The sequence below is a fragment of the Rhyacophila brunnea genome, unplaced genomic scaffold (genome assembly GCF_057557595.1).
Source record: "Rhyacophila brunnea isolate RB1 unplaced genomic scaffold, BYU_Rbru_1.0 scaffold_11, whole genome shotgun sequence".
NCBI classification, from domain to species: Eukaryota; Metazoa; Arthropoda; class Insecta; order Trichoptera; family Rhyacophilidae; genus Rhyacophila; species Rhyacophila brunnea.
In genome coordinates, this window is record NW_028232763.1 from 21,599 (window position 1) to 309,956 (window position 288,358).

Genomic DNA, 288,358 nt, shown 5'->3' on the forward strand with positions numbered 1-288,358 from the left:
ACGTATGTGCAATCACAAAGCATAGCAACACGTAGGGCAATCATCGATCCGATTATAATCACGATCCCGCGTAATTAATTTTCATATTAAATCCGATTTTTAATCCGCGGCCATTTCCGCGCGCGGCGTTTCCGAATCGGTATTCTGGCAGCTTTCCTGCTCTGACATACGACGGCGTCTCTGTCGTATGTGTAGAAATCGATTTCGCGATACGAAATTGCCCGCTTTGCAGTGACAGAGCCCCTCTCGCTCGCGTGTATGACGGCATCACGCTCACGCACGACGGGAGAATCGGACCAATGATTTTGGTCGATCAAAGAGACCACGTACTGGAATAAAGTGCGGGAAATCTTTGATCGGCGAGGTATGAGTATGTACTAAGCAATTATTACTGCCTATATGTTTGGTTGACGGAATAACATCCGTCAACTAGTCGTAAGTATGTGCCTGTGGCGACGCCGAGCTATATTAGTTGTTAATGTAAGAAAGATTGCGCGACCAGTACATTTATAAATTAGAATCAAGTAACTTCCCCGCTTGATATTGTTTAATATTAAGCTTTTATTTTGTAGTTAAATTAACAATCTACCGAGTTCATGTTCTTAGACTAACGTCAAGTAGGTATTCAGGCCGTCGGGGTGCCTCAAAGTTGGACCCCCCAACGGTAGTTGGCCGAAGGGTTGGTATGCGCTGTCGTAGGCCTGGTGCCACAAATATGTCAATTTAACCACTGGCATATGACGCCTTATCATCCAGGCTAACTTTGTAGTACTCTTGTTTCTGAGTGAGAGGCACCTTCGCGCCGCTAGGTCCCGTAAAGCCGGCCGCCGCGGGAACGCCCCTCCCTCAGCCATGAAGAGCGCCACCACGCGGGGGGTGTGCTGTATCGATAGGTAATTCAACCACGAATCCGTCGATGCTGCGCACGCCTTCGTAGGTGCGTTTTTTGTGGGGCTGGCCCAGAAACAATGCGGTACTGCTACATCAATTACGCGCTCTCGGTACTAACAGGTACTCGAAGTACGTACGTGACGCGTGAGCGACGCCGCCCACCGGCGAGCGTCGACTTGCGCCTATAATTTTACTTAGTCGGCCCTTGCGTAGATGTCGCGGATAATTAGTCATTGTACAATTTCCGCCACTCTCGTAAGGAAACCGTTAATTAATTTTGTCACCCGAAAAACGTTGAGCTAAGGGATGAAATCGGGCAGATTTGCATATCGACGGCCCCAGGAAAAACCGGTGTAAGTCTAAAATCACAAATGTTCAGGAGAGCGAAAAAACTAAAATATTTACGCTATTAAATTCATCATATAAAATGAGTGAGTTTTTTCTTATCTTATTTAAATAAATCAGATAGACCAATTTATTGTCTATATTCCTATTAAAATTTAATATTGATTAATTAATAAACAGCTGAGATAATGTCAAAAAATCGTTTTTATTTGGAATAATATTACGCGCTTGGTGCTTTGACTTGATTCAACATGCTTTTGCGCGGACGAAATAGATTACAGACTCCGCGTAACAGACTCATACTATGAGATGTAACCTTGTTTTACGTCACGTTTTTCTTACTCTATACGATTTCATTTAGTACAACTATATTTATAATGCTCTTTTACGGAAGAACCATCATTGCGCAATGTTTAACTCGAAATAATACAGCGTGTCTATAAAGTTTTAACAAATAGTATGAGGATATATTGACATATATATTTTTTTATACGGAGTTTTTATAATTTAAAAGTATTTAAGTATAATTTTTTTAATTTTTTTGTAAATTATTATTGATATTTTTATAAATAATGAGAATATGTACATTACGAAACAATAAACATTCAGGAAAAATGTTAATAATAGAATAATAAAGATGTTTTATAAGAAATTAGTACATAACATTGGTAACTATTAGATTTAAAAAATAGCTAAAAGAAATGTTTTTTTATTCTTTACAACACAATTTTCATTAAAACTGTTGAAAAAACATAATGTCAATCACCATGTAAATCACTAAGACAATTTTAATTGATTAATAGTAATTGACTTAATTATGAAAACTAGGGAAATAATTACTAATATACTAATTCTATTAACTGCATCATTGTATTTCTGAGGGAATGAATTTTATTTAAATAAGTAATTACCATTTTAGAAAAAACATATGTACGGTTTAATACAATAATATAAATTACTAACCGCTTTGCTTATTTGAACATAATAATGTAGGTAGTAAACAACTACTGAAATATATTCTTGAACATTTGGCACAGATATACCTATCTAAACATCATACTATTTGCAAAAATATAGATTTTATAGTTTGAAAATTATAACTACGTATTAACAAAATAACTAATGTTATGTATACCTAACAATTATTAATGAAAGAGAGATTTATTACGTTCGTTCTCAGATGAGACCGCAGTCAACTGTTCATCATCAGAAATCTTTATAAAAAATATAATCAATATAATTATTAGGCTTGTATTACAAGCCAATTGGATAACTATGATTTAGTACCTATCTAAAATGATATTCATACAGTATCTGTATAAACAAGAGAAATTCCTTTGTCAGTACCTACCTTCTATTTTTTTAAGAGTATCCTTATTTGTGCATATAATTTTATAATACCTTTCTATAATTAAACAAGTAGGGACACTTACTTATTAGATTATAAAATTTCATATAAATTATGACCATATTAATTATCGTTTGTATTTTTTAATCTCTATCGCTAATATTATGAATGTCATTGCCAATTATAATTAAATATAGATTGATTATATTCTATTGTCAACATAAACTTCAGTAGGTATATTTCTTAATTGAGCTCAGTTACGTTAATTAATATGATGTTTTATGATTTTTATAATTTATTTAAAAGGTTGAAATAAATGTGTACTAATGCTCTCAAATTTAAATAATCAAATTTATTTTGTTGGTGTGGATTTGCATTTTTTTATAAACTGAAAAAATTAAATAATTTGCATTCAAGTAGGTAGTATGTTCTTGAAATGTTATATTGTTATTTAATCGATTGCGTAGAGTTTTAATACAAATTTTCTCAAAGAAACACAGTTTACTATATCATTAAATTTGTCCATTCATAACTATTTATTTTGATAGTTTTACAAAATGTATAATTCAGACCGATTTAAATGGGATGAAATAATAATTAGGTAGTTACTATTTAAAGTGGTTTTCATAATTTATTAAAATCATAGTCAATAGGTGAATAGGAGGTAAGTATATGAATTTAAGTACATACTTACCATTACAGACTTTTCAAATCCAATTGATATTTGAAGTTTTTCACAAACTATAGATACATAATATTTATGTACTTATCTATAGTGTTAAACTCAAATAAGCCATGTCAAATTGTGATGAAAATATTATAGAAATGTTATTGTTTGTTAAAAGCAACACTGTATATTTATTTTGAACAAATTTAACTAACATCGAAAATTATGTCACCTCTCACCAATGCTAAGATTATAATATATGTCTTTAATTAGTAGGTAATATTAAAAATTCCCAATCACCAGCGATGGGTTTGTTTTCAAAATACCTACACATCATTTTGTTTACTTTACTTCATCCTTTTTCAAAAATATATCTACTTAGATAAGCATAAAATGCTTTAGCAATTATTGACCATTAAAATTTTATTGTTACTTTCAAATTGTATTGTAAACAATTACACGTCTTCAAAAATTCCAGCCGCTTAATCCCTTTCGGCGAATGGCATGTAATAAAATAATATAATCCTTTGGGTAATTTCTATCTTTGAAGAATATTCAAAATACAAAATTATGCATAATATACTAAACTTAATGTGTACCCTTTTATATTTTCAAAAATACTAAGAACTGACGCACGTGTTAATGATATTTAGACGAAGTTCATTACTATTATACTATTTCCAAAGCAAGCCATTCATAAATAATTCCATTTCAAAATGCAATGAAAAGGATTATTTAACTTGGTTGGATCATAAAAAAATAGTCAGCAATTAGTAATGTTTTCAAACTGAACCAAGATAATAGTGATTTTTTATTATCTTTGTGCAAGATTAATTTAACCAAAATAATATGGAATGTCATTTTCTACTAATGATAAAATAACATTTTGAAGTTAAAACATAATATTTTAGGTAGTTACCTTTTTAGGTACAAAATATTTGATTTTATAGTGATAGTAATATTTAATTAAAATATGTATTTTTCTACTGGGTATTTATGTAAATTAAATTTATATATTAGAATATTACAAACTAATTTTAAGTGAAGTAGGTAACTGCAAAGTAATTAAATATAATTATATATAAATAACGTTTTATATATGATATTATTTTTCTATTAAATAATATAATATTTTCAAATTGAAACTTTACTTCATTGTTTTGTTGAGTATCTATATGGGAGAGTAATCAACCGAAAAGAGTAAGAGAGAGCTTGAAGAGGTCTTTATCATGCAGTGAATTAATTTAAATAAGCGAATCAAAATTAATATAAGTACTTCAAATTTTAAGATAATATTAATAACTGAGAAGTTTTTTAAAGTAGCTAGGCAAGTGAAAATTAATTCCGTTTCTTGTATTTGTTTTATATTAAATAATATAATAACTTAACTTTCTGACACAATAATATTGACTAACTTTTAAACTAATAATGCAAATACTTACTGCAAATACCAATATTTTTCGGAGATAAACCAATATGTTTTTTTAAATTATTGTGATACGTCAATATAAATCATGCCGTATATTTAGATCTCCGTAAAAGAATGTTATAGCAAGTATAACAACCTTCTTATTTGTAAAATAAAGCGCAGTGCACTTTTGTTATCGAGGTATGACTATACTCCTCGGACATTTCTGTGAACACAAATTTGGTCGATGCGATATGTAGATATAGAGCACCATTGTCAAAAACCTAACTTCGTCAATTTTTATGCTAGAGACCTGATTTTTTTACAGGACATGCATAAAAAATTAAATATTATAAAAAGCGAATAAAACCGGAAACGCTATTTTCAGACTTACAATGGTTTTTCCTGGGGCCGTCGATATAAACCCACTATTTTTAATTTCATTATCAGTCCTCGCTCGCATTTACGACCCTGAACCTGCGAAGGTCAGCGGCGTATTTTATTCTCACTACTCCATACAAGTTTGTCAAAACTTGAGAGGAGGTACTCACCGTGGTTCGAAATACCTACCGGTCGATACCTACCTGAAATACCTACTGTCAATCTGACAGCTCAGGTCGCGAAGTGTCAGTCAGCGACTTTAATTTTAATTTTATATAATAAATTAGTACTTGATTATAAACTTTAATAAATTGACTTTTTCCGTTGTTATTGTGGTTATGGTTCAATAAATTAGAAACAATCTAGTAACCTGGTGTTTTTCAATAACTATAATAAGTGCCTACCTGTTCTTCCAAAACTTGAATGTACCTCCACTCCAGGCCCGGAGCTAGCCGAGGATTCGGAGGCCTACACTAACCTAACCTAACCTAACCTAACCTAACCTAACCTAACCTAACCTAACCTAACCCTCGGTCTCACAATAGATCGCCACCTTAACTGGTCCAAACATGTCGACAACATTTGTAAAAAGGCTGCAAGCATCACGAACAAATTGATCAGAGCCGCCAAACCCACATGGGGTGCGTCGCCGGGGGTAATGCAGCAAATATATTTAGGTGCTGTCGAGCCTCTGATAACGTACGCTTCCAGCGTGTGGGCGGACGCGGTAAAGAAAAAAGTCAACCGTAAGAAACTGAACTCCATTCAAAGACAAATTTCCATCAGATCCTGCAAAGGATACAGAACGATCTCTCTAGTTTCTGCTCAGGTCTTGAGCGGCTTCATGCCACTTGACCTGAGGATCAAGCAGCTTGCAGAAGCATATGAGGTAAAGAAGACTCTCACCCTGCAGGACTTGCCGCAAGACAGAGTCTACCAGGGAACCGGAGACTTTTTCTCACTCCCTCATCCCTCGGAACGCAACTAGATTGACCATGGATACTATGATCAGACTCTGCCTGAGGCAACGCAGAATGAGCTGAGAATCTTCACTGATGGCAGTCTCTTGAACGGCAAAGTGGGTGCAGCATTTGTTTCTTACGATGGCGTGAGAGAGTTGCCGTCGAGAAAGATCAAACTCGACGACATCTGCTCAGTGTTTCAGGCGGAACTCCTGGCGATCCGAGAAGCTTTGAGCTACGTTCTGAAGAAATCACCAAACAGATGGAAGCAAATAACGATTTTGACAGACTGCAAATCAGGCGTCCATGCAATAACGGACCGAAATTCGGTCAATCCTATTGTCATGGACATTAAAACTGATATCCAGGAACTACGATGCAGAAAACAGAACGTGCACATCGGCTGGATAAGGAGTCACTGCGGAATCCTAGGAAATGAAAAAGCGGACGAAAAGGCTCAAGAGGCTACTCTTAAAAAGACGGCCCCAGATTTTGCCAAGTTTCCGCTCAGTTTTGCCAAAAGGAAAATAAAAAGCAGGACTCTTCAACTCTGGAATGATCGATATTTGAAAGAAACGACAGGAAATATTACTAAAATGTTTTTCCCAACAATTTTACATGCCTTTGATTTCAGGAGAATGCAGGAAGTTGGCTTTGAACTCACACAATTCCTCACGGGTCACGGTGGGTTCATGAGCTACCTGCATCGATTTAAGCTCTCCGAGATCGACAGCTGCCCGTGTGATGATATGACTCCTCAAGATGTCCCTCATCTTTTTATGCATTGCCCCATTTTCAGCTTCCAAAGACAGCAGCTGGAGGCGCGATGCAGGAGTCTAGATGAGGACCTATGCGACATCGGATCCGTGATAGTTCACAAGGAACTATCACGAAAAGTAGTATCATACATGATCAAAATAGTACAGGATATTGGCAAAATAAACAAAGCCAGGACACAAAATGCCGAACACTCTTCGAGTGAAACGGAAGGCCTGGTGATTTCTGTCAACAGTCCGTCTTCTCCTGAAGAGTTTTCTGTGGTTTCCTCTTCACAATAGCAAATGCGGAGAAGTTCCTGTTAAGACCCACAGTAGTATATCCCTCCTGATCCCAACACTATATAGTAGAAAAAAGACTAATAAATAAAGAAAACTCCAATTGAAGATCTACAAACCTTGTACATAATAAGCAAGGTCAATAATAAATGCAACTCCCATATAAAAAAAAAAAAAAAAAAAAAAAACCTAACCTAACCTAACCTAACCTAACCTAACCTAATGTCGCACACTGAATTTTCCGCCCCTGTGGGGGGCGCTCCCATAAGGAGTAGTGCCTCCCAGCCGCTCGGTCTGATCCTAGTAGTCAATGTGCCACCGGTGGAATGATTACGACCCTCGACAAAGCTGAACAATATTAATATATGCAGAAGTCCCACAGTTTGCCTTGTCGAATGTTAGCCTTCCGCAAGGTGAGCTGTGGAGGAGATAAGTCGGTCGCAGACCATGTAAATATAAGGTAATAAGGTTATAGGATTAAATAATAATTAAATATATGCTTAGGTAAAGGGATAATTAAGTTAAATTAAATGTAAAATATGATTTGTGTGTAATGGTAATATGTAATATAAATTGTAATATAGTGGGTAAATTTAACATAGATAGGCAATGGATTAGTCGAATAATAAAGGGGGACGTATGGATGGGCGTTAGTAATATGTAGTAATTAAAATAATTAAGATAATTAAGGGATAATTAATGTTAATAATAATATGTGAATCGATGTCGCTACATATCGCGCATGCATGGCGTGATAATTGTAAACATATGCTCATAGCCTGTTGCGAAAGCTCCCATTCGCACATGTTGTGCGATCACAAAGCATAGCAACACATAGGCAACCATCGAACCGATTTTTAATCGCGATTCCCGCGTAATCGAATTCATTCGATATCGATATAAAAGCCACGGCTGTTCTGCAGACGGCGTTCCCAAATCGGTATTCCGGCAGCTTTCCTGCTCTTACATACGATGGCGTCTCTGTCGTGTGTGCCGAAACTGATTTCGCGATCGAAAAATACCACCTCTGCAGAAACAGAGCCCCTCTCGCTTGCGTGTATGACCGCATCACGCTCACGCACGCCGAGCGACAAGGCGGTAAATCAGTTCGACGGTATTCGTTATCAGGGCAATCGAGTATCACAATAAAATACGAGAAATCCTTGATTAATGGAATATGAGCATATACTAAGCAATTATTAATGCCTATATGTTTGGTTGACGGAATAACATCCGTCAACTAGACGTAAGTATGTACCTGTGGCGACATCGATCTATAATAGGTGGTAATGTAGTAAAGGTTACGCGACGGGCACGAATATATATCCATTTTTAACAACGTTCCCGAGTAACAATTATAATTATTAAGCTATCATTTAATAAGTAGGTTAGTAGCCTACAGATTTCATATTCTGAGACCAACGTCCGGGAGGTATTCAGGCCGCCAGAGGGCCTCAAAGTTGGCCCTCCGGCGGGAGTTAGCCGTAGGATTGGTATGCGCTATTGTAGGCCTGGTGCCGCAAATATGCCAATTTGACTACTGGGTTATGGGGCCATACCATCCAGGCTAACTCGAGAGCATTCTTGTTTCTAGGTAAGAGGTACTGTCACGCCACCAGAGCCTGCAGTACGGCCGACCTTGTAAACGGCTCTCCCTCAGCCATGAGGAACGTCACCGTGCGGGGGTATACTGTATCGACGGGAAATTAAAATACAAATCCATTGATACCAAATACTTCTTCGTACGTGCATTTTTCGCGTGGCTGAGTCAGAAACAAGATATAGCTGCTTCACAGTGTACGTATTCTCTGTCACCGTACGATTTCCGCTAATTTGCATAAGGAAACCGTTAAGAGATTTTTGCATCCCTTAAACGTTGGACAAAGAAATGAAATCGCCCAGTTTTGAATAAAAACCCCTAATTTTTGATTTCTTCATCAGTCTTCTCCGAGCTTCCAGACTCCGTGTCTGCGACAGTCTGAAGCGCGATTTCTTCATATAATTTCATACAAGTCCGAGAAACTAGAGGGGCAGATCTAGTCGAACTAGAATCACCTCCCCCTGGAGCCACCCGCCGAGGCCCAAAATACCTACCGGTCAAAATACCTATCGGTGTGAATACCTATTGTCACTCTGACAGTTCGTGACTGCGCGAGTGTCAAATATGTAAATTATGACAAATAATATGACATAAATAATAAGTGCCTCCATTTTTTATAATTAATTATATTAATTAAATTAGACTTTTTATAATATATTGTGGTTCTACGAGTATTAATGAATTAGACTTTTTATAATATATTGTGGTTCTACGAGTACTAATAAATTAGACTTTTTATAAAATATTGTGGTTTATCGGATAATAATTAATTTTGACTTTTTATAATATACTGTGGTTACTGGATAGTAATGAAATTGACTTTTTTCAACTTTGTGGTATTCGAGTAGTAATATAGTTGAACTTTCTTGTTGTCTTTGTGGTTACGGATACAAATAAATTGAAATATAATATAGTGACCATTCGTTTTATTGACTATAATATAGTGGCTACCTGCTCTTCCATCTTGATGTTCCTCCACTTCTGGCACTTGAGCTAGCCAAGAATTCGGAGGCCTACACTAACCTAACCTAACCCAGTTGTCCCAGCACTATTGTACCGATCGCACGCGTCTACGAAGTGTCTTATAAAACAATTTTTTTTAAGTGAGAAAAAAGTCTTCACTGAGCACGCAAAGTTTAATAATTATAATAAACCTACACAATACGTTCGTGGTAGTGAAATTGTTTGCCACCGGGGTGTAACAACGCAATTACAGTGCTGTAAAGTTTCAAACGTTGACACTATTTTTCAAAAATGACACTTCAAAACGTCAAACGAGTAAAAGTACGCCCGATTGCCTAGTATTTTTATATTAGGCGCAAGCCAAATATTAGGAAAAAAAACATATTATAACGTCCGCGAGCCAGTGTTGCCAACCGTACTATAATTATAGTATTTGTACTATAATTTTGGTCCGCGTACTATGTACGATATAAAATAGGTATAGTACGCCCAAAATACTATAATTTTGAAAATCGTACTATAATTTTATATAAAAGTACTATAATTCTGCATTTGCCATTTCGCAATCGAGTGGTCTTCGAAAATTTGGAAATCTGCGGCCCGCGGCGAAATATTTTTCCTAATAATAATTGGGAAAATTTTCATTTTCAACAGATGACAACGCGTACTATATTTTATCTCCAAATACTATAATTTTGGAGGCTCTGTACTTCCACTTTCAAAATATGGCAACACTGCCGCGAGCCCTTCGATCGTTCACTGCGCACACAGCGTTCGCCAAATAAAAACGCAGGTAAAGAGACCTAGCCGATTTCGCCATTGAATTCAGAGGACAAAGATGATTATAATGAATCACGTGATGAAAAAATAATACGATTATGTCAGTTTATATCAAAAAAAACTAAATCACCAGAAATCATAAAAGCGATCACTGAAATTTCGGAGGCAATTTTGAGTTCGGATACACAAACTGCTGGTGACAAACAAAAGATCAAACAAGACCCCGTCATCGTTGCTACGCTACAAAGAATTGAAAGTCAAATCGCTAAAATAAACGAACGTGTAGACAAAATAAATGCTGAACCTAAGTCCCTTCCAAAATACTCCGACATAATCAAAAAAGCACCGAACCACACTCCACCTACCACCAACGATCGCACGTTCGCTGTAATCGTCAAATCCATAAATGGGAAGGATTCTTCTGAATTCATCAAAGGATCAATCAAGAAAAACATTAATCCATCCAATCTTAAAATCTCAGTGAGCAACATGTACGCTACCAAAAACAGTAGCGTTGTAATCAACTGCGAAACTCGGAAAGATGCAGAAAAACTGCTCAAAACAATACCAGACGCTACCAATGGCTTACTTAAGGCAAGCGAGGGTCAAAAATTGTCACCGGTCATCGTACTCAAGGCTGTAAATAAAGATACCAAAGATAACGATATAATCAAGACAATCCTCTTACAAAACGAAGCACTGTCCGAGGCCATAGGTGATAAGGAACCAGAAGACCAAATCAAACTGATAAAAACGACACGAAATTACAAACATGACAATTTAAAGAATGTTTTTCTCATGGTGGACCACACCGTCAGACGAGAGGCTCTGAACCAAGGCAGAATAAAAATAGGTTTTCAAAGGGTACATGTCGAAGACAATTGCACCCCATTGCAATGCTATAAGTGCCAAGTAGACATGCGTCGTTCTCGAACGAACGAATCTTTTAAAACTAATCTTTAGCCAGCGAACAAATCGGTCCCGTGTCACCTGGCGCTTTTGTCGTTCGAGGCGAACGAGATTCGCGAGAGTGCGCGCGCAGTATAGGAAGAAACGTGGGTGCGAAGGATACGCTGCCCGGCGAACGGAATATGTCGTTCGGGGCGAACGAGATTCGCGAGAGTGCGCGCGCAGTATAGGAAGAAACGTGGGTGCGAAAGACACGCTGCCAGGCGAACTGAATATTTCGTTCCGTTGAACTAGAGTGCGCGCGCAGTATTGGAAGAAACGTGTGGGGTGGCGACGAGATTCCGTAATTCGTACGCGCTAGTACTATACATTTTATTACAGCTACAAAAGACACAATTGACCTAATCTGTCCGAACAAATCACTATCCGTAATTAACCTATTCGGTCGGAGTCCTCATTAAGTGACTCATTTCCCATAGCTAGTGCCAAGGATATGACCACAAGGCAGAAAAGTTCTGCGACAACAAAAGCAGGTGCAGTGTTGCCAATTAAAATTTTTAAATTTCAGTAGATTTTGACAAAAAATTCAGTAGATTTCATAAAATATCAGTAGATTTTGAAAAATGTGGTTTATTAGATATGATTTAAAAATAATAAGAATAACAATAACTAATAATATTAATTTACTGTAAACAATGATGATATTAATGGGTGAAATGGCGCTCTTGGTTAGAGTTACATTGCTTTTTATGTCAATTTAGAAGTGTATAACATCAAAAAAGGTCATGCGTAAATCATTCCAAGTTTATTATTAAAAGAATCATCAGTTAATTTACAATTATGGAGAAACACAAATATCAGTAGATTTCTTGAATTTCGAAAAAAAATATCAGTTGATCTACTGAAATTTCAGTAGACATGGCAACACTGGATCAACCATAGAATATTATTTCAAAATTTGATAACGTAACATTTTTTTATGGCTGTTAAATGATAATTTTTTAAACCAATGAAACTTATATACATTCAATTAGCTCATATAACCCAAAAATATTTAAAAGGTATTCAACAATAATTAGTGTTATACATATTATTTAAATCATTATCAACGAGGATCAATCCACTGCTGAATAAAGGCCTCCCTAGCCTGATTCTGTTCCTTTCTGTCATTTGAATTCCTGTATGTATCAAAATCGGTGATATTATATTTATCCTCATATTCATATCGTCATCATAATCATCGACCTGAACCAATCCACTGCTGGATAAAGGCCTTCCTACCCTGATTCTACTCCTTTCTGTCATTTGAATTGCTGTATTTATCAAAATCGGTGATATTATATTTATCTACATATTTGTATCGTTATCATCATCATCATCAACTAGGATCGATCCACTGCTGGATGAAGGATTCCACAACCTCATTCTACTACTATCAGCGAAATGTCAAACTGTCTGACGTGAATAAAAAACCCATCCCGAAGAGAAAACTATGGCGCCATCTATGCATACTTCACAATTATATTAAAATCCAACACCGCCAAGCCGTCTGCAAGACCTAGCGAGACGGACTGGCGAGAGCCAGCTGGCTCAGGTAGTTGTTTATAAATACACTTGATATTTGTCCAAAAACTTTACAGAGATGGGCTGGCGAAAGTTCTTTTGGAATGCATTTAAATACTGAATTGAGGGTAACTCACATTAAAAAACAATCTGATATGCGAAGACCAAATTTAATTGAATATTGAGATTCTCTGCCAAAGTTGCCATCTCACTGTGGTAGAAAAAATTCAAGCAAACTGTACTTGGAGCCCATATTTAATAGATAAAAAGACATCTGTTCTTCGTTATAAATCTACACACCGTGGAAGGAAAACAAGTGATCCTACAGTGACAGACATAAATTAAAGCATTATTTATAAACCTGAAGGACACACTCAGGTTAAGCTTCACGTTGACGAAGAGAGGATGAATATTTCATCAAGACCCAAATTAATGGCTCCCAATGGCTAACCAATAGACCGCCATTTATTTTATGATTCATTATCACATCTGTAGCACCAAAAATTATTAGTACTTATCCAAAACTAATACCTAGAATAAGTTTTAGCTTACCTTCAAGTTTTTTTATTACCGGTGCTCTTGTTCACACTTAAAATGTTGTACCAATAAGATTTTTCCATTGAATTTAATGAATATTTCTAATGATGATACACCCCTGTTACAGGCGGGCTTCTCCCGGTGTAAAATAATCATTTAGTAGCTCAAGTCGAAACGTAACCCTGACCTCTAGAAACGGCTTCATAAAACATCTAATCTGATTCCTTGCTCAACCACGTAAGTATTTTTTTTAATTTAAAAAGTAAAAATGATGATGGATGAAAGAGATAATTTTAAGACTAAATATAAGGATTTAAATATAATAAATTTTGCCGCGCTTGTCGGCAACGTCCAAATTTCGACGCGCCTGCGCCAGGGTCAGGCTCGTGATTCGCCGAATCAAAGATCACGCGATAAAATTTGGCCAATCACGAGAGTCCTTTTTGCTGGAATGGCGTGGGTACGCGAAGTTTGAAAAAGAAAAAAGTAATTAGTAAGCGTCCCCTTTCTGATAGGATAGGACCTGCGAAACTTATTGTTAAAACAAAATATGTAAACGTTTAAAGAAAATGTAAAATATAAGAAGACCACGTTACGAGCACGAAAGACCGTGTTTTATTTATACTCCAATCGTTTATATCTTTTTTTTTGTGAATCCGGGGTTCGATGGACTCCTGAGCTAGCCGCTGGAACCCCGGGGATCTCAATGGCGCCTTGGCAACGTGAAGCTCGAAGAATCGCATGGATTCTTCCGAACCCGCGAAATAAAATTTACGCCCGCGAACGCTAAATAAAAGTTTATGATCCAGGAGCCGGAACAACCAAGAAATGGTTAACTAAAAAGTGGACTCCGACGTGACCCTTATCAAAGAAGAAGTGCTGTCTCCAACATCAAACCGGGAGAGCCCTCCTCTGGTGTTCGAAGACAGTCCACATACGGAGCTGACCGCGCCTAGCGTCGTGCTGGAGACCGTAGCACCAGCGCGTCTCCAGTACGACGAATGGCTGCACAAATCCCACATATGGAGACCAGACACATCATCGACGGTATCCAGCGAGGAGGGCTCGTAGAGGCCACGGCCCACTCGCGACGAAAAACGGCGAGCAAAATGCCGATTTTCCTAGGGTATCACTAACATGTCGTGTACCCTAGTCGACCACGGGATGTTCGGTGAGGAGAGAAAAAGGAAACGCGAGGCCAGGGAGCCTCACAAGAGGGCTGAAAAGGCGCGCAAGCTGTGCGGGCGCAGGCTCGACCACGAGGAGATGAAGCAGGACCAGTCGCCAACCCTCGAGTCAAGGGTGAACGCCGAGTTGCTGTTAGAAGTGAAATGTGTAGATTATACGAATAAAACATCCGGAAATTCTTCTAATTACGGATATAAAGTTAATTAAGGACAAACTTTCTGAGCCTTGTAATCTTAAGTTCATTAGTACGAAAAATGTACATTCTAGTTTTAAAAATAACGCTTCGCAAAGTGACGCCAATTCTTTCCGTTCAAATAAAGTAAATATGAATGAATTAGAAAACATTATCATTGAAAATCGCAAACAATTTTATAAACGGGAAAGAAAGGATATTCTACAGTAGCGCGAAACCTGTTTCAAAGTTACGCCGTGTTAATAATTTGAATCCAAAGAGAAACGAAGAAAATAGTATACGACCGTCACTATTATTTCTTTACAAATTACCAATCGTAAATTTAACACAGCGAAAACGGAACGGGAATAATACGGCATCACTCGACGAAGTGTATATTATAGTTGATAAGTGAAATTTTAATAATAAGTTAAAATTAGGTATAAGAGGATGAAAGTAGAGATTGTATGCTTGTGATAAAAAAAAAAAATGTTAATAATAAAACGTGAGAGGCACCGCAAATCGGCGCGCCTTTGGAATCGGATGACATGAGACTTAACGCCGGGATCGGGCGCGTAAAACGAAACAACAATTTTTTTTTTTTTAAATAAAACGGGTTTCACTAAAAATAAAGTTAATTACACAGTTTTAAGTTTACTGATTCAGTAAATAAATATAATGAGAGGGTGGAATATTTCAATTTTAATATCAATGTTATTTATACAGTCAATACAATGTTGCAAAATATTTATGGGTATTAGGGTAAAATATTAAATGTGATAGTAAGTACCATAAGTACAATGGGAAGATTTTATATAAAATTAGTAGCTATTTAATGTATGGGGTAGGAGTAATTAATAAAGTAAATTCGAATAAATTTAAAGTACAGGAAGTCTAATGAACGAATAAATTACTAAAGAAAGAAAAAGAATAAATACAGATGAAGACAATTTGGAAGCACAAAGGGAGCCACCTCTCGAAGTAAGCGCATCCAAAGGCAGCGTAGCCGAAAATTCATGATACCAAAGCTTGATGGTGTCGAGAGTGCGCACTCTCCTTTCTCGCGCAGGTTCATGGAGAGACTAGGGACGTGACGCCTGAAAGATATCGTGAAACAACAAGAGGTACCTCCGAAGTGTAACCATCTAAAAAAAAAAAGAAAGGGAAAAGGATACTTATTGTGAAAATCCATCCTAGTACCTGTGGGAAAGCCGTGCCGCCGTCAACGAGCCTGGCCGTTGTACCGCTATACGATGCCTTGCCCGCAGTAATAGGAACAGATGGAGACACAGTACCTGTCCATCTATGAGGTGATACTCCAGAGACCAGCAGATCAGTGGAAAACTTTCCACAGGAAGATATCCGCTGCTCGGAACGAGCCTGGCTCAATAGTAACGCCACTACCACGCCCTGGTTGCAAAGGCAGACGACGCCAAACGAGGTACGCTCCTATTGCACCAGAAGAAGAAAAACATAACACGAAACTATAATTCCGAACGAGGGCCAAACGTCTACACATGTAGCCTCTCGGAATACAAAAAACTGGACAGCCCAAGAGTCAAAGACTGCAGCTCCACGACCCCTTCGCTGACTAGTATAAAAGAACGAGAAGAATAACAAAACCATTACGAAAACAAAATAAACGCACGACATTACAGGAGAAAAATAAAATAATAATAAATTATGACAAATGATAATAAGAAAGGAAAATAAATCAAACTCTGACTTATTCAGGAGCATTGCTTTGAGCAGGAAAATAGTAATTAAAATAAATATAGAAACAATACGTAAAGTTAGTTGTTTTTTTTTTTTTGTTAGAATAGTTAGATTGTAGTTGAATTTTTTTTATATAAACTGTTATCATGCCATGTATTTAACGGATGAACAAGGAATTGGATGGGTGGCCGATGAGATCAGGGCGTACCTTTCGACTTTAATCCAGATGGGGCGAATGATACACCCCTGTTACAGGCGGGCTTCTCCCGGTGTAAAATAATCATTTAGTAGCTCAAGTCGAAACGTAACCCTGACCTCTAGAAACGGCTTCATAAAACATCTAATCTGATTCCTTGCTCAACCACGTAAGTATTTTTTTTAATTTAAAAAGTAAAAATGATGATGGATGAAAGAGATAATTTTAAGACTAAATATAAGGATTTAAATATAATAAATTTTGTCGCGCTTGTCGGCAACGTCCAAATTTCGACGCGCCTGCGCCAGGGTCAGGCTCGTGATTCGCCGAATCAAAGATCACGCGATAAAATTTGGCCAATCACGAGAGTCCTTTTTGCTGGAATGGCGTGGGTACGCGAAGTTTGAAAAAGAAAAAAGTAATTAGTAAGCGTCCCCTTTCTGATAGGATAGGACCTGCGAAACTTATTGTTAAAACAAAATATGTAAACGTTTAAAGAAAATGTAAAATATAAGAAGACCACGTTACGAGCACGAAAGACCGTGTTTTATTTATACTCCAATCGTTTATATCTTTTTTTTTTGTGAATCCGGGGTTCGATGGACTCCTGAGCTAGCCGCTGGAACCCCGGGGATCTCAATGACTTATTTTATTTGTAATAATATTAAATTGTTAAATTTTTGTTCTTATTTCGTGTACAATAAAATGTAAAAACAATTTTAATTCTGTCTTATTTAAAGTAGGAGTTAAGCTTCAAAATGTCCTATCAGCATATAATTTAAAATCATTTTGTCCTATCTGCATAAAAAAAATTAAGAATAATTTATTATTTAAACATTAATAAAACACTAACTAAATAATATGGATAAAAAAAACTAATAGTTTCATATAAAATATATTTTTCAATTAGTTTTTCGTTCTCCTGAACAGTTAGCTATTTTGCAGATAGGATAGATTGCCAGAACGCCCACGATATGTAAACTATCTAAATAAGTTAAAATCTAATTTCGTTGTTATCAGAATTGTGATCAAAACTTCTGATGCAAGTGAAATGACATAAACGTTTACCATACGTTTCATGTTATTAGGACCTTTGTGTTCAGGAAATCTTTATATTAATATACTATGCATTTAAAAGATTTATACATAGTTACTGTTGTAATATATAACTTTACTGGTGCAAACCTAAATATAATATCTACATATTGAATATTATTTTTACTAAATTTCAGACAGATACTATGGCAGATAAGACTTCTCCGATTTCGAATTGATGACATCAACATGTGCAGGCATCGAACCAGAAGACTGAAGTACTTACTACACAGCAATGGACGAAGGAAGAAAATAAATATAATATATGTACCAGTAACATAATTTGTATCTATGTATTTCAAATATTCATGTATTATGTATATCTGTGCCAATAAAACTGTATGAAACGAAATAAAATAAAATAAGCCCAACTACACAAATGTGGGTTGTTTGTTGGTTTTTTAATTAAATACCTTTCCCAATTTCCTAATATACTATTATAAGGTAAGTTGAACAAGTATGTAGATACATCGATATCATTCCGTTTTACCGTCTGCGATACATTTATCTCTTACGTTAAATTAATTAAAGCTTTATCTTAACATAAAGTTCATTCCGTATGCGAACTCGTGTACTTGTCAGAACAACATGAATTATTGGTAATTGTAAAACGACGGTTTCCTTGTTTTCGGCCCTGCCACGCGAAAATTGCACGTACAGAAAAGTGGCTGGTATCAAAAGATTCGTCTTCGAATTGCCTTTCGATACAACGTTTCTCATGGTGTAGGGAGAGCCTCTCCAGTGGCGGCCGGCTTCAAAGCCCTGGCCCTCAGAATACATATTCAATAAAAAAAGTTTTTTATTTTATTGATTAATGGTTTTAATATTAAAAAAAATACCACTTGTCTCAAGTTACCGGCAATATTGTCATACTTGAGACAGAGGTGGTTTAGTACTAAAATTAAATATTTTTAATCATTGATGTTACTTGGGACAAACTATAGAAGTCTCCGGATATTTCTGGGTATTTTTTTTTTTAATTTGGTATGGATTTGGATTTTATAAGAGAAACCAATACATGAAAAGCAAAAATACTTTTAATAAAATTATAGCCACAGTTTAAAATACGAATAAAAATATAAAAGAAAACATCAACAGAAGATCTTCTCAATAACTAGGGCATCCCATATGGAAACATGTACTGCCCTCTCTTCTCTGAAAGAGGCTTAAAAATTTCCTTAAAGCTATCTACATTTACTGTACAGATATCGTCAACAGCGGAAGATATATACATTTTGATTCCTACCCAAGTTCCTCATGAACTTGCATTCTGCAGTCCAAGGAGAAGTATTTTTATCGATAGTCAAAACTTTGGCAATGAAACCTTTCTTTATTTGTCTTCTGGTTGTACACTAATAATAATGCCACAAAATCTCCACAACTTAGTTCGCTCATATCTTTTGAATTCGGTTTATAGCAGTCGGCAACCCAAATGCATTGGCGTGCCCCCAAAACAGGTAATTCAAAGTACTGGACAGTCGGCGTGCCACTGAAATAAAACTAGTAAATCTATCTAAACAAGTTGCTGGCAACCTCATTAAATTTCGATTAAAATAATTTATGGTCATATAAATTATGATAATTATCATGAAATTTAGGCTAGGCAATGGTTGAAATTTCGTGTAAAAAATCCAAGCTGAAGTCAGTAGGTACCTACCAGCGTTCATTATAATAAGCAACTTCTTTTGAGGAATTTACATATTAAATTATGTAAATATATTTTGACCTCACTGGGAATCGAACCCAGAACTCCGTGATGGAAGGCCTGTCCACATAATAGCATTTGTGATAAAGCATGTTTGCGGTATTCACAATGACATGCTACGTGTGCAGCGGTCACCGACTCCAGCAGCCTTCGTCTGCGTCATCACATTCCTTATGATGCCATAAGGAATGTGATGACGCCATAAGGAATGTGAAGACGCCATAAGGAATGTGATTGCCATTGCTGAAAATTCCCGCCGTAAATACGTCCTAGGAGTTTTCCTGGACATTGCAGGTGCGTTTGATACTGCATCCTGGCCTCTTATACTTCAAAAGCTCCGGCTGAAGAGACTACTACTACGACTAAGTTATTTCACCAATAGATCGATCGAGTTTCGAGTTGGATCAACCACAATAGAGAGGAACACCAGCATGGGATGTCCCCAGGGCTCAGTCCTCGGGCCCCTTCTCTGGAACGTACTCTTCGACGATCTCCTTAGAATTCCGCTTCCAACCGACTGTACTGTCATCGCTTACGCAGACGATGCGCTGCTGCTGGTCCAGGCCGACAGCAGGGCGAAGATTGAGAGCACCGTTGGCGAAGCCTTAGCATCAATTGAGGCTTGGGGTAGATTAACTAGACTATCATTCGCACCTTCCAAGACAGAAGCCATTGTTCTCGTCGTTAGACGTCTTAGCTGTTCAAGACTACCCACAGTCCGATTCGGTGATACGAGAGTAAAAGTGTCGAAGATCGTCACCTATCTAGGCGTCAAAATGGAGACAATGTTAAATTTCCTACACCATGCCGAAACCCAAGTCCACAAGGCTGGGGTGGCCTTCCAGAGGATCGGCCGCATGGCAGGTGAAGGATGGTGCTAAAAAGTAAGGGCGCTCAAGATCGCCTACGGCGCCATTTTTATGGGAATCGCGACATAGCCGCCAGTGCTTGGTGCCCGCGCATTCCCAAAAGTGTCAAACTTAGAATCTCTCTTTTAAGAGGACAGCGCATCGCGCTCCTGTCCATTACCAAGGCCTACCGTACTACCAGTGACGTCCCTAGACAAAATGCCGCCCCTAGGCAGCGTCAAAATGCCGCCCCATTTTTTTTTATATCTAAGAAATGTGTTGTATCGATGCATTAATAACAAAATATATACCACTAAAACATACAAAATTAAATTTAGATATTAAAAGCGAATAAACATAATATTAGTTAGACACTTACCCAAATCACCAGAGTCTGAGATTCTATTTGTTGATATGTCTGACCAGTAGCGCACCCAGGGGGGGGGCCAGGGGGCCTTGGCCCCCCCCAAAATATGCAAATCATCATAATGATTTTACACATTGAAATCGAAAGTCAATAAACTATACCTTGGGCTTAGACAAACAACACGGCAAAAAATAATTTGTAATTCTCCAGCACCCTTTTTAGTAAAATTTCTTAGATTTTAATTTCTAACACAAAAATTTCGAAACACTGATGTCAGGTTTTTTTAGAAACCCGTTCCCTAATGAAATTCTCGGTGTCCATCCGAATTCTGGAGAGGTATAGGTGATTGTTTGGGAGGGTTGACAGGGCTCTAGCCTGGGGGCCCGGGCTGTGGGGGGCCGGCGTGTCGGGTTGACCAGATAAGTGAGATAAACACACACCATAAATTATCTTTAATAGTAAAAAAAGTCGTCTGCGGCGCTATTACACTTCATGACTATGAACATTTTAAATTATATAATTGTCCAATATATTTTCAGATTATTATGTGTCGATACTCGACAGCTCCATTATTAAAGTAGATGTATTGAAAATTGCCAATAATTCACTGTATAAGTACCCTCAATTTTAACTAAAACACAATTTGAAAAACGTTAATGTAGTATTTCACACTGTCTTTAATCTAAGCGGTGGATAGGGGGCCCGTAAAATACCCTAGCCCAGTGGTCGGCAAACTCATTAGTCAATAGAGCCAAATATCAACAGTACAACGATTGAGATTTCTTTTGAGAGCCAAATTTCTTATATGCGTAGGTAGTAAGTAGGTACACTGCTAATTTACTTAATGAACTTTAGTTAAAGTTTTAAGTCCTAATTAAATTATAGGTAGGTACACTGAATAAAACTGAATATCATACGTAATAATGATCTTATTTATTAATAAAAATTAAATTGTAAGTCAGGTATCCATAAAATTGAACCATGACAATGACTGACAAACTCAATGTGAATAATGGCCTTGCATCTCCTTGTAAAGTTTGGGTAAGTCAGGTTCGTATGTTGTTGATTTAATTTTAAGCACGATTCCAGGTTCTCATCAGTAAATCGATTTCTCAATTTACTCTTGATTTCCTCTCTTGGAAATCTTTTTACTAACCACAAAGATTTTATTCAGTACCTAATTAAATTCAGAACTTTATTTTTCTTGACTCTTCTTCTCAGCTGCTTTCTTCCTTGCATCATCGACAGAATATTTAGCGCAAAATTACGAGTTTTTAGTTGTAGTATCTCTCTAAATTTGAATGCGCTAATTTTTCCCGACACATAAATAAAGGTCGGTAAGCCATTTAAGTTTTGAATAAACGCGAAGTCTCGGTCTATTCAACATTACATTTGCGGTTATCCTCTTCCATTTTCTTTGCTTCTTCTTTTTAGCCATGTCAAATATGGCAGAGAGCATCTGTGGCAGAGCCGCACTCAAGGGGCCAAGGAGCCGTAGTTTGCCGACCACTGCCCTAGCCTGAGGGCCCGTTTCAGGATGTGGGGGCCATGGTGTAGGTACACCGAGTGCAATAGACAAAATACCGATAAACGAGATATTAGGCTGTGTTATATTGAGTAGGTTGTGTATAATTTAAAAGCAATAATACTTTTTTTGTCCATTTTCAATTAATATTTTGAAACCAAAATATTAAAAAACCAAAAATCTGCGATAAACATTCGGCGAAAAGAACGACTACACCCACTACGGTGGTGATGTAAATCAAAAGAACATTTTTTCGGTGGAATTCGGCATAAATATTGTAGCTCTCTAGACCAGTGTTCCCCAAACTTTCGACATCTGTGTACCCCTTCTATAATTTTCGTAACACTGAGTACTCCTCATCAAAGAAAAATGCATATAAGTACTTTAATAACAATCAAAATATATTCCTTTTGTAGTACATGAACAAAATAATAATAAACGAAAAATAAAATTCATTCATAATAAAATCTGTACCTCAGAGGCAGACGGATGCAACTCCGTTTTTGGGGAAAATGAGTTTTTTTAAGAATCGTCAGCATAAAGGCTTTATTTATTAGAGGCAGAGAGATTAAAGTCCTAGTTGCTATAATAAAAAAGATATAAAGAATAGCATAAACATGCAAATGCCATACCTACCTTAGAAGCAGAAAAATGCAAATCCAATAATCTGCAATATGTACTAAACGAGAACCAGCCGGGAGAAGAAGCCGGCTTTAGAAGACGATACAGAACTATGGACCATATCCAAGTCATCAGAGAAATCAGAGCGGTAACAGGAATACAAGCTGCGCTATCCATGGGTTTTATAGACTATGAGAAAGCGTTCGATTCTATAAAGAAATTTTCAATACTCGATGCACTCATAAATCAAGGAGTCCCCGGGTGATATATAAATATTTTCTCCATAAACCATCAGCAAAGGAATCCGACAAGGTGATACGATCTCACCTAAACTATTTACAGCTACCCTTGAAGACTTTTAAGGCAACTTGACTGGAATGGCAATGGTCCCCATAAATGGAGAATACGTGAGTCATCTGCGCTTTGCCGATGACAATACATAGTAGTTTGCAAGACTCAGAAAACCTCCAAAGCAGAATGCAGGAACTCGCTGAAGTAAGCAACAAAGTAGGCTTGAAAATAAATGTATCAAAGAAGAAAGTCATGTTCAACTGCTTTGCGGGTCAAAAAGAGATCCTCATCAATGCCATTCAGCTCTAACAGGTGAAAAACTACATCAATCTGGGACAAGTGTCTATAGATGGGTGTATATTTGATGAAATTGTTCGCAGAGTAAAGCTAGGCTGGAGTGTTTTTGGGCGCCTGAATAATGTCTTCAAAAGTGACCTTCCACTGTGCCTAAAGCGCAAAGTTTTCAACCACTGTGTGCTTCCCGTGATCACAGAAAACAAGATCAAAGAGAGATCCAGAAACATACGAGTAGCACAACGTGGTATGGAGAGGTGCATCCTGGGCATAACGCGAAAGGACAAAAAGAGGAATGAGTGGATAAGGAAGTAGACAAGGGTTTGCGATGTAATAGAGTTTATTAAAAGCTTTAAATGGAGATGGGCTAGACACATAGCTCGAAGAAGAGACAATCGTTGGACAAATCTAGTCATCCAGTGGTATTCAAGAAGTACAAAACGTCCGCAAGGTATACCCAGAGGCCGCTGGATTGATGAAATGATAAAGTTCTGCGGAAGTACATGGCAACGCAATGCACACGACCGAGAGAAGTAGAATCAGCTTGGAGAGTAGCGAGGCCTTCATCCAGCAGTGAATAGATTCAGGCTGATGATGATGACATAATAAAATTTAAAAAAAAAATGTTTTTTGCTTTGTTATATTTATACCTATAAGTTTTTCTAACTTACAAATTGTTTTATTTTGGCTAGATAAATAAGACACAAGTCCACATTAACAAAATATCTTTAGAGGCAGAAGGATGCAAATCCATACTACGTTTTTTATTTTATTTTTTAGATATACAATTGTATTATATTTCTTCCTTTCTTACATATTCCAGAAGTACTTTAATTGAATTCGAATTTAAAAAATAATGATCAATCTATGTATATTTTCTTGGGAGTTATGAGTATTCGTTTAAAATAAAAATAGTTTTTGTTTGTTTTCTGGCTTTCCTGAACAATTGGGTATTTGGCACTTGCATCCGTCTGCCTCTGAGGTACAGAAATATAAATAAAAGTTATATTATAAAAAATAACATTCATTATAAACCATGAGAAGGATGAAATTATTTTTGTTGAAATGACAGATCATCATTATTTGGTTCCCTGGTTATTAATTTTAATCTGAGATGCGGTTCCACACCCAAAGGCTGTTTCTTTTTTTGACTTAATGTCTACAAATGCTGAAAAAGCAACTTCACATAGATATGAAGTTGAAAAATGCAATGTATTTCAGGAATTTCTCTGTTAAAACTGGATACACATGTTTCATTTGCAACCTTAATGATGTTTAAGTACACTCCTTATATTTATTTTGCAAGAATCCGTCTGAAGCTAATAATTCCAACAATTGCTTTTCTTCCGCATGCGATAAACCTTCTAGCAACATCCATGTATTAATGCTTGTTGCACCAGGCGTAGCCATAACCCGGTGCAGCGCGTACCCCCACCAAACTCTTCCCGTACCCCAGGGTGTATGCGTACCACAGTTTGGGAAACACTGCTCTAGACCAAGCGGGTAGCACAGCCGATATTATTTAAGTAATGTTTAAGCATACTAGGTACACATGTCCAGCATGGTCGCTGTTCACTTCCAATCCGCCAGTCGCTGATGACACGCTCAACGGTTACCGCCACTATGCCTCCAATTTAATAAAAACTAGGAGAAACTGTACAAATTTATCGCCGTGTATTGTGAAATTATGTAAAAATATTAATATGAAGAAGAAAAAGAGCCTATGGGACTAATGTCCATTCTCCTCCTTCGGCCCCCCCCAATAATAAATCCTGGGTGCGCCACTGTGTCTGACAAATTTAGTTTGCAGAGTACCATTTAGTAATAATACGTAGATGTATTATTTTCACACTATTTTTCTATGCTATTATTGTACAACATGTAAACAAAATCATTCTCCTTATCATTCATTTATTATGAACATACTTTTAATCACAAATACACTATTAATTAATTGTCTCAACACTCAACCGTTACAATAAACAAACTTACCTGGCCTTTTTTGTAGCAAAGTCCGTAACTATGTCATCCAAATCTAATTTATATGCCATTTCTGCTTCAATAGACAATATTGCAAGTCCATTTAGCCTTTCTTCGGTCATCCTAGATCGGAGATAATTTTTAATAATTTTCAGTTTTGAAAAACTCCTCTGCGCTAGCCACCGTTATTGGCATTGTCAATATTATCCTAATTGAAGTGACCGTATTTGGATAGATTTCTTTCAAATTATTATCATAAATAAATTTTAATACGTCATGTGGCGAAGACTTTTCAGTCACAAGTCTACACAGTAATTTTAACTCCTCACAAAGCTCCACTGCATCGACATCAGATGTGCCGTTTGCAGTGAGTTTAATTTCTAAATTTTGACAATCTTCCAATAAATTTTCAGGAGTCTTCTTAAGAGGCTAATATTATACATAAATTTGAAAAATCTTCCGTGATATTTTAATTCCTCAAATCGATCTTCAATTGAATTTATAGCCTTATCTACTACCTGGTTGAAAAACTCGACTTCAAATTTTTTTTCAGGGTTATGTAGAGGCGTTTCATCACAGCTCTCATACTCGAAATGTTTCGGTACTCTTCGTCTTCTGCAATCTGTTTCTTTGGGAAATTCTGCAGGTATTTCGAGGGCTTCTGCTAATTGGTGTGCGATTATTTTTATTTGTACTAAGCCATTTTTTCTATAATTGCGCAAAAAATTTAAAACAGCTTCAATGGAATCAAGCGCGCTGGTTATATTAAATTCTATCATTTGCAACTGTTTACTGACTGGATTTATAGAACTCAAAATATCATACCAAACTATGAGACAATTTATAAATTTAAAGTTGCATATATTTTTTGATAATGCGATGGCATCATTTTTGGTCTGCAAACTATTTTCAGTGTGTGAATTGGCATGTTTCTCTTCAATATATAATAAGGCATCGTAGATTTCTACCAATTGGTATCTAATAGGCCTGATTGCTTCGATTCAGGACTCCCATCGCGTATCAGAAACTGCCTTTAATGTTAATGATGGTAAAAATTTTAAAAGTATATTCCATCTATCAGTAGATGCCGAGAAAAAAACATAAATCTTTTGGATTAACCCAAAAAATGATATCGCATCTAAGTTGCATTTTGCAGCATCATTTACCACTAAATTTAGCGTATGTGAGTTACAAGGTACATAAAATGCACGAGGATTTATGTCTCTAATATGCTTTTGGACACCATTCTTTTTTCCCCGCATATTCGCACCATTATCATAACTTTGACCTCTCATGTTATGTATATTTATGTTTAAATTTTCTAGTTCTTCAACAATGCGTTTTGCTAATCCTGCTCCAGTTTTATCGTCAATTTCTATAAAACCTAAAAAATGCTCACGTACTTCCTCTGAGTGTTTTCGAACAAATCGTACTATAATCGACATCTGTTCTATATGTCCTATGTCAGGTGTACAATCTAATATAAGAGAAAAATATTTTGCTTCATTTAACATATTAATAATTTCTGATTTGATTTTTTGCGACATTATGGCAATTAATTCATTTTGAATTCTTGGTCCAAGATAATGAGTAGTGCGGGGCTTACAGCTTATGGTTTTCAAATGTTCCTTAATAACATTATCAAACAGTCCAAAACATTCAATTAATTTTAAGAAATTTCCATTGTGCAGTGTGTTGATTGTGGACTTAGGTCCGCGTAAAGCCATATTATGCACCGCCATGACTCGCAAAACTGCACATAATCGAGTTAAAATTGACCGCCACCGTATAATTTCTTCATTGAAAAGTTTTTGTTGACAACAATCAATTGTTTTATTTAGCTTTAATCTGATTAGAATATCTTGCCAGATTGAAAAGTTTTCATGGTGATTTTTTGACTTTTCGTGGGTTTGTATAGTTTGCGACAAGTTTTTCCAATTATCATAGCCAACTGATGATCCCATTCCAGTCTCACATTTTTTTTTATTAAATATTATACAGCAAAAGCAATGCGCAGAATCATTTTTTACAGAATACACTAACCAAGTTCTTTCATATGTTTCGCCATTTTTCAACGTACGTTCATAATATGCATTGGAAAACTTTCTATTGCACGTATTGATAGGATAATCAGCAAGTTTTTTCTGTATAGGTCCTTTTTTTAATATCATTATCCTTGTACTTTCATCAAGAAAACTTGGCCAAAAATGTGGATCATCAAAATTATTGTCTTCTTCTTTGTCTAAATAATCAAAATTATCGTCGTCTGAATTATTATCGTTGGCATCGTAATTTACATTCTCTTCTAGCGTTGTAGCATCTGATTCTTGAATTATTGGTTCTTTAGTTTTAGACGATAGGTATTCTGCGCTGACTTTCTGATTTTGCTTTTCACTCTTGATAAAATAATTGTTAAGTGTACCTGTATTATTTGTAGCATTTGCCTCCTTTCGTTCTCTTATCTTTTTATACGCTGCTCCTGAAAGTCGTTGTCTTGCACTCATGTTGATGATTTAAATAAACCACAAATCCACACTATTATCAGCAAAAGATATGTTTACAAAAAAACGAATTAAAATAAGGTATTGTTATTCACAGCACAATAATTACTAACAAATAGTAGTAAACAGATGATATTATAATCTAGGTAGGTATCTACTAGTGTAAATTTTTATTACAATTAGCAGGTACTTAACGTAAATACCTATTATATGCACGAATACTAGATTATGTCAAATATCAATTTTACAATAGGTACATCCAGCAACTTTTAAATCTCGCGGGTGACTGGCAAAAATGTTTGGATAAATTAAAAAATACGGATGTATATACCTATAAATCTCCACCATAAATTTTATTGTTTCGTTACCTACGTTGACATATTGGTATAAAATATTATTTTGTTTCAATAACTTCTTGGCTCATTGGCGCCATATAATTGGCTTTTGCGCAGCCACTGTTATGAAAGGAACTCTTTAATCTGAGTAAATGACATTATATTATGCATAATGTGTCTAGGTGGCAAAATACTCCTAAAAATATTTTTTATTGGCATTTGTATTACGAACCCGAGCAGTTAAAAATAATAGAAAAAATCACTGGCTGAGAGTGGTGACATCATACTAAAATCGCCGCGAATACCTACTCACTACTGGGTAATAAATAATATAATTAAAAAACATCCGGAGCCGTGAAGTACTACAAATATTCGGTGCTCCGGCGCCATTCCTGCTCCGGGTAAAACCCCATTACTGCTTGCTCCTGCTCCGAGCTCCGCTCCAACGCTCTGGTTATAATATAACTAAGATTAGGTACCTAGCTATTTCTATATAATACCAAATGATCCTCCTCGATTTGCCGCCCTTCGAGTATCTGCCGCCCCCAAGCGACGCTCAATCTGCCTACCCCCACGGGACGTCACTGCGTACTACCTCAACTGACGCGCTCCCGGTCCTGGCTGGCATTCTCCCACTTGACCTGCACATTCAGGTCAGCGGCGCTTCAATATTGCTTCTCAAGGGCGAGGAGGCCGATGTTGGTAATTTTCACTTCGTCCCCCCCCCTCGGCTAGCTGGCGAAGGAGTAGCATTATTGAGGCGCAGAATTAGACTCATGTCGCTCGATGCGGCCATTAAGACCTGGCAGCGAAAGTGGGACGAATCGACCAAGGGCCGGCACACATATATGTTTTTTCCAGACATACAGTGGCGAATGGAGATAACCAAATACCTGACTCCAGACCATTACACCAGTCAATTTGTGACTGGTCATGGTGGATTCGCTGGCAAGCTCTTCGAGCTTGGACTTGCAAGCCGTCCGACATGTCCATGCGGAGGGGAAATACAGGATGCCAACCACATCCTATAGGAGTGTCTGAGTATGTGCTCCGAATGGGAGGAAATGCTCAGGTCGGTCCAACCATCTGTTGGACCCATCGGCCTGTCCGACCTGGTTGCTACTAAGGCCAATTATCTTGCTTTCAAAAAATTTGCGGCGTCTTACTACGGGCGTGAAGATCTCTTCACATAAATTTTGCTGCCTGGATGATTAGCTTCGTTCTTTAATTTAATAAACAAGTAGCTTCATTTTCTTTTTAGTAATTTCCATGTGCTTTTTCTCTCCCTGGCACTGCATTAGAGTAAACTCAGTCAGAGCTCACTTTGAGCGTAGCAATCTAAGTCTTGGGCATCTTCTCCCAGGACACTCCCAGGCCAATTCTTAGATGCTTCACATCACCAATTGACGGGTCCCGTGATACTCTCGATTAAGACCGAGGGTGGTACGGGGCGGGTTTGGTGGAGGGACTTTAACTTCTTAGCCTTCGTCTGCCTGACCCTTCAGCCAGTAGGCATTTCTATTTCATAATGAAAGGAATTAATAAAAACACATCAGTATTATATTCATTTCACTATATTTATTTTTAAAAAATTACAATAAGTTTAATTTCTTTCAGGACTGTGTCTGCGTCTGCATGCTAAATTAACATATTTCGTGAAAATATAAATGGAATGTGCATGTGCATATTGTGAATGTGCATGTGGATCCAAAAAGTGCACAGTGCATACCTACAATAAAATTATAACGATAAGTAGGAACAAGAATAATACTTAGATTTGCCATACATATACATTTGACCATAGTGAAGTGACCGCCTCAGGGTGCATTTGATATGATTTCAGCATATTTATAAAGATTGCAGCACAATTTAATCAAATGTTACATGTATCATATTAATGGCCTGTTGAAAGCTGAAAACAATTCGGCGGAGCTGCGAAATAACGGAATAGTAATGGAAAGAAACAAGGAAATCAGCAATCAATTTTCGGAGGCGCCCGGCGGTGACCGAATACATAACCGGTTAGGGTGCGGTTACGGCGAAAATATAAAAGAGAGGAATATCGAATTCAATACGGAATGGGAAGAGGATCTCTCGGACGGCGGGAATAGTCGAGACCGAGACGCCGGGAGGCGGTCTGAATGACGCGCAGGCAGTCGTCCAGCTGCTCCTTGGAGTGGGCGGCGGAGAGGCAAAATCGGATGCGGCCGGCCATGAGCGGCGTGGCCGGGAAACCAACGCCCACAACCGCCACGCCGCTCGCTGTCAACTCTCGGACCACGCACCTGTTGACATATGTCATTTATCATTTGATCAAAGACAAACCTCAGACATTCGACAGAGTTGATTTCTCAGATTATTCGATAGTTATTTTAGGAATCATAAACAGGAAGTATCATTGAAAATGCTTATTTATTTTATGGTGTTAACTGTCAAGTTAACTGTCAATAATTCTCGGTGGAAATGCATTGTATTAATTTAAAATAACAATACGTAATACTAATACCATCCATTCATTTTAAAATAATCAAAACCGGTTTCACCCGCTTCAAAGGATCATTCTCACCATTTGACAACGTCCCTGAAATTAGTAGTAGGTACATATCGCACCCCTAGTTTTAAACTATTACAAGTCAAAAAATTGACATTTTGAGTTAATGATGCAGAAAGGTTGAAAATATCATTATTTATCTGGTCAAAGACTATCACAAGTCTAAATAAATTCTACGGAAATACAGGACAGAAAGAATAGTCTATAATTTTCATAAATAGTATTGTGTGATATTTAAAGACTATGCTATTTTGAGTTGTTATGGTCTTAAATTAGGATTCAAAAATTCAGTGAGTTTAAAACTATGACATCTTGAATTATCATAGGTCAGGAATGGACAAAGTAAATAAAACTTGTGTTGTAGTCACACTTGTGACTGGTCATTCTGAAAACATTAACAATTTGACAGTAGTTTGTTGATAAATATAGTAATTAAAAAAAACAAACAGTGATGGAATCATAGAAAAGGATCTCAGAAGAACACATGAAAATCATAAGAAAATTGATACCTAATTAAAACAATATGTTAGAAATCACATCAATTGAATTCCTAGGGTAGAATCCCACTTCCTGAGAGCTCAAATTTTCAACCATGTCCGATCTAATAAGATCATATGGGTCTCCACGGTGTGGAGGTTTGTATTAACAGATTTTTGTTTTTTACGAGATATGGATGTCAGCCACTTGCTCCACCTATTAGGTCTATACTCTGACTCATACACAAATTGAAAAACAATATGTGTACTTGTCAGACCCAGTATTTGAACCTATGACCCACGACACTATAGTCCGACGCTTACACCAGACTAACTACCAGACAATTTATTGATGGCTTTTTAAATTTAGCAACACTATATGCTATACAAAAGAAAGTGCCAACAAAATGATCGACCTGTGTGAAGTTATCTCAGTATTCTACGATCTTTAACACAGAATTTAATATTGGGCGCTTTCAGTCAAAAAAGATCAATGGTCAGGACAGCATATACAAATTTAAATAATACACAAAAACAAAACAATTAACTTCGTTCAATAATCATATCCCAAATAAAGAAAAAGTACGAGAGGAGAAAAAATGACGTGAAAAATGGAGCTATCCCTGATCCAGATATGATAGTTTCATGCTTCGATTTGCAAGCAGTTCTTTCATAACCCTGTGGTGAAGTCTCAAACTTCTATTGCACCAAAAAACTTGCAACATATTTCACTATCTTTGATATTGCTGCGAAAAAGGGTTTTGTTGTACCTGGAATGAAGTGACTGCTAAAAGAGGTTCTAATGAAATTGGTAGTTGTAGTTATAAACCATTACTTGAAAAGGGAATTCTAAATTAGATGGGCATTTTAGGTCTGATAACTGTGCTGGACAAAATAAGAATAAATATTTAGTTGCGTTGTATTTATTAATGGAAACAGAAAATATAAAGTCTGTAACGCAAAAATATTTGATCACGGGTCACACCCAAAATCAGTGGATACTGGTTAGCGATGCACTCAAAAAAAAAGAAAACTAAAAGTGCTCCAGTCTTCATACCAGCTCAATGGATACCCATTATAACCATGGCTGAAAAGAATGGTGAACCTTATAGAGTTAATGCAATGGCAACTGATGATATGTTTGACATGAAATTGCTGTTCGATGAGCTGGGACAAAATTAAGTTATAACTACCGTAGGTACGAAGGTAACATGGCAAGCATTCAAAGTCATGCATTTGAAAATAGAATCACCGTATAGTTTTTTCATTAAAACCAATTTTAATGATTCTTCCTATAAGGAAATTAATATAATGCATCGCATGACGGGTCGTCCGGTTCCTATGAATATGATAATTATACTGAAAACTTATAATGAGCCACCAGGAATAACCATGCAGAAAAAGCAAGATCTTTTAACCCTATGCAAAAAATTGATACCGATAACGTACCACGTTTTTTACAATAATTTGAAAGTCGCTAATAGTATTCAAGTGGCAAGAAAGACTTGGTTCACGAAGAGAGTGATGGAAATTACTCTGATTAATTTTAAATTATATAATAATTTTCATTACATAATGTCAAGAATCTTGAATAGGTAATCATAATCTTATACAATTATATATTTTAAAAAATCGGTAAGTATGTGATGATTTATCTGTCCCAGTTATTTTATTATGAAATAAAAATTTCAAATAACCATTTTGTTTATTATTTTACTTGATATGCATAATATATTGAAGAGATTTTATGTTGTTTCATATTAGTTTGTATTGTGTGCATGATGGGTTATTTCAAAATTTATCAAAATAGTCCAATTTTAGACTATGACATTTCAAAAATACTACTAAAAATATGTTTTCTGTATGATTTTTCAATATAATAATTATTTCATACACAAATACAAGCCCTGATACACATTGAGCAAGAAAATCGGTTTGGTACATACATTTTTAGATTTAGTTGAGAGGGTTTGAATCTTTGAATCCAATTATCTCAGAATGCTGTTTTTTGACTTGTCATACTTTAAAACTAGGGGTGCGATATTGTGTTTTATTTTAAATTAAGAAAATGCTAATGTTTTTAGAATGCTCAGTTTCGATTAGGATTGGATTGTGGCTCTCGAGGTAGAGTGACGGGTTCCGCATAAAATTAGTCGCTAAAATAAAATAAAGGAAAACTTACCCTATTTTGGAATACAAGTAGACGAGCATCGGAACGACAGGTGAATCCTCGTGCCCGTAGATAATCACTCCCATTTGGTTCAAGCGCCTGCGGAAATATCTGCAAACCCATTTCAATATTCTAGTCACAAATTAGTTTCTTACTCTCTCTCCGTCCATATTTATTCTAGGTACACTGGTCAAAAAACGCCGCTGCCATTACGACTCCCATCATTGTATGGGCGGTGCTTTTTTTTTTTAAATTCAAATAATACATTGTTATAAATTTTGATTGTATTACATTGTATAGGTTCATTTTAATTTCTATATAAAAAAATATTGGCTTGTGCCATTTTTCAAATATGTTTTGTGCCAAAATGGCATTTACAGGTTATGATTTCCTCTCCGATTCTGCACAATACATAGATATCAGGGACCGAGCAGACACTGGTAATATACAGAAAATTAGGAAGGAGAGAAGAGCGGAAAGGGGACGAACCTGGTGTTACGTGCGAGGGCGGCAATACGGGAGGCGCCTTCCTGCCCGCCGTCCAGTCCCATGATGACTCTCATGCTGCTGATGATCTGTCGGGCAACGGGAGGTGACATACTGTAAGCGTACGCCCCCGCGTGACCATTCTTCCGTATGTAGTCGATCAGCTTCTGCAATTTTACAACATAACATAATTCGGTCGTACGATAAGATATGCATCGACTGATACTTTGGCATCGAAACTTTTTTATTAGATATGATGGTCCTATGACCTATAATCTATATCTACATTATCTACCTGTGGTACACATACTTTGTCGGCTGCATACATACATACGTAGAGCCCGATTATGCCATAATATGCCAAAAGGCGAAACCTGGTTCACTCAGACCGGTTCCTATAGAATAGGACAAAAGTTTCATCAATTAGAATCACTCGGTATTTACCACATACAACAATTATTTACTACAGCACGTGATCCGGTATGTTAAATTTAATAAAATTTTATTTGTGACTTTGGCAGGAGACGGAAGAGAAGAGGAAGAAGGGTCACCTTAGAGCCGGCGAGGTATCCGCCGGCCGATCCGAAGCTCTTGGTGAAGGTCCCCATGAGAATATCCACACGAAGAGGATCCACACCGTAGTAGTCTGTCACACCACGACCGCGACTACCCATCGCCCCTACCGAGTGTGCCTGCACATGCAAACGGACACAATATTTAACCAATTTATATTAGACTAACACATTTATGAAGAACGCAAATGCTTCGCTAGCATTATTGTGTAAGTCTCGCAAACACTTCACACTTCACTTCGCAGTCTAAAATTTAGAAGACAGAACAGTTCCCTGTTCTGGAGTAAATATGTTACAATCACATATTTACGAGCGCTTCTTGCAAATAATGACTCAATATAATTTTTTTTTAAATTGTCAATTTAGAATTTGAGACATGTTTAGAATCACGCATATCGTTACAGTCATCAACTAGAGCAGGGGAGGGCAAACTGCGGCCCGCGGGCCGCATGTGGCCCGCCGGGTATTTTTTCGCGGCCCGCCATCGATAATTGTACTTGTGATTATGAATAACTTTTTTATAATTTTTTAAAAAATATTGACAATAGATCATAATTTGAAGAATTTGTACGTATTCCTTGCGTCTCGTCTCACACTATGTAACCACGATTTTCTATGTTGAACATTGATTTCAATAGATATTGATAGTGTACCGACAGAGCTACAACTTGAGATTATTAATCTGCAGTGTGACACTGATTTAAGAGAATTACATAGTCGTGAAGAAATCTCCAAATTTTACAATGCTCTTAATTCAGACAAATTCGACCAACTTAAATAGTAGGTATGCAAGAAAAATGTTCGTTATTTTTGGATCAACCTATATATGTGAACAAACATTTTCGATCATGAACCTCAATAAAAATTCTTTACGATCAAATATCTCCGATGCCCATTTACTAGCAATTTTAAGAATATCAAAACTACAAAATTAACACCTAAATTTAAAAAAATGTTCAAAAATGTACAACAGTTTCATTCTTCTCATTATTTTTTTTGTAATGTTTATTTTTCGTGATAATAAATAGTGTATATCTAAAAATGGTATTTTACTTGCGGCCCGCCGCTCATTTTTAATTCTTGAATTTGGCCCTCCATCCAAAAAGTTTGCCCGCCCCTGAACTAGAGGGAGTGATTTGAACAACTTATGGTTTTTCAAACATCTAATAAAAATATCAAATTATTTTTAGCGCGGTTGAAATAACAACCGATAAAAAATTTATATTCTTTGCAATAAACAATTTCGGATTCGGTTTTCGGTTATCATTCTCAAGTGACTATGTATTGAAATGGACCGGTAAATGTATGAATGCAAAGAAACTACTTCAAAGAAAGAGAGAAGAAGAGCGTAGACAATCGTGAAAGTCTCACTCAATATACATAACACGTTGTTTGCAAATAAAAAGAATGGCAGCATGCCGTTGACCTCTCACTTTAATTACATACTTAGGTACTCTCCGAGTGATATTTGCGATCTTACACGTTTGTTCCTATAAATACTGACGGATCACCGTATACAGTGGCGGCTGCTCTAACATCATACAAGTGCAAAGCGCCCCCTTGCAATTTTTAAAACATCACTCAATGTGTAATCGTTATTCTTGAGAATCAAAAGTTATCATTCACTTTTTGACATTTATGCTGTATACATTAGAATGAATCAACAAAAAGTACGTACCTCATCACTTACCAGTGTTACCAGTCACTAAAACCGTGCGGAACCCAATGTACATTTTTAGTTTGCATGAGATTAACCGAATCCCATTAAAAACATCTGAAACTGCGGTCTATGTACTGATACCAAATACAACCCCTCGCGAAGAGACGTCTCCAATCCCATATCAGAAACCTTACATAAAACAACGACTACCGTCCCGTAAAATCATAAATGACCAGCCCTGCAAAAGTTTGCAACCCCCGAAAAATATTATAAAATAATTATTTCGCAAACGAACATGAGGTTTCTCAGCGTCCACTGACACAAAGCAAACTACCCGTTTGGCCTTCTCGGTAAAAATATATCCAACCCCGATGGAGAAAGCATAAAATTTACCGTTGGTCGCCGAAGCGATCGCAGTTTACATTTTTGTCCAAAATTTACGAGCATCTTACGAGCGGGAAGACACTTTTTGAAAAATCAGTCAGTCTGAAATTCACCCCTGAGGTAGAAAGATAATCGCGAAGCTTGTAGGCACCACGCAGCAGATGCACCATCACAAAGTAAGCCCCACCCGTCTCGATGAAATAAAAGTGATACCCCTAAACGTTACGGTGTTGATAATAATCCTAATCAGCGACTCGTGTAACCTAATAAAAGTTAACCAATCCCTTAGTGATAAAAAGTAAACCAGTGTTAAGCACGTGGGATGACAATAATGAATCGACCCCAAAAATAACGACAGTGTGGTGCCTAATCTAAGACCTCTTTAAATAAACTCTTGTAATAAGACCAATGCTTGTCCATGCTTTAGTGTAATAAATTATAACTCTGCGCAGGGTTGACAAATCCAAGTTCGTGTTAATCATTTTTATACTTTTTGCCCACCCCTAAAATGCCTCTCTCAACTCAACATCAATAAATATGCCCGAATGAAGGACTCCACAACACACACGTGAGTCCAAAAAGGTTTTAGAACTTATCTACCTCTTTTTATGACGGCACCGCTCTGGATATGTCTCTCGAGCCATTACTCATTCAATTCGACAAACTAAACATTGCTTTACCGAGGACCTAAAGCACTAGTTGAAAACTAGGATTTATAAAAGAAAAACCAAAAAAGATATTTAAAATATCTTGTAAATTCATTATAAATTGACTTATCTAATATATAAAAATCAATATTTGTTTGTTTGTTTGTAAGGTTTCTGAATTAGAAAAACCATCTTCTTCTTCATTATATCTTCTTTTAATCGTATGGTTCCTATACTATTCATCCAATTGCGATGAAACCTTCGTCAGTTGTTGTGGTAACACCCGCAAAGGTTTTTGAATTAGTACAACCATCTTCTTCTTCATTCTATCTTCTTTTATTCGTATGGTTCCTATACCATTCATCTGATTGCAATGAAACTTTCGTCAGTTATTGTGCCAATACTCGCAAAAGTTTCTGAATTAGTACAACCATCTACTTCTTCTTCTTCATTATATCTTCTTTTATTCGTATGGTTCCTATGCCATTCATCCGATTGTGATAAAAGCTTCGTCAGTTGTTGTGGTAACACCAGTAAAGGTTTCTGAATTAGTGCAACCATCTTCTTCTTCATTCTATCTTCATTTATTCATATAGTTCCTATACCATTCATCAGTAACTGATTATTGTGAAACTTTCATCAGTTATTGTGCCAACACCCGCGAAGTTTCTGAATTAGTTTAAACATCTTCTTCTTCTTCATTCTATCTTCTTTTATTCGTATGGTTCCTATACCATTCATCCGATTGCAATAAAACTTTCGTCAGTTGTTATGCCCACACCCGCGAAGGTTTCTGAATTAGTATAACCATATTCTTCTTTTTCTTTTTCGTTCTATCTTCTTTTATTCGTATGGTTCCTATAACATTCATCCGATTGCAATAAAACTTTCGTCAGTTGTTATGCCCACACCCGCGAAGGTTTCTGAATTAGTATAACCATATTCTTCTTCTTCATTATATCTTCTTTTATTCGTATGGTTCCTATACCATTCATCCGATTGTAATAAAACTTTCGTCAGTTGTTATGCCCACACCCGCGAAGGTTTCTGAATTAGTATAAACATCTTCTTCTTCTTCATTCTATCTTCTTTGATTCGTATGGTTCCTATACCATTCATTCGATTGCAATGAAACTTTCGTCAGTTGTTATGCGCACACCCACGAAGGTTTCTGAATTAGTACAATAATCTTCTTCTTCTTCTATTCTATCTTTTTCTATTCGTATGCGTTCCTATACCATTCATCCGATTGCAATGAAATTTTGATCAAGTGTTGTGCTCACGCCCGCAAAGGTTTCTGAATTGGTACAACCATTTTTTTCTTCTTTTTCTTCTATTCGTATGTGTTCTTATACATTTCATCCGATTGCGATGAAATTTTGATCAGTTGTTGTGAAATGATTCACTGTTTTTGTGAAATACGGGATTTTTACATATGAAATGAAAGAAAATCCGGCTTCTATGTGGGGAATTATATAAATCACTGTTGATCTTGCGACTGTCGGGCTACGTATTATTTATGTTTAATTGCATAATATTTTCGATATGTAACTTCGCGTGTATAATAAAATGAACAGTTTATAAATTTACACTTGTTTACGTAGGCGTGTGTAGCCGAGATCTTTCAATATGCCTACATAATGTCAATTATTATATGAATACAAATTCACCTACAATAAAAACGTTGTGGAATCGCCATCAAGTGTTATGCCAAGTCCCAAATCAAGATAAGTCTCCTCGTAAATAAATAAACATTATTTAAACACTGTTTTAAAGTTGCATATCAATTGTTTGCAAATATTTGTATAAAAGCAATTCATACTAAGTATTTGAAACAAATGTGCACGTTTTTTTGTATTCCTCACGGATAGAAAACGTATGAAAACGCACAAATATGAAAGTGTTGACGTGTTTACAAATATTTTGTTTCACTAAAAGTAATGCCGTGTGGTCTCGGCGAATGTTGTTTTAATTAAATCTCGCATATTTGTATGATATGGACTGCCCAGACTACATTTAAATTGATGACAATGTTTGCAGTTCAGGACGTGCGTAGAGTTTCAAATGTTTGTAACGTGCATTTGTTAACCTTATAGCGGCCCGTGACGTACGACGAGCGTCATAGTAGATCGCGCGATACACGCCCGTGACGTACGAAATACGCATTCATATTTTCGCGCCTTTTTAAATGTCAAATCGACTTTTTCTCAATTTTGGTGTTGCTAGTGACATCTATTGAAATAATTCGAAACAAAAATTGATTCAAATCTTGGGTAAAACCGTGACTACAGACATATTTCAATTCTACGAAATTAGGGCTGCCAAAATTGGGAAATCCCAAACTATCGGCCGCCATTCTGCCCATATTTTTAGTGTTGAACGCGCGCGCTCGGAATATTTCATTGATGTGTATTATTTCACATGCGATTGATCATTTTTCGGTTATTTTAATTTTGTTTCCAATATATAAGTTCTATAACCACGTTTTATCAAAAAATCTGACATTTATTGTGTACTTTAGTGTTATTTTAATTTGTAACGAAGTTTTTTACGTGATATTTTAGTAGAACTTTGTGAGATTGCTTCGATGTATTTAGTTTTGTTATACATATACAACATTTCATTGAATATTAGTGTATTCTTAGTGTTTTTGTGATTTTAAGTTATTTTACACGTGTTTTTTGACGATTTGTGATCAAAATGGATGAGCATTTGATGCAGCATTCGGATGATGATTTGATTGAAGTGCTCGTGGAAACAATCGAATCTGAAGACGAACCGAGTGACGACGAAAACGATATTGAAGATTGTGATGACGATATTCCTGCAGACATTTTAAATGGTATCGAAAGACCATCGTTTTCATGGCAATCGGACCCATTTGATCCTCGTATCTTTTCATTCGATTCAAATATTTCGGGAGGCAAATCAGATTTGCCTTCTAATGCTCGTGAATCGGATTATTTCAAATTATTTGTTAGTGTATCATTTGTGGAGATGATAGTTCGTGAAACGAATAGACAATTTGTGTTTGCCACCAAAAACATGCGTGTACTGAGTGACCGTTTGAAGCGATGGGTAGACTGTACCACCGATGATTTTTATACCTTTTTGGGAATTTGTTTATTGATGTCGCGGAATTCTCGAAATAAAATAACAGAACACTGGTCAACAAAACGATGCTTATTTTCACCGTATTTTTCGGAGTCTATGTCAAGAAATCGTTTTGAAATGTTGCTTCGTATGCTCCACTTTTGCGATAACGAAGCACAGGTTTCAGGAGATCGTTTATTTAAAATTCGACAGGTTTTAACTTCATTGAAAGACACTTTTCAAAATCTATTGTACCCTCATCAAAATATATGTATTGACGAAAGTCTTCTTTTATTCAAAGGTAGACTTTCGTTTCGACAATTTATCCGAACAAAGGCTAGTCGATTTGGGATAAAAATATTTGTAATGGCCGATTGCCATACTGGTTTTGTTTTAGATATAATTATATATACGGGCAAACAAACGGAGATCGACAAGCTAAACTATATTGGCATATCAGGAAATGTTGTGGCCACTTTACTGAAGCCATATTTGAACATGGGCCACACGTTATATATCGATAACTGGTATAGTAGTCCAACACTGTTCAAATTTTTGCATGAAAATGGCACAAATGCTTGCGGAACAGTAAGACGGAATAGACTCGGGATGCCAAATTTCACCACCAAATTAAAAAAAGGTGAAACCGAATCGTTTCACACGGACGATATGATGGCTCTTTCTTGGAAAGATAAAAAAGATGTGACAATGTTGACCACTCTGCATACCAATGTTACTAAGCCGACAGGAAAAGTCGATTACAAATCGAAAGAACCGATTGTGAAACCCGAGTGCATAGTAGAGTATAACAAAAACATGGGTGCAGTGGATCATGGTGACATGGTCATTTCTTCCGTCACATGTGCCAGAAAAACGATCAAGTGGTACAAAAAGGTATTTTTTCACCTTATTGATCTGTGTCTACTGAATGCCCACGTCATCCACCAAGAAAAAACTGGCAAGAAGCAACCCTTGGGAGATTTTCAAATACATGTCCTGACACAGTTGATCGAAGATCATAAGACTGAACCACGGCAGAATTTGAAACGGAAGGCTCCATTGCCAGCTAGGCTTACCGAACGCCATTTTTTGGGCAAAATTCCGTCGACAATAAAAAAAACCAATGCTACTCGACGATGTTATGTGTGTTTCAATTCCAAAACTGATAAAAAACGTAAAGAAACTAGATATTTATGTAAACAATGTGACATTGCTCTATGTTTCGAGCCTTGTTTTGAAATTTTCCATACGGAAGAAAATTTTTAGTGTTTTTTTTTTGTTTATATGTGTAAATATAGTATAAATATAGTGTAGTAAATATATTTATAAACTTTCTTTATTGTACATATTTATCGTTGTCTGTTTGGTGAAGTTATTTTATTCGTGAAACTATTTTTTTTTAAAGTGAAGTGGTTTGTGGCAACCCTAATTCTAGTGCAAATGTGATGACAGATTTACGAGATTTCGTATGAATAATTTGTTTTTGGAGCTTTTCATGACATCATATCAATGTGAGTGCTATATTTTTATATTTTTATGTAGAATTTTTTATTTTATTGAAATATATAATTCTTGGGCCCTGTTAGTATAAACTCTGTATATCGGCCGGGCAGCTGAAAGGTTAAGTGATATAAGTTTACAAACAATAATATAACTTATTTGCGTGCAGATTACCTTAGTATGGAGTGGGTATTCTACAAAAAGATCATACAATATCTTCTGGTTATAATCCAAACAACTCTGTTCAGGTTCTCAATTTCATTAAATATATATATTTAAAAAGGTTAAGTGCCACTGGCTCCAACGGCTGGTAGAAAGGATAATAGAATTTGTCTAGACATCATCGCATGAATCGTCTGCACCGTAGACAAGGCCATAAAGACAAAATTGTGCTCTTATGATATTGCAATAAGAGTCACTTTGGCGGCTATCGCATTTCGGCCACAAGTGTGTACAAGCAAAATGTTCCGCGGCATTGCGTAGTGTGTGCGTATTGTGTACAAGAAAAATGTTTAGCGGCATCGTTCCCGAGACATCGACGTAGATGTTGTGCGTCATGTTGCACGTTTTGTCCCATAGTGAATCCAAGCCTTTACTCTAAAATTTCCCGAATGTGCTTATGTATGAAAAATAATTCTATACATAATAATATGTAACTTTAATCATAAAATTATACAAAAATGAATAGTCTTCTACCTCTAAACAAGGTTCTATGCAGAGCCACTTTGCACTGTTTGCACTGATGCCTTGATTCTTTTCATAGTTTTTTGGAAACACCACACACACCACGCATCTCGCCATTGTTATGGTTTTTTTCTCACTTTGAGACGCGATGGCAATTCTGAGTGTCTTTTCCTTATTGCACATTTGGAAGATACGACCCATTTATATTAGTTTATTAATTGTTGAATAACTTCCAAATGAAACTGTGCTAACGGCACACTGTTACCAACTAAAGTATGGCCATGGGCTGTACTTCACCTTCAAGGGTGACAGGCGCCAAACCGTCCGCCTCCAGCGTTATTCTCAGCCGCCGAACGATACCTACATCGCAAATATGACAAGAAATGTATGACAAGGAATGGAATCCTCTTTACAAAAATATTAATAGGTACTAGAATAAAGTATTAATTATTATGAGTGTGTGTGTGTGTAATTAATGTATTTTTAAATTAGTTCCATAAACTAAGAAAAGTTCCTTCGAAGACAGGATTAAAATATAAAAGGTCAGTAGGCTGAAACCTGAATTAATGCCATAAAGTTGTATGGATACCACAAATATTAGTCTGCGACACATACTATCAGTTATTTGTAACACAACACAAGAGGGTTGATTTAAAAAGATGAGAATGGTGCTATAGCTATTTAACAACTGTTTTAACAGCGGAGTGAAGATAATTTGTATGAATTGAACGATATTCGTGGAAATGGAATGATGTTATTACTCTAGTTTTGAGAAAGTCGCTAAGCAGAAATATCGCTAAATAGATTTTCTTTCTGAATAAGATAAATAAGTTTTTGTTTACCACCATCAAAAGTAATTTTGAGAACCGCCGGTCGCCACTGACCATATATAAAACTTGTTTCAGTCTAAATCTAAAACAAGCTCGCGCAGTATACCAAAAGATAAGAACAGGAAGAATACCTCGTCCAAGTAGAGATAGCAGTTGTACTTGTCCTTAATGCTGAGAACTTGGGGGAGGTGCACGACGCTGCCTTCCATGCTGTAGACGCCTTCCACCACGATGAAGATCTTCCTCCACGGCCGCCAAGGCTCGCCCGCCGCGCCCTGCCCGCGGGCAATGCTCCACCTCACCACGGACTCCAAGTGCCGCATGTCTGCTCGGAAAACATACTTCTCAAGGAAGGACCTTTGAAGGAATCCGTCGGTGAAACATCCCGACCGGACCGAGCTGCGGTCGCCGAGTTCGTGACTGAGACTTTCCCCGACTGCGATTATTGTATTGAAATGCCTACTGTGTCGTTTATCATTAATAGTACTATATTTTAGTTTATACTAACATTCTTTGTTACATCCGAGATCTCGCTATATCCGTGATCGTAATAAAAAAAAATGTCGAATATTTATTAAAAACCAAGTTTATACTTACAATTACTAATGAGGTGTTAGCCTGGTAGACTTTACTATCATATCATCAAGTATAAGCGAGATAATATCGTTTTCATTTTAAGGCGCATGGCGTACGTAGTTGCGTGCAAGCATCACAATAACATGTATCGAATCTGCATTTTCACTTTCAAGCATTTCTTTTATTGTGATCTGCTAAACTGTACAAAATATAAAAGAGTTTGTGACGAAAATTAATTGGGAAATGCCGGTCTACACATATATAATAGATGGGGCGACTGACCGTTGTGTCGGAAGATGGTGACCGCAGCGTTAGAGAGCCGCAGTCCGAGGATGAGGGAGGCGTGGTTGCGCTCATCGCTCACGGCAAGACAGCCGGGACCGAGCACCGCGGGCAGTCCCAAGGCGTTGGTGGCAAAGCCCATCCCCACGGCCAGCGCCGCCTCCGTCCCCAAGAACCGCGCCGTCAGATCCTCCAGTTCGGCGTGTAACTCGCATGTCCCTGAAAATTCATCACATTCATTTTGTTACCCTCATTCCGGCATATTTCAAAGGATATGATTATATTGTTAGCTATGTTATTTTGTTCATTTTTACTTTAGTCGTGAAGCGGATACGTTTCGATTCCTTTGATTTGTTCTCTCATTCAAGTGATAGGAGTTAACTCTAATAAACTATTATGTTTTCAACAAAATTCAACAAAATTAAATAACTCTACAGAAATACTTGAAACCTGCAAGAATTTTCTAAGACCACGTACCTACATAATATATTATAACATGTAAGTCTTAAAAAGCACATCGGCCAGACTGTTTCTGTGAAAAAAAAATGACCCGATAAAAGGACGATAGAGGATAAATGAGTGGACAGTTCATCACCGAGTTCGCTGCGCGGGCTGGCAAGAGTGAGCCCCGAGCTGCGGATGGTCTCCTCGGCGGCATCAGCGCACGCTCCGTTTGCCTCCGCAAATCCCAGATAGTTATATGAGCCCAAGTTGATGCACTTGGTCTGCGTTCCCGTATACCTGCCAAAATACTAAATATTAATCTGACCGATGGAGCGTTCCCTGCTGTTTTAACAAATTGTATTGCTGTACTGTAACTGTGACTGCCCCATATCGCAACTCATCACAAATTATAAATCATTTTTTTGTTGATATTTACCCGATGAGTAAAAATTATATAAAGAGTTTCATGACTTTGTACGTTCGCTTATACTCCAACACCGTATTGACAAAAAAGTCTTCAGCGATCCGAGTGGCGCGGTGCCAGTCTTTATCTCCAACAATAATAATATGTCAATCGAATCTTATATAAAAATAATAGATAAATTAAATATTTACATGTTTCATTTCCAAAATAAATGTTTTTTCAAATTGAATATAAATTTTTACCGCAATTTTACTTAATGTACCCAAAAACTAATCTATTTTATAAAAATTCACATTTATTTGTTAATTTTACCATTTTGTTTATTGAACATACATAATTTTGAAAAACACTTCTGAGAAAATATATTATAACCAATAGAAAAAAGTAAGCCACCCGGCCGTTTGTATTTTTGCTATAGGTACAAAACGTACAAATAATTGATTAGTATGTAAATAAATATAAAATAAATAGATAAAAAAACTTTGTATATCTGGGTGCAAATATGAGCACCCGAGGTAGACGTGCATCCGTCAGTCGTGCGAATGTGTATACATAATATAAACGATGAAGTCACCTGAACGTCCAGCCGTAGTCGTCCGTGACGCGGTCTTTGAGAAGGAGCTCGGCCCCCGGAGAGGATGAGATGGGGCGGTTCCAACAATCCCGCACCCGCCGGTACACGTAACGCGAATAGAACTGATCGAACGGATTGTACAACCGAGCGTAACCCTGCGGATTGTGAAAGAAGAATTACCCGTCAAACTAAATATTGCAATATAGTGTTACAAGAATTTAAACACATCAGATAAATGGGTATATATAGAATAATTCAATTCCATAAATAGAATAACAATAAATTATTAGTTTTATAAATCTGACATACTCATCACAAAAAAACCCACTCCCGGGAGGGGAGTATGTTGAAAAAATAACTCGCTAATCATCCAAGGATTATGTTTTTAGTGTTTGTAAAAAAAAAGGCCAAAACATTCAAATACTAAGATTTTATGCACTATGTCCGAGGGAATGTTATGAATAAAATACTTTTCATACAAAGCAGTGGCGTGTTTGAATCATATTTCCCATAGGTACCTGTACATACCTATATCACCCGCGTGATTTTAAAACTGCTACTAAACTACTTTTTATTTAAATGTCATTTGTATTTTTTTTATCGTTAATACTTCAATTACTCGCAAGAATGATAGACGGACATAGTCTATCGCAGTGGTTCCCATGTGAAATTTAACTGTGGTCGCACAAATCGTTCTACAGTTCTATGGAAACATCTGGTGGCCGCACCAAATTCACTTTTGTTGTGATTGAAAAAAATTTATTCACTAAAAATATTGGATCAACTTATTTCTAGACAAGTCCATTTAATAAAAGACATTTGAACATTTTAATACATATCTATTTATTTAAAAATATTGCAAATGGTAAGTCTTCGATATTCCTTTTTTCCAATGCGAGCCGCACGGCTGCTTCTAAGTTTACATTTGTCAACTGGCTTTGATATTTGTTTTTTATGAAGTGCATTAGACCGAATAATCTTTCATAGTATACAGTAGTAGGAAAAATCGACAATATTAATAAAGCAATTGTTGCCAATTCTTTGGATTGACTTGATTCTTGGTCAACGTATAACTTTGACCAAAAAATGGTTTTAAGTACATGGTCATGACTCATTTCCAATAACACATAATTTAACGTTAACCCAGTTATACTGAAAATGATGTTAATCTCATTTGTAGTCCTTTGAAATTTTTATTTGTCATCATCTGAAAAGGCCAAGTGACGAAAGAAAGAGTTTTAAAAAAATTCAATTCTTTAAACTATCTATCAAGTTCCAGATTTAGAGATTGAAGATACCTACTCTATTATTTTAAGCTTTAATTGTAATTTTGAAGTTATGTTCGTAATTTTTAAAATAAATTTTTGAAATATTATTCTGTAAAGCGCTGGTGGCCGCACATGAGAACCACTGGTCTATAGTGAATAGTCAGTAAATCAACGGATGAAACCTGATAGGTCAGTTGGAAAGTGAAAAATGTGAGTGTGAATCCTGATTGCTCAATATCTTTTTTATTCTTCTTCTTCTTCTCTATTAATCTTCTAGGATTATTTCTAATAGATATTTATGTTATGTTATGTTAGGTATGATTCTGAGATTTTTCAAACTACGAACCTTGAATAAAATGGGTCTTGCATTCCGAATAATATTCTTAGTACGTACCTATATTCAGTCTTAAATAAAAATAACAATTTAATTCACAGTGTATTCATTTATGTTTTAACAAAAGTGATGTATGTATGATTTATTCACATTATACTTAGGTAATATAAGGCTTATGTTAAAAAGCGATCTCGCTCATATAGACTCAACCAAACTTAAATCAGCGAATCGAGGAAGAAATTTAAAAAATAATATTGGCATATAAAATTTTCATGCAAACATAAATATTATTAAGGGGGGACATGCTCAGCGTAGGTCAAAATGGAGCTTTTATTCTAGTTTCAAAGCATGATCCTTGACATTCGTTAAACGTTATAGATAATCTATTTTTATAATTTTGAAGCCGTATTATCCTTTATATTTATTTTAAACATTTTATGACTGCAAAAAGTATTTTTATTACATAAAATAGTATTCTTTTAAACCTCTCGCTCTAATGTTTTAGAATATAGTCATATTTCGGTACATAACTGTGCAGTGGTGTTAAGATTTTTTACGTTTATTAATTTTTAAACGCATTTATAAAACCATTAGTATAATTTATGACGAGATAATTTTAGTAAAATATTTACGATAAAAAATTAAATTGATAATCTCTGTGATCCCAAATTTGACAAGAATTAGGCATTTTATTATTCAAAAAATGGGCAAGATTAACACATTTGAATATAATTCTAAAGATACTAATTATAAGCTATGTCTTTGACCATTCAAGTGTGATAAAAATCCTATGAATAATGATTGCTTTATAATAATTATTGACCTAAGAATAAGGTAGTGTTTTTTTGAAATACACCATTTCTTTTGTCATCCCCCAGTGGTTAAGCTACAACATACGACCGTAGCCATAAATTGACAAACTAAAATTGAAGTAGGGAGTAAGATCATATTAACGCGCGTGTTTGAACATGTACCTAACCGAAAAAAAAAATCTTTTTTTTTAAACGGTACATTTTTTGTCAAACTGTCAAGTGGAAACAAGTGGAAAACTACGGCACCACCAACGCATTAATATTATTTAGATTTGCTTGACAATTTTATTAACCATTAACCATTAACCAGGCCCCAGGAACTTATTACAGCAATAATTATAATTGATTTCAATGAAATATAGCCTATATTTATATGTATAATTAATTATATGTGAAATTTCAGTAGATATAAAAAAACTCCTAAAAAACTATGTGGGAACTAGAGATGAGTTGGAAATACTGTCACCGGTTTGTGTACTCAAGTATCGGATGAAACTACCCATACACATACGTGTGGCCCCAATAAACTTGTTCCAAAAAACTTGTGATGATATCAACGCGAGTCGCTGGCTAGTTTGTAGACTTTCAATACTATTGACATTAAATGCGCGCGAGCGAGGTACGAGGGTGGGTCAATAAGTCCTTAGAAAAGCCGACAGGTGGCGCGACTAGTACTGTAAGCGGTTTGTTTTCATGCAGCGGCACTACCGATTCAGTATGCTGCGAAGTTTCAATCAGATTGGTCGGGTTGTTGTGTGTTTCTCGTACATTTAAAAAAAAAATTTGCTTGTTTACAAAAAATGGAGAAAATTGAGTTTAGAGCTGTTATTAAACATTTTAATATAAAAGGGTTAACAGCAAAGGAAATAAAAAATGACTTGGATTTAGTTCACGGCATATCTGCTCCTTCACTTGCAACTATTTATAACTGGTTAAATGAATTTAAACGTGGTCGTACATCAACAAAGGATGAACCACGCTCAGGACATCCTGTAGAGGTGACTACACCAGAAATGATCAATAAAATCCACGATATGGTGTTAAGTGACCGAAGATTAAAGTTGAGTGAGATAATTGAGGTTACAGGGATCTCAAAAGGTAGCGTCATTTCTATTTTACATGACAAATTGGGCATGAAAAAAATTTCTGCAAGATGGGTGCCGCGTTTGCTCACAGTCGACAATAAACGCAATAGGGTGGTGGCCTCTAAAGCCCTGTTGTCGCTTATGCAACGCAATCGGGATGAATTTTTTCGTCGCTTTGTGACTGTAGATGAAACATGGATACACCACTATACTCCCGAGACGAAAGAACAGTCAATGCAGTGGATTGCGAAAGGCCAACCATGTCCAAAGAAGGCGAAAACCGTAAAATCAGCTGGTAAGGTTATGGCTACTGTATTTTGGGATGCACGTGGAATTATTTTCGTTGACTATTTAGAAAAAGGAAAAACAATAACAGGGGATTATTATGCATCTTTATTGGACCAGCTAAAAAACAAAATTGAAGAAAAACGGCCTCATTTAAACAGGAAAAAAAACCTCTTTCATCAGGACAATTGCCCGTGTTCACACATGTTTACGATCAATGGCTAAAATTGAAGAATTGAAGTTCGAATTGGTCGACCACCCACCGTATTCGCCAGATTTAGCCCCCAGTGACTTTTTCCTTTTCCCAAACTTAAAAAAATGGCTAAGTGGACAACGTTTTTTTTCAAATGAAGAAGTCATCGATCGGACAAATGCTTATTTTGAGGACCTTCCGAAAACTTATTTTTCTGACGGTTTAAAAAAAATTGAGAAACGTCTAACCAAGTGTATTGAGCTCCAAGGAGATTATGTTGAGAAATAAAAAAAAAATACAAAAATAAAAACTGTTTTAATGCTTTTTTCTAAGGAATTATTGACCCACCCTCGTAGCACTTGAATCCAATAATTATATTTTAATTTATAAGTCTATGCATGCGAATGACATCATCTTATGATCTTATGTATGAACAAATAGGTCATAAATTTTCTGTAGCAGCATATTATTCCCTCGGAAATGTGGTGAGGTGACTGAGGTGACGCAGTTTACAATAAAAAAAATCATTGTTAATCATTTTATGTTAACAAGAATATTATAACATAACATAAAAACAACTCATAAATTTAAAATGTGTTTAAAATTTTATAATAAATGGGACATTTCGAAAAGCTCAGCTCAGTGTATTTTTAGCGATTCTATTGAAGCCGATATTTCAAATACTAATATGGAGTTGAGTTTGAGTTCCAGTTTAGTATGAGACTTATGTCGCATACGCACGCCAACCGCTCTATATTATAGTATTCCAAATACTAGTAAGTATTTTGGAACAAGTTTTGATACTAAGCATTTTTTTATACTGGTAGTAAATATACTTAGTCTTCAAAATCAACCAGTTTTCCCACCTCTAGTGGGAACTATGTTCCTAAACATATTGTGGGGAATACTTAACCATTGCCCGATAAAAAAAACAGCTAAATTGTATGCGGGAAGGATATTACCATGACTTAAATCCAACACCATGTCAGCAGGACGTCAAGGTGTCTGCAAGACCTAGCGAGACAACTGGCTATAGCCAGTTGGGTCTGTTGTTATTATGAGTGTGTATTAAACAATAAAATGCAAGCAATAAACAAAAAAATTTGATATTTTAAATATATACCTCTCGATTGTATTCCGTGGCAACTTTGGGAGTGAAGAAAGCTTGGTTGATGAATCCCAGAATCATCAAAATGTAAAATCCTAAATGAGTAAGGCAGGCTGTAATGAAGGAGCATTCCTCAAAAGACTCTTTGGACGTGTCGAAGTTTGCCCAATCGATGCGTTGGACGTATTTGCCAGCGCTGCTGGAATTTCTCGGCACCGTCGCATTCTGAAATTGCAATAAAACGACCCATCAGAGAGAAGAACTATTGTAATAGACGTACACGCTGGCTGTCATCATCACTCTATTTACGTTTATCATTTGTAGTGATCATGAAACGATTTGCAATATGCCAACCATGCAAATATACCAACGTAAGAAATTAGTATATCATTATGATGGCTCAAATAATCATTTTCAGTGTATCAATCTAAACTAAACATACTAAACGTACTTACTCGTTTCCACAAATTACAATATTATAAACAAGACCGGTTTCATCCTAACAGACATTTTCAATTATTTATAAAATTTCTGTTTGACACATACAACTTCACATAATAATATTCTACTAGCTGAGCCAGCTGGCTCTCGCCAGTCTGTCTCGCTAGGTCTTGCAGACGGCTTGGAGGTGTTGGATTTTAATATAATTGATAAGTATGCATAGATGGCGCCATAGTTTTCTCTTCGGGATGGGTTTTTTATTCACGTCAGACAGTTTGACATTTCGCTAATAATAGTAGAATGAGATTGCGGAATCCTTCATCCAGCAGTGGATTGATCCTAGTTGATGATGATGATGATAACGATATGAGTATGTAGATAAATATAATATCACCAATTTTGATAAATACAGCAATTCAAATGACAGAAAGCAGTAGAATATGGGTAGGGAGGCCTTTATCCAGCAGTGGATTGGATCAGGTCAATGGTGATGATGACGATATTAATATGTAGATAAATATAATATCACCGATTTTGATAAATACAGTAATTAAAATGCAGAAAGGTATAGAATCAGGCTAGTGAGGCCTTAATCCAGCAGTGGATTGGTTCAGGTCGATGTTGATAAGGATGATATAAATAGGTATAGTATCACAAATTCGTTTAACTTCTAGTAGTAGAATCAGGTTGCGGAACCCTTCATCCAGCAGTGGAAATACAGCAATTCAAATGACAGAAAGGAGTTGAATCAGGGTAGGGAGGCCTTTATCCAGCAGTGGATTGGTTCAGGTCGATGATTATGATGACGATATGAATATGAGGATAAATATAATATCACCGATTTTGATAAATACAGGAATTCAAATGACAGAAAGGAATAGAATCAGGCTAGGGAGGCCTTTATCCAGCAGTGGATTGATCCTGGTTGATAATGATTTAAATAATATGTATAACACCAATTATTGTTGAATACCTTTTAAATATTTTTGGGTTATATGAGCTAATTGAATGTATATAAGTTTCATTGGTTTAAAAAATTATCATTTAACAGCCATAAAAAAAATGTTACGTTATCAAATTTTGAAATAATATTCTATGGTTGATCCAGTGTTGCCATGTCTACTGAAATTTCAGTAGATCAACTGATATTTTTTTTCGAAATTCAAAAAATCTACTGATATTTGTGTTTCTCCATAATTGTAAATTAACTGATGATTCTTTTAATAATAAACTTGGAATGATTTACGCATGACCTTTTTTGATGTTATACACTTCTAAATTGACATAAAAAGCATTGTAACTCTACCCAAGAGCGCCATTTTACCCATTAATATCATCATTGCTTACAATAAATTAATATTATTAGTTATTGTTATTCTTATTAGTTTTAAATCATATCTAATAAACCACATTTTTATACCACATAATAAATCACAAATGTGGTTTATTAGATATGATTTAAAAATAATAAGAATAACAATAACTAATAATATTAATTTACTGTAAACAATGATGATATTAATGGGTAAAATGGCGCTCTTGGGTAGAGTTACAATGCTTTTTATGTAAATTTAGAAGTGTATAACATCAAATAAGGTCATGCGTAAATCATTTCAAGTTTATTATTAAAAGAATCATCAGTTAATTTACAATTACGGAGAAACACAAATATCAGTAGATTTCTTGAATTTTGAAAAAAAATCAAAAATTCAGTATATTGGCAAAAAATATCAGTTGATCTACTGAAATTTCAGTAGACATGGCAACACTGCTGGGTTGATCGCATAGTCAGTGTTACCATGTCTATCTACTGATTTTTTAAATTTTGACTTGGCAACACTGGGTTGATCTCATAGTCAGTGTTGCCATGTCTACTGGAATTTCATTAGATCTACTGAAATTTTTGTCAGGAAAAGAAGAAATTATGATATTTGCGATGAACAAAAGTCACTTTTTACATGATTTTTTAAAAGACACTTGTAAGATTATGTCAATATGCACGCTTTCACAAAACACAATCGTTGAATTTTATACATTTTTTTCAATCTACTGATATTTTGAAGAAAAAATCAAAAAAATCTACTGAACTTTGAAAATTTTAGTTGGCAACACTGGTTGATACCTAATATTTTTGGGTTATATAATGAGCTAATTAAATGTATATAAGTTTCATTGGTTCAAAAAAAAATTCATTCAACAGCCCTACCAAAAAAAAAGTGACATTACATTTTGAAATATTATTCCTTGGTAATGTTAAAACGCCGATATTTCGTGCGCCCGCGTTTCAATGAAATGATCAGTTTTAATCGGAATTCGTATAAATGTTATTATTTATTTGAATACTCATAGTTATCTATGGGTACTTGTTATAAATGTGAGTTATTATATAGTGCTGTGCATTTTTAAATCATTATGAGACGTAAATAATATCACCTGTCGTTTTTTACATAAACAAACGACGGATGGTACCTAGTTTTTAAAAGTGATTTTTTTGTGACTGTGTTAAGTTTTATAAAATTGTGCTCACTTCAAATTATAGTCACTCGAATGCATCTGATAAATAAATATGTGGTGAGTCAATTGAAATACCGTATTTAGTATACATAGCGTGATAAATACGCGCAGTGTCAAAAGACTTCCTTTCCGTCAGAGGTGTAGAAACTTAACTTAAACAAAGAACTTAATTCATAAAAATTTAAATAAATCAGTTCTAATATGTTTATCGGTTAATCTTATTATGATTAGTTTGTGAAAATTGATTGTATATATCGGTTAAAACGCATCTTAAATTTAAAGCGGCCATCTTTGTTTAGTTGGTTTGAGTGTTGCAAACATTGTGAAAAAATAAATTCCCATATTGTCAATAAAGTGACGTTCGTGCCGGAAAGCTTTAGAGAAACATCAATATTATATCGCAAGAAAACTTAAATTCGGAAAACCCTTTCTTTCACACTCTATTCGACCGTTTTGATTTAAGAACATTTAATTAGTGTGTTTGACGTTTGAACCCATCGGACATAACGAATAAGGCACACAATCGCTCGCAAAAACGGGCAAAGCTGTAGGATAATAATATATAGGAGATTAATAACACAAAAAATCTTATCAAGATGAACCAATCTAATAAAAAAATCAGAACTTCGAAAACATAATATTTTTCTCATTGAAATAATCTAATTTCAAAATAAATATTTAAGTAGGTATGTAGTCTGTTAAAAAATTGCAAATAAATTATTTGTGTTGACATTAAGTATGTTGATATGTTATCTATGATTTCTCAGTACAAATATACAAATAAATTAGTATCAATCGGTGCTAGTTTATCTTGATTTTTATCAGATCGTGATAAATGCCCCTTGTATGCGACTTTTTCAAAAATTCATTCTGAAATTACTATAGAAAAAATGACATTTCCAAAATATTATATCTATATCATACTTATTTCTCCCCTACACTTTTCTGTTCCAGTGTTTGTTCTGTCGTGCTGTGCTGTGCATTTGATACTTTTAATCTAGCTGTCTAGCACAATCGAAAGAATCCATTTATACAACAAATTATAATACACAATAAGTATAATATTAAATTTCTTTTCATCATTACGGAAGAACATGCATCTACCACTCCCTTCTTTACCATAAATATGTGCTGTTGATCAAAAACAAATCTCAAACCAGTGCACTAGCTAGAATACAATACACAGGCATTCTATGGAAATATGACTTATTTTGTATCAAGAGCATACTTCAGTGAAACGGAAAATAATTTTCAAGTATAGGTGGGACGAAATTTCGGACTCGCCGGCAATCAGAGAGCGAAAGCGAGCTGTGAACACGTCAATTTGTTTTGTGATGGCGACGGGGGAATTAATTCTTAAATCGTGTAAAGATGACTAAAAAACCTTACCCATTTACTTGAAAAAGATAACATGTCAATGAATATATTATTATTATTACTAATGGAACAATAAACATAACATTAAATGGACGCATGTTGGATTTTTATGACAAATTATGTTTTGTTCTGCACGCGTCGTTTGCACAATCTTCGCGTCGCATAGTCACGATTGTTTTAGACCGTGCCCCAGCTGAAGAACAACCTTAACAAAGTTGAAACATTTTAAATACTAATACATTTGATTACTCATCAGGGTGAATAAGGATCCCACAGTTCCACACGCCTACCTAAGTATATCCTTCCTATATAGAATAATTATCTTTCATGACACCAATTTAACAAATTAACTTGGCCCTCAAATTTTGAATTACCTTGAGATATTGGTTTGCAGAATGCCTATCATCATAATTAGCATGTAATTTCGATCCCAAAGTATCCTCCTTGAATGTCGAATCCTGTTCACGTTTATTAGGCAAGTCAATATCGCTCACGTGCCGCGCCATGCTACAACAATTAAATTAACAGTAACAGTACAAATCCTATTTTGACAATTGACAATTGACATGTACTAAAAGTCGGCGACGTGCTCTGGCTCGCTAGTCGCTGTTACAGCGGACACCAATTAACGCAATGACAGATCACAAAATGACAATGACATGATGGATATGTAGAAAAAAGTATTCTAAAAACTAAAAAGTAAAAACACGTAAAAAGTGACGTTTTGCGCAAGATTGCCAGGCTTATAAAATATATTTCCCTAAAAAAAGTTATACCTAGGTACTTCCAATTTTTTTTGTTTTAATTTGTTGATAATAGTGATAAGATAATACCAAAGAGATTGGATAATACCTATACCCGCTACTATCATATTATATATTTAGTACCTACTTGTTACTTCTATTGATATTTTGGCCTATTTTATTTAATAATCACATTATTTCTTCTGTTCCTTTACACATCAATAAATTATTAGCGCTCATAAATATAAGGGAGGAAATTTAAGTTTTTGTAACTTGTAGTAAAGTTGACAAAATAATAAATAAATAAATAGGTACCTACAAGCAATAAATAGAAAAAATTTAATCACGTACATATGTACCTACCTACTTGGTTTAAAAGTGCCTAAACAACTGTTAATAATTACATGGTATTTCCACAAATTACTCGGTATTTTAGTGCCAGCGTTAATAAAGCGAATTCAATTGAAAACCCTATTTTAAAAACATATAATATGCGTGCGTAATGCTTTGCACTACATTCATAATAATATTATAATGTATGTATTAATTATATACCGGTATTATTTTTATTTTGATGCATTATTTTCACGGTCTCGCATGAATCACGAATTCGAATAGAAACAAGAGCAGAGCAGAGGAGCGAAAAATGAAACAAAAAATGGCCAATCGGGAAAGGCAGCTGTGCGCACGGTCAGAAGAGAACCGTCAAATTTGGAGTGCATTTTCTTTCACAAGTGACGTTTACCGACGAAGGTTGGCGTACTGAAAGTATTCGCACGCGTAGTTTTAAAACGCCGGTATCGATTCTAAATACGATCGCGCAATGGAGTTCTTCGAAGACGACACGAATACCGAAAAGGTTACTATAAAAGAAAATGTACCCCCGAACGCGGACTCCGGCCACTCCCAAACGGGAGACGTCCGCAACATCAAACGGGAGCAGGACTCTCTCGACGACTTCGAGCATCTCGATCGCGATTCTTCGCCGGCGGGAGACATCGAGAGAGCCAGGGCCGACGCCGGAGCCGCGGAACCCGAGGACGCGATGTTCGGTCTCCCGGCGGTCGGGGCCGCGCTCGGACTCTCGCGGCTGATCGACGACGACGTCGCAGGCGAGGCTCGAAGAGCCCGAGCCGCGCAGGCTTTCCTGGATACCGAGCGAGAAGAGGTGGAAGTGTCGCCGGCGAGAATCGCCCCCTCGCCGATCGTCCCGCTTCCCGAGGACCCCGCGTTCGCTGACAGCAGAGAAGAGCTGAGTCCCGCGCCGAGCGAAGAATCCCTTCCGGACGTCGTCGAGACGTTCTCGGCTCCCGAGAAGGCGCTGCCTTCGACGCCCCCGTCGCCCGCCTTCGCGAAGCCCGCGGCGGCTCCGGCGCCCGCTCCCGCGTCGGCCCCCCCTCGGACTCCTTCGCCCGTGGCGGTGGTCGCTCGCGAAGCGCCGGCACCCGCTTCACCGCCTCCCACGGCTGCTGCGACTGCGGCAATCATGCCCGAACCGCGCCCCGTTATGGAAGCTGAAGCCATATTTTGCCAAATGGGACTTGGTAAGTTTTTTTACCTTGTGAAGTACCAACCTCCTAGACCTAGAACAATGCCCACGTTGCAAGATAGAGAAAGGTTATCGCAGCCATTCGAACCCTTATCCTTTGCACTGTCTTCATATTTTGTACCTCGGTCTTATTTTGTTAATCCCATCCTCATGACTCATACATGGTTTGATTCATGACCATGACTCATGCGCTATGTTATAGTACCTATCTCATATTACATACCTACTATCATTGTTGTGCTTTTGATCCTATTTTATGAATTTAGCAAGCATTGATCTCAACTCCGACTTCACTTATGTACCCATGCCTACCTATATTACCTAATAATATTATGTAGCATTATATCATTATCGGCTATTATAAAAAGCTTATACCTACCTATTATGATTACTAGCGGACTAAAATTATGAAGTACCTAAATCTAATAAAAATGATATGCGTCAATGGCGCCGTATTTTTCCGCTTTTTTCCACTTGACAGTTTGACAAATGGCTAACTAGATAGGTACCTATTTTTCCTAAAAGTTTTTCTATGAAACTTACATGTGAGCTTTGAAATGCTCCGCTTAGGAGTGAAAATGGTTTATTTGAATATCAGTCATGCACCTACTGAATAAATCACAATGACGTGTCACTTCATATTTTCCTAAGTACCTAGGCAAGGTTATTTAAAATATTTATTTTTATCATCACATTAATTCTCAATTGGGGAAAGAGATTGATGTCAGAAGTGTGAAATTGAATTGACTTCAATATAGCATATTCAAAATTGTATCTCAGTGTGTTACCGGAATTAATAGGTATATTCCAGACGAATGGAATTATTATATTAGTGAGACCTTCATCCAGCAGTGAATTTATTTAATTTATTTGGGCTGATGATGATAATGATTTAAATTGTATAATATATTATCACCGATTATTGTTGAATGGCTTTTAAATTAAAATCAAATTGTATTTATTTTATATAGGTATAGTAAACAGTACTTATATAAGAAAGGAATACATCAGTATTTAGATTACTTAAACAAACAGAAGGACCTACAAGGCAGTAGGTAGGGGTACCTACGTACCTACACCGAATGATCTAAGTAGACCCCATTGCACTTTTACACAAAAAAATACTTTTAATTATTCTTTTTATTCGAAAGATCGATACAAATCCCGGGTGTTCTTGACGAAGTGCATTCTAAATGTCCAATTATGGGCCACTTATTCGAGCACTGTTGGTCGTATATCAGTGATCACAAACACCGCGTACAATGCTGGCTTCCAAGATGTCGGTTATTGGTGGTTTATCAGCATGCCATAAATAAACCAATGACTCCACGTAGCCTCACAGGAAACAATCCAGAGGTGTCAAATCGCATGGCCTTGGAGGCCAATTGACAGGTCCATATTTTCTCGAAATCAATTTATCGTCAAGTTTTGATTTCAATAATTCGGTGGTTGCGGTCGCCGTATGGCGCCATCCTGTTGAATTCACATCTCGTCCGGATCAACGTCTTCCATATTTAAGAAAAATCAATGATCGTAACCCAAATGAAATATTGTCCGATGATGCCACCAGCGTGTAAACTGCACAACACGGGTGTATTTTTATGGATGTAATGGAATATATAGGCGTAGGGTCTCTCCTGGATTGGTCTCATTCCATATGGCACAATTTAGCGTATTATTAACAAACCCGTTGAGCCAAAATGAACCTCATCGCTGAACGCAAAGTCAATTTGTATAATTTGGTAGCGTTGTTCAAGCGTGACTATTCATCATGATTTGCCATAGATAGATCTTAAATGTCAAAAAGTAAGCGCACTATCACAGCTTGGTTTGACAGTTAAGCTTTTCGTTATATCTAAGCAAAATACACCCGTTATATCCAATCAACCAAAACAAATTACAATTGCAATGATTTTCAATAATCGATTTAAAATATAGATACCAATTATATTTTTGTATTTCAAAATGTATATATAATGCACAGATTGCGGGGTACACCTGCGCCAACGCTACAGGAATTCCAGGAATGGGAATCCCTGTACTATATTATCATACGTCCTTTAGTTCCTTTAATCATCTACAATTTCGTGTGGCAATCGTTATTCTGGGCTGAACCTCCACTCTGTGGAGGCGAGGCCCATAATGATCTTATTTGGATCGGACATGGTCGAAACAATTTAATAGCTTGTACGTAAAAGATTTTTTTTTCCGACCATGTCCGATCCTGATAGGATCATTGGGTCTATTCTATACTTATCGAACACTAAAGTGATAAATAGTATCAAACTTAGGGTTGGTTTGTATCAAAATATTAGCATTTATTGTAACAATTACACGAAGTTGGTTTTTATTGTTCCAATAAGTGCGATATTTTAACAGCAGCAAGATAGGTGCTGTTAAAATATAGCACTTATTGCAACAATAAAAACCAACTTCGTGTAATTGTTACAATAAGTGCTAATATTTTGATACAAACCTACCCTAAGTTTGATAATATTTATCACTTTATCACTTTAGCGGTCGATAAGTATAGAATAGACCCACATATGGGCCTCACAGAGTGGAGGTTTGTATTGACAGGTTTTGTTTTTTACGAGAAATGGATGTCAGCCACTTGCTCAACCTATTAGGTCCATACCCTGACACACACAAATTGAAAAACAATATGTGTACTTGCCAGACCCAGGATTCGAACCTGGGACCCACGGCTTTGTAGTCCAACGCTTATGCCGCGCGGCCACCGTGGGCGTGATGTGATGACGTATTAGGTACGTAATACTTAATAAAAATTTGGATCAAGACCGCCCCTAAAGTGGATTTCGCGTCACCTGCGTCAATGGATATTTATTTTTCGTAAAAAGAGAAGCCAAAAACTATATACCTACATAATACCAAATTTTAACTTTCTTCCTTCAAAATAAATTCTTAATTAAACTCTATGCCAAAGAGGCGAAATTCGTACACGGACATTCTTATTTTCTAAATTTCTTTTTTGTGTAACCACTATAAAGAAACAAAACGGTTAAACAATAATAAAAGATATAGGTACCTATTAGCTATTAGTATTCACGAAACAGCAACCAATATGCTATGACAGGGGTTCTTAACCTTTTGCGGTAGCGGGCGCATTTGAGATTTGGGATAATAGTGGCGGGCGCACATCGGATTTCTAAAAATTCGTCAAAACATTATCTTAAAATAGTTCGATTTTAAGATAACGTCATTTGAATATCTAAAATTTCTTCTTCAATTTTTGGTGTCTTGAAGAATTTTCGCTGTGGAATTAGCAATTTTAGTAAAGGATTTACAAAATGAAGCCGTTAGTTGAATGGAAATGGAAAATTGCGGGAATATATTTTCAAATTGCTCAGATGAGTAATAAATAATTTTACGTCAAAAATATTTTCACCAATCATTTTTTTCATCCTTGGACACGTACGTACAAGAGAATTTTTCGAAAAAATATTTAGGTACTTATCCAAAATTGTATCTTAGCTTTGACGGCATTTATAGAACTAATCATTTCTGCTATATCTTTATATTTTCCCTGAAGTTCAAGATTCAAATTGTTCACAAATATCAGTAAAAAAAGCCAATTCCATCAGCCAATGATGGTTATCTCATTGTTCGAATGTTTGACCTTTTGAAATGAATTTTTCCCTGTGCTATGATAACTTAACTTAGGTTTCCTTCAATCTTTTCAAATATTCATTATATCGATTAAATACGCAAAAAAGAACGACTAGTAGTATTAAATACATCTCTGAACAATGCTGACATCTATAGTCTAAGGCTGACATTTATTTTTCTAAACACATTATTTTTCATGCGATATAGATACGAATTTATTGGCATGACAGTAAAAAAAACATGTATCCAGTATTATAACCTACTCCTACTGTCGATACAGTATCCGGGTTAATTTCAACGATTAATTATTAAAAGTTTATATTTATTTATAATTAATTACATATTCAATTTGTGTTGTGCCGTTTGTGTACTTGTACCATTAGGTATATGCCAATTAAAAAGCATTTTGTAATAGACGTAAGGTGCATTGGGGTAATTCCGACAGGAATTTCTATGAGATGACTAGAGGTTATATATTTCGGTTAATTATTCAAAGTGTTTTATATTTACTGCCATTATTGTTTTACCTCTGTGTACTTAAAAAAAAGATGTATGATAAATATATATTAGATTCTTGAATATATAGGTTGGGTTCTTTAAATTGAGAATTTGAAATATTCAGTCATTTTTTGTTTTGGCATTGGGGAAATTACGAACTATCTTGGGGTAATTCCGAAATTATTCAAAAGTTGATTTTATTGCACTTTGACCGATGGTTTACCTTTCTTTTTCGACCGTAATTACTCCTAACACAAAATATCATCAATTTTGTTAATAGTATCCATAACCCCTAACTTTTGATACTATTAGTTCGGAAATACCCCGAAAAAAGATAGTGGCTCTCAACATTTCAGTTAAATACTTTGGATTATAGGGATTGTGGAACGGGATGGAGCAGAGCAGGCTTATTCCCGGTTGTCACTACCAGTTTTGTTCCCACCGGTGACAAATAATGAGAAAAAATATCCCAATATGATACAAGTACCTACCACCTTAAATCAATAAAATAAAGACGAGGAAAATCAAAGAAAGTGATAATTTTAAAAATCAATTTTTATTTGAGTCTACATTCTTATTTGACTACTTATTTGATAGAACAATATTTTTTGTAAAGATATCTTCTGTTTACTTACTGCTTTTTGCATACCCATACAATTAAATTAGTCAACATTAAAAATGTTACATCAAAGTCGGAACTTGTCTTTTTAATGATTTTCATCTACTTTTATGGCATAAACTTATAATTTATTCCTGCTAGCAAACCTAAAACTAAAATGCGGGCTACACTTAAAAAAATATAACAGAATTGCTTAAGACATGGTCTGAAAGCCTCACATATACATAATAATGATCTATTGGTTTGGTACGCAATCAGTCAAAATAAATTCTATCTTTATCATTACATAAGTAATATTCTTTTTCATCAGCACTTTTTTTTGTATATCTATCTTCTTCACTATTATTGACTCTGGAACGTTGTCACTATCTTTTCTTTTGGTCGTAATAAAAGTTAGCTGCTGCTGTGGTCTCGTAGTTTTTAAGAAGTTGATAGAGAAGTATGTTTCCTCATGTTTTATTATTTCTTCTATGAGCCCAATATAGTATCTCCATTTTTTCTGATTGAATATCTGACAAGCACTGAATCATTTAATTTGTAATTTTCCTTCATGGCAGGGTCCTTTTCTTGAGTTTTGTATACTATATCTTTATTTTTCAGTTTTAGTAGCAGTTGTTCATCTTTGTCTTTTTCTTTTGAATCAACGTTGTCTTTGTCATCTCTTTTAATGTGTCTTTTCTCTTCATTTTTTTTGTCTGTTTTATCCGCTTGATTTTCTTTACCTTTACTTTTTCGCCAACACCTTTACTCTTAGTACAGAGAAAATTTGAATCGTTGTTGGTGATTATCTTTTCGTCAGTTAACTTTCACCATATTTCACATCTTTTGTTTTTTTGTGACCTTGGTTCTTCCTTGTATATTTTAAAATCATCTTCAGAGTATTCATCCATCAATTCTTCAAAATCAAGATAATCTATAATATCAGAATCGCTATATTCGCTCATGATGTCGGATACACTAGTTATGCTGGTGAAGGCTGGCGTTACCGCACTTACCCAAGATTATAATAGGACGTGCGATAGCTTCTTATTAGGACGACGCTAAATTTACTTACTTTAATATTAATTTAATTAAGTATATTATGTACATCTAAATTAGATATAATTTTAGTTTCTTTACAGATTGAGAATCACTGCTAATTACTATGAAAAAGTTAGGTGGGCTATTGCGGAATGAATATATATATAGGAATAACCCCAAGGGGGTATTTCCGAAAAAAAAATTTAAAACACAGCTAGGACGTTGTGTTCCTCTCACAAATTCGTAAAAAACGATAATCTATCGTAAAAGCAATCACTTATTCAAATAACTTACCAGAATTCCTGAGATATGTAAGTTGGGGTAATTACGAATCAACAAAAATGGCGCGAAAAAAACTTCTCCGAAAAAACTTGATGGGTATGCACGCATTGTTGACACTAGCGACTAGCGATGACTGACGAGGCGTGCACAATGAACATGGCGTCTAGACTAAATGTTGCCAATAGGAAAATATCGCTTCGATTGGTAGAATTTTTGAACTTTCGGAATATACCCATATTCGGAATTACCCCAATGCACCTTACCTAAATATTTTGATGTATGCATGTCAATCTGATGTTTTTTTACAGTGACGTCCTTAGGCAAAGTGCCGCTCTCAAGCAGACTTAGAATGCTGTCCTCTCTTATTTTTAGATCCAAATTGTCTATAAATTTGTTAGGTACCTACTCACCTATTTTAGTATTTAGTTTAGACCACACTTGGGAAAACTACGACCCGCGAGCTTTAATCGTATATCTGAAAAAAGTTTAATTTGTTCTACAATTTAACGCTTTTTTTTAAAATAAAATTTGAATATACATGGACGGCACCGTCGAGAAGAAATAATCTGAAAATGTTACAACACTCTTAATTCTGACAAATTCGAAAAATATGTTAGATCAACCTACAAATTATTAGGTGAACAAACATTTTCAATTATGAACATCAATAAAAGCTCTTTACGATCAAGCGTCACTAATAAACATTTACAAGCAGTTTTATGAATCTCAACTACAAAATTAATACTTAGAATTAAAAAAATGTAAAATAGTTTCATTCTTCTCATTAAATTGTTGGCTATTAGGGAGGATCTTTAACAGACAAAAAACACTGTCACAGTTGAGATACACACAACCTACTGAGAATTCCCACGAAATCTTCTCGCAAACAGTGGATGTCTGTGTTACTGACATGTTTGGAAGCACCCTTTTTAAAATATTGCTTGTGCGATAAATCGTCTTAACAATATCTATTATAATGGGTATTACAGTACACGAGTACAACAATAATAGTAAAGTTATGTTGTCAGAATTTTTAATGCTTCGATTATTTTTTAAACCGAGATGTCGACACTTTCTGATAAAGCGACCGCATCGTCTGCGTCGGGGAAACCCGCCACTGGTCTCAAAATTGTAATATTTGTATACGTTCCTACAACTTTTGCCACCCTTAATATGTATGGCCACCCCGATGGCCTGCCAACCCCCACGACACGTTACTGGTTATTTAATTTAATGTACTTACTTACGTGTGTGTTCTATGTCTCGGGCTTACATACCTCATATTTGAAGTGGAAGGATTTTCGGATAACTAAGTAATATATTATATTATTATAACGCATAACGACTAACGGGTGGCTCAGTTGGTGGCGAAACCTCGAAACAAAACTAACAGCTGCTGTCAAATAAATATGTTTTGTAAACAGAAATAGTAAATAGGTATGTATAATTTGGACAACGCAACATTATACAATATATTGCTACCAATAAATATTCTACGCAAAGACCAACCAAATAGGAATGAACAATTTGTAGGTATTTCGTAGACTATTCTATGGAAAAAAATGAGAAGAAAATATCTCTGGGAATACTTTATCCTAGAACATTGATAAATAATTAACAATTGCGAAAAAATATTGAAAGTATATTATAACTATCAACTATTAATTTAAAATTAGGTACCTATCTATTCAATTAATATTGTACAGTTTTCATATTTTTCATTCATGCCAATTTGAAAAAAAATGGTAATTTTGATTTCGGCAATTGACGTTGCCATGTTTGATGAAATGCCATAATCCTCCTTTACCCTGTCACGCCGCAGCGTTCGGGCATAGGCCGGCATAGGGCAAGCACAAGCCTGTCCATCGCAAACTGTCACACCTCCCGCCATGCCAAACGTGCAGCACCGCCGACGGCCAGCTGAGAGCCACGGCGACAGAACCCTTGTGGTTGTTCCACAAAGAAATGTCATAATACTCATTATTTATGCATAGTATGTAGGTATCATAGGTTATTTTATTTTTGATGCGTTTCTGTTAGTTACTACCTATAAATGATTTGATAACTTATTTATTTATAACACCTTTTAACATCATATGTCAGGTGTAATTGGTAGATACTAATAAGAGTATGTACGTATATCAGAGGCGAAAACTAAGGCAATTATTTAACGCCTACCTTCTTAAGTAGAATAATTTTTAATTGTCTTTTAACATAGGTATTTAAATAATTACTTCATTATTTTATATTCTACACAAATGCTATAATTTGCCATACATCTGTCTGTAGGTGTTTATGCATTATAACTTGACCGTCAGACTGACATGTAGCTATTGGCACCAATTCGTAAGCAGCAGGGAACTGAAATACCTAGCGGGTGTGGAGTACTTAACAGACGACCGTACTCGAGTGTGGAAAAATATGGGATAAACTTAAACAAGTGTAAAGAATACGCTTGTCCTTCGTTCTGACAACTGCTCTCGGTTTGTGCGCTCAATTGCTCTTGAAAGTTGCAACACACACTATTGCACGTCTATAATCTGTGGTTCATTTTCGTACGACACACATATTCAAAACCCTGCGTCAAAACGTAGTGTATTGAGTACCTAATAGCCCATCTGAATTATATTTATTAATTTGTTCTGTGGTAAGCAGCTATTACACCAACGTCACCAACACAATCATACAAAGGCTTCAATGAACTTGGTAGATTTCACGCATACAACATACACTTACATAGGTCATATGATTTATTTATACCTACACGTATTGTAAAAAATACATACACGCGATGTCAAAACCGTTGTCATACTATCAGCATCACGTGACCTGAGGCTGTAGGCATGGCCCCCACAAGGGGGGGCTGACAGGGCTCTAGCCTGGGGGCCCAGGCTCAGGAGGGGCCCGGCGTGGTGAGTCGACCAGATAAGTGAGATAAACACACACCACAAATTTGCTTTAATAGCAAAAAAGTCGCCTGCGGCGCTATTCTCCTTCTATAATATTATTATTTAAAGTTATGTGGTTGTACGATACAATTTTAATTGTGTATCGATGCTCGACAACTCCATAATTCAAATGGATGTATTAAAATATACAAAAAAACACTGAATATAGGTACACATTAATTTTACCGCCTACACCATTAGAAAAACACTACTGTAGAGCGTCACACTGCCCTTATTCTTAGCGATAGGTAGGGGGCCCGCTTCAGGATGTGGGGCCCATGGCTGTAGGTATTTAAGCCTGTACTTACACAGAGTTGTAATGTTACTACCGTGATTATAGCAAATAGCACAATTTTATAGCGCGAGTTCGAACGCGGTTGGGCATTACTTTTCTTTTATATCTATTAGGTATGTTGGTGCCTGTTGTTTTTTCGTGTAGTTAATATAATTATTATAAAAGGGTAAAATATAATATTTTTTGTTCAGTAAAATAACAAAGATGAATAAAATTCAAGTTCTGTAAATATGGCTGTCCTAGGACTTTTTTTTTTAATTTTACCAGTCTACCTACCTTCAACAGGCTAACAGGCACCTTTCGCAACTGGTATGTATTATTATCAATCTCATTTCTCGTGAAATTACATATTATGTACTGGCTGTCACTTACATTATTTTTGTATTAATGATATCGCTTGCCAAAACAATAAAAATAATTTTCCCAGTTCGCCCCGAGGCCAACGATAAATAAAATAGGTAGCATTTAGCGGACAGTATATAGATCTTGTGACTTCTCAACTTTCTTCGATTTTCGAGATTTGAGAATTCTCTAATTTAAGATATTTTTCGATAATTAGAAAATGGTTTATTGATTTCTTGAGAAATATCTACCTACGGTCCATTTCCTTCAGATTTTTTTCTGTTCACAATTTTAGCTAAAATTTTTAACAGATTCCGTTTGATATCATAGGCGAGATCAGCTTTTCTTGCCAATAAACAATTTGCCGGTGAATTTATAATTTTCCGTCTGAAATCCAAAGTAGAGAACTTTGTTCACTTGGTAAAAATATTACCAGCGAATTTCTGAATAAGCTTAATATATATAAATATCGTATTCGAAGGTATTTTTCCTGCTAAGTAATAATTTGTCAAATTCTCGAGATGTTCATTGATAATTTCTCAAAAAATGAGAATTTCGAAATTTTATCCTCGAAAATCACCTCTTCTCATTATTTCTCGGGACGAGAAATTTCGATCACAACCTCTAAAATGCGATGAAAAAGCCTTAAATTATACAGTGGTGATGCCAAATAATAATTAGTTGCGTATTTTGGAATATGTATATTTTATTTTCTTTCTGCCCTGAATGGTTTTGCTTGTTTTGCGGTCCAGCGCCTTGCCATGCACCGATCACCGATCACTGCTACTCGGCTGCGTGCTCTACTTAGGTACCCTTGCATGTTAGGCTCTCGCACATATATATCGGTGGCGACTCCCAACATAATCTGAACTCAGAAAAGCCAATACAATTGCTTTCCCGATATGGATACACAGACGCGATTAATTCCATATAGTGAATTCTCGACTATTAAACACTCACATTGACTAAATGTACCTATTTACTATTTTTTGATGGCAACGGATGTAGTACCTATCTGCGAAAACACAAGTTTTCTCTGTGTTATGCAATAAACGTAAGCTGGAAAAACAGCTGCCATTAAACGGAGGACATGGTACCAAAATATCTGGCAATATTTCATGAAATTGTTATCCTACCTCATGTATAGTGATGAAAATGGGACTTTTCAACCCGAATCGATCGATAGACGAATAGGGATTGCCAAAACACATATAATTTAATACGAAGGCACATCGTCGATGGGAGTGTCGAGAATTCGGAAATGTTGGTAGTCACTGACAAGGATTTGGAAGACGTGAAAGGATCCTAACTCGGTAGAGTGACCAAGCGAAGAACGCCACGGACTTCTCTCTACTAATGACCCCCAGAGCTACGGAATGTCATCCCGATTGTCCAAGATATAGTATGTAGGTAGTTGTTGATACTCTCGATTTGAGTGCCATTGATGAGGAATGATTTTGGTTCAGCAAAGAAGTCTATCATTACCTTTGTCTTTGAGACATTTATCTTTAAACCTGCTTTTCGGTTTTCATTTGACAACAATATCGTCTGCAAAACGCAGGTGACTGAGGTATTCGCCGTTAATGGCGATTCCACTCTTCTTCCTGTCAAGTCGCCTGAATAAATCTTCCGGAGCAGCGGTGATTAATTTGGGTGAGATCGTGTCGCCTTGTCGCCCACCCTTACTAATAGGAAACTTGCAAGATGGTTTATGAAGCTTTACACTGGCTGTTGCACCACTGTATAGGTATGTTAGGCGTCGGACTATAGCGTCGTGGGTCCAAGGTTCGAATCCTGGGTCTGGTAAGTACACATATTGTATTGTGTATGAAAGTTTGGAGACCACTGCTCTAGCATGATGCACAGTCTCATATTCGTATCTCGGCCTGTGATTGACGGCCTCAATTCATTCGACATGTCGTCAATGATCTTACTGACATTCTAACATAATTGAAAAAAATATTTTCATTATTTCCCACTGAAAAACACATTGAACATGCCTTCACTACGACGTTCTTTTAGTAGGGGGTGCACACAATACTTCTTTTTCTTCTTCCTCTGCTTCTCGAGGAATTAAACTACTGCAACAATATCTTTCACGTCCATCTCGACACTCAAACGGCGTGATACTGACAAGATTTTTCATATGCGGCTACCTAATTGGTCTCTCGTCTTTGATTGCCCACTTTCTGTTTGCTGGCGACCATGGTTGCCGGAGACCGGTCGACAGTGCGTAAGGGCCCATACTCTGCGTGACATAATTTTATAGATATTAAAAGACAAAATTTCCGATAATATTATGTATTATAGGTGTAGCAAATAAAATTTGGTGGTTTCATGGATGTGTAGTATTAAAAAAAAAATGTACCTTGGAGGCGCCGGGTATCGATCCCGGTACCTCTCACATGATAAGCGAGCGCTTTACGATTTGAGCTATGTCCCCGGTGAACGTTGCCGACAAAAATAGCGTACATATTAAAATATTCGTTATTTTAAGTTGAATAAATTAACTAATGGTTTATTAACGCATGCATGTTAGATATTTCCAACAATAATTTATCCAATAAATTTGATTGATGTAATATGAATATATTACTTAAGTATAATTTTTTATTACTATGTATTTCTAAAATTATTTTATTTTATTACTAATACGTATTAATTTATATTTTTAACCTCAGTAAGACAAAGATAAACTTAAAATGTAAAAAAAAATTGAATTTGTTACATATTATTTAATTCCCCAGTTACGTTATTATTACATTATATTTTATGGTCATATTTATTATGTAAATGTTGAGTACCTCCGCTACATGAAAGTACATTGGAATGTGGATATGTGTCTTCAATCGCTCTCAGACATATACATGTTCCAATGTACTTCCGTGTAGCGGAGGTACTCGGCATCAGGCAACTGATGCATTTCTTTTTTAATCAACAGTTCTACAAACTTAATTATGATGTATACATTTATTTATATAAATATTTTATCATATCAAAGAACTCTCTTCTAAAAAGATTCAAATGTGAGTTAGAATAGTTCCGCATTCAGCTGACGATTGTTTTGTCTGCAGAGGTAGATTGGGGATCACTCGCCTAGGTACAACACGGTGGAGTCGGTGGCATCAAATAATTGAAACGTAAAAAGTACGCCTGACTCTTGAAGTCCAAAAAAGTCAGGACGGAACATCGTGTTGCCTATTCACTGTTGGATAAAGACGGAAAGCTGATCTACTCATACCTACAAACACTGCCTACCATATATTGGACACATATATCGGAATTGATTCTTGTTAACGGATTAGTGGTAATAAGAGTGATGGCGACACAGAAGAGATAACAAGACAACAATTAGTCAAATTCATCTCGCAAGTCCTGCGTGCCAATGTCTGTCTCCTCTCATTCTGGAAAAGCCGTAGAGAAATTGAACATAGCTATCTTAAATTATGTTATGGTGAAATCTTCAAAATTATTAAGAATAGTATTATGTATTATAATATTGTTGCTAATAAAATACCTACCTAGGTATGCGTAATAGTCAAGTGAAGCAGTGGTTAAAGGCGCGCGCCTGCGCAATATGCAGCCGACACTGCGCCGACGCTGGTCGATAACAACACTTCTAGTCCTAGCCCAATTTTCAATTGCTGAGCAATGAGACATTGGCATTGCCAACCATAGTTATTTGTGTTAATACACCAATTGAATAGAAATACGTGATTTGGAATCATTTCATGTCATAATGTCGCCTCTCACGCCCTACGACGGCATCTCGTTAAAAAGTAACAAAATATTAATCACAACATTATTACTTAAACAATCTATCAAACATCAGTAAATTATTATTATTTACCCTATGATAATAAAAATGATGACGCGTCGCAGTACCAGAAGAAAAACTTTTCTATTCTATGCACACCCATGTAAATGTGAAGCTGAATGATGTGTAAAAAGGATTAGGTACCTACCAGAGACAAAAACTACTTACATTAACAATTTTATTAACCGTCATTATGTAAGTAAGTGGCAAATGCAAGAATTGGTAGTAATTTTCCTTTTTTATATAAGTACAAAATTGCATCCAATGCGGTTAACGCAGATAATATTAGTTTATATAATATGTTCTGTTACCAATAATTATTCAACTATACCGCATCATAATCTTGTTTGGCATTACAAACGAGGCCCACTATAAATAATAGTCGGCCGTGACTACAACCTTTAGCCTCCTTCAAAAACTTCATTCCTTCCTGGACGACACCCTAGCTGCTTTGGTCAAGAATTCAACTATACGTATCGACTAAAAACGTTCAGATATTACTATCGAACATTGTAGTACTTTGTACAACATATTCGCATTACTCTCAGTCATGCCCCCCACAAAGGGGGGCTGACAGGGCCCGGGCTCTGGGGAGCCCGGCGTGGTGTGTCTACCTTATAAGTAAGATAAACACACACATCACAAATTTGCTCTAATGGTAAAAAAGTCGCCTGCGCTATTTTACTTGGAATGTGTTAATATTTTAAAATAATTGGCTGTGATGCAATTTTTGATTATTTGAGCCGATATTCGACAACTCCACAATTCAACTGGATGTACTTATTCAAGAATATAAAAAATCGCTAAATTTAACATGACACCATTTGGAAAACGCTTCTGAAGAGCGTCACACTGCCTTCAACCCTGTGATAGGTAGGGGGGCCGCCAAAGATGCTGACCTAAGGGCCCGCTTCAGGATGTGGGGGCGATGCTCTCAGTTACTAGTCTTTTTCACATTCCGCAAGTTTTATAACCGATAAAAGCTCCTATCCGCGTAGATTCATAGAACAAAGTTTTTGTTCGACGTCTTTGACTTATCTGGCATAATATTATCAATCCTTATAAAAATGTTCGCGTACAGAACATCGTTTCTTTCATGTACGTCAGGCTATAAATTTGATAGGATATGACTCGTATTGCGGTTGTGTGCGTGTGGTGAAGTAGGACGGTCGACGAGAGGCGAAGGCGAAGGCGCGCGCCGCCGCGACGGCAGCGCCACACCGCGCTAGTCACTCCTTCAGGCTGTGACAGTTCGCCGTCGCCCGTCGAATATCGCCTCCCGACCGACTTCTTTTCGCCCTTCTCGGTGGCCAGTGTGTGATTTTCCTCAAGTGAAGAAAGGACTGTGAAGTTTCTTGCCAGTTCCCGACAGTGGATAGTGGCGGAGCGCAGGATGGGCGGCGCCGCGGAGACGAGTCCCTGCTTGCTCATGAGCCTCTTCAACCCCAGTAAGTTGATGATGAATAATGAGAGCGGTCCTCAAACCGACATCGCTATTGTTGAGCAGTCACTTATGCGCATTTAGCAACAAAACCTGTTCTTTGTGTTACGGGCCCGGCCAGTGTTGTCATGTCGACTGATATTTTCGTTAGATACCTACCTTTAATACGGTTTGCTAAATTATAGTTTTTAAATGAGATTATACAATGTTCATCAAAAAATCATCAAATTTCGTTTTGAAAATTTGTTTTGACAATTGGGTGGATGTCTGTGACCAGGTTGAATACTCTTCGGGTTGCAATTAGGTTAACGCGCATTTCAAAGTCCACAGCCACATAATTAACTCGAATGGGGTAAACACAGTCAGCTGCGCAGTGCACAATGCACATCAATATGATTCAATGTTTTGCGCAATGCCAATTTTATTTTCCTCGCATCTTTCCATATCATAATATGTTGCATTATAGAGTATTGCATTGGAATACGTACCATTATAATTATGCAGGTTTGTGTTATTCGGTAGGTTCAACATGATAAATATGTTACGCCACGCTCACCCTTATTTTATTATGTTGTGCAATGCGTACCTAGGTACATTTTTAAAAGCACTTGTCAAATACGTCGAAGAAGCCCTTCTCCAGAAGACAGAGCCGAAATATATGAAAGTAAATCTGGAAAAGACAACTAAAGTGGCCCAGTGATTAAATTAACTGCAAGTCATTTCGCATCGTAGATTAATTTGTAGCAAACTTAACTTTTGTCGCCCTCACCTGCCGAAAACCGCAGGCAGTTCAGCACAATTTTAGATTCACTCGCACAGTTAATTTCTTAGATTATTGTGTGTAGATATTGCTGAGATAAACCCCAAAACTTGAATATTTATATAATAATATACAAGTCTATACATTGAAAAACGTGTTTTTATAAGCTTGTAGGTACTATATTCTTATTGCATAGTGTTACCTGCCAAGTGTTTGACATGAAATGAATTCCTGAATTTCCTATCGGAAACCTAAAAATAATCGGAAGCAGATCGAAAATACCTATAAAACAAAATCGTATTTATTATGATTTCCGGCAAGTGCACAACGCCTAGCAGGTATGTAGGTACCTCTTGTGTCTAGAAAAAAGTCAATTATTCAGCCCACGACGAGATGAAAATTTACCGAATAATAATTGAGGAAAACATGATCTTTGGATACTTTACCCGTTTACCGAGACACCCCCCCCCCCCGCATCCCATATAAATAAATATCGTATCATAAGTTATGATTCATAACAAGTATAATAAATTACTGTGCTACAACGTTTTCAGTGATCGGAAATGCCAAACGGATAGAAATCCTGACTACTCACCTCGAAACCTCTGTAGTAAATTCTTAAAATGTTTGCCATTATTAATTGTTAGCCCTTTACAGATGCTCCTTATGTGTTTGCGTTGATATTAATAATAAATGAAACTTCACATGGGTATCAAATTTAAATTCCTTTGCGTTTTCTTTTATTTTTTACTGAAGAATAACCATCTGAACCGAGTATACATAAAGCATCCCTATCCCTCCACTCACACAGGTCAAGGTCCGGCTAGGAGAGAATACACGACACGATACATGATTCACTCGTTCCGAAGCCAAAACATTCACATTACCAGACCATCTAGAATTATTGTAGGTACATGGACAGACAACACAAATAGGGACCTCCAAACAGAGAGATCAAGAAATCAATATGAAATGTCAAAATGACATTTCAGTATTCTATACTATTTATTCAGTATTTCTATCAAGTACAAAAAAAGGTATTTATTAATACATAGAATTGTCAAGTTTATCTGATTCAACAGAAAATTTTTAAACTTGGTATACCTATAAAAAGTTCTTTTTATCTTGTAATTATTTGTTATAATGATAACGATAAAATAAGTATATAATTTTTAATTTAATTTTCTTTATTCCGCTAAAAGAATATTTTTCTATTTGTGGGTGGCGCGGCTATTTTGTTTGTACTATTCTAGATGGCAGTCACCCTCGGCCCTCGGCACGGCGCTGGCAACATCAAACCTTCTAACAACCCACGCCCCTGACGACGATACGCAAATATTCAAATATGCAACTAATCAACGCTCGAAATGGAAAAGTTTACGAACCGGAGCGCTTGAAAATTTTCTGAGGATATTAACATGGTTATCAAATTTTATGGGTATTTTATAAACATAAATGTGTCTAGATTTTTTTGTTATATGGCATATCTAGCTCAGACGGTTTAAATATTTTAACCACGAGACGGAGCGATAACTTTACAGATTTCACGAACCGGAACGTCGCTCCGGTCCATTTCGAACCCTGCAACTAATTCACAAATAGTTAGGCGCAGTCATCATTGTTTAACAGGTGTAGCTATTTAGCACATCATCTACGCGTGTACGTTAGTTTTGCATGCTGATGTTGATCGATAAGCAAACTGGTCGCTTTAGGCGGCCACAGACGTACAGTTTTCGTAGCAGGTTGAACATGGCACAGACAATAACTGTTCAATAACTGTACGTTAGTGGCCAAAACACAGATCAGTTTAACTACCCCATTTAAATCTGTCGAACTGTCAACAGACGTGCCCATATACGTACAGTTATTGTCTGTGGCAGAGCAAGTGTCAAAAACTACGGAGGTTAGGTTCGCGGAGATATTACACAGGGGTATTGTTTCAATTAGTTTTAGGTAGAGTATACTTGAACGATATTGATACACGAATAATTTTACTTTGAAATTATTATGGTTATAATTGTTTTTATTAGAAACAAATTGACATAAAATACACACCTATGACGTTGGTAAAATAAATCATGATTTCGTTAGTGGATTGTGTATTTTATCGATCCACCAAAACAATATTATACACATTCGTGTAAATATAAAATACAATCTTTTCTTTTGAATAAATTATTCCCTTTAATGGACAGTATTAATTAAGTAAGAAAACGGTAATATTTATAAAGGTATTGATTTTATATACAATAAATATATACTAAAAAATATATACTTAAATTTTATTTAGATTTAGCGACATTGTGATTCACAATTAGGTATATTAATGTATGTTGTGAACGTCTTAAATTAATAATTTGTAATATTCACTACATACAATAAATAAAATTTGAGTACTGAGTTATTAGTCTATATTTTCACAATAACTTAATATTTATAATGCTCTCTAAAATTTTTACATTTATATTATATTGTATAAAATAATATGTTTTCATAAATAACTATTACTTTGTTTTACTCTCGTAAAAATAAATAAAATATAATATTTGCGATCTCCGCGTACATAATATTATTACATTTTTAATAATAAATGAATTTGTATTTTATAACAAGCACACCAGCCGCAGTTGTATCGCGCGGTATATTCTACTTTACGTTACCAACATCTAACGTCACCAGAGAACTTTCGGCTAGTTGAAATTCCAACAGTTTTACAAAAACACGGGAGTAGGGGGTCGCTGGCAGTTTGAACCTGGCACACATCTGGCAGGTCGAAAAGTGTCCGTCTATGGGTGCAGCAGATTATCTACCAAAGATAACTGTATGGCCGCCATTACGTATTAACTGGCATGTTCAACCTCTTACGAAAACTGTACGTCTGTGGCCAGCATTTGGCCTCTGGCCCCGACGTTCCGAGAGTCTCCCTCCACTCTCCAGTGATCGCCTCGTTTCCGCGCAACCGCACTGTCTCCCGGTCAACCTGTAGGTGTAGGTGCACATCTATTCACTTCATCATCCACTTTCACTTCAACTTTTAAATTCAACAAAAAACCGAGAAGTTTTGTGCATGCGTCAAGGAAAGGCATTCGTTTGGCTGTCTATATCTGTTCACCAAACCCTTCACTTCGTCAGGTCTAATCTATGGTCAAATCATAGATGATACACATAAATGTAGAGTATACATTTTATAATTTTGCACTTTTTACCACACTTGCCTGATTACCTCGAATAAAATTAGATCACTTGTATTAATATAATATGTAGTATTGATAATTGATTAGATGTAATTTAATAAACGGATAATTTATCTAAAAATGTATTTTTAGAATATATTACATAATTTTCATCCTAGAACGGAGTGGAAAATTATAAAGCGTAATAGTATAAGTACTCAACTTTTTATTACACGAATGATAATTAATATTCGGTGTTCTTATATGAATTAATAAACGTAATCTCTCAAAATAAATACTGATTAGTTGGAAAAATATGACTGCAAACTTTTAATTTTGTTTTTTACACCTAGTAGGTACTGCAATGTCGTACTTTTTGGTCAAAACCGCGTATGAATAATTTCTTTTTAATTTATTTGTATAATCCTATGGGTTACTTGTAGGTATACTCTCGCCACGCAATACGTAAATAATAATCAAATTACCCAATCTGGTTGACTATGAGCGGAATGCAGAAACATTTGTCATAACTAAAATTTCCTTATCAGAAAACACTATGCAGAAACATTGTCCTTAGTTAAGATCATTTCTATTGAAAATAATACCATATTTAAAAATTCTCTTTCCTATAGTTTAGGTAAATTATTTTATAATTGTTAAACGATGACAACTGCATTTTATAAATGCAATAACTATACATACATATTAATATTTAATTACAATACTCTTATGTTTCCGTTATAAGTCATTATACGTGATTCCACAGGCACCGCAAGATATTTTTTTAACATGGTAACACTAGCGTCAAGTGTCATTCTTCACCTGGCATTTTGTTTTTTCTGCGGGCTGGCGTATAAAAGTAAAATAATATTCTGCAAGTACATGCCAAACGAATTAACACTATCAATATCCATATTGAGATACATTGTTAAATGAATTTGAGTGTATGGACTGTTTTATAGACATCCAAATTTATTTTGACAGCAGCTGTCAGTGGTAAATGGTAATACAGAAGGGTGCGTGTTCATAACAAAAGTAGTCTATGTTTAAGGATTCCTTAACTGTATACTCAGGATTGTCTTTAGTTAAGTCATGCTTTTCGGCGACTTATCCTTAGGTTTGAAATCTTAGATTGTGCATTCCGCTCTATTACTATAGACTAAAATATATGTTGTGAATACCAATAGACTAGTAACTCCACGAACCTTTCTGAAGAAATACTGGAGTGTTGAACAGAAATCCAGGGGGTCGAATCTTCCTGCGCTAGTACTTTCATCACAAATAACGGCCATTTTTAAACCGATTTGAGGCTCGGAATGCGTAGACGATGCATGCACTGTGATGAATTCGTGAGACGAACGGAAAAAAGTCCCATTTGTGGACAGGGCTTATTAGTCTCGCATTGTTTGGGATCGTCTAATTACTCTAATTATTACTTCGATGCTTGGTGTGCCCCGAGCGTTTCGCATATTATTGTGGTTAAGTGTGTCGCTTGAGTAGAAGGAAAAACTCTGTCCTATCATTTACAAGTTTGTCCGCAGGTAAGTATTATTTGTAAATAAAATACTTCGATTTATTTTGATCACGCGCTCTATAAAACTAGAAACCACTCACCTCGTCCACATTACCGCTACATCATGGGTGGCCAACCTTTTCAGCAGCCGGGCCAGATTCTAAAAATGAGATTTCCTTCCGGGCCGCACAACCGATTTTTTTATTATACAAAATAAAACATAAATGAGAATAAAATATATTTATTGGATTAAACTTTTTAATATAATATAATATTTATAAATATATAATATAAAAATAAACAAAATAATATAAAAATAAGAAATTTTAGTGAGAAGTTTGATTTTGTGTGGCAGAACTAAGTGCATCAATATCGATATCGAGTGAGGTTGTTCCTACATGCAAACAGTTTTTCAAATGCACATCAGTGATTCGTGTTCTCACTCGGGATTTGATATGCTTCATCCGACTACAAAGCTATTCACACGTGTAAGTGTCCAAATAGCGAAGTCATCATTAGAGCATGTTTGTAAAATGCAGGATATTTCTCCTTGTCTAAATATGTTTTGTAAAACTCTTCCAAACCAACCTGATGGAATTTCTCCTTTAACTGTTCATCGCAACATATTTCACAATGTTCCATTTGTAAATTTCCCGGTAATAAATTCACGTCTACGGAGAATGGCGTTGCAAATGCAGCAAAAACACACGGTGCTTTTTAAAATCTTGAGCCAATATTTGACCCCAATTTGCGAAATTAGCACATCTAGCGGTAGCATTTGATTTATAATTATTTTTATTTTCTCACTGCTCCACGGGCCACAAGTTGACACCCAATGGGCCGCGGGTTGGCCACCCATGCGCTACATAGTGATTTAACCAGCAGTGGTGCGTTTAGTGACGTAGAGGTCCGACGCAACGACTGGTTTTGAGGCCTTGAGAGTTAGGTTTCGGGAATTCCCCGACGGGAATTCTCGAGAAATTTTCGAGATTCTCCATCCCGAATCTCGAGAATTGAAATTTTTACCATTTCCGGAAATCCCGGATCTCGAGAATCTTTTCTCGGGATTCGGGATTTCTTTATTATCAAATATTAATTGAAAAAACGATGTTTTTATATTTAAAATAATGGACAGAAAATACAAAACGTTCAAAGACTGATCGGGGCATTTAAGGCTATATATACCTCAGTTGAGGCACGGTCTAAAAAGATCGTGGCTAGGCGACGCGCGGATTGCGGGTCGCGGGTGCAAATGACGCATGCCAACGAAATATAATTTGTCATATAAATCCAACATGCATCCATTTAATGTTCTGTTTATTGTTCTATTAGTAACAATAATAATATATTCATTGACGTGTTTTCTTTTTAAAGTAAATGGGTAACGTTTTCAGTCATATTTACACGATTAAAGAATTAATACGCCCGTCGCCATCACGAAATGAACTGACGTGTGCCCAACTCGACGTACTCTCTCAGAATGCCAGCGAGTAGTGAGCGAACGAGTCCAAAATTTCGTCGCGCCTATAGTTGAAAATTATTTGCCGTTTCACTTATGTATCGCCTTAACACAATTAAGCCAACGTCGACTCAAAATGAGCGCAATTTTTCAACATCAGGGAATTTTGTGTCTCAAAAGCGTACGCGATTGTCAGACTCAGCCATTGACAGTCTGTGTTTTTTGAAATTCTATTTTAATCTAAGTAATGTTTTGAATTATTTTTTGTTTTCCTACCTGTTTTGTTTGTCTTCTTACTTAAATAAAAAAAAAAATATTTTTGGAATTTGTCTCTTTTACACTGATTTTAGGATTTCTACAGGTTTTTTTAAATTTTCTCAATATCTCGAGAATTCTTTTCTGGAAATCCCGAATTCCATGAATTCAAAATTTCATCATTTCGGGAAATCCCGAATCTCGAGATTGGGATTTTCTCGGGAAATACCCAACTCTATGTATGGGTATGGTTCTCGAGTTTTTTTAACCGTTGTTCTATTCATATTTGGCTCTTTTGTGCCAAGAGTTTGCCGACCCCTGAGTTAAACACTTGCCTATTATGAATTAGAATAACCGCATCAAATGCGATATTTCTGAATTTACAAGTAGAAGGTGCCTATAGCTATAACCACCAAAAATACCATGCTGGTGAGAAAACTGATGACAAGCGATTTACATCAGATAAGTAGGTACCTGCTTATTAGAAATGTAGCAACTTAAAAACGTTCCAGTGAAAATCTATTTCGGTATATGCAACTATCATGCATTTACAATTAGAACCTATGACCACACAAAAACATTTACTGGTGACAAACCATTTAAACCGAATACCTACTTGTTAGAAAATTTTATTGAAAATGTTAACAAATTACAATTGAGTTTCAGCAATATTGACACTTGTCTTGCTACGGCTACGGCGATCATCAGCTGGCTCTAATTGTAAACGATAATAATCCTGTCAAATAATGATAACTATTAATTGTCAATGGCTGTGTTGTCAGCTTAAATAATTACAAGATAGAAAGAACTTTTTATATACCACATTTTTAAATTTTCTGTTGAATCATAATATGATATATTATAAACTTGACAATTCTATGCATTAATAAATACTTTTTTTGTACTTGATAGAAATACTGAATAAATATAGAATACTGAAATGTAATTTTGACATTTCATATTGATTTCCATTGTAACGCACGTATATATTAATAATTTAGTTGCTAGGACCCCCTTAGCAACCAATAACAGTGTTTTACTTTTTACGAATTTTTTCCGAAATAACTTTCCATACAAACAGAATTAACTGAAAATGAATTCAATTCTGCTTAAAAATGGCTAAAAGTATTAAAAGAATGCATTGTCGTCGTGTTCTGATATATTCTAAAAGTTTCAAATGTCTAGCTAGTCGGGAAGTTAGTTAAAAATCTTCAATCATCCAATACAAATCTCGGACAAGTAAGAAATAATTTGTACCGGACACACAAGAAGAAAATTGTACTGGACAAACAAGAAGACGAGCTAATAAAAACGTGGTAAAATACATTGGCGTATGGAAAGATGAAAATATAAACGAAGAGTCCGGAAATCATATGCATAAAAAAAATAATATTTGCGTGCCCTAGGTGGCATATAGCAGCCGACATAACATGTTAAAATCATCAAATTTTCCGATTCTTAATGAATATACGTACATGGCTTTACAAAATTTGTAAACTACTTCATACCTAATAATATAATGTTGACGTATACTGTAAGTTACCACTGACTAATTTCACAATAAAATATCTAAGTATTGTTAATTTGGTAAATAAGAAAATAATAAAAATTTTGGCTACGTTCCGTCATTGACCTGAGTAATATTTTTTTCTCAGCAGAACACTATTAATATATAGTGTATAACCTTAGGGTTCACAATTCAAAGCGTGATAAAGATTTACTTCAAACCTAGTACCTAGGTACTAGAAATTATAATTATTGTACGGAAACAAAATGCACCTACCTACTTACCAACATTTTTGAAAGAATAATGGTTAAGCGTCAATTACATTGAGCTTCTTTACGAGCTGTTTGTTGGCGAATTTAAAAACGGGCGATTCAGCTACTGCGATTTGATGATTACACACAAAACTTTCCATTCGCTGAGAAGTCACAAGCCAGCGACTATTTTGACAGAACGTAGTTCGTTTTTTTACCGGGAGATTGCTACTGCGCAGGCGCAGTAGGCCCACACGCCGGCGTGTAGCGTGTAAAGTTGACCGGCTTTCAAATTTTCTCGGTAGAGTGTTTACAACCTGCTTGTTAGCATGTTCGATGATTACACTGGGCGTCTTTACAGGCAGATTATAAATTCGCCAACAAACAGCTCGTAAAGAAGCTCAATGTAATTGACGCTTTATAATATAATATGATTTTTAATATTACTAGTATAAACCGGATCCAGAATATAACTCGTCAATATAACATTATTATTTCATCTACAGTTCGCCAATGTGCAATGTCATTGATGAAATTTGTAGAATGCTAAAGATAATGCAGTGTATTTGTTTGTTTATGGAAATAAAACTGTTTTCTAAATGCAAGTCTGAATATAGGCGGGTTTTTTTATGTACCTTAAATCTGTTTGACAATATATACTTTCTTTCGCATCGTACGCCAGTACGTGGAAATTATAGCTACATAATGGTAGGATGAGCGGGTTGAATTAAAACTAATATTAGATTAGTAGGTAGTTGAGTATCGTATTGGCAGATGATTTTGAAACATTTTTTTTTATAGTGGAGTAAAGTTACCTCAGTTTACGGTACCTTGCCATACATAAATATTTATACATTAGTTCATTAGTACGTTAAAAGCAGAAGGAATTCTTTCCATATTTGAAATGCACAATATCACTCTTTGAAATGTTCAAATTAAACCAAATCACATTTTTACTTTTAATTTAAACAATGGTAGTAGCTCAGTACTCTATAAGTATTAATATTATCATAATCAACAGCCGGGGTCGATCTACTGCCGGATGAAGGCCGGCTATAGTATCCTCCACGTAACTTTGCCATTATACACAGTGACAAGATGTGTTTGTATACGAGTATACACACTGCGTATTCGTGCATTAGTAAATGCCCGACGCCTGATTGGCTGATTTCATCAAATAATTCAAAATAATTAAAAAAAAAAAAAACCATTCCAAATTGCAAGGTTACGTGGAGGGTGGTCTACCTCCACTCTTCTCAGTCCCTCTACGACGCCACGTACATCCACCGAACTTACTCTACTCTATTAATATAATATAATAAAACTCATCATGTGTCAATAAAACCCCCACAAAATTGTATCAATATTTTTATGCGCATATCTCAATTTGTAAGTTAGAAGCTCTTTTGGTTTTAAGCTACTGAATAATACTAGTCCTATTTGATAGAGGCGAATTCACCTTCATTCATCATTATAATATGAATTCTAAACCAAACCTTTAAATAAAATTATAACTTAATTAATCTTTAACTTTGGCGGGCTAGACCTTCCCTGTTTAATTTCCGCCTGATATATCAATTACATTACCTAATACATATTATTATTATCACCTTGATCGGTCCTAAGAGGACCATAATATGGACCTCCACGAAGTGGAGATTGTAGTAACAGTGTTTTGTTTTTACGAGAAATGGATGTTAGTCATTCGCTGGACCTATTAGATTCATACGCAGCCTAGCTCCACCCTTCGCCACTGGTATGGTATTACTTATTATGTTACATTTGTTACGAAATCAAAATAATAGTATTTTACTATAATCATAAATAGTACGGTCGGAAACACTACAGCAGTTAATGCGTCACTATGAAATGTCATGGGTCTGGCAAATTCACATGTTGTTTTTCAACGTGCGTTTGAATCCAGAGTATGGACCTAATAGGTTGAACAAGTGGCTAATATACATTTCTCGCAAAAACAAAAGTCTGTTAAGTCAACTTCCTCCATATTATGGGATCGAACATGGTAAAAAGAAGAAATGTTAATTGGCACTTCAGTGGTTTTATAATAAAGTTTTATGTTATGTTATGTAGAATTAACTAGATATTATGTTGTTTTTTAAAACCTTTGCTTATAGTACCTACCTAATACTGAAAAAGAAAATATAGAAATCTGACGATGTAGTTTTTCAGTAGGTACCTACCTATCAGTCTCTAGCTCTAGCCTAGACCATCGAATTGCGTATATTTGTTTTCTTACATGCTAGGTATGTGGATGTTATTAATATACATATTACTTAATTGTGCTGTATTAGTTATAAAAATAATTTATATATATATAAGTGTAAACGAACGACAGTAATCCTCAGTACCTACTAACATGTATAACCGCATCCGCATACTAAATAATATGAATAATATATAATATATGTATGTATAATAATTGCCAACTAACCATACTACTCTTGACGCTTATTTTGTCTTGTCCACAGACGCTTGGTTCACCCCTGATCGCCTGCATCCTAGAGGTGAGTGAGTCTTTTCTCTTCCCCCTTATCCAATAATATATTGTATATATATACATACCTATGCACAAACTTACTTATTTACTTTCTCACTATTTCATTTCACTATCACACACCTATCTACAAACATCCCGCTCCTAGTTTAAGAGCATACATAAGTGAAACGGCAACAGTAGGTGGAACGAAATTTCGCACTCGTCGCCAATCGGAGACCGATAGTCGCGGTGTGAGCACGTCAATTTATTTTGTGACGGCGACGATGGCGTCGGAGGAATATATTCTTAAATCGTGTAAAGATGACTAAAAACGTTACCCATGTACTTGAAAAAGAAAACATGTCAACGAATATACTATTATTATTACTAATATAACAATACACATAACATTAAATGGACGCATATTGAATTTTTATGACAAATTATATTTCGGTCGGCTCGCGTCATTTGCACAATCCGTGCATCGCCTAGTCACGATCGTTTTAGATTTAGATTATGCCTCAGCTGAAGTATAGCCCTAATCAATATGGTCGCATTCTATCTGCTAATCGTTTACAATCTATTACAACATGAAAAAAATGCTAGTTATCAAAATTCTGTATTGAGCCGAAAGTTTTCGTCAGTGTTTCGCACCCGTTTGTCAATACGCATGTAAGTATATTATGAGTTATGACATGCGTTTGCATGGTTTACATTGCGATAAACTTGAACGAAGAACGTCGTCAAGATTCCAGAAAAACTAGCACACTAGTAGAATATTCGTATAACGATTTCTGTGGATAATCCTTTATTCAATAATTTCATCGTCTGTTCAATGTGCCTTACTTGATTTCTTATATATAAAAACATTGTATTTATTATGACGCGTGGACGTTTATCCATAGAAAACACCTTCTTAAACATAGAAAGCATTTGAAAAATGTAGCAGGGTAGGCTAATATCAATTGAATATCGTCAGAAGTAAGGGACTCCGGACATGAATCCGCTGATAAAGCTCCCGATCCTCCTTTCCTACAAATACATAAAATGTGTATGACGGAAGTTTGCAAAGTTTGTTAAAAATCAAGTAAAGCACATTTTTTTGATGTTATGCTTTAGGCGCGTTTGGAAAATCAGATCAGATTGTATTTTTGGCGTGTGACATGTAACACATAATTTATTTTTTCACACGAAAAAAATCGCACTCATTGGATTCGAACCATGATTGTTCGGTTATCAGCCGAACGCACTGCCATTACGCCACAGTATGATAATGCAATCGTGACGAGTATAATATTATAGTTTAGAATTGTTCCGTTACCTAGGCAGCGAATTTATTATTATATGTACGAAGAAATGTTCCGTTGCCTAGGAAACGAATTTATTATTGTTGGTCAAAATAAAATGAAAACAACGAGAAATAATTAAATAATTTATTTAGTGATAAGTTAAAGTGTCTAGTAATAAACCAGCTGCACTCCAATAAGCGGCCGTCCTTTATTCTAGTTTTTATTGATATGGGGCTATTAAAACGTCAATTCTATCTTATATCATACTTTATTATTTGACAGATCTGAAACATGACGTCTCGCGCAATGATGTGATCATAGCCGACCATAGAATAACGAGTATGGATTATTCTGCTTGGTGAAAAATATTCTTTCGCGTTGTGAATTGTACCTTCTCCTTTTTATATGTGATTAGCTGTCAAAACTAAGCTTAGTATTTTTAAGTGTGATAGGTACGTTACTTTTGTTTGGTATTACATATTTAGTTTATATGAAAACTATTTTCTAACTGTTTGAATATTTTTGGTTGATGTGAATTTTGACTAACGCGGTGTGCGATTATTTTATTCTGTTACGCCAACGAAGTATAACTTCTAACGCGCGTACATAAATAGGTACACACACCGATTTTTTGAAAAAATAAACAATTTTATTTTATACATCGTATCCTTTCCGGGCCACACACTTAGTCTGGGGAGTTTTCATTTTTTTATACCGTCTGTTGGTTATTCTTTTACTCATTACAGTCATTAAGGGGGGACATGCTCGGCGTAGGTCAAAATTGAGTTTTTATTGTATTTTCAAACCATGATCCTGGACACTCCTTAAACGTTGTAGATAATCTATTTATATAATTTTGAAGCCTTATTATCCTTTATATTTATTTTAAACCTCTCGCTCTAATGTTTTAGAATATAGTCATATTTCGGTACATGAATGTGCAGTGGTGTTAAGATTTTTTACATTTATTAATTTTTAATCGCATTTATAAAACCATTAGTATAATTTATGACGAGATAATTTTAGTAAAATATTTATGATAAAAAATTATATTGATAATCTCTGTGATCCCAAATTTGACAATAATTAGGCGTTTTATTATTCAAAAAATCGGCAAGATTAACACATTTGAAGATAATTCTAAAGATACTAATTATAAGCCATGTCTTTGACTATTCAAGTGTGATAAACATCTTACGAATAATGATTGCTTTATAATAATTATTGACCTAAGAATAAGGTAGTGTTTTTTTTAAATACGCCATTTCTTTTGTCATTCCCCAGTGGGTCACCGAAGTATGACTATATTCTAAAACAATAGAGCGAGAGGTTTAAAATAAATATAAAGGATAATAAGGCTTCAAAATTATATAAATAGATTATCTACAACGTTTAAGGAGTGTCCAGGATCATGGTTTGAAAATACAATAAAAACTCAATTTTGACCTACGCTGAGCATGTGGGTGGTGCTGATGCGACACAGAAAAAAGCTGCCGGAGCCAATCTTGGCCGCTATCCTACAAACTCATCATTCAAACGATCCAATAAAGCTTGTTATCTCTTGTCTTGTTTTTTCCCAAGTAGATGATCAAACTTTATGATTCCTTTAAAATCCAAAAATATTGGTCGTTGACTTCCCAGTCTACAAAATGATATTCGCCTTCGGTGAACTTGAACCACTCCTTGTCCATCGTTTTTCCTTTACATTTACGAACGGTGGCGGAACCTTTATAGCATTTCGTAAAACCTCAGGGAACTCCTAACTGGAAGTCGTATCAAAATCGAAAGGGATAAATTACAAAAGATACATACCTCCTCAAAGTGCCGCCATCAAGCAGAAAATCTCTAATTGTACGTAATTGCATCACACTCTGCAATGTATACGTCTAACAAATTATTTATTAATTCTGTTATGCGTAGTCAATGTTGGCGCCGCAAACGAAATTTTTCTCATCTCGATAGATTCCGTGAAACTCGAAAGTTTTGCTTTATTATTCGCATTCCTTCGTTTTTGCCGCCCTCTTATAATGTGACTTTTTGCGAATTCTCGCGGAACCCGGTTAGATATCATTGCTCCAAGACATTAGCCGCACTAGCGTGTGCGCGTGCACATTTGTAAAAAAAATGGCCGCACAATAATGTTTCCATGCTCAGCACACATCTACCACATGCGATATCAGGTTTTTTGGTTAGATAAACTAAATAAACTGAACATTATGGCATCCATCAAATTTTGACTAATTTCTCACAGAGCTAACGTCGAGACCATAGAACATGTATTAAATAGAGTCGAGACGTTATTATATTTTAGTGTTGACATTTTCAGTTTGCAGAGATAAAAAAAAACACACTAGCCCTTTTGGCCGCGACTATTTCGATATTGTAAACAATATTAGTTGGTTACGAATAGTCTACAACATAATAAAAATGAGCATTCCGTTTTGAGAAACATTTTGACACACACGTCCTGAGAATGTGGGACCAGGTTATGCACGTCCTCGTGAAAAACTAGGCCATTTTTTTACCCGGACGAGCATGCGCATGCGTGCACCAAATTCACGACCTTCGACGACTTTTCCAGCAAACCCATGAACTGCACATTCCGTTGGTTTAGTTGCTTTGGACAGTCCACACCACCCCTCCATATGGAGGATATTAGCGGCATACGGGGGATCCCTTCCAAGATCGTCGCCATAATCAAATCCCTGTATGAGAATAGCGAATGTTGTGTCAGAATTGTTGACCCTACCATTAGAATGCTACGGGTTCACGACCGGAGTCAAACAGGTTTGTGTCCTCGCTCCGTATCTCTCCATCATCTTAGACTTCATACTAACAAAGTCAATACTTCCTGTAATTGCGATCATACGATACTTAATGATGCAGTAGGTAAAGAAAATAGTGAAGAGATTTCTAACAAGATTGAAAGATGTCACTGCGACACTGACAGCACGTTGAATTAATTATTTGTATTTCGTCTATTAATACAATAGCTTGGTAAAATCCGGCACGCCGCAACGCGTCAGGACGCCTCAAAAACATAAATACGACGCTGGCGCTGGCGCACGGAACGATTTACCTATACGATTCAGAACACAATATTGTTCATAATGTGTATGTCATAATATGCTTGCACAATTTTTCTATGTATGAAAAATAATTGTTAATATATGACATAAATTGTTAATCTGTCAAGACCTGGTAATAAATTTATTAGTCAATATATTTTATAAATCTTACATGTAGGAACCAGCGGCGGCTCCTCTAATACCATCCAAGTGCTACGCACTGCCTGCATTTTTGAAGACATCACTCAACTTATCATTGTTATTCATATGTGTATCACTCACTTCGCAAAGTAGGACATGTAGCAGTATTATGAACAATACTCGGTTCATGGGCGCAAAGCGATTGCGATCCAAATGGATTTTCAGTTTGCTCAGGATTACAATGAGGTCATTGTATACTTCTTAAACGGTAGTCCAATGTTCCGATGGTAGCGTTTTGTGTAGAATTTTTTACACACTTTATGATCGGCGCACGAAATTAGGACTCTAGAAACAAAAACGCCAGTTTCTGTTTTATAACAATGTTGGCGAGTTAATTTTTAACAATTCCACATTTAAGATTCAATGAATCGCCAAACTTTTACGAACATACAAACTGCCGCATTTATTTCTAAACCACTCGAAATACATTCAGTATAAAAAAAACACATCAGCGGTTATTTATTTGCCTGACGCATTCATTGTTCGGAGCGTTAAGCCATAAACCGTGACATTTATTTTTCTTTATTGATATTAAATCATTCTGCTGAAATGAAATCAATTGTTTAAACCTTTTTTATGAAATAGAATAAATAAACAAAGACATATTTAATTTACCTTCTGAGAAGTTCGACGTTTCGGTCTTTTTACACTAAGATATTATCTTAGAGCGGAATGCAGAAACATTTGTCATAACTAAAATTTCCTTAGCAGAAAACACTATGCAGAAACACTGTCCTTAGTTAAGATCATTTTTATTGAAAATAATACCATATTTAAAAATTCTCGATAGGTAAATTATTTTTTAATTGTTAAACGATGACAAAAATATGACAACTGCATTTTATAAATGCAATAACTATAAATACATAATAATATTTAATTATAATACTCTTATGTTTCCGTTATAAGTCATTATACGTGATTCCACAGGCACCACAAGATTTTTTTTAAACATGGTAACACTAGCATCAAGTGTCATTCTTCATCTGGTATTTTGTATTTCTGCGGGCTGGCGTATAAAAATAAAATAATACTCTGCAAGTACATCCCAAACGAATTAACACTATCAATATCCATATTGAGATACTTTGTTTAATGAATTTGAGTGTATGGACTGTGTTATAGACATGCGAATTTATTTTGACAGCAGCTGTCAGTGGTAAATGGTAATACAGAAGAGGGCGTGTTCATAACAAAAGTAGTCTATGGTTAAGGATTCCTTAACTCTATACTCAGGATTGTCTATAGTTAAGTCATGCTTTTCGGCGACTTATCCTTAGGAACGAAATCAAAGAGCCTAATGCAGAAACATTTGTCTTAACTAAGATTTCCTCAGGACAAAACACTATGCACAAACATCGTCCTTAGCTAAGATCATGTTGTCTATGGTTCACCTCGTCTTAAAGCTTTGGAGCCTAATGCAGAAACATTTGTCTTAACTAAGATTTCCTCAGGACAAAACACTATGCACAAACATCGTCCTTAGCTAAGATCATGTTGTCTATGGTTCAAGTCGTCTTAAAGCTTCGGTCGTTTTTTCTATTGAAAATAATACCATATTGAAAAATTCTCTTTCCTATGGTTTAGGTAAATTATTTTATAATTGTTAAACGATGACAAAAATATGACAACTGCACTTTATAAATGCAATAACTATAAATACATATTAATATTTAATTATAATACTCTTATGTTTCCGTTGTAAGTCATGATACGTGATTCTACAGGCACCGCAAGATATTTTTTTTAACATGGTAACACTTTTGTTTTTTGCGCGGTATCCGCCGAACATAAGATGAGAGGGGGAGCAAAAAAAAAATAGGCCTGTCTATCCATTGAAAAAGTATCGATACATGGAATGGGTATCGTATCGAAAGAAAGTATCATCCTTTAAGGAAAGGATGGCCCACACAACCTGAACCGGGCCCCCACTCCCCAGGCCAGGATTTTTAAGTTTACTTAGGGTTAAAAGCAATGTGACGCTCAATATTAGCGTTTTCAAAATGAATGCTGTATTTTGAAAACGTTACAAGTCACTATTGTGTTTTAGTCAAAATAGATAGAAAAAATAAATAGGTAGGTAGATGTAAAATATATTATTTTATACCAAATGTTAACCGTTGTCTTTAAAAAAAACTACTAACATTTGTGTATTTAGGTAATATGAAGATTTTTGCAACTTATGTCACTGTTTTTTTAAAATGTGTCAAGCAACGTTTTCGAAATACAGCATTCAAACGATGTTCGAGGTAAAATGAAGGATAATTACTGTATTTTTGGTGATTTTGTGTATTTTTTTAATATATCACTATATTAAAAGGTCCGCAGTCTCCATTCACTGCGGACCATTTAATTAATAATAATTTATCACATTTAAATAGCATCCCAATTATATCTAATGTCCACCTGATGGGCAACGCACCAGTTGCGTTGGACGCAGTGAATGGGTCATGATACGACCCGGGTCGGTGTGTCAATTGTATTTACTATTGGTGAGTGTGCATAGTGCCTGAAGATGCCGAAAGGCGATACCCGTGTCGCAAAAAACGATTCAAATGGAATAGTACAAAACTTAAAACCATTAGAATTTATATCTATTTGAATTGCGGAGTTGTCAAGTATCGCGACATACGATAATAAAAAAATGCATCGTACTATTATTGTTAAAATGTTAAAATCGTTGAAATAAATAGTGCGCAGGCGACTTTTTTAATATTAGAGCAAATTTGTGATGTGTGTTTATCTCACTTATCTGATTGACCCCCAGGCTAGAGCACTGTTAGCCCCATATTTGTAAATATCGTTGTTAAATTATGGTTGTTTGCGAAGGATTATTTATAATTTTATTATATATCCATTGTTATCGAAAGAAATTATCAATAGCAAAATATCGATGTATCTTTCATAAAGTATTGATACTTCAAAATATCGATATTTTTGTTACGGTCCTGCACTCATGCGTAATACGGAAGGGGGCGTGTTCATAACAAAAGTAGTCTATGGTTAAGGATTCCTTAACTCTATACTCAGGATTGTCTATAGTTAAGTCATCCTTTTCGGCGACTTATCCTTAGGAACGATTTCTTAGATTCTGCATTCGGCTCTTAGCTTATTGACACGGCAGCCTTCGGTGATTAAGGTAATCATGGAGAGACGCTTTACGACCTTTACGTGGCTAGGACAAGTGTTCCTGATGCCGCCAAAGAGTATGACACTGCGTACCCTTATGGCACAGCTTCAAGGGCTCCGTTGCCATCGTCGGCCCTCTCTCATCCTGCAGCGGTGCTACAAAAGCGACCTACGTGCTGCAGGTCTGACATGGCGGGAGGCGTTGGCGTTGAACCGAGAGAAGTGGCGTGAACTTGTGCTTGCCCTATGCTCCAATGCTGGGTATAGAAGGTAAACCATTGCGCACTACCAGAAAATGCTATTCTGAAGACCACCGGCCGCCACTGGTAGGAACATAATATTGTATTGGCAGGTAAAATATACACTCAGGTGTAGAACCGATTAGAAATCCTTCCCGGCGTAATATTTTTCAAAATGTTTTTTGGAAGTGTTTCAAATTAAGTGTATGTTCAATAAAATAATTACATTCTCAATCTTGTGAATTATTCGTTTTATAAAAAAATAGTGTACTTTTATAACTTAATACTCCGTAGTTTTATTATTGTTATTTAACAGTATCGTTGCGTTTGTTATACCTATACAGGTAAAATTTATAAATTATATTTTTTTCGAAGAGAACAGAAGTACTTACCTATGATTCACTAAATTTATTGCACATTTTTTCTTAAAATGATTATAATATAATTAGTAGGACCATACAATATGATCAATTTTGTACGTTCCGTTAAATATAAAATACCGATACTCATAACCGACTTATTTCCTTTTGACGAGCGTCTTTTTGAGTTATTGTACTTCATTTGGCGCATTTGGAAAAACAGATCAGAGTGGATTTTTGGCGTGTGACAAAGTTGCGCGCGCCGATGCAACACATAATTTATTATTGGCGTGTGACGAAGTTGCGCGCGCCGATGTAACACATCATTTATTATTTCGGTCTCAAGGGTACATGCGCATGCACATAGTGTCATTTAGTTAGTCGTTCAATACAACCAAGTAAAGAGCACGTGTTGTAAACATAACCAATATCGTGTCATAAAAATATATATGTTTATAAACAAATTTCTGGAGACCAACATTCTACACTGTTAATTTATATTCATAAAACTTTATTTATATTTGAGTGTCTATTTATTTTTCATTGTAAAGTTTGTGTATCAAGATTTGAGGTTATATTTATGTACCTAAGTATAATTTATGAGTAAAATTATATATCAATGAATAAATAAATTTGGCGAATGTTGAGTTAGTAAATAATTTAAATTCATCATGGGCACTTCTGAATCGATTATAACCGCTATATGGCAAAAATGAGTTTTGGTCCATACAATAATTAAATTACAATTATCATGTGCTATGAGACACAGATGAATCGCGTACGTTTTCATCAACCTAATCCACTGTAATATTAATAGACGCAGGTAACGGCTTATTTTGTTTTGTTACGCCAAAGAAGTATAACTTCTAACGCGCGTAGATATTTTCGTAATGATATATTTAATATTTTTAATATGAAGACACTTCACTTTTCTGATGGATGTCAGCCCATTGCCACTTCGGTCTGTTCAGCCATAGCGTGCGGCGTCAGGTCCCTCGCGAATCAATACGTGTACCTATTATTAATTGTGTTAGGTCTCAGATCGATTTATTTTATGCTATAGTATCCTCCTAATATATTATTTCGAGGCGAGATTAAATATTTTTCTTAAAGTCTCGAGGTGTTAAAACGTGTTCAAAATGTAATTTTATTGTATTATCGTCTTTGAATACAAAATAATTTATTTCCACATGACGGACTTACCGATCTAATGGTAATCATTATTTAAAATTCTAATATAATTTTGAAACGCGTCTTTTATTCTCACGTGCTAATCTTTATCGATATGCAAAAAGAACTTTCCAAGGAGTGTAAATGTAGTCACGCAGGAAAACATTTTACGAGGGCAGGCAAAAGGCGCGGACCGTAGAGGGCGCCTGCGCAATCAGTCGCCTCTGATCGATATCCCGCCAGTGTTGCCAACCGTACTATAATTATAGTATTTGTACTATAATTTTGGTCCGCGTACTATGTACGATATAAAATAGGTATAGTACGCCCAAAATACTATAATTTTGAAAATCGTACTATAATTTTATATAAAAGTACTATAATTCTGCATTTGCCATTTCGCAATCGAGTGGTCTTCGAAAATTTGGAAATCTGCGGCCCGCGGCGAAATATTTTTCCCAAAAAAAAACAAGCCGACCACGAAAAATCGGGAACCTGCGGCCCGCGACGAAATATTTTTCCTAAAAAAAACGAGCCGACCATGAAAATTTGGGAACGTGCGGCCCGCGGCGAAATATTTTTCCTAACGAGCCGACTATGAAAAATCGGGAAAATTTTCATTTTCAACAGATGACAACGCGTACTATATTTTATCTCCAAATACTATAATTTTGGAGGCTCTGTACTATAATTCCTCTTTCAAAATATGGCAACACTGTATCCCGCTCTCTTTGAAACCAAACATACAGAAGAGAAGCGCCCACGACCAGACGTATGGCGTACGCTATTGCTCATGTTTATTCACTAACTCCACTCCATTATAGGCATATAAATTCCGAGAGGCGTGAACACACTCTCGATTTCCGACTCCTAATATTAATTCATTTCTTTTGAGGTACATAGTACGTACCGTAGGTAGCAACACTGGCAACTATTGCAAGTTTGTATGTAGGCGAGTACTCCTACTCGACCCACTGTTATCGGTGACTTGCCATAGCCCATAATAATTCCAATGACACCAGTCAATAAGGTAATCGATTTGTTGAGACTTATTTTTGTAATCATATTCATTTTAAGACTTCCAAAGCAAATCTTTGCAACATTTTTCTGTACTCGGCACGCTCGAGCATATTTAAAATTATCCTACTGCCCCGCAGCCCGCACCCCGCACCTCCTCCACCCATTGACCGTATGCGACGTGAAAATGAAAATATATCTCACTCACAATAGGAAAAGTTGGGTTTGCTATACATACAATGTGCATGAGTGACTATAAACCGAAGCTAAAATTATATATATAGGTATGCCCTCTTCTCTTTTCTTTTTGCTCCATATCCGTTGTCAAGCATTCACATTTATAAGTATCAAAAATCGTGTGTGTCATTCGTTCATACAATGTTGAATATTATAATAACGAAACATTAAAACAGGCCTTCATCTTTGAATGTGTCAGCCAACCTACAGGACATTCGTGTGTAAATGACAACCAATTCAACCACACTAAAAACTCAAGAGGAACTGCTTACTCAAATATATCATGGCACTTTATTTAATACCTCTATGCATGGCACCCTTTTTAACAATATGTCCCTAATCTAGTCCCTATTTCTAGCGTAAGTTTACTTTTCAAATAATCAGTAGCCACGCGAATATGCTCTTGCTCGGACGGATTGCAGGAAGGAATTATTATTGTTTTTATTTCACTAAATAATTGCGTTTTTATTATTTTCTTTTCAAAAGATCGGGTTTTTCAAAAGCCATGTTTGAAAAAATATCAAAAAAATAGTATAGAGGAAATGAAATCGGTTATCATAATTTTGTACAGACCTACCGTATTGCAGCGATTTCCAAACTGGGAGGCGCGGAGGGTTGCAAAGGGAGGCGCGAAAAGTTTAACACAATTAATGTAGCCACAGGTTTACAATTTGCAAATGCATAGTTTATAAAACGGCCGCTAGTTATAAACTACATGAAAAAACAGTCCTATAAAAGGTTGTTTGCATATCTCTCTAAAAATATGGAGACTAATTTTATAATACCTCACTTCAATACTATTGGCGCGCTGGCTATCTCGTGAAAAAAATAAATAAAAGGGTCAAATCATAATGTTGAATTTTGAGGCAAATTTGTTTAGCAACGATAATTTTCTTATTAAACTTGTCTATTTGGTTGTAATTTAAAAAAATTGAGTGAATAAATCAATGCAAGGACCACTATTGCATTCACTGATTAAAAAAGACAAAGTGGAGGCATTCATAAAAAATTGTACCTTTGGAAAAAATAAGTACGCCATGTTTCCACTTTTAAATGATTTCTGCGCCAGATAGGTATATTGAAGCAATAAGCAATAAAAATATTTGGAAACCACTGCCGTATTGTATTAATATTGAATCTATCTATGTAATGATTTCATTTATGAATTACTTAGAAAATATATTCCTAAATAATACTTATTATTATTGTTTCTTTTATTTCATCGGGTTTCACAATGATGCGACAATAAAATGAATACTATTGGCAGACAATAAGTAGGTACTGCGGTGGGCATATAATATGACACATTTTTAAATCGAATAATCTATATGTATAAAAATGAATGTTTGTATGTTTGTCCCGTATGCGTTCCTATACCATTCCTCTGATTGCGATGAAACGTTGATGAGTTGTTGTGTGCACACCCGCGAAGATTTCTGAATTAGAAAAACCAGCTTCTTCTTCTTCATTCTTGTGAGAATCATATATTGGAGTGTATATTTATTTTTCATTGTAAAGCTTTTGTATCAAGATCGAGGCTATATTTATGTAAGTACTAGCTGAGCCAGCTGGCTCTCGCCAGTCTGTCTCGCTAGGTCTTGCAGACGGCTTGGCGGTATTCTATATTAATATAATTGTGAAGTATGCATAGGCGGCGCCATAATTTTCCCTTCGTCATAGATTTTCATTCACCTCAGACAGTTTGATATTTCGCTGATTTGTCAGTTTTACGATTTGCAAGTCGTCACTACCAATATAAATTCGGGGTCATATGCGTAGTCTATTCTGGAGTCTGGCCTTTAAAATATCGTCTGACACCACTTCAGACTGATAGGCCTAGCAGAACAGCTGGCAATCGCCGATCGCTACTACTGACATTTTAATAGAATATACCTAATATGTTTATATATTGCACTTTCTCATTCATTCTTATTTATTTTCGTTAAACTAAGAACATACATCACACGTCATGTTGTTGGTTAGTTTTTTATAATTCATTAAACCCTGCCTAAACCAAACAATAGTAGTTAAAATATTATTCTATCTATTAAATATCCAAAATGATGTATGATTTAATGGCATAATTTTAAATATTTTATAGACAGATGCGTATTATGGCTTGGTTTCCCAGGGTTTAATTGAATTTAAAAAACTAACCAACAACATGACGTGTAATGTATGTTCATAGTTTAACTAAAATAAATATGAATGAATGAGAACACTATCTGTAAATTGTAGTCTTAGTTCAATGTAAATAAATACGTATAACTAACAACGTTTAGTCTGTACTATCTATGGTGGATCCACCCTACCTCCACCCATCGCCACTGCAGGATAGTCTTATTTTTCATACATTTAGATTATTGCGATATAATACGTTTTATTTATTCAATGGGATCACCTTAGATTGCACCCACTATTTCTTATAATAAGTCTTTTAAGATACTCGTAATTACCACTCTGAAGGGGTGTGTCCATATGCTTTGCTTAAGAGCAAAAATGGTAAGTACTTTATTTTAAAATTCGTAAGTTCTTAATACTCGTATACTAATGAATAAATTTCAACATGCTAAAATTATTATTTAACAAATTATCTTTGTGGGGAAATAAAAAAAATATTATTTTTATCATGTACAAAAATGGAAAAAGAAACAGGTAGGTACTTACTTATTGTACCTAATTGTGTCGTATAAAGGTCATAATCGACTATATTTGACTATAAATATATATTTCACTTAGAAGAAATAAAAGATGAAATAGCAAACAACATGCATAATATCATTATCAAAAGAAACATTATTGCAATTTAATTTTTATTAATATTAATAGTTACTAATGATATAAAAGAAGAAGAAAGGTTACTGTAATTTTATATGTAATTATTATTATAAAATATATACCTAAACATTATTAATGTTTAATTACTTGTATTAAACGTCACATGAATTTCATTTACCAACGAAATGTAAAAATAATACAATTATTACTGAATCACGATAACTACCTATCTATTTTATATGGAAGTGTGTGATACTTCGACGTTGATCTGACAATAGTATCTATCTGACATTTATAGTCAATTTTTCAGGGGGTTCAAAAAACTGTTTTTGTCGGTATCAGTATTATTTTTATTTTTCAAGTGAAATGATTTAATATTAGTACTAAAACAGTCATTTAAAGATGTATGAAAATTGTAATGTCATAATAAAATAAATCACGCAGATAGATAATATTTCTTTTTAGTTTCTAGACACTTCGATGCAGATAGACACTATTTTCCACGTCAAATTTGAGCATTTTAGGATTTTTTTTGTAGAACAATATTTCCATTCGATCCGTCACCATTTTGTACAAAATACACCAATAACCTAGAATTTGCCAAAACTGCAGATAGATACTATTGTCAGATCACAGTCGACTTACTATAATATTGAGAAGAGCGTAATATGTACCTATATAATCTAGTTTCTTATTTATTAAGTCTGAAATTATTCAATTTATTGATGGAATTATTAAAATTATCTTCATCTTACAATAAATGTCTTGATTGAAATTGATTATTTATGGGTGCTAATAGAAATGTCACATTTTTTCGATTACTTATTCCTGCAAATTCTAAATTTGAAATCTGATACGTCAAATGAACTTGTTTTGCGAAAGAAAACAAATGACAATCTAAGTCTTTTAGTTTGACAGATAAAAAGCAGTGACATGGTTTTAGATTATATTTTCGTAGTAATTAGTGAAGAAATATGTATTTATTTCTTGTTCGTACGCCAATGTGCTACTTACAGATTTGAATAATTTTGTGGAATATTAATTTAGATATTTTGCAATATTGATTATATAAAAAGTATTAAACGACATTATAATCAATTTGAGGTACACGGACAGCAAGATGCGAAAATGTATGGTGGCGGATATAAAACGCGATTTAAAAACGTTAGTATCTGTGATTGTGTCGAGTTTTATCAGATTATGCCCGATTCAAATGGAAGTAGATTCGGGACTCTAAAAATTGAAGTGAATTCCTTTAATAATCAACAAAACGGTGTTTAAATAAAAAAGTTGACGTATTTTCCAAAATCTCTTAGGATAATAATATATAGGAGATTATTTATGAGTAAAATTATATATCAATAAATTTTGTGAATGTTTAGTTGGAAAATAATTCAAACAATGGTATGTTGTAAATTTACAATATTTAGATACCTCATACACAAAAATACATATCTTTACAGTTCAGGATAATATTTGTCGTATATCCCATGTCAATTTATTTATTAGCGGCTTATAATAATTGAAGACAATAATAATTAATATGTTTCATCACAAAAGCCAATATCACTTTTCAGTTAAAGAATGATACTCAACCTTTTTTTTTCTTCGGGCCAAATACATACATTTGTAAAGTAACGCGGGCCGCATCACTACTGGTGTGACGAAAAAATCATGAAACCCCCCTTTTTTTAAAAATTATGCGTGTTTTTTTTTAATTAATCGTGTGCAATAGCAACACTCGTATACTAGATCTGTGCGTCAAAGTCGAAACGAATCTCAAGATATACGAAATTCCTGATAATAAATGTGTTTCGGGCCGCACATAAAAGCTTAAAGGCCCGCAGGTTGAGTATCGCTGAGTTAAACCATTAAATAGGCTGTTTTACTTTTGATTTGTAATAAATTATTATTGTTAACGAAAATAGTTGTGCAGTCACCTGTTTAATCGTTAACTAATTAACATAGCGGTTTGCTAAATTTTTCAAACACAGGTTTTGAGATTTTTGTCTTCCAAAGTAGGTACATTCTGCAATAATATTATTTATTCGCATACATAATATTATTGCTGACGTACCTATATCGATAAAATTCCCTTGAGACCGAAATGAATACAATCATAATAACACGCCAATAAAATTTGATTTTTTATTAATTCATCATGGGCACTTCTGAATCGATTATAACCGCTGTATGGCAAAGATAAGTTTTGGTCCAATACAATAATTAAATTACAATAAATTGTCATGTGCTATAAAGCTATATGAAACACAGATGAATCGCATACGTTTTCATCAACCTCAGGTAACGGCTTATTTTGTTTTGTTACGCCAAAGAAGTATAACTTCTAACGCGCGTACAAGTACACACACCGATTTTTTTAATTGCAGGATGTCTTTCGCAGTGAATTCAATGCAGTCGGTTATTCTTGCATTTAATCAGCTGTGAGCTGTCGGCACTCGGTGAAAACTGTCTGTTATCAAAACGCTACCCGCATTTTCCATTCCTGCAGTGTTTACTCCGCTGTGATTTAACAGTTCATTACCAACATAAGAACAGTAGGTAGTATAATGGATGTCTGATTTTTTTTGTTGAAAGATTGATTCAAAATTCATATGGAATTGAGATTTAGACTACCTATGATATTCGTATTTCAGTTTTGCAAATAATTCTATATAATAAAATAACTAAACTTTCGCAAATATTGTAAAAGTTCATTTGATATGTTTATTTTTCATTTAGATGGTAATAATCGCACAAAAAGGATTCACAACCACGAATTATTAAAATGTTGGGAGCACCTGTTGCAGACCGCCAAGCACCTAAAGGAAAAGGACCGGTAGACGAGGGGTTAACTGAAGATTCTATCGAAGAACAACGTTTAAAGTTTAAATTTACTTACATACTTAGTAAGGATCTGTCGTCTCACCTCACGTATTGGAGAAATTCGCCATCCCCGGTCCGTCGGACGTCGCGGGGGAGGCCTCGACGTCTTCGACGGCGGCCGATGTTCTGACAATCGGAGGAATAACTCGATGACCGATAATCGAGAGCATTATCGATCCCGACCGCGTGTCGCTGTCCGCGGGCGGCCGGGGCGCGAGGGCGGGGGAGGGCGGCAGCGGCGGCAGTCTCGCCCGCGAAACGGCAGTCGCCGCTCCGGACTCCCCCAGCAACATGGACTTCTCGTTCACGTTCACGCTCGACCGGGCAGAAGGTGAGTCACCGACCCCCGCCCCCGTGGGCTCCGCGTCGCTGTTCCCGATGCGTTCTTTGATTTCTCCAAAATTCGTACGGAATGCAATTGTGATAATGGCGAAATTATGCAACGCGTTTCCTCGGAAAGAGCAGTGCGGCGGTCGCTTCGGCGAGATATGCGGGTTATATTAAGACCGTCCGGGCGACCGAAGTGCGCGGTCTAAAAACGAACGCCGCGTCGGCTCCACGTCGGCGTCGACGTCGCCTCGACCCCCGGCCCTTCGCGGGGTCGCCGACTTCCCTATGTCCTCCGCGACCCGGAAGGACGGCGGCGCGTCGGAGACCTTCGTTCGTTTACTTTACATCATCGAGACGCTTCTCTTGTCAAAAGACCTCACCGATTTCACACAAACGCCCCTCTCACCTGTCAAGTTACACTATTTTAACGGACTATGGACTTGCGGGTTACTCGTAAAACTTTCGAATGCCCTTGACTATGCCGATAACTTATCGATATTGGTAATAACATGTCGCGGCCGACTGATTATTTTGTCATCTACTCGTTAACCTTTGAGGGTGTCGGTGTCGTCAAGTAATTACGACTGCATACAGTGACGTCCCATGGGGGTAGGCAGATTGAGCGTCGCTTGGGGGCGGCAGTAACTCTAAGGGCGGCAAATCGAGAAAAATCATTTGGAATATGTTGAAATAGCTACCTAAACTTAGTAATAACGAAAATATCTTTCCATTAAAAAAATCAACTCACTGGTTTTGTCGGGTTCGTGATATCTACTTTACTTCCGTTGCCCTGTGACGTCCTTGGTGACCAGAAATGACACGTGCAGATTTGCGAATAATTAGTCTGATATTTTGTTAGTAATGTATCCATACAACACAATTCTTAGATATTGGACTGATGAAATGATGATAAAAATAATGTATAAACAAATGAGGCGGCATTTTGGCACTGCTTAGGGGCGGCATTTTATCTAGGGACGTCACTGACTGCATACTATGTATCACGTATCTTCTGTGTTATATTATTTAACTATATGAACATATGATAATATTATATAGGTGCACATTATACAATGTAACAATTCAACGATATCAATCTTGCATTCGTAAGAAAAGAACTTTCCAAAACCTAACCTAGTGCTGTGTAGTGAGGTGCAGGTGCGGTCGGCGCAAACGGCAGGTCGGACAGGTGGACTAACGCTTCTAATTAATGTGCTGGGATAAAAACAGGACGTCTTGCTGCAGATTATTAATGTTTCACCTCTATTCTTCTCTATTGATCATTAATATTATTACCGACGTGCCCGTCTTGATTAATTGTAATTAGACTTATTCGCTTTCCTGATAATTTCTACACGGAATTAGGAAAATATGTTATCGACTGCGAACGATTATGTCCCCGCGTGTTCAAGCTGGTCTCGATATAACTCGGCGATAGTGATTTATTATTATAGTGAAGGCCGTCGTGAGTTTTGGCCAAGTCGGACGGAGACAGCAGCTGACGCATAAATCCCATTCTGTGTCGTTTTTAAGTGTTAATCAAATCGCTGATCGCGCCAGGTGATCGATTCAATCAGGCGGAGGTGGAGGCGGTGGCGGTCCGAATCGTTGTGCTATACTTATACTTTCAACGAACTCGGCTGATTAGTGATTGATTATAATTTTTTTCCATAATCAATTTATCGTCCGAAAATGTCAGTACTACTTATTGCCATCGACACTGCAGCCCCATATGTGTCTTGACCGCCTCGAGCTTCCTCCGCCGACTTTGCTTATGTGATGCTGTCAGGGATCTCTTTCTATGCAGACCGACCACCAAACTCAAATTTTCCTTCCCTCTCGGGATAGCAGTGGCGAAGGGTGGAAGTAGGCTGTTAAGATCAGTCATAAATAGTGTACAGACGGTGTTGGTTAGTTTTTTAAACTCGAACTAGTTCAATAAAAACAATTAATACGTATGACCAACAAAGTTTAATGTGCATGGATCTTAACAACCTTTCTCCACCCTTCGCTACTGCGGGATAGTCGGGTGTCTTCCGATGACACAATCTCTGCACGATGCATACAGTGTGTCGCATTCGTATACGCCATACGGCATACGGCTTCGAAGACTTCTCGATACCTTAATTTTAATATTCCAATATTCCAGTTCCCCCTATATTTTTTAATAAAGCGCAGCTTTCCCGTTAATAAGTCAGTATAGGTCTGATATGAGTTTTGTTTTATTTGAGGAGTTTTACTTTGGTATCTCTGTGAACCGTAGTAGGGTTTGTTTCCCCCGTCGTAGCTGTGTCCAACTCAGATGTCAACAAATCTCGGGGCGATCCGAACCCCTTCGTTAAAAATAGTTCGCAATACCTATACCTATTCCTCCATTGTACGTTGTACCCACGTGGACGGATGAAATACATTTTCCAATACTTAGTTCACGCCGCCACTGACTAATACAATTCGATGCACTTAATTAGGTACACGTTACAAAATGTTATACATTTCGGTAGGAAGTTATTTTTATTTATATGTAATAATAAATAACTAAGCTGTCCCCATGCATAATATCTCTATTAAAAACAGTACCTACTCTACTAATTCTGAAATAATTAAAGTAGGTATATTATGTTGTTAGAATATACTACTAACTCCAGCATAGTCTTTATATTGATTATTTCATTCAGTTCAGCTAATATCGTAATGAAATTATACAAAAGAAGAGCTGATAGGTATATATAATAGAGGGGGAATACAGACGTTTTGTATTACAGCGCTTTATAGTGTTTGCAGAAAGTTTTTAGTACCTATGGTTGAATTCCTGCTATGGAAAAATTAATACGTTAGCATTGCATGCATCGTTGTGTGGTTGTAATGGTCGGGCCCTTCGGACTGTCCGACCTGGTCGCCACTAAGACCGATTGTTTGCCTTTTGAAGATTTCTTCACTTTGAATGTTCGGCAGTTTGTTTTGTATTAGCTTTTGTTATTTACTACAATTTTGTTAACTCGACTCTACGGGCACCCCATGGGCACTTTTAACTTGAAGTCATGTAAATTCAGTCGACTATCTGGTAACTAGGTACTCCCGAGACATTTCCAGTCATAAAAAATACTGGTTATTCACATCAAACGCAGGGTCCCTGATGTGCGGTGCGGAGCGGTCGCTATCGATCTACCTAATTGATTCAAACATACATTATGAGGTGGCCACACCCACACCTACTCTTCTACTATAACTATGGTGTCTTAAATATTATTTGTTGTAGGTAATGACTATTGTAAAATTTAAATAATATGTTATATTCAATCATTCTCCATCGTACGTCTCTAATATATTATTTTGTTGCTTTCTTTCACCAGACGTTTAATGCGAATGGCATCAGTTAAAATAACGGTTTAGTTTCGAGCGCTGGCACTCGTTCGCAGAGTGCGAGTTGTATGCTGCGAACGAGATCTAGATATTTTTGGCAACATTTGCTGCTCTGCAGCAATTAATAGATTAGCCATGATTTCGTCACTTTCATCGAAAATTAAGACATGTTTGGGTGATGTGTTGTGATAGACTTCTTCCGCTCTTTACCCACAACCATAATTAATTACTTCTTAACCATTTCAAAGCATGATACGATTTCATTTACGTTCGCTACCCAATTTTAGTCATTTAAACATTTAACGTACCTACCTATATAGAATAACGTAATAATATTATGATGGGACAAACAATATTATGAGCGAGTATGTGCTCTGGAGTTTGGGGATTGTATCTTTCTCATTGTGATTAGTTATTAATAGAGACCGGATTATATGCAATTGCATATTTTACCTAAAATCTAGTGATGATGCATATTTTCGCAAAAAGCGTAGTTTCATCAAAGGTGTAGTGAATAAACGACTTCGATAGTGTAGAGGCTATGGCAGTTTGTCAACCCAAGGAAGCATTTGATTCTAGTACATACATACCTATATAAAAAAAACCTAGCTGTGATTAGCACTCATTTTCATATACCTACCTACATGGCGGGTGGAGATGGGGAAACTCAAATCATCTCATGCTTTGGCGTTGACTGAATCTATTCGCTGATGAATAAAATCCGCCAAATGAACACCGCATTGCTAGAGGTATTCCCGCGTGTATTTGAAAACATTTTGAATTATAACCGAGGCTTTGAACCTTTGTGTCAAATTGATAGTTTTATTAATGGGATGGGTGAATTTTGCCAGAAACAATGAGTGCTAACATAGCACCCAAATTAAAATACTCCCCAGTTACCTCAGTGGATGTGGAAAGGTCCTTTTCCACTTATAAAAATATTTTGAGTGATCGAAGATACAATGTTAGGTACTACCGAACATTTGGAACAGTACCTTATTGTTAACGTTTACAAGAGTAACAAAATGTTAAATAATTGTTAATTACTTAATAATTAATTAATTACTTAATAATTAATTAATTGTATGCTGATTTTGAAATAAAAAAACTAAAAATGACTATTTTTATTATTTATGTTGCCCATTTTGACACTTTTCATGCGTATTTTAAGCATTTTTCATGCATATTTCAAGCTTTTTATGTTGCATGATATAATCCGGTCTCTAGTTATTAATGTTTATTCCGATTTTTTGTTGTATTTGTGTAATTTTTCATTATATTATACATAATATGTGGTTAATTGACAGGACATTGTCTCACTAACTACTGTTTTATTAGAATTAGATAGTGCCGTAGTTGGTGGAAAACCATAATCGAGAATCATTATGTTTTTAGTAGTATGTATGCTTAATAAGTAGCAACAGGACAGCAACATTGCATGTTTTTATAACAAAGTGTATTGCAGATAATTCTCCATAATATAAAGTATTAATTGAAAGAGGTGTAGGTTAATTTATATATATATATTTTTTAAATATTAGATACAACACCGCTACATGTTGGTTTTTTTTTTTTTTTTTGAAAAGCTAAAGAATATCTCACATCTGATTCTGGTGGAAAATTATCACTCAGGTACCAAAACCATTTGTGTCTCGGAAAAAGTTGACAATTTTAGCTATGATCGTTTTGGAGGCCCCCGCCAAAGTTTTTCTTTTGCGATAAACCGCAATATATTGGTTGTTAATATAGCGATATATTTCAATTGTTCGTTTAATTTTCTTCCACTCGGATTGTGGAAAATTCGCTTATTTTAAACTTTTTGGTATTTTGTGATGAAGCGACGGTCCCTTTGGTTTCACAGAAAACCGCCACCATGTAAGAATGTAAGCCCTAGTATGCGCCCGTGTCTCGCGCTGCATCTTCTGCGAGCGAGCCGCAAAGATGATGTTGACATTGACACCGAAAGAACTTTTAATGAAAAGTACGTGAAACGAGTCATAGGTCGCGTTAATGTGTAGATTTTACTAATAGTAATATTGTTTGTGACGTCGTCGTCGTCGTCATCGTCATCTCCAGGTTTTGGTTGAATTTTGCCAACTATGTATACTATTATTGTGTAACTCGGTGACGTCCCTCGGCGGTCGACGGTCACGTGCACACTCTAAATACCGCCCCCTACAATATTAATTAACTTTAAACTCTGTGCGCCTATATAGGTAGGTACTTACATAATATAAACTTTATGCATAACATTTGACTGCAATTACAGAACGATCCTCAAGGCACGGTTCGAATAATTGTTAACAATTGAGAAATAATAATAACAATAGTGCTCGAGGTTGTAATTTTTTTGTAAATAAAATCAAAACGGTGTCCTTGCGTTGACGGTTTGTTTGGTGTCTTACTAATATTTCCGATTTGATGTGTAACATTGTTCATGTAATAAAAGTCTTGTAAGCTTGTAACAGTGCAACGCGTTTTTATTTATGCGGACCTTGGAAACAGCTAGCAAATCAGTCTCAAGAGTACGAGAATAATAAATATAGGGTTATCAAATAAAAGATATAAATATACTGAACTTTTCTCTCAATAAGTTGATTGTGTCGCGAGTTGTATGGCAAGTTGCACCATCTTTTTAGAACTACATTATCGTCCAGATCAAAATCATCTAATTATTCATGCTAGACAAATCATTTTTCAGTTGCGTTCTCCATTGACAGTGACTGCTTTGCCATTTCGTTACAAAAAACGGTCTAATTACACCCTAGGACCAAACTGTTAAGTTTTTGGTGTTTCAAGAATAGAATGTCGGATTTTATTACTTCAAATGTGACAACTGTGCTTATTTACGAAACCATTTAACCGAAAATTAGGTTCATCGCTGAAGATGATTTTCTCATGAAATAATGAGGCAAAATTTCGACGCACCGAGTGGTCATTCTGTTTAAGTTCTTATACGCCTTTATTAAGAATATTCTATGCAGGTACCTACATAGTGCCATAAGAAATGTCTTTCAAGTTCTTGAGAACGACGTGTAATTGATTGTTTCATACACACTTTGATTCACAACAAACATCAATATTTTCAACAGTGCGTTTACATTTTTGACGGGTTGGATTTGACTCGAATTTTCCTATTACTAATAGTAAGATCTGTAAGTCGATTGTGTTGACCATAAATTTGACGTTATTGAATTATACGAAGGCCGAAACGTAGCTCGAATAGATTCATTGTTGTTATAATTTATAATACATTTTAACAATTTATATAGATACGCCGTACAATTGTGTATCTTTAATGATGTCCAAATAATACTGAACACAAATGTCAATGTTGGTGAGAATCGGGAAAAAAGGCAATGACATTTTAAAAATTCATACTACTAATTTGATATCATTTACTAATCTTAGTAGGTACCTAACCTAACCTTGTTATCTTCACTTTCATATAGCACCTACATAGGCTCCCGTTCGTAGATTTAGGTTTCTTTCAACATCTTTACGATGCGATGAATACAATGATACATTGAACATAATGTTTAATTGTCACATAAATAGGTAACTACTAGGGATTCCAATCCCGGGATCCCGAGTTATTTTCGATACCTATGAATCCCGGGATTGATAAACATGATCCCGAAACTTTCGGGATTGATTTTTTGATCAATTTATATGGAAAATAAAATAACGAAAATACAACAGAAAAACTACTTTTAATAACAAATAACTACATTAGAAATAAACTGAGTTTGAATAAAGTTTGACTTATACCCATGTGTAAGTTGCCGATTTATTTAATTTTTTCACATAAATTAATAAAAATTAAGAAAGATTGGAAAAAAACAACGCTTCGCACTATTAACAAAGTAATTCCACCATGATCTCATACGTTTTACGGCAGTTAAATATTTAGCTGACTAATTAGATTTATGAAGCAGAAAGGCCATAAGTACCTACACCATGATTTGCTTTACTATCAGAAACTGCAATCTCATATTAAATTCACATTATTATTTATATTACAATATTATTTACACCATTAAACTTATGTATTTCCAAGATTGAACGTAGGTATACAAAATTAACAATAAATGTCTTAAATAGTATAAGTTATACTAGATTTATTTTTGACCGATTTTATCAATGTTATTTGTAAATATAAAAAAAATTATATTAACAATGGAAAAAAATGCCAATCCCGGGATTGGATTCCCTAGTAACTACTACCAACTATACTGATCGACTATGTCCGATAGAGTGAACTTCGCAGGCAACAAAAATAATTGGTCATCTCCACAAAACCTACTATAGTCCGACAACATAAACGTTATCTTTTTGATGTTCGGTTGGGTTCGACTGTTTTCGGCCAGTACGGGAGCATCTAAGAAGGGAACAGCCCGTATTACACGTAGCAAATCGTCAAAGTTACTTCCAATATGAATAAATTATTAAACTACTGTCCACAACAAGATCTCGGCGACGACGGGAAGTCGCTGCAGTCGCGTGTAGAAGATTTATGTGTTGTCATTTTTTGAGAAAACAAATCCGGCGAAATTAGGTTTTTAATTTATATTCTATTCTCAGTGATTCACTTAGAACTCCAATAATTAATATTTGATAATTAAAAATAGAAATATAAATTCAAATAATTTCACCTCTTAATTATTATTATGGTAGGCAGTTGGGTTAATTATTAATACTGGATAATTATTAAGTTTGGAAAGAAAATCATTAAACCCACAATAACTGATTATATTGCTGCAGGTATTTATTAATTAAATAATTAGAATAACACCAATTATGACTTTAAGTAGAAGTGAACATTCTTTTTATAATTTACAAAAATAATGTCTTTTAATCGGTATGTTCAGTAAAGTTGTAATTGTAAAACTATAAATAGGTATACGATTGAATCGTGTTCAAAAAACTTTTCATTAACACGTTCCGACGTTAATATTCCCGAGGTCAGGGATGTACCTACTAATTATCCATCCCAACTCGCGCACGAAAGAAGGCGTACTTCTGCGCAGGTCCGTGCTCAGCTGTTTAGTTATAGGTGCTTATGTCGGATCTTGACAGCCTATCTACAACCTTCTCCACTGACTTACTTACCTGCTCATAAAAGTAATAATTTTCGCCAGAGCTTGAAATGAAACTACGAAACCCTGAGAACCCCTTAATTATTTGGAGATCGCAACCCGAAACGGATTCAGAATTTTGAGAATCCCGAACGGGAACTGGAACCTTTTAAAATTTCGGGGTAGATATTTCGTCAAATGGAGTATCTTTTTATAATGTGGTTGAACCAAAGAGATTGGTGGGTCGAACCTACAAATTGGTGTGTCCATAATATGCCAATGATATCTTGAGAAAATAGTGTGGCATTGTATGAACACCCACCGTTTGGATTCTTAAATAAACTATCCATAATAATATACTATATTCCGACGATGCCCGATCCTAATAAGATCATAATATGGGCCTCCACAGAGTGGTGGTTTGTATTAACAGATTTTGTTTTTACGAAAAATGCATGTCCGCCACTTGCTCAACCTATTAGGTCCATAATCTGACTCACACACAAATTGAAAAACAATATGTGCACTTGCCAGACCCAGGTTCGAACCTGGGACCCACGACACTATAGGTCGACGCTTAAGCCGCACGGTACTATGTACCTACCTATAACTGGGTACTTAATGTGGTATAAAAGGGAAGTAGGTATATCGGGTTTTTTAAGAACCGATACCGAATCCCAGAATCTGATTCCAAGTTTTGATTTGATGGAACACTGTACATCAGGGATGCCCAACCCAAATCGTTTGGTGGACCAAAAAAAATTGCTGAGCTTAGGTGGGCCGCACATAATATAAAAAAAACAAAGATCTTGTCGTGTTTTCATCGAGCAACCTGCTGCGACACAAGGTTATCATCAGAGGCATGTTTACTACATTTAATTTCGAAATTAACGATTCGCAGCGATATGTAGGTAGTCCCAAATGCTGCTGTAATGCACATTGCCAGTCGTTTTAATTTTAGAAATTAAGCTTATTCCCTTCGAACATGCACTTTAACTCTATGCTTGATTGCAGTTCTATTAGCTCCATTTGTAAATTTTGAGGCACCGATTCCACCTCCATGTTAAATGGATTTAATAATAATGTTTAATAAATTTGAACATTTACTAACACTTTTGCATAAATGCGAATCTGGTATCGAATTTTTTAATTAATTTTGTGACTTCATTAGAATATTTAAAAAAATCTTTACGGTCACTATTGAGTCCTGAGTTTGTGAAGCCGGGATACGCACGCTCGCAAATAATAGCACGTAGCACAACAAGAAAGTTCTAATTTCACAAAATATAATATAAATGTGGTAAACTTACGATTTTTTTGCATTGTATGAATACAAAAAATGCAAAATATTGAAAGCTGAAAACTGAAATTGGGCCGCGAGTTGGCCATGCCTGCTGTACATCATTTGATTTTTTTTACTGGAACCGAACCTTCAATAAAAAATGGAGTTCTAACAGCTCTGGTTTCGCATTCTTCCTCTATTTGCCGCCCATGTAGTTCAGACCTTCACCTTCACCTCACGTGCCTATTCCCATGGGATGTCACCGGCGTTGAGTCGTGACATTGTCGCCGATCGCTCGGTTGCCCGACGAGGTCGGATAATAAAAATAATGCAGTCGGTTCAGTGTGCGCATCCGACATTGCTTTTCGGAGTCGGGTTCTCGTTTAAATTATGCGGACTCGCGAAAGAAAGTGCTGATCTGCATTCGAAGTAAAGTCGTTCCGAAGTCCGCCGCCCGCGGTCCCCTCGCTCCGCCGACCGAAGGCGGTCGTCAGTCGACTGTCAATTCTCCATCGCCATGGTCCGCCGTCTGAATCGCAGCGATAGCGCACGCGGCCTGCCGAGCCGCGGCCCAGGTGAACATCATTCACATTTATATTCATTTTATTTTTACTTCTAACTGCCAACGGTTTTCGTTCAATAATAATTGACAATTATCTAAGTATGTTAAGTTTACCTCGATTCTGTGAGTTTGTGTCCTACTTGTCTTTGAATCGGCGGATTCCCACCTGAATAGACCGCCTCGGTCACTGTACTTACCTGTTTTGTTTGAATCGTAAATAATCGCCGTGGATATCTGCGAGTCGACTGATTCGGGACGCTCACATCTTCGCCGCATAATTGTTATCCATCGATACAAAAGTGTAATGTGAGTTTATTCAGTTTAATAAGATCGTTAAAACACAATCTCGCTTGTTGATGCCGCGAAATCGGCGATAAGGTGTGCGACGTGCGACGTGGAGGCGAATCGAGCGGCCGCCAATGTTGCCATCTTTAAGTGGAATTATAGTACAGAGCCTCAAAAATTATAGTATTTGGGGAAAAAATATAGTACGCGTTGTCATCTGTTGAAAATTTATAGGTTTTTTGTTCCTCAGAAAAAAAATAAGGGAGAATTCGAGAAACTCAGACCCCTTTTTATTTAGGTATAGTAGGTACCTTTTCCGACCATAAATGCTTGCCGAAGAATTCACGAAATTTCATTTTAAACCAAAGTCAAGGGATTTTTGTACGGTTTTCGAGCAATTTTTTTTCCAAGTTCTGCAAATCCTGTATTGCGAAATTATAGTAGGAAAATATCGAATATTTAGTACTTTTTAGTCTTTTTACATATTTTATCCGATATTCAAAATTATAGTATTTTAGACGTACTATACCGGTTTTATATCGTACATAGTACGCGCACCAAAATTATAGTACAAATACTATAATTATAGTGCGGTTGGCAACACTGCGACGCGTGGCGACACCGCCGCGGCACGTCATCGGCTTCGGCCAGCTGGTGCCGCCCCGCACCCCCGCGACCGGTTCTTGTTATTTCCGCTTGGTAGCTTTTTCATCGTGATCCTATGATAGTAATACCATGCCATGCCGCATTGACACGTTGTAATAGCTTTTATTCATTACGATTTTCAAGTATATCTTATAAAAATTATAACATGATAGGTGGGTATGTAGCACTATTATTATAACAATTACCTAATAAACTATCCTGATTCAGCTGGAACTATTCTTGGGAAATCAGATAAACAAAGATGTAACTGTGCAGGTACCATTATTATAGGTACTGTATTCAGAATAAGTTAGGTAGTATGTAAATATCTTTTAGTTTAGTTCTAAACATGAATAAATGTTTTAATTTATTAATTAATTGATTAACTCAGTGTTAGTAAAATACTTTAATGTTACCAAAAATAACAACCGTTGAGCTACTTATTATACATGAATATTCCGATAACTATATTCTGAAAATAATTAGGGAAGACGGGCGTGGTCAATCTCTGAAAATATGCATTCTTTTATCTGTTTATACGCTACATCTACGACTAATATAATATCTTATTTTTTGACTATCGTCCACTATGATACAGATGGATTTGAGCCTGAATGAGATGTCGGTCTTTTACTTAGTAGGTATACGTAAGAACGCCGCAGATGAACCGCGTTTCTATCTTAATTGCCACCCACCAGTACTATATTATTACAATAAAACTAATAAGACCGGTTGTCATTTGTGGCTCGAAAACCTGGAAAGGGTGTCGGGCTGATTCGAAAGGAACGTGCTGCGCGGTATCTTCGAATCCATCGATGGATGTCACATGATGATGATCACAGTCATGGTGGAGGCGATACGATAACGAGCCGTACACTTTGTACAGGCATATAAAATCTAAACAAATAAGTCAATGACGTCAAAATTATTGTCTACTGAAGACATGCTTTTTGTTGTGAAAAGCATATCTATGGACATGCTGGAAAAAATAATATCCTGTCTTTCTACTCCAATTCAATTGTAAAACAATTCTTGAAACTGAATAACTTTCACCGTTTGCAGTGGAGAGCCTGGTGTACTGGCGATCGCCGGCCAAGTCAGGCGCGGCACTAGGCGGAGGCCTGCTGCTGCTGCTGGCCCTGGCGTGTTGCTCCCTCATCAGCGTCCTGGCGTACGCCTCTCTCCTCCTTCTGCTGGGGACCACCGTCTTCCGCATCTACAGCTCCGTGCTGCAGGCTGTGCAAAAGACCTCCGAAGGACACCCCTTCAAGTGAGTCTTTTTCCGTCAGACTGTGCCAGATATTACATTATATTATAATTTTGTATATTACATCTTGAATCTTGATAATATGTAAGTGCGGTGCCTCTTTATTTTATATTAATGGTAAACAGTAAAAGCATAACTGAATGCATAAGAAATATAATCAACTCTGTGAATTTTTTAAGTTTTAGTTTAAACTGAAAATACTTTTCTGTACTTAGTAATTTTAATAAAATATAATGGTGTAATATTATGTTTGTTTACAATGATTGATTCAACAGAATATCGAAAGTATTAATTAATTTAGTAATAATACAATATTAATTCGCATATTATGATAATAAGCACATATAATATGTATGCCGTAGGTTAGGTTAGGTTAGGTTATTCTAAAATCGTGTTAGACAATGACTTTTTGCAGTGAACCCCGTGATACACAAAAAAGAGATAATTAAATTCTTCTAATGGATGTCAAGAAAATGGAAACCCATTTTATCAATTTGCATATATTAACGGCATCCTAAAAAAATTCACTTTAAAAAATAAACAGTCGCAGTATGGTCAGCGACAGTCTCCAATATATATATATAATATGTCACCATTAAAACCATCATTGTGTTATCAGAGAGCTGCTGGAGACGGACTTATCAGTGTCACAGGAGCGAGCTCAAAATGTGGCGACGCTGGCCACCGCCCACCTCAACGCCTCCGTCAGTGAATTACGCAGGTAACCGCTTTTCAGTTCCTATATTTATTTTTTTGCATCAGATTTCGTTTTGATAAAACTGAACGCCTACAGATCTGTTACAGCTTTGAAACTTTGTTAATTGTTTTTTATCGAGTCATTTACATTGACGGCTGTTCGATATCCAATCGGTGGTTTTGACATCCGAAAACTGCTGTCAACGTAAATAACTTAATTAAAGTATGATTAACAAAAATATATTTTTTTAAAACGATTATAAATTTCTCCCACATAAACGCCGGTTCAATTAATAAGTCGGATTTATTCTCCGAACCTTTGAAAAGAGAAAAGAGGGAAGATTCTACAGCGTGTGATGGAAAAGTTAACAAATAATATGTGATTGCGAATTCATCAAATGCCTTACGGTTACAGTTACAGTTGCACTCTTACAGACATCGGAAGACAGAAACATCAATCATTGTTGAGATCCTAAAATATGTATTATATTTGCTGAATTTCACCTACGGTCTCAAAATAATTTAATAAAACACAAATATACAATTTTCTGTCGCCCGCCTGCACAATATATTCTAATAGTACAATATTTTCCACTCTGTCTCGATTCAAAATGCCAATCTATCACCTGTATAGATATGATCGAAAACTTCTAATATCTGTAGAAGAAGGCATCGTCTGTCGCAGTGTGCCACCGTCGACGTCGTAATCGATGCCTTCGTTAAACTTTGAACACGCAATATGTGTAATGTTCAGACATGGATTAGTTCTTCTGGAGGGCCATAATTAAAAGTCTGCCGATAGCCATTCTCTTGACCCACATTTTATTATCAGCTATACCCTTATAGCCTTTTGGCTCACTTTTAGTATTGAATTTATTATGCTATTCGATAAGAGATTATACTTCAATGAACAAACAAGTCAATAATTTATCGAATATGTCAACAAATTGAATAACTCTGTCTTACATAATATATTAATATTATAAAATTATCTCTACACGCCTATTAAACTGTACAACTTCATTGAGCATTGTTAAATTGTATTATTAATAACAAATGAATCAAAAAACTTTTTTTTGATATTATATATAAGATTATGGCAATTACAATGCTATTTTCTTAAAAGATTTTTTGAGTCGTTCCCGTATTGAACTCGACCAGACTGTCAATATTGACATGTTAACATTCAATCGCACATCAAAATGATCCATCCGATGCTGGTTTTCACCGCCTCCGAGAGACATCTCCGCTCCCCTCCGCCGGAACTTCCTTCCTGGGTCGAGCGAATAATTGTCTTTGCCGCTGACGTTCTTCTAATGTATTTCTTTTATGTTTTCCAGATTATTCTTAGTGGAAGATCTAATAGACTCTCTGAAGTTCGGAGTGATGTTATGGTGCCTCACATACTTGGGCGCTTGGTTCAACGGAATGACTCTTATAATTATCGGTACGTAAAGCTTTCGTTCAATTAATCGAGCGTAGTCGAAATGCACCAGTTTATCTTTGCTCTGTGACAGAGTCCAACATGGAGTAATTGAGAGCGTGCCGCAGATAACATAACATATTATACCCGTTTGGGTTCGCTCACCCGCCCTCATTGACAATGATAGAGGGAGGGATAATTTTACACATTATTTGTAAGCCTGAGAAGGAATAAAAACAAATACAGTCGAGCTCGGTTATTACGATCATGGATATATCGAGATCTCGGATGTAACGAGAAAACATTCGTTGACATTTTAGTTTATGATTTTCTCTATACATTTATTCACTTTTATAACGAGCTACTTATCGGTTATACCAAGCTAAAATATGATCAAAAATTTTCTTAAAACTGTTAATGTGTCAATCGTTTAAAAATATTTCGACCCTAAGCAATGAAATCCGACCGGACAGGATGCCGCCAGAATCGGATTATGTTTATGACACTAGTTAAGTGTCTTAAGTGCCTACCTAATTGGTGTTTTCGCCGACAACATTGAAAAAGTATACACGCATATGGTTGAAATTGCATGAAAAAATCCAAGATTTGTGAAGTCACTAGGTACCTACCAACGTTCATTACAATAAACAACTTCTTTTGTAGTTTATGAAGCCGTGCTTGTTTCGGGGGAAAATTCTAATTGTGTATTTTTGTTTGAATTGCGACTTTTTGTGTTATGTGACCGCTCATTTAAAAATACCTATTCTCTGATAAACAAGTAACACTTATAACGTGCAAATTCAGTCGGTTCCATCTTCCTCGTAATGACCAAGTTCGACTGTATTTCAATAAATATATACATATTATCTTAAGATTTTACCTAAATTGGTCAGTTAAATTGTTAGAAATACCTGTACATATAATATTTTTCTATATTCCTCCAATTGTTAGGAATATTCTATCGATTAATTTTCATGCAAATTGAAAATGTCGTTTTGTTTATAGCATACGTCGCCCTGTTCACGTTGCCCAAAGTGTACGAGAGCAACAAAGCGCAGATCGATGCCAACTTGGAGGTCGTCAGTGCCAAGTTCCAGGAGATAACAAATAAGTTAGTAACAATTTTATTCTTTTTTCTTCGCTTTGTTTACATTTAGAAAAAGTACATTTTTGGAAATTAACCATAAAACATTCTATACCTAGCTGAAATCATTCAAAAATAATATTTTATAATGATAAGTTATTTACAAAAATAGCTCTACCTTTAACTAAATGAAATAAGTATCTAACCATTTAAGCGCCTCAGTGGAATGGCGCCCGACTACCCGTGTTTCTGAAACTATGGGGACAGTTTGGAATCACACATCTAGCAACAATCATAGTGGTTTTTTCAGAGTGCATTCTTTGACCCGTTTGAATTGAAATGAATGGCTAACGATCATTCCTTCTTAACCAGTTTGTTGGCGGATATGTTCTGCTTTTGAGCGAAAAATAAATGGTAATTTTCCTTCTTATCCTTTTATCCCTATATATGTATTTTCACCCCATCTTACTGTAAGAAATTATTAGATATTGCCAAATAATATTTATATAATAATACTAAATACTTATAATCATAAATTACTATATTTTATCATAATCAGCCTGTTTCCATCAACTGCTGCTGCATTTTTAATAATGTATAATGTATATATCATTAATTAATATAGTAGAAGTAGACCATGAGACCACAGTAGTGTAGTAATAGAAGTGAAATAATCACAAACGCCAAGAATTTAAGGAAATGACATGAATATATTGTGACCTCACCGGGATCGAATTCGGAGCCCACAGATAAAAGGCCAGCACCTCGCACATTGGATTGCAAGATTCTTGTTTTTCAGTACTCATTCATATTATAGAGACCTACTTAATGACGATGGCCATAATTTGAGTAATTGTCAATACGGATGGAAAAGTAACAATGTTGAAAAGCAGAGAGCGGTGCGGGCATATATTGCCTGTTGTGAGTTGCCACTAATGATTATTCCATTTTTCTCATTTCAGAGTGAAAGCGGCCATCCCCATCGGAAAGAAAGGAGAAAGCGAGAAGGACAAGTAAGAAGGAGACGTGGGCATTCCTTAGGGGCAGGGGCGGAGCGAATCGCGGTCTGACTGCTTCAATTATCTGAACGAATGTGAACACCGTTCTGAGGTGTGATACCGTCGTGTGACAAATTTAGATTGTTTAATCATATATTAAAGTAATAGTTAAGAAACTGAAACTGAAAATGACCTTCCCGCGGGTCGTTCGGGCTTCACCGCCGCGACCGATCGAGCCCGGAGCGCCTCCCTTCCGCTCACTATGTGAACAACAACAAACATGACTTAATTTAAAATAAACTAAAATTTTATCTACTCGTGTTTTTTTATTGCACAGTGTTCATTTCATCAAACCGAGCATCGCTCACCGGTCAGTTTTTGTAACCGTTTTGTACTCAGATGATCCCGAGCGGTCCGCCGTACGACGAGAAACGGGGGTCGACGCGGGCGCTCCGGGAAGGGAACATTCCCCGCACCCGCTGCCGTTCAAATTTATATTTATCTGTCGATCGAATCGACGTCCGCCACAGTCGCGGAGCATATTTAAGAATTATATTTACAGTCTGTTAACTCGCATCGTGCAATTTTTATATTTGTCAAATATCTGTCGGTAATAATTTTATAATTATTGTTAATTAACACGCAGCGCTTTGAATGCATACATTCATAAAAGGCGAACGCCGAGAGAGCTTCGTCGATTAGAGGGACGTGTGACGTCGTTGTGTTTTTCCTCTCTGGTCCGCGGTGCCCGCGGACGCTTGACCCTAGTCGAAGCTTTACTTAATAATGTTACTGTAAATTGATAATTGATAGTGTTAGCTTTACGTTGGAGGGGGGAGCGCATGAATGCGATCCGCTCTCGGGCGATCGTCGTGTTTTCTTATCGTTGACGAATTATATTTATTGTTTTAATTATAGATACGTAATAATATGCTTGTGAAACCCTCTCAATCTGGCGTCTCGGATGTAAATACTGTGTAAATTTTTATTTAAGTTTGATGTCAAAATCGTTTCATATTTTTAAACCATGTGTTAAAATTTTACATCAATATTTACATATATTATTGTTTGCCTTCTTGTATGACAAGTTTAATAAAAAAACATACTATTATGCTTTATACCTTAACACTGTGAATTTATTACTTCCGACACGCGTCGACCTGCCGTTACAAACATCAAGAAACACATTAAAGAAAAATCTACATTCTACACGCGCAGAAGCAGACTCGGCCGGATGTAGGTTTCCAATGTTAACGATTCAATAATGATTGAATTGCCTACGAATTTGAATCATTTTGCATTGCAGATTCATTTGTAGCAAGTTTGGGCCCTGAGACGATCCTATGCCTCTCATCAGTCTCACATACCAGACACATTCTGTTTTTTGCGTAATGCGTAAGTAATGACATAAATGAAGTGTGGTGAGGGCAATTACGATATATTGTATGTACATCAATTTCAAAGAAAAGCCAACATGTATCAGTGTGCAGGTGTAGCCAAAGCAAGATAACAGTGGCAGACAGCCATTTTCTTTTTTATTTATAAACAATGTATTCGGTGCTGTCAACTCATGGAATTTTAGTGTTTGAAGTGTTTTCTACAGCAACCGATTCAAACTTCTAAAAACATTCCAGAATTTATTGCTATCACCTGTTGCAGTGCATGTGGGCCTCCGCAGACTAATAATTATATTATAATACTAGCTGACCCGGCAAACGTTGTTCTGCCATATAAATTATTTCGGTTGGAGAATATTTGGTTGTTAAATAAAAAATAAAGAATGTATCGTAAGTGTGTGGGGATGGGATCTATGGCAGAAAGAGGAATAGAGCGCTGTAGACGATGACCGCCGATAAAAACAAAAAAACATCAACCATTCATTTTCTCAATTCAAAATGAGTAATGCTGTTCATAATGAATGAATTACCTGTGACAGGATCTCGTTGTTTACTGTTTATGCAATATCCGTCTTGTCCCTTCCAGAAAATTAGCGGATATTGGAGAGCGTCCTATGAACGGTGTTTGTCAGCGATGAACTCCAGATTATTGTTTCTTCTTCGAATCACGATTTCTCGCGTTGATGTGCGGTCGCCAACCATTATTCCAGCAATGTCGTCAACAACAGTCGCATTGAATCGACATACGTGCTCTCCAGCTGGTGTTTTATCAGGATTGATGACAATAGCGTGATTGTCACTTTGCAATTCGTGCATGTGTGTTTTGAAGAATTTCAATAAGTAATTCATTGTGCTCATTCAACAGGGCGTCCAGTTCGCCGACAATGCGCCTGGCATTATGCGAATTGAGGCTATTGTAGCCGCAACGTGCATCCACATGATTGATGTCCTCACCGCCGCACCCATGAAGTAGATTTGTAAAAATGTATGTGGTTCGTTTGGCATTGGCAGCAATTAGCCTACTTTGTGGTATACTTGGCCTTTGATTTTGAATATATAATGGAATTGTTGACCATTTGCCGCAGTATTGTGAACTATTTCTGTTGCTCCGGACGAAGTCATTTGGAAGCATGAATTGAATGTGCAAATGGACTTCAGGAACAGGTTTGAATCTGGAACCGTGCCGATGAGCAAGCCGTTCAATGGTTCTGGTGGTATCTCAATTTCTGGTAGTTGCACTTTTCCTGATGCGCAACACATCCCGGCTGACTCATGTTTGAATTTGAGCGCATGACAATGGGGACATGCTTTGTCCATAACACCAATCAGCACTTTCGGATGAGCGGAATATTCAATATCTGGCTCGTAGTCGAATGCGAGACGAAGGAACGAAGCGGATGTAAATGTTCGATGTACTTGTTGGCGTTGTCGGTCATTTGCTCTGCGTGTGTTAACTACGAACCGGCGCGCTTGGCTCCGTTCCAATTGTCGTTGTTGATTTCGTTCAGCTCGTGCCTCTTGTGATTGAGATGCACGCAATCGCGACATGCTTACACGCACGTTTCTGTTATCTTGTTGGATTTGTTCGTCTGTTCTTTCTACTCTACTATTTCGCATGTTTGTTGCTTTATTCGTTCGATGGCCCAAATGGCCCCCTTTGCGTCTTGCTGGCATTGTGTACTGTAATACACGCACATAAAAATAGATAAATTAAAATAAATCATACAAAATTTTGCACGCACTGCGTTGTGATATGCCGAATGAAATGTCAAAATGACGCGACGCTTCTCTTGAATTCTTCTCGGACGTAGCGCCATCTGTCATTCGACAACATAAATAATTTCGTTCTGTTTGAAATACGAACGACGGTTAAATTTGTTCATACAAAAATAATAAAATCGCGATTAAAAATGGGAGGGTGGGGGTAGGAAGGTGAAATTTTGGGGTTATAGGTATTTTTTTATGCAAAATATAAAAAAAATACAAAAAAAAAATTGTCAAAAAAATAAAAGAAAAATTTTCTGGATAGAGATACCCTAATCACCTAGCGGTATGAAATATACTTGTTGACCTATTCTCATACCTAACAAATATACATACAAAAATTCATAAAAATCGGTCGAGCCATTTCGGAGGAGTTCGACCACAAACATCGTGACACGAGATTTTTATATATATAGAGATATACTCGTTTATACCTATCCACTCTTCAAATAACTTTCTGTAAAAAAGTTACATAGGCTTCACAATTTAACTCCTCACGTCGTGGTACCTGATATTTTAATTTAATATAAAGACAGAATGAAGTATTTGTTATTTCTTAATTCCACACTACAGTAGAACCTCGATTTTCCAGATTAATTGTGGATAACTAGTCTGGACAGTGGCGCACCCAGGGGGGGGCCAAGGGGCCCTGGCACCCCCCAAACATGAAAATTATCAGAATGATTTTAAACATTGAAATTGAAAGGCAATTAACTATACCTTGGGCTTAGACAAATAAAAACACGGCAAAAAAATGATGTTTTAATTTCTAACAAAAATTTCGAAACACTAATGTCGGTTTTTTTAGAAACGCAATCCCTAATCGATCTGTCAAAAAATTCTCGGTGTCCACCCGAATTCCGGAGTGGTGTAGGTCATGGCTGGGGAGGGCTGACAGGGCTCAAGCCTGGGGGCCCAGCGTGTCGGGTTGACCAGAGAAGTGAGATAAACACATCATAAATTAGCTTTAATAATAAAAAAAGTCGCCTGCTATTATATTTCGTGGCCATGAACATTTTAAATTATATGATTGTGCAATATATTTTCTGATTATTATGTGTCGATACTCGACAGCTCCATTATTAAAGTAGATGTATTAAAAATCGCCAATAATTCACTGTATAAGCAGATACCCTTAATTTGAACTAAAACACAATTTGAAAAACGTTAATGTAGTGTTTCACACTGCCTTTAATCTTAGCGGTAGGTAGGGGGCCCACCAAATATCCTAGCCTGAGGGCCCATTTCAGGATGTGGGGGCCATGGTGTAGGTACACCGAGTGCAATAGACAAAAGGACGATAAACGAGAAATTAGGCTGTGTTGAGTAGGTTTGTGTATAAGTTAAATGCAATAATACTTTTTTTTGTCCATTTTCAATTAATATTTTGGAACCTCAATAAAAAAACCAAAAATCGACGATAAACATTCGGCGAAAAGAACGACTACACCCACTACAGTCGGTGGTGGTGTAAATCAAAGAACATTTTTTTCAGTGGAATTCACAGCACAGCCGATTTTATTTCAGTAATGTTTTAGCATACTAGGCGCACATGTCCACCATGGTCGCTGTTAGTCACTTCCAATCCGCCAGTCGCTGATGTCACGCTCAACGGTTATTGCCACTGCCTCCAATTTAAAAAAAAAAACTAGGAGAAACTAAAAATATACCGCCGTGCATTGTGAAAATATGTAAAAATAATTATATGAAGGAAAAAGAGCCTAATTAACCTTCTAAGAGAAGGTTGCCAACAGCTATCTTTTAGCTAAGTTTAAAAAAAGTTACTAACTCATGCCTAACATTAATATTGTTGGTACCTATTTAAGCTGTAGGTAGTATAAAACTAAACGAGACAAAACCCCTCTCGACCGAACTCCGTTTATATGAAAATGTGAGTTATGGCTTTGTATTCATCTCATGAGAACAGTAAGTTATTTTATAAAAAAAAAATATTGGTGAGTTTTGTGCTGCAATATTAAGATTTCATGTTACCATCGTCAGTGATGAAGAGTGCCTGTTTGACGGAGGTAGGCTATGAGTAACCAAAAGTCATATTCAAACAGTCATACTGAAAGAACTTGAAATTGAATTTTATTCACTATTAAAAAAAAAAAAAAAAAGCTGCAGGATTGAACCGGGACTCACTGCTCTTCCTTTAATTGGCCCCTTTATCCACCGACCTACTTGTCTACGATGCGCAAAAAATATATTGTCCGTACAACTGGAAAACTGGAATAACGTTTTTGTCTTAGACACAGAACAGAGTTTGTGTTCCATATCAAATATTATGGAAAGGCTGCAATAATCGACCAACTTCAAAGTATTATTTCTCCTACCGCTCATTACATTCTAGTGGTTGATATTATATTCTCGTACTTATTTCGTTTCTTTTCTCCGAGTCTGTTAAGTTTAAAAGTTTCTTAATTCTGAGTAAATGTTAAAAGAGCATTTAGTATTGAATGGATATCCAGCGCGCTGCTCCAAAATGAAAGATTCTAGTCTCAAATCCTAATTGATCCAACTGGATCAACAATTCTACACGTGGCTTCAACGCCATCCTTTTTTGTAATGATTATTTGTAACTCCTTCTCTTAGACCTCCCGATTTTGATATATTTATTCTTAGCCAAACCTCATAAAGCAACCTCTGATACATTCCAAATGCCTGCCAGGATATAGCAAAAGTTTGATTATCCAGACTGATCGGGGATGAGGACAGTTTAGTTGATTGAAAAAAATAACCTACTTTCTAAATAAAAAAATTCTCACAAGGTTCTGTGAAAATTTCAACTCATCTCCCCTTTTCTGATGATCATAATGAAATCTGGATAATCGAGGTTTTACAGTGGATAAGAGAGCACATTACACTGAGGAGTTTATATTCTTGTATGTAAGAAAAAAATGAGTCGATCACCCTCATAAGGAAACAGATATTGGATATTATATTCTGCAATAAAAATAAATTGCAAAAAACGTCTTTCAAAAGTTGCCAAATATTCCTGACATTCAAGTGAGTATTAAAAATTGTGAAAGTACTTAAAGAAAAGTAAAGCTGGTGTTGTATGTTTACAAGTTTATGCTTAAACGTATGCATTATTTAATATCAACAACCGCTATCCCGCTGCAAGGTATGGAACCTTTTAAAAAGACGACAGAAGCCATTCAATTACCCATTCGAAAACAGAATACCCATTACCCAAACACAATATATTAATTATTCACCTGATGCATAAAACCAAAAATTGCCTTTGTGAATGCTGACTTATATTTTTAAGCACATAGATGGGTAGATTATTTTGTCGGGTGCAAGGTAGCCCGCACAAAGTTGGCGTACATGAGAATTTAAAAAGGACATAATTATAATACCTAAATCTTCTGCTAGAGAAATGAAGACTGATTCTTGACTCTGAGTCGGTGATGGATTTGGTGCGAAGAGATTGAATAGGTACTGCACCGTCCGGCCTCTTTGATCTAGTGCCCTTTAAATAAAAAAAATAAGTGCCAGTGTTTAACATGAAATGATAATCACCTAATAATAATGAATGTACAGTAAGCAAACAAAATAATAATTAAGGTGGGTACTTATGTTGATTACAAATAAGTACCTATCACTAGTACCTTTGTCCCTACTTCGGCAGAAATAATAGTAAACTTTAAAATTAGAAAGAATTTCTAACATCCTATTTTTTTAATTTGTCGACCATTTCTTATAAAATAAAGAAAATAATGTTTGAAGTAGATCTTCGAATTCCTTGATTCAAAGTTGTATCGTATAATAAATTTGACTATGTAAACTAGTAATTTTTCCCGATTTAAAAATGAAGGAATAATGGAGGGGCGCAATGGCAGCACCGATCAGCTGTCACCCTTGCAAGTTGCGCCCAAGTTTATTCGATGACCTTCACAGAAGGTGACCGCGATATTTAAGTAAGTGTATAAGCCAGTCGCGAGTAGTCGATTGGATTCGACCGCTGCCGGCCAGTTCAGTTCGCAACTATATTTTCCTCGAAGAAGTCGGAAAGAGTTGCATTATTTTGATTATCTTCGCTGTCATCTCTGCCCTAAAATGACCAGCGTTCAGATCGACCACGAGAAACGTAAACAAATCAGCGTGCGGGGAATAGTCGCCGTCGAGAATGTGACAGAGGTGAAGAAAACTTTCAACAGGCATCTCCACTACACCCTGGTGAAGGACAGGAATGTCGCGACCCCTCGGGACTACTATTTCGCTCTGGCGCACACCGTCAAGGACCATCTCGTCTCCCGCTGGATCAGGACGCAGCAGTATTATTATGAGAAGGATCCCAAAGTGAGTTTATTATTTCGTTCAACCTGTTGTTGCAGCTGCGTTTCTATTATTTCCAGGAAGCGAACTGATCGACGGCTTGTTAGTTTTCCTAACGAAAACTTTATAAACGAACTCGACCGTCTCCCTCGAGCGACGGTTCGCAAAGCTCGATTGATATTAATCAATGTTTGCAATAATATGAAACGGACTGCCTAGCCAATTTTTTATTTTAAAAATATTCTTAAAATAGAATATAATAAGAACAAATTTATAACCCTGCATTTTGAGATACGTCTGCCGAGTAGGCATCAGGCATCGGTGATTAAAATTTCAACCCCATCTTGGGACTCTTGAGAATGATTTCTGCTATAGTTTTAAACATCTAATTACGATCATCATAAGACACCCGGTGATACCTTTGACAAGTTTAATTAAGATTATATTTTTTACACATTATAATATTTTGTGGGTAGGTTAATTTGTTTTTACTGTATAAGGGCAAAAGACAGTTCAATCGGAGGTTAATTAAAAATAGTCAAGTACTACGTATGTTGATGAACTTACTTAAATAAAAAATAATAATTAGTACTGTCATTTACTTGAATCTGCCTTAACCTTTTCTATGCCTCGCGATATAACCATGGCAGTGTCTGACAGGCCGCAGATTTTTAACGACACACGTTGAATGTAGAGCGAACCTCTTACTAAAATCGCTGTAACATCATTAATTTGTGGCTTAGTATTTTATAATTATTCAAACAAATGTCACCGTATGTTTAATTTTTTAGATTATGCAAATCAATCGCAGTGGTTAGTAACTTGAGTTCAAAGAGGGACGAGATAACTCGCGAAATTTATACGTGGGCCTGTCGAACGCGGCCTCATCGAGCGAGAAAACTCACTGAAAAATACACTCTTGTAAATCTTCTTATAGAAAAGTTTACATTGATGAATTAAATTCATTTTAAAATGAGTTTGTCACTACATTTTAGCATTTAGCACAACATTTATACGGTCAATAAGTTAGTCGATGCCGAATGATAACTCATTTTATAAATTATCATGATATACTGCCGAGTAAAAATGTTGCAACTCTTGAAATGTTTTATTTAATGCAAACTCAAGTAATGGTCAATGATTTGTATCAAAAGTTAACCATAAAAATGGTGAAATAAAAATATAACCACCGGTGTTTGACGGTGTCGATCGGTAATTATTAGACTGACTATTAATTGGCTGCGGTTCTATTTCAGTTTTGCACGTCTGCTCCATTTATATTTATATAAAGTCACACACCCTCATTCATTTCAATTCTAATCAGTTTTATGGATAATCGAGTCAACATATTATACTCAGTCGGCGGGCATAAGGTACTAGGTATTTAATTTACCCACCCCCGAAGACACTAGAAAAATCAATGTACAGATGACACTCGTCAATCGCGGCCCCAGTGAGTGTGAATTCATTATCGCGGATTGATTTTTAATAATATTGTTTTGTCCCGCACTCATTTTGACATGTGCCATGTGCTGGAAATTATCATGAGTGTAATCACGCGTGTACGATGCATTAATTATAAGTGCGGTCTATGTACCGGCAATGGTGCACATATTTATATTTAATTGGATGGTTCTGGGCAGACCGTGATAACATGATAGCAGCCCAAATATGAAGCATCTTATTTAAATTTACATATATACATTACTTACGCCAGTGTGGCGTGGAAATTTCACTGGTCGATCTATCACACGTAGCAGAGTGAGGCTTCGTGAGATACCTGCATTCTCCCGATCCCGAAAAGACTTTGGTTACAATTGTTCAGTCGACAGATTATAATTAGGGCCCGGATTTATATGCTAGTGCATGTTTTGTTAGGGTGTATGCACAGGTATGAGAGTTGCACAGAAATCTGTTTTGAAATATAAATGCATATTTGAGACATGATTGCGTATTTTAGGACTTTTGCATTTATAATTTTTTTTTTTATTATTTCATCCAAATATAACTAAATTAGGTAGGTAGATAGTTTAGATGCACTTGCATTTTTTAACGGCTTCCCCGCGCTGTGGATTTATCAGAAAACCCGGGCACTTTTATTTAAATTTTGCGTAATCACCTCTGTGGACGTTGAGAGGTCTTTTTCCGCATATAAACAAAATACTGACGGATATGTGGAAAAATTTAATAATGCCAGAGCACAATATTGAAAAAAATACTGTAACTTACTTTTTCTGACAAAAAAATAGCAAATAGTATTAAGGAATAGTTAAATGTGTCCTTTTTGTTTTTAAAGTTGTGTTTAGTGTACATTGCATTTCTTATTCAATTATTTGTACTTGTAAACAAACTATTATAAAAATTGTTGGATTCGATTTTTTATCAGTAATATTGAGTGAAGTGGGTATTTACGATTTTTTTCTCCATAAAAAATGTTGATTTTGAACTGCATATTTAAATGATTTTAAGCGCATATGTGCATGCATATTATAATCATGTTTTTTGTTGCATATAAATCAGCTCCCTAATTATAATTTACTTCTTCAATTTATACTATAAAATTGGATTCGACAATGGAATATGAGTTTACCGTCCGCCTTGAAATTAGTGTGTCCTGTTTCCAATTGCCTACAGATCAGAGATGAAGAATCGTGCGCTGTTAGAAAATCATTTTCATTGAATGCGAAAGAACAGACCTTAAATAATCACCTAATAAAATATTAAACCATTATAGAATACATACTCACTTCCTTACTTCACCGTGTTCGATCCTGAGTGGATCATATGGGCCTCCGCAGAGTGGAGCTTGTATGTTAACACATTTTTTTAACGAGAAATTAATGTTAGCAACTCGTTCGACTGTTTAGCTCCATTCTCAAACTCCAAACACAAATTGAAAAACAATATGTGCATTTGCCAGACCCAGGATTCAAAGCTAGAACGACGCTAAAGACCGTTCTTCGGTTTCTTGACAAATATAGAAATAGAATATAAAATTTAACAAAAAATATACTTGTGTTATTTTTTAATAAAATTAAAAGTATAATGTGGGTGTAAGCGTCGGACTATAGCGTCGTGGGTCCCAGGTTCGAATCCTGGGCATGGCAAGTACACATTGTTTTTCAATTTGTGTATGAGTCAGAGTATGGACCTTATAAGTTCATCCGTTTCTCGTAAAAAACAAAATGTGTTAATACAAACCTCCATGCTGTGGAGGCCCATATGACCTTATTAGGATCGGACATGGTAGGTGTTGGTGTTGACAAAAGAATTATTTTAAATGACCAAAATACGGCTTTATTCTCAAACAACAGCATTTACAAAAATAGGTATTCTGTGGTAATAATATATTTTACATGAAATGTTGAGTTCTAGATTCTTAGTTGTTTATTTGTATTTGTTACTTCGTTGCTTTAAATGATATTTGAATATAATTTTCTTTAGTACGTAAGAAGTTTGGCAAGAAGTGAGTTCCGGCACCTTTGTTTTTAAAAAAAAAAGCCCTGGGTAAATTAATGTGTATGGAATCACTCTAGTAAAAATTACCAATACAATCATTGAAAAATATAGGTATATTATCGTCTGGCTCAAGCACCTGATTAAAAGCAACATAGATTCTTTATAAAATTGCATATACCCGGATGTATGCCACAAGCGTGTTTACGCACTCTACAATTCCACGCACACAAGGTTGGTCATAGAAAATTAACGTGTATACATGCCGTAGTTTACACTCATTATACTAGCCCTGGTTAATTGTTTTAAATAATTTAATATATTGTACGCACACTGCCGTCTCTCAGAATTATGGTGAAATACCAAGTCTTTATGATTATACCAAAAAAGATAATGTTTGTGAGGTTTTATTTTTTCATAGAAATTCGCGTACCACTGTGCTACTAAGTGTACCCGGTGTTTATTGGGTTAATGGCATATCTAATATGTAGATAGGTGATGGCACTTAATTTATTTCAAAATCCCGATCTCGCTCATTGATAGAAATATACCTCCCGATTTCTGAACTCCTCCGGCAACATTAATAACATGATAAAAATATTTATGTACTTAATATTATACATATACTTTTCAACACTACGACAGGCACAGTGTAGTAGTAGAAGTGAAACGATCACATAAACACCCAGAGAAAACCGCATAAATATAATTATAACGAACATACATAATTTTGAAAAACACTTCTGAGAAAATATATTATAACTAGGGCCCGGATTTGTATGCAACGAAAAACATGGTTATATGCACGTATGCACTTAAAATCAATAAAATATGCACTAAAACCGAAGAAATATGCAGTTTAAAATTGACATTTTTTGTGGGAAAAAATTGTAAATACCCACTTTACCCAATATTACTGACAAATCGAATAATTAGTTAATAATTTTTCAACATAATACGATATCAGAACAAAAAACACAAACAAAGAATATAAACTTAATCAATTACAATTTTCAAAATAGTTTTTTCACAAGTACCTACAAATAATTGAATAATAAATGCAATGTAAACCAAACATAACTTAAAAAACAAAAACGACACACTTAACTATTCCTAAATACTATTTTCTGTTTTTTGCCCGAAAAAAAATACATTATTTTATTTCAATATTATGCTCTGGCATTAAATTTTTCCGCATAGGTATCTGTCAGTATTTTGTTTATATGCGGAAAACTACCTCTCAACCTCCACTTGGGCAAACTTTAAATAATAGTGCCCGAGTTGACTTCACTCTTCCACTGATAAATCCACAGCTCGGAGATGGCATTAAAAATGCAAGTGCATCTAAACTATCTTCCTTCCTAACTTAGTTATATTTCGATAAAATATTTTTAAAAAACTAAATTATACATTCAAAATCTCTAAAATATGGATTTATTTATGAAATATGCACTAATGTCTCAAATATGCTCTTACGTCTCAAATATGCATTTATATGCACAATAAAAATTTATTTTTGGATTCTGCGTCTTTCAAAACGGATTTCTGTGCAACTCTCATAGCTCTGCATACACCCTAACAAAACATGCACTAGCATATAAATCCGGGCCCTAATTATAACCAATAGAAAAATCCTTTTGAAAAAAGTAAGACACCCGGTAGGAATCGAACCTGCATCTCTTGGGTTTACGCTCCGTCCGCGCATTGTCCACTATGCTACTAAGTGACATAGTAATTATGACAAATTTTAACTATTGCCTTTTTATAATACCTGCTCATCAGCGCTCTTCCAAATCAAGTTACTATTGGCAATCGGTTTTTGTTTATTAAATCAAAGTAGGTACCTACTACTTTAATTACTAACCGTAATTATAACAATCTCACCGGGAATCGAACCCGGCGGCTTATGCGCTAGACCGATGTTTCCCGACCGTCGATCTGCAAATAGTTGTCTCCTATTTTAAAATGCAATTGCCAAAAATTCCAAGCAAATCCTGATTCATAAAAGTAAACCCTTCACGGAAGATGTCAATCGATGCGCAATTTATTGTTTAGAATGAGGATTGTTATGTGGTTATCTTAGCAACAGGAGTGGTAGGTAGATCAATCAAAGGCTTTTGAAGATTAACTTATATTTTATTCATCACTAAAGTGAGTGCACAATTATAACGTATGAAATACAGGAGTACAGACTCAGAGATCAGATGGTGTTTAAATTAAATATCAAGAATGAATGTCACTAATAAGAGGGGTTACTCTGTTTATATAATAATTACACTTGTAAGTATCAGTGACGCGGTTAAACACGTGTATGTTAGATATCACAAGTGTCAGGTTAGGGGATTACATTGGGGTTGATTAATACAATAAAATATCAAAATCGATCTATTGATTTCGATGGGGTAGAAATAATACAATAAAATGCCCTAAAAGTAATATGTTGATTTTCACATGAATTTATTATGGGTGAAATGAAACATATAATAATATTAGAAATAAAATTAGATTCGCTTATTATTAAATGGTTAATAATACTATAGAATGTTAGACACACAATACATCGAATAAAGTAGCGTTGATTACAAATAAAAATGGGGTGGTAAACTTAGCAATAAATATTCAATAAAAATTGGGTGTCTACCCTCATAAGAGTCACTACATGACAGGATAAACAAATCATGTGTTTTGATGCCGCTGTGGTATCCAGACATAAAATACAAATATTTTTGGTTATTAAGTAGACTTTTGGACTACCTATTCATGTGACGAGACTTTTTCGACCATCTCAGCAATAAAACGAAACAGAGAAACCGAGCGGATATCAATACAGTGCTTCATTTCTTCGAAACAATGAAACACTGAAGCCACGGTTTCCAATTTTTTTTTTAAAGTGACATTCTCAAATTACCTGAAGTGCAACAATTTGTATTTTCAATAAATTGACAATCAGACTGTAATGTTAATGTCTTTATGAACATAGAATTCTACCGAGTAAATGCTAACTAAATTAATTCATGAGTTAAATTGACGACCTTTCTATCCAACCAACCTAATCTTGCAAAATATCACATTTATTATCTATTATCAAAGTTCAGTCGGCTAAGTATTGGGTTTAATGATAATATTGTGTATTATAATTGTTATCTAAACAAATCCAAGGCAAGTTAAGTAGGTAAATGTATCCAATCATCGAACTAAACATGGTTGTTTACAAATAATCCTATTTCAATCGAAGGCAATTTGAATTAAACAATAATTATATTTTCCTATGTTCAATACCTATTAACCTATTAATAATATTTCTAGCAGAATAGATACCAATATTATAACAACATAATAGATTGAAAGACAATCAAGGCTGAGATGTCAATCACACAAAATAGTTTAGTCAGTTTGAAATTTTTCCGCTTTCTCTTCATGATATCCTTTGCCTACATCACAATCACATCATTTTCAACAATCAATCCCCAATGTTTATTCAGTCACTATCTTGATGTCGCTGAATGTTCGTCCGGAAGGATTAAGGACGACTCCCTCGCGACCTCTTCTCACCGTTTGACTGAAGAATTGGAGAACGTATCTCCTCCAGGTGTCCGAAAGACGTTCATCGATGCCGAGCTCTTCCGGTATAGAAACATTTGTGTGGCTAGCTGTTAATGGAATGCGAAACGTTCTCCACCGGCATCGCATCTCCGACGCGTTGATTATCTCCCTATCGGTTTCCTATGGGAGTCCAGATTTCAACACCATTCAAAATATCAGTATTCCAGTCTTTTTTTGTGGTTTTCTTATAATATCACTGTGAGACGACTCGGTGCTCTCGGATATCATAACTCTTCACCAGAGACATTGAAGCTCGGGCCGAGTTATATGAAATGGCTCACTCACGGTGTAGTCTACTGGTCTCTAGTGAGTTTGTGAGTTTGATTGACAGACAATCAGATTCATTAATGTTTGGCCTAACGCTAGTTGTAATTATCATAGTATCATCTGCATATTGGAGGTCGTAAATTTTTTGCATATTTTAGAAATCTCTCCAGCAATCTAGGGCTAATATGCAGTCTTCTTTTTAGAATAGAACAATAAAGGTTTCGGAAATTGCATCATCAAAATTATCTAACCGCAGCTGAACTTTCCTCATACACTGACTCCATTAGAAGTATGAGATGGACCGTTAGTCTGTTGTCCTTTACCGCATTCCAGAGGTTGCTCTATGTATGTGCCTTAATAATGAATGCACTGGTTATTCTACGATTCAACCGGATGACTATATGAAATGCCCCTTATCGGTTGTAGAAAAATTATGTCATACAGTAACGGGAGCTATTAAAAATATAAATATTGTTTATCTATATTGTCAATAAAAGGCTAGCAAGCCGATTATGATATAATTTTTATAAGCTGTCCTGTTCGCTATCTGTGGCCGAGCGGTGTTTAATTTTTTTGTCTAGCGAGTCATAATAGAGCGAGGGTCAGTGAATAATATTATTCTGCCGCTGACCTCGTCGGTCTCCGTTGTTTTCCACCAGCGACCTTCGCCTATTCGTGAACCGCAAACAACTCAACGACCGACCGGCTACTTTGAAAATCTGCAATGTTTTTTATCATTTGAATCAGATCATTATACTCTATTGTGTGCGGTTTTGAACTGTGACTGACGTCAGCGGGTATGATTTTGTATTAAAGCTTGTCGCAATATCGATGTCATCCGGAGGGGTGGCCGGATTCATGTGAATAACAGAATGAATCGGAAAGCAATATTATACCTAATCAATTAATGAATTCTTTCTCTGTATTAAGCATTTTATTTATTTCCTAAATTTAGTTCATTTTGACTCTTGTTACTTATCTTTCGAAGGCGAAGCGCAATGAAAATATACGATGAATGACATATAGATCTTACGCGAAATCAAGGTACAGTCGATGTAATGATGCTCGCTCTGTTTTCTGACAAACCGAAACCGTTGAGATCAAATATTGTATTACTGTCTATTTATTATTAGTTATTTTAAATACATATCGACTATTTTCTCATTAAATCCAGTTTGTATTTTATGCGTTTAACGAATGGTTGCAGCGCGTCTACTACCTGTCGCTGGAGTACTACATGGGGCGGTCCCTGCAGAACACGATGGTGAACCTGGGCATCCAGGGTTCGTGCGATGAGGCGCTGTACCAGTTGGGGCTGGACATCGAGGAGCTGGAGAGCCTGGAAGAGGACGCGGGTCTGGGCAACGGGGGCCTCGGCCGTCTCGCCGCCTGCTTCCTTGATTCCATGGCCACCCTCGGCATGGCCGCCTACGGCTACGGTACGAATCTGCTTTCCCTCTTCCCTCACCCTTCCTGTCGCATTAAAATATTAATATCAATTTTTCAACTAATATTTGCATGTTCTCATAGTAATGTAATTTCTATACAGAATAATGCGGTGGGAGGGTCGATATCGATGGGCAACTTAAAGTGTCTTATCGCTTTCAGGAATCCGGTACGAGTACGGAATCTTTGCTCAAAAGATCCAGAATGGCGAGCAGACGGAGGAGCCGGACGATTGGCTGCGCTACGGCAACCCGTGGGAGAAGGCGCGGCCAGAGTTCATGCTGCCCGTCAACTTTTACGGCCGTGTTCAGGACACTCCAGAAGGAAAGAAATGGGTGGACACCCAGGTGTGTCTTTACTCTTTTTAATTATTCGGGTGTCATTATTCAAATTGAAATCATCAAAGAGACCGCATCGTGTCTTCTTGTCGTTGGTATCATTGTTTACTTTTCTGGAATTGATTGAAATTTAAATACACACCCTCGGTCGATAGTATTGTATTAACTAATATATTTTTATATTGCTCTGGATTCGATCACATATTTGAGGAGCAAACATTCAAAACGTGATTTGTCACACAGATGTTGAGCTGAGATAATCAAGAAAAACATATTGTACTCAAAATGGTTTTTTTTATTATAAAACTGTTTAAGGAAAGAATTTTAAACCTGGTATTTTGTATAATCCAAAATTCGCGGAAGTGGTTCATTTTTTGATTTGAAATTTGGACAAAACACGATTTGCATGAAACTTGTGGGCAAAACACTATTTGAATGAAAATCAAGGCATTATATTTTTTTATAGGATAAAAGGTTCTTTGAACACTGATTCTGGTTTCCTTTCATAGATTTAAATATGGACTATCAGAATTGACAATAAACGGCATTTTTCAAAATGTGTGACAAATCACTTTTTGAATGTTTGCTCCTCATTTATAATATTGTATCATGCTGAGTATTTCTGTGATGCGTTTCACTAATGCAATTGGTGCCTTATTGTTATAATATACATAATAATTATGTGTGTAAATATTTAAAAAAAAAATTTAATGTTGCCGATAAATAGGTAACTACAGGTTTTCGAAAAGTGACAATTTCTGAAGTCATCTGAAGCAAAAAGGAATTTAAATTTTTTTTATGAAAACAAACTGCACTTACCAAAAATGATTAAAATAGGCTTGAACTGTTATGTAGTCCACTCTGTTATGTTCTGAGGTTTTTGGTATTTTGCACTGCAAGTAACACTTGAATAATAATACCATCTGTAAGGGATCTTGGCATTACGTTTACAGTAAGCTGTCATTTAGTGGTCATATTGCTGTCATTTGTAAAAAGGCGCTACAAATGTTGGGCTTCGTCTTGCGTACTTCCCGGGTCTTTTCAGATGTTACTGTATTAAAAATTCTTTATAATTCCTTAGTGAGAAGCCGGCTTGAGAGTGGGTCGATTGTTTGGGCCCCGCATTAGTTGAAATATGACCTTATAGTGGAGCGAGTTCAAAAGAAATTTTTGAGACTCCTTTATTTGAGGTTATATGGATACTATCCGTGGCTTTATCCAACTGACTTTCTCTTAGGTATGCTTACATACTGTAGTTTAAGTGCTAGAAGATATCAATATTTGGCCACGTATTTTTTTCGACTTATACGTGGTGTGAATGAGAACTCTGCCATTCTTGGTAGTATTGACTTGTGTTTCCCTGATAACTATCTTAGAAATCGGGAGCATCAGTTGTTTGTTCTCCCGAGGAGCAGAACTAACCTGCCATTGGTGGGCAATAACTCTGTTCAACCAAATCGCTTCGGATGTTGATATATTCCATCTACGTGAGGATGAGTATAGGTGGACGTTATTTTATAAATTCTTAAAATAGGGTCTTCTTAACTCATCCGGTGTACTTCCTTGTACCTATATAATTTTTTGTATTTACACATTTATACTGTGGAATAACTTAATACTGATCTATCTCTTTTGTTATGTACCTAATATTGTTTTAATAATATTTCGTTGTTTCTAAATGTCATGTTGTGAGCGTCTGAAACTTATAATTTGTAATGTCCACAATATGTAAAATAAATGAAATGAATTGAAATGAATTGAATTGAATAAAATATAGTTTAAATGACAACACGCCTAAATATTGCATAATGTAATACTGCATATAAAAATGTCACCCACCTGTGTCAGTACTGTGGTATGGTGTACGATGTGACTAATCAATGACATTATGACCACATTATTGGACATACAGGCAATGACGTATCAAAAAGCGGAGTATTGCGGAGGGGTTAATCCTTGTCCAGATCCTTGTGATCGATCGATTACTATTTGCCAACCTCTTCCGTAGAATGTCATTTTTAGAAATCCCGTAATCATCGGCAACCCAATGATAATATTACGGCATCACTTTATTTGGATGAAAAGTGCATCTGTGAGTTTCCGCAGAGAGAGGATGACATGATGGTGCATGCGTGTTGCAGGTGGTGTTCGCCATGCCCTACGACAGCCCCATTCCCGGATACAGAAACAATGTAGTGAACACGCTCCGTCTCTGGTCTGCCAAGAGTCCTGTCGACTTCAACCTCAAATTCTGTGAGTGAACAAATTTTAATTCCACCCTTTGGAGCTCTTTTCATGTTGATGACAATCTTCGACAATAATTCGTGATCTTTTTTTAAGCACCTTTTAAAACGAGTGAAATAATTTCTTCATATACCGCTTCCCTATGAATTTGTTTGTTTAAATTGAAATTGAATAAAATGAATCTTCGGGATTACAGTCAACGACGGAGACTACATCCAGGCGGTGCTGGACCGCAACCAGGCGGAGAACATCTCCCGGGTGCTGTACCCCAATGACAACTTCTTCGAGGGCAAGGAGCTCCGCCTCAAGCAGGAGTACTTCATGGTGGCCGCCACCCTTCAGGTAATCGTCGGTCGCATTGTATCCATTGTTTTTGTTGACCGTCATTAATTCAAATGAAATGATAATTACTATGTGATGAGTTATCAAATCCTTTGAAAGATTGCACTTTACTGCTGTCGTCTGTCGCCATCGAATCGAATCCAATCGAATGATTGCAGGACATAATCCGGCGCTTCAAGTCGGCCAAGTTTGGGTCGCGCGAGGCCATCCGCACGTCATTCGCCACCTTCCCGGAGAAAGTGGCCATCCAGCTGAACGACACGCACCCTTCGCTGGCGGTGGCGGAGCTGATGCGCGTACTGGTGGATGTGGAGGGCCTGGCGTGGGACGTCGCCTTCGACCTCACTGTGCGCACATGCGCCTACACCAACCACACAGTGCTGCCCGAGGCCCTCGAACGCTGGCCCGTCTCCATGATGGAGTCCATCTTGCCACGCCACATGGAGATCATCTACCGCATCAATCACCAGCACCTCGAGAAGGTCAGTCCCCGGATTCTTTAATATCTACCTCAACGGTTACGATTTTCCTATGCCACTCAGTACTAAATACATATATTATGATGTTGATAATAACTATGTATTATTGTATCTACTTATATATTATCAAACTGTGTAATATCAACATTTGCCAGAATAGTTTTGTCAAGCAAGCTTAAAAAAAAAATACATACCTGTCTGCCTACTATACTATAATAATCTATTAATATTTTTACATCTATCGTCTACACCGGTGGTTTCAAAACTTTTTCTATGGCCTTTGCAAAATTGTAATCATTGCAAAAAAAAAATATTAGTTTTGTATTTATATTGTATCCCACACTATGGACCCAAAATGTGACTTAACTGATGTTATACGAACTTATCAATTATTTAAAAAAAATTAAAAAACATAGTTATCATTATTAAAAAACAATATGAATATGGAATATTTATTACAAAATAATGTGTTTATTACAATATAATATGAATAACTGAACAACTTCATTTGATAAATAATTGTGGTCAGTTAATATCTATCTCTGGTTCCACTTCATTTGGTAAATGATGCTGGCCATCATTCTCGAAAGAAATATAATATAAGCACATAAATTTGTTGTGAATCCAAAACATTAGTGGTGGGTTGTCTATATTGATTGAATCTAATGGTGAAATAATAAAATCCACGAATCATTAAGCACCAAATAAAATGAAAAACGTAAATCATATTTCGCAATAATCAGTTTAGCAACTGATTATGCACCATAAAAGTGTGAACATATTTTTTGCAATAATCAGTTTAGTGAATGCTGAAAGCGACAGATCCTAAATATTCCATATTAAGGCGATGTCTTTGGCCTAAATAACACATATAATGTGACTTTTACGCCATCTATTTATATTTAAAGGCATCTACCATAAATTTCTAAAAATCTGTTACTAAAAACTTTGGTCAATTCCAACCAGATGGCAGTAAGTTACCATAATAAGTTGCAAGTATGATTAAATTGCCAGATGAAAAAAATCGCTAGACAAAAATTCATTTACATATTATAATAATATAATATATTCTACTATATTATTATTATATATATACCTATTCAAATAATTATTAAATTTTTAAATAAGTACAATATTTTATTATATCGTATTGACATTTTTATGATTTAAAAGAAAAGTTTGAAATCAATTTATACTTGCCAACTTCTTTTTTCATTTTGAATAGAAATTTAGAATTCAAAAAGCCAATATAGGGCCAAAGGAAATAATATTGAAACACATACGTAGATTACAAATACTTTTTATTATCACAAGTCTGGCAATTGTAGGAATATATTTTAGAAGAATTGCCAAAGAAACCAAAATTACCACTACATAATAGTAGGTATCTCCTATATATTATTATCCTACAGCTTTGCCCGTTTTTGCGAGCGATTGTGTGCCTTATTCGTTATGTTCCGATGGGTTCAAACGTCAAACACACTAATTAAATGTTCTTAATTCAAAACGGTCGAATAGAGTGTGAAAGAAAGGGTTTTCCGAATTTAAGTTATCTTGCGATATAATATTGATGTTTCTCTAAAGCTTTCCGGCACGAACGTCACTTTATTGACAATATGGGAATTTATTTTTTCACAATGTTTGCAACACTCAAACCAACTAAACAAAGATGGCCGCTTTAAATTTAAAATGCGTTTTAACCGATATATACAATCAATTTTCACAAACTAATCATAATAAGATTAACCGATAAACATATTAGAACTGATTTATTTAAATTTTTATGAATTAAGTTCTTTGTTTAAGTTAAGTTTCTACACCTCTGACGGAAAGGAAGTCTTTTGACACTGCGCGTATTTATCACGCTATGTATACTAAACTACGGTATTTCAATTGACTCACCACATATTTACTTATCGATTATAGATTTCATAAAATATCAGTAGATTTTGAAAAATGTGGTTTATTAGATATGATTTAAAAATAATAAGAATAACAATAACTAATAATATTAATTTACTGTAAACAATGATGATATTAATGGGTAAAATGGCGCTCTTGGGTAGAGTTACAATGCTTTTTATGTCAATTTAGAAGTGTATAACATCAAAAAAGGTCATGCGTAAATCATTACAAGTTTATTATTAAAAGAATCATCAGTTAATTTACAATTATGGAGAAACACAAATATCAGTAGATTTCTTGAATTTCGAAAAAAAATATCAGTTGATCTACTGAAATTTCAGTAGATATGGCAACACTGGATCAACCATAGAATATTATATCAAAATTTGATAACGTAACATTTTTTTTATGGCTGTTAAATGATAATTTTTTAAACCAATGAAACTTATATACATTCAATTAGCTCATATAACCCAACAATATTTAAAAGGTATTCAACAATAATTGGTGTTATACATATTATTTAAATCATTATCAACCAGGATCAATCCACTGCTGGATAAAGGCCTCCCTAGCCTGATTCTATTCCTTTCTGTCATTTGAATTCCTGTATTTATCAAAATCGGTGATATTATATTTATCCTCATATTCATATCGTCATCATAATCATCGACCTGAACCAATCCACTGCTGGATAAAGGCCTCCCTACCCTGATTCTACTCCTTTCTGTCATTTGAATTGCTGTATTTATCAAAATCGATGATATTATATTTATATACATATTCGTATCGTTATCATCAAAGACGTATTAAATGGACAACTCATTTCATATTGGCGATCACGAGAAATAGTGCACGAAACTTATTCACAGATGTATAGGTAGACGTCACGTGATCATATGACGTTGCATTTCCATTATACGATATCAAGCTTCGAGAATTTAGAGTAATATAGCCTTTATTGTAACGGCGTATTAATGTCATCGCGTTAGAATTCTCGGGTTACTTACGTCTTCCGGAGATTCAGCGAAACGCTTCCAGGCATTCAGCGAAACGATTCCAGACGCAAACTGGGAATTCTGCCCTTAATTAATAACTTTAAATATTTTTGTAACTCGTTATTTATATTATTATTCTTTTTGTTGTGTGTATAATAAATACATGCCTTTTATCAATTAATAACACAGTTTCGAAGTATGAATACAGAAGAAAGTAGGTACCTATGATAATAATACAAGAGAACGGAGGTAGATAAATATAACAAAAAAAAAATAGTCAAACACAATTAAATTTTTATTGAACGCCATTTATTCGAGATAAAAACAAGTTATAAAAATATATTATTATTGTATGTTTGACGTATGTATCTTCGTACATTTATTTTCAAACAGGCGATACCAGTTTCATCATTACGACATTTTCAACTGAAAGTTGATCCGTGGAAAATGTTATAACAACGATACCCGTATATTATCAAATCATGGTAATGATAACAATGGTATTGTTAATTTAATTATTATGACATAAACAATGAAAACAAAAAAATATCAAGAAACAAGTTATAAAATATACACGATAAGCAGACCAAACGTTGCTTAGGGGCGCCACATTATGAGGGGCGGCAAATTATGGAAGAAATACGAATATTACGTAGTTTTGAGAAAAGTTGTTTGTCTAAACAAAATATTCTTTGCTACGGCGCTAACAAACCATACAGTGTACAAATAAATATCAACGAATATGTAATTAGATTTTCACGTTTTGATCATATTGCTTTGCTTAAGATGTTTGAGATTAAACAATAACATATTATGATTGTTATTGAATTGCAATATAATAATTTGGTATAATTTGAAGCGTCGGTTAATAAGAATATTTTGAAACTGAAAATTGATCCGTTGAAAATGTTTTAATGACAAAACCAGTATCAGTTTATTGGAGAAAATATTATTTCAGCATGAAAATGATAACAATTCTATTACTGTTTATTTAAATATTATAGAATCACAACAAGAAATGAGAATAAAATCAAGAATCAAGTTATAAAAAATACACGATTAACGTTATATTATAGGTGCATGTTTTAATAATTCAGAGAGCAAGCAAACAGAGAAAACAACAGAAAGTAAATAGAAATATTCATAAAAAGTAAATGGAGCACAAGATATGAGATTAATAATTATTAATATTATTGGCAAACATACAAAGTGGAAAATACTATTGAAGTATGACAATGATAACAATTCTATTACGATTCATTATGGCGTTCTAAGAAGAAATAACCGTAATGAACAACAATAATTAAGTTCAACAACAGATAAAACAGAAAAGAAAAAAAAAGAAAGAAGAAGATAAAACAGAACAACAGATAAAACAGAACAAAATCAACGACAGATAAAACAGAAGAAAGTAAATGGAAATATTCGGGAGTAAAAAAAACAGATGATATCTTTAATTTAAAATATAGTTCTGCATGCAATTAACTAAGTAGATATATTTAAAAAAAAAAAAAAAAACGCCGTCATAAACAGTTAGGACTAATGAGGAAAATGAAACGAGGAGAACACATTTTTTGTACTCGTTAAACGCCTTGAAAATGTAATAATTTATTGTATATTTGCCGTTTAGTATTTATTTTTTCCCTAATTGTATCTATTTTTGCTATATAGTGTAATCTAACGTTTGTATACTTACATATTATGGCTCGAATCAAGTGTAACCTATGATTATATAAAGCAGGTTGTAACGTAGAATGATTATCTATAGAATGAAAAATATTTGACCCCACAAATAGTGCCAAAATGTACGTTGTTATGTGATCCATTGTATGCTTTGGCAATATTGATTTTCCGTCATTTTCTTTCATAAGTCGTCGTATTACAGATTCGCTTTTAAAACAGGTTTGGAAGACATCATCAGATGGGTAGCACAAATTTCCCATATCTTTTAGAGTAATTAGTTTATGGAACCACATTTTAGTGGGCGATACAAGAGTTGTGATACATTCCTCACACTTTAATTGTTTTAGTAAACATTTCACAACGAACCCGGATATATAAGAAATAATTTGATGCGTGTTGTGTGAGAATGTCTGTTGTGTAGTATCCGTGTTTAATTTTTGGCATATTGGATCAATTGCCATCATACGTAATGTTTCATCAAATGACATCTCAGACTCCTCATTGCCATCGTCAAAGCGATATTTTTCCGATGTTCTATTTATACTGTCAATCGGTGATGACGAGCAATTTAAAATTGTAATGTGTTCTAGCGGTATACAATTACCATTGAAAGATGACCTGAGCTCTAAGTGATTGAGTATCTTTTTGAATGCGTTTTTAAATTGAAGAGCATTTGGATTGTTATTATAGCCACCTTGTTTCCTAATATTACCAAAGAATAATTCGATATGATCCTGACTAAGTTTATACGTACGGATATATTCTACATATTTTTCCTTTTCTACTAAATCATAACACAAACTCTTTAAACTATTTATGCAAACAAGTAATCCTAAGAATCCTGTTTTTTTTCTGCTATCAATTATGGATCTGATCGATTCAGAATATTGTATATGTTTTATATTATTTATCTTTACTGTTTTCTTGGTTCGGACTGATATTTTTAATGATTGAATGTATTCTGAAGTTTTTTCTAATAACGTTAAAATCTCAACCCTATTAATGTCAGTAATAGGACATTTATATCCCTTTAGTTTGAAGTTGCGGGAGTTTAGGATATCAAACAAATTGTTAAAAATTGTTATAAATTGGCAAGTGGGTTCAGAATTTTTAAATTTAGGGTTTTTTAAAGTATCTCTACATAGCTCAATTGCTGTGGACACGCTTTGGCTTAACAATTGCGTTGCAAGTTTTACTTTCATTATTTGATTCCTGAAAAGTATGTGTTTCGATGTTATTTTATTCGCGAAATTTAATCCTGCTTCATCTTGAATTTTGTTTAGTTCCACAAGATATTTCCAATTTATTTCCTTACCGTCTTTGTCATAAATAATTTTTTCGCATTCTAAACAATTCCTAGCTAACTTAATCATATGGCATGGATCCAAAAATATAGCAACTTTTTTTTGGGTTGATGGGTGTTTGAACGTTGTCTGTAGATTGTTTCGGTCATCAATTTTACAACCCAGAATTTTCATGGCTGACATATTGGCATGACAACCATCAAACGTTATTGATACTGCTTCGATGCCAGCCTCATGACATTTTTCCAAGCAAATTTTTAATATATTGGCCCTTTCTTCTCCATTAAGGCCATTAATTAAGAAATATCCCACTGGTAGCTTCCATTCTTCGTTAATGCAAACCAGCATCAGGACATAAGCTTCTGTTGCTAGTTGTTGGCAATCACCTTCCACTCCCATCCCCATGTTTACGAAGCCGATGTACTTTTTCCCATCCCATATTTTTTGATGCCTGATAGCCATTTCGTCAACCATTATACTACATATAATTTTGTTTTTACTACTAAGGGATTTCCGTTTTAAAGCATCGAATGCTTCAGCGGTAAAACCAGGTTCTCCGTTGATGCTCTTATACCACCTCGACAACGTCGAGGAGTGCGGCATGCACGTGTCAAATACGCGTCTTATATATTTATACGCCGATGGTGAGTAAAAATTTATTGTCAGTGCAAACTTTCGCAAGGCTACTGGATACTTCTTAAAAGGTTGTTTCTTGTTTTTATTATTTTTTAAATACATACAGTGAAAAAGTTCTGCAGTTTCTGCATTTGTAGACAGTTTGGACACGAGATCTTCGCTTAAATATCGCTTTTTCTTAATATCTGCAATTATATTTTTCAACGATGAATTTTTTTTCTTCAATCTGTTATTTTGTTCTGTTTAAAAATCTCTTATTTGCTTCCGACTTTCGTTTTAAAGCTTTTCTGAGTCGGGTTTTGCGAGGAGTTTCAAAAATGGTCATGTTTATTTTTTCATTTTTTTGCATGCTACTGTTTTTATCTACTTCCACATCGTTGTTTAATTCAAAAAAAGGTTTGTCCAGTATTTTTGAGATAACCTAACGTGGACAAAAAAATATTTATAAGCAATTTATCAATAATATTCAGAATGAATTAACCTATGTCGCAATATGTGTACAAATATTTATAGAACTACCATTTATCTATTAATAGTATTATATTCACCTGCGTTGCACCTAAAACGGGGATTTCTATTGACGCGTCTTCTCCGATATCCATATCATCCATATTCACACTTTGGTATTCAATCGGCTGGTCCACTTCGCAAACATTTGCTTGATTTTCAATACAGTCACTATTTTGTGAATCGTCATCGTTATCGAATTCCAATACTGGTGTTTTCGTTTGTATATCAATACACTAAAAGAACAATAAAATTATGTATTATTTTAGTCAGCATTTACTTGGCAGAACTCCATTTTACAAAATAAATAAGTACCCAGGTACTTAATATTAAACATCAGAAATTTTGAATTTGGAATATCCGCCGCGACGGAAGTGATTACATACCTAAATCTGAAAAAGTCTGATGATTTTAATATATATAATATATATAAAAAACAGTTTATCATTAGTATTGTGAATGAATTAACCTATGTCGCAATATGTGTACAAATATTTATAGAACTACCATTAATCTATTAATTTTATTATATTCACCTGCGTTGCACCTAAAACGGGGATTTCTATTGGCGCGTCTTCTCCGATATCCATATCATCCATATTCACACTTTGGTATTCAATCGGCGGGTCCACTTCGCTAACATTAGCTTGATTTTCAATACAGTCACTATTTTGTGAATCGTCATCGTTATCGAATTCCAATACTGGTGTTTTCGTTTGTATATCAATATACTAAAACAACAATAAAATTATTTAATGATTCAGTCAGCATTTACTTGGCAGAACTCCATTTTACAAAATGAATAAGTACCCAGGTACTTAATATTAAACATCAAAAATTTTGAATTTGGAATATCCGCCGCGACGGAAGTGATTACATACCTACATCTGAAAAAGTCTAATGATTTTAATAAATATACATCCCGCTATCATTACTGCGTCATCTAATAGCACACTTTCATTCGATCTTGCGTCCAACTGTAATTCGGCGTCCGGTATACGGACGCAGTATTGAATTCATGTAATTTTACGTTTTCTCGTCTCCCAAACGCTCATAGAGTCTAAAAACGAAAATAGCCCAGACGCAGTTTTGTTACCTCATAGGATATATTATATATATATTAATTAATTATTGTTCGCGTAATCACCAGCCAAAATTCATTCGTATGTATGTATTCATATGTATTTCAATATTATGTATATATATTCATTTTGTAACAACTATGTAAATTTATGATAGCATTTATATATAATAAATTTCTTTATAATATTAATTGGATATTTGTATGCAATCTTATAATCACCACTAAAGAAGGCACCGCATCTTTTGTTAATCGACGAAGTCCATTCCTTGTCGTGATGAAATGTTTTCTATCAAAATGATCAGAACATATTACACATTCATCCGATGGTGTCCAACATGGATCGCATCTTAATACTCTAAGTATATATGTCCAATGTAATCGCCTTTCTGCTTCGCGAGGAACTCTAAAATTTAATGAGAGATAATAATGACAATAAAACCGCTAAATCCATTGACATAATACTACTATTCTCCCTTCTTCATTATTTCACTTTTTAATTTGTAGCGATTCAATTATAAAAATATATACTTCCCAATACATTTATCGATTTCGTGACAAAAAGTATTTTTAATTAAACAAACGATGTCAAAAAATATGTTTAATTACATATAATAAATTGAAAATAATATTACCAGTCCGTTCATGCAAATCAATTAGCTGAAGTACGGTGCAAACAGTACTACCATATTTGAAAAATTGAACGAATATATACCTTACTGTCATTACAATACGGACCATATTTATAAATCACCATTTGTGCGTTGAGCCCTCCTAGGAACGGAGAAATCATCGCTGCCTGCGTAAAAATGTTCGGCTATTTCTGTCAAATTGTTCTGTCATTGAATTGCATCGAATAATATCGTTTGTCAATATCTAAAAATGGCATTTTATCAATAATAAATAATACTTACACATGAAAAGTTATCCCATCTTTCTTGGAGTGTTTAGTAGAATTTTTTTTACAATTTTTAACTAGGCACATTGGCATTTTGTAACACAATAATAACGGCGGTGTCGAAATGTAACGGACGCGAACGGCAATTAGTTCGATATTTTGTATGGGCAGACCCAGTGGTGTCGCCAGACCGCTTGCAAGCGGAATGTTCATTTGAGCGAAGGATACCGATATTAAAATATGAATTTCGCCATCCGGCAGACCCGACACAAAGTGAGTGTCATTTTAATTTCCACATGATTCGTCCATATAAATGTCATTGGTTATCATCATCATCATCAATTAGGATCAATCCACTGCTGGATGAAGGGTTCCGCAACCTGATTCTACTACTAGCAGTTAAACGAATTTGTAATACTATACTTATTTATATCATCCTTATCAACATCGACCTGAACCAATCCACTGCTGGATTAAGGCCTCCCTAGCCTGATTCTATACCTTTCTGTAGTTTAATTACTGTATTTATCAAAATCGGTGATATTATATTTATCTACATATTTATATTGTCATTATCATCATCGACCTGAACTAATCCACTGCTGGATAAAGCCCTCCCTAGCCTGATTCTACTCCTTTCTGTCTTTTGAATTGCTGTATTTATCAAAATCGGTGAAATTATATTTATCTACATATTCATATCGTTATCATCATCATCAACTAGGATCAATCCACTGCTGGATGAAGGGTTCTCTAGCCTGATTATATTCCTTTCTGTCATTTGAATTGCTGTATTTATCAAAATCGGTAATATTATATTTATCTACATATTAATATCGTCATCATCACCATCGACCTGATCCAATCCACTGCTGGATAAAGGCCTCCCTACCCATATTCTACTCATTTCTGTCATTTGAATTGCTGTATTTATCAAAATTGGTGATATTATATTTATCTACATACTCATATCGTTATCATCATCATCAACAACTAGGATCAATCCACTGCTGGATGAAGGATTCCGCAACCTCATTCTACTATTATTAGCGAAATGTCAAACTGTCTGACGTGAATAAAAAACCCATCCCGAAGAGAAAACTATGGCGCCATCTATGCATACTTATCAATTATATTAAAATCCAACACCGCCAAGCCGTCTGCAAGACCTAGCGAGACAGACTGGCGAGAGCCAGCTGGCTCAGCTAGTATAATATAATATTGTAGGTATATAATTTGATCAAATTCAATTACACAAAAAACGTTGTTTATGGAATTACCTTCACTTATTATAATATAAAAAAGTTCCACTAGATATTTTATAGCGAATTTACAATCTGCTCGTAAACTCGCCCAGTGTCATCATCGAACAAGCTAACAAGCAGATTATAAACAATCTACCGAGAAAAGTTGACAGCCGGTAGAGCGCAGTAGAGCGATGGTAGCGACGTCCCGGTAAAAAAACTCATTTTGACATTTACCGTTTTGAAATGGAAACACTATTCGGCAAGCATTTTACTTTCATTTACATTCCATTTCATAGCGCTAAAGCCCGATAAAAGTAAACAACAATACAATATTATGATTTCAACTCGCTACCTTGTATATATTATCTATACTTTTTTGCGTATATTATCTATTGTCTATGATCTGCAACTACGTTCTGTCAAAATAGTCGCTGGCTTGTGGCTTTTCAGCGAATGGAAAGTTTTGTGTGTCATCATCACAATCGCAGTAGCTGAATCACCCGCTTTTAAATTCGTCAACAAACACCTTGTAAAGTAGTTCAATGTCAATAATTTTGATAATAAAACTTCATTCATTCTTGCCACCCGATATAAATGTACCGAATTTGACACGTATTTTTGGTATATAGACTCTCCACGATACTTTTTAATTTTTTATTTTATTTTTCTCATTACTTTTGAATATATATTTACCGATTAATAAACTTTTCTAGCTATTTTTCGATAACAACTTTACCTAGAGACATCACCTTAATTATTCAATCCATCATACCTTAGCCTTGTATTTCCACCGTAACTTATAAAACAATAATTATAATGAATTTAAGTAAGTGGGGCGACGATAACTAGGCAGATTTTGTAAAAAAAATGACAACGTTTGACATCTCAGTTTCACAACAGCGGCCATGTCGTTTGAAGAATGACTGTTTACTACAAAATGGATTTGTTTATTATTGTATACACACATTTTTGAAGTTAAACTTTTTTAGGCGCGTTTGGAAAATCAGATCAGTGTATTTTTGGCGTGTGACATATAAGTAACACATAATTTATTATTTCACACAAAAAAACACACTCAATTGGATTCGAACCAACGATTGTTCGGTTATCAGCCGAACGCACTGCCTTTACGCCACAGTATGATACTCCAATCGTGACGATTATACGGTATAATATTATAGTTTAGAATTGTTCCGTTGCCTAGGCAGCGAATTTATTATGCAGTATAATATTATAGTTTAGAATTGTTCCGTTGCTAGGCAGCGAATTTATTTTTGTCGGCCATTTGCATTTCCTTACGTAAACAAACTATTAAACGTCATAGTGGCAGTTGTTACTTTAAAAATAAAAACAATGATAAATAATTATATAATTTAGTAATATAAGTGTATGGAAATAAACCAACGGCGTTCCAATAAGCGATCCTTTTTCTTGAGTGTGTAATTTAACAAGATAATTAAGAGCTAGTCGAAGAATCTATGTTATCACAAGTTTTGTTTTTGTTTTGTTACGCCAAAGAAGTATAACTTCTAACGCGCGTATGTAAATACGCACACCGATTTTTTTTTAAAAGTCTCATAGATGGCAATACAGACTAAATTTGACTACGATCTTTTTTGAAAAACATTCATATTGTCGTTAAAACGAAAAACGCAAAAACACAAGTGTCACTTAACTGGTTACTGCATAACACCATCCATATATAATATGGCTTTGGCCAGTAACAGACTATTTCACTGAAATTAATATCTTTCATTTTAGAATATTTAATAAATCCTTAAACGGCGTAGTAGTGTATATTCTATAAAACAGTGGTTTCCAAATTTTATGTTACTACGCCTCCCTTTTAAAAAAATCTAATCTTGGCGCCTCCCCCCCGTTATTTCATTAAATAAAACAGACACCTTTTTAAATAGCCAACAATGTACTAAGTAATACAAAAATGAAAAAAAAAACTTTATTATAAAAATAAACAAAGTTTTACTACTTATATTATATTCATTTTTAAATTTATTTATTTTTCATGCGATGGATGTGCGTGTTTATTAGCACAAAGTGGTCTTTTTCTACTAAACAGGATCGATATTTGGATTTCATTGCAGGTAATGCAGTAAATCCCGTTTCGGATAAATATGATGTTACGATTAAATGGTAGCAGTACTTTACTTACAACTTGCATTACTTTTATTGACAAAGTATTATATTATTCTTCACTTCGGTTCAACCAAAATAATTGAACTAGGGTTTTTGTTTCAATGAATTATCGCACCATAATTCTATTATTTTTTTCCTTTTCAATAGTAGTCAATCCAAACTTGTCATCGTTCATTGACAAATGGATTCTATCATGGGCCCCATATCCTGAAGCAGGCCCCCAGGCCAGGATCTTTGGCTGGCCCACCTACCTATCGCTGAGGTTAAGGGCGGTATGATGCTTTAAAGTAGTGTTTCCTAAATTATACACGGGAGTTATCATTTAAGTATTGCAATCATCATATAGATATCACATCAAATTGCAACGCACAACCACTTATTTAAAATATGTAATAGTAGCTCCGGCAACTTTTTTCAACTATTAGAGTAAATGTCTAATGTGTGTTATGCCCGGGCCCCAGGCACTTCATAAACTATGCATTTGCAAACTGAAAACCTGTAGCTACATTTGTGTTAAACTTTTCACGCCTCCCTTTGTAACACTCCGCGCCTCCCAGTTTGGAAATCGCTGCTATATAATATGTCTTTCATAAAAGTTAATAAATAGCACATTATCTTTTATCAAAGATTAGTCTATGATATGCTATGGTATTAGCCTATGTTCCCAACTTTTTTACATCGGCTGACTGGTAAAATATAAGGGAGATATTTCAGGGATTCTTAATTAAATATATAAAACTATTATTAATATAGTATTTTGTTTATTAGTTTTTAAATCTTATATTTTAACAGATATTATGTATATTATGTACCTATACCTAATGTACCTATAAGACATTCTGACTGCAAAATGCGAATACAAAATAAATCAGAAACCGATCAGTCAATTGTTAATACTTAATAGTACCTACCGAAATTTGAGAAAGGTAGTCAAATAAAAGTGCAAAATCTGCTGCTGCCTCTTTGCAAGAATAGTTGATAACTGTGGCTTCAGTGTTGATTTGAAGAGACGAAACGCTGCATTGACATTCATTCGTTTTTCTGTTTCTGTTTTTTTTACTTACGTACCCACAGGTTGAGAACCTGTAATCTATACACTATAGAGAAACCGTCTTAAATATCAATGCGCGCAAGAAGTAACCGGTGCTACTTCATTAATTCTCTATGGGTTCTATCACTGAGACTTTGTTTAGATCGCACCTATTGTATTGCCCTGTCTCACCTTGACATCCCTCCCACTAATGTGTATAATTCAAATGTCTTTCTCTTTCATTTACAGTATTTTAAATTTCATATATTAAATATCAGATGTCAAAACAAATATGAAATCTACTTTGGATAATATAAATACATTATCAATTTTTAAGCAGTGATAAAAGATACAATGGCTCGTTATCAGTTTGACTTTGTGAACCTATTTATTGCTTTCATATGAGTATGTTATCTAAGATTTCCGGAAAAACCTTTTAACAAGTCTCCGCCGGGTGAATATAAACGCTAAAAATTGCTTTTTTTGATCGACGGCAGGTGGCGGCCAAGTGGCCAGGCGACATGGATCGCATGCGGCGCATGTCCCTCATCGAGGAGGATGGGGAGAAGCGGGTGAACATGGCGCATCTGGCGCTGGTAGGGTCGCATGCGGTGAACGGGGTGGCCGCGCTCCACTCGGAGATCATCAAGGCGGACCTCTTCCGTGACTTCTACCAGATGAACCCAGAGAAGTTCCAGAATAAGACAAACGGCATCACGCCCCGCCGCTGGCTGCTGCTGTGCAACCCCGGCCTGGCCGACCTCATCTGCGACAAGATCGGCGAGGACTGGGCCGTGCATCTGGATCAGCTGGCCGGCCTCAAGAAGTTCGCCCGCGACCCCAACTTCCAGCGCGCTGTCATGAAGGTCAAACAGGAGAACAAGTTGCGACTGGCCGAGCTGCTAGAGAATGACTACGGAGTGAGGGTGAACCCGGCTTCCATGTTTGACATCCAGGTTAAGAGGATCCATGAGTACAAGCGCCAGCTGATGAACTGCATGCACATCATCACCATGTACAACCGCATCAAGGCGGACCCTGCCGCGCCTGTCACGCCCCGAACTGTCATGATCGGGGGCAAGGCCGCACCCGGTTATCATACAGCCAAGCAGATCATCCGTCTCATCTGCTCAGTAGCGCGAATGGTGAACTCCGACCCCATTGTGGGCGACCGTCTCAAAGTGGTCTTTCTGGAGAACTACCGCGTCACCCTGGCCGAGAAGATCATCCCCGCCGCGGATCTGTCTCAGCAGATCTCCACGGCCGGCACGGAGGCTTCTGGCACAGGTCTCTATCTTCTTTTTTTCCCTTCCTCTCTCTCTCAGATGAAATATATGAATGAGCAGTATCGCCTCTCGTCCAACTTTCTATCCGAATCGGGCCCGCCCTGAGCTTGTTAGTGTCCAGTCGGACTAGATAAAAAAAGCATGTGTCATGTGCACAAATGGTAGAAGTGAAACTTCTATAAAGTGGGCAGGTCACATAAACAAATATAATGAAATAAAAAATGGCGAACAGATGCGACAAGTGAATTTTTTTGTTTTGCACTCCATTCTTGAATGCCATAGTAAATTGCATATTGTTTTAATGCAATCGGTATTTTCAATGAAAAGAAAATAAGTACTTGAAAAATGTTTCACTTCAATAATATCAGTCATGACATGACATGCATTGTATTGTTCTTTCTAAGTATTTCTGCAAAATTTGTAGTAGATACCTGTACCTGTTGTCTGGGCTTTTTTTCTTAACCAAAATCGACAGATTTTTTTACCATCCAGTTTTTATCCAAAATCAAGTCAAGAGATTTTTTTGGTTTTCCTGTATATATTTTTTTTTCAATAATTAAAAACGCTGGATCTGACCACTCGACCGCTCAATTTTGTTCATGTGTTGCGAATATCAATTATTCTGTACTAGGTGGAAAGCCAATTTGAGGAATTGCGACAATAATCTATTTTAACCTTTTAGAAGCCCAGCTGAAAGTACTAGGTATACTCTCCAGGGCCCAGGAATTAAATATATTATAAAAAAAATTTCAATATCGGTGAAAAGTTAAGTTTCATGCACTTACATATACGAGACCTCAATTATTGAAGTTCGGCGAAAAAGTTTTTCATACACAATTTCGTAAAAATGTCTTCAGATATGGTAGGGCTGTCACATCAGTGCATTTACAAAAATTAGTTTTAAAAAAAAAAGTATTTTTGAAAATAAATTTTATAGTATCTTTGTAAAATGTCAACATTTATTATACGGATAGCACTAAATTACACTTAACACATTAAAATCATAAAAAAATTCTTGTGTATGGAAAATTTCAAAGCACGGTTCAAAACAGTGCGCGCAGCTCGAACATATACGATTTCCACTCAAGTGGATTCCGATGTGGTATGTTGACTTTCATCGACTTCTAAAATATTTGGTTAGTGGGTAAATGCTGAGTACCTCCGCTACATTGAAGTACATTGGAATGTGGATATATGTGTAACTCTCAGACATATACATGTTCCAATGTACTTCCGTGTAGCGGAGGTACTCATTATCAGGCTACTGATGATTTTATTTGTAGCTATTCAATCTCTGCAGAAGGCCCATACGTATTTTCAGGCTTGACATGAAAATGTGAACATGAACATGAATCATGAAAATTACAAATTATAGTACATTTGGCAATGTACTATAATTTGTACTACAATGTACAATGACAATATCGATTTTTTAATTTTATTATTTTTATTCACAACTGAATTGTAAATTGGTAAGTGAGATTTTTTGAATCATTTGAAATTCATCATTATGGTGAATCAAATTTATTAGGTAATGAGCTCTGAAATTTTGTTTTAGAATTTTTCCTAATAGGTTTGGTTTCCGAGGTTGTACAGAACCGTGAATATATCTCTGAATATGTTTTTTTAAATCACCTTTTGATATGGCAGGCAATATGAAGTTCATGCTGAACGGCGCCCTGACGGTCGGCACTCTGGACGGAGCGAACGTGGAGATGGCCGAGGAGATGGGTGAGGAGAACATGTTCATCTTCGGCATGACAGTAGAGGAGGTGGAGGCGCTCAAGCGGAAGGGCTACGACGCATACAGCTACTACAATGGTAACGCAGAGATTCGTCAATGCGTAGACCAGATTCAGAACGGCTTCTTCAGTCCCGGAAACCCTGATCAGTTCCGCGACCTCGCCGACATCATCCTGAAGTACGACCGCTTCCTTCTCCTGGCTGACTTTGAAGCATATCTCAAGATCCAGGATCACCTCAGCAAAGTCTATCAGGTCACTTCATTTATTTCATCCTTAATATTCGTTTTAGTAAAACGATAGAGTACAGCGGTCACGGCACCCTCAAAAAAATACTTTCCATTTGCCGAGAAAGGCGAACCCATCATTTACCATTCAACTTTTCAAATGGTGATGATACAAAACATGCCTGCCCTCGTTTCTCTCAGATCTCAAAAAAGATACTGTAAACTCGTTCATATTACCTTGCTAGAACAGTATTGAAACCCTTAGACACATTATTTAATATTACATATTTTTTTTATTGAGTTACCATTTACATTACTTGATAAAATTCCGTCTTACAATAATATGATTATTGTGTACAATGAATTGAGGCACGTATATTCCATGGACACCGTGTGGAATAAAATTAATGACTAAATTTTAACCTTAAGGGCTTGCGCAGACAGAGAGCGGTCAGGCGGTCTGCGTTCCGCGTTCGGAGTTCGGCGTTCTTTGTACTGTATGGGTACACAGCCGGCGGTCAGACCGCGCCGGTCAATTGGAACGCTAGCGTTCTAGAGTTCTATTCCCGGAATTACAAAGAACGCCATACCTCCCGTCCAGTCCCGTCATAGGAATTTGAGCAGTCAAACAACATAGAGCGAAACCACACGGGGGAGTGAGTACGCAACAGCGGTGCTTTCTCACTTCCACTCGCAGTCGGAATATAGCGGTCTCGCATTATGCAGCGCCTGTGTCACTACAACGTTTGTATACAAATGGAACGCACATTGTTGACCGCCACCTGTCTGCTGTCCCTGAACGCTAGCGGTCAACGGTCGGTTGAACGCAGAACTCCGACCGCTCTCTGTCTGCGCAAGCCCTAAAACACTAATATCATCAATAAACAAAGAATCAAGAAATATGTATCAATATTTTTCCAGTGAATAGTAACTATGATAAATGACCATTTGAGAATGAGACCACATTTAAAGAACGTTGAAGTTGGCTTACTCACCTTAAACAATTTTGGAAATTTGTTTTCCGGTTGAAGCTATTTTAGTTACTCAAAACTCTCAAAAGTAAAAGGGTAAATTACCATTTTTGATCTTACACACAGCACTCTGGCCCCCGCAGAGTGGAGGTTATCTTGAGACAATCGTCTTCAATTTATTTGTTAACGGCGATCGTGATTCACCGACATGCTATATGGTGTGTTTGCAAATACGGATAATCTGAGAGTCATCTAAAGAATGTGTATTTTTACTGTCCAGGATCCGGCCAAGTGGGCAGAGATGTGCATAATGAACATAGCCTCGTCGGGCAAGTTCTCGAGCGATCGCACCATTGCGGACTACGCCCGCGACATCTGGGGAATGGAACCCACCTGGGACAAGCTGCCCGCGCCCCACGAGAGCGTCCCCTCTTCCTAGACGCGCCTCCTTCTCCCCGTCCGCCGCTCCTCCGTGTTATTATATTTCGTAGATTAAAAAAATGTTATATTTCGGAAGGCAGCTTTACGCATTGTTTATTACATTTTCTCTCTCTCCGTGTAATCGTATCGAATCGCCCCGATTAGATTTTTACTCTGCAGGACTGGAGTTCGCCAAGCGGAGACTCAATTCAGCATTTATGTTTTCGAGAGAATATTGTTGTCAGCCCGACGTTCAATAATGATATGTGCCATAATAAAATTATTAAAATAATGTATATTTTATAAAATGTGTAATTTTAGATAGTGCAGAAAACAAAATTTAGCATAAGTTTGTAAATTTGTAATACATGAAGAGGTTACATCGCCCGCCGAGAGCCACCATCGCCGTTATTCTCTAGAATAAGTATGTAATATATATTATATTATACTGTTGACTAATGTATAGTTTTTTATATCGGCTCGAGCGTAAGAGGCCGGTGTTTGGGTCATTCAATATATCAAATTTAGACGGTTTTTTAATGCTCTCCGATTTTTTATACAGAGTCTTTATACTGAGTCTATGCAGAGACTGAGAGTGTGTAATGGTGTTATGGTTTTAAACCGTGGATTTATGAACGGCGAGGGTGTGTTTCTATCAAATAAAATATATTCATCAAACAAGCATGTGTATTTATTTTTTATACTCTTACATAACATTTTGAATTATAATTTATTCGATTACAATATGAATACGAGACGAACGGCGTTCATTATTGTCGGGGCGAATGAGAGAATAATCAGTCTTAGCGATGAGCCTTTTCCTTCAGACGGTTTCTACATAAATGCGAAAGAGGCGGCTTCAGTTGTGCAACTTGCACTGCATGCCAGGGTATCGTTGCGAAGTCAGTCATGTACCACCACCGTGAAGTTTTATAAGAAAACGGCTTTCAAACATCCCCTTCCACCCTACCCTCAGTGCACTGTATAATATTCTTTTACAGTGCTTCAACATTAATTCCCTTTCAGAATCAAATTTGAGACCTTCTTTTAGAATTCTCGAGTCATCAATTGATTATTTTTCATACAGAATTGCCTGAATAAAATAGGATAACACAAATCGATCATCGCGATAGTGCATCGGCATATGGAATTACGATCGTCGGCGCCCTTGGGTTTTGCCGTCTTCGCAATTGACTTTCGATGTCAACTCAATTTTCTCAGCGGAAGGAGCTAGATTTGATAGTCAATGAACTAATACACGGTAGAAAGATACTTATAGAAAAAACCTTGCAACTGATACCCTCATATTTTCTAATGTTAACCTATTCATATTCAAAAGCGCATTGCCAAAATCGGAACCAAAATGTAATTCTTGACTTTTGTCACTCGACTTTTATTCTTTATTCCTACAAATATCCAGATAGTGTACTTTTCAATATAAAACCTACTATTTACATACATACATACATTTACATATATATGACTGTTCATCGGTACTTTCAAAAAATAACAAATACATATTAATATACAACATTAAGATTAAGCTTACAAATTACATATTTTGTTAATAGCACAAGGCATGACAAACAATTATTGTTCAAAAATTCCATATAACCCTCGATATGAGGCTTTTTCAAATCGCCATCCGTCTTTTGGAGATATAAAAATAAATGCTAGCGGAACCCATCGGCAGGGATAAACATTTTCAAAGTCAATCTAAAGCTGCACAAGAGGTGGAGAGTTTTGCGTTACCCCATTAATTCATATTATATTAAAGTGTCGACTTCTTATTTTATGTAGTGTAGTGGTTGAACCCATTACATATAACTCATATTTATATAAATACGATAATCTAAGAAAATTATTTCTCAATCCGATAGGTTACATTTTCAATATTGAGTGCATCAGTAAAACCAAGGTCGAACATAATTTGATCATCATTTTTCAACCTAACCTAACCTCATATTTGGGATTATACGGTAATGTTACATTGCATCAAATATACCATAAAAGTCACTACAGGGTACAAGGTCTTTACTATTTTTCAGAAATGAACTCTTCCTGGAATCGCTATACAGTAGAACCTCAATTATCCGAATCGATCAGGGATGGAGACATCCTGATGATAATTGAAAAAACAAAAAAAATACTTTTCAAACTGTTTTTTTTTATTTACCATTCATTCGTGACTTTTTCTAATGACCGTAATGAACTACGGATAACGGATGTTCTACTGTACTCCCTCATCCAATAAATAACAGCATCTATATCTTTACTAAGAATGCGTTAATAAAGCTTATGGAAACGCGCCACTCTTCAGAAACAGTCTTATAAACAGCAATCGGCTCCTAATGAAGGTAGTCCGGTCTCAGTGTACGTTTAACCCCGCCATGGACATGGGAATTTCACTTTCATAGATTTTGGTCACGTGCACGTCTCCTTGGACGAAGACGGCCCGCACGCGTTCGGGTGCCATCCGAAACATGAAGACGCCCGCCAGGCTGTCGCCCATCCACACCAAGTAGGAGCTTTCTTCGCAGCTTATCCGCAGAACAAAGTCCGCTCCCGGAGCCATGTGGCTGGTCTCCACCCTCTGCTCATCTTCCCACGCCCCTGCACAAACAAAACAAAATCAAATTGACGGTACTCAATGCTCAATGATATTCTTAGTAACAGAACCACGTTTTGGAGTGTTCATTTGGAAAAAATACATGAGAATTTCAATACTGGACGTTGCATAGCTAGAAATATTGGGTCCCAATGCAAAATGTTCCCACTGGTATTGTAGTGCTAAAAAAAAAATGGGATCAAATAGTCGAGACTACAGATATGGGAGGGGGGTGTCTTGTGAAATTCTTATATTTGATATGGTTGAATTGCTAGCCATGGAAAAATGAATACTTCCTATGTAGGCGCATCGAAAGACAGCAACTATATCATGTTTATAAAACCACACTCTTTGGTGGCCTATTTTAATGTTTTGTTTTTAAATACATACATAATAATATGATACGAGGGGAGTTCGATAAGTTCGCGGAATGGGACAGAAAGAAAACAATATTACGAGGGTGGGTCAATAAGTCCTTAGAAAAGCCGACAGGTGGCGCGACTAGTACTGTAAGCGGTTTGTTTTCATGCAGCGGCACTACCGATTCAGTATGCTGCGAAGTTTCAATCAGATTGGTCGGGTTGTTGTGTGTTTCTCGTACATTTAAAAAAAAAATTTGCTTGTGGAAAATGGAGAAAATTGAGTTTAGAGCTGTTATTAAACATTTTAATATAAAAGGGTTAACAGCAAAGGAAATAAAAAATGAGTTGGATTTAGTTCACGGCATATCTGCTCCTTCACTTGCAACTATTTATAACTGGTTAAATGAATTTAAACGTGGTCGTACATCAACAAAGGATGAACCACGCTCAAGACGTCCTGTAGAGGTGACTACACCAGAAATGATCAATAAAATCCACGATATGGTGTTAAGTGACCGAAGATTAAAGTTGAGTGAGATAATTGAGGTTACAGGGATCTCAAAAGGTAGCGTCATTTCTATTTTACATGACAAATTGGGCATGAAAAATATTTCTGCAAGATGGGTGCCGCGTTTGCTCACAGTCGACAATAAACGCAATAGGGTGGTGGCCTCTAAAGCCCTGTTGTCGCTCATGCAACGCAATCCGGATGAATTTTTTCGTCGCTTTGTGACTGTAGATGAAACATGGATACACCACTATACTCCCGAGACGAAAGAACAGTCAAAGCAGTGGATTGCGAAGGCAAACCATGTCCAAAGAAGGCGAAAACCGTAAAATCAGCTGGTAAGGTTATGGCTACTGTATTTTGGGATGCACGTGAAATTATTTTCGTTGACTATTTGGAAAAAGGAAAAACAATAACAGGGGATTATTATGCATCTTTATTGGACCAGCTAAAAAACAAAATTGAAGAAAAACGGCCTCATTTAAACAGGAAAAAAATCCTCTTTCATCAGGACAATGCCCGTGTTCACACATGTTTACGATCAATGGCTAAAATTGAAGAATTGAAGTTCGAATTGGTCGACCACCCACCGTATTCGCCAGATTTTGCCGCCAGTGACTTTTTCCTTTTCCCAAACTTAAAAAAATGGCTAAGTGGACAACGTTTTTTTTCAAATGAAGAAGTCATCGATCGGACAAATGCTTATTTTGAGGACCTTCCGAAAACTTATTTTTCTGACGGTTTAAAAAAAATTGAGAAACGTCTTACCAAGTGTATTGAGCTCCAAGAAGATTATGTTGAGAAATAAAAAAAAAATACAAAAATAAAAACTGTTTTAATGCTTTTTTCTAAGGAATTATTGACCCACCCTCGTATTATATAGTGTTTTATTTTTCAATATAATTTCCTCGGACATGAATACACTTCTTAGATCCATCGATTGAATTTTTTAAACCTTCATAAAAATAATTTTCCTATTTGCCTTCAAAATGTTCGTTTACGGGCGCCTGTTTCTTCAAATTGAAAACAGGTAATAATCACTAGGTACTAGTCAGGACTGTAAGGTGGGTGAGGCAATTGCAATGAAAAATCTTAGTAGATATACAATTTCTCATACAAAATTGACGCAGGCTGCTTGAATAGCTTAGATACTGCTTGACAGTTTCAGAAATGAAATGTGTCCAGAATACTCTGCGAAATAGATTAACACCAAAGAATCTTGATTCCTATGTTCGACTTAAGACAATTACGTATTTGCCAAATGTTGAAAAAATTCAAAACCAAGGAAGCCACTAATAAAAATATTATATTATGTATGTTTTTATAAAAATAAAATATTAAAAATTTGTTTCAAACTTTTACCCACTAACCACTAATAATTTTTTCAAAATTGAATCAAAAGGTTGCCGACGACTGGTATAATGTATGGATATTGTCCGACGGAAAAGACAGTGTTTGTCGAACTTTTAATTCTCAAATTTCTGTAAAGATTCCTAAGCACATATGGTGGAGTTTTCGTCATCCTTCCTCCTTTCGTGTTTCCTTTCCATATTTATCATATTTTTGATAATATTTAATGAAATGTCAAAAGACGTAAATCGCTGTATAACACGGAAATTGCGAGATAAACAGAATTAAAATGCCTAATTATGTTATTCGCAATGTTACTTAAGGCTATACCTTAGTTGAGGCATGGTTTAAAAAGATCGTGGCTAGGCGATGCGCGGATTGCGGGTCACGGGTGCAAATGACGCATGCCGAACGAAATATAATTTGTCATATAAATCCAACATGCGTCCATTTAATGTTCTGTTTATTGTTCTATTAGTAACAATAATAATATATTCATTAACATGTTTTCTTTTTAAAGTAAATGGGTAACGTTTTTAGTCATCTTTACACGATTTAAGAATTAATACCCCCGTCGCCATCACGAAACAAATTGACGTATTCACACCCCGACGTTCGCTCTCAGACTGCCAGCGAGTCCAAAATTTCGTCGCGCCTATTTGCCGTTTCACTGAAGTATCGCCTTAATACTCTGTTATCTCTGCGGGACTATTCTATACAAAAGGCGACTATCGACCGCTAACGTGCTAACGTGTTAGTATTTGTTACATACATTTTATATTGAAATATTATAATTGTAATTGTATTGTAATCAGTTAATCAGTCGAAACTGTCTCTCTCTCGCTCTCTCTCTATCGCTCATGCTCTAAATTTTAGCACAGGCAGGGGGCATGCCGTTAAAATATATCATTTATTGCAACAATTAATACCGGCTAATTATAATTGTTACAATACGTGTAAATAATTTTATACAAACATACCCTAGTTAGCGGTTTTAGCGGACGAAAGCAGCCTTTTGTATAGAATAGATCCGCTGGGCCAATTATATTAATGAATTATAATGGTTTGTAATGAATAAATACATGAAAAAGAAATGTTATTGAGCATTTTGTTTTGTTAAATCTTGTTTAACGGTGTAATATACTAATATAATATGGTTTCGCATTTATGTGAGGTTATTTTCTACGTAGCGATATCATATTATATGAAATCAATTGAATATATATATATATGTATAAAACATATAGATTAAATACTTTCTGATTATGATTTACTTTCATATTAATTGACATGATTTGATGTTTTATTCAAAGACAATGTAAATTTTCCATACCATAGACATCAATTTTCTCAGCTTCATTCGTTTTAGTTAGCAATTCTGGCGATGTTGCTGACACTTCCAGCATGCATCTATCAGATGACGACTTAAAACTACTGATACTGACTTATCGTGACATACTACACCAATCGTGATTTTAGTCATCTGATAGAAGTAAGTTTTCTTCTATATTTGAATATATTAAAGATACCAACTTTTTCCAAAGAAAACGAGATGAGATACAGGAAGGAGGAACAAGAAGCGTACCGTTTTGCCAGGAGTTCTTCACGATGATATGTTTGCGGCCGAGCAAAAAGCGCGGGTTCAGGTGCAGCGGGATGTCCGGGTGCGGCCACATGCGCACCGACGACTGCAGGTTTACATAGAAGGAGTGCGGCAGCAGTTTCACCCTCCCCTCCACCGTCAGCTGACGTCCTCTGCGCAAACCTTCCTCCAGCACGCCGATAGCCGGGTTGCCCTGTACATTCAAATTTATTTATTTACACGAAGCAAACATTACAAATTCGAGACTCTCACAGTATGAAAATATTTAAACAAAAAACATTACCATCACAAAAAAAATATTTATATGAAATCATGATGGGTACGCCGAATGAGACTCTATTTTGTGAATTTATAAAACAACGTCCACCTAAACTCACTCATGCAAGTGGAATATATCAATATCCGAAGCGATCTAATTGAAAACAGTTGTCGCACTATGAATCGACAATATCAATGGCAAATCTTCTGCACTGTGAGAGAACAACCAACCGATGCTCCCGATTTGTAAACAAGTTATCGGGAACACGCAGATCGAGACTAGTGAGAATGGCAGATTTTTAATTTACACCGCGTATAAGAAATATGTAGCCAAATAAAGATCTCTTTATTTGAGAGATTTAAAGAGACTTTTAGGCCCGCATGCAATATCGACATTATGTTAAATCAAAATAACGTCAAAAGCCATGCATATATCAAAATAGATTGACAAATCCTAACATGAAATGTCACATTCCGCAAACAAAATTGTTGCAATATTTTTTAATTGGCATATAAATTGAATAGAAATGTAAATATAAATGAGGTAACTCATAAGAGGTATTTAAAAATAGAAATTAGAAAACACTATGAAAAAAGTGGATGACAGTTTGTCTGAAAATGCAGAACAAAACTAAAAGATTCACTTCTTCCACGTGTGCTCGCCACATTAATTACCCATTGGGGTTGCACGAGTGCATCGTTAATTGTAGGGGGCGGGGGCGCATTGACAGGGTAGCCGCGCGCCTCTCCCATCCGCATGCCGGCGATTTCGACTCCGGCACCTCGGATCTCCACCCCGCGCACTCGCGAAATTCCCGTCCGGAAACTGAATGAGCAAAAGTGACGCGAGTTAACCTGTCAACAAAAAAATTAATTAAAGTCGTATCGAACCTTTTTCAAAAATTATATACTATAATCCAAAACGTCTATGAAAATATTCAAACCTATACAATTATCATAACATCACAGGAAATGAGTCAAACATGAAAATACTATATTAATATTGGGTCTATCAGTATCAGTAGGATTACCACTGTCGCAATATTTAAATCAAATACATAAACACTATTGACTGCAAACATGATAATTATTTTTTTCATCACGGGTAATCCGCTGCCTGATCAACACGACCCTGGTAAATCGAGAGTTGACCGTAATCCGATAGTCCGGGTTGCCGGCAGTGATCTATTGCTCATTAAATGCAAATAGCAGCCGCTCTCGGTTTTCTTACATACATAACTAGTGTTATTTACGATTTTACGCAATAGTTCATCTAAAACCAAATAATGATCGTTCATTCTATTCAAAACTCGCTTTAGGTGTTTTTATCTCATTGCGGTAAATAAAAAGTGTCAATCTTGGTACAAATGAACTGGTAATATGAAATTTCTTGCAGCTATAGATACCCCATTAACTATTAGACCGGATATCGTACCAGGATATTAATGAAAAAAAAATAAAAGAAAACACAAAAAAATTGTTAAAAATATTACATAATCACTGTTTTGTTCAATTTATATTCTATATTTATTTTTTGCAAACAATATTAAATAATAATATTATGTCAGCTGAATCAGAATGCAGAACTATTAATTCTAACTCATATTTGAATTTGATACATTTGACAGTTTGATAATAGGTATTATATGTTCTTACAATTTGAAATATCCTATTTAAGTTATTTATTATTACTATAAACACATTTTATGTATCATCAATACTCTACTCCTACCTACTAAATTATGATGTATACATCATACGTCTATCTATACAAATAATTAATAATTTAAGTATGTTGTTTCTAAGAACTCTCTTCTGAAATATCTCAAATGTCAGTTAGAACAGTTTTGCATTCATACGTTCATTTTATGCATAGGCAGGTAGGTGTGTACGTACCTACTGTAATATGTTGATTTTATTATTTATAAATTTTAAAAATTACTTTTATCATCTGCTCATCCTTATACAATTTTTAACTTGGCCCGTCTCTATCACCAAAGTTTTTGTAAATAAAACAAAGTCTCGTACGGAGAGATTGAAGACGGCCACCGTCGTCTGACCTCTTTGGGCTCGAAGAATCATAAACTGCAATACGATGCCAAATCACCTGCCGCCTTTGTGTACATCCAATACCAGATTTCTAAACACGGATGCACCAAAAGCAGCAATGTTTATATGACGTTCGGTGTGTTATTTCTATTACATTAAAAGGAGCAAGGAGATAGAGCCGAAAAGATACATTGTCGCATGCCCACAGCACCCTAGTGCTGGTAAGTGCTGGTAAACAGTTGCAGTTGACTATACCACACTTTGACAATAATTCAACATAGTAGGTGCCATAATATGTAAGTACCTTTTCTCAACAAAACCCAGAAACCATTGAATCTCAGTAATCCAATTATCACTTTCACATATAAAGGCTTATCTCATAGAAAGTTTTGCTTCTACAAATCTACATCTCTGTTTTATAGTCCCTACCGATTTATTTGGGATCAAATTTTTGCAAGGGCGCTACCCGAGAGTGAGCCTCAGTAAAAAAAAACAAGCAAAAACACTACCTGACAGTGGAATGCGTCGTCCGCAACGAAGATGTCGATGACGAAGGGCTCGCCGCGAGTGAAGGGGAAGGGCAGCGCGGCAGCCGTCTCCTCCGCTCCCCACCGGCCTTTGAGGCGTGACCCCCGCACGACATAACGCTGCGACACCCGCGGATTCAGATGCAGGGCGAGGTCCGCTTCACCGGTAGAGCCCGCCTCACCATTGCAGCACAGGTTTACGGAGAATCTGAAAATCGTGACACGATGCAGTTCAAAGTTGAAAGAACTGTCATTAATACAGTGTTGTCAACCTTACATATTATAGTTATATTATTTATCGAGATGTACTTGATATTTCGGCTGACTTTGTTGCGGAGGCCATTCTCAAGAGATAACATAGTGAAGTGTACTGTTAGGTTAGGTTCGGTGTATCAATACAAATATTGCTCAGAGTCAAAAGGTAATAGTTTTATGTTAAATTGCAAACAGAGATGGCAGGTCGGACATTTGATTTTGTTGAAAGAGCTGGAAGTCATGATGCTTTCAAATGTAGCTGTTCGTTCCTATTAATATTGTCAGGTTTCCGACCTATTTCGATGGCCTCCTTCACCGAGTGCGGAAGCACTAGAAACCATTAACCAAATCGCCAAAAGTTCCCTGAACATAATATTTTGGTTAGCTTAAGATTCACAAACCTGACTGCCCACTCTGTCTAATAGCCAAGGCAATTGTCTCTCCGTGCACCTATAGAATTTCGTGATATCTGGCTTCAATCCTGCGACCGTACACCGACACCATCTCATCTTGGGTTAAGGATTTGACACGCTTTGTTTTCACAAGAATGATGTCACAACCAAAATTACTATCGACAAAAACAATTCTAATGAATTTAAATTTTGTACTATTCCATTTGCAAAACTTAAATCCATTAGAATTTAAATTCAAATTCCATCAAGTACCTTCGGTCGATAGTATTAATATGACAAAAAAAATATTTTTGTGGAATTGAATATTATCAATGCAAGAAATAGGTAATAATATTGAAATGTAATTTGACCAACGCATACAAAGACCCCTCCCAACCGACCCGCCCCGCACCGCACTCGGTCTTAATCAAGTGTATCGCTAGGTCTTACGTTTGGTTGTGAAGCATCAGCAGTTTTTTTATTCCCGGTAATGTCTCAGGAGTAGATACCCAAGACTGAGGCCGCCACACTCTCGAGTGAGCTTTGACCGGGTTTACTTAGTTGACTAAAATGAATTTAATTATAAATTTAATACAAAAATAAAGCTAAGCAATACGGACATACAAAATCTGTGTGAAGAGATCTTCACATCCGCAATAAGCTGGAAATTTTTTAAAAGCTATAAAATTGGCCTTTATGACGACCAGGTCGGACAGCCTGAATGGGCCCAACAGCTAGTTAGATCGACTTGAGCATCTCTTCCGTCTCTGAGCACATTCTCAGACATTCCCAGAGGATGTGACATGCTGTGATTTGACCAAATGAATAAGTTAAAAATATGTTACAACAATACAACACCTCTCGCAGTTGTGGAGTACGGTCCCCTCGACGGTGATGACGTGCCCGCTGGCGAGGGGCGGCAGCTCGGCCGAATAAACGCACGTCGACGACTCTTCCTTCTGCAATTCTGACTCCTCACCCTGAAACACCGCACCATATAACTGCACCTTCGATTACCCTTGTCAGACAAGACAGGACTTAGGTACGTAGTTTAGAGTTTTCAGATTCATGAAGCTATCTTCCATTATACTTATGTTTTTAAGTGGTCAAACTTTTATCTTGTGTGTGAACAAACATCGCCATTAAATAAGTTTTTACGAAAAGGGTAAGTGTTGTTTTATGCGTTTTCAAGTGGTGAACACCATACACCTATTATGTATAATATTAACAACAAATATCGCATTTTCATATTTTTGTTTTAAGGTTTTAATTATATATTATATTAATAAAAGATTTTATTTATGTATGGTCCCAATATTGAAGCTTGATTTGATATAAATAAAAAGGATTTCAAGTTATACACATTAATTTTTTTTATAGAAATCGATGTTTTTTAAAATAGATATAAAAAATATTAAAACTATGAATTAGTCAAAAATCTCTTAGGCGATGCTCAGAAAACTTAATAAACTAAATTTTAATAATAAATATGACCATAATATATATGCAATAATAAGATGCGGTCCGATTCAACAAATTCACATTTTTTACAATTGTAAGTTTATCTTTGACTTAAAATAAAAAATATTTATCTTTTTAATGTTTTCAGATACATATTTATTAATTAATTTAGTTGAAATTGTAAATTATAAAAAAAAATCTCAAATTGCAAGCTTCGTTTTTTTCCGCTAGGTGCCTCTTTAAAAATGGCTCAGTAAAGGCTTCACCTTAATTACATTCTCAATATTGCGTTTTGACTGAAATTAAGGAGGTTGTTAATGCCATAGGTATTATATTATATTATGCACTAAATGCCCCCATGGCAGTAATCCTAAAAAAATGTGACACTAGCAGGACTACCAGGGTGCTCCACAACAGTATGCTCGTATGCGTGCCGGGCATAGCGCCCCTACCGTAGGTATCAATTTGTTGACCTAGTTCAGGGGGCGAACCTTTTTACGTACGCGTGCCAAAATTTCCGAAATATTATTTTTCAACTGTCTGACGTGCCGAGCAGTTATGGGGAAAATAGTTTTTAAAATTTCTATTAAAAAATGATGGTGTTCTAAAAACCACTCACAGCACATATCACACATATAGCTTTATCACTTTTTTCAATGATGCCATATATTTCGGTCCACCAATTTTGAAGCTGTCTCCCAGAATTACTACTACTAGCTTCACCAAGTTTTTGTTTCTTATTTGATGGTCATTTTTGTGGGTAGAAATGCAATTGTTTGTTAATGTACGAGTATTAATAAGTTTGGTTCTTTACGCACAAATTGACACTAGAATCGCTCTGATCAGATGAGAAATTTTCTCTCTATAGTGGTCTCAAGCATTTAAAGGTTCGCGGCGCGACACCCCTGCCGTCTGATAAGGTTAGTGCGATAATATATACGAATAAAGCCTGAGGACCGACCTATGCAATTATATATTTACATTAAACGTACTGCTTATTCTAGAAGAGTATTTGCATGCTATTTTTTGTACAATGCGATTTGTCATTTATTAATTATTATTATCAGCTATTTTTTTCTCTTCAAACGCGTGCCATAGGTTCGCTACCACTGATCTAGTTGCCATGAAATTGAAAACTTTACGTTATGAACGTTATGATAAATCTGTTGGTTACTCAACCAGAGATGGAAACGGAAACGAAATTGAACCCTTTATTTATTTTTTAAGCTTTACTCATTACTGGAACCCATAATTTCAACTCTTGAAAGTATCTAAAAATAATATACCTAATTGGATATAGGTAGTGCTATTTTGTAGAATCGCGACCGAACGGGCGATAGGGGAATGAAATGATAATGTTATTGAAGTTCTTCGTTGGTTGTGCAATAAAATGCCGTTCAATTCGCGAATAGGAGTTACGATATCGCATATAAAATATTACGCTTTACGACGATTCATTCATTTACCGGTTACCCGGTGGCCGTCGCAATAGATCGCAATCGCTATAGGTATTATGTAGGACGTATGTAATTAATATGCACACTATCGGGGCCCAATCAGATGGGAAAAAGACAATATTATGAAATTATGATATTTCTATGTTTGTGTGGATTAAACCAAACATGTTGATTTTTTACCAAATTGAGCCTTCCACGGTGTCCAAAAAAAAAAAGCAATAAACATATTATGTTTAGGCTCCATCCGATACAAGGTTTTCTGGATGTTTTTTTTGATTAACATAATATTATAACGCCCGGACAAAAAAATATTCAGTAAATTAAAAATTCACAACACGCTCATCTCATGCTGAACGTGATTATTTTACGAAGAAGCGAGAAATCGATCTTCTAATAACATTATTAATGATTTTTCGAAAACGTGTCTTAAACAGCAAAAATAACTTATGTCTCCGAATTGGAAGTCATACATCTAATAATATTATAATCAGGGAACTCATAAATTCTGTGATTCTGATTATAATAGAACCTGCTATCTCTATTGAGATCTACGATTCTTTGAATCCGGGAGCGGCCGAGTCCCCTGGAACGGGTCCGGTCGCAATACCCTCGGCTGCGCGGGCGACGGAATACGAGGATCGTCGGAGAGATATAACGAAGATAGGTACATATATTAATAATTATTAGCTGATAATTTAAGTAAAAAACACGAAATTTATGAATTCGCTGGAAAATTATTGTACCAAAGTATCTTATATTAAATTTAGGAACATAGGCGTGGAGGAGATTTGCACTATTAAATTTGATTGCGTCCAATGTTTTTAGCTACGCCACTGACAGCGCAGTGATATTAAATTTATATAAGTAACGAACCTTGTCCTACTTACACAATATACCTACTTACCTATCGACGATACGAACGTAACTATTTAGTTAACATTCTGGTGAGCGACGTCGATTTAAAAATTGTGACCATTTATGTTTTATTTATGTCAATACCTTCATACAAGCGAGGACTGGTATACAAAATAATAAATAAAAAACATTGTAAAATAATGTAGCCGCAAAGCATTGCTCAGTTTCAAGGATTGCTATTGGCTATTCCGAACACATTTTTAAATCCTAAAATTTCGGGATTCGTATTATTGATCTCGATCCCATGATTAGCATTACCTACCTAGTGAAAAACATTAGGTATTTTTTCAGTGTTTATGAAAATGATAATAATACATAATAAATTGTACTTATACCTGAGCACCTATAGGCATTGTATTCCAAGTATAGAGCCATATTTAAATTATGATTTAGTATTTTAGTCTATACTAGCGAGAAATTTAATAAGTACGTAGGTGTATCGGTATCCCGATAAAAATACACGTACGATAGGTATGCGGTCAAGAGTCAAGAGTCAACACCCAAAATTTAGGCAGGTACCTACCTAGGTACGATCTTTAATCTTTAACCTGCAGTTCATATTATTCTGACAAAGAGAAATTTTGGTCATGATAATTTTAAATAAAGATAAAAACGAACGGTTTCGTTCGGTGTTCATATTAAAAATAATAATCTGTGTACCGATCATTGAGAAATTGCAATTTTCTATTCGATTACCTATATATCTTTTAAAAACCGATTCCCGTATGTAACTCAAGCATTTCAGGATTTCGGGATTAACAAATCGAGTGGAATTGGAATCACGGGATCGCAACAATACACCAGCTAGAAGTTTACACGCGTACCTACCTACCTGTCTACATTATTAACAAGGCGTGACGAACAGACATGGCATGAGTCACACCTAGTAATAGCATTTAAATAATATTATTGAAGATAATAATATGACACAATAGTTTTATTTATAGATAACATAACACCGGCATTAGTACCTCTAGTATAGAAAATAATTTGGTAGATAGGTAATATTTAAAATGCTATCTCGCGCAGTAAGTATTTGGGCAGCCATTTAAATAGTTTCTTTCTCTACTTCTAATAGGTATAATCCATAATGAATTTGATGCATGGCCCCCATAAGGGGGGGACTAACTGGCTCTAGCCTGGGGGCCCGGGCTTTGGGAGGGCCCGGCGTGGCGGGTTGATCAGATAAGTGAGATAAACACACATCATAAATTAGCGTTAATAGTTTTTTAAAAAGTCGCCTGAGGTGCTATTATCCTTCATAGACATTAACTATTTGATTTATATAATTGTGCGATGTAGTTTGTAATTATTGTGTGTCGATACCCGACAATTCCATGATTAAAGTAGATGTAATAAAAATCGCTAATAATACACTGTATAAGTAGGTACCTTTAATTTGACCTGAAACACAATTTGAAAAACGTTAATATAGTGCGAGACACTGCTTTTAACTTAACCGATAGGTAGGGGGGCCGCCAAAGATTCTAGCCTGAGGGCCCGCTTTAGGATGTGGGGGCCATGATTTGATGACATGTCATAATTAAAGGCAACTGCGAGAAATCTTACAGTGATCTGTAAACGTTCGACTTCGACGGCGTCGTCATCGGCCGGATCGCTTTTCCGGCGCCTGCCGCAGCACACGACGTCGCGACAGCACCTCCCCGAGTCTCCCCGGCGCCCCTCCCCCGGCACCGCAGGACCGCCCAACGGGGGGACCTTCATCGTCCATCCGCTTTCCCTGCCCTTCTTGCCGCCTTTCGACACTCGTTCGAATCAGACGAAACACCCGCCGGCGACTGACATTATGACGAATTAACCGGCGATATTACTATATTATAATATTCGCGAGTGCGAAACTGCGAACGCGCCGTCTCGTTGCGATGTAATGTATTCCGAACGACTGCGAATGTGAAGTGAAGTGAGACGCTATTCCTATTCGCAAATCGCCTGTCTAGTGAGTCTAGTCACTAGTCGGCGTTTTTCCCGCAAAAGACTCACCCGAAAAGCGCACATCGCAACGCATTGCGAAATCTCGAATCTCGAAAGCGTCCGGCAGGCGGACATTCGATTCCGATTGATTTTATCGAAACTGCCTTCCCTATAATATATATTACAGGGTACGCTTGTATCTAAAATATATATATTATGATTTGATTACATTGTAGAATAAATGTCGCACGAAGTACGCGGGTGATTGATTATCAACAATATTACACGTAACCACGACACCGGAGTCGGCGCCGGCGCCGGCGCATTGTGTACACTTTGTTTTTCGTGAACGCGAGAGAGAAAATTCGCGGAAAATCAATTGCGTAACATGAAAACAATAAATTGTCGTGTACAAGTAACTCGCGTTATTACCTACCTAGATTGGCCCCTATACACAAATATAGAAAGCCCACATCTCCATTCATATTTCTAAATATGAAATGTCTCAATGTTATAGAACGACAATTAGTCCACCATTTAAATCGCCTTTCTTAGCTTTCATGTTTACAATACAAAGTCACTAAGTTATAATTTAATAATAGATTAATTATTATTAATCTTTCGGGATGCCCATTTAATTAACTGAATGTTCTATCAATATTAGCCAATGTTTTAATTCTAGATTTAAGTATTTATTACTTTAATAACTAACGACGTCACGGATCACTCCAATATTTTCTGTTGTAACTTACTTGAACATGCTAATAATTTTAATGAACTATTTCTTTTATTCAACGAATAATTCACAAGATTTTAAGAATGTACCATTCTAATTATTGAACATATAATACAATACAATACAAAAACCGATCGCCTACCGCAACTCAATTTGGAGAGCGCTTGTGAGCGATATTAAAAAGGCCAATAGTTAAAATTTGTAGCAATTAAGCATGGCACTCGTAGCATAGTGGTAATGCACAGGGCGCGATACCCAAGAGACGCAGGTTCGATCCTGCAGGGTGTCTTAATTTTTTCAAAAAAGATTTTTTCTATTGGCTATATTTTCTCATGAGTGTTTTCAAAATTATGTATATTCAATCATTGACTTTGTTTAAAAATGCTCACTTTCATAAATATTTAATCTTACAACGAAGATGACCATCTTGCCGGAAACGTGGAAATGTCTAAGTTTACTCCAATTCATGAGTGGTAAAGTCGATAACTTCAGGTCGATAGCGATTACAAATCTATGTAGCAGCAAAAGTTCTCGACATGATCATGCATAGCCTGATTTCTCCAGAACTCGAGTCATCGGTACAACGAATGAATAGCATGGATTTAGAGCAGGCTGATCAACGGAAACTTACCTGATGATATCTAGCTATTTATCGAGAATGTGAATCCCATTGATTCCAAGCGATTTGCCTATGTAAATAACTTGAAACGGTTCTAATTCTCGATTTGCCTTGCCTTCGCCATAAGCTATAAAGAAATAATTAGGTACCTACGTGATGAGTGATGAGTGCTTCTCACGTGGTTAATTTTACGGTGCAATATAATGAGGTAGGTAGCTCCCTGATAATGGCAACTAAACTGTTTATTTAGAATAATGTTGCAATGTCGAACTTATAGCGCCTGTACACGTGCATGGATTTACTTCCACCAATATTGTGTATTTTAAACTATTGCGATAATGACAGTTTACATGTAAAACTGTTGACTGTCTCTCCAATCTCATTCTTTAAAGTATTATTCTGTGCGGTGTAGTTCGCATTTCTTCCGCAGATTCGCCACTATCATTCTACTGCGCATGCGCACCCCACCATGCGAGTACTAATTATTGCGTGAAAATTCAGAGGCTTCTGAACTTTTTTGATCCATGCTTGCAAAATACGTGTTTACACGTACATTTTCTTGTTACAGCCGCGATAATAAATAGTCAGCAGTAAATCCAAGCACGTGTAAACGGGGTATTACATTTTAAGATGCAAATGTATAATCTCTCTTAGTAGTAGTAATAAGTAGGTAGGTACCTATATACCTACAGTATTTAATGACATTTGTATTTACTGTTTAATTTTATAAAAAAAATCATAAATGTAGAGGAAGGACGGATTCTTCTGGCATTGTGGCCACAATGAAATCACTCGGGGGTTAAGTGTCATTTGAAAGTAACGAACAGACAACTAAATGATTTGCCTGTGTACTGCCAGAAGAATCTGACACTATTCTACATACTTACACAAATAAAAAAACTAAGAATTAATATTATTATGTCGTAGGTACTATAGCAGGGTTGGCGAACCTTTTTACGTACGTGTGCCAAAATTTCTTAAATATTATTTTTCGACTGTGTGACGTGCCGAGCAGTTTTTTATGTGGAAAAAAAGTTTTTAAGAATACTATTAAAAATGATGATGTTTTAGACCACCACTCACAAAACATAGCACACATACCTACAGCTTTATCACTTTTTTCAATGACGCCATACATTTCGGTCCACCAATTTTAAACTGTCTGCCAGAATTACTACTACTAGCTCCACCAAGTTTTTGTTTCTTTTGGTGCAGACATTTTTGTGGATAGACATGAAATTTTCTATTACTGTATTAATCAGTGTGGTTCTTTACGCACAAATTGACATCAGAATTGCTCCGATGAGGCGAGACATTTTCTCTCTACAACTGTGGTCTCAGGTATTGTAAATCGATCAAAATCAGCGGGTCTATTCAATACGCAAGGCCGCTAAAGTGATAGTATTTACGGCTAACTAGGGTAGGTTTGTATGGAGTTATTAGCACTTCTTGTAACAGTTACAATAAGTTGGTTGGTATTGTTGCAATAAGTGCTGTATTTTAACAGTGCGTCTCTTGGCTGTGATAAAATTTAGAGCGAGAGAGAGACAGTTTTGACTGATGAGACGGCTTACTTATTGTAACAATTATAATACCTCAATACATAATGTATGTAATAAATACTATCACTTTAGCGGCCTTGTGTACTTATAAAATAGACTCGCAGAGGTTCGGGCGCGGCATCCTCTGCCGCCTGATGAGGTTAGTGCGATAATATTATATGTGACGCATAAAGCCTAATGACCGACCTATGCAAATATAATTTACATTAAATGTAATGCTTATTCTTGAAGAGTATTTGCTTGCTATTTTTTATAAAATGCGAGTTATTTATTATTATAGGTATTTTTTTCTCTTCAAACACGTGTCATGCAAAATCATCTCGCGTGCCATAGGTTCGCCACCACTGTACTACAGTGTTATCAAATTAGTACTACAGATTTTTAAAACGTCATTTTCTGATTCCCACCAAAATTGACATTAATTTGTGTTTAGTATTGTTTGGCAAATCAACACGGACCTACAGCGTACAAAAATTGTTAAAATGTATTACAACAATAATGAGTCTATTCAAGCCACGTTTCGGGCATTACATGAAATTTATGGTGAAAATAATCGACATACTATTCATAATTTAATTGGAAAACCTAAACTTTCTTCCGGTACTACATGGAATATTTTTCATAAAGATTTGCATTTGAAGGCGTATAAAATACAGTTAACACAAAAACTTAAACCGAATGACCATTTGGTGTGTCCATACTCAGGTGGGTCATTTTTGATTAAATGGCTTTGCACAATTGTTGCGTTTGGAGTAATGAAAACTCACCTGCTATTCTTGAAAAATCTTTACATCCTCAAAAATTAACAGTTTGGTGTGGTTTATGGTCTGGAGGTGTGATTGGACCGTATTATTGTCAGTGGAGAACACTACAGAAATATGATTACTGATTTTTTCTGGCATGAATTATATGATTTTGATCTGGATAATGTGGTTCCAATAAGATGGCGCAACATGCCATACAGCTCGTGACACAATCAACTTATTGAAAGAAAAGTTCAGTATATATCGTTCTGTGAAAACCAATTAAGCAATTTTTATGGAAAATGACTTTGTAATGCCAATTCTCTCATTTTAAGATTTTCTACCCACCGAAAAAAATTAAGTCCCTAAGTAGAATAGTTTTGCATTGGTGTGTACAGAAAATACGCACGTAAGTCTATTTGTAAAAATCCTACCAAGAAGAAATAAATGTATTTTCGCTAATTTTATTTTTGACTATTTTTTTTTGTTTTCTGGCGGGATTTTTAACATACTGTCAAAACATTGTTGCTGCTAGTTTAGAGATATTCAATTAATTTTGATCTTATTCGTATAAACGTGTGAGAAAATGAGTATTCTACAGTTTAAACATGATTTTTTCATCAAGAGCAGGCAGAATACTGAAAATCCAATAATCAGATCAGACTCTAAAAAATATTATTTTGACGATGGAGATGAGCAAATCAGAGTCTGTCAGAAGATTTTTTGTAAAACTTTATCAATTAAGTTCCATGTTGTTCCGACTGCTTTCAAATATCAAAGCACCTCAGGATTGTTTGAAAGTCAAGACAATAGGGAAAGCGAAGTCCAACTAATAAAATATCATAATATTATGATAAATAATTAACTATTTCTTTTATTTAACGAATAATCCACAATATTTAAGAATGTACCATTCTAATTATAGAACATACATAATTTTGAAAAACACTTCTGAGAAAATAAATATTATATATATTATAATATTATATATATATAACTGATAGAAAAAATCTTTTTGAAAAAAGTAAGACCCCGGCAGGGATCGAACCCTGCATCTTCTGGGTTTACGCCCCGTCCGTGCATTATCCTTTATGCTACAAGGTGACATACTAATTGCGACAAATTTTAACTATTGGCCTTTTTAATACCTACTCATCAGCGCTCTTCTAAATCATTTGATTACCACTTTTAAACAGTGATTTAAGAAGAAGTAAAATAAACAAGTTCAAGTCCAAATTATGAACACAGCAAAATGTACTTAAATACCCAAATGGGTAATGGGTTTAAATACATTTTGGGATTGGAAGACACAGACTTCTCCTTTTTAAAATATATTTTCTCTTAATATAAGTAAGTACCTACTCCAAATGTATGTATGTATCATTGTCCTTATTCTTAATATTTTTTAGCAAACTAAATTCCATTCAAGTACCTATATTCATTAATGCCAACACCCAGGATTCGAACCTGGGACCCATGACATTATAAGCTGGCGCGTTAGCCGCTCGGCCATTGTGGGGTGGGCAGTGGCGCACTCAGGATTTAATATTGGGGGGGGGGGCCCAAGGAGGAGAATGTAAATTAATCCCATAGGCTGTTTTTCTTCTTCATATATTTTTTTTACATATTTTCACAATACACGACGGCATATTTGTAGTTTCTCCTAGTTTTTATTAAATTGGAGGCATAGTGGCGGTAACCGTTGAACCGTCCAGCGACCATGCTGGACATGTGCGCCTAGTACCTATGCCAGTGCTTTCCAAACTTTATGTTACTACGTCTCCCTTTTAAAAAAAAATCTTGGCTCCTCCCCCCATTTATTTCAATAAATAATACAGACACCTTTTTAAATTGTCAACAATGTAAGTACTAATACAAGAATGAAAAAAAAACATAAAAATAAACAAGGTTTTACTACTTATATTAAGATATTCATTTTTAAATTAATTTGTTTTTCATGCGATGAATGTGCTCGTTTATTAGCACAATCAATTTCAATGGTAGTCAATCCAAATTCACCATCGTTCATTCACAAATGGATTCATGGAGCCCACATTCTGAAGCGGGCCCCAGACCAGGATCTTTGGCGGACCCACCTACCTAACGCCGAGGTTAAGGGCAGTGTGGTGCTCTAATGTAGTCTTTCCTAAATTATACACCGGAGTTATCATATATTTAAGTATATCATCATCATTATAGGTATCACAACGCACAACCACATATTTAAAATATTTAAAAGCCGCGTAATAAAGCAGCGTGATTAATAAAATAACGTGAAAAGTGTATTACAAACTAACCAAGAACTCAGTAAATAGATTTTTGTTTGCTTCAATGTATCTGGCGTAGAAATCATTTAAAAGTGGAAACATGGCGAACTTTTTTTTGTAATTTTGATTTCCAAAGCTCAATTTTTTTATGAATGCCTTCACTTTGTCTTTTTAAATCAGTAAATGTATTAATGATCCTTGCATTGATTTATTTAATCATTTTTTTTAAATTTCAACCAAATAGACAAGTTTAACAAAAAAATATTGTATTTGTTTAGACAAATTTGCCTCAAATTTCAACATTATGATTTGACCCTTTTATTTCATCTTTTTTCTCATCATCTTTCTTTCAAATTAAGGGTACTTATACAGTGAATTATTAGCGATTTTTAATACGTCTACTTTAATAATGGAGCTGTCGAGTATCGACACATAATAATCAGAAAATATATTGCACAATTATATAATTTAAAATGTTCATGGTCATGAAGTATAATAGCGCCACAGGCGACTTTTTTTTACTATTAAAGCTAATTTATGATGTGTGTTTATCTCACTTATCTGGTCAACCCGACACGCCGGGCCCCCAGGCTAGAGCCCTGTTAGCCCTCCCCAGCCATGACCTACACCACTCCGGAATTCGGGTGGACACCGAGAATTTTTCGACAGTTCCATTAGGGATTGGGTTTCTAAAATACGCGACATTAGTGTTTCGAAATTTTTCTAAAAAGGGTGCTGCTGAATTATAAATCCTTTTTTTTATAGTTTATTGGCTTTCAATTTCAATGTTTAAAATCATTTTGATGATTTTTATGTTTGGGGGGTGCCAGGGCCCCTTGCCCCACCACCCCCCCCCCTCCCGGGGGTGGGAATATACATATTGTTTTTCAATGTGTGTTCGGAGTAGAGTATGGACCCAATAGGTTGAGCATGTGGCCAACATCTATTTCTCGTAAAAACAACAAATATGTTACCTACAAACCTCGACACCACTGTGAAGGCACATATGATTTCTTCGGATCATACAGATCGTCAAAAAAAAATCTTTTAATTCATGTTTTGTGTTTAAATTTCGCGACTTTCATAGGTAGATCGCGACTAATTTCTACGTAAAAAGTAGATCGCAATCCCAAACAAGTTGGGCACATATTATAGGTATTAAATTCGTAGTAGAAAACTTAGATATTTCGTATCTATGTAAGGTACATAGATACGGTACTTAGGTAAGTGGGTACATTCGTAAATTTTATTGTTGACGTCTTATCATGTGATATCGCACTTAAAATGGAAACAGATATGTATACTTACAAAGATTGAACCACAAGAAATAAATTAGTATATTGGCTGCAATTACCTCGTAATCGAGGGCTTCCCATGCTGCATCGACATCATCGTCGGACAGTGTCATCATTACACATTAAAATAATATAAATAAAGTAAGGTAACTAACTATGCACTCGGCACTTTGTCGGCGAATAAAATCACCTGTAACGGAGAGTCTATGGAATTGTGCAATGTCACAGATGGACACGTTGGTAATTTGCAGCTAATATCACCGTAAAAATGAAATGAGATATTTTAAAATATAATAAAAAAACTAAACTCAATGACAAATAATTATTTTGACATTACAGAATTTGACATTTAGCCAGAAAACACCAATTAAGAATTTGGGTTGCCACAAGAGAAATAAATTTCTCCAAACATAGGTGGTGGGTGAAAAAAATTGTTATAGGTTTGGATACAGTAACCACATTTTCCTGTTTTACAAATTCCGGGTTATTTTGAGCAGACAATTGAAAATTAGAATCAATCTTTCAGAAGCAAAGCGCGGTCCATTGAAAAAAAGGAAAATCTTTTTTCCTGGCAACATGTGCTCGTTCAGACTTAGTGTTTTTATTGCCAGATCTAGGATTTTATCAAATCAAATCAAATTTATTTATTTTACATAATATATTGAACATAACAAATTATAAATTCAAAGCGTTCATGACATGACATAAAATAAGTGTTAATAATTTTTAAAAATAAGTAGTAATAAAATAAGTAACAAAATAAAAGTAGATGGAAGCACACAGAGTGAACTTTGATAGACCCTATCTTAAAAACTTATAAAACAACGTCCACCTAAATTCACCCTCACGTGGAATATATCAATATCCGAAGCGATTTCATTAAACATGGTTACTGCCCTCCCAATTGGCATTACTAATGGCAGGTTAGTTCTGCACCGTGGGAGAACAAACAACGGATGCCCTCGATTCCTAAGGGAATTATCGGACACACAAGCCAACACCACCAAGAATGGCATAGTTCACATTTACGCCGCGTATAAGTCTGAAAAAATATGTAGCTAAATAAAGATCCCTTCTAAAGTATGTAAGCATCCCTAAGAGAAAATCAGTCGGGTAGAGCCACGGATAATATCCATACAGCCGAAAGTAAAGGAGTCTTAAAAATTTCTTTTGGACTCTCCACCATAAGGCCGTACTTCAACTGATGCGGGGCCCAAACGATAGACCCACTCTCAAGTTTGCTTCTGAGTTCTGACTAAGGAGTTATAGAGAATTTTTAGTAGCGTAACATCCGAAAAGACCCGGGAAGTACGCAAGACAAAGCCCAACATCTTTAGCGCCTTTTTACAAATGGTATCTATATATATGACCACTAAACGTCAGTTTACCGTCAAACGTAATTCTAAGATCTCTTACAGATGATCTCGCGAGAGAACTCTACCATGCATTGAGTACTGGAAAAACAATACTCGTGAGGCTTTAGTAAACGATAAAACATTGCATTTATCAATATTGAAGTCCAGTTTGTTACGCCTGCCCCAATCTAATATATTATCTATATCAAGTTGGAGTTGACGACAATCGTCCAAGGTGACAACTTCCATGAAGAGTTTCAAGTCGTCAGCAAACAACAAAAACATAGCATTTTTAATTACCCATTTATAAAAATCGTGAACAGCAATGGCCCTAAATTTGAGCCCTAGGGGACACCAGAAAATGTGTAAAAGGTCTGTGACTGATAAAGGCCGTACGAAACGTATTGTTGACGGTTCCTAAAATAACTCCCGAATAGCTTCAAAAATGGATCCGACAATCCAATAAGTTGGAGTTTTTCCATTAGAATATCGTGATCGACTGTCAAATGCCTTCGAAAAATCATTGTAAGAACAGTCAACCTGGCTGCCTCTATCTAGTACTGACGACACATAATCAGTGAATACCATCAGGTTGGTTTCTATTGATCGGCCTGCTCTAAATGCATGCTGTTTATTCATTATAAATGACTCAATTTTTGGAGAAATCATGCTGTGCATGATCATCTCCAGAACTTTTGCTGGTGCAGAGAGAACAGCTACCGGCCTGTAGTTTTCTACTGACTACTCTGTACCACTCTTATGAATTGGAGTCACCTTCGACATCTTCCATATTTCTGGAAAGATACCTGTCTCCATTGTAAGATTATATATGCAAGTGGGCCTTTGACAAAATCAACACACCCCTTTAAAAAAAATGTAGGGACGTTATCCGGTCCCAAAGAGCGCGTATTCTAAAGTTTTTTAATAAATCTAAACACGTCACCTTTATCAATTGGGAAGGTGTCAACGAATTGGGCACCGCACAATCGTTTTCTTAACGTTGAGGCGACATCCAGATTCGGAATACTACTTGCATAGACGGACCTGAAATAACCAGCAAATGCTTCTGCCATTCTATGTCCAGTTACCTCTTCGCCCTTCCAAGTCATCGAATTGGCAAATCCACCATTCTTTCCTAATGATTTTATATAATCCCAAAACGATTTAGGATTTTCGCGAATGCAATCCTTTACCGATTCCATATATGTTCGATTTTTAGGATTTAGGATAGATTCAGTAGGCAGAAAATCAGATATTCGGCAGCCAACACGCTAAAGCATGTTCCATGTTTCATAATTTTAGCCGTCAGGGTTTATGTAACCATCATCTGAGGGGCCCAGGGGGCAGAGCCCCCCGCGAGGTGCAATGTGCCGAGTTTTTTTATTTCATTTCGTCTTCTAAGAATCTCAATTATTATTCTACCCCAGTGAGCTGAAATCAAGATTGTCAAACAATGAAAGAATCAAGCTGTGTTAAAAGAGATGCCAATAGAACAATTATTATAACAAAAGTGTCTAATGCGTCAATGACATTGAGCTACTTTACAAGTTTTTTGTTGGAGAATTTAAATGCGGGCGATTCAGCTACTGCGATTGTGATGATGACACACAAATCCTTCCATTCGCTGAGAAGCCAACAAGCTAGCGACTATTTTGACAGAACGTAGTTCGTTTTTTTACCGGGAGGTTGCTACTACGCTCTACTGCGCAGACGCAGTAGGCCCACACGCCGGCGTGTAGTGTGTAAAGTTGACCGGCTTTCAACTTTTCTCAGTGGAATGTTTACAATCTGCTTGTTAGCTTGTTCGATGATGATATTGGGCGACTTTACAGGCAGATTGTAAATTCGCCAACAAGCAGCTCGTAAAGTAGCTCAATGTCATTGACGCTTATAATATGTAAATACGATTCAAATTATATTCAATACGCGTTTTCTTGTGTTACAATCAATCACATATTGTCATTGGTTACAATCGATGAAATTCAAAGACCTCAATGTGTAATTTGTGGTCCAGACCTACTGATATTTTGACAAACAATTAACACCAAATAACACATTTTTTTATCACGAGGGGGGGGTCCACGAAACTTCATACAGATTGTAAGGGGTCCACGATACCGAAAAAGTTGCAGAACACTGAATACCAGGTGGCAGTGCCACCTGTCAAAATTATTGTCGATGCGCAAACAGATATAGAGTATGTGTGTACATCTGTGTCATAAGAAAGAAGACATAAATCAAGAGAAATATATACTTAGTATATTATCGCATAAAGTAATAAACTAAAATGTTACAAACAAAATAACCAAATTTCTTACTAGCATTATTTTTGGGGCCCTATATTGATGTGAATCATCAGCAGTTTTTTAAGCCTGGAAATGTCTCAGGAGCAGATACCCAAGACAGAGGTCGCCACACTCCAGTGTTTATCTGACTGATTTTACACACTTTCTAATACAAGTGCCCATGGAAGAGGAGCAGGGTGCACTAACAAAATGAATGATTCTAGTTAATAAATATTAAGTGTACATAAACAAAGCTAAAACAATACGGACATACAAAAAAACTGAGTGGAGATTTTGTCATCCGCAATGAGACGCCAATTTTTTTTTAAACACAACAAAATTGGCCTTTATGGCGACCACGTTGGACAGCTCGATGGGCTCAACAACTGATTGGACTGACTTGAGCATCTCTTTCCCCTCGGACATTCCCAGAGGATGTGGTTTATATCCTGTAGTTTTTCGCCACATGTTGGTCAGGTAACAAGTCCGAGCTCAGAGCTTGGCAGCAAACATACCGTGTCTAGTCAAAAATTGACTGGTGTGATGTCAATCTAGTTACCTGCAATCATCGTTGCACATTTGCGAAAAACAATTGTGTACCTGTAAATGTTGGCGGCCTTTGATACATTTTGAATCACACCATGACTATAGATGGCAAACATTTACCGGCCATGGTCCATACAACCATGCCACCATCACAATGTACGTTTGCCTTACTTGGGCCGCATTATGCATCATTAGCCATGTCCACACTCATCCTCAATTTCACTTCTAAATTCAAAGTTGCTTTTTAACAGTTTAGCGCATGCTTTGGTTTGAATGTGTTGCATCTAGAAGGCAGCAGTTGAATAGACTCTTCTCACTGTTTTCATTTGTGGGTCTAATAGTTTTTAACAGTGGCGAAGACTCCATATTAGGCGACCTACCTTAAGAAAAATATTTTTTAATTGCATATTGACTTACAGGAGGACCTCGACTTTCACACATAATTGGTTCCTGAAAATGTGTGCGTATGTTGAATGTTCGAAAGTAGAGGGAAGTAAATTTTTTTTTTAAATTGTGTGTATTTTAAAATATGTATTTATCAAGTAAATATAACATGTTAAAAAGGCGTTTAAGAGACATGTTTAAGTGGGGTTTGCGGGTGTTTCCCTTAAAAAGTTATCAAGAGTTAACTGTTTGCCACTCTTCTTTATCTTTTCTTCGTATAGTATTTTATAACATGCTATGTCATTAAGAAAGGATGGTGGATTTGCCAATTCGATGACTTGGAAGGGCGAAGAGGTGACTGGACATGGAATGGCAGAAGCATTTGCTGGTCATTTCAGGTCCGTCTACGCAAGTAGTATTCCGAATCTGGATGTCGCCTCAACGTCAAGAAAACGATCGTGCGGTGCCCAATCCGTTGACATCTTCCCAATTGATGAAGGTGACGTGTTTCGATTTATTAAAAAACTTAAGAATACGCGCTCTTTGGGACCGGATAACGTCCCTACATTTTTTTTAAAAGGGTGTGTTGATTTTGTCAAAGGCCCACTTGCATATATATATAATCTTACAATGGAGACAGGTATCTTTCCGGAATTATGGAAGATGTCGAAGGTGACTCCAATTCATAAGAGTGGTACAGAGTCGTCAGTAGAAAACTACAGGCCGGTAGCTGTTCTCTCTGCACCAGCAAAAGTTCTGGAGATGATCATGCACAGCATGATTTCTCCAAAAATTGAGTCATTTATAATGAATGAACAGCATGGATTTAGAGCAGGCCGATCAACGGAAACCAACCTGATGGTATTCACTGATTATGTGTCGTCAGTACTAGATAGAGGCAGCCAGGTTGACTGTTCTTACAATGATTTCTCGAAGGCATTTGACAGAGTCGATCACGATATTCTAATGGAAAAACTCCAACTTATTGGATTGTCGGATCGATTTTTAAAGCTATTCGGGAGTTATTTTAGGAACCGTCAACAATACGTTTCGTACGGCCTTTATCAGTCACAGACCTTTTACACATTTTCTGGTGTCCCCCAGGGCTCAAACTTAGGGCCATTGCTGTTCACGATTTTTATAAATGACATAGCATTGGTAATTAAAAGTGCTATGTTTTTGTTGTTTGCTGACGACTTGAAACTCTTCATGGAAGTTGTCACCTTGGACGATTGTCGTCAACTTCAACTTGATATAGATAATATATTAGATTGGGGCAGGCGTAACAAACTGGACTTCAATATTGATAAATGCAATGTTTTATCGTTTACTAAAGCCTCACGAGTATTGTTTTTCCAGTACTCGATGCATGGCAGAGTTCTCTCGCGAATAGCATCTGTAAGAGATCTTGGAATTACATTTGACGGTAAACTGACGTTTAGTGGTCATATAGATACCATTTGTAAAAAGGCGCTAAAGATGTTGGGCTTTGTCTTGCGTACTTCCCGGGTCTTTTCGGATGTTACGGTATTAAAAATTCTCTATAACTCCTTAGTTAGAAGCAGACTTGAGAGTGGGTCTATCGTTTGGGCCCCGCATCAGTTGAAGTACGGCCTTATGGTGGAGAGAGTCCAAAAGAAATTTTTACGACTCCTTTACTTTCGGTTGTATGGATATTATCCGTGGCTCTATCCGACTGATTTTCTCTTAGGGATGCTTACATACTGTAGCTTAAAATTTAGAAGGGATCTTTATTTAGCTACATATTTTTTCAGACTTATACGCGGCGTAAATGTGAACTCTGCCATTCTTGGTGGTATTGGCTTGTGTGTCTCTGATAATTACCTTAGGAATCGAGGGCATGCGTTGTTTGTTCTCCCACGGTGCAGAACTAACCTGCCATTAGTAATGCCAATTGGGAGGGCAGTAACCATGCTTAATGAAATCGCTTCGGATATTGATATATTCCACTTACGTGAGGGTGAATTTAGGTGGACGTTGTTTTATAAGTTTTTAAGATAGGGTTTATCAAAGTTCACTCTGTGTGCTTCCATCTACTTTTATTTTGTTACTTATTTAATTTATTTTCTTATTTTATTACTTTTTCTCTGTATTTTTATTTTTTTTTAATTATTAACACTTATTTTATGTCATGTCGTGAACGCTTTGAATTTATAATTTGTTATGTTCATTATATGTAAAATAAATAAATTTGATTTGATTTGATGTCTTTATTGATCGCCCTATGCACTCGAGATATGCGTTCTCCATTGGGATCACAATCTTCCATAATATTTAAAAAATTGTCAAGATGCATGAAGGCTTCATTCATATTTTTCATTGTTGATGATTTTATCAGCTTCTTCTTCCTCACTTTCATTATATATTTCATTTTCGTCAGCCGATTCTCCAGTGAATTTAATATTATGAAAAGAATACCTCAATTTAAACTTGTTAAACCAACCGTTACTTGCTTGAAAAATCATGTTACAATCTTCTTTTAATCTAGCCTTCCAATCTTTGTGCAAACTAAGAGCTTTCGCTTGAATAATTGAAATACTCAGAGGGACATCTTTTCGATGTTGGTCATCGATCCATGACAAAGATTTTTCCATTTCATCCATAACTATGCCGTGTCTTTTGGAAACAATCTTTAAAGATACATTTCCACAGTTTTGAACGTATTCCTTAATTTTATTTTTATTTTTCAAAATTGAACATATCGTAGACCTGTTAGTATCATACGAATGTCCGATTGAAGCAAAAGATTCGCCGCTATCAGAACGTCTAATAATTTCCATCTTTGCCTCGATCGTCGATCCTTGATTTCTTTTTGTTCGTATCAACACTGTAGTTTTTCCGTTTCTCACTCATGTTTATAAATTTTTAGGGTGAAATATTTCAAATAAATAAAATTAGCAAAACGCACATCACACGCCCGCACGCGCTCCTGCGCAAGACTAAACCTATCCTAGCTAGCTCACAAGCAAAGTGACGGGTGCGAGTGACGCAAGAAATGCACTTGCTTGTGAGCGAGCAAAAAAGGGATATCTTAACCCCAAGACCCACAGCGCAACGTTTAAAAAAAAAACGATTTTTTTTGAAATGTGCGAAATAGCGAATCGTGCGAAAGTCGAACGTTCGTAAGTCGAGGTCCGCCTGTATTTATATAATCACTTGATTATATATTCTATAAAATAATTTATTTTGCCAACGAGAGATGCCGTATGTGTAGGAATGTATTACACAAATAATAACAATACAATCTGCAAAGGTTTTAAAAAATATACCACAGCGTGCCATCTGTCTTGACGAAAATAAAGGTCGGATTATGTTTCAAATTCTCAATTTTTTTCATATGGACTTTGCGTCACGTAGCCCCGCCTTCTATTGAATTGTATGAACTAAGGTAAGCTCCAATCGCAGAGCCTAAAACTAAAAAATTAATAATTTCTATGGGTTTAATCGAATATTAATAATTATGTTGAGTTTTTAAAAATAAAAAGTACTTTTATCTGATGATTTTTGATGTCTTAACCCGGCACCTGCCTCAAAAATCGTATGACGCACCATAACTACGCATGAATTTCATTATCGTCTTTGTTCTATACTAAAAAAAGCAATAAAAAATATGTCACAGCTCCAGTCGAGAACCCAAAACCATTAAAATAATTTCGACACACTAAAAAACCGTAATAAATCAGTTATAATATCAGAAACACTCGAACAAACGAATGCTATCCAAATTTGAAAGAACTCACCGTAAGACGCCATTTTGTAGCCAATAGTTAGAGCTCTGCGCGGTGTGTACTATTTCGACACTTGTGCATTACGTTCCCACGAATTGAAGTGTTACTAATTTTCAAGTGCATATCGATAAATCACATATTAATGTCTTCGGGTTGAGTCGTAAACAAATATAAAGGGGACCCTTTTAATATATTTAAACTACACAAACACTTAACTTATTGAATATTATTGATAAATTAACACGAACTCACATATTAAAAAAAAAAACAAATACAATAATAAACCTATTTTAAAATTCTTTTGACGTGTGATATATTTTAAAGCAAGGTGACAGACATAACGCAACATCACACGTTGGGCACATATAGCGAGAGAGTTTTGTTTTTTTCGGATTTTTTTTAGAATTCCCGCATACGAAACATCTCCTTCTAGGCTTATCGGTATTTTGTGTCGGTAAAATGTATTCTGGCAAATGTCCCGTTGCACTTTTGGGCAATAATCGTACGGGATTATCGCTAGTTGACGCTGTCGGCTTGGGCAGGGGTGCATTTGAAATTCTCACACAATATTTGTTCACTAATTGTTTTATTACACAGAGTTGAAAATCGCCCAATGTTTTTTTGTCACATTTAATAAATTTATATAAATAAAAAGCATTTAATAAATATAAGTCGATCATGTGGAATGCGACCTTTTTATACCACTTGATCGACTTTCTCATACACGACAAGTTGCTAAGCATCATGTCGGACTTATCTACCGTACCCATATTTTTGTTATAATCTATAACACATTTTGGTTTTTCGATGTTTTCGCCAGTTCTATAGTTCACTTTTCCCGTTGGTCCAAATGATGCATCGTGGAGGGTGGATAGCATGTGAACATCCCTCCTATCGTGCCATTTCAGAGCCAAAAGTGGACTATTGTACTTAGACTCGGTATCTCCCTTTTTCAGTTTGCTGAACTCTGGCATATCTTTACGATTTTTTCTCACTGTACCGCAAGCATTCGTTTTGTGAGAGTGAAGGTATTTAAAAAGCGCCGGACTCGAATACCAGTTATCACACCATAAGGTGTGACCTTTCCCGATGTAGTCTTTCATTAGCGTTGTCACTACCGCACCGGAAATACCGAGATTTTCATTGTCTTGTATGTCAGTCCCTTCCCCACAATAAATTATAAAGTCAATAATATATCCTGTCATTACGTCACACATCACAAACATTTTTATTCCAAATCGATGTCTTTTGGAAGGAATGAATTGTTTAAAAATTAATCTACCCTTAAACACGATTATGCTCTCATCTATGCAAAGATTCTGATACGGTATCATCGTTTCCCTAAAAATTGTTCTTGTGTGTTCTAACAGTAATCTAATTTTAGCTAGTCTATCATTTGAGGCGGTCACACTAGGATCTGAAAAATGAAGCATTTGTAAAATAAGTTGGTATCGATTTCTAGCCATTATTTTCCCAAAAATGTCTGCATGCAGGTAAGGATCGGTACTCCAATGTTCCTCTATCGACGTGTGCTTATTTCGAGTCATCAGCATTGATACGGCAAAAAATGTATACAACTCCGGCACTGACGTGTCTGTCCAATTGTGTGATCGCGATTTCGGTCCAAGGTCTCCCGCACTGTACGAATGGTTAAAAAATGTATTCGTTTGGTTCACTATTTCCGACATTATATTTTTATTCAAAAAATGTTCAAAGAAAAGACATTCGGGAGAGGATTCGTTCAAGTCGTTCGATGTCACGCCAGATCGACAATCATTGAATTCGTGAACTATTGGAATATACGGGCCAGTTCTCCACGACCGCAAAAATTCAATTGGCTCGTCAGAGTCCGTATCGTCGACGTCATGATCAGTCTCATGCTGTTCCAATTCCTCTTCCGACATATCATAATCTGAGTCCAATTCCTCATTAGTACGCACATTTTCTTCCTCCATATTTACGCACTATAAAACTATGAAATGTTTTTAAAATGTTTAACTACAGTATTAGGGAACGCCAAATCACAGAAACCATTAAACTCACACACAATAGTTATTGATATCAGTATTAATTTTCACATTCACTAAAATGGGACACGGTAGACAGTACAAAAAGTATTTTAAAAATCGCGGTAAAATAAAATCATACGTTCAATAGTTAATCATGCCAGTTTTAATGTGATAAGTACACCAGACAGCAAAAAAAGTATTTATCAACGATTGCGGTAAATATTCAACTTGTATGCGATAAATACAATCCCGCGCAATGGCCCGCTCGGTTGAAAGTCTGTCGTATACTGCGCAGCCGCGGCGCGCAGTTCAAACTGATTTCTGTCGACCGGCAAAACTTGGCCGTACGAATTGGTTCGAAACTTTGGTGATTATTTTATATTTAGAACCAATGCTTTTAAAATATGTCATAGGTGGCAGGAGAAGGACAAATCAGGCCAAATTTACGTGAAAAAATCAGTCCCGTATGATAAATATGGACGCGGTGGCATCGATTTATACACATGCGCATTGCGAATTTGGCCGATTTGTACAAGGTGTGTGACATCGGCGCCGGCCGGGTTAAATGTTTAGAAAAAATACGTACTTAATCTAAACTGATCGCGACCACTACGTTCTTGCACTTACAAATCCAGCCGGTTTTTATGGTTGTAACAGTTCAACAGAATATCTCTGTCAAGAATACAGTTAACACTTTTAAAACGATTGATACAACGTTGACAATCGTACTATAATTTTGGTGATACTAAATAATGTACAGTATTGCAAAAATACTATAATTATTTTAAAAATCAGAAAAGTAAGATGAAAACGCACTTAGACATCAAGTGACTGAATTCGAAACGTTAACAGTTCAATTACAAAAATCGATGTGATTGTTGTATTTCCTTATACAAGCGAATGTACGCTTTGTAATATGTACACATTCACATTTTTATTTAGAGCGTACTTCAGTGAAACGGCAAATAATTTTCAATAGTAGGTGCGATGAATTTTTCTCTTTAGTCGCCAATCGGAGACTGACAGCCGAGGTGTCTGCACGTCGATTTGTTTTGTCATGGCGTCGGATGAAAATATTCTTAAATCGCATAAAGATGACTAAAAAACTTTATGTATGTACTTAAAAAAGAAAACATGTCAATGAATATACTATTATTAGTAATATAACAATCAACATAACATTAATTGGACGCATGTTGGATTTTTATGACAAATTATATTTCGTTCAGCACGCGTCATTTGCACAATCCGCGCATCTCCTTTGACCATGCCTCAACTGAAGTATAGCCTTAAGTAATCAAGGGACCCGATGAAACAAGAAAGGTAAAAAATGAAAACACCGTTACATAATTTATAAATTAGTATTTATTTATATTGAGATGAAAAGATTCAATAATTAAACCTTTAAATTTAATAAGCACGTTAACTAACGTTTTCTTTCTTTGCAAAACCTTGGTATGCATTTTTAAAGTCTTTAAGGTTTCATGTTTTGTTATGTTATTATTCTTAGACCTGACTGTGACTTTTGTTATTTGTCACACTAACTGAGTCTATTATCTTCCAAGGGAATTGAGTTGTTGAAATAAATTTGGAAACAGTAAAAAGAAAAGAAACTCAAGGAACAATGCTAAAGGGATTTAAAAATGTACACATAGATTTATAATAGACAGGTACAGGTACGTGCAGCATTCCTACAGCACTACAGGGGTCGGGACATTATGATACGGATATCGGCATCAGTATCCCATTCCCATTCCAATTATCACAATGTCATGTTTTTTTTGTATTGTATTATTATATGATTGATAATACTATTTTTGTAGATATACATATTATTAGGTTTCAGCAGCAACAGGTGGAATGGTGAATATTGTGTCTGGTGTATCGACGATTGAACAATTGGACGGTTTGTACAGGAATTGTCGGTTATGGCGGTGACAGTGGAATCGGGTCTCTAATGACGGGGAACAGGGGGGCACTTCAAAGGGCAGAGCTGCGGGGCTGTTTGGCACCGCTGAGGACGACGAAAGCCGCCCGTGCCTCCTTCTGTCTCGCTTGCAAGAGAGCCAGGGTCCCCAGTGGAGTATCCGTGGAGTTCATCTTCTTCATCAGCTGTAGCAAACAAAACCACACAAAATATATAAACTATCACACAATCCATAATCATCATTGTCAGTGAGTTCATTTATAAAAAGGCTCCTAGCGCGTAGAAGATTTTCTTTATCATTTTTGACCGATCTGGATATCGACTGTGGAAAGGAAAAGGGGCGTAAGCCTCAGTTTTTGCAAAGTGGGTTTTATTTGTTATTAGCAAAGTATTCAACTCAATACATGGTATGCCCAAAGGATTTAAGCTGCAAATGACGAATTAATATCAAAATTTAGCTTTTAGTTTTTGGAAATGAAGGGCGTGTAAATTTTACCTCCAGGAAAAGGGGCTTAAACCACATCAATGACATTATAAGTCGTTCAAGCAATCTTTTGTGGTAAGGAAAAGGGCGGTAAGCAACTTAATCCGTAAATGTATGAGGATAATGGCAGTTTTACTAAACGCTGACAGCCAGCTGGGTCAGGTATGAACCTTAATGAAGATTAAGCCACCTAATAGTCTCGCCCGCTCGTTTGTCAGTCAACACGTTTTTTGACACTCTCTCCATTAAAATTCATTTAAAGTATACTAATCAAGTGAAAATGGCAATAGAAAGAAGTTAAAATATTTTAAAAACATGTGGTGTTAACATGGATGGAATAAACAACACAAACAAAAATGGTAAGTCCTTAAAATTACGCCTTGAAATTTTTATGCCACACAAGTGAAGCGTCATCGTTAATTCTCTGTATATTGTTATAAAACATTATGTTACAACTTATATTGTATCTTAATCATTGGTTAATGATCTCTTGTTCATATTAGATGATAAAATTAATAACATATTTGCTATATTTACTACAAACACCGCCCTGCGGTTTATAGGTTATGTGACGTGTCAAACACAATTCTAAACTGAACTTGGTCCTAATTACGCTTATATTTACGATTAAAATCATTGTAATGGTTTGTCCATAAAATTATAATTATGCACCGTATTATTTATAGTAATAACATAAATCTCGAGTAAAATGCGTTTTGTTTTAATTTGTTGTCAGGAGCCGCTGATCGAAGTGACGAGTTATTTTCAAGAACCAAATACATCCGCAAATATTGGTTATTTGTTATAATTATTGTAAATAACTAAGATTAGCTTGAATCAGTATACTTACAATAAAATATTTGCTATATTTACTATTATTATTATTACTATTATGTTATGATTATGTGTCATTTATGATTTAATAAAATACTTTTTTTCTGAAAATAATAAATTATGATTGTTCTAATTTTAACCTTAATATAATTAAACCATGGGAAATGAGAACATATTAAATAAACACCTAGTGAAACACTATAAAGAAATACATTTCCAAGAATTTAATTTTAAAAAAGTGAGAAAAAAGGCTATTTGCTGCATAAGTCCACTGTATTTTATAAATACGACATTTGAAATTGGTAAGGAAAAAGGATGTTACCATCATTTTTATCGGTTTTTCTGTAATAACTTACGTAATAAAAATGTCAGATTGGGAAAATAATACACCAAATTATTAATCATTATGCACTTTAAGACTGTGTATATTTTTTATTTTGATTTTGACAGAAAATCATTGAAAAAACGTTTTTTGCTTCTCCTGTAAAATTTGTTTTGTATGGATTACGCCCTTTTTCCTTTTTACAGTCGATATGTATTATGTTTAAATAAATTGTCTAGACTCTAGACATAAGAAAAGTACTGACCCCTTCCTGGTGATTCTGCTTGATGCGTTTCTCCTGCTTGTTCTTGCCGGGTCCTTTGCCATGGAACTTGTGGGAGAGGTAGCGGAAGGCCTCCTTGGGACGAAGGGGACGGCCCTCGTCGTCCACGTAATCCAGCTTGACGTTGGGACGAAAACCCTCCTTCTCGCGAAAGTCGCTGGCCGGCCCTGAGTAACCGCCGCGCTCCCGTCGGTTCAGCTTGTCATCCTCCCTGCGCACATTATATTTACAATATTTGATGTGAATTTCTTCGCCAGCGTTTTTGTGGAGAAATATTTGTTTCTATTGCAACATTTAATTTTGAGTGCGCGCCTGGTCGACTACTAATCATCTAAAAATTTTAGTCGAATTATAGACAGTTCGCGAACCTGTGATGAATATTTTTTAACAACTTGTTAATTTTGGGTCAATTCGAGGCTTGTCAAAGAAATCTCTGTCAGAGGTCAATGCAGTTCTACTGTCAATGAGTCATGATAATTCGATTAGGGCTTTTCTCGTTATATCATCGACGAATCGTCATACTTAAATTGAATTATGTATATTTCATGTGAAGCCGGGAATTAAATGTATGTACCAACATGAAATGGGACTGCAATAACTACACGCTGACTTTAGAGCATATTTCAGTGAAACGGCAAATAATTTTCAACTCTAGGTGTGACGAAATTACAGACTGGCTGCCGATCGGAGAGCGAATGTCGAGCTGTGAACACATCAATTTGTTTTGTGATGGCGTCGGGGTATTAATTCTTAAATCGTTTAAAGATGACTAAAAAACGTTACCCATTTACTTGAAAAAGATAACATGTCAATGAATATATTATTATTATTATTACTAATAGAACAATAAACATAACATTAAATGGACGCATGTTGAATTTTTATGACAAATTATGTTTTGTTCTGCAGGCGTCGTTTGCACAATCTTCGCATCGCGCAGTCATGATCGATTTAGACTGTGCCCCAGCTGAAGTATAGCCTTAAGGATTTGTGTATGGGTCTAATACATATGTTTTTATGACTGTTGAACAGTGGCTGTAAATGTACTAACTTGTGAATTAGTTACACGTATTCTACATATTATTAGTGAATTTTTAAATTAAAAACTTATTAACGAGTCACATAAATAAAAAGTGATTATAAATAGTATCACAGTAAAACCTCATTAATAAGAACAAGGATAATTTGAAATTCGCCGTAATTAAAAATTTTCGCGAAAAAAAAGTCTCGTGAACATTATTTTCGTATAAAACCATACCTTTAATTCGAAATTATTTCAGAGTCCTGGCATATAAAAATATTCAATAAATCGTAATAAAGTACACTATTTCATGAGCCAGTCATTGGAAATTGAGACAGACTTTTCTTAAAACATCATAAATTACTTATTTTATGAATAATAATAAAAATAATCCTGACATTTTAAGACCCATTAAAACAACAATAACTCATATGTCATGTTTCAGGGCTGTAGGTATTTAATTGTTGACTGTTTAATGGATTTTCACATAGTTTTACTAGAGAACCAATAATGCTATACAACTGTGTTGACAAATTGGAAAAATAAAAAAAATATTTCATATTTTTCTATAATTCTAGCTACTTGGTAACTTCAATTTATGGATTAATGACACATGGTACTTGCACAGATTTTAATTTGAAAGAATCGTATCAGAAATTTGGTAGGGTATATAATATGATCGTAACGAAATTAAAAAAAATCAAAAAAATTTTATTTTCAAAAATTTAATATTTTTCCATCATACATGAAATTTTCATATTTCGTAATTCGATTTTTTTTCAATTTCAGTCCTGTGGAATTCATATTAACGAGGTTTTACTGTATATTCAAATCTGTGAAACATATTATAATATATAAATAATAAAATACTACTTACAAGTGATTCAATAAAATTATACACTACCTAATTTTTTTATATCCATACAACATCATGTCAAACAATCTATAGAGGGAACGTGCCAAGCTACACTGTGAAAACTATGTTAATCCACACGTCTGATAATCTAGAGGAAAACCAGAAGTTTAACTTCTGTCGCGTGTGTTGCTGCCCGCATTATTATTTTTTTGAGCCAGCACTACTCTACCTTGGGGCAATATTTATTAATATAAAGTAAATCTCAGAGGATGTCCTGTACAATTTAATATAATAATTCATATTATCATTTTGTAAATGCTGACTCTTAAATATTATTCAGTATTGCTACGATATTCCCAAGTGTAAGTGTTACAATTCCACAGTTATTAGTTGTTAGATGTGACTCTTTTCTGCAAAGCAATGAACAAAACAAATATATTCCCAAGTGTAAGTGTTACAATTCCACAGTTATTAGTTGTTAGATGTGACTCTTTTCTGCAAAGCAATGAACAAAACAAATGCTCTTCTTTTATTCTGTTCATACTTTTACTTGCGAGTGGCACAGCGAGACGAATTAAAATACATACCCGTGCGTATGAGCTTTGTCATCAATGGAGTAGTTAATGGCCTTGAGGTGCGGCAGAGCGGGAGGTGCGGCGCGCGCCTCCCTCCCTCCCTCCAGATATCCTTTGCTCAAGGCCAAACGCAGAGCTCCGCCGACTCCCGCCCCCAGTACGGGTTCCGCCGCCAATGCTCCGCCTCCCTCTGAGAATAAGAAAATTATCAATTAGCATTACGCTTTTATGAACGGCCATATGACAGGTGATCGATCACCTATCCTTGTTCCGTTAGCGGATAAAAGAATCCTGAGAGACAGTTGTCAAATTGATTTGGGTCTACACACATAAATTTAATATCATAAAGACTTGTATATTGGTTAAGTGGTTCACCATGATTCTGAGAGATGGCAGTGTATGAACAATATATTAAATTATTTTAAAAAATCGACCGGGCTAGTATGAAGTGCAAAGTGCATACACTCATTTTATATGGCCGGCCTAGCGTGTACGGAATTGTAGCGCACGTTGACATACATCCGGTTAAGTTTTTTTTTTTTTTCGACCATGTCCGATCCTAATAGGATCATATTATGGGCCTCTACAGAGTAGAGGTTTGTAATAACAGATTTTGTTTTTTACGAGAAAGGGATGTCAGCCACTTGCTCAACCTATTGGGTCCATACCCTGACTCAGGGTAATTTCATTCATAACTGAAAAAGTTATGACTGGATGCGTGTTCGTGTTTGACGCAGTGGTCTTTAACCCTTAGACTGCGTATGGCATGTAAACATGCCATAGACTTTATCTCGCATTTTTGACCAAACTAGAAGAGACACTTGTGGATAATATGCTTTAAAAATTAGTTCAAACCTTTAGGTAGACATATCAGGCAACAGATCATAAAAATGTCAAGTAAAACACAAGGAAATATATTTTTGAAAAGAACACTCGCTATTCAGTCATTTGAATCGCGCGCCATTGCGAAGACGGGTGTACTCGATGTGTCACCAGGGTTATCAAAACAAAACATTGGTCTTGCATCGAAAAGTGTGCATTGATAATATTTTTATTTACCATTTAATTAATTATTACGATTACATTAGTGTTATGTATTTTTTCTTAGTGATTTGTGATTTCGATAGAAACATTTTGACGATTTGTTTTTAGTATTTTTTGTCATTATAAATATATGTGAAATAATTATTTCACCCGCCAAAATGTCACTACCACATAATATTATCGAAGAAATAATGCTGGAAAATATTTTATCGACGCACAGCTCTCCAGTAAATTTGTATGGCTTTGTTCATTGCTCCATATTTGATATTTACATTATTATAATGGGTAATAATTTTTATTTTTTATGTGCCACGAAACTGTGTTAGCTCTGTTCACATTCGACAGCCCTTTGTACAATGAAAAAGCCGACGGCGCCTCATAAATTATAATATAATAGTATTTTAGCAGTGCAGTAATTATTTTAAGTGTTTTATTCTCCAAAACATCCTAATGGTAATGAGTAAGTCTCACGATGACAACATTATTTTATGGCGACAAAAATAAATATAGGTTCGGAATTTGAAACGGTAATAAAATTTGAGTTACGACTTACTAAATGCGATAACCCACTGATTATTCCACAAGTGATTTAGTAATATATCTGTCATAGACCGTTCGGCAGATCAACTCAACCCTGTGTATAACAAATACTAACGCGGCGAATTGCTCGGTAGTATGTGTTGAAACCATGTATGTGAAGACTAGACGGCTGCCATTTTGAACGCGCGGTCAAAGCTTGGATATTTTTTAGCGTCTTCACTTTCTTCGATTTATTTTAGTGAGAATGTCACGAATATAGATTATTTCCTGGCGCATTTGGAATAACTGATATTATAGTTCATCTAGTAATCTATTTTTTAATTTTGGAATCGATCTGTTTTGGCTGTAGTGACCGTTTTAACAGATTTGTTGACTGAAAATAAATTCCCGCGAAAATGGCTCGCAGCGAAAGGGTTAAAATGAAATTTTTCTATCAGAATGCAAACCACTGATAATATTATAACTAATAAATCATTCAGTGGATATTCAGTTTGCATTCATAATTAACCAATTTATTTATTATTATAGAACACAATCTTAATAATTGAGAAATTGGATGTCAATTCAACAGTAATTAACTAAGATACGGAAAATTGTAATTTTAAAGATGATAGCACTCTCGCATGCAAAAAGCGACATCGTTATCCCAAGTATCGTGGAACTAAATCAATCAGAACGGTTCACAGTTAGGTTGGGTTAACTCAGCGGTGACATCTTTGCATCTGACCCAAAATATATACAATACAGTTGTGCTGCCATGGAAGGATTGTAAATGATGGTAAACAAAGGAGGGCAGTACCGCGGGTGAGATCGACAGTCTGCTCGGTATCCACATCAACGGAACTCCAGGCGCCTTCAGCCCCGCGGGCTGACGACGCCGCCTCGGACGCCGCTCTCTCCAACTCCTGAAACATGACAAAAATGAATATCGCAATATATTTCAATGAAACTATGGTACAAAAACAATATAACATACAATATAGTCGCAAACATCTGTTCTCAAAGATCAGCATACGATTGGTCTGAGCCTTCGTAAGGTGCTATGATTAGGTGATGATGATGATGTATTTAAATTAGAATTAATTTGACAGCATTGTTTCTTGATACGATTATGGAGATATAAACTTGCCAGCAAGTCAGCCGCATCCACATCGCGGTTGCCGGCCTGCCCGTAAGTGGGAATGTCTCCGAGGGTGCGGCAAAACTCAGCCGTGCTGTCCAATACAATGCCGCTCTCCTCTTCTCTCTCCTCACCCCCCCCATCCTCGCAGTCCTTCTCCTCCTTCAACTCCCGCTTCAGTAAGTCCTCCAGCTGAAAGATAGATGGTGAGTTAGTGAATCAGTGATTTATTGTTCACGGGCATAGCTCGACCGGACAGTTTGAATCTTGACCTCAGACATGTGACTGCCAAAAAACTACATTCCAGAATATCTATATTATTATGTATGTTGTACTGGCTAACCTTTTAAATTTAGTTCATCAATAGCAAAAGTAAAAGTTGATGGGTTCAACAAGTAACAAGTTCGTAGACTTGTAACAAAATACCAGAACTAAATAACATTGAAAATGAATTTCCAAGAGTATAATTTGGATTGATATATTAATTAGATAATTGCCAAATTGACTTAACTTACTTTGGGGAGACTCCGTTTGTACTGGTCGGCCAATTTGAGTCGTCTGGCTTTGGCCAGTGCCACTTCGAGCTCTGTATCCTCCTCTTCTTCTTCTTCCATCTTCATGCTGGACAGTTCTTCCTGTTTTATACCTGCGCCAAAAAATGTGCATCAACTTCACTTATATTAGATATTGTACCATAACAGAATTCTTTAACGGAATCATAATGCAGGCTGAAAAAATCACCCGGTCCCTAAGAAATATCGAGGCTGTACTGTATTCGCGAGACCCAAGATTTTAACCTGGGACCCACGACATTATAAACTGACACGTTAGTCGTTCGGCCAACATGGGCGTGGAACATGTAAAATCCTGTAATATGTAAAATATAATGCAACCGAAATGTGGATTCACTGGGTAATACCCGTACGGTATAGTTAACTCATCGAGTGACCATTGTGATGCAATTGCTATCGGCGCGCTGTGTCCGAGAGAGAGAGAGAAATATTTTTTCATTCACCAGAAGTGCATGCACGCCCCAAAGAACAGTCGACAGCCGTTCTTTTGTGAAAATATAATGTGGGTAAAATTTACCTGTGTCATCGGTGAACAGATCTCCTCGAAGATTGTCCACGTCTTCCGTGTAATCCTCCATTTTTACTTTCTTCCGCATCTTACCCTGCAATCGAGCACAAAGTTAGTTTATTGATTAGATTTACTTCATTACACGGAAATATCGACAAGGTCCAAAGGCTCAAGCAGAAAAGGGAACTTACCTTTTTCTTTGGCTTTTTAAACTTGGCCTTCATCTCGTCCTCAGTGTAATAGTCAGAAGCGATTTTTAATTCAGGAAGAGCAAGAGATTCCAATCGTTTAGATGAAAGTTTCTCTTTTATCTGCAAGAAAGAATGTCGCAAATTAATAAACGGTCCGCGAGGGATATTGTGTTTTTAATTCTAAGGATTCGAATCATCCTCACATTTGTGGAATATTTCAGCAGATACTTAACTTTATCTTTGATATAATGATTAATAGTGTGCGATAATAATCTATTATAACATCAGTTACAAAAGCCTCAATGACATTGAGCGACTTTACAAGCTGCTTGTTGACGAATTTAAAAGCAGGCGAGTCAGCTAGTGCGATTGTGATGATGACACACAAAATTTCCACTCGCTCAGAAGCCAACGAAACTGTCATTTTTGGTACTATTTCGACAGGACGTACTGAGTAGTTTGTTTTTTTACTGGGAGGTCGCTACTATCGCTCTACCGCACAGACGCAGTAGACCCACACGCCAGAGTGAAGCGTGTAAAGTTGACCAGCTTTCAACTTTTCTCGGTAGATTGTTTACAATCTGCTTGTTAGCTTGTTCGATTATGACAATGGGCTTTACAAACAGATTGTAAATTCGCCGACAAGCAGCTTGTAAAGTAGCTCAATGTCATCGAAGCTTAACTATTAGCCTAGATTTTGTGAAAATAATAATAAAATAAAAAGAATCACCATCATCTGTTTGAATTTCCTGGCTTCTTCTTGATCAGTGTCTCCGATGATGAATCCCTGGGGGAGTCGCTCCCCGAAGATCTCCTCATCGTACTTAGAGAGGAGGTTTTTGGCGGGCGCCACCCCGTACAGCTCCGGGTCGTCAGCCCCCTCGTACGGGTCGTAGCCTCCTGCTTTCGCCTTCTTTTTGTTCTCATTGCTCTGTAAACGGGCAATAACATTAATACATATAATATATTATGTATATATAGCAGAGGTACTAAGATAAACCTTTTGAATTATAATACTTCGACATGCCATTGAGTTTTCAAAAATCTAAACCTTGGCACAGCCGAAGGCATCCTGTCTCTGCCGCACAGGTAAGGGAAACGTTGAATCTCTCAATACAAAGAATCAATTTGGCACGAGCCGTCCAGGTTTTACCCTATGAATCTCTTGTGTCTAGCCAGCAGTTGCTAACTGCTGACCGCCAATATCAACTAGCGTTGATCTCTTTGCCTCCTATCTGCCCACACGACAGGGTCATCGACTACCATAACCATGTGGAACTACCGCAAAAACATATCTAAAAAACTTCTTGTAAGCGCAGAATATTGATGGAAGCAATGAGGTTTGATGCTCATGGAGACGCTCTTATAACCCAAAATCGTACATTGCCCACCTTCATTTTTGGCAAACCTGCATGATAACCTCATTGGCTGAAAACCACTCCTTACTAATCAGTCAATACCTCTTCAGATGCATACCATCCAATACGAAGATCCTGACCGATGAATGGCCCCGGATGCTTTACAAACTGTCAAAAATTGTGTATGTATTAATCCATGTGAATTTAGCTTTAATTTAAGGCCGTTCCTATATTATAGTTAATCAATAGATGGAAGGCATTTTAAGTGAGCTTAAGTGAGTTCCTCACCTTATTTTATTATCAGTTTCACTTTCATGGAGAAGGCTCCATCTCAATAAAAAAAATGTACGAAACACACGAAATGGAATAAGATAAGGCCAATACCTTGTCGTAGCGGTGGTCATCGAGGAGATTGACATTGACTAGCACGTCTTGTGCGTCGTCCAACACTCCGCTGTCTTGAAGAGTGAGGATGAGGCTGCGGCCTTCTGCAAAGTGACCAGCGTCGTGCGCCACCTTCAGACCGCGCAAGGCGCTCATCCCGTAAGCTGCCGCCCGATCTCCCCTCTCTTCCTCTGCAGCTATCTCGCTCACTCCAAACTCCGCATCCATCTCATCCAGAATGGCTGCCTGCAAAAAGACAACAGGTCAGAGGCATGTTTTAAAATGGATATTGTTTTGCACATGATTGATTTTTCCAACATTAAGACTGTACCGTACACTAGTCACAAAATGTTTTTTGTTTCAAGTGCAAGCATATGTCACATTATTTGTGAATTCATGCTTTTTTTGATTATACCTAATCATGTGCTGTGGAAACATTGTCACGCCGATCTGCTAAGCTTAGCCCTTCTGACGAATCTGATAAAACTATTGAAGAAAGATGTATCGCGAAGTAATGTTTAATCTATAAAGCTCCAGTGTGCAATATTTTTATATTATAACCAAAAATAAGATATACATTTTGCGACAGTAAAAGTTGGAAGGCTTTAACTTGATGCAATTTAAAATTGTTATGACGGCGTATATTATATTATGTGCTATGCCGGGTGAGTGAGAAAGAGTGAAAAGTGGTAAGTAATAACACGGGACTCACTCTCTTGGCGGCATCCTCCTTCTGTTTGGTGATCTGTCTGTTGCGAGCCACCCACGCCGAAGCGTCAGACTCTTCATCGTCTGAGTCTCCCAAGCCCTTGCCGCCCAACAACCTGAACAGAGTTTCAGAGAACATCAAATCATTTCAAATACATCTCTTATATTCAATATTTTATAATACATATAATGTGACTATCCAGTTACATGTCATCTTGCAAAAAAATGTTCATTCACTGGGTAATACTTTAAACGGTATATGAATGACCGTCAAGTGACCATGTGAAATATTTTCTTTAGGCGCATGTCTGGCTGAAGAAAACGCAGAAAATGTGCGCAATCTTCGCATCAAAGACCATGGCCCGATTTAAATGGTTAAATTTATTTTATAAAATCCATTAAACCAGCGTTTCCTGAATGGATTCTGTGAGAAATGCTGGTCTTCGTAATGGTACGTTTATATCCAACACTTATATCGTGATACTTCTGTATGACACCATATTCACTCATGGTACGTTTACATCTGACACTTATACCGTTATACTTATTTAATGTGTCTGACATAAAATTTCACTTATTGTTTACACCTGCATGGATATAACATAAAATTCTCATATACTTCTCGTTGAAATAAAGTCTCTACACTTTATTCAATGGTGACATTTGGAATAAATATATGCGGTGTTTACATATGGCATTGTAACTTATTTGAACACTTATTTCGTATACTTCTCAAAAACGTTATATCTGTTGTCAGTTCGCTAGCCTACTATTGGTTTGTGACACAGACCAATTCAAATAACTTCAATAATCAGCGGGAAACGAGCACTACATGTACACATGCTTACTACTACGATTGCGTTTGGTTTAGAAACAAACTTTCTGTTGGGATATTATTATATTCAGCTATATATCTTATAAATAGTGATTTTACATGGCACTTATACACCGTAATGCTTTATTTTTCGTTTTTGTGGATATGGAACAAACCAAGATAATATTTTTCCTATTTTTGTGTTACAATGCGCGTAATATTTCATTGTTACTGTGTTTTCGTCAATAATAATAGGAACATTATAGGTCATTATATTTATCATTAATTGCGATAAGAAAAATTGTTACAAAAAGAATATTAAAATACTTAATCTTGGTAAATGATTGAAAAAGGACATAATGTAAATTATAATACAATATCATCGAAAAAATAAGAAATATAAAGGGAAATAAGGCAATTGAACGTTTCCAGAAAAAAAAATAATTTAATTTTTATTGCATACAATGCAAATAATGCTTTGAAGAAATCCTGTTGGAACATATTTTTTTAAAATAGGAATTTGAGGTAAAATATTGCAATTACTATTTTGTATAGGAAGTGGAACCCATTTTTTTCTAGAGCTACTGGGAGGGATAATTATATAATGACAATGAAGTGATCATTGAAATCCATCTTCCATTTCACATTTGACAGAAGAGATTGTTTTTCGTATTTGAAATGCTTTAATTTTGTGAATTGAATATTAGTAAAAGCATAATGGTACGTTTACATTTGACACTAATATCGTCATATTTATGTATGACACCATATTCACTTAAGTGTAAACAGTAAGTATATTTGTATCTGCCACTTATTTTGCGTGTGTCGACTCTCACCTACCACTTATTCAATCTACTTATATACGCAAATGTAAACACCGCGTATTCGACAAGTTCGAACTTGGAGCGATATATCACTGAAGTTGGACCACCGTCTACTTTTATGTCAAGTACCTGACACAATATTCGTAGTTTGACAGGTACCTAGTGAATTGCATATGTATATTTCTAAAACAACGGACAATCAATAATCATAGGTACACCATGAATGTATGCCCAACGTTTACGTTAATAAATGTACTGTAGCGATCTGTCAAAAATCATAGACAATGAGAAATAAATCGGATGTGCCGTGTTCTATGGATTTTGTTCGAAAATAAAATATCGCTTGTTCTCGGCACATACGATTAATTCTGATGCACTCTGTGAAGAAAAAATGCGCTTCAAATGGTATTACCTAATTCATTTTGGCCCACACCTGCACTCGTATTAGGTACGATAATATTATATTGAATATGCAATGACGATCAAGTGCTAGATATCGCAATGTTACTGTTAATCGTTCTTCTACGCATTTCTGAATTGTGTGTCTTGTTTTTTGGCAAAAGGTCCAATCTTGCAAACTAAAGTTCACAAATTGAGTTGGATCTTCGATTTTAAACTCTGACATTAAACGGAAGGCACCTAGTTCTTCTCGTCGCTGAATCCATTCCCGCACCCATCTACACCATTTTTTCCTCCTTTTTGTTGCCAAAAGACTTAAAATAATAACACTCGCTGCTTTCTTTTTTAACATTCCCATATTGACAACTGACATAACGTTTTTGAGAAGTATACAAAATAAGTGTCCGAATAAATTACAATATCATATGTAAACACCGCATATATTTATTCCAATGTTGCCATTGAATAAAGTGTCGAGACTTTATTTCAACGAGAAGTATACCAGAATTTTATGTCAGATCCATGCAGGTGTAAACGGTAAATGAAATTTTATGTCCGACACATAAAATAAGTATAACGGTATAAGTGTCAGATGTAAACGTACCATAAGAGGCTGCAATGGCTTGGGAGGTAATCGAAAAAATCAGCCTCTAACATCTGTAAAACTTAAAAAAAAACATTTTTTTCGATGAAATTTTCAATATACCTTAGTACCTACCGAATCAATGAAAATGGAGAATAAACCTCCCAATTTATTAGGAAATGTTCAATTATGCTATGAGCAGTATCTACCTCTTGTAATGTTCCATGCCCAGGTTCAGAAAACTTTTGTTCAATTACGTTAATATTTGAAAATACCTATATCAAGGAGAGCAGTTGACATAACGGAATTTTTAAATACCTATATGATTTATGGTTGGAATGTCACGAATGATCTGCGTCAGTATTTCCAAAATATTTCCAGATCTGCCATTCAGGAATTCGTGCCAAATACAATCGTATACAGTTTTATTTATATTGCAATAAGCTGTAGTTTAGAATTATAAAAAAAAATATACGTTTGCCTTTGGAAGAGAAAAAACATTTTCCAAATCAAATGTTACGAGGGTGGGTCAATAATTCCTTAGAAAAAAGCATTAAAACAGTTTTTATTTTTGTATTTTTTTTTATTTCTCAACATAATCTCCTTGGAGCTCAATACACTTGGTTAGACGTTTCTCAATTTTTTTTAAACTGTCAGAAAAATAAGTTTTCGGAAGGTCCTCAAAATAAGCATTTGTCCGATCGATGACTTCTTCATTTGAAAAAAAAACGTTGTCCACTTAGCCATTTTTTTAAGTTTGGGAAAAGGAAAAAGTCACTGGGGGCTAAATCTGGCGAATACGGTGGGTGGTCGACCAATTCGAACTTCAATTCTTCAATTTTAGCCATTGATCGTAAACATGTGAGAACACGGGCATTGTCCTGATGAAAGAGGATTTTTTTCCTGTTTAAATGAGGCCGTTTTTCTTCAATTTTGTTTATTAGCTGGTCCAATAAAGATGCATAATAATCCCGTTATTGTTTTTCCTTTTTCCAAATAGTCAACGAAAATAATTTCACGTGCATCCCAAAATACAGTAGCCATAACCTTACCAGCTGATTTTACGGTTTTCGCCTTCTTTGGACATGGTTTGCCTTCGCAATCCACTGCTTTGACTGTTCTTTCGTCTCGGGAGTATAGTGGTGTATCCATGTTTCATCTACAGTCACAAAGCAACGAAAAAATTCATCCGGATTGCGTTGCATGAGCGACAACAGGGCTTTAGAGGCCACCACCCTATTGCGTTTATTGTCGACTGTGAGCAAACGCGGCACCCATCTTGCAGAAATATTTTTCATGCCCAATTTGTCATGTAAAATAGAAATGACGCTACCTTTTGAGATCCCTGTAACCTCAATTATCTCACTCAACTTTAATCTTCGGTCACTTAACACCATATCGTGGATTTTATTGATCATTTCTGGTGTAGTCACCTCTACAGGACGTCCTGAGCGTGGTTCATCCTTTGTTGATGTACGACCACGTTTAAATTCATTTAACCAGTTATAAATAGTTGCAAGTGAAGGAGCAGATATGCCGTGAACTAAATCCAACTCATTTTTTATTTCCTTTGCTGTTAACCCTTTTATATTAAAATGTTTAATAACAGCTCTAAACTCAATTTTCTCCATTTTCCACAAGCAATTTTTTTTTTAAATGTACGAGAAACACACAACAACCCGACCAATCTGATTGAAACTTCGCAGCATACTGAATCGGTAGTGCCGCTGCATGAAAACAAACCGCTTACAGTACTAGTCGCGCCACCTGTCGGCTTTTCTAAGGACTTATTGACCCACCCTCGTATCAGAAATTCTACAGGGAGATGGAGAAAAATCCATTATTTACTTTAAAACATCTATTTATAATAATACAAGACGAATCACAAACAAATTAAAGCCAGTCAAACGTTATGCATGACGTAACTAAATGTAACTATGACTAAATAAACTGACATAATTACGTATTGTTTTGTTCTTTGTCCACATTCTTCCAGATAAAATGCGCAATGCCATTGGTCGAAAAGGATATGGAACAAACCAATACAACTTATAATATAGCGTAGCGAATTAATACTATTGGTTTGTTCTATATCCGGATATGGAACAAACCAATGCAATCTTTTGTATTATTTTTATGGATTTGGAACAAAAATATACTTAAAACTAGTTTATGTCAATATTTTTCGGTCTTTTGTCACTGGATATGTAACATAACAATACTCAATGATCGTTTTACGTAAAAAAGTTTTTTTTGATAAAAGTGGTCTGTGTCACAAACCAATACTAAGGTAGCGAGTTGTCAATATGGGAATGTCAAAAAAAAAGAAAATAGTGAGTCTTTTGGCAACAAAAAGGAGGAAAAAACGGTCTAAATGGGTGCGGGAATGGATTCAGCGACGAGAAGAACTAGGTGCCTTCCGTTTAATGTCAGTTTAAAATCGAAGATCCAACTCAATTTGTGAACTTTAGTTTGCAAGATTGGACCTTTTGCCAAAAAACAAGACACAAAAATTAGAAATGCCATAAGTGTAGAATAACGATCAACAGTAACATTGCGATATCTAGCAACTGGTAAGAAGTGAATCGCCATTGCATATTCAATATATTATCGTAATACGAGTGCAGTTGTGGGCCAAAATGAATTAATACCATTTGAAGTGCATTTTTTTCTTCACAGACTGCATCAGAATTAATCGTATGTGCCGAGTACAAGCGATATTTTAGTTTCACACAAAATCCATAGAACACGGCACATCCGATTTATTTCTCACTGTCTATGAATTTTGACAGATCGCTGCAGTACATTTATTTACGTAAGCGTTGGGCATACATTCATGATGTACCTATGCACTTCACTACCTGTCAAACTACGAATAATGTGTCAGGTACTTAATAGTACATAAAAGTAGACGGTGGCTCAACTTCAGTGATATGTCGCTGCAAGTTCGGACTTGTTGTATACGCGGTGTTTACATTTGCGTATATAAGTAGATTGAATAAGCGACAGGTGAGTGTCGACACACGCGAAATAGGTGGCTGGTACAAATATAATCACTGTTTACACTTAGTGAATATGGTGTCATACATAAATACGACGAAGTGTCAAATGTAAACGTACCATCAGTATAAACAGTAGTTATGCTTGTATCAGCCACTCATATTGCATGTGTCGACACTCACCTGTAACTTATTCTAGCCACTTATGTACGCAAATGTAAACACCGCATATATGACAAGTCCGAACTTCCAGAGATATATCAGAGAAGTTGAGCTGCAGTCTACTTTTATGTCAAGTATTTGACACATTATTCGTAGTTTGTCAGCTGGTGAAGTTGATATTATTTCGGAAACAGTGTACAATAAATTATTATCCATAAGTGATAAAAAGGAGTAGATAAAGGCAGATACAGTACACTCTCAGTAAACCGGCGCTCGAATATCTGACAACTACTATAATCCGCTGTTATTTTTACTAGTTGAAAGCACAAAATCAAGCTCTATAATTCGCTGATATCCGATTGTCAAATTCAGTAGTCCGCCGCGTACAAGTATACAACGCAGATGAGACGGGTTTGTTTTGGAAACTTCTCCTTCGTAAAATGTACGTTCATCGCGAAGAAAGTAATGTACCAGGGAGGAAGTGCCCAAGGACCGCATCACTATTATGCCGTACTCAAATGCAACCGGGACATACAAAATGAAGCTTTTCGTCATAGGGAAAGCCAGGAATCCTAAGCCATTCAAGAATATCTGCCTCAATGAACAACTGGTTGTGTCAAGTGATTTACTGTTTAATATGTAGTTAGTTAATAAACTTTATTTATATATATATATATTTTTTTTATAAATATGTATAATTTAGAAAATACTTGATTTTGATTATAAATAAAACCGCTAATACAAATTTCTCAAATTTTTTTTATGAAATACCTGTTTTAAGTTTTACAATATTTTGTATGTTGACACTATAATGCGCCGCTTTCACTAATTGGACACTTATCTAGTGTATAGGGTAGCGGATTACTGAGAGAGTACTGTATTAACAAATTAATTGATTGGTATTATTTAAAACCAGAACTATAGGATGTGAATTCCAAATATAAGAAAAATATTTTTTTAATTTATCCACGTAGCCGATTTTGAAGACGTAACAACGGTATATAATGTTTGACACTTTCACGATTGCTTGTTTTCATTATAGATTTTTGGGTTTTAGAGTGTTCTTTCTCTTTCTTTCCAAGACGTTTTGAGCTCAAGAGATCATCCCTTTAGAATGGCCTCTGCAACGAACCCGAAATGTCAAGAAAAGAAGGAGGAAGAACATGCGGCGAAAACCCTAAAATCTATTACGAGATATATACATGTATTTGTACATCACTTCACGGAAAAAATAGTTTTCAATGTGAGATATAATAATATTTTCGTTGTCTCGTAAGTTGATATTCTACAAAATATAAAAGGGTTTCCGTGTCAAGATCTTGACTTTGGCGTTCAAATGAGAAACAGTTGGGCCACCACGTACTGTAAGAGATACATTCACAATGGAAAGAATATATCTTTAGACAACTTGAATAAACATTATTTGTCAAATCCGAATAATAAGAGTCATTAATTACTTTTGCTCGACAGATCTCTTCTCTTTCCTTTCGGCAATCTTGGTTCGGATCTTTTCTCTCTTTTTTTTCTCTGCAATGTTATCGGCGGGTTTATGGTAAAACTCTCCGAGGTCATCTTTCAGTTTTCCATCATCTGTAATCCCCCAAAAGAATGATTAAATACAGATAATCCAAAACAGTGTTTCTCAAATGAGGTGAGAGGTTACTGTCACCGAACCGGGTAATACTCGTACAACAGGAGACTATTGGCGAGCGACCTAGGTTAGGTATTGATCTCGGCCATTACAAAAGAGAAGAACATTGAATTATTCCACTCTGCAATTGTGTAGTGCCATAGTGATAAGCCTAGTGACAGACATACATACATCCGCCAGCAATCAACTGTCCATGCATTCTAAGAAGATCATATCGATGGTGCAGATCACAAACCTTCTATGTCAAATTTTTCGATTTTGACTTTATGGTATCATAAAATCAACAAAAATTTAACGGATCTGTTGAACTTTACCTCCTATGTCAAAGAGAAATATAGCCCAGTTTATTGATCTTTTAATTAAAACTCCTATGTCATGTTCATCGTATTATGCTGCACAAACCTCCTACACGACGTGAAGTTGCTGCACATTGCTTCTATATCAGTTCATTGTATGAAGCTATCAGTGAAGTTTTACAAGCAAAACTGTATACAAAAAGATTTATTAGAGATAAATGGGTTTTAGGTCTACGTTTTTGATAATATAAACCCAAATAATGAGTTCCTGAAGTAGAAAGATCATGTGATTAGCATTGTAAACAAATAAAAATCAAGAATTTTCGGTATGTATAAACCTATACTTTCAGATTCTGTTCAAGATAATGAAAATATTCTATCGACTGAGATAATAGGAAGGCATATCAATGATGTAAAGAGAAACAAAAGCAAAGTGCATGGAAACGAAATATATCTGCAAATAATGAGTGAAAGAACAGGAATATCCGGACCGAGTTAAAGACAATATCAGTAAAAAAAAAACATACTATAAAAATAAAAACAAACGAAAGCTTGGTCCACGTTGCATCTCACAAGCATGTGTTTCAAGAAACCCGGGAATTTCGACCACTTTTGGTTGGATATGTCATGGCCACAGAGAAAATCATACGTTTCTTTACTAATAGATTGTATAGACCCCAATCAGAAGCTATGTAAGAACTCTGGAGGTAAATAGAAGGGAGTATATCTATCACTACCACTTAAAGATAAACGAGGAAAGAAAAGAAGTTTGCCGATAAATGTTCTGTAATACTTTCGCCATACGAGTTTAGAGTGCTAGAAATTGGGCTAAGAATGCCATTCACGGGTACCGAAGCCAGCAATGCAAGGACAATGAGCGAAATATTGATACTAAGAAAAGATATCCTGCAGAATTTATCGATTCACTACCAAGAATGAAGTCACGTCATTACTGCCGTAGGGATCCATTAAGACTCTTTCTTGAACCAATGTTTCGTTAGAAAATGGGTCTTTATTGAGTTTACAAAGATAGATGTAATGAAACATCAAATTTAAAAGGCATTCTCACAGTGTACATTTGATGAAGTTCACTTATAAGAAGACTTAGAAACTCCGACATTTACATCTCTTGATTAATCACCTAACGAACCTCATATTAAATTAGAAATCAGTCCATTTAAATATTGAGCGATGGGTGCGTGTATCGAAATAAGAACAAAATTCTTGCAAAGTTAATGCACTCCTCGAATTGGCAGTAAAATATCAATTCGAGATTACCTACTCAAAAATACTTGGAGGTTGGGCACACGTAAATGGAAGGAGATTCTTTACATGCTGCAATCGAAAGAAAATTGAAGAACAGGGAAATTTATCTGCCATCTGATTATGCAGTGGCTACATGAAAAGCCATAAATATGTCATTACCTTGTAGAGTGCACTATGTAACTCATGATGTTTTACTTAACTATAATGTTGCATTGATTCAATACAATTCATTATAATAAATTCAATACAATGCAGTTCCACCATGAATTATTGACAGTTAATAAAAAAAAAGTAACTATAATGTACTAGTGACTTCGGTACACATTGGTAAGACCAGAAACAAGAAAGGGGATCCAATTGTTAACGTTGTGTGTCACTTGGCTTACATTCCAAATGGGAAAATCCAGTACACAATTAATTTTAGTCATGATCTTATAGAGCTACCGAGATGACCGAAGATCATAGCAGTTCCAATATTGTTTATCCAAGATTACACGGTTCAAGTAAAAATATCGGCCAACAAGTTCAAGCACCTTCAAGAACTAAAATGTGTTATTCCAAGGGACTGTCACCATTTTTATGACTCTTTACCACATTTATAATTTAAATATGTTAGAATTAAAAAAAAAAGCTTCATACATAACTATGTTGGGTTTGATTCTGTTTTGTTTATGTTTGGTTATTTATAAACATGTACATTAGTTAAATATACATTATTTTTATTTATTAATTAATTATCCAGCCATTCAATATTTAACTCCTATGTCACGCAAACTGTTTTATTACTTTTTAAATAAAACTAATTTACTTTTCTCATAAAACGTAATGTAAAGGAAAACCTCCTTTGTCAAATATTTCAACAAATCTGAGTGCACAATACCTCTATGTCATGATAAATGTAATACGGTTTATATTAGTTACGAGGGTGGGTCAATAAGTCCTTAGAAAAGCCGACAGGTGGCGCGACTAGTACTGTAAGCGGTTTGTTTTCATGCAGCGGCACTACCGATTCAGTATGCTGCGAAGTTTCAATCAGATTGGTCGGGTTGTTGTGTGTTTCTCGTACATTTAAAAAAAAAAATTTGCTTGTGGAAAATGGAAAAATGGAAAATGGAGAAAATTGAGTTTAGAGCTGTTATTAAACATTTTAATATAAAAGGGTTAACAGCAAAGGAAATAAAAAATGAGTTGGATTTAGTTCACGGCATATCTGCTCCTTCGCTTGCAACTATTTATAACTGGTTAAATGAATTTAAACGTGGTCGTACATCAACAAAGGATGAACCACGCTCAGGACGTCCTGTAGAGGTGACTACACCAGAAATGATCAATAAAATCCACGATATGGTGTTAAGTGACCGAAGATTAAAGTTGAGTGAGATAATTGAGGTTACAGGGATCTCAAAAGGTAGCGTCATTTCTATTTTACATGACAAATTGGGCATGAAAAATATTTCTGCAAGATGGGTGCCGCGTTTGCTCACAGTCGACAATAAACGCAATAGGGTGGTGGCCTCTAAAGCCCTGTTGTCGCTCATGCAACGCAATCCGGATGAATTTTTTCGTCGCTTTGTGACTGTAGATGAAACATGGATACACCACTATACTCCCGAGACGAAATAACAGTCAAAGCAGTGGATTGCGAAGGCAAACCATGTCCAAAGAAGGCGAAAACCGTAAAATCAGCTGATAAGGTTATGGCTACTGTATTTTGGGATGCACGTGAAATTATTTTCGTTGACTATTTGGAAAAAGGAAAAACAATAACAGGGGATTATTATGCATCTTTATTGGACCAGCTAAAAAACAAAATTGAAGAAAAACGGCCTCATTTAAACAGGAAAAAATCCTCTTTCATCAGGACAATGCCCGTGTTCACACATGTTTACGATCAATGGCTAAAATTGAAGAATTGAAGTTCGAATTGGTCGACCACCCACCGTATTCGCCAGATTTAGCCCCCAGTGACTTTTTCCTTTTCCCAAACTTAAAAAAATGGCTAAGTGGACAACGTTTTTTTTCAAATGAAGAAGTCATCGATCGGACAAATGCTTATTTTGAGGACCTTCCGAAAACTTATTTTTCTGACGGTTTAAAAAAAATTGAGAAACGTCTAACCAAGTGTATTGAGCTCCAAGGAGATTATGTTGAGAAATAAAAAAAAAATACAAAAATAAAAACTGTTTTAATGCTTTTTTCTAAGGAATTATTGACCCACCCTCGTATAAATAAAGTTATACAATCATTAAAAAACACAAAAACATTAGACTTTGGATATTTTTTTTTTAATAAAAGTCTTACATTATCAAATAAATCAGTTTAAACCTTCCCCTGTAAAATCCCATTTTTTGACTAAGAAGTTTTGTGATCTGCACCATCGATATGGGACTCTGCAGAGTAAAGATTTGTATTAACAGATTTTTGTTTTTACGATAAATGGATGTTAGCCACTTTCGCAGCCTATTAGGTCCATACTCTTGACTACGAACACATATTAAACAACAATGTGTATTTAGTCCAGTCAAATTAGACCGAAAAATACGTTATGGTTGCAAAAGGTTGGGTAGAAGATTTTTTTTTCTATTTGCATATATAGTAATGAGTGACAAGAAAACGAGTTTTGCCAATTCGGATGACTTCGGCACAACTTTTGGCAGGCAAAAAACCGCAAAATTTTGGGTGTTTTTTTGGTTTTTCGGTTATATCTCAAAAACGGTTGGTCGTAGCAAAAATATTGTTATATACAAAATTAAAGCTTATTAGATTTCCTAAAATGTTTATATAACACGTTTTTTTCTATCTCTGACCGTTTATGAGATACTTGCTGTTGAAAACAGTATATCGTCGCTCTAGGATTATATTGTCCAAAGCGACAATATGTGAAATGTTCAGGAGACGAAAAACAAAGTTTATTACCTTATATTTCAATATTATTATTTTATTTTTACATTTAATAAATAGATTGGGTAGGTAATGGTGGGTTTATTACATTCATGGAATTTGGGCCACAGGTAATGGAGTGACTAGTTAGATAAAGTCCATTAATTTCGCTGGGTTTTTTTAGTTAACCCTTTCGCTGCGAGCCATTTTCGCGGGAATTTATTTTCAGTCAACTGATCTGTTAAAACGGTCACTACAGCTAAAACAGATCGATTCCAAAATTAAAAAATAGATTACTAGATGAACTATATATCAGTTATTCCAAATGCACCAAGAAATAAGCTATATTCGTGACATTCTCACTAAAATAAATCGAAGAAAATGAAGACGCTAAAAAATATCTAAGATTTGACCGCGCGGTCAATATGGCGGCTGTCCAGTGTTCACATACACAGTTTCAACACATACTACCAAGCGATTTGCCGCACTTGTATTTGTAATGCACAGGGCTGGGTACATGCTGCCGGAGTTAGTTACGGTCTATGACTAAAAAATCACATTTGTTCAATCATCATTGGGTTATCGGCGTTATCGCACTTGGTAAGTCGTAAACTCAAATTTTATTACCCCTTCAAATCGTCAAGCTATATTTATTTTCGTCGCCATAAAATAATGTTCGTCATCATGACACATTAGGATGTTTTGGAGAATAAATCAATAAAAATAATTACCCAAGGCTAAAATACTATTATACTTTATGAGGCGCCGTCGGCTTTACAAAGGGCCTGTCGAAAGAAGTCGCCAGGCAAAAAACGACCATGTAAAATGAGCTAACACAGTTCGTGGCACATAAAAATTATAAATTATTACACATTATAATAATGTAAATATAAAAAATGGAACAATGAACAAAGATAAAGACATACCATTTTAGTGGAGAGCTGTGCGTCGATAAAATATTTTTCCTTGAGAAGCAACAGTTTTTAAAATAAATAACACAGACTAAAATATACCAGGTGCATGATAAGCCGCAAAACATGGAACTACGCACAATGTCACGTTACATTCGGAGCACATGTATCGCGACATACGCCTTTTCTTTGGGGTTTTCGTCGAATGATAGCACACATAGCATCTTCTGCAAATGTTTGACGTAATGTGTGTTCCTTTCAATAAAGTCGGCATATGTTTTGCAATGTCTTTTGATGTAGTGCGCGTAGATGGTTGTGCGTGAGTTTGTGAATTTACTTCGTTGGACAGTTTGTATTTACTTAGTGACTGTTTAATAATATTTAATTGAAAGTCCGCCAAACTAATCTTTCTTTTTGTAACACTTTTGAACATCGTATGGGAATTTAATAAATATAAATCAAAAATATGAAAAGCAACTTTTTTGTACCACTTAATGCTTTTTCTGAGGCAGTTCAGGCTTGCTAACATCATGTCTGTTTTGTCCACAGCTCCCATATTCTTATTGTAATCAATCACACACTTGGGTTTATTAACAGGTTCACCTGTCTTTCTATTGGTTTTACCCGTTGGCGCAAAAGCATCATCATGTATAGTTGTGAGCATGTGAATGTCGCGTTTATCATGCCACTTCAACGCCAATAAAGGTCCGCGATGTTGTGATTCCGATTGCCCTTTTTTCAATTTTTTGAACTGTGGCATATTTTTTCTCGTTTTACGAACAGTTCCACATGCATTTGTTCGTGTGTTGTGCAAGTGTTCGAACAAAGCTGGGCTAGTATACCAATTATCTACCCAAAGGTTATGGCCTTTGCCTACGTAATCTTTGAGCAATGTGGTTACAACCGCCCCCGAAATTCCATGACCATATTCGTCAGTCAAGTCTGTCTGTTCTCCACAGTATATTATAAAATCTAATACGTAACCAGTCAATACGTCAACTAAAACGAACATTTTTATACCAAACCTATGTCGTTTCATTGGAAGATATTGTTTAAACATGAGACGCCCTTTGAAAACAATAATACTTTCGTCAATGCATACATTTTCAAAAGGCTTCATTGTCTGTTTGAAAATATTTCGCGCATGGTCTACCAAGAGTTTGATTTTGTGTAACTTAATACCGGGAATTTGAATTTCAGGATCAGAAAAATGCAGCATGCTGAGTAAAATTTGATATCGGTCTCGAGTCATTGTTTTTCCGAAAATGGAACTGTAAAGTTCCGGGTCTGTTGACCAATGTTCTTCTATGGTAAGATGACGATTTCTCGTCATCAACATAGTAACAGTAATAAATAAATACATTTCTTCGATAGATGTATCTACCCATTTATGGAATCGAGATTTTTGAGTTAAATCTCGTTTTTTAACAACTGTATGATAGAATTTATTTGTCTCAAGGACAATTTTACTCATGATATCTTGATTTAAAAAATGTTCAAAAAAATCAAGTTCTGTGCAGTGTTCTGTCAAAGAAGATTGATTACCTGATGAATTGCCATCAAACTCATGTATGACCGGAATAAAGGGTCCGGATGTCCAAGAAGTTAGATTGTCAGAAGATGTATTGGTTGAAGTACTTGGAATTTCATCAGGTTGTGTATGGTCTACGTTTTCAATGACTTCGCCAACGTCGAATTCATCTTCACTTACATCAAAATCAGAGTCTGGATCCAGCATGACTTCTTCGTTAATATTGTGTGGTAGTGACATTTTGGCCGGTGAAATAATTATTTCACATATATTTATAATGACCAAAAACACTAAAAACAAATCGTAAAAATGTTTCTATCGAGATCACAAATCACTTCAAATCAAACACAAAAAATACATAACACTAACGTAATCGTAATAATTAATTAAAAAGTCAATAAAAATAATATCGATGCACGCTTTTCGATGCCATGACCAATGTTTTGATTTGATAACCCTGGTGACACGTCGAGTGCACACGGCTTCGCAATGGCGCGCGATTCAAATGACTGAATAACGAGTGTTCTTTTCAAAAATATATTTCCTTGTGTTTTACTTGACATTTTTATGATCTGTTGCCTGATATGTCTACCTAAAGGTTTGAACTAATTTTTAAAGCATATATCCACAACTGTCTCTTTCTAGTTTGGTCGAAAATACGAGATAAAGTCTATGGCATGTTTACATGCCATACGCAGTCTAAGGGTTAATATGCTATTGATATTAAATATTTTGTTATTGTTATTTGAAATTATCCTATAATTACCTTTTATTGGTTTAAGAATATCTTTCTGATTCAAAACATGGTCAGTAATATTAAAATTATTAAGAATTGAAATTATTAGGGTACCTACTCATATAATAATAAAAGATTAGTTACCTATTAAAAAAAATATTTGGGGTTTATTAATTAGTTTGGGTTTACAAACTAGACTTCATTGTCAATTGGCGCAATGTTCCAGAAGGTGTGTGGGGGTGGGGGGAGGGTTAGTGGGAGTGGTAGAAAGGGCCACATTCTAATTTCTACTTTCACCAGCATTGAGACTCACAGTACCAACATTAACATTCAGTTTATTGTGGTTGACGGAGAACATCTCCTACATGAAGTAGTTTGGCCCCGAAATTCATGCTTTGATGACATTGCGAAGATGTATTCGGATTATTTGACAAAACATTATAAGTTACAAATTGAAATTGTATTTGACGGATATCCATCCAATGCTGCATCCAGTGGGACAAAGTTTGTAGAAAGATTACGCCGTATAAATTTAATACCATGACCTGAAATTATGTTTCAAGGAAACACTGTCAATCAGGTGGACCAGGAACTTTTTTTGAGCAACGGAAGTAATAAAAATCGCTTGATAACACTACTTAAAACACATTTCTCACGGGTTGGCATAAAAGTGAACCAGGCAGAAGAGGATGCCCATGTTTTAATTGTAACTACTGCCATTTCAAAAGCAAATGAATTTAAAAGCGTAGTAATAATAGGTGAAGATATTGACCTTCTTGTACTGATGTCGGCAAGAGGACAATTCTTGGACAACTTATTCTTTCGAAAACCTGGAAAAGGAAGTAAGCCAGATGTGTTGTTCTCGACAAAATCGTTTAAATATGACGCACGTACCATTCTTTTCACACACGCGTTCAGTGGGTGTGATACAACATCCTCTCTATTTGGCCATGGAAAGATTAAATTGTGTGGTATTTTGGAGAAGAATATTCAGTTGAAGGAAGTGGTCACAGTATTCAACAATCCAGACGCCAGCACTGATGAAATAGCTGTAGCAGGAGAACAGGTACTTATGAGGTTGTACAGTGATGCCTGTAGACCTGAGGAAACACTGGACACTGCGTTATCGGCTATTCATGAAATCGGCCAAACAGATTAAAATTAATCTATCAAGACTACCACCAACTCGAGACGCAGCGCGACACCATTCGCTGAGATCCTTGTACCAAATACAAACTTGGCTTGGCAATGTTAAAAAACCAGAAGATTGGGGGTGGCAGCGAACCAGCAATTGCCTAATACCTGTGGAGATCATTAAAGATCCAGCGCCTGAAAAAATACTGAAAGTACTTTCTTGTGCATGCGAGAAGGGGTGCAGTAAAGCATGTACCTGTCGAAAATCAGGGATGAACTGTTCGTCAATTTGCAAGAACTGCAATGGAGTAAATTGTGAAAATGTAGCAGATATTTCTGGATTGGAGGAAGAGGACGCTGAAGAAGATGACTTTTATACTCAAGCAGAACTTCCCACTAATGAACAGGTAATGGATGATATGAAATTAATATATATATATATATAATATCTCTCCATTCTTTTCAAATTAATGGAATATATGTAGTTTTGTAGGATAATGATCCTGACGTGGAGCTGCATTGCAAGACTTTGACGACGTACAACCTTTGCCTACTCCACCTCACCAAAGCGGCAGAAACGGTTAAAAAATTAAAATGTTTGGTGAATATTATTATTCTGTACATATTAACATTTGTTTTGCAATCATTACTAAAACTATGAATATACTTTATTTGTAAGATCTTAAGTTTAGCTCATTAAAGTTTGATTTTTACTAAAACGCATGTTTTCAACAGCAAATATCTCATAAACGGTTAAAGATAGAAAAAAACGTGTTATATAAATATTTTTAGGAAATTTAATAAGCTTTAATTCTGTGTAAAACAATATTTTTCTACGACCAACCGTTTTTGAGATATAAGCGAAAAACCAAAAATACACCCAAAATTTTGCGGTTTTTTGCCCGCCAAAAGTTGTGCCGAAGTCATCCGAATTGGCAAAATTCGTTTTCTTGTCACTCATTACCATATATACAAATAAAAAAAAAAATCTTCTACCCGACCTTTTGCAATCATAAAGTACAGATTGACTGGACTAATTTGCCAGAACCAGGATTTGAACCTGGGACCCGCAGCATTATAAGTCGAAACGTTAACATACAGTGTATAAAAACTGTTTCCAAACTTTTATATTATATTCCACCGCGAATGGAGAACATGTGCAAATGCACTGACAAATAAGCAAGTATGGACATGTTGCGTTAATTTTTTTTGTTCTTTCATCGGAAGTATGGACGCATGTGGTCGTGGTGTTGTTTAATGATGTGGACTGTCCAAACTACATTTAATTTGATAGTAATGTTTGCAAATCTCGACATGTGTTGAGTTTCAAACAAATGTTTGTGTATGTGCATTTGAGAACGGTAAAAGTTCACAAATAATTATGTGTGAAAAGAAAGGATTACATAAATTATTGATACCGAAGAATGTTTGTAAATACATATTGTTTTGTGCTGTGCGGAATACCTGATCTGTAATATGACTATGTTACAAATTATGAATTATGTCATGTCATCTCATCTATTTTAAGAAATAAAATACTCTATTTTATCACCTACATAAAAAATGATTTTACAGTGAGTGCATTTTTTTTACTACTATATAACAATATAAATATATAACACTCAATCTCGAATAACAAACTGACCTTATAATTATTATAAAACAAATAAATGAGTTTTATTTTAAAATGACTGACTAAAAGGTTTTTTAGGTTGAAATATTTAATTAGTCAGTTTAATGATTAGTTATGATTTATGTTGAGACATCCTGTGCAGTATTTGTTTCAAATTCAAACAGGAGTCGATTCTGAATTACATTAGATACGGCTGCGTTCAAACGATAGCCTGTATCTATGAATCCAATAGAAAGAAATTTAAAATATAAATGAAAGACGGGCTACCTCCGACGGGTTGTTCGGTGAGCTGCAGAGGCTTGAGACCAAGCTTGGCGCGGAGGCGGTTGGAGTCGTCCACAGACATGGACTCGGCTTTGGAGGCGGGCCCAGAAGGCGACGCGTCTTCACTCAGCCTGCGCCGCTTCTCGGGGGACGGCGACAGCAAGTGAGAGTCAACTGGCACCTCTTCCACTGGAAACAGACCGTTGACCGTTTATACCGGGGATGGGGAACCACATGTGGCCTTACATGCCATAAGTACAAACTTTTGAATGAATCTAAAGTATCTAAATAGTAGGTACATCATAATTTTTACTTAATGTTTATGAAGTGAAATTAATTGAAGTTTTTTTAATACGGTCTTCCAGCGTGAAAATGTTCCCCACCCCTGGTTTATACCTTTACTGGAAACCGTCAATCAATCTTCTCATACATAAATACGTTTATAAATCTAAAAATCAATTTACGCTGTGGAGACATGCAGGTATATTTTAGACTCCAACCTTTGTCTCCGATTACAGCTAGGGATTGCAATACCAATACCGGTATTCATGAAATATATGAAAAGTATCTAGCAATAACTGTATATATTTATAAATCTCTAAAATATTTATATTTTCTGTTCATATTAATGTTCCTCCATAATTCTATATTTTTTTAATGGCCAGAATTAGGCATTTTATTTCATTGTTTAGAATTTCTTTTATTAATTGTCTGTACAGAGCTCTGAAAGTTTATTGCTCTATTTTAGTAACACTAGTTGGGAAACACTGCGTTAGAGAATATATTAATTAAAAATCATCAATTTCAGTATAATTATCATCTCAGAAAAAAATAGATATAAATCTTGACTCTGCAGAACCTTGAATCTTCAGTGATCGAGTGGATCCGTTTTGTTCTCTTGCGTTTTTTAAATTAAGTTGCTCCAAAATTAATAGTATCTGAACAATGACTTTTTTTATTATATTTTACTTTTCTTATATTGCCTATCTTCTCTAGATATATTATTTATACTTTCTCATGTTTTTCTATTTTTCTTGCGATTACTAGGTACTATGTATTTTTCTTGCTTTTTTTACCCATTTTCAAAAACTCTCCATTTATATTGTTTACAGAGCTGTACCTAATTTATTATGCTTTTTGTGTCAGCCTGTGCACATATTATTTTATTCTATATTATAATTATACTTATTCTCTGTGGTTGATCATGTTGTCTGACCTAAAAAAATAATCCCACCTATATGGATTATCTGAGAAAAGTTAAATAAGCATATCGACATGCCCTACCTACAATTTCCAGTATAAATCAGTAATGGGTGATAATGCTTAAATAACTAGTTCAAAGATTTTGAAAACCTCCATTTAAAGTGATAGAGCCCAAAATGTATGAAATTGAAGCAAAAAAGGGACAACCAGTCCACATGAAATTAGCTTTTTTTAAAGTTATTTTGCATTGCAGGTTCATTCACAGACAGTTTCACACTACTGCTAGGACATTTATTTGCCAATTTTCAAGGCAAATAAAATAATAATGATAAATAGATAAGCAGCTGATAATGCTACACTATAGGATTATTATTTAGTTGAAAAATCACGTAAAACTTGTGTAAAACCGTTGATAACTGCACAATCAAATCACGAAGAACATAAAAAATGGTCACTGTTGCGTATGTAAGAACATTGGAATGGCAACTGAGCGATCTTTATGTTTCTGGAGTTTACCAAATTTAACCATACTTCATGCGCTTGCAAAATAATTTTGAATGTCAACAGAAATGTATGACTCCTTCGAAGTCCAAGCTCTTAGAGTTCTATAGAATTTATTACGAAAATAATAATAATCTCTTAATTATATACCTACCTATATGTACAGCTTCATTCAAATTAAAATTTCAAAGTGAACATAATCTTTATTTTTGAGATCGCTTGCAGTTTGTATAGAGTAGAGCGCATGAATAGATAGATTTCGACATAATACACAGTCTGTTCGACGGTAGTGTCTGCAGCCCGCACTACCAGAGATTTTAACAAAACTCCACAGAGTGGCGTGGCTTTGGCTAGTGCTGGTGATGTGGTCTCATTCCTTCTTTGCCGTGCAGACGTATGAAGTGGCGCCACTAGCTTTTGCCATAAAATTAATACATTTATAATACTAGGAAGGTTATAAAAAACTACCTTTTCACATTCAAGATGTAAAACTTTCCCGGATACAAATTAAACTCTTTAAATAGGTATGCACTTCTAAATGTTTTTTTTTTCTGTACTACAGGAGCATTTCCGTCCTCTGATGACTGTTACTAAATTATGGGTCTCACGTGGCATGCGCTGAGCATTACGCAAACACCGCGCTGCCACTACCACAGGTCTTCCGCAAGCTCCTGCCGAAAGCTATTTATGGACAATAAATTTATGAGTGCACATTTTCGAAGAGTGGGGCGAATTTTATTTTAATACTGCATTTCCAAATTTGAACCATGCTTTCACGCTATTAAATGAATTAATGATCTCCCGTTCTGCATACCATACAAAGGTGTATCAACCCGTACAGCAATTTTCACTCCTTAAATGTAACATCCTACATATAATCCGACTGACACGTCATAACACTATTTACAGTGTGAAAGGTCGTAAGCGGGTCTTGGATGACTTGTATGACATCTCGGCACACAACACGAGGCGTTATGAAGCACGATCGTTGGCTACTCACTTAAACCATCGGGTCAGGTGAATCAAACACGCAATGGAAAACAAAATGAATTCGCCAAACACAGCTTCAGAGACGGACACTCGGTGAATACTATTTTATAACTTTCTTTTTAGACCAAACCCAACCCAACCTAACCTTAGTGTGATAATGATGCATCGAAATGAATGAAAATGTCAGCTAGTGCGATTGTGATGATGACACACAAAATATTCCACTCGCTCAGAAGCCAAGAAGCTAGTGAGTTGAAACAGTCATTTTTTGTACTATTTGACAGGACGTATTGAGCAGTTTGTTTTTTTACCGGCTGGTTCGCCACTATCGCTCTACTGCGCAGACGCAGATCGGCCCACACGCCAGTGAGTAAAGTAGCCTGGCTTTCAACTTCCCTCAGTAGATTGTTTACGATCTGCTGGTTAGCTAGTTCGATGATGACACTGGGCGAGTTTACAAGCAGATTGTAAATTCGCTGGCTTGTAGCATGTAAAGTAGCTCAATGTCATTGACGCATAAGATTATATTAGGTTGGGGTAGGTTAAGTTATGTTGGGTTTGGTCTACAAAGAAAGTTATATAAACTCATGCGGGCATCTCATTTACCAAAATCTCATAATCCTGCTGAAAATTATGCACTAAACGAGGTAAAATTATAAATACAACCTTTTCAATTTGGCTCCTGGAAATTTTACCAACCTCAACAAACGGCATGGTCTCGCGTTCCGGGATGACGTCACATTTCTGAAATAAGAGGAGCAAACAGAGCCATTAAAAATGTTCTATTCATCCGCCACAGAACGGTCGCAGCGACGAAGACTGAGCTGACACAGACCGGTCACAGTGGCAGATTTTGAAAAGTTACTAAACTTATTATAAACGAAATAGGTAGATAGAAACGCACCTTCAAGAGATCGCTCGCGCTTTCGCTCCTTCCGCTTTTTGTGATGTCGGCGATCGCGCTCTTTCTCTTTGTCGCGGCCATCTGAAGGCGGGGACGAGGGCGACCTGCTTCTGGATCTGCTTCTATGTTTTCGCTTTTTTGCATCTTTATCTCGTTTATGCTTTTTGGTAGAGGAACCCATTATAACAATACGTATGTGAAAGTTGAGCGTTTCCTTATTCAAGCATGGCAACAGCAACGTGACGTGCGAAATTCAAGAAATCCAAGATGGACGAACCCATAGACTAATATAGGTACTATAGATTGACCCATAGACTAATATACTTTTGATTGACCGATCAAATTTCGTTGACGGCATGGGCATAGATAATAGTTATTTAACCGTTTAATAGGCGGAGGGCTACTAATTAGGTACTACCCGGCAAAAATTTCGTAATTTATAAAAGTTAAATATCCCCTCCATAGTGTAAAATAAATTAAATCCGTCCGTAACACAAAATTTAGAAAAATGTAATACACTCAGTTAGCATTGTTAAGTACGTTATCTCATTTTTCAAAATTGTCCCAGTATGTTTAGTGATGTTTAGATAGTATATTGTGCAGCCAAGCAGTTTTTTATAGCCGATGTTTTAAAGATGAAATTCTGACAACCACAGCCAGTGCTTGAGCCAATACGTCAATTAGGTATCGGGATTTATCGTGTGTTTACTGGACAAAAAGTACTGACTTTTCAAATCTGGCAGTATTTCTCATAGATGGGCTTGTAATCCAACGAGCCTGGTCTGCAGATTAATTTAAAAGTCAGCAGTCTGGGGTGCTCCACGCGAAAAAAAGACCGAAGACTTGTACCGTCTGACTTGCGTGCCAATGGAGCACAGGCATGACGTTTACGCATAGAGCAGTATCTTATCTATGCATAGAGCGTTCAGCTATCTGTTTGACAAATGACGCAATACGCATGCGTAGTAAGTGAACCGGAAATAGTTGAAGATTATTTGACTTTTGATTAACTGTTACCGCAAGCATCAAACCATTCTCTGATTGTCAGAAGTGGTTTGGTCTGACACGTCAAACCACTTTTGACGATCTGTCAAGGTGATAGGTAACTGTCTAAACAGGAACTAACCTAACAATGATAGTCATTTATTATATTTCGTATCTGTCATTTTATGTGTGATGTGACGTGTTACCTACCTATAAACATTATACTTAATATTTTAGGATAAAGAAAAATTGAGATGATAAAAGTGAACACATTTTTAATTTCAATTTTGTGGCAGAAGTCGAAAACACCCCTGCCTGTATAATTACAGATTACCCCCGTAGAGATATTACGGAATGAATTAGGAATTTTGGAATCCATTTCTCGTAGTTCATGTGCAGCAACGAATAGTCAGCAGTTTATATTTTTGTCTGTGTAAGGATGTATCCAAAATCTTCTTTTATTGTATCTCCTGTATCTGTAATATTGGTATAGAACCAAAGCCTCGTCATCACTTGACCCGCTCAAAGACATTATTTATTAAATATTCGATGGACAGGATAATAAACTAAAGATAGTGATGTATCCTAGTAATTGCGTCAGCATGCGTGTTGTCATATTTTTGGTACGATTTGCAACACCGGAATCGTGTACAAAACAGCTGATGGCCCAGTTTGAGGTTATGAGATTAGAGTTCCAGTAGCGCTGTGTGCGAAGCACCAGTCATATGCCAGTTCATGAGTTCCATCACCATCCAGTTTGCGGGATTTCAGTTGCTGCGTCGGCGGAGGGCATTGAGTTCAGTTGAAAGAGGTATAATAATCTAATATTAATATAGCTGAGAAATCAATACCTACCTATTATTCATAAGTAACCATAAATGCGAACAAGAAACTGCTTTTTGGTCTTTTTATCCCATAATTCCAGTCATATTTTCTATGCAAAGAGTTCGATTTAATATCATCATTTATTATCATGTCAGACCAACAATTTATTTTAATTTTATTAATTACTAGCTGATTCGGCGAACTTCGTACCGCCTCAGAATCAATAATATTGTGTTAACTTATTAGCTGAATTAAATTTAGTTTTTTATTAAGTTAAAATGAATACTTACTTAAAATGAATAAGTTCAATAAATGTGCAAAAATTAAATCAAAATGAAAAGTATTTTAATTACATTGAACTGTACACCCACGATGACCGCGTGGATTAAGAACCGGTCTATAGTGTCGAGGGTCCCAGGTTCGAATCCTGGGTCTGGTAAGTTCACATATTGTTTTTCAATTTGTGCATGAGTCAGAGTATGGTCCTAATAGGTTGAGCAAGTGGCTGACATCCATTTCTCTTGCTGAATGTTTCGCAATGTTGCATGTCAGTTTTTCAGTCGTTTGAAGGTTTAAGGGCAATTTCAACGTTGAATGAGTCGTTCGGAATCCTTTTAGCAACGTGGCCGCTATCCTAGAAGAAGGAACTGCTACAGCATTTTCGAATCTCGCACGAACAGTAGCCAAAATCAATGACATGAGAAATGTCTTCCCAGTTCCACCGGGCGCGTCAAGGAAAAATAAGCCACCATTTCCATCATCAATTGCCTTCATTAACGTATCGTACACTTCTTTCTGTTGGGGGTTCAACAGTGGTACATTCGTTAGAACTGATTGGTTCAATGCATCTCGATCATATTCACGTTCACGTTCCAATTCTCGATTGAAAGCGTCGTTCATTCTACGATGTGGCGTTGGCATTCCTAAATTGACTAACAAACTGCCGCACATGGGATTCCCTGAACTTTCACGAATTCGATGTAAAATGTCTTCTGACATGTCATACTTGTACTTGTTCCACAGTTCAGGTGGATTCGATGGGAAGCATGTCGAAATAGTGATAGCAAATACTGTGCGTATCTGACTTGGAGATGCAGAAACAATTGTTTCAGCGATTGTCATATCGCAATGAGTATCGTTTTCAAGCAAATTGAGCTGTTGACATGAAGCACGAAATGTTGGGCATACTACACCATTGACAGTTAGACATTTCGACTATCATTCTTTCTTTTGTCTGTTTGTTTATAATTTATTTTTACCGTGATTTATCCGATTGTTCTGCTATTCGGGGCGGAGACAAATCCAACAAATCAAAGATCATAAAAATCGGTCCAGCTGTTCTTGAGTTATACATATGGTGTAACTAACCCGACTTTGTTTTATCTTTGTCTTATCTGTGATATCTTGTAACGGATTCTTTGGGAAAAGTAATTTTTAAAAACCGTTGTCATTAAATTTTATAACTTGTAACTAAATGTGTAAGTCACGAATCATATTATGTAATTTATATGTTATACATATATAATAAATAAATACAACAATTAAATTTGTGTAACCTATTGTGGACGACGAGCTATAGAAGGTTAGAATTTCATAACAAGTTCATATTTCAATAAATGTGTTGCTGTTTTTGAGACAAATAAGTAATTGAATTAATTAGTATTGGCATCACTAATTAGTAGTCAATCGCGTTCCTGCAAAATTTCTGCCAAATGATCCGAGATCCAACATCCGACCGTCCGGTTTGATTTGTTCGATTGAGTTTGGTTTGGTTAGCTGGAACACAGCTCAAATATTAATAATAAAATAAGTAATCACAATGGAGATAAAAAAATGCCAGCCATTGCCTGTGTCAGAAAATCGGAATGCCAACTGAGCGATGTTAATATTTGTGGAGTTTACCAATTCAATCATGCTTTATTTATGCGTTTCCTAAAAATCTCATAACATAGGTAACTATCCAACAACTATCCTTCTGATTTTTTTTTTTTTTTTTATTAAAACCTCCTGATTATAATCAAAATTCGTATACTATTTTTGTCTACCATTTATTTGAAATAATATGTATAATAATAAAATAATAAGATACCTTCCTACCTAACTAATTATATAAACCCAATAAACTATAATAAGAAACTATGTTTTTCATAAATTATATGAATATGAAAATAGTGATAATTTCATTAAGGTAGGTATACCTACCTAACTTTATTAATAATATGCCAACCGTCTGACGTACGTATTTTTTTTATAACGTTTGCTAAATATGAGTTTTTGGAGACTTTATCTTTTTGATTTTTCACAAATTTATTTTTTATCATCGTCATTGGATTTGAAATTGCTTTTGTTTTTAATAAATTGACGGCCATTTTGAGAATGGAAAACGACGACGTTCAGTCGCTGGCTCTCGTTAAGTACATAGACAAAATAATAATACCGTGTCTTTACTCTTTATAGATGCAGAGTGCAGACAAAGAGTCGATCGAGGTCAAAAGGGAGTCATCGCAGTGCGCACAGCTGTTTATTTCAGTTTCAGCTGACTTTTGTGTATAGTGCCAGCTCAGTGTTTTATTTTTAAGACTGCATTAATAGAAAATCGAGACGATACGGAGGAAACGTCAAAGCATATCCGTCAAAGCTGACGCGAAACAATATGAGGAAACCAATTCTGGCGGAAATGGATTCGTAATTTTGCAAACAAAGAAATGAATCTCTGACACTTTCGCCTTTTCCCGATTCATCCGACGTCTCTCGGCCGTCCGAGCGCAGCACGGGAAGAGCACCGAGAACCATGGCCGTCATCGGCGCCGTCGCGTCGGCGGGACTCCTCTCGCGGTAGGCTTTCCGTTGCGTCGGAGAGTGCCCCGAACGATCGCCGCGGAATCCGTCCGAATTAAGCCTGGCCTCCACTGATTCGTCGGGGGACGACGGCGCCGGGCACCAGCCGCCGCGCAAGAGGTGTCGCAGGCTCTCGCCGCACCGAGAGATGCACCAGCAGGGCGCCGTGAACGCCAACGGCGTGCAGGTGAACGGGGCGGCGACCGCCGACGCGAACGGCGCCCCCGGCTCCGTCCCCGCCCCCGCCTGCGTCGACGCCAACGGCGAGCTGCCCCCGCGCCTGCAGCTCGACCAGACCAATCAGGAAATCGTCCGCCTCATCGGCCAGCACCTCAAATCTGTCGGACTCGAGTTTGTATCAATTTCCTTCTTTTCATCACATTTTCCTCATCTTCTTTTCGTTCTCTGTTTTGTAGTACCTACTTACTAGTTTAATCACAGTTCGCTAATTCAAGTCTATTGTTGTGAAACGTAGTCTAAAAAAATAATATTGGCACATATACTCAAGTGCCATGAAAGTGTGCATTATTATGTAAAATTGTACTTAGGTAATGCCAAATTATCGTATTTATAGAATTTTGGGTTTTCACCGCGTGTACTTCTTCGTCGAGGAAAGCAGGAAATTAAGATAACAGATAACCGTGAAAGTCTCAACTGCCAAGTATACCACTAAATTATATTCTGAAAACTATACTCGCTAACTAAACTATACCTTGCAAGGTCACCATAATACCTACATAAGTTGTGTCGTGCATTCCTGAAATCTTTCTCCAATTGGATATACCTACATTCACGGGCACGCTTCATATTATTTTTTGGAATGTATCGACACGATGATGGAGATGTGAAAGTTTTCTAAAGGGTTTCAAGGGTTGCTTCGGCTATTGAAAATGACATGTTGATCTGATTGATCAGTATTCAAAAAGTTTTCATAGTTTCAAATTTTATATATACCCTTCCCTGGTTCTTCGCTGCCACGTACATCCGCTGAATTTGTCTATCCAGCGGGTTTTATGGTGTCCCTGTGGTCATTCAGTGCCCCTCGGGTAACCGTTGTATGACAGCATTTATCCGGCGGCCGTAAACTCACCGAATGACATGCCGGTTCATTACTATTTCATCTGTTTAATGACCTCTATCACATTTCGTACTCTTGTCTGCTTCCTTATCTATTGTTTTCTTTTGTGGTCTTTACGCGTCATGTCCGACATGCACCTTTCGATGCCACATTGCGCCACTCGTAATTTGTGGATTTCTCTTACATTAGGAGTCCATGTTTCACACACATACTTGAGCACTGTAGCACACATCAGTTGAACATTTTATGCTTAAGACACACTAGGAAGTCACTTTTTAAGATACTTTTCAAGCACCCAAATGCACTGCATGCCAGTTTGACTAGGCGAGTAATCTCATCATATACACTGTCAATTGACATTTGTTTTCAAGATATACGCAGTTGTTGACTCACTCGATTTGAGTGCCATTGATGAGGATCTCTTTGGTTCAGCAAAGCAGTTTATTATTACATTTGTTGTCGGCACATTTAAGCATGCTTTCCAACTATCATTAATTGTAAGCTCCTGCATCCTGTTCTGAAGTTCTTCTCACTCCTGGGTTATTCGTAAAGACAATTGACTGAGGTATTCGCCTGTAATGGCGATTCCATTGTTCTCCCAGTCAAGTCGCCCGAATAGATCTTCCAGAGTAGCGGTGAATAACTTGCAGGAGTTCATGTTGCCTTGTCGGACATCCTTATTAATAGGAAACCTGCAAGAAGGCTTATGAAGCTCTACGCTGGATGTTGCATACCTATATAATATATTATAATTATAATCATATGGTGATAAAAAAAATATTAGAAAACAAAACCACAAAAATAAAATCACAACAAAATCGTAAACAACAATACAGAACTAGTCATAACAAGTCACAGTGGAACTGACAAGGCGTTAATCCACGCAACAGCCTCCGGTGCATGGCTGAAACTCCTCCGGGGAAGGCACACATATTGCGATGTGGTCTGCTCGCAAAGTGGAGAATCTTTCAAGGCCTACTTACGCATCATACAAGCACACCTGGAATGTCCACAGCCAGGGTTGAGACACACGCTGTATTCACGTGTCAAATTGACTGTGCAGTTTGTCTAAGGCCATTAAAGGCACTTACGGTTTATGGCCATCTTATAAAAACATTGGAAGACAAACCCGCTGTATGAGCAAAACCGTATGTTTAGGAAAATATGATAAAATTAGTTGGAATTAGTAAATTTTCAATAAATAATTCCATTTATCTCTATTAGCACATAAGAGATTTTAATAATATTGAGCATGGCAAGTTTTTGTTATTACCAATTGGCTTAAAATTTCTTTTGTGATTAAAAAAGAAATAAAAATTACATAAGTATCGGTAATATGCATAAGTCTGAACTTCGAAAAGATGCTCACAGATGAAACAGTGTTTTCAGTAGGGTTTTCGTCTTTGTCCTGCCCCCTCTTCATTGAGAGATTGTCATTATGGGCTTTGCTTGTGGCAATACTTTCAATCGATCAGATATCGCATCTCGTCTATTTGTTTGATGCACAACAAACACTGTCTGGTGCTCGTTTGCTGTGTGCCGTGTGCTGCGCACTGTGCATTCACATGGGTGAAGGTGGGTACATATTGATGTTTATTTTTCATCATTATCTCAGTTGCCCTTTCACCTTTTCCTGTCGATATATTAAACCAGTATTTAATCTCATCTTCATCTGAAATATTGTAATGTTTACTTTGAAGTATACTTACTTGAAATACTTTCTTGTATTTTGATGTTGCACCTGTGTTCGTGTCCAATCAGGCCTCGCGCTCTGGGTGGATTCGAGCATTCTGAGAAAATACAAAAAAATTATGAAACTGTATGTAAGAGAAAAGTTTGTTTATAATGTAAATCAAATATGTGACGGTGAAACATTTAAAACAGAGGGCCTCAGGCAGTAGCTATTTACAAACATCTTTGACATGTTTCTAGTAAATAATATATTCAGGACCACCACCCGATACCTCTGCACAGAGTTAGGTTTATTATTATTAATATAATACATTAGGGGTACATTTATATAAATCGGATATGTAATAATTACACTATATACATCCCCATACACACATATAACGGTTTTAACCTGGGCCACGAGACATTGGGTTGTTTGCACTTTAATTATTTGTCACTCACTGTAATAATCGTAGTTGGTAATTTTGCACTTATTTTATAATACAATGTTTAGGTAAGTATTGTTATTGTTTGCGTGCTATAACAAACTCAATTTTAGCAGGATAACCGCGCGGGCGGCATCGTTGGCCCCCTTCTGTAGAAAATATTACATAAAAAAGACACATGCATTAAAATAGATATGAGTAGTAATGCTCAACCGCAAGTCAAACTCGTGCTAGAGAATTCTACTGTCTCGGTTCTATCAGCGTTTTGTTGAAGCGACTGATTCAGATCGGATCCAGAGCGAAAGAATGAATGAATATATATATACAAAACATGTTGGGGTTTTGTCTATCTCGAAATTATAATTTTTTTTATCCAGGTGTATCATTTTCAGTCGAGATTTTATCTACTGTCGACAGTGTGTATAATTTTGATAAATTGAGATTTAGAATTAAAAAGTAACCTATGTACGTAGGCGCTAAAGAGAGACATTTACATATTGTCGGTCATGCAGCCCGCAGGGAAGCGAGTCTGGAAAGCTCGCCTTCCGTTCTGCCGATTGCGGGTTTGAATGCTGGGGCTCGGTCGAATGTGCATTTTTTTCACTGCGTATATGTGTTCACACGGATGTCCATAATAGGAGAGGTGTACTTTGCAGAAGGAGCGCGTCTCTTCTGATGGAGGAGTCGGGCTGCCATCTGGAGCATCCGGCGGCGGCCACCTTCCGCCACCACGTGTTGCAGGGCGACTGGACCAAAGCCGACCATGACCTTCGACAGCTGCACGACCTGCTCCACGCCGATGTCGACGCCGACAGTCTTGTCGTGAGTCTCTCTCTCTCTTACAAACTACTGTATTGCCATTTCTGTCTAAATTTCGTGTTACATCTAATGTTACCGGAAATAAAATATTTTCAACATCTCCAATTAAAAAGACTATCTTATTGTGAAGCAAAAAACAATGCAATCTCTTTCATAGTGATTGTGATAACATCTAATATATTTAGATTTATTTATTAATTTATTAGAAATTATATTTATTTACCCATTTACATAGTAACAATGAGTTTTTCTTGAATATAACATTTCCTCATTCCCTGTGTTCTTCGACTACCCTGCGGTATCTTCCTCAACATTTGTGGCGATAAATGCAATTCTTCATCATTATGTGGTATGTGGTGGAGAAGTGTGAGTGTGCAGTCTGTTAATTGTAAGGAGAAAGCGTCAAGAAAAGGTCGATTGACCTGTATGCAATATGGATTGTCGGTTTCAGGAAATGAAATTCCTGCTGTTGGAGCAGAAGTACTTGGAGTACCTGGAGGCGGGGCGTGCCCTCGACGCGTTGCACGTGCTGCGCAATGAGCTCACCCCACTGCAGCATCTTACCCCTCGTGTGCACCAGCTTTCCTCCTACATGATGTGCTCCGATAACCGAGACCTCTACCAGCGAACTGAATGGTTTGTACTTTTGTTTGCTTTTTGACTTCCTTCCCTGTGAGCGGTTTGTTTTTTGTTGTCTACGAAATTTGCATCGCGGCGGTCTGATTTTGATGAATCTATTTGTTATTTTTTTCGAAATGATCCATAATTCAAAGAATCTACTGCTGTCAAAATGCACGATATATTATTTGTATATCTCTACTTTTCGCATATATGCGTTTACTAAATTGAAACTTGTAGTCTTGACAGATATACTTTGGAATGTTTTCTTTATCGATTGCAAGTGTAGAGTTTTTATCTCACATTTTAGTAATTTTCATACTGTGTAATACCCGACCCGGTTTCAACCTTCGCTGATATCTTATTTTCTATCGTTCAATGTGTCATTTCTAATATGTCTAATGTTCTTCTGTCGAGAATTGACAAAGGATTTTAGTAATTTGGTTATCATGATAAATTACTCGAGAAAAATTTTCAGGGCCGTTTAAGGAGACGGTATCCGGAGTTCGAGGTATAATGAGTAGCCGTACAGGCTTTTTCCATTTTGGCGAGCGATTGTGTACTTATTTGTCATGTCCGATAGCTTCAAAAAAAAAAAATCCATCCCCTCATCGTTCTTTTTTTGAATACAAATGTCTGAATTTGAGAAATTTCCATTTGTTTACGAGTGATTTTGATTGTTTCACAATAGGTTTCCGATTCGACACACGCGACTTTATTTCCACGCACTCGATTGGGGAAAAAAAATCACATGTTTGCCACACTGGATTACGATGTAAATGTCGTCTCTAAGTCTCTAAAATCTAAAACATTAGATTTAGAAGAATAAAAATACTTTATGCAGTCATTGAATAAAGAAATAATAGGGCTTCAAAATTAGCATAATAGATTTTTGGGTTTCCACCGTGTGTACTTCTTTCCTCGACGTTTCGGGCTCGTTGCAGAGGCCATTATCAAGAGATATGTCTCCCAACGAGCCCGAAATGTCAAGGAAAAAAGGAAAAAGTACACACGGTGAAAACCCAAAAATCTATTACGATAAAAAACAACCGTGAAAGTCTCAAACATTATAATTACTTCAAAATTATATAAATAGATTTTCTGAAAATACCCTACGAGGCACATGTGGGCCCTTAAACGAACATTCTTTTTTCCGGTCATGGGCGATGAAATAAAGGAGGATTTTTTTTTTGGATGATTGCAGGAGCGGAGCAGGCGCAGCGTCCCGAGGGCGCGTGCTGGAGCGCGTGCAGAGCCACCTACCTGCACGGGTCATGCTGCCCCCTGCCCGGCTGCTCGCCCTCCTGGGGCAGGCGCTGGCCCTGCAGGCGCAGCGCTGCCGCTACCACACTGCTCCTGCTCCCGACCCCTCCCTCTCCCCCTCGCCGGCTCTCTCCCTCTCCTTTCACGCCTCGCTGCTGCAAGACCACTGCTGCCCGCGGGGACACTTCCCCGCACACCCCGTGCAGGTAAACCATCTTTCGATTTTTATAGTATTTCCATGATTGTATTAAAATTGAAATACACATGACTCGCCTTTTACAATGATTAATGAGGTGTGTCTGTGCAGATCCTGAATGACCACTGCGACGAGGTGTGGTTTTGCAAGTTCTCCCCGGACGGCCTCAAGCTGGCCACCGGGTCCAAGGATACCACTGTAATGATCTGGGATGTCGATCCCCGCGCCCTCCGCCTCTCCCACAGGTTTTTCTCCCACTCTTTTATTATTCTGTTGTGTTACCCAAATTGATGATGTGCATGCCTTTGAAATATTACCTTGGCTTTCAATAATTGTGTTAATTTCAAATATCCATATACAGTAGATCCTCAATTATCTGGTTATCTGGACTGATCGAGGACGGAGGTAGTCAAAATAAAAATAAATCTGAATAATCAAAAAATTTAAATCATTTGTTTACAATATTTCACTTCAATTCAGATTCAATTTCATTGGCGCATTTTTCTAATAATTAATGAAACAGGTGATTTAATCTAAACATAATTAAATCTGATAATCAATTTTTTTACGTTAAAGGAATTCATGGAGGTAGGAATAAAATGAAATACATTAAATTTGTTTTTCTTGTGTATGAGTTCACCCAGTATGTATTCACCCAGAAAGGTTCCAAGACCGATTTCTATTAGGAGTCTTATCATCTCCTCTACGGTTTGACCGTCATCCATTTGGGAGCGAGTTGTCATCTCTATGATTGAGGGAAAATTAAAATGTGTCAATCGTATCGTAATCGCCTATCGCCTAATCAACCTGTTCTTTGTCGTTTCAGAAAAACTTTGGAAGGCCATTCGTTTGGAGTGTCATATCTGGCTTGGAGCCCCAATTCTAATTACCTAATTGTGGCTGGTCCTGAAGACTGCCATGAACTGTGGATATGGAATATGGAGGTGACATATCTTTCGTCTCTGTCTTGATAGTTGGAAAGAATAATGCAGATGGATTGTGTGTAATAATCGTGGAATGTTTCAGACGGAAGAGCTGGTGGTGAAAGTGTCTCACTCCCCGGAAGACAGCCTCACAGCCGTGGCGTGGCACAAGGACGGCAACAAATTCGTGGCGGGCGGCATGCGCGGCCAGTTCTATCAGTGCAACCTCGAGGTTTTCTCTCTTTCTTTCTCGTCAATACTCCCTGTTATGCGACATCTGTTCAATTGTCAGTAGTGTAGTTCACATTCTGTTTCCATTTTCACGTTAATGTTTTTTTTATGTGGATTATCGATCATCACATTTTTGTTCACTTTAGACTTTTAGACTGTTTACTGTCAGTTGTCTATCACACCATTTCTAGAGTACCTATTGAAGACTATTTTTTATCTTTTCTTTCTATGGGTAACTCACCTTTTGAGATTTTCCGGACGTCATATAGCTACACATTCCTATAAATTGTACGCAAAATAAATATATTCCATCAGAAGACAATTGACAATCTGTCGAATTAAAAATGAATTTTTCATCAGTCAATAGATTTTTTCGGTTTACTATTTGGTCGGCGACCTTTTGTAAAACACTTTATGACAGCCTCTGTATGCTGCGATCCGTGGGCGGGAACCCGTGCTTTAAACCATTCAGGCTTATGCAAAATTTATCAATAAATAACGGTTTTGTTTTTCTGCATTTCTCAGAAAATGAGGTGTTGAGAAAATGAGTCGCAGTGTTAGCACTAAACGAAATGGAGGCTATATTTATTATCTTGGAATTTGATCATCCGCAACCTTAGAAATACATGCACAGGAGATGTGTTATATATATATGGGCTAATGTCTGTGCGTATTTGACAGGGCACGATACTGTACAGCTGGGAAGGCGTGCGTGTGAATGCGTTAGCATGCCGGGCAGATGGGCGGAGCGTGCTGGCAGCCGACACCCACCACCGCGTGCGCTCTTATGACTTTGAGGACCTCAGCGATTGCAACCTGTCAGTGTCACTCTCACTCTCCTCACTCTGAGTCAACTCAGTCACATTCACACACATTCACACACAATCATACTCACTCACTTTGTATTATGAACAATGTATATTTTTAATGAAATGCAGCGTCAGCACAGCATTTTGACATATTGAAAACAGATTGAATGTCGTAACGTAACATCACAGGGCTCTGTTATTTATTGTTTTTTGGCTTTTAAATATCGACTGTTATCGGCAAAACAACGTAAGCGACACTTTTTGGTAAATTGTGTTTTAAGCTGAGAACTGTTCAATATCACCTAGCGCATAAGTGACAAAAATATTACAGCGCGATCTCATTCGCGTGACATTTTTTTAGGGTCTGTGCCTTTTAGCGTTTTAACTTGTTATCGCATTATAAAGTAAAGCAAAACAACGTAACCGACGTTATTTGATAGTGTAAGCTACGGTAGGGTTTATTCGGTGGTCCGTCTGGTAGTGAGTTTTGCGAAAACCGATATAAGAGGAAAGCACGCGCCGTCCAGTAAACCTGGCTGAGATAAAATAAACCTGGTAATAGAGTTTATTAAACAATAATTACCCGCCGTTCCATCTTACTACTGTTGGAACAATCTACGAAGAATAGTATCTTCCTGTAGATTTTCGAAATGTTAAATTATAAAATTACTAAATTATTAAATAATATATACCTACATGCTTTACTATGGAAATCAATATGATGAAATGACATTTCATTATTCAGTATTTCTATCAAGTACAATTTTTTTTGATCGTTTAAGCTAGTGAAGTCAAGTTTATATGATTCAACAGAAAATTTAAAAAAATTTAAATTAAAAAAGTTCTTTTTATCTTGTAATTATTATATTTAAATTCCTATTTAAGTATTTATTGTTATTTTGTAATATTGGTAAATACATATTTTGTTAATATTAGGTTTGTAAAATACATCAGGAGGAGTTCTGTTTACATTCTCTTATTTACCATTGTAATATCAATATTAGGTACCTATATAATATATAAGGTAAATAATTGATGTAAGTAGCTTCTTTAAGAGGGGGCTCAAGAGGAGGAGATTGAAATATAATCTTGTCAAAATATTATATCCATTAATATTTTTAAAATGTTAATTTCATCATAGTATTATTATTACCTAATTCAAATTGAGCTTAGGTTGATACTCAAATACTATTATAGTATGTTTATGATTTCGAGAAAATAATACGATGATATATAATCCATATCAATTATTTGAAAACAATACATTTGCATGTAGGTACATGTATAATATAGTGAAAAGGTCAGATACCTGTTTAATTTTCAAGATAACATCAAAATTTGTATATACTTACCTATATGAAGAATATTCGACATTCATGAGTGAGCACGGCTCAAAGCTATGAAAATGTGTTTTTTTCAATTTGAAAATATTTTAATTGTGTATTATTTTATTACAGATTCATAATACGTTATATAACTAATACAACATACTGTTTTTTTCTATGAATAAAAAAGACTGGAAGGAACATATTGTGTCACGGCAATCAAGAAAGACCGGAAAATATGGCCAACAATGCATGATACACAAACATAAAATACACAAAATTACCTATTTAAGTTTACCGCACACGTGCAGACCACACGATATTTGTTTTCGCAAAGTCATCGCTTTCCAAAATGGCGAATTTGGTTGCCAGTTTTTATGGCGATGAATCGGTATGTTCCTTCCTGTCTTTTTTTATTCGTAGGTTTGTTTACTATGTACACCAAGAAATTTCCATTTATAAAATCCAAAATGAGTTTTGGAATATAATGCAACTAAAACTAGAAAAATTCTATCATGGGTGTTTACTTCTTGAATTAGTTGACCCCAGAAACAACAGGTCCATTCCACTACGTGAACCACAGTGGATATTATGCAGGGTCCACATTGGCAACATGTCGCCGGCAACCTCGTTAAATTTTACGATAAGTATGATAATTATCGTAAAATTTCTTAAGCCATTATGATAATTATCGTAAAATTTATCGAGGTTGTCGCGCGACATGTTGCCAGTGTGGACCCGGCATTAGATGCACAAAACTTGAATAAAATATATTATAAATAAAATTTAAAAAGTACAATATAATTAATTGCGTCGACAGCCCTGGCGTCGCCCGCCAGTCAGATGGTCTAATAAAAAAATAATGTATCTAGTGACTGTATGTTAATAATTATTTTTAGGCACTCATGATATAAATTATTTCGCCCATTGCCTTTACATGCAATAATGGTTCTACCTACCACTTGTTTCACTAGTATAAAAGTGAAGTTGCGCAGTCAATAAAAAGTCACTTTCTTTTTATAATAGGCAGACACTAAATTCTACGTTTTAAAAAATATGCATTAGAATTAAACAATACCTATTATTTTTAATACGTAGGTCCTAAACATTACAAATAAACACTATTCATTATTAATGTTTTTTGGATAGCACATGAAATAAAAATGTAGGTAGATATGCATTTCAACATCCTTCGTATGTTCTCGGACAATTTCAGGTTAAAAAGTTATTAATATATTATTAAGTTTATATTGTGGCAACCACATAATTGAAAATGTCACCATCATATTGGTTGCAATACTTTCTCCCAAACAGTTGATTAACAAATTGAATTTAGTAACATTTACGTACCTACCTATATTAGAAGATATTATTTTTTGGTCACCCCATTCTGTCTTCATGTCGACTGTGTTTATGATTTAAATTTAATTTAGAGACCATTTACATTTGACACAAGCATTGTCGGCGACCTTTGTATATTGCTAGTAGACCAACAATTCCGGACCACATATAAAAAAATCATATTTTCAATTCTCAAGGGCAATTCTGTTCTGTAGAGCTTACCCTTAAGGATAAATTAGGACGTTCTACAGAATTGGCCTTGAGAATTGAAAATATGATTTTTTAACATGTGGTCCATAATATCTGGTCTACTAGTTAATATAAAAAGGTCTTGTCAAAGTTGTTTGTGTTAATAAATTTGCTGACTCATATTTCACATTTATTTCATCAGGGCTGTCGAAGACATAAATCATAATATATATTTATAATTTTAAATTTTTATTTATAATATATATTATTTAAGTTTTGTGCATCTAATGCCGGGTCCACACTGGCAACAAGTTAATTTGCTGGCAACCTCGTTAGATTTTACGATAATTATTGTAAAATTTCTTAAGCAATTATGGTAAGTATCGTAAAATTTAATGAGGTTGCCAGCAACTTGTTGCCAGTGTGGAAATGGCTTAATATCCACTGTGGTTCACGTAGTGGCATGGACCTGGGGTTAGCTAATTCAGGAAGTCAACACCCATGATAGAATTTTTTCCAGTTTTGGTTGCATTATATTCCAAAACTCTTCTGTAAAAATCGTTTCCGAGTTTATAAATGGAAATTTCTCAGTGTACATAGTAAACAAACCTACGAATAAAAAAAGACAAAAAGGAACATACTGATTCATCGCAGTAAAATCTGGTAATCAAATTCGCCATTTTGAAAAGCGACGATTTTGCGTAAACAAATATCACGTGGTCTGTACGTGTGCGGCAAACTTCGAATGTGTTTGTAATTTTGTGCAAAGTGCGAATGTAATGTTTTCAAATAATTGATATGGATTAATTATACCATCGTATTATTTTCTCGAAATCATAAACATACTATAATAGTATTTGAGTATCAACCTATGTTCAATTTGAATTGGGTTATAATAATAATATACCCGTATATATATCAATAGTATGTTTGCTACAAAATCCACCCAAGTTATCAGTACGTACTTGCACAGGTTTGATTAAAAACCATGATGAAATTAACATTTAAAAAATATGAATGCTTAATATTATTTTGACAGCCCTGTTTTCTGATCGGCTTCATCTCGCAGGTGTTCATAAAATAATAATAATTCTCGGCAGGCAGAAATTATCAGTAATAATAATAATATTTCTTGAAATAGTTGGTCCTTTTTATACTGTGGTTAAAAAATTGGGCCTCTGAAGCACGAAATCATAGTTATTCGCTAAGTGTCGAACTAAGTGTCAACTAAGTGTCAAATATCTGACGTATTTGTCGAATTATGCGATGTTGTAACTTTATCACTACCTGAATTAGTCATAATACGTGTCGACATTATTGCCCATACCATGGGGTACTCGTGAACAGAGTCACCATACGACATGAAGTCTGTGGGCATGCGCATTGACCTCACGCCGATATGTAGTTTAGTTTTGAGCTGTCAAAAGTGAAACGCTAAGCTGCGAAAAGATACAATTTTACTATTGGACTCGCGAGAATAATTATTAACATATTATTATTTTATATTTCACCAAAGCATTGGTATTTATTTTTGTTATATGTTTATATTATATTATTTTGATATTTCGTTTCCTATGTGACAGTGACATTGAAAATCAAAACGTCAAAATGAATGAGTATCGCTCACGGAAATTGCGAGATACCAATTTATAAACAATAAAGATGCCAAATTATAATATTATTCACAATGTTACTGAATACTCTGTTATCTTGAGTTCAATTATGTTAAAGATTTATAATGGTTTGTAATGAATAAATACCTACATAAAAATATATGTTATTAACCAACAAAAATAATGATTTCGTTAAACATTTCACATTTGACGTTTCATCTCATACCATAGACATCGATTTTCTCGGTTTTGGCGGTGTTGCCAACTGATCACTCGCGGGTTAAAAGAGTCCTTAGCGAGAGGCTACCAGAATAGATATTATAGTATACGTCATGAAACGGGCGATACTAACTTGTCATGTCGCACAATTGTCGCGCACACGAGTCGATAGTTAGGAAATCGCAGGCCTGGTCTACTGTTTAAATTAAGTGCAATTCATTTTGATTTGCGATGTAGGAAGCGCAGAAGGGTCCATCTGTAAGAAGATTCAACATCTTCGATATACAATACAAGAATTCAATATAGGGGAACTGTCAAATTTCATAAATTTATTGTTATTGTTCCACCATGGTGTCATTATAATAGATTGTATGAATGGCTTTTACGGTCAGAACCTTTTAGGACATTATCCAAAATCTACTCCAAATTGTCGATAATGATAATTTACAAACATAGTGATGGTAACAATATGTGAAATGATTTTTTCTGAACTGATTTGTCATATAAATGACAGAATTCTGCTTAAAGATTTATTATTCCTGCAACTGCAGAATCGATCCATTGTCTAACCTTCCCTCAGTGTCTTGTAGCATTTCTTTTGATAGTAATTGATGAATAATCGACGCCGCCCAGCACTCCAGCTTTGCGGGTATAGATATGTAAGCGTGTCACATTTCTCGAGTAAAATGATCTACTTCAGACGCAAAGAAGGCAAATCGTGATCGTAGCGTTATTTTATGTAATATTCGGGAAATCTTTCAGGATCCACGAGGAGCATCCGGTGATGGCATTCACGCTGAACCCGGCGGGCACCCTAGCGCTGTTGAATGTGGCCACGCAGGGCGTGCACCTGTGGGATGTGAATGCGCGCTCTCTGGTGCGCCGCTTCCGGGGCCTCTCGCAAGGACACTTCACCATCCACAGCTGCTTCGGGGGTGCCAACCATGACTTTATCGCCAGCGGCAGCGAGGACAATAAGGTCTCTCCTCTCTCTTCCCTACTTTTGCAAATATAATATGGATAATATAGATTTTAATTCAATTAAACGACAAAAGTAGGCTGAAGCTATCCTGATCATTATCGATTTGTGAGTATTAAGTGCTTTATGCGGTTATAATTAGTAAAATTTTAATTTGGACAGGTGTACATCTGGCACATGCGAGAAGAGGAGCCGATAGTGACTTTGACGGGGCACAGCCGCACAGTGAACTGCGTGAGCTGGAACCCTGTGTTCCCTGGTCTCCTGGCTAGCGCCGCCGATGACTGCACCGTCCGCCTGTGGGGCGCCGCCCCCTCAAATGCTGACGCTCGAGACTGAACCTACCTCCGTCCCCCTGCCGCGATACGAGTCGTCTCTTCATGTCCACCCCTCACGGCCCGACCGGAGGAGGCCGTTCTTTCGCCCTCGATTGCGTCGATGGGAGACGTCGGACAAAGACGTGAAAATGGTGGCCGACTGAGTGGATCGACGTCTTTCCCGCGTTCGAGGCGGGTGAACTCGGGAGTCCGTCCACACAGAGGGTGATTCCTTATTTTACTCATAAAAGACGAGCGGGGACGGATTCAGTTGACATTGTCAGACGTGACCATCTCACGGTCTCCTTGAAGTGTTGTGAAGTGCGTGCTAAACTTTTACACGGAGTGAAATTTTTGTGCCGTTCGATCTCTCGATTGGAGCCGATTTCGCAGCGCAAACTCTTCTTTGGACGGCGGACTCCAACCGAGAGTGGCCGCATGGCACGGACCGTGCTCAAAATTCTCGGCCCGTTGAACGTGTGTTTCGATGTGGCGGAGTTCATTTTGTCTATGGAAGATTTTTCATTTCTGTCGTTGTGAGTGTTTCATAAGAGAAATTATTTGTAGGCGGTATTTATTAAATTTAATATAGACTCGGTTTTGTTTTTTTTCAGATACGTACATGTGAATAAATCGTCACCCGTTACGTCCGCATTCAGTTTACCATAAAAACATGATTGATTACTTGCGCTCATAGAGCATTTTACCCAGACTGGGTGACATTTTTTCTCATCCAAGGGAACCAAATGTTGCGTTCCCTCCCTGTTCTTATGACATGAACGGGTGGATGTCGAACTTTCCGGTGACGCTTTTCGTCTCGGCTTCGGCGTTCCGCCGGTTCGTGTCGAGAGAGCTAAAGCATTTCCTCAAATATTCTTCAAAAGCCAAAAAGAGAAGTTTCATGGACATTTCGAATTCTCTCCCTGATCGTACTAAGAAAATACCCTCGGCTCAAGACATCGTCGATATTAAATTTTAGTTTTTTACGTGTTGCGAAAAAATAAATATAATAATTTTACTTAGGCATACGCAAGCCATAGTTGTGCGTCGGAGCTATCATGTTAAAAATGACATTTTGCTGTAGGTATGTTAAAATAATTTAATTTTTAATGTAATTTTGAGCCTAGCCCGCAGGATCTCATCTTCTAAGTCTGGGAATTGAGTCAATTCCATTTTTGGGGAAAATGAGCTAACCTAACCCTTGAATGGGTAAAATAATGTTTTTTTATTCGTAATGCAAATATAAAGACGAATGCATAATATGTAGGTATATGTCAAGTCACAGAAATGGTTTCTTACGAAGCGAAAGACATTGTCTCCAAATATCCTTTGGATAGGTTGGTACTATAGATGCATATAAAGTTATATTATTTTTTTATATGTGCAATCTTAAAGAACCTTTCAATCAATTCGACGGTTACTTTTACTAATGTAGGACAGTTATTTTAAAAAGTTAACCGGATTCTAATGATATGTTTTCTAAAACAAAATGCAACAAAGAATTACAAGCTTAGTGACCCTCCGATTGGACTGTATTATGCTTCGAAAGGTCAAAAGAAAACAGGGTGTCACTGTTTTTAACTGGAAGCATATTATTATTTTTATATTTACATACTCACTTGGACACTAGATTATTCAGTACATACTCACATAATTCACCACTCCTCTGCTCGGGCTATGAGTCTTGCATAGATTCTTGAAATCTATCAATGCCTGAGGATGACGATAAATAGATCTTTAACTTAACCTAACCTAATCACGTATCTATGTCTACAAATGCCTGTTGGATAATTATCGACAGAGGATGTATCGACGGAAAATTATGTTTCACTTTCACCCATTTTCTGCTGTTTGCTAACTTGGCATGATGTTCAACATCATAAGGGATCGGGCATTGGGCACTTACTAGTAGAGCTGAGAGTGCTGCATAACAGTCATTACAATGCATCTGGTTAAATCATCTATCTAGTACTAAAATAAAAAGAGAAATAAATGACAATTGCTAGTAAAACCTTATGGTCTATGTTCTTTTGTGACTGTAATTCTAGAAGGACATTACTCTTTCATCACGTGACCGATAAGCTCGCACCGCAGGCAAAAAGTGTGCAATGTTGTTTTAGTTGGTATTTAAAATGTTATCAGACAGATACTCTCGTCTTGTAGTACATTTTTAACCGAAAATAAATGGTGTCAGTTAGCAAAATCTGCCAAAATATGTCAGAACCGCATTAAGGTCGCCTCACGTATCACGCCGCAGCGCCAAGCTGACGCATGACAAAACATTTGATTTCCTGAAAATTACTGACATCAATTTCAAAAAAATGTTCATATAATACTGTGTTCTTGAAAAATGCTTCTAGTCTGAGAGAATATCCTGAATATTCTTTTGAAATGCGCACATAATTATTATGTAGTAGATTTTTTTTCCCCCCCCAATTTCCCAACATTGTATATTATTATAATAGTAAATACATTTTTTGATCAATTTTAAATACTACCTATTTATTTTATATTAATAGAGGAGTGAGTAGTCCTCGAGTCAAGGAAAGATGAACATCCACTGTGTGCATACATATCATGTATTGCTTGATCTATAAAATGCATACGTAATGCAGTTCAAGTTACAGAATTAGTTCAAATGTATTATAACAAATCGATGACAAACCTAAATAGAATTTCATTTATGGAAATAATAATGAAAAAGATATCAGGATATTTTTTTATAATTCATTAACGCAGAATACAAAAATTAAAATACAATTGGCTTTCAAATTACCAGGGCCAGGGCGATAGCCATGTTAACCGGGCATCGGATGAAAATAAAATACATTCGCTCATGGTATGATAGATAATGTTTATGCATTTGAATTAAATTTGATGTTTGCGGTGTCGAGAGATGCACTATTTTTATATTTCTACAGATGATTTATTTCCCGTTGGCGCTATTGTAATCTGTAAACCTTCATCATGTTGAAAATGGGTAAACGTGTTATGATAGTTGTGTAGCTTCAGATATTTTCATCAGTCTTCCGGATGAACTGTAAAATCGATTGAATCCTGAAGATTTTCCCATCTATTCCTGTAAATTGCGAGTGAACTGTAAACTTACGAATCTTCTCTGATGGTTGCAAAGGTGCCTTCTGACAATTTTATTGTTGCGACATTACTGTGTGTCGCAGACTTATGAATGTAATAACTAATTATTATCGCAACTGTGGACATTTCTCACGCACGTTTCTCGAGCCTATTGTATGTATGTATGTGTATAATTTTGGGAGAGTAATTTTACCATTAAGCGACTAGTAATAATAACCGTAGTGGCGTGCTAAATGAGTTTTATTCTTAATGATAATTTATTATCGGTAACATAGATAAGGACGAGGAGGCGATTTTGTTTTAAAGGATTGACTGCGGGCTCGTTTTATGAATTTATATTTTGTAAGACACGATCCCATCCCATCTCATCGTTGAATCATTCTTGCGCATGCATCTTCCGTATCTATCTCGTCGCGAATGAACTCCGATTTGTTTGTTTGAATTGACGGTTGACGCCTAATATTTAATTTGTTTTATTTTAACTTTGGAGCTTATCAGGTCTCTATCTTAATACTGTACAAAGTGTGTGATTCTGCAATCTCAATAAAAACTTATACCAAACATTCGACTATAACGGCGTCCGACGATGACTGGATGACGATGATTCGTCTATTATGTTTCTCTCTGTAAACATTTATAATCAAAGTCAGGGAGCGACTGACTTCGGTGACCCCGACGATCGACAATCAACCGCCGACCTGAGATATCATTTTATTTCAATCCTTTGAAAGTTTTATTTGACTGCTCGGATACAAATAATTAAATTAAATTTCAAACTTCAAATAGAACAATAATTTATAGTATTAATGTTTGATTTATATAAATTGTATTAAGATTTTTTTTGGGAGTAATATATTTTTCGATTTATGGATAATAAATTCTGTTGCCGGAAGATTAAAATATCAATATAATATAGAAAACTTTGTATGAAACGTGCGTTTCATTTATTTTATATCCGCCCATCCTATCCGCAAATGTGATTCCGTTCTTTTTTTACCTTTACAGGTATTGTATTATAGGGACACCGCAAAAGATGTGACGTGTGCACATAACATTTCAGTATTCGAATGGCAGCACTGATAGGCAAATCCAAAAATATGGGATTTGTACCGAGTACCATTACTATATTATACAACCATTTATTTTTTTATACCAAGGGAATGAGGGATTGGTACAATTTGGTAAGAACTATATCTAAAAAAAAATGTCTCTCATTGGAGACAGGGTGATTATTTGAGGATCACTTAAAAAGGCACACTGATTACTGAAATCGATATACATAACATATCATTTAATTCAAATAAATCCTTTAAATATTTATAGGTATTGAAATCTTACATTATTTATTTATATTTTGAGTTAATTTTGTATATCAGTGAAATCAAGAAAACATGTCAAATATAGGTTTTTGTGTTTTCTTAGCCTTTTTTATACAAAATGACAAAGGTATGATGTAAGTAAATGATAAAATAAAGACAGTGAATCTGGAGCTAAATATATTACTCTTCAAGATATTTAGAAGATGGACGGCCATTATGTTTTTTACTCATTCAAACACCTCATGGCAAAATCTGACATTCGGATGACATTTTTCAATATGGCGTCCTATGATAGTTCGTAGTTCCATTTTCGGCCATTCTCCAGATAAGGTTGTAGGTCTGTACCTACCAAACTGATCATTGTTTTTACTATAGATTATAGTTTTGAAAATAGATTTTATAAATCAAATAATTCGTAAAAAAATATATAACCATAAAATGATGAAAAATATTTGATTTTCACCATGTCCTGCATCCTGTAACAGCGGTGCCAAATTGGCGCCGATTGTCTCAAATGGGATCTTAAGCAAGTAATCTTGCCATTTTTGTCCTGAGATAGATATAGTTGTTGACCCGCTTGATTTGAATGTCATTGATAAGCATCGCTTTTGGGTCAGCAGTTTACTATTTCTTTTATCTTTGAGAGGTGCAATTTTAAACGTAGTTCACTTGTGGCTTTCACTTGCAAGCACATCTATCTGCATACTTCTTGGAGCCGCCCTAACCTAACCTAACCTTACAATCTAAACCACATAAGAATAAGCACTAGAATAAACTAAGAATTTAAACAAATGTATGTACCTAAGGAATGCCACATAATCATAAAATCAAAATGTATAATCGGAAGAATTGTGAATTATCTAAAAGAAGGTAGGTCCTCTTTATTACCTACTCTAATTTTTAGAAAACATTTGTAAATTAAAGTCAAATTATCTATTTCAATTCAATTGGAACATCGCTCACTGGTAATCAACTTTGTATCTAAAAAATGCTTTGACATTTAAATGCGCCATTCGGTCTCAATGCTGTATGACTATCTGTTATCGGTAGGTACCAAAGCTCACATATATTATATTATATGTGCAATTTACCAGACATGGTAATAGCTACGAGAATGTAAGTATGTAAATTATTATACCTTAGCATATTAGGCTTAAATATTCATATCCAAGGTTCTGCCGAAAGATAGTTGTGAGATCGACTCCCAGGTGTATTGTCTAGTTCAGGGGTCGGCAAACTCTTGAACCAAAAGAGCCAAATATGAGTGGCACAACGGTAAATTTTTTTTTCGAGAGCCATACGTATATTTTTACAACGTTTTTATTAGCTTATATTCTTATTTGTCCGGTGGTTGTCTGTCCAGTACAAATCTTGCAATCGATTTTTAACTAACTTCCCGACTAGCTAGTCATTTGAAACTTAATCTTCTTTTAATACTTTTAGACATCTTTAAGCAGAATTGAATTCATTTTCAGTTAATTCTGTTTTGTATGGAAAGTTATTTCAGAAAAATCCGTAAAAAGTAAAAGACTATTATTGGTTGCTAAAGGGTGGTCTTAGCAACTAAATTATTAATATATACGTGCGTTACTATGGAAATCAAAATGAAATGTCAAAATGACATTTCAGTACTCTATATTTGTTTGTTTTTTATTTACTTCATATCAAGTACAAGTTTGAGCATATTGAGCATAATAATTCAACAGAAAATTTAAAAACGTATATAAAAAGTTCTTTATATTTTGCAATTATTATAAATATGATTTATTTAAATGAATTAATTACATTTTGTAATTGTGAAAGTGAAGAAGATTTCCCGAATAAAACTAACGTAAATACTTAATATTATATGTTTTTATTGTTGAAATTATAAATATAATTTTTACAGAATATGAATTACTTAAGTACATACAATTTTTACGCATTTCTTAAAACTAATATGAACAATGAATGACCTTCCTTGCATTTCTTTGGAGAGTGTATGTAACTTGTAGTTTTTAATTTCAGGCGCGACTCCAAAAAATTCTCATCGGTTATTTAGCTTCTCTAAATGCTATCTATACTGTTCATGTTTGAAAATAATTGTTCACATAGATATTATTATGTAGACTCGAATATGAGTTCGGAAAGTTATTCCATAATATGTATTAAAAATCGTAATATCTACTTTATGTAGATCTTTTAGAGCGCCTCACTGGTGTTGTGAAATTAAATTGCATTTTTCTCTCTCTAAATCCTCAATTTTGGTGGCAAGACCTACAAATTTTGAGCTCCATAACTATTTGCTTGTTAAATCCACCAATAAAATTGTATTTTAAAAGTGATCGTGTCAATATCAAATGGTGAAAAATTTGATTTGTCGACTTTTGCAATGGGCAGATTTAAAACAACTACAATAAATTGGGAATTTGGCAAAGAGCCGCATGCCAATACCCAAAGAGCCACATGCGGCTCGCGAGCCGCGGTTTGCCAACCCCTGGTCTAGTTCAATGATCATATAATTGTTTTATTTTATTTGATGTAGGTCCCTCAGGGCCCCAGGTACTATATTTTTAAAAATGATTTGATATAATATTCAAAAAACATTTTGGTTGAAGTCATTATCAGCTTAGGAATAAAAGCCTCCGTTGGTTCCTTCCATTCTTTTCGCTTCCGAGTTATTTGCTGTCACGGTCTTGAAATACTGTCAGAAATTAGGTAATGATTTCATCGATCCAGGCCCGGTAGATATTTAGTGCCGCTAAGGTAGTACATACTCTGTTCAGCAGTTATTGCCTTGCTTTGGCATTCCATCAGATTGGCACCTTTCCATGCCACTTTGCACTGTTCCTAATTTTATGTTTACAGAGGAGAATTCCAAACATTAAAATGTAGATGACATACTGATATAATCAAAGAGTTTGGATCAGTCTCTTTGGATTAAATAGTTATATAATATCGGAAGGTATAGTAGTTAACGTATATTACTTATATTATAGTGATAGTCTTAGGAGAATGTGTGAACTTCTCTGATCGTTGGAATATCACTACAATTAATGGGCTGTGATCTTTTGGGGATGATAGAAAGAGAATATTGAATTTTACATTATTAACACAAACCATTTCCTTTCAAATAAAAACCTATATTTTATAGATTCATATTATTCATTATGTAAACATAAATTTGATGTTTACATAATGAAGGCTGTCTGACTTTATTCATTATTTTAACAATACCTTAGTACAGTGGTTGGCAAACTCATTCACTCACTCAGAGAGCCAAATATCAACAGTACATCGATTGCGATTTCTTTGAAGAGCCAAATAACTTAAACTATAGATGTAGGTACACTGATTATTAACAAACTTTAATTAAAGTTTTAAGTCTCAATTAAACTATAGGTAGGTACACTGAAAAAAACTTGATGTCTTAATTAATGATATTATTTATTGATAAAAATTAAATTGTAAGGTATCTATAAAATTAAATCAATAAAAGTCTATAGAGATATAAAACAATTGCCTTCCATCTCCTTGAAAAGTTTGGGTAAGTTAGGATTGTATGTTGTTGTTTTTAATTTTAGGCACGATTCCAGGTTTTCATCAATAAGACGACTTCTCAATTTACTCTTGATAAGGTTCATGCTTGTAAAAGATTGTTCGCATGAATATGTAGAACCGGAAAGGGAAAGAACAGCAAACGCTAGTTTTTTCAATTGATCATATTATGAGTCAGGAATACTATTCCAGCGGGTCTATTCTATGCTTATCGACCGCTAAAGTGATAAAGTGAAAAATATTATCAAACTTAGGGTAGGTTTGTATCAAAATATTAGCACGTATTGTAACAATTACACGAAGCCGGTTTTTATTGTTGCAATAAGTGCTATATTTTAACAGCACCTATCTTGCTGCTGTTAAAATATCGCACTTATTGCAACAATAAAAACCGGCTACGTGTAATTGTTACAATAAGTGCTAATATTTTGATACAAACCTACCCTAAGTTTGATACTATTTATCAATTTAGTGTTCGATAAGTATAGAATAGACCCATAGGTGTTAAAAAAATCATCATTTATTGTCTTCCTTCTCCAGGTCTTTCAAAGAAGACTACTTGTGCTATGAACCATATTCATATTTGTTTTTCTCCAATATATCCGTATCAGCACAGAGGCGTTGAAATTTAGAGCTCCATAATTCTTCATTTTTTAAATTCAGCAATTGATTTTTCAAAATTTCAAAGTTGCCAATGTCAACATTAAATGGAGAATAAATTAATTCTGCTACTGTAGCATTAAGAGGTTTTTTTAACAAAGACTAATGTCGCTTTGCTGTTTCTGAATTCCTGAAACCTGTTGAGAAAAGCTTCCCTCATATTTAAAATTGTTGTTTTGAAATAGCAAATGTCAATATCAGAATTATTTTCGTAGCGATGTTTCAGCAGGCTTTGAAAGTGAATCGAAGATTCTCTTTCGAAATCTCAAGCAAAAAGGGATAATTTGTTTTCTAATGAAATAACTTCTTCTAACATTGAAAAAAATGTTTCCTTCCCCTTGCAGTTTACGATTAAGCTGATTTAGATGAGACGTAACGTCTAAATAAAATTTTTGGATCGACTGATTGTCCGTTACCTATTTCTGGATAGTGAACACCATTCTCAAGGAGAAATGCTTTAATTTCTGTTAATAAGGAAGCGAAACGTTTTAAAAGTTTCCTCTTGATAATCAACGTACCCTGTTATGCAGCAGAAGATCGGTGTACTAAATTAACAGCTAACTTTGCAAATTTCTTTTGGAAATGTCTGCGCACAAAGCGCTTTTTGACGAATGATGCAATGTGCTTATTTTTTTCTCTCAAAATAGTAACAAAACCTTTTCCTACACCGGTCATACTTTTCGCCCTATCTGTTGAAATTGGCACAATTTTATCGAGTAGAATATGATGTTTTTCCATGCACTCAATTAGGTACAGCATTTGTAATATGGTCTCCACATGTTTGACCTTTGAGTGGCAATAATCCTAAAAGTTCGTCTTTATTACCTGTAGATGAAATAAATCGTACGAATTTGTCCTGTATCATTTATGTCACAAAACTCGTCAGCTACTATTAATAAAGCTGAAACTAATTTAAGATCTTTGATTTGGTGGTTGGTTATATTCGAAGACATTTTGACTGTTTTATCTCTCACTGTTTTAGTGGTCATTTGTGGTAGAGCCACACTCAAGGGGCCAAAGAGCCACATGTGGCTCGCGAGCGTGTTTTGCTGACTACTACCTTAGTAAATACAATCAGCAACTCATTCCTTGTCTACATTTCGTTTGTTGTTTTACTTATAATAATTATTGTTCACATTAGCAACCAAATGTAGAATAAACCAATCAAATATATTACCAACACAATTGAGTTAATAGCTGAATTGACATTGAAGAAAACCTTCTCTAGTAATAATTCAAACTCTTTGAAATTAACAAAAAACACATCTTATTTTAAAATAAAATACAATTAAATATAATGAAACAAATAATTTAATAATATAGAATTCAGTTTCGAACAGCCTTAAAAATATTGCATGGGTGTAAGTTGTTGATGGTGTAAACTGTAAATTGTCTATTGGTGACAGTGCTGCCAACCGTACTATAACTATAGTATTTATACTATAATTTTGGTCCGCGTACTATGTACGATATAAAATAGGTATAGTACGCCCAAAATACTATAATTTCGCATTTGCCATTTCGCAATCGAGTGGTCTTCGAAAATTTGGAAATCTGCGGCCCGAAATATTTTTCCTAAAAAAAACGAGCCGACTATGAAAAATTGGGAACCTGCGGCCCGCGGCGAAATGTATCTCCTAAAAAAAACAAGCCGACTGAAAAATTGGGAAAATTTTCATTTTCAACAGATGACAACGCGTACTATATTTTATCCCCAAATACTATAATTTTGGAGGCTCTGTACTATAATTCCACTTTCAAAATATGGCAACACTGATTGGTGATTGGTGTCTGTCAATTTGACGTTTCGAAAAGTCACTCGCTGGGGGTGTGTAAATAATATTATGGTTATATACGGTGTCTATATAGTGAGTAAATCGGGAGGTCTGATATTCAATCATGATCATAATGTCCCAAAGATAGAAACTGAGAAAACATTCGGCTATCCATTAGACATTAAACTTCAATATGAAAACAAGAAAGTGGTGGTGGCGTTTGGCCAGAGGGACAACATCAACGGTTAGTATATTATATTTAAATTCACAATTAGGGACTTAGGTTCTGGTTGCAGAAAGCACTTGCACCAGGTCGTAGGAAATGGAGTCATTTGCTGGAGTCGGCTGAAACTTACGGTTGGTTATTATAGTAAGATCTACTGGTGGTCATGACTTCATTGAACATCGCTTTTATGCATTTTTTGTAACATCAAAACAGATATTTCATTCAAAGTAGGAGACTTTCGAGTCGGTATCTATTGATTTATTTTACAAATTAATGGTATGAACAATAAATGACAAGAGAATAGTTTGGGTAACGTTGTACATGTCACATGTCTAAATATGCCACATTGACGTCTCTGGTGCTCTATGTTTGGCCGGGACAGGACAGGATTTTTGAAAAATAGGTCAACGTTAATGGTGATATCAACTAAATTCACCAAATGATATACAGCATCCTGAAATATCACATTCGTCCTGCGATAGGGTACCATGAAAACTGCAGAGGTCCGAGTGACATTGGTGGGAATATGACAGAGTGTATCACGGCAACAGTAAATATGACATCAAACTCAACAAGCATTCAAATTTCTAATCGTTCGCTATCATTCTGTCTGAGACCCTAGAGGCTTTTATAATGTGCCTGCAGCTGTACAGAATTTGAGTGTCAAAGGACGCACGGTTGATATATTAAAATGTTTACGTAGTGGGGCACGTGCTGTTGGCAGTGAACGGGGTGGCAGTGAGCGGGCGGCAGACGGACGACAACCGAGACGTCTTCGAAATAATTGAAAAAAAGGAGAGCTACCCGCTCAGCCTCAAGTTTGGCCGCCTCAAGATGACCACCAACGAGAAGATCTTCTTGGCGAGTATGTTCTATCCTCTCTTCGCCATCGCCAGCCAGCTCAGCCCCGAACCGCGGAGCTCTGGAATCGAGACCCTGGAAGCGGACACCTTCAAATTGTATTGCTTTCAAACACTCACAGGTACTGACTCAACCAAGTACACCTTTATATTTTTAATAGTAAACTAAATTTTCCATTTTTAAATCACTTTATAAAGGTACAGTACAGTTTTCATAATAATTTAAACTTATTAGATTAGAATGGTACAAGTTGTAAACTAAATTTATAGCTGAAAATTCGTAAAAAAATAGTGTGCTGTCATTATCAATTATCCACCAGGCCGATCAATTTTCCACCAATTGGTCCACCAGAAATTTTCATTCCTGAAAAGTCATCCCTAGTTTATTAAGTTGAAATTCCATATATCAAAATATATGTCTGTTTGGTCGTTATCTCTCCTTCCACCAAACTTTTTTATAGTTTGAGTATTTAAGTTCTCCCCGAGATCAAGGATGAATTTTTGAATGTTTCATGATTTTTTTATTTTTCAGATTGGAAAGTTTTTCAAAATTATATATTTTAATAAGTGATTAAAAAATCATTTTTACTCATAAATTATTTATTTCTTAAAATTATCAAATTAAATCGTGAAAATAATGCAAACACTGATATACGAAAATGTTGGCCTAAACTAAACATATGAAAGTATAGACAATTCTATAGCCTAGCCAGGTGACAATTTCTCAATTTCTCGAGGATCTCATTGATGATTTCTCAGGGAAAATGGGAATTCTCAAAATTTCAGAAAATTAATTTTTCATGTTTCGAGATCAGCCTTTTCGGATTATTTCTTGAGAATTCTCGATTCTCGAGACAAGATTTGTCGATCACAACCTCTAGGCGTGAAGTGGTGCTTACTTAGTTAAGATCGAGATCACTTTCAGCGAAATTTATAATGATATCATAGAAGGCTTCATCTGGAAGAATATTTACATTATTGTAAGGAATAAAATTTCTATGAAGATTCAAAATTTAAGAATTTATACTGACTTTTGTTATGTATTCCGGGTACGAAACACCAATATGTTTTTCGTTCTTATTCTAAACATTATTGCGTCTAACCTACCTATTATCGTCCTATGCACGGGTTCCCAATTTTTGGGTCGTGACCCCGAGAGGTCGCCTAGGGTTTTCTGTGGGGTCACCGGCTGAAAAAGAAAACAAAAATATATACTGATTTTGAACCGAATCGCACCCCTAGTATGACATGGCTCAACCGACAAAATTGACATTTTGAGTTAGGGTTGAAAATGTATTTCTCTTATCCACAGGGCTTTTTTTTCCATTTAACGCGGTGGAACGGCGTTCCGGCACCTTTTTTCACGGTTTTATTTCAAAATCAATTAAACGAAAAAATATTTGCGCTTAAGTAATTACAATAATAATTCGTTAAAATGATAAAATAAGGTACAGGTGGAAGCCATTTTGAATGTTGGCGTGTTAGTGTTAGTGAAGTAACCGTATAGTTTAAATAGCAAACATGCGTATGTAACTAGCTTCATACGTATGCTGCGTATTATGATTTTGACAGTTTGACGTTTATCGCATGGCAGCATCTGCGTATATTGTTATTTACGTTTGTTTAGTCAGTTTGTGTTACGATTACGTGTTGTGCAACTATTTTATATATTATTTAGTGCAACCCCAAGTTTAAATATGGAAAAAATTTCCTGTTACTTCTCAACCACCGGCAGCGGCGCCGATTCCGCAAATAAAAAGCTCAAAACAGAAACGATGACAGAAGATATGGAAATATCGGTACATGTAGATGTTCCTGAATCATCTCTAGCTGATCTCGGGGATCAAGGTCGAACTCAAAACGATTGGCCAGACTGCTGGTCATTAGATCAAAAAAACGATTTTTGCTCAAAAAACGAATGGTTGAACGTACACAAAATGAAACTTGGCTGCACAATTTGCAGAAACGTTGGAACTCTTGGAACTGAAACGACAATGGGAATGAAAATATCCAAAGAATGGGCCAATAATGAAATCACGTATTCTGGGAAAGAGAGGAAGCTACAATTGGGGTCACTTCGAAAAAAAATTTTCGATCACAGAGGATCTATTGCACACAAAGCAGCGTTAAAAATCATTTCTGAAGCCAAAAAAAAGCAGATTGAAAATACTTTTTTAAAATCGTTATCTCGCAAAAAAGTAATAACAGCAAACATTTTTCGAACTGCATATAAAGTAGCTAAGGAAAATCAATCATTCAATATGTTTGAAAGTGAAATTAATCTCCAAGAACTAAATGGGATCGAAATGGGTCATATTCTCCATTCCACTAACGCATGTGTTAACATTGTAAATCATATATGTGATGAAATGAGAAAAAATGTTTTCAAAGAAATTGTTCAATCGAAAAATATAATTTCTTTGATAATTGATGAGTCACCATAAGCCAAAAAACCACCCTCATTGTGTATGTTCGATGCTGTGTCGAAAGTGTTGGAATGAATTCACCAATTAATTTGTTTTTGGATTTGATTGAACTTAAAGACGTAACGGCAAAAGGAATATTTGAATCATTACTCCAATCTCTTGATTTATATGGGATGACAGAAGAATATTTAAAAAAATATTTAGTTTCGGTTGCATGCGACGGCGCTGCTGTGATGTTAGGTTCTAAAAATGGAGTGAAAAAATTGCTGACAGAAAAATTTCCTTCAATTATAGTTTGGCATTGTACTAATCACAGATTAGAATTATCAGTAAGTGATGTTGTAAAAAAAATTTCAGGGATCAATAGATTCAAATCATTTATTGATAAACTTTATGTTTTATACCACGCGTCGCCGAAAAATAATAGAGAGTTGCATTTATGTGCAGAATCACTAGGCGTTGAGGTACTGAAAATCGGAAGAGTTTTAAGTACCCGATGGGTGGCATCTAGTTTTCGTTCAGTTTCGGCTGTGTGGAATAATTATGAATCCCTTGTGCGTCATTTTGAAGAAGCGATGAATGACCCTACAAGAGATAAAAATGACAAGTGTACTTACAGTGGCTTAAAGAACAAAATAACATCAACAGCATTTTTATTGGATCTAGCATTGATGTGCGACGCTCTCCAAGAATTGTCGGAACTTAGTTTGGACCTACAAAATCGCAATGTGAACCTTTACATTGCAAATCGAAAAATAAATGAACTCGTTCAAGTTTTTGAAGAAAGAAAACAGAATTTTGGACCCTATTATAAATGTGCTGCAGCTGCTATAAGCAATCTGCATTTTCGTGGAGTTTTACTTCACGAAAAAGTTTCTAAAAATGATCCTCCTATTGATCCGAAAATATTTTATTCCACGTTGAAAACGTCAATTGAAAAAAGGCTGCTAGATAATAAAGATGTTGAGTTTGCACTTTGGGCTCGCGTACTTGACCAAAAATATTGGCCTGAAGACATTGATAATCGGTTGACATTTGGAGAGATGGAAATTAGAAACATTTCGATCAGGCTACAACTAGATGAACGAGAAATGATTCGTGGATTTCGCGAATACATTCTCGAAAAGACATATTCTGAAAAACTCTTGCGTTTGGTATATGCTCTGAATTCTATTCCCATTTCTTCAAGTGAATGTGAACGGGGGTTTTCGCAAATGAATCTTATTATTACCCCAACAAGAGCTTCGTTAAACACTAAAACAGTTTCGGCACTCTTGTTCATCAAACTCGTGGGACCACCCTTGACACTTTTCGATCCTTCAAAATATGTTGATAGGTGGTTACTTAAAGGAAGACATTCGGCCTTAGACTCTAACACTAAGAAAAGGAATCGAGATGATGTATCAGACGAGAATTGGAAAAAACTTTGGAAATCACTCTAAACTTTTATTCAAGTTCATAAATAAATACATTACATATGTATTTACAATTATATTTTAAAGTTAGTCTTATTTAGTCTTATTTGTACAATATATTTCAAATATAATGTATGTATTTTATTGTTTCTGTAGCTTTGTTTTGACTAAAATAAAAAATTATCGTAAAAATCAACCTTTTTTTGTTCGCTTCGTGGCATAGCTCCTTTAAATTTCATTTAAGTGACATTTGAATATAATTTTATTTAGTAAAAAGCTTGACATGAAGTGAGTTCCGGCACCTTTTTTTTTAAAAAAAAAGCCCTGCTTATCCATAATTAAGACATTTTATTTTCAGAATTATCTTCTGATATTTGACAGAGATACTAATTTTACAAGGTTCCAACTGCATCAGTTTATTTTCAAAGTTGGTGTTACACATCCAATGCACACACATTAGAATCAATTTTAAATCAAGTTCTGAATTAATTCTGCGCATCTATTCTATACACAAGGCTGCTATCGGCCACTATCGGCAGCTATCGAGTGTAGTTTATCATATTTATGTATTGTGGTATTATAATTATTACAATAAGTTAGCCGTCTAAAGTCCGGGCCTTCCGGCTAGAGCCCTGACAGCCCTCACCTTGTGGGGGCCATGCGCATGTGTATATTGTTTATTGTAGCACTATCCATTAATCAGCTGATAAATGGTTAAATGGATAAATAGCGTGTAGTGATTTGTGATATTCTATGCGTCTCCGCCATAGATGTTTATTAAAGTTGTTTGTGATATTATAAGTGATTAAAAATAATATATATCTACAGATTTTTATACATTTTTTCAGGTGTGAAATTTATGGTGGTAACAGAACCTAACCAGGCGGGTATGGAGATAATACTACGAAGAATATACGAAATCTACTCGGATTACGCGCTCAAAAATCCCTTCTATTCCCTTGAAATGCCCATCAGGTGTGAATTGTTCGAAACGAATCTCCAAAATTTATTGGACACAGTAGAAAAATCTGGAATAACAAGCATTTAGCATTATATTTAATTTCCATATCATAGTTATTTAAAATTATTATTAATTATCTAAGCTGTATGTAACAATAAAGATATTATTAAGTATAATAAATATTATGAGAAATCATTTTTATTTTTTACATTTTACTCACTTCACCCTATCACGCCTTAGTGTTGGGGTCATAGGGCAAGCACAAGGTCAAGCCACTTCTGTCGGTCCATCGCCACGTCGTGTGCCTCCTGTCATGTGAGACCTGTAGTATGTAGATCGTTTTAACTTTTAGGACATGATTAATAATTATATTAATATACATGTTACGAGGGTGGGTCAATAATTCCTTAGAAAAAAGCATTAAAACAGTTTTTATTTTTGTATTTTTTTTTTATTTCTCAACATAATCTCCTTGGAGCTCAATACACTTGGTTAGACGTTTCTCAATTTTTTTTAAACCGTCAGAAAAATAAGTTTTCGGAAGGTCCTCAAAATAAGCATTTGTTCGATCGATGACTTCTTCATTTGAAAAAAAACGTTGTCCACTTAGCCATTTTTTTAAGTTTGGGAAAAGGAAAAAGTCACTGGGGGCTAAATCTGGCGAATACGGTGGGTGGTCGACCAATTCGAACTTCAATTCTTCAATTTTAGCCATTGATCGTAAACATGTGTGAACACGGGCATTGTCCTGATGAAAGAGGATTTTTTTCCTGTTTAAATGAGGCCGTTTTTCTTCAATTTCGTTTTTTAGCTGGTCCAATAAAGATGCATAATAATCCCCTGTTATTGTTTTTCCTTTTTCCAAATAGTCAACGAAAATAATTTCACGTGCATCCCAAAATACAGTAGCCATAACCTTACCAGCTGATTTTACGATTTTCGCCTTCTTTGGACATGGTTTGTCTTCGCAATCCACTGCTTTGACTGTTCTTTCATCTCGGGAGTATAGTGGTGTATCCATGTTTCATCTACAGTCACAAAGCGACGAAAAAATTCATCCGGATTGCGTTGCATGAGCGACAACAGGGCTTTAGAGGCCACCACCCTATTGCGTTTATTGTCGACTGTGAGCAAACGCGGCACCCATCTTGCAGAAATATTTTTCATGCCCAATTTGTCATGTAAAATAGAAATGACGCTACCTTTTGAGATCCCTGTAACCTCAATTATCTCACTCAACTTTAATCTTCGGTCACTTAATACCATATCGTAGATTTTATTGATCATTTCTGGTGTAGTCACCTCTACAGGACGTCCTGAGCGTGGTTCATCCTTTGTTGATGTACGACCACGTTTAAATTCATTTAACCAGTTATAAATAGTTGCAAGTGAAGGAGCAGATATGCCGTGAACTAAATCCAACTCATTTTTTATTTCCTTTGCTGTTAACCCTTTTATATTAAAATGTTTAATAACAGCTCTAAACTCAATTTTCTCCATTTTCCATTTTTCCATTTTCCACAAGCAATTTTTTTTTTAAAATGTACGAGAAACACACAACAACCCGACCAATCTGATTGAAACTTCGCAGCATACTGAATCGGTAGTGCCGCTGCATGAAAACAAACCGCTTACAGTACTAGTCGCGCCACTTGTCGGCTTTTCTAAGGACTTATTGACCCACCCTCGTATTATGTTACATGGCTTGCTATCACTGAAAATATTGTAGGTATAGATATAACTAAAGCTGGGTACAAATTTGAGGCAGCTATCAGTTTTAACTTACCCACTTGCATCATAACGATATAAAACCTCATTGCCACGTGACAATGAATATATTTTTTAAATAGTAAAGATATACTTATATATAATATAGCTATACATGCCCACAATGGCTGAACGGAGGAGGATACTCCACTCTGTGGAGGCCCATATTATGATCTTCTTAAGATTGGTTTAAAAATAATGTATAGGTATTTAGTTATATTTATATTCTTTTTTTAGCACTACAATAGGCCATGTGACCCAATGACAGTGAAACAGTAGTGTATTTAGTAATAGAATAAACACAATTACAAACGCCTGAGCTTTGAGAAAATCACAAATATATTGTGACCTCACCGAGAATGGAACTCGGGGGGCCCTCAGATAAAAGGCCAGCGCCTTACACACTGGACAGATCGGCTATGGGTACGTTAAACTTAATATTTGACAGTAATTATTGCGGGCAATCTGAATGTCTAATTATTCAAAGATAAAAATAAGGTCAGAAATAGCACGCCGGATTTCTAAAGATTCCATTTTAAAATGTTTATGTAAAAGAATAATTAGACAAGTTAATATGAAGGAAATTGGTGAAAGACATGATTTATAAAACGTTTTTGCGCTCGTTCGAAAATAAAAGTACACGGAAGAGACACTCAACTTACTTAATAACTCATAAAACAACATCCACCTAAATTCACCCTCATGTAAGTGGAATATATCAATATCCGAAGTGATTTTATTAGACATAGTTATTGCCCTCCCAATTGGCATTTTACTGGTGGCAGGTTAGTTCTGCACCTTGGAAGAACAAACAACAGATGCCCCCGATTCCGAAGATAATTATTAGAAATACACAAGCCAATACCACCAAGAATGGCAGAGTTTCCATTTACGCCGCGTATAATTCGGAAAAAATATGTAGTTAAGTAAAGATCCCTTCTAAACTTTAAGCTACAGTATGTAAGCATACCTAAGTCAGTCGGATAGAGCCACGGATAATATTCGTACCCTCCACCATAAGACCGTACTTCAACTGATGCGGGGCCCAAACAATAGACCCACTCTCAAGTCTGCTTCTAACTAAGGAGTTATAGAGAATTTTTAGTACCGTAACATCCGAAAAGAAGCGGGAAGTACGCAAGAACATTTTTAGCAGTGCAGGGATGTTGCCTCATGTAAGCAAGACCCAGGTAGGTTAGGGTACTCAAGTAACCCAAGGAGGGAAGTTGCTCGGTAGGTACTTTTCCTCATTGTTCGGTGACTGCAATCATAAGATTGGGTTGGGGAAAACTGTGTTATTCTTTTTTTTAATTATCTTCATATTGGTCTGTCAATTGTTATTCTAGATTCTAGGACAGGGTTGGCGAACTTTTTTATGTACGCTTGCCCAGTGACGTCCCTAGGCAAAATGCCGCCCCTAGGCAGCGCCAAAATGCTACCCCATTTTTCATACAGTATTTTTTATCACCCATAACTCCAATATCTAAGAAATGTGCTGTATGGATACAATACTATAATTCAACGTAGTTATGCAGAATGTAGCCAGTCCACAATAATTTCGAGCTGAGATAATGGCACTTTAGCAACAGCATGATATTAAAAATGTATGTAAAATTGTAAATAGTATTTTATTTCAAGAATATTTTTTGCGGCTTGGCTATTTTCAGCAGAACGTAGAGAAAACCTTCTCGCAACTGATCTATATCATATCTCAATTTTTTTTATTTTTTGTGGACTGGTTACTTTCTGCATAACTATGTCCAATTATACCTACCACTAAAACACAAAATTAAATTTAGATATAAAAAACAAATAAACATAATATAAGTTCGACATTTACCAAATCAACAGAGCTGAGGTATTATTTGGTTGATATTTCTGACACATTTGACACACGGGACGTCACTGCGCTTGCCAAAATTTCCCAAATATTATTTTTCAACTGTCTGACGTGCTTTGCAGTTTTTCATGAGGAAAAAATAGTTTTTAAAAATCCTATTAAAAAATGATGGTGTTCTAGATACCACTCACAGAACATAGCACACGTATAAAAGCTTTATCATTTTTTTCAATTACTCCATACATTTCGGTCCACCAATTTTGAAATTGTCTGCCAGAATTAGGTACTACTACTAGCTTCAACAAGTTTTTGTTTCTTATATGGTGGTCATTTTTTTGTGGTTAGAAATGAAATTGTTTGTTAATGTATTAATTAAATAGTTTGGTTCTTATCGCACAAATTGACACGAGAATTGCTCCAATCAGATGAGGTATTCTCTCGCTACAGTGGTTGGAGGTTCGCGGCGCGGCATCCTCCGCCACCTGATTAGGTCAATGTGATAATATTATATGTGACGCATAAAGTCTAAGAACCGACCTATGCAATTATATATTTATATTATACGTAATGCTTATTCTTGAAGAGTATTTGCCTGCTATTTTTTATACAATGTGATCTGTCATTTATTATTATTATAGGTATTTTTTCTCTTTAAACACTGCTTTGTATGTTTATATTATGTTCTCTTTTTATATTTTCACTTTTATCCCTTTTATTATTTTTATTTTTCTTTCTTCTTTATAATAATGTTTTATGACATGTTGTGAACGTCTTAAACTTATAATTTGTAATGTCTACAATATGTAAAAATAAATAAATTGAATTGAATTGAATCTTCAAATATGGGAACCATAGCTATGCTTGAAGGTCTACCCTACGACGCCTATAACTTGACTAGCTTACGAATTCTACAGTTTGGCATTGGGCCGTTGGGGTGTCGACAGACGACAGCTGATGCAAAGAGATGAGATCGAGTTATGAGTTAGAAAAACTTAATATGCGTTAAAAAACGCAATTCGAAATAAAATGAGTGTAGGTATAACAGACAGGTACTTTTGTTAAGCATTTCTCAGATTGGCGGCAGGTGATCGTTTAGTTATAAAAGCTATCAGAGATTTCCGCGAAATCTGCTTTCGGAGAGGAAGTTGCGGTCGGAACCTTTAAGACGGCATAATAATTTATTATTAGGCCGCATACACCGCATCTCGTTTAATACGAAATCAATGATAGATAGGGTAGGCACAGATGTAAAGGTCTATTATTATACTGCTGTGTGAGATACATAAGTAGTTCGATTCTTTGGCCATTGCTATTATCCTCAGAGCCAATCTGATGGTCTAGAATCAAGATAAACATAAAAAAATGTAGTGGTACTTAAGGATGGCAAAGTTCACCGTCTCGCTGGGGTGATCATGTAAAGAACCCCATGGCTATAATCTCTTCAACGACCGCCGGGGCTGCGGAGTGTGCGCAGAGTGACAGAGATCCGGCACTGAATGTCGGGACCTTCATCAATGACGATACGCCATGTCCACAGAGAAGGCTTAAGATTTCACAAATAATTTACTTTTATACTTATTTTATTCAATTTCCTAAACGCTCTATGCCTACATTTTTTAAGAATTATTAATAACCATGTCCTTGCTTTTTTGTACAAGGTGGTTGTAAGTAGAGTTAGGTTTCGGGAATTTCCCGACGGGAATTCTCGAGAAATTTTCTAGATTTTCCATCCCGAATCTCAAGAATTGAAATTTTTAACATTTCGGGAAATCCCGGATCTCGAGATTGAGATTTTCTCGGGAAATACCCAACTCTAGGTGTAAGTAATTTTGAACAATCACAAACAACCAGGCTTTGAGAAAAACATATACATATCGTGTCCTCAAACCCAGAACTGCCATATACATTTATGTTCCATAACCAGCGGTGTAGTGCTAAATTAAACAGAGTCAAGTCACTGTTTTTAACAGGAAACACAAAATTAATGACAACTGGCTTTTCCTATAGGTTTTGGAAAAAATATGCGATAGAATAAAAATAAACACATGTTAAAGAATATGTTATTTTAAATAGTTACGTCTGTCTCGTAATATGCATTTAAGTTTGTCACGTAAACAAAACGCGCATTCAATATTTGAGGACGATCGGCGCCCGTAGTGTTCTTTAATTTTATGGCATAATAAACCGGACCCTGCTTCAAAACTGCTACTACGTCCCGCTGATAAGCCAGTTCCCATTAATTTTGTGTTCCCTGGGTTTTAACCCCAATCACTACCATCGGGATACAGAACTTTTATCGCGATAAATAAAAAAATCAATTATTTTCCCTAAGTATATGAATTTCGGAATTGGACCGACTAATCACTTTTCGATTTTTTCGCACAGTTTATTGGGTAGGTATGAGTAAATATTCATCGCCGAAAGATATTGCGGATAGTGTTTTAATAATCTACCTATTAGATTTCCTGACCTCGAATCTTGAATATGACTCTATTTATTGGTCCCCAAATTCATCTAAAACAATTTAGTGTGTAGCTAATATACTCGTAGTATATACAATATTCAGTATTGAATATACATTCAATTACAACACCTAAATCCCCGGGATCGCGATCAGAAATATTAATCCCAGGATTGAAAATTCTGTCTGGGATTGCAATCCTTGGCGCCTATTTTATTGTTAATATTTTTAGTTGTATACAAATATAAAATTTATATATAATAATATTAGTTATTATTAGCGCAAATCGTATTAGCACGATTAGAACATGACGTTGTTATTTGATGACCGTTGAAGGACTTCGGTTTTCCGCAATGGCTGCCGTCGATTTGAGGTGACCACACTGGCTTTGAGATTATTGAGGTACACGGCGTAATACATTTATATTAATGATACCCTTAACGGTGTTGATGATCTTCTTGGAGTAAAATACAATATTATGTACTTACTTATTCTAGATAAATTAATAACGACCGTGACTGGTTTCATCAGCTCCAATAAATTATAGTATTGCTATTTTGGTTTATTATATAGGTACAGCCAGTAGCGCCCATCAACAAAATTAAATACATTATAATCTAATCTTATTTTTTCCCCGAAATCTAGTCTCGTACTGATCTATGTTTGCCACTATGTATTCTCAAATACTTCTACTACTGTCCGACAACAAGATCTAGGCGATAACAGGAAGTCGCTGTAGTCGCGTGTAGAATATTTCTCAGTGTTGTACATAATAATATTATGAAAAATATCGCTTGAGGAGCATTTTTGTTCGAAATTGCATATTATAATACGATAAATGAGAACGCCAACATCCACGTTGGCCGCGCGGCTTAAGCATCGGCCTATAGCGTCGTGGGCCCCAGGTTTGAATCCTGGGTCTGACAAGTACACGTATTGTTTTTCAATTTGTGTATGAGTTCTAGCAGGGGGGGGCAAACTGCGGTCCGCCGGGTATTTTTTTGCGGCCCGCCATCATTAATTGTACTTCTGATTACGAATAACTTTTTTATAATTTTTTAAAAAATATTGACAATAGATTAAAATTTGAAGAATTTGTTGTTTCGTAAATGTATTATCTCAATACGTCTTCCTTGCGTCTCGTCTCACACTATGTAACCACTATTTTCTACGTTGAACATCGATTTCAATAGATATTGATAGTGTGCCGACAGAGCTACAACTTGAGATTATTGATCTGCAGTGTGACACTGATTTAAGAGAATTGCATCGTCGTAAAGAAATCTCCAAGTTTTACAATGCCCTTAATTCAGACAAATTCGACCAACTTAAAGATTATGCAAGAAAAATGTTATTTTTGGATCAACCTATATATTATGTGAACAAATATTTTCTATCATGAACCTCAATAAAAATTCTTTACGATCAAATATCTCCGATGCCCATTTACAAGCAGTTTTGAGAATATTAACTACAAAATTAACACCTGAATTTAAAAAATTTTCAAAAATGTAGAACAGTTTCATTCTTCTCATTATTTTTTTTGTAATGTTTATTTTTCGTGATAATAAATAGTGTATATTATCTAAAAATGGTATTTTACTTACGGTCCGCCGCTCATTTTGAATTCTTAAATTTGGCCCTCCATCCAAAAAGTTTGCCCCTCCCTGAGTTAGAGTATGGACCTAATAATAGGTTGAGCAAGTGGCTGACATCCATTTCTCGTAAAAACAAAATGTGTTAAAACAAACCTCCACTCTGTGGAGGCCCATATGATCCTATTAGGATCGAACATGGTCGAATAAGAAGAAAGAAGATTCGAGCAATTACATATTATTCATATTTTTGGTTTGTTATTTTTTTGTGCATTTAGAATAAAGGGGCCGAATGGGGTTACATAGTTTTAAATGATCAACATCAAACAATCAGCTTTCAGCGTCAATAGGGTTGTACGTCACTGCTTTATGATAACTGACTGCTTTGATACCTAGATACAATTAATTCACAATTTTTAAGTTTAAAATATAGTTTATCCCCGACTAAGTGCTATCTACGATGCAATAAAGCAGTGATTCCCAAGGGGGCACTAGAAGACCAAATATGTCGCTGAAAGGTAAGGGGGAGGCAAGGAAGCGTTGTATTACTCAAGAGAGGAAAAGAATATATTGTGTTTTGAAGTAACACGGTTTTATGCACGTAATATAGCATACATCGCGTATAAATGGTTTTCAACCAGTTTATGCCATTTTGTATTTTCATGTTTTAATTTAAATGATCAAATACCTACCTACATATTCGTATATTAATAAACATAGAATTTGAATAATTGGTTGTTACCAGTTACCAGTAAGTACTTACTGCATAAACATTATACTCTTCAAACCGACTGCCCTGCACCACACACGGTGTTAATCGGGCGTTTCACGAGGCCCTCCGTTTGAATGTGAAGCACTATTTATGCCTGGAAATGTCTCAGGAATGGTTCACTATGAATGAACCACTGAATTGACCATGCAAACAGGTGTGGGTTGACTGAGTTTACATGGCTTTAAGTTAAGAGTACCTATGGAAAAGAGGAACGCGTGGTAGGTACAGATTAAAATTAATTATAAAATATAAATCAAAAGCTAATATAAAACTGCCGAATGATCCGAGAAAACATTGCATTTAAAATAGGTCGAACAATTTTGACTCATTTTATGATTTTATAGGGGGCGGTAGGTCAAAAAAGTTTTAGTAACTCCACAATTGGAAAAACGAATTCTCTATCGGTGTTTCACGGGTTAGAATCCTATTGTTCTATCCTCCAATCGATGGACATAATATATCTCTAAGCAAAGTGCATCGATACCTCAATGCTGACAAGGCGAGCCGTTTAAACGGCATCAAATAAAAAGGAAACTAAATATTAATAAATCATTTTTTCAACATCCGATGGTTACCTTATTTAATGAGGAGTGAGCATATTTTTTAATACCTCCAATATCATTCGGGTCAAGTGTTTTAATTCCTAGAAGCTAGTCTAAAAAGATAACATAAATCACAAGCCTTTTACAAAACACCACAAATGAGCATGAAATTAAGCTGAAAAATTGATTCGTTTGAATGTAAATGTACTCAAAAGTTTCAGCGAGCGACCAATCAGAAGACGAAGGCGCTTGAGAAATTCGAACACTCCGCCGTGACCAGCCTACTTTTTACAATTTTATTTAAGGACCTGTCAAGATGGAGTTTGTATAAATAGAATATATAGTTGTTTTTATCTGTAACAGTCAAGTCAAGTCAAGTCACCTTCACATCAAGTCAAGTGTCTATCGGTGAAAATTGTTTTTCAGTAGTGCGAAAATGGTTGTATAGTGTGATTTTATGTTTATATTTTAAAATGAAAATCGAAAGATAGGTACGGTAAGATATGCGTATTTATGAGACCAAATGTTTCCTCTACGGAACTTTATCGCGAAAAGTTTGTGAGGTGTCTTTAAATGTGTACCAGAGGTGTTCCAGGTAGTGGCGTAGAGTAGTGCAAGGGGCCCTCCCAGTGTCCGTTCAAAATCATAGGTGTTTTTTTGGCTGTTACTTCTAATTTTTGGGTGCTGGACGAAATCCCGAAGGCCGAAATCCCGAATGGCCGAAATCCCGAAAGCCGAAATCCCGAATGCCGAAATCCCGAATGCCGAAATCCCGAATGCTGAAATCCCGAATGGCCGAAATCCCGAAGGCCAAAATCCCGAAAAATAAAAAAAATCAAACAGTACCTAATAATTGCGCAATCTTAACACTTATCTTGAATTGCGCAAATTTTACAAGAGAGACAAAAAACCATTTTTTTCAGAACAAATGGGTTTTTGTCTCTCCTGCAAAAATTTGCGCAATCTTAACGCTTATTTTGAATTGCGCAAATTTTACAAGAGAGACAAAAACCCATTTGTTCTGATTGATTGATTGATTCAAAATTGCGCAATTTCGGCCTTCGGGATTCCGGCCATTCGGGATTTCAGCGTTCGGGATTTCGGTAACCTAATTAACCGGTAACGGTAACCGGCCACTAATGTTTGTACCTCCGATCCAAACTGATTTTGTCCCTTTTTTAACGGTGTAAAATGTTTTTTTAAACCAACCCTTCTCAAAAATCAGATTTATTTTAATCTATATTTTTGTGAACGGTATAATATTACAAAATAGAAAATTCGTTGACAATTCAGATTTAGAGCTAGCTACGCCACCGGTCCCAGCGCATCTATTCTATATACAAGACTGCTATCGGCGGCTATCGAGGGTAATTTTTCATATTTGTGTATTGAAGTATTTACAATAAGTTAGTTGTAATTGTTACAATAAGTGCTATGTTTTCACAGCACCTCTCATGGCTGTGCTAACCTTTAGAGGAAGATAGACAATTTTGACTGTTTAGACGGCTAACTTATTGTAACAATTATGATACATCAATACAAACATATGATAAACTATCCTCGATAACCGTCGATAGCGGCCGATAGCAGTCTTGTGTATAGCATAGATGCGCAGATTGGCATATGTACACCGGAGTAAGCGCGGTTCCTATTATTTTATTACATAAGAAATATACTTATAATTATTTTATATAATACGAGTAGGTACTTATATATATTTATATATGTATATACTTATATTCCTTTTAGCACTACAACAGGCCTTGGAACCTAAAGACAGTGTAGCAATATAAGTGAAACAATAGCAAACACCCGGGCTTTGACAAAATCACATAAATATTTTGAGATTCACCGAGAATCGAACCGGGAACTCGCGGAGGAGAAGCCAGCGCCTCACGCACTGGGCTGCGAGGGCCTACGCTCGAGGGATCATGTTCGCGCTTTTGAGACTGCAATATGTATTATAATTAAGAAAACTTATCAATATGTACATATTGTACCGGCGATTCCCGATCTTTATATTCGTTGGAACCCTCGAAGTATTTTGTTAAATGTCGGGGAACCCCATACCCGGATACCCACACGGGTAAACTGCAAACATAGGTAGTAAGTGCACAGGAAAAGTGGTACACTTAAGCGGACATGCCCCCCATACAAAGTTGAGTGACAATTTTATTACCCTACTAAAATTTATTGTTTCTGCGCAGTGAACAAAGAAAATATAAATATTATCATTTTTAAATAATCTACTCTCATAAGTTGTAGTATTCACATACCACCCTTAATTCATATTCCGTTAATAATGCGTTGTCCATAAGGCCAGGGCCGTCAAAAAAGATCGATACTTGGATAATTTTCTTTCTTTTCTAAGCTGTCATATCTTTAGTAAGTTATTCCTAAACAACACATGACCTACCTACCTACACGGGACATCACTGCCAGTAGTGTCAGTAAATTAAATGATAGTTAACAAATCCTTTTGAAGAAAATACAGGCCATGTTAAGGCTTCATTTATTCTATTACTATAAAGGTTTCGAGTCACTTTAATTCTCGTAGAACCCTTGACGCGGCTCGTTTAACCCTAGATGGGTAGAGATACAGACGCCGTTTATAAAAGACTGCGATTCGATCGAAAAAATTCCGGAAGCTGCACTGACACACTTCATCATCCCTAATTTAATTTATTATATTTATAGTCATCATTCGTCACATTATTGATTCTCCGAGGGTGACACCGAACGAACTACCGACAAGCGTTGTACCTACCGAGTTTGTGTTGTTTTTTTTTTATAAAGTTGTCATATTAATGTAACTCAAATTGACTTTGAGAATGGTTGTTTTTTATTGTTTTTATTGAGTTGTTCTTTTTCTCAAGGTTTTCATAATTGTCGCGGAGCCGCGGATACGAGCTTGAGAATTTGGTTGGGAATCACTGCATAATCAATAGAAACGTAGGTACATTCGGTTTTCATTCGTGTTCGCTATATAGGTATAGAGTTCTCGTTAAAAATCAACTTCGCTTTTTTCGGGTGTTATTAAATTTATTCATCTATTAAAAATAAATGTTATTATTGTCCCAAGCATGCATGTATGATTCATTTTCTGGTTTGGCGCCCGCCATCTGCCATTTTTCCTCCTAGTCCTGGCGGAGAGACTGAATCCGTATACATAATTAGAGAGACGCACTTTTATGTGTCTATTATCTCTGTCTATGTCTATTTGAGACGAAAGTATACACGAAAAATCGCTGTATCAGGTCGGGAAGTGGTTGTGGCTCCAATTCCTCACCCCAGTAATACTTGACGGGCACCGGGCGCGGGCCTCACATACGTCTACATGACATAATATGCAGTTTCTGAGACTACAATATACACGAAAAGTTATGATGCTATGCCAGAAAGTTGTCGTGGCTCCCACTCCTAAGTCTCGTAACTTGGTACTTGATGGGCACCGCGCGCAAAAAAAAATGAATTGATATAACTACAACCTCGATGAGGGAGGTAAACAATCTATACTTTATAGTTTCAACCTTAAGGTCTGCACCTAAGTGGTAGGTATTAAGCATGTAGCTTTATAATCAAATAATCGATTTAATTATTGGTCGGATAAATCTATTCATGCTCGATTTTTTAAAACTACAATAATTCATGAGGGCATGTTACAGTAGTGTAGTAGTAGCAGTTAGACATTAGATAATCACAGAGACACTTAGACTTTCTCATAATAATAAAAATGTATTGTAACTTTAACGGAATTGACTCTGGAGCTATCGGATGAGTGGCCAGTGCCTTTCGAATTGCACTACGAGATCCGCTTCTAGAGACAGTGCAATAATATTCTCGAAGGGTTCGCTTTCAGTCAGGGGCGGTTTTACGTTAAACATAAATGAGGTACCTACTGGATTAGCCATTTAAAATCAGCGAACCGGGCAGATCATGTATTGTCTACATATTATATACCTCAGTGGCGAAGGGTGGAGGTAGGCTGTTAAGATCCGCCATAAATAGTGCACATTAAACTTTGTCAGTCATACGTATTTGTTTTCATTGAAATAAGACTACAATTATTTACGGATGGTGTTGGTTAGTTTTTAAAATTCAATTAAACCCTGCGAAACCAAACCATAATAGAAATAGTCAAAAAATACTCGTATATCTATAAATATCTGAAATTATGCAATTAAATCATACATAACTTTGGTTATTTTATAGCTGATAGAATAATATATTGTATCTATTATAGTTTGATTTAGGCAGGGCTTAATGACTTTAAAAGAAATAACCAACAATATATTGTGTAATATGTATTCTTAATCCAACGAAAACGAAGAAGGATGAATAAAAAATGTGCACATTTTTATCGTATCGCCCAAAATATATCAAAACGATTATGGTTTGGCTTAGGCAGGGCTTAATTGATTTTTAAAAACTAACTAACACCATCTGTAAATTGTAGTATAAGTTCAATAAAAACAAATACGTATGACTAACAAAGCTTAATGTGCACTATTTATGGCGGATCATGACAGCCTACCTCCACCCTTCGCTACTGATATACCTAGTACATTCCGTTGACGTGGGATTGTTTCGTTGATGCTGAAAATGCGGAACATCACACATAAATACTCGATATTATAGTATTGGATATAGGTATACCTAATAATATTATGCAGGTTGAGAAAATGTATGCAAAATTTTATTTAACTCTGGATATTTTTCTAAAAATTATATGATATTATGAATATATCGGAGCTACCAACGCTGGAATATCACAATATGTCTACCATCATACTACTTCAGATGGCCACTCGACCAGATTCAGTTTACAAAATTTTATGTTGGTAGATGTAACAAATAGTAATATGTAGATATATGTGTAGATATATTCATTAGCATCCCTACAACAAGAGGTCACCGCACGCCACCGGTATGTACGTATCATTTATATCATACCTTTTCATACATAATATATGTTTTACATTGTTATATTGTAGGTAATGGTGGTACTTGTGATATTGTATAAAACTAACGAAACTGGCCGTGATCACTATTAAATTATGTAAATAATGTAGGGAACTAATTACTTACTGTAAATTGTGTGCCATTTTAATCAAAACAATATTTTTCTATCAAAAATGGAGAGTTAAAGCCACAAAAGTGATTAAAACAATGCGTAAACCTCATACATTTGTCATGTTAATAATATGTAGGTAATCTTCGGCTCAATTGGTTAAAAAAACCTATTATACCAGTGTGGTGTCCGTACAATATAGTGAAGAAATCCATAAATCATTAGGAGAACATAAAATAGCACTAGGTAAGTAAGTTTAATTTGAATTGCTTTCATAAGAGTGCGGAAGAAAAACCCCGACCTTTCCTTAGAATCAACCCAATCCAGTGGTCAGACAATGATGGTGATGAATAGTTTTTATTGAATAGTGCGCTGCGGTTTCTGACAAACAAACGCGAAGATATTTTTTTATTAGCCGAAGCGCGCGAATATGTTACGTTGGACTTCATTGCTGTTTGATTATTGATCGTCGATCGATTAGTGAAAGCGTCCGACTCTGCCAGCAGAACAGGTCATCAATATTTTATTCCTTATTGAATATAATCTATTAGATAATATTATCTCCAATGAACGTTAATAGTGTGATAATATTATCACACTTTCCGGCCCTATGTAACCGTAACTAAATTAATATACTATCGGATGACTCATAAATATCAAGTATAAGTGATGTATTATGCTGATTTTCAGTTGAAATAATTTACTCTTCTTGGCCGTACACTCATGGCTGAGGATCGTGACCACTTTTTAATTTTGCCATCCTTTAAGCGACCAAGACTTTCTATCCTTCTTGATCTTCCGCTTCTCGCATGGCAGAATGAATGGTGCCCCCAGTCAGCTCTTTCACTTAGTCGCTCTAGCGCGCAGACGCTCTTCCACTGCTTCGCCTTCCCTGGATGCCACCCAAAACCATCAGTCTCTCCAGGTTGTCCGGTTGTCCGGACTGACAATATGTCAAAAAAACTGCAGAATTCATCTCAGACATATTGTCGAGAGCCGTTCCATTGTCTGCAGTCACTGGATGATTGACTGGTTCGTCCTGTGCTCCGTCCAAGAAATACGAAACATTTGGCGCCAACACCACATCTCAAAGGCATCAATTGCCTTCTGTTCCCCTGCCTTCAGGGTCCATGACTCGAGTGCGAGTGTCCAAATCACTCATTTTTTATTGTTTAAAATCTACTGACGAGCTCATTGGGTGCGTTGAGTGAAAAACCAGATAGTGAAAGATGTGGAAGAATCTGTAGGAGGCCTTCATTCGTCAGTAGATCAACCCCAGCTGATAATAATGAATATACATACCTAAGCCTATTACTTATATAAACAACTGTATCCAGATTGTATATACAGTTAATATGATGGTATATGGATTAAGAGATCGAGATAGTTCAAAGTAAATTTTCGAAAAGGCCTGACTCTCCACCTCGAAGATGTTAGAAACTAGGTATTGACTACAGGTGATGTTGATTACCGCGATAGGAAATAATGATACTATTGTCGGCAAAGTGATTCGGCGGCGCCGTATTTCAAACACCCACCTGCCATTTTTTACAGACTCTCGCCCACTTCAAAGAATTGGTAAACACCTATAATTAAAAAAAATAGAGAATAGCCTCAATCGAAAATCGAAATACGGAAAAGATACTTTTGGTCCAGGGAAAATCAAAAACCGCATAATATTATTTGCGGACACACGCGACTGAGAGCTGTGTTGCAATCTGTATTATACGCCAGTAATTCACTAGCTTTATTAGGCCAATTAATCTATATTATAATTGTTCGCACTCCGTACAGGGCACAAGAACTGCGGGTCATGGTACCTATGAGAGACAATCGGCGAGGGACGCTTGCACGGGGTATAGAAGGGTAACTAAGTCTACGTCTTGTGGTTATGTCGGCGTTGGCTCTAACTGGCACTTTGTAATAATCATTACCCAGATTACCTTTCACGCTTAATGTGTCTACGGCATGACTCCCACATCCTGAAGCAGGTTCCCAGGCCACAAGGCTTGGCACCCACCCCCAACCTATCACTAAGGTTCAGGGCAGTGTAATGTTCTACAGTAGTGTTCCCCAAATGGTATTACGTTAGAGTATTACATGCTTGCGATCTTTCACCATATTGGATAAATAGTCATTTTGACTAGTCAGGAAGTACATTAAAAATGATCATAAAATAAAAATCTACTCGTGAAATAGCGGCGATTTTTTTTTACTACTGGAACAAATTTGTGGTGCGTTAATGTCACTTCACTGGTCGACCCGCCACGCCGGGCCCCTAGGATAGAGTCCTGTCAGCACCCCCCTTGTGGGGGCCATGGTCTATGGACTTCGATAATATTATGTTATAATTCGAAGTGGAAAGGAAGCGAAACATTCTGTTTATTTTTTTAACCCACAATTTGAGCAAATTCGTCGTTATATGCGCCACGAACTATGTACTTACAGCGGAGCCAATAAACACAATGATACCTCAAAAGCACAATTATCATAAACAATAAAATTTATCATTAATGAATCAAACCATTTTCCATGTTTCACCTAAGAGGGTTTTCGAGGCACTCGTTTTCATAAACATAATATTAATAAGTCAATAAGTAAATGATTCCATTGAAAGATTTTTAAATTAAGTACATATTGTATTTGTTTATTTATCCAATTTTCAGAGGATATTTTTTTAACCCAACGCAAACAAAATATCAGACGAAATAAATAAAATAGAAAATATAAAAATGCTGTAATTGTTTGGATTTTTGTAATAATATTTAACTATTAATAATAAATTCGATCACTATATATAAATTGTTGCACATCTTGGGACTATCCAAAACCGAGTGCATGGAAAATAAATTATTTAATTCAATAAATATTTATTCCAGTACGAACATAGTAATAGAAAACCACAATATGAATCTACATATTATTATTATTTAGTAGTCTAAAAATCAAGATAAAGAAATAATATAATTTCGTGTGTTTTTATAACCCATAAGTTCGCATCACCAGATCACTTCATGACTAATGTACAGCCTTGAAATATAGTCTAAGTGATTATCAGGATATGCTAAGATTCCCCCCCCCCCTTTATATTTCATTTAATGGGGAGGCTGCGATAAATGGCATTGATGACGGCATGCGGCCCGCGGGCCATGTGGTACCACTGTCTTAGGCAGTAAATATAGAGTAGAGGTTGTAATGGAAGACGGGAATTCTTGAGAAATACCAAAGAAATCTCGAGATCAGTTCTCGAAGAAAAAAATAAAGGTCTCGAATATGGTTCTGAATGGATAATTTCTTTTAGAAAACCTTGTCGAGAATACTCGAGAATCTCATTGAAACCAACCTATATGCAGTATTAAAATTAAATGTATTACGTCCGATTTTCAAAGTCTTCTTTCGATTACAGACATTAAATTTAATACTTAATATAAGAAATTTCATTAGTTAATGCTATATATATTTTCAAACTTTTGTGTTGAATAATATATTATATTAGTGCTCAGAGTAGGATTAAGTAATCAGCACTGCAGGCCAAAACAATTTTCCTTTCAATGAAACTTACTCTAAAAGTTGCACTATAATTTTTCTTTCTTTTATCGGCAGCCTCTTAAAATGTGCTGTCCCTAAGCAAAGCACACCCTGTCTACCCCTACGGGACGTCACTGGATTTTTTCCATACTGACCGCGCACTCGCGGCTTCAGAGACTCTTGACACTGCTGCACGACGCCGCCGCCGGCTTAAGTACCCACCGCTTTCTAGGAGAAATGACTGGTGCGATCACTCATTTGTGACATCAATTTTCATCAGTAGCGAATAGTGGAGATAGGTTGTTAAGATCCGCCAAAAATAGTGTACATTAAACTTTGTTAGTCATACGTATTTATTTTTATTGAACTAATTCCACAATTTGCAGATGGTATTGGTTAGTTTAGTTTAAACACCAAGAAAAACGACATTACATACTTTTTTTCCCGTAGCGGCAGCTTATTCTGACATCACGTGATAGTCCGCGACATGCACCATAATATTATTATATTTCGCGCTTAATATTATGTTATATAATAAATCGTGCATTTAGAACTTTGTTACTGTCTGCATTAGATTTTTTACAGTCGATTAAATGAAGACATTTGATAATATAACAGGCGCCACTAGTTGTTTAGTTCTAGTATATAACAATATAAAGCAAGTGAACGACATTGGGAACAGCTGATGGCGTTGGTCACTAGCTCGCTCGCGATTGTGGCAAGAAATATAGTGGAGAGCGCGCTGATCAGAATGAGTCAATTTCCTCGAAATCCTCCGAAAGCGTTCCTCGCCCTCGCGGCGGCGTCACTCCATCGCGATTGACTCGCCATTCATGAAACTCCGGCGACCGGCAGCGCACCGCGCCCGCTTACATTATCTCTAACCACCAGCGGTCGATACAGCGATCGATAACGACCGCGATCATGTACCCCTAGACGTGTCGCGTTTTACCGAGGGGACTCTTTGACGAAATCCGCGAGTATATAAACAAAGTGTATCTGTGTTTGAACGGAGAGATCAACACAATTTGCAAAGTGATAAATCTTGTATACGACTGTGATGATTTTCCGGGAAAATCGACGCAATTATATGAGTCAGAAATAAGTGCTGTGTTAACTGTGAAGTGAATAATAATTATTATTGATATAAAAAACGAGCATTTGATGAGTGAAATAGTTAATAATACAAACTACTACCCGCCGAGGTTGCGCAGCCTATCACGATTAATTAAATCATTGCGTATTCGATATGGACGGCGTTTAGTGAGTTTTGAGAAAAGAAAAGTGATGGTGTTGTGATAGTGTATACTGTATAGGCAATTCAGTGTTAGGGGTCGGGGGTTGTCGACAAGACGAGGGCTGTTTGGGAGAGCGGGGACTTCTTCGCGGGCGGTCATGGCAGGATGGAGAGCGACTGTGACCGCGCAGAGGCGGGCGGAGGACCGGGAGGAGAGGCAGAGCAGTGGCAGGCGGAGGCGTCAGGCGTCGTGGACGGGGCGGTGTGGGCGGAGTTGGCCGCCGGGACGGGCGCCAAGGCCCTGACGGAGGCTCTCGACGAGCTCGAGAGCGCCGCGGAAGAAACGACGGAAACCATTATGGTTCCCTCAGGTAACTGCATTTTCTTCTTTACAACTCGAATTGTTGTATTCTTATGTTATGACTGTTCCAATTTTGGAAAATTTAAGATGACTGTCAGTATTATCCTCCATCATAATTTGAAGGGCACAAATTTTGTAAGTTCGTGGGATCATTCCACACATTAGTATTTCAGTATCGATGGAATCCTCTAACTAGTCTCCGTCTTCTTGGTTCCATGATGAGAATATTTTGGCATTAGTACACCCCCAAAAAAATTACCGACATACCTATATAAGTCAGACTTTTAATATTAAAGTATTTGCTAGAAATTCTCATTCTAATTTTGTTTGCTAGTTGTAAATTTTTATTTATCCCCGTACCTAGTTAGGTAATTATTAACCTGTTGTAATACATACATGGTGTGATTTTCTTCTTCTGTGTACTGCACTTTTGGAACAATTTTATCTTCTGGTCACCTGCCCCTGGAAAGACATTCTTTCATAGTAGCTGGAGTAGGTACTTATTCCCAGGGCTTTTTTTTTTAAAAAAAAAGTGCCGGAACTCACTTCATGTCAAGCTTTTTACTAAATAAAATTATATTCAAATGTCACTTAAATGAAATTTAAAGGAGCTATGCCACGAAGCGAACAAAAAAAGGTTGATTTTTACGATAATTTTTTATTTTAGTCAAAAGAAAGCTACAGAAACAATAAAATACATACATTATATTTGAAATATATTGTACAAATAAGACTAAATAAGACCTTAAAAGTACCTTATTTTATCATTTTAACGAATTATTATTGTAATTACTTAAGCGCACATATTTTTTCGTTTAATTGATTTTGAAATAAAACCGTGAAAAAAGGTGCCGGAACGCCGTTCCACCGCGTTAAATGAAAAAAAAAGCCCTGCTTATTCCTAACAATTTTTGGTAGCTGTAACTACTAAAAAACTATTAATACAACCTCCATTCTGTGGAGACCCATAATCCTGTGATATAATATTGTTAAGTGTATATGCATGTAGCTAATTTTATTATCGGTTAACCCCGTAGTAGAAAGCTGCTTAGTACAATAATATACAACATGAATTTAATGTGTAGATACTTAATACATGATATTTATATCATTATTCATCACATAGCTGAACTGATAGTGTTTTAAAAGGTCTCAGATTTAGTGAAATAGGTAGGTAGATCAGAAGATAAATAAACAATGTTGAGTGGAATAAAGATTTTTTGAAATATGACTACTTATAGATGCATTGGGTTCTTTTGATTATTTCATTGATATTTGGAATATATGTTGCCTATTATCAGGTGCAAAGAAAATTTGTTTGAATATGTAGGTTTATCATTTAATTTTTCCTTTTTAATGATGCTAGAAATTATCATCAAATATGGTGGTATTTTAATATATTCACTTACTCGTGAACATGGAATTACATAATATTAATATATACAAAAACTTACTTATTTCTAATAATACCTTTCCGAATTATTACTTTACAATGTTATATTTTCTATTGTTGCCCTAGAAATTGGCTATTAAATATTTAATAAACAACTTAAGTATAAATAGGTAGGTATCTGCTAATTTGACGTTACCGTCGGATCGTATGTTCATAAAGAAAACCTTGCGACGGGGTTGACTGATACTCCACCTCTCATTTTCTCATTTAGGGTACTTAATACAAATTTATTGCCAAATTAAAACTTTAAAAGTATTTTAAATTTATGGATAAAATAATAAGAAAAATATATTTTTTAATTCAAAGCTAGACACACAATAATTATAAAAACGATTGATACAATTGACTGTTAAAATAAAGATAGCTAAATTGAAGAGTGAGATTGGAAAAGTCGAAAATTGTGAATTTATAATAATGACATTTTGTGGGTATCATAATGTTTCTCATTTTAATGGAAACTAATTACAGAACCATGGATTAAATAAATACTACAGAACATCGAAAAAAAATGCTTATACCTAAATGTTTTTTCAGATCATTTATGTTACCATATAAAATATATACTTACCTAGAAGAAATACATTTATTAATCGCAAATATTTTTTATATCAATGCCGATAACGTATGTATAATATATGCATGAAATAAAATGAAATGGTATGTAATTACATGTCCGGAAACTTGTACGTATACAGTTTGCCGTATCACACGTCTTAACCGTGAAATGTTGTATCGGAAATATATAAATTATGGTCGTATATTAAAGACTGTCCAACCTCTTTTACTGACATAAAATTAATGTCTAAATAAAACTCGGTTCTTGTCGGTTTGTTTACACTTAACAAGAAACCAGCAGCAAACAAATTTTGAAAATAGCCGATAGGTATAAGTACTGGATTATTTGTTACGTTAGATTAGGTTTTAGTTTGTGAATTCATGTATTTTCCAAAAATCAGCTGTGAAAATTGAATTAATGTTCATATTGAATCTAATAAAATTGGAGACCGTATAGTATACGGTCATTTCTTTTCGATAAGAAAGCTCACGGTGAACTGTGCCAGGATGAAATGTTTTACGTACAATTTACATGTAACCATGTAATTATTAATTAAATAAAGTAACGTTTTCTAATGTAAGTATGGAGGTTTATTAGAGCGAAGTCTAAAATACAACCGTCGATATCTAAGTACCTTCCTTTTAACTACATAGTTGAATTGTAATTGCACAGCAATAATAACACACAAATTTGTCATATACAATAATATCACTTAGGATATTATTATTCAAAGTATTAAAATCACTTAAGATATTATTATTCAAAGTATTAAAATCACTTAAATTTAGCAACTGAAAGCATGAAACGAAATGTTACTTAGGTTAGGGTGGAAGGTACATCATTGTGTTTGAGATGATTTCAGATATCGGTGCATATTTTTTGTAATATCCGATAATATATATAGAGAGAAAAACTCTAGTATAAATGAGTTTTACACCGAGGATAAGAATTTATTAGAAGTTACTATTTTTTTAAAATTGCAATATGTATCCGTACCCGTACAGCCACCCTATTTAGGGAGACAATCTGATATTCTGTAACAGTATTTTTGTATTCATTTGGATACCTACACTTTTTTTTATAGATACTCGTACAGTCGGTTATTACATTTTTAGTTATTTAATAAAAAAAAAACGGCGTTCTACCTACAGTTAACGCAAACAAAATGTGTGAAATTTATTTGGCGTATTGCATCGATTTTAAGATCATTTATTTTTAATACCAATAACAAAATAAATATAATTAATCATCATAAAATCGTAAAAAAATATCACAAGGAAATTCATAGAGTGACAATAAGATGCAGTACATTATAATAAATAATTTTTGAAGATGTTTTAGAGTCTAAAACATCTTCAGATTCAATTTTTATGATTCTCATTTCGACTCCGAGTTGTTGATTTCTGCGTTTTCCCATACATACGTCTTCTGTGCCATAAAGGGTGTTAGTGATGCAACATTTCTTAAAAGAGTACGCCAGTATTGACTCCGGGATATTCGTCCAGGCAGCTGACACCAGTTCTGCCAGATTTGATGCCGCCGGTTTTTGATGACTGCTACATTTTAACAGCGATTGTATCAATTATTACAAGTTCGCACCACAAGTTCAAAGTCAAGAACAATAGAGGAAAGCACGAGTATTGTAATGAAATTGATTTGCATATCCAATCGGTTAAACCGACCCATCAATCGCGGGTTAAATTTTGGCCAATCTCACCAAAGGTCCATAGGATTTTGAAGAGGAAGGATTATCCATTCTTATTTTTATTTTCTTAACCAGCTTACTGGTCGCAGGAGTGTGAGAGAGAGAGGAGCTGTGAATTCACGCTCTTTAAATTTAGGAGTAGTTTCTACTTACCATCACATATAGTAGGAGAACAGTTTGACGATAAGTGCAGTGGGCGCTCAAAAGAATATTAAAATTTAATTTTCATGACAATTGTGAAATTGATAACTTCTTTGTGAGTAAAGTAGTGAAAATTAAGTGTTGTTGTTTAATTTGTAATGACACAGTGTTATCAGTCAAATATGATACGTATGTTTAAATTGAAGAATGGCAATAGAAGAGTGTGGGAGATCACTGCCAGTTTTGATACTGGATAGTAGATCTCACCCTATTTGAAGTTGGACATGCCTGTAATACGGTATCCCTGTAGAGTGTAGATACATATTATAGGTACCTAGTCTTCAAAATCGGTATTTATTTTATAGGTACATTGGCAACATGTAGTATACACCAATCTTCAAAATATGGAAGAGATTTATAATAACGTAAGAGCGTCGATTTCAAATTAAATTTGTTTGTATCAGATCCCCGGGAGTGGTCAGAGCAACACGTCTCGCAGTGGTTAGCCTGGTCCGCTCGTCAGTGGCACCTGGACCCCACGCCCAGCGCCACACTCTTTCCGAAGAGTGGCGCAGAACTCCTCACCCTCAAAGGCGACTCTTGGCGATCTGCGGCCGGTTCAAGGCGCTCCGCGTCGCTGCTGCGGAGACACCTAGCACTGCTCAGACAGAGCACCACAGGAAGACCTCCGTCTCCGGTCTCAGAAGACGACCAGGAAGAAGAGGAAGCCGAAGATAAATCAAAGCCTAAAGGTTAGTAAGTAATATTGTGTAATTATATTTACAATTATTACCTTATTTATTACATTTTCACAACTATTTTCTGAAATGTGTAAAGACAGAAAACATAATAATATGTCGGTAGCATATCATTATTTATGAGTCGGAGAATCTTGTTTTAGATAATTTGGTTTTATATTGAAATATATTTTACGAATAAATAGAGACATACTGACTAGTTCAGTAGGTTTGTTATAATGTCCAATTATGTTTCTTATATTCATCAATGACATTGTCAATGTTATAAATGGAATCCAGTTTTTACTCTTTGCAGACGATTTAAAATTATATGCGTCAATTCACAGTGAATTAGATTGTCACATATTACAAAATAATCTCAACTCAATTGAAATTTGGGCGAAAAAAAATAAACTCGAATTTAATACTGATAAATGTGTGTGTATTAGCTTTTCGAAATCAAGATCTCCAATTATTTTCAACTACAATATGTCAAATAGATTACTGAACCGTCAATCAGAAATTAAAGACCTTGGCATATTGTTTGACTCACGTTTATCATTTCGCTCGCACATCACTTCTACGGCATTGCGTGCGAGCAAGCTTCTAGGATTCGTCATGAGACAAGCCAAGTCATTCAAGAATCCAACTGTTTTACGTACACTCTATGTGTCGTTAGTACGGAGTATTCTTGAGTATGGCTCCATCATCTGGAGTCCTTATGAAGTTTCCTATAAGCTTGTTTTAGAGCGTGTTCAGAAAAAATTTCTTCGTCATCTCTATTTTAAAGTTTATAATTATTTTCCTTTTGACACCTTCTCAAACGAGTATTTTCCGACTAACTTTCTTCAAGGCATGCTCGCCTTTCATTCTCTTGAAGCTCGTAGGTCACTTCTGCTCTTAAAGCATTTTTCCCTGCTCTCACGTGGTATCATTTTCAATCCCGATATTCTAGAAAATTTAAATTTTTACACACCCGTCAATTACATGCGTGGTCGCAGCCATGACCTATTTTGGGTGAAAGCTGTTTCCTCATGTCAGGCTCACCAGGCACCAATAGCGAGGGCTGTGCGGTTGGTCAATGCACTCCCTAGAGATGTAGATATTTTTGGCGATCCATTATATATTCTGTTTTTTAAATTCTATTTTATTGTTTAATTTGTATTTTTTGAATCATTGTTGTTTTCTTAAATTTTATTTCTTTTGTATAAAACTATTTTTGCTTTCTTTTTTTCCTCCACTTTGTTTTTTCTGATTTTCCTAACTGATTACTTGTAATTTTTATTCTAAATGTCATGTTGTGAACGTCCTGAATTAATAATTTGTTATGTACTCAACGTGTCTTTTTCAAATAAATAAATAAAAAAAAAAAATAAATAATGTTGTACACTTATAAATTTTTGTGATAATAAAAATTATAATCATGATGTGGTGCTGTCAATATTGAAGGGTAGACGATAGGCGTAGAGGTTTCCCTATTTATATATTAATAGGGCTATGACGATGAACTGATATAAGTATACGATAATCTTTATCGCCAGTTTCGATCCACTACTGAACGTTACCTCCCCTACGCTTTCCACTCTGTTCCTAGTCGTTCACTGCCACTTACATTCATCGAACTGGATGAGTTCATCGATCCAACGGTTTTAGATCGGTCCTGTTGTAGCATATTGCCCTGCACACTAGTTGTATATTTACCGAGCGACATGTTAGGCCCATTGCCGTTGCATAGTGTTCATTTTATTCGCTTCCTAATTTATTGGTTCCCTTTGCGGTCTTCTTGCGTTACGCCCAACATGCACTTTTCCATGATACATTGCGCTACTGAAATTTTTACATGTAGGTATACTAAAATAATTAAACATATATTTAGGTAGGTCGGTCAATAAATTTAATATTTTATAATGAAAATACTTGAGAAGTCAAATATTTCTCAACCGTTTTTAGAAGCTGATGATGTATTGGAGATATTGTCTAGATTTCTGAGAAAAATGATGATTGTTTTTATTTGAAATTTTGGTGGGTCATACTTAGTCATAGATATTTGAAATACCTACACAATGCAATCAATTATTGCAGTTGCTTGACTGATAGGTGTTAGTACCGTAATAATTGTAGATGTAGAGGAATTGCAGCGCTGCAGTCCTATGTTCTAACTAGTGACATCAAGTCACCCGACGACATGACGTAATTGTGACGTCAGCCAATACACGCTCGAGGCAAGCCGCCCAACACACACTGCTCACCATAGATATTATTACGCTGAAACACCTATTTGTGTATGGGGACAATGAATAACGCCAGCATTTGACTAGCGTTATTTTCTCGAATGCTATTATCACTCCGGTAGTACGTCACAATGATGTCATATGACGTCATGTCGACCGGGCGACTACAACTCGTAAGTTCTAACATAAGGCCCCTGTAGGGAAGTTAGGGTTTCATTAGGATAGCAAGAAAAAGACATGGCACGTGAGTCACGCGTAGGTAGGTACGTATTAATTATTATTAATTAAATTTAATAGAACTACACTATAATGGTTATAAAACAAAATAAGTTATCTTAGTGCCGTTCTGTAGATTGATTTATAGCCCGAAACAGATGTCAATATAAACACTATTTAACAAAAACTTTGTTTTGAAACTACCTAATTCTTAGCTATTATTAATACACTACAAAAAATACCAAATAACAGTGCCACCTGTCATAATTCTTGGATGCGGCTTAGTTCTATATCTGTCAAACTATTATGAGAGTATCCTATCACTTTTTTTTCTTTCACGACCCGATTAAAAAAAACGATTCCTTTACTTTCGTGACAGTTTATTTTTTAAATTGAAAATTTGCGATGACGTATGTCTTTTATTTTACCTTACCCTATGTAATGGCTTCAGTATTTAATAAATCGCTCAATAGGTATATATAGGTACTTCCTCATTGACTAAAATTTTATATTGCTTATCTTGTATTTTAATAATAATATTTCTTTCGTATGATGAATTAGAAACAAAACAGTAATCAAGAGTTTTAAAACGGAATAATTTCTAAGAAAAATAATAAATATATAGCTACCTACATTACGTATAGTAATCGTGATGAATCAACTCGACACTTAGTAAACTGTCAGTTACTTCATTCTGGTCTTGCGACGAAGTTTTATGAATGAAATAAGTTTTGTAATAATTATTTACTCGTGAGATAAATCTTTTTGAAAGAGTTACAAGCAGAGGCGCACTCCGAAAACCTGACAGGAGGCTACTATTTTAGCGAAACTATTTTAGTAAGTATATTAATTCCTTTGAAAACGAAGTATATATTTTTTTCGGTAATTGTAATTAGATCTGTCGCAAGTGGACTCCATCATTGAGCATATCTTGTTGTATTTGAATAAAGCTGTAGATAAGCTATATCTACATAGTGTAAGATCGTAAAAAGATCTACTTTCTCCAATTAATTATTACCTCATGATGATAAATAAAAAAACTATTATACCTTTGATTTAAGCTACAAAAAACAGTTTATACACAAGAGAAGTACTACCTACGTATAGTAAAATGAATAGTTTTCCAACTAAATTATATAAATAATACATATTTTCTATCTCCACATATATTATCACACATTATAATGTTTGACAAAGCTTCGTTGATTATGCACGAGAAAAAAAATAGGTGCGTGTATTTGTTTACGCGCGTTAGAAGTTATACTTCTTTGGCGTAACAAAACAAAAACAAAACTTGTGATAACCTAGATTCTTCGACTAGCTCTTAATTATCTTGTCAAATTACACGCTTAAGAAAAAGGGTCACTTATTAAAGCGCCGTTGGTTTATTTCTATAAACTTTAACTTATATTACTAAATTATATAATTATTTCTCATTGTTTTTATTTTTAAAGTACCTAACAACTGTCACTCTGACGTTTATTCGTTTGTTTACGTAAGGAATTGCAAATGGCCGACAATAATAAATTCATTGCCTAGGCAACTGAACAATTCTACTATCAAACTTGCATTTGGATACAGCTGACTGATTCGCAGCTAACTTCACATTGTCGCGCACTTTCGTAACGTCTCAATTTCACTCTCTACCAAACGCCCCAAAATAAGTATAACTTCAAAAATGATAGAATAAAGGTACCTATCTCTCCTGTGTATCTTTAAATCTTATTTATTGAATTATCGTCGCATGCTGATCTTAACTTTGCTTGTTCCTATTCTTATTTTGGTGCCATATTCTATCTGAAGTTGGTATCACCAACACCTTGGACCATGCCCCCCATAAGGGTGGGGCTGACAGGACTCTAGCCTAGGGGCCCGGGTTCAGGGGGGCCCGGCGTGGCGGGTCGACCACATAATTGAGATAAACACACATCTTAAAGATGCCCTAATGGTAAAAAAGGCGATATTTTACTTCAGAGTTATTACCATTTTAAAATATAAGTATGGTTGTGCGATGAAATTTTTGGTTATTGTGTGTTGATACTCGACAACTATATAATTAGATGTGTTAAAAATCGCTAAAAATACACTGAATTTTTATTGACCTCGAACACCATTTAGAAAACGCCACTGTAGAGCGTCAGACTGCCTTTAACTTTCGTGATAGGTAAAGGGACCCGCCAGAGATCCTGGCCTGTGGGCCCGCTTCAGGATATGGGGGCCATGCCTTGCACATTAAGCTACTTACGGAGGTTACGTAGCAAGGAGAATATTATTCTCACGCATATGTTGGCCTCTACATTTTCCTGTATTAAGGATCTGGGGTAAAAATGCGTTTCCTTGTGGAAAATATGCCCGAAGTATAGCTATTACTATTTCTTATAAAATATGACATAGGTACTACCGTTTTGTCAATAAATTAAGAAATACGTTAAAATTGTCCATGTCTCCAGCATTTTCCCTCTTGATCGTATATTTCTTTATAAATACTTAAAACCTGTTCATATTGTAGTTTTAAATGTAAAGCAAATATGGTTTTATAATTAGTGTAATTATACGAAAATAATGTTGTGTCCAAGCGTTTTTATCATAAATACAATTTAAATTTGAATACCTACAGAATAGAATGTTTTCTAAATGAAATCTGTGTTGTCATGGTTTATCCCATTCGGCCAAGAATCGTTGTCATACCAATGGAACGCGTTGAGACATTTACGTATCTTTTGATACAAAACCAAAGTGAACTTGAGCGGTGTTGTTTTAGCATTGAACATTTTGTGAGTAATGCATCTAGCTGATATGACTCGGAACACTGAAGTGTATCAAAATGATCTTGTAATAATGATGTCGATGACGCTGCGATGACGAATTTTTCGCGGAAATCTATTCGGATGTAAAGCAGAAAACGTTTGGTAACGTTTATAAAAATGCATAGCTATATGAAAAAAACCATGTCTGATTGATGATTAAATACATGAAGTTTGTATTAATACACGTTATATTTTCCATATGACCATAGGTATATATTTATACATTCTTTTAAATTGATGTAGATACCAAAGATGTTGATCGCCCGTTTTTGGATGATCCCACCAACTCACTAGCTTTTCACACCGTTATATTTTTATGACTGATAGTATAGATACTCGTACAATGTAATCATATAAAAATTTTCAAACAAAACTACAGATATATTAGAGCTCAGGCTAGAGTGAAACAAGCTGATGAAATTCTCTAGCGGCATCACTGAGGTAAAGCCTGAAGCGCTTATCTCCTTTTTATTCAGGTTATTCCAGTGGCTGGCACAATTTAAAATGATATTATTTTACAAAATCAAAATAAATTAAAGCCTAAGACGTTGAATCTTCTTCCTGGTGGAGATTGCCACTATAAAATTTTAGAAGCATGTTTCAGTTTGGCGTAAGTATCATTTTTTATGCAAAGTACTTCGCAATTTGAGAGTTTGTATGAAAATAAGTGGTCCCAGAGATCTTTTTTTTCTCATTTTCACATATTGAGGGTCCATATCTATAGAAGAAGGTTTTCGAACCCAATGGATTGAGTTAATGGCTAACGACCAATCTTCATAAAATAGTCGGCATGTAAACCTAAACAACATGGAAGTGGTATTTCACCTTTTTTCAATTAAAAAAAAATTAATTCTTTCCCAAATATTGATCAATACATGCATCGTTCAGTTGTAGTTAACTGTCGATTTATCCTCGATGAAAGACATTAGAATAAACACTAGTAGTAAAGTAAGTACCTACATGATTTAATAAAGACATGGACCTGTTGTCTTTGCGTAGAAGGATAACAAATCGAACTGTTTTCGGTCTTGTCTAATATAAAATCATAGTTAAATAAATTAATGTTACTATTTGATTAGTTACTAACTGGCGAAGTAACGTGTAAAATCACTGCTAGGTATTTGGTTGTCCATTATTAATAAAAGTGTATAATAAATAATAATGGTACAAAACGTAGTCTTCGTTTATATGAAAAAGTGCCTCTTGAGAATTAAATACATTTTGTTGTTCACTTTACATTCAATGACTAATCTATAATATTATTATTGTAGGTAAATATAATAAACTAGTCTGGCTAGTATGAAGCAATATTGCGAAATGATCAACATAAAACATAGTAAAAGTTGCTCAAAATGAATAGGAAGAGTGTTTATTGTTAGTAGGTGAGGTATCGTGACGATTTACTATGAATACGAATGAATGAATGAAGTGACGCATTCGCTTCCGGTGAAAATCCCGCGCAAAGTGACGTCATCGACGCGACGCCGCGTCACTGAACGCAGCGTCATCTCTCTCCGCAATACGGAACCACAGCGATTAAATGATTATATTTTATAAGTACTTATTATTATCCCAACCAGGGAACTCAGAAATAATTCTGTTCTGTGATCCCAACTATATTTTACGTTAAGCTTGAAAACCCCCATGAAGGTAGGTACACAGCAAAGTAAAGTAGAAGGTGTCAGTAGGTTGTTGAAGAAAGACAGATATACTTACTTACAACAGACTGATATCAATTAGTCACTTATATTTTTATAGAGCTTATGACTGGTAAGTATGTTTTATCCTTATTTTTACTATTTATAATTTATAAATCATCTAACTAAGCCAGCAGTCGCAGCTGTTTTTGGATTACAGATAGTAGGTACCTAGTCTTATGGATGTACGTATGTAGGTGCTACGTTTCACCAATAAAATACATTATTTTTATATCTTGTAAACAATAAAGATATTTTAGCCACTTAAAGTTAGCATACATTGATACAGTTTAAATGATTTTTGCGTAGACAATAAATTAATAATATTTAGATACCATATAGA

At 35.8% G+C, this 288,358-nt stretch overlaps 8 protein-coding genes and 2 long non-coding RNA genes across 16 annotated transcripts; 7 read left to right on the top strand and 3 right to left on the bottom strand.

Moving 5' to 3' along the window:
* The first annotated feature begins 5,698 nt into the window (after positions 1-5,698).
* On the top strand, positions 5,699-7,060 carry LOC147078247 (uncharacterized). Its single transcript, XM_085960447.1, has 2 exons — positions 5,699-5,971; positions 6,053-7,060. The coding sequence occupies exons 1-2, from the start codon at positions 5,699-5,701 to the stop codon at positions 7,058-7,060; spliced, it is 1,281 nt and encodes a 426-aa protein (XP_085816573.1).
* Positions 7,061-9,692: 2,632 nt separating this feature from the next.
* Positions 9,693-18,153, top strand: LOC147078248 (uncharacterized). The gene is made up of 4 exons (XR_015071895.1): positions 9,693-10,023; positions 10,365-11,305; positions 11,793-11,842; positions 17,914-18,153. It is a non-coding gene; the product is annotated as an uncharacterized LOC147078248 (long non-coding RNA).
* An 11,648-nt stretch (positions 18,154-29,801) lies between these two features.
* On the bottom strand, positions 29,802-55,693 carry lace (serine palmitoyltransferase long chain base subunit). Of its 2 annotated transcripts, XM_085957718.1 has the most exons (11): positions 55,388-55,693; positions 50,697-50,906; positions 45,597-45,751; positions 44,750-44,895; positions 44,155-44,373; positions 43,428-43,621; positions 34,478-34,618; positions 33,930-34,093; positions 33,453-33,551; positions 30,293-30,528; positions 30,127-30,257 (listed from the first exon to the last, which is right to left on the bottom strand). In XM_085957718.1, the coding sequence occupies exons 1-10, from the start codon at positions 55,517-55,519 to the stop codon at positions 30,312-30,314; spliced, it is 1,677 nt and encodes a 558-aa protein (XP_085813844.1). In that variant the 5' UTR covers positions 55,520-55,693; the 3' UTR covers positions 30,127-30,257; positions 30,293-30,311. The 2 variants fall into 2 exon arrangements, with proteins under 2 accessions (XP_085813838.1, XP_085813844.1); XM_085957712.1 differs by having other exon boundaries at positions 29,802-30,528.
* LOC147078250 (uncharacterized) lies at positions 37,908-43,430 on the top strand. Its single transcript, XR_015071897.1, has 3 exons — positions 37,908-38,120; positions 38,246-39,272; positions 41,903-43,430. It is a non-coding gene; the product is annotated as an uncharacterized LOC147078250 (long non-coding RNA).
* A 16,280-nt stretch (positions 55,694-71,973) lies between the features above and the next one.
* Positions 71,974-118,121, top strand: Rtnl1 (reticulon). Of its 5 annotated transcripts, XM_085957731.1 has the most exons (7): positions 71,974-72,204; positions 83,605-83,640; positions 112,590-112,797; positions 113,414-113,515; positions 114,831-114,937; positions 115,919-116,024; positions 116,960-118,121. In XM_085957731.1, the coding sequence occupies exons 1-7, from the start codon at positions 72,150-72,152 to the stop codon at positions 117,012-117,014; spliced, it is 669 nt and encodes a 222-aa protein (XP_085813857.1). In that variant the 5' UTR covers positions 71,974-72,149; the 3' UTR covers positions 117,015-118,121. The 5 variants fall into 5 exon arrangements, with proteins under 5 accessions (XP_085813857.1, XP_085813873.1, XP_085813880.1 ...); XM_085957747.1 differs by lacking the exon at positions 83,605-83,640; XM_085957754.1 differs by lacking the exons at positions 71,974-72,204; positions 83,605-83,640 and adding an exon at positions 100,249-100,316.
* Positions 118,122-124,097: 5,976 nt separating this feature from the next.
* Glyp (glycogen phosphorylase) lies at positions 124,098-155,385 on the top strand. Its single transcript, XM_085957773.1, has 9 exons — positions 124,098-124,464; positions 132,974-133,205; positions 133,375-133,559; positions 135,692-135,803; positions 135,991-136,136; positions 136,295-136,618; positions 150,556-151,345; positions 152,995-153,341; positions 154,565-155,385. Exons 1-9 carry the CDS (start codon positions 124,222-124,224, stop codon positions 154,721-154,723), a joined length of 2,538 nt encoding a protein of 845 aa, XP_085813899.1. The 5' UTR covers positions 124,098-124,221; the 3' UTR covers positions 154,724-155,385.
* On the bottom strand, positions 155,374-177,969 carry LOC147078253 (galectin-6-like). 2 transcript variants are annotated; one of them, XM_085957796.1, is made up of 6 exons: positions 177,663-177,969; positions 165,475-165,596; positions 163,952-164,177; positions 162,069-162,248; positions 161,118-161,328; positions 155,374-157,317 (listed from the first exon to the last, which is right to left on the bottom strand). In XM_085957796.1, exons 1-6 carry the CDS (start codon positions 177,717-177,719, stop codon positions 157,073-157,075), a joined length of 1,041 nt encoding a protein of 346 aa, XP_085813922.1. In that variant the 5' UTR covers positions 177,720-177,969; the 3' UTR covers positions 155,374-157,072. The 2 variants fall into 2 exon arrangements, with proteins under 2 accessions (XP_085813922.1, XP_085813912.1); XM_085957786.1 differs by lacking the exon at positions 177,663-177,969 and adding an exon at positions 170,019-170,367.
* Positions 177,970-189,280: 11,311 nt separating this feature from the next.
* Positions 189,281-222,609, bottom strand: LOC147078254 (U4/U6.U5 tri-snRNP-associated protein 1). Its single transcript, XM_085957810.1, has 14 exons — positions 222,340-222,609; positions 218,745-218,930; positions 207,897-208,029; positions 200,663-200,774; positions 199,951-200,196; positions 198,939-199,139; positions 198,209-198,328; positions 198,027-198,111; positions 197,453-197,583; positions 196,947-197,129; positions 196,617-196,722; positions 194,246-194,423; positions 191,764-191,992; positions 189,281-190,043 (listed from the first exon to the last, which is right to left on the bottom strand). Exons 1-14 carry the CDS (start codon positions 222,518-222,520, stop codon positions 189,912-189,914), a joined length of 2,223 nt encoding a protein of 740 aa, XP_085813936.1. The 5' UTR covers positions 222,521-222,609; the 3' UTR covers positions 189,281-189,911.
* Positions 222,610-226,508: 3,899 nt separating this feature from the next.
* LOC147078255 (WD repeat-containing protein 26) lies at positions 226,509-243,338 on the top strand. Its single transcript, XM_085957826.1, has 10 exons — positions 226,509-227,337; positions 230,838-231,003; positions 231,452-231,636; positions 232,823-233,087; positions 233,189-233,322; positions 233,904-234,021; positions 234,104-234,232; positions 234,913-235,049; positions 240,490-240,706; positions 240,869-243,338. Exons 1-10 carry the CDS (start codon positions 227,135-227,137, stop codon positions 241,043-241,045), a joined length of 1,731 nt encoding a protein of 576 aa, XP_085813952.1. The 5' UTR covers positions 226,509-227,134; the 3' UTR covers positions 241,046-243,338.
* An 8,063-nt stretch (positions 243,339-251,401) lies between these two features.
* Positions 251,402-257,493, top strand: Trs23 (trafficking protein particle complex subunit 4-like protein Trs23). The gene is made up of 3 exons (XM_085960513.1): positions 251,402-251,654; positions 252,340-252,618; positions 257,186-257,493. Exons 1-3 carry the CDS (start codon positions 251,480-251,482, stop codon positions 257,383-257,385), a joined length of 654 nt encoding a protein of 217 aa, XP_085816639.1. The 5' UTR covers positions 251,402-251,479; the 3' UTR covers positions 257,386-257,493.
* Positions 257,494-288,358: the final 30,865 nt, after the last annotated feature.

Coding starts and splice junctions, on each gene's coding strand:
- LOC147078247 (XM_085960447.1), top strand. CDS start 5,699: ATGCAGCAAATATATTTAGGTGCTGTCGAGCCTCTGATAACGTACGCT. Junction 5,972..6,052: donor AGGACTTGCCGCAAGACAGA/GTCTACCAGGGA, acceptor TACTATGATCAG/ACTCTGCCTGAGGCAACGCA.
- lace (XM_085957712.1), bottom strand. CDS start 55,519: ATGGCGCGGCACGTGAGCGATATTGACTTGCCTAATAAACGTGAACAG. Junction 50,907..55,387: donor CTGCAAACCAATATCTCAAG/GTAATTCAAAAT, acceptor TTGCAATTTCAG/AATGCGACGGTGCCGAGAAA. Junction 45,752..50,696: donor CCACGGAATACAATCGAGAG/GTATATATTTAA, acceptor CACAATCCGCAG/GGTTACGCTCGGTTGTACAA.
- Rtnl1 (XM_085957762.1), top strand. CDS start 111,604: ATGATAGTAATACCATGCCATGCCGCATTGACACGTTGTAATAGCTTT. Junction 112,798..113,413: donor TCCGAAGGACACCCCTTCAA/GTGAGTCTTTTT, acceptor TTGTGTTATCAG/AGAGCTGCTGGAGACGGACT. Junction 116,025..116,959: donor TTCCAGGAGATAACAAATAA/GTTAGTAACAAT, acceptor TTCTCATTTCAG/AGTGAAAGCGGCCATCCCCA.
- Glyp (XM_085957773.1), top strand. CDS start 124,222: ATGACCAGCGTTCAGATCGACCACGAGAAACGTAAACAAATCAGCGTG. Junction 136,619..150,555: donor ATCACCAGCACCTCGAGAAG/GTCAGTCCCCGG, acceptor GATCGACGGCAG/GTGGCGGCCAAGTGGCCAGG. Junction 151,346..152,994: donor CACGGAGGCTTCTGGCACAG/GTCTCTATCTTC, acceptor TTGATATGGCAG/GCAATATGAAGTTCATGCTG.
- LOC147078253 (XM_085957786.1), bottom strand. CDS start 170,174: ATGAAGGTCCCCCCGTTGGGCGGTCCTGCGGTGCCGGGGGAGGGGCGC. Junction 162,249..163,951: donor ACGACGCATTCCACTGTCAG/GTAGTGTTTTTG, acceptor TTTTGTTGACAG/GTTAACTCGCGTCACTTTTG. Junction 161,329..162,068: donor CACTCGTGCAACCCCAATGG/GTAATTAATGTG, acceptor TTGAATGTACAG/GGCAACCCGGCTATCGGCGT.
- LOC147078254 (XM_085957810.1), bottom strand. CDS start 222,520: ATGGGTTCCTCTACCAAAAAGCATAAACGAGATAAAGATGCAAAAAAG. Junction 198,112..198,208: donor TTAAAAAGCCAAAGAAAAAG/GTAAGTTCCCTT, acceptor GCTCGATTGCAG/GGTAAGATGCGGAAGAAAGT. Junction 194,424..196,616: donor GACTGTCGATCTCACCCGCG/GTACTGCCCTCC, acceptor TCTTATTCTCAG/AGGGAGGCGGAGCATTGGCG.
- LOC147078255 (XM_085957826.1), top strand. CDS start 227,135: ATGCACCAGCAGGGCGCCGTGAACGCCAACGGCGTGCAGGTGAACGGG. Junction 227,338..230,837: donor CTCAAATCTGTCGGACTCGA/GTTTGTATCAAT, acceptor TGTACTTTGCAG/AAGGAGCGCGTCTCTTCTGA. Junction 235,050..240,489: donor GACCTCAGCGATTGCAACCT/GTCAGTGTCACT, acceptor GAAATCTTTCAG/GATCCACGAGGAGCATCCGG.
- Trs23 (XM_085960513.1), top strand. CDS start 251,480: ATGGTTATATACGGTGTCTATATAGTGAGTAAATCGGGAGGTCTGATA. Junction 251,655..252,339: donor CCAGAGGGACAACATCAACG/GTTAGTATATTA, acceptor ATGTTTACGTAG/TGGGGCACGTGCTGTTGGCA. Junction 252,619..257,185: donor TTGCTTTCAAACACTCACAG/GTACTGACTCAA, acceptor ACATTTTTTCAG/GTGTGAAATTTATGGTGGTA.